Here is a 237,874-nt window from a genome sequence, read left to right on the forward strand (position 1 = left end):
TGCCCGCAGCCCCCGGTGCACAAAGCCCCTGCCTGCAGCCCCTGCCTGTGACCCCTGCCCACGGTGCTGCCCACAGCCCTGGCAGCTGGCAGTGGCCCGAGCGGATCCATGCCCGAATGCCAGCGCAGGCGGGCGATGCCAGCGCTAATTAGGACTCTCCGGCCTAAGCCTTGACTTAGGCTGGTCATTACGGGCCTAAGCCGGATGCGGGCGGGCAGGGCCGCGCGGTGTCGGCGCAGCAGCGCGGGCAGCACCTGCCTTCGTGCCGCTGCCTCCCACGTGCGATGGGGACGGACGAGCACAGGGCGCCCTGGAGCAGAAACCACGAGGTTCTGATTGAACGTTTGTGTCTCTTCTGCGCCCCTTTCGCCTCGGCAGAGGTTGAGAAACCCCCTTCTGGTGGCGGGTGCTGCTCGCAGAGCGAGAGGCAACCCCAGGACGAGCGTTTGGTTTCTGCCGAGATGAGCCTCGTGATAAACAGAGACACACTTTCTAATTTGGGGTTCTGTGACGTGGGTGGATGCTGGAAGATAAACCAGTTGCCAGGGATCATCATCCCAGTGCTCGGCTCTGCCACGGCAGTTACTGGCCAGGAAGGCGGAAGGGCCGGGAAGGTGAAGACCCTCACGTGGCATCTGCAGCGCAAAGGGCCGCGAGGCCTGTCCGTGAGCTCGGCGCTGACGCAGCTCCTGCCCGCGCCGCGGCTGCAGCGTCTTTCTCCTTTCACATCGTCGTCCCGGCCGTGACCCACTTTGGTGCAGCTTTGCAGGAGGCAGAAGGCAGCGGGGACGGCCGCGGGGGTTTGCTGCAGGCTGTGGTGTGGAAGGTGCACGCTGAGCCCTGCGCTCAGCCCCGCTCAGCCTTGGGACAACCACGTAAAACCCACCGGGGGACGCAGAGCCGTCACGCAGCCGCCTCTTGTGGCAGAGCTGGTCAAATAACCGGCCCCGCTGAAGTGACCCCCTGCCCTTCCAGCCCACTTTTTAATGTTCTTGCCTGTGCTTTGAACTAGAGGTTTATAGAACCCTCTGCCACGTCCTTCCCACGTGCGGGGACTTAAAACTCCAGAAGAGGAAATATTGTAAAGAAATGTGTTACCTTGATAGGTTCAGCACCAAAACACCAAAGAATCAGCCCACCTCCCCCCCCCCGGACTTTGTCTGGCTTGCACGCCCCGCGCATACTTTCAGTTTTGATTACGGCCACATAAAGGCCCCACCCCAGCAGGAAACCTTTGTCCCAGTCCGCAGCGCACTGGGGAGCCCAGCTGAGCGCCTGTCCCCCCCCTCGCAGAGCTGCTGCGTTTGCAAGGTGTTGGGATTGCTCCGCGCTCCTCCTCGCACAGCTAGAACCTACTTACCTCTTCTCCCTGGCAACTGACAGCCGAGGGAAATGAGTATTAGAGCGAACAGGATGCCACGAACAACGTAGTTTTGGGCCTGATGCAATTCTTGTCACTGAAACAAATACAGAAGATGGAGTTTCAGCCGGGCCCACGGAGTCCAGGCTGACTGAAGCCAGCTGCTGGCTTCTTCCTGCCGTGTACCCGTCAGTTTTTAAGTCAGTTTTTGACTTTTCTAGGAAGTGGCCAGTTAGGTCTCTTTGGGTACTTGGATCCCTTCTTCCCTTTTTCATCTCCTTCACAGCCTTCTCCAGACAAACCTTGTGGGAAGTGCTGAAGGATCAGAACAACGGGGCTCAGTAATGGAACTGAGTCTGTAGCACAAGCTTTCTGCCCCCACCCCAAGGATTTCTTCGGAGTGTTTGATGGTGTTTGTTGCCTGTATTCCCTTTCAAAAAACCTAAATAAAGTTCTTACTCTACCAAGCTAATTCAATGAACCCGCAGCAGTCTCTTGGGAAAGATTTCAGGACATTAGCGGCAGCATTTAACAACTCCACGATAAGAGGAAACGAAAGGGGTAGAGACACCACAGTGCTCTGAGTTTAAAGAGCCACCGGTAGCGAGGCCGGTTGGGTGCAGACCAGCCCTACCACGGGTATTTTCACAAAAAGAAACAAACCCAGAGCACGGATTAATTCCTAGAGATGCTGCTGACACTGCTGCCTTTATCAGCGGAAGAAAGCTGGCATTGACTGGGGCAGGGCAGCGCTTTCTGGGCGCAGCGCGGTGACAGGGCACTGCTCTGTTTACTGAGATCTGCTTTTTCTCCCAGTGTAGCCACCGAAGCTCACAAGTCAGATTTCACGCTGTATCCAAGGCACAGACAGCTTGGCCTGGCTGCTCCCTGCCTGACAAGAGGAAATAAAATAGCAACCGAGCATCCACCCATCCCAGAACGTTCGGCTCTGTCCTGGCCCGCCTCGGACGCGGCCGTTTTTGGCGGCTGACGGCCGCGCGTGACCACGGACACGTCCAATGAGCTGCAAAGGTCAGTCCCGTGTGGGAGTGACGTGGGACCTGCCGGGTGCCCTCGGGACATCGGCCGCCGTCAGCCCGCAGGGCCCTCCCAGCCTTGGGCATGCCGAGACCCCCTCCAGACCCCTTCCAAAACACGGCCACCAGCCCTAGAGCCACGGCGGAAGGCTCCCGGAGCACCTGCACCGCTTGGGAGGCGAGGGGGCACCCCCCAAAAGAAGCATTCTCGGAGGTAACTGCCTGCGCTCACCCCTAAGCTGGGCCGCTGGGACGGCCTGGCTGGTGCTTTGGCTACAGGCAGGTCTAAGTGACACAACCTTGCCCACAACTTTAAAGAAAAGAGACTTTGAGACGCCTCAATTACAAAAGAACATTTAAAAGTTGTCAGGGTTTATTATCTCGTCACACAGAGTAATGACTCACTTAACACGCGGTGACCAGGTTAACAGCAGCCCGAGCCGCTCCCGGCCCTCGCAGCGGAATACAAAACTTGCAGTATGTGAAGGACGTTACAATTAAAAAGTGGATTTTTACCCAAGTGACCTGGAATGCGTTTCCAAGCACCCCACCGTTGCGCGTTGCTCTGCTCTGACATTGTTCCTCTGCCTGTACCTCTCCGTTTCAGCCCAGAACTGAGGTTCCCAGCCCCTGTCCCCGTGTCTGGGGGGACACCGCGGGCTGGCTCCTGGCGAGAGGAGGAGCAGCACGAGGTGACGTGCGCCCGCGCCAGCGGGCTGCCAGCGTGGGCCCTTCCAACAGCACCTCAGCATCGCTGCCTGAGTGCACCAAGACCAAAGAGGACCCCACGACGACACAGGAGGTTTTAGGGCGAGGAAGCTGAAGCTGAAAATACACGCAGTGACTGACAAGCCCAGAGCCTTGGCTTGTGGCTGCAGGTCGCGGTGCCACGGTGACCACATCTGACAAGTGTTCCGGCGGTTCGAAGAACTGCTGTGGCTGCAGGAGGCACCTCCAGATGGGGCCTGGTTTGGGGAGCTCTGTACAGGGATTTTCTTCCTGCTGATGAAGAGGATGTGGACCCCCACGGAGACCTCTGCAGCGTCAGCACCTCAGGTGCTTCTGCTTCTCCGAAGCCTGGAACAAACAAACGATTCAGTTTGCTGCGTCGGACCTCTTGTCATTTGTCCATTGCCAAGTTATTTCTCGGGGCTGCGTTTCTGGGTGGGTTATTTTTGGTGGTTTTGTTTCATTTTGTTTTTTTAACTCGGGGCTTATTGCTATTCCATTGTCAAGAGTGCGTAGCAGAAAGAGCTGAGATTTGAAAGAACTAAAACTCTTTGGAACCTCAACAACAGGCTCTGTGTTGTGGCTGATGTGCTTTCACAATCCCTTTCTTTCCAGTGTTTCCAGTATGGCCTGAATTCTGTGGACGGACTCTTTCCTGGCCTGCCGAACACTGTCCTGGCCACCGGTCTCGATGGAATCCAGTTCCAACAGCAGCTTGGTCAACATCTCCTCCAGAAGCCGGTAGGATTTATCTGTCTTTTTTCCTACAAATTCATCCACCTCTTGCTCCAGCTCTTCAGCCTCCCCCATAACGTGGAGGATTCTCTGAATCTCTGGCTGGATGGCTGCAGAATTTGTTGAAGGCTGGTCACCAGGTTTAAAACCAGCCTCCCGGTTCCCAGGCGACGGCTTCCGAGGGGCGGCGTCATACATCTGGGGCTGTGCGCTGTACTGCACCTTGGGGGGCAGGGGGGGCGGCCTGCTGTGGGCCGGGGGGGGCGGCTTGTGGGCGTTCATTGTCCCGGGGTGCTGGTGATCGACGTCGGAGTAGTAGTTGTGCTGGTTCGCACTTTGCTCGGCTTTGTCGTAAGCAGCATCCTGCAGTCACGAGGGGAAAAAAAAAAATATCTTGAAGTGCATTTCCCTTACAGGCAGGGTTTTAATCTCCCATCCCGCCCTGGGAAGGCCGGCGGGCAGGGCTGAGCTCTGTGTGCCCGGGGGGACAGGCCAGGGACAGTCACACACCGTGAGGTCCCCGGGCTGGCACCCCCCACCCTGCCCAGCGGGCTGGTTTCTGCGGGAAGTCCCAGAGAGGGACACGGAGCCTCAGCCCAGTCCCTGGCCAGGAAAGGGCAGATCCCCGGCAAGAGGCGCGTGTCTGGGAGAACCAGTGCAAGAACACACGTTACCTGCCAACGGGGGAGATGGAACTAGATTTCAGCAGGGTCTGGAGAAAGCCACGTTTCTCTGCAGGTAGCACACGTCGGAGCTGTTCCCAGGTAACAGCGGCCTCCCCACCCCCAAATCCCCCCGTCAGGGTTTGCCAGCCCTGGGGACCAAACCTCTGGGGAGTCATCTGACTCCTGATCAAACCCAGAGAAAGCCGAGATGAGCAGACCCCCCCTAATGCATCGTTTCCTTACTTTTTTTGCTTAAAACATTCCTCAGCAGAGGATGACTGTGCCCAAAACAAGCAGCTGTAGAGGAACACCAGAGTCTGCTGCAGCAGAGTCTGCAGACTGACCTGCAGCTTAGTCCCACGCTCTGTGCTGGAGGATTTCTGACAGTGCCGCTGCTTGAGAGAGAGGAGTTGGACAACCGAGACGAGGTCTGACCCATTTCAAGACCTGCCCTGAGATGTCTGGTATCTCCAGTACCTTTCTGGAATTACAACCGTGGATTTTGGTCTCCTATATGCAAATAGATTTTGCCGGCAGCACTCTGGATACCTGCTGCTTTGTTTCTACCTAAACTGGCTGTGCTGGGAGAAAGGGGCATTCCCAGGAGACAGAGGCAGGTTTTGAGGAAAGTCATATGATCTAGGAGGCCTGACCACGGCCGGGACCCGGCACGGCCACGCGCCGTAGCAGCATCGCCCGTACCTTCGAGTCCCACGCGGGAGGGTGGGGGGGAGCTCCGCTGCCAGGCCAGGGCGGATGCGATTCGGAGGCGAAGGGGCTCCCGTGCGCCGAGGCGGCGGGCCAGGCGTAACGCGGCTGCACCCCGTAGACGGCGTGGGGAGCCCACGTGTCCTCCGGGGCTCTGGGCTGTGGCGGAGGCCCCTGCGCCGTGACCCCTGGGCTGCCGTCTCCGTACGGATACTGCGGGATGGGCATTCCCGGGGTCTGCAAGAAGAGGCGGGGGGGAACAGGCGTTACCCCTGGAGTCGCTCCGAGCCCCGCTCCCTCCAGACAGTGCTGGGAACAGCCGCAGCCTCAGGCTCGCTGCCCGATTCCTGCTCTCCTAGCCCACAAGCTTGGAGCCTCTGGAGAACGGGGCGACCACCAGTTTTTATAAGAATAGACTCAGGCAGGGCAAGCTGCTCACGGCACAACGGCCACCAGGACCCACGGATCCATTGGAGGAGGCACTGGGGGCCCCATAAAACAACTCCTTGTACCCCAGGAACTGCAAACGCAGCAGCTGCACCAACACTGGGGCTGGAAATTGCCGTGGCCGGTGCTCGGCCTCTTACCTGCGGTGGGGAGTAGCCAGGAACCTGCTGCCTCCTGAGAGAGGACCCTTCGGCGGGGCAGTCCGGCGCGGCGTAGCTCCAGGGGGGAGCCGGTGACGGGGGCTGGTACATGCCCGTGGACTCCGTGGGGTAGGGGGGCCGCGGGGGCCCCGAGCAGTAGTACCCCCGTGCCTGTGGCAGGCCGGCATAGTGCGGGGCAGCGCCGGGAGCCGGGGGGTACGGGGGGCTGTAGGCTCCGTTGGCATAGGGAGAATCCATTGCCTGGGGAGGAGGGAAGAGCAGAGGAAAGGTGATGGGCCATGGAGAGGGGCAGAGCGGCTCCGGTCCGGCCCAGCAGCTGCCGGGCGAGAGGACTGGCCCTTCCCGCAGCGTTTAACTATGGGGTTCCTTTGTCCCCAGGCTGATTTGCCCCAGTTTTAGGTTCTCCTGCTCTAACACAACTTTCTGTTGGCCGCTGTCAATAAACACCCGTCGGCCTCACGCTTTGCCCCCGCAGCACTCGCGGGCAGACGGGCAGTGGCGGGGTGTTACAGGGGGACGGGTTTGTCGGGAGGGTGGGAACAGAGGGGACACACTAAGCTGAAAACCACGCTTCACTCCGCTAAGCTTCGCCCAGAAATAGGCGCCCAGTTCCTCACAGCAGGCAGCTCTGAGGAGGTTCAACCATGTCAACATAGTCACCGACCGGTGGGTGAAAAACGTGCCAGGAAAGTTCCTTTTTCAGTCTGCAAACAGAAACGACGCAAGCGGACGAGATCTACCAGTCGTGGGACCCGGGGGGTGGGTGTTCAGATCCCCACGCCGCCGGTCGCGCTGCGGCCGTGGGAGCCGTCGGGGTGGAGAACTTGGACGAAAGGTCTGTCCGGCCAGAATCTACCTGAACACATCCACGGAATCGATGGATATTGAACGCGAGTTTCCCTCTCACCACGGAGGGACAGGAGCTCTGGGGTGACTCCCTCCAGCTTTGGGCAAAGCAGTTTTTTGCCTGCGAGCTGTTTCACGGAGGAGAGATCGTATCACCTGTGTGCTGGGATTTATGAAAGGGCCGGATCAAACCTACACGTCCTGTCGGATTAAAACAACCCGCAGTTCTGTCCGGACAGCAGACAGCCTCTTTGGAAAGAGCAAAGCCTTTCTCTTCGCACAGTATTTGTGCAACGGCCCCTGAAAACAGCTGCTGCTGCAATAAACGGATAAATAATAGACCCGGGCAGAGCAAGTCACGGGGCGGGGGCACAGCGGGACCGGCGATGGTTTTGCCCCCTCGCGGTGGGGCTGGGGTGGAAACGCCCCCGCTGGCGGGGCTCTGCCGTGCCCCGAAGGGGGGGACGCGGCGGGGGTCGCCTCCCCAGGGCCCCCCGCTCCCGCTGGGGCAGCGGCAGGTCCGTCCGCCGGCGAAGGGCCGGTTGGCCCCGGCGCTGCCCAGCTGCCCCCAGTCGTCCCCGTTCCCCCCAGTCATCCCAGTTCCCCCCAGTCGTCCCCGCAGCGAGCCGGCCCAGGGGCGGCATTTCCCCGGCGATCTCTCCCTGAACACACCCGCCCTGGAAATGTCACCTTGAACTGGGTACGGGGGTAAAACTTCGGGTCGGTTTGTGTATTTTTCTGCAGTTTAAACACCTGCCCAGACCCGGGGGGCGGATTTTTAAGGCAAACGGATCCCTCCGGAGATAAAACCCCGAGAGCCAGAAATAAGCCGGCCTGGAGCGGGGCAAGGCTGAGCCTCCGGGTCCGGCCGGCGGGGCGGGCCGGGTGTATCGGGGGGGGGGGGCAGGTACCGGCGGCGCAGGGCTGACCCGTACGGGCTCATCCCCCCCCGGCCGCCCGCTGCGGGTGGCGGAACCGGCCCGGTGGTGGCTGCGGGCGGGAAGCTCAGCTGCCCGTTACCGGTGGGGGGGGGCCGGGACAAGGGCTCCCGCTCCACCAGCGGGCGGGCTCCATCCCCGCTGCGCTCGGCTCAGCGCCCGGGACCGGGCTCGGGGCGGCCGCCGTCCCCCTCCCGCCGCCCCCGCCATTACCTGCGCCGCCGGCGGGCGGGGGGACCCGGGGGGCCACGGCGGGCCCGGCTCGGCGGCGCGATCGCGGGGCTCCATGGCCGCCGCCCCGCCCCGTCCCGCCGCCAATGGCCGCCGCTGACCAATCACCGGCCGGGCCCCAACCGGCGCGGACCAATCAGCGGCCGCCCCGCGCGCACGGCCGCCGAGGCTTAAAAGGGCAGCGCCGCGGTGGGCCCCGCCCGGCGGCGGCGGGGCGGTTCCGGGGCGGCGGCGGCACCGGCGCATGGCGGCGCTTCCGCTGGGGGCGGCGCGGCGGCACCACCATGAACTACATGCCCGGCACCGCCAGCCTCATCCAGGACATCGACAGTGAGTGCGCCGCGGGGCCGGGCACCGGGGACCCTCCCACCGTCCCCCGTGGGGCGGCCGGTGCCCGCTGCCCCCCGCGGGTGCTGTTCCCCCGTGGGACGGTCGCTCCCCCTCCGCTCTTTCCGCGCGGGTGCTGCTCCCCGCTGTAGGGTGGTGGGACCCTCCCGCACTTCCTTCCACCGGGGAGCTGCCCCCCCCCGTGGGCACCGGTCCCGCGTGGGGCTGCAGCAGAAGGCGTCGCTGCGGGGGGGGAGCAGTTAACGCACGTCGGTGGTTTCCCCACGCTGTATATTGGGGGGGTCGGGGGCGTTAATGCCCACGCGTGGTCGTGGCTGACACCCCACCCCCCCGCTCTCCCTGTCCCGCAGAGAAGCACCTGGTCCTGCTGCGGGACGGCCGGACGCTCATCGGGTACCTGCGCAGCATCGACCAGTTCGGTACGTCCGCCCCGGGGGGCTGCCGGGGGCTTAGGCCGGGCTTTGGACACGCTCCGGTGTGCAGGGGTTGGCGGGGGGGAGGAGGAGGAGAGGAGCCCCACGGTGCCCGTCGGTGTGAGCTGGGCGATGCTCCCGTTGCCCGTCAGAGCTGCGCTTACCAGAGCTGCACCCGTCCCAACCGCTGGCTTAACAGAGCCTGGCTTTGGGGAGGGTCCCCCGTTTCGTGGTCCCCGCTTAGCGCCCCGGCAGTACCGTCCAGGCCCGAGCAGGAGGACGCGTTTCCTTGGCTAAAAACGTGAGTTTGACAAGAAATCCGTTCAGCTGCGCGCAGAGCGATGGCATTGCAGCTCGCGGTTCTAGAGCGCGTTTGTGTTGTGCGTGAAACACCCGCCTGCGTGTCCCCCCCGGCCTTGGAGCTTCACGGAGGCTTCTCCCAGGACCGGCTGCTCCCCCCGCTCCTGGCCGCGCCCAGCGCTGGTGCTCGGACACCCCTTCTGGGGCAGAAAGAGCCCAGGATGTGCCGGGTGACGTCCGTGCCTGGTCCCTGCCCAGACCCTGTGGCACCAGCGAGGCCGCTGTCTGCGCTGAGGGGGGCTCGGGCCCCGCTGGTCGGAGCTCGCAGTCCTGCCCGCCCTGCCCGCGCAGGCAGCGGGAGCTGGAGGGTGGGGGCTGCCCCACGGCCGGGAGCTGCTGTGCCCGTCGCTGCACCCGCCGCATCTCAGCCGGGGACGCGGTCGGTGCCCTCGGTGACCCGGCCCAGGGGATCTGCCGAGGGCTGGGCCAGCGCCGGTGCCGCCACTGCTCTGGGTCTGGGCCGGGACGAGACATTTCACAGCTGGAAAACAGCGGAATTGGGTTCTCTCCTCTCTCCCGATCGCTGCAGCGAACTTGGTGTTGCACCAGACTGTGGAGCGCATCCATGTGGGCAAGAAGTACGGGGACATCCCTCGAGGCATCTTCGTTGTGAGAGGCGAGAACGTCGTTCTGCTGGGGGAAATAGTACGTGAGGAGCTGGCCCTGCCCCGGTGTTTGCGGTGACTCCAAGCAGCGCTGCCGAGGCGTGGGGTGTCTGTCTGTCCGTCTGCTGTCAAATACGGTCCCTGCCCCGCTGCGGGGGGTGAAGTTTGAGCCCCCTCCTGGGGCTGGTTTGGGCTGAGCCATCACAGAGGTGCCCCCGTGAGCCGAGGGTGGGGGCGGAGGCGCCGTCCCGCAGCTGACACGAGGGGTGAAGAGCATCGTGGGGGGAGGCGTGGGGGAGCCCCAGCCTGCGTGTGGCATTGCTGGAGGGTGACATTAGTGCCTGCCCGTGGGCTGTCACCTCCCTGCTGCCTCAGCACCAGGGGACACCAGGATGGGCTGGGGAGGAGCCGGGGACCGTTCGCTTTGGGCTGAGCTCGGGGAGCCCCCTCCCGGGGACGCCCATCCCGGGGGGTCCCAGTGCCTCCAGCACCTCCAGTTTGCGTCTCCTCCGCCTTTTGCTGGGACTCGCGGAAGCTGCGTGGGCATGGGCTCGCTTGGAGGAGACTGTCCTGCGCGTGCAAATCTGGGAGTGTGACCGTGGGGGGACCCGGGCGCCCGCGAGCGCAGGACTCGGACCCTGCCACGCCTCGGCAGCTCAGCGCGCTGCTTCTCTTGCAGGACCTGGAGAAGGAGAGTGACACGCCGCTGCAGCAGGTCTCCATCGAGGAGATCCTGGAGGAGCAGCGGGTGGAGCAGCAGGCCAAGCAGGAGTCAGAGAAGCTGAAGGTGCAGGCGCTGAAGGAGCGGGGCCTCTCCGTCCCGCGGGCGGACACCCTGGACGAGTACTGAGCGCCGCCCCTCGGACCCTGCCCCCCCGCACGGCGAGGGCTGCTCCGCCATCCGCCCGCGCCTGGGCACGGCTCTTTGCAAAGGAGGTTTTTTATTTTCAGATTGTGTTTTCTGTGGCGCAGATAACTGTAAAAAAAGAGGAAAAAAAAGAAAATCATGCCTTTAGCTTCTCCTTGCGGAGAAGGAGGAGAGAAGGCATTCGGCTGCCCTCGGGGGTGGCCGAGCGCGAGCGTTTGTGTTCAGGAGGCAAATCGCTTGGTCCTTCAGGTTTGTTTGCTTTTTCCTCCTCACGGGACTCTGGGTGAGAGTTTTTCCTTGACGTGTAAATAAATCCTTGATCTCAGTCACAATGGTTTTGCCCGTGTTTGGGACCTGACGCTTTCCCCTCTCTTAGGACGATCACCCTCGTGCCAGCTCCTGTCCCCGCCGGGCGCTGCGCAGGGGGGAAACGGGACCCTTGGTCCTGCCGGGGGGGGCTCGCTCCGAGGGCAAGATCCCTACGGGGAGCAGGACTGGGGTGCCCCTGGGTACCCCCCGCACCCCGACAAGGGCTGCCAGCTCCCCCCAGCCCGGCTGTGGCTGTTCCCCTGCAGCTGAGCCCACTAATTACTGGCTGATAAAGAGCTGCCGCAGCTGGGCTGGTGCAGCCACACCTGGGCCACTGGCAGCCCCTGGGCCACTGGCAGTGTCTCCTCGTCTCGGTGCTTTGGGGGAGCTGGTGCGACTCTGGCAGGTTGGAGGGTCCGACAGTTGGTGCTGTTGGGGCGTTGGGTGACAGGGTCGGGCGGGAGCTGTCCTGTGCCACGGGGGTTGGTTTTGGGTTGGTTTTGGGCAGCTGCCAGGCCGTGGGAGCGGCGTGGGCTCTCCCTGCGAAACCCCTTTTGGTTCATTTCCCCGCGAAGTGAAACACTCTCTCGGGGAAGTGCCTGTGCTGGGGGGGGGAGCAGAGGGGGGGCCCCACGAGTGGGTTTTCTCTTCCGAAGTGGCTCGTTTCATCAGGACGAGCCCCGCTCCGCTCGCCAGCACACGCCGTGTACGAACGGGTCTGGCTGCGGCTCTCCTGCCCAGCTGATGGCCGGGGCTGCCCCCCCCCCCCACTGCCTGGGCACCCCAAAAATGCATTTCCCTGCGCCCTGGGGTGGGGGCTTCTCGCTTTTGGGGAGGAAATGCGTCTTCCCCGTTGTGTTTACTCGTGTAGGCTGGCGTGGGATAGTGCAAGTTTAGTGGTAGAAAAGGCGTAAACAAGGAAATGTAATTTCTTGCTTTAACAAAAAAAAAAAAAAAAAAGGGCTTTCTGGAGACCGGGGTGAGGGCCCTGCAGCTGGAAAACCTCCGCCGGGAGGAAACGGCTTCTTTGGTTTCGTTCTGCTGCCCCTCCTGCTCGGGGAGGGGGGGAAAGGGGGTGTTTTGGGGTGCGGGGGGGGTGGGTCCCGTCCCCAGGCTCAGCCCCGCGCTGCGGGGGGAACGGGGCTCCACTCCCTGTGCGTACGGGGGGGCTGTGGAGCGCTGAGGAGGAGGAGGAAGGCTGCTGAGGTGCATCCTGCTGCTGCCGGGGGTCCAGGGGTCGGTGCCCCCACCCCCGCGGGGGGGGGGGGTGGGGTACAAGGAGCTGCTGCCGCCCGATCCCCGAAGCGGGGCGGGCGCTCCCGTGCGGCGGGGCGCGGCTCTGCCCCTTACATAAGCCCATGACGCCAGGGGGCGGCCCGTGACGTCACGGCGGTGACGCACCCCCACCCCCCCACCCCCCCTCCGCCCCGTCCCGGAGGCGGCCGGTTGCGGCGGGAGCGGCCGGACCGCCCCGCGCCGCCGGGCCGGGCATGGTGTGCGGGCGGGGGGGCCGCTCCGCCGCCCGCCGCCCCCCCCCCGCCGCGCCATGGAGCTGGAGAACATCGTGGCCAACACCGTCCTGCTCAAGGCCCGCGAAGGTACCGCGTCCCCCGGTTCCTCCCCCCCTCCCCGGTCACACGCTGCATCCCCGCGCCCCTCCCCACGCACCCTCCCTGCATCCCCCCCCCCCCCCCAACGGGTACCCCCGGCCCGGGTCACCCCACGCACCCCCCGGTCCCGGGTGGGCATCGCCGAGCCCCCCCCTGCCCCCGGAGGTCACGGCTGCCCCGGTGCCGCGGGACGCGTCCGTCCGTCTGTCCCAGCCGTCCCGGGGGCGCGGGGCAGAGAATTCCAAAAGCCGTTTCGGTGCCGTTTCCCCGGGTGCTGAGACACCCCGGGCGGGGGACGGGGGTCGGCCGCGACCTGCCCTGTCCGTCCGTCCGTCCGTGCCAGCAGGACGCGAGCAAAACTCCGCCGGTGCCAGGACGGCGCAGGCCTGAGCGAAACGGGCGCTGCCAGGAAAATCCCAGCCCAGGTGCCGCCGCCGCCCCGGTTTGAGCCCGGCCAGGAGCCGGGGCGAGGCCTGGGGGGGCCAAAGGCCGCGGGTGTCTGCGCCCCCTCCCAACGCGGGGCCTGGCACGGGCTCCCGGGGCAGCGCGGGCGCCTTTGTTTGCTTTTGGTTTCCTTTGGAAAACCGGTGCCCTCGTCACTAAACCTTTGCGACCGAAAAGCAAACGGCCCCGAGAGCCACCGACGGGGTGGCGGGACGTGATCCTGGTTCTTCTTGGGAATCCCTCTCCCCTAAAGCTTTCCTTCCCCCCATGGCGGTCGCTTCCAGCAGCACCGGTGACGCCGTGGGGACGGCTCCTGCGCCGGGACCGGTGCCTTTGGGGTCGGGAGCTCAGCGCCGAGGCCGGACGTTCGCCCCGACGCTCCCCACTCGGGGCTGGACCCCGCTCCTGTGCCCTGGGATGCGCCACGGCCGCCCGCGGGAGCCGGGGCCTCGTCCGAGCCCGAGCTGGGCACGGGGCTTGTGGCCTCGGGAGCGAGGGGGGGCTCTGCCGCCGCGGCCGCCAAACGGGGTCATGTCGGTGTGCGACGGCGGCGAGAGGCTCCGGAAGCCAGGAAGCGGAGCGGGACGAGGGCTGGGTCCTGGCTGGGTGGCCGCTTCTCTCCCGGCAGCGTGGGGATGACCGGAGCCGCCTCAGCAGAAAGCTGAGATCCCCCCAAGTCATGGCTGGGGGTCCCCACGCTTGGGGGTCACGGGCCGGCCTCATGCCGGAGGCGGGGGGGGCTCAGCCAGGCCCAGCACCCGCCGCAGCCATCGCCACCATCTGTAATTGGCCAAGTTCCTCCGTCCTCGGGACGTGCGGGGGGGGCTTGGCCTGGGCAGGCGGCTCCGCACTCCCGGCGCTTTTGGGGGTGCTGGATGCAGCGTGGGTGGGTGCCAGCACCGGGCTGGGCCGTGAGTTTGTGGTCTCCGTGGTTTGAGGGGCTCCCCAAGCTGCTGCTGCCCTCTGCACCCCTCGGAAGGGCCTTGCTCTGCTGCAGGGCCCCTCGCAGCCCTTCCTGCGGCACGGACGGGGGCTTTGTCCCCCAAAAGGTGGTCTGGGGGGGCTGCTCCCCCCACCTGGCCCCACGAGGGCTGTGGCCGGACCCCCCGGGGTCTCCGCTGGGGCTTTCGAGGGAGGGTTGGTGTCCCTGAAGGCTCCTAAAGCTCAGGGAGCCCAAAGGGCTCGTCCGCCCGCGGAAGTGCCCGGGATAAAATCCCAGGAGCGTGCGGGCGCGGAGGAGATAAGAGGCGGTGAGTGAGGGTTTATGGCTCGCAGGGCGGGGGCAGCCGGGTCCGCACCTCACCGGGCATCGGTGCCGTCTCACCACGTGATGGGGGACCTGGGGGGACACGCACCCCCCGCGTGTGCTGCACCGTTTGGTACCTGGGCTCCTTTCTGCCGAGAAACGGTTTTATTTTGCTTCCCGCAGTTTTTTCTGGGAGCCGTGGTCAGTTTGGCAGCGTCCGCGTCCTCGCAGGGTTTCCCGGCGCCGTTTGCTTGTGGGGAGCAGGGCCCAGGCAAGCGCCGGTTCCTCATTTTATCTTCCCCGCTGCATCCCGCTGCCTGGCAGGCGCGTGGCTCTCGCTGGTGCAGGCAGGGAGCAGGCAGCCAGCAGGCAGCGGTGGGATGCCCCAGCACGGCCGATGGCTGCTCCCCACACGCCCTCGGGAGAGGGGCTGGGTGCCTCCGGGGTGTCCCTGTGGGTGCTCCCTGCCCAGCACCAAGGGGTCCATGCTGGGGGGGGGCTGTGCCCGGCCCCCCCTGCCCTGCCAGCAGCCCCACGCCGGGGCAGGAACAGCTGCCGGCCCTTCGTGCGGCTCAGCCGGCTGCCAGGATCCAGCTCCGAGGCGAGGGCAGGGTCGCTTCCGAGGGGGCCCAAAGACTGTGTATATATATTTTTTCCCCCTTTACTTTGAGGTTTTTCCCCCTTTACTTCGCTGGGGAGGGAACAGGACGGGTTTTGCCTTGCCCGAGCACACCGCGGGGGCAGGAGCGGGTCCCACCCTGAGCCCCGCTCCCCCTTTGCCCTGGGGCCTCGGTGGGCGCTGGGGCGGCTCTGCCGTGGGTCGGTTTTGGTGCAGTTTCACCCGGGGACGGTGACCCTGGGGACACGGTGCTCTTCCCGCTCGCCCCGGCTGTGCCGTGCCTGGACGCTGCCGGGGGGACGGGACCGGGGAAGGAGGATGCTGCAGCCTGTGAGGCTCCGGCTGAGAGCACGTCCCCGGGGCTCAGACACGTTGGGGCGCGGGTGGTGAGCGTTAATTTATTTTTATTGTCGCAGCAAACAAGTTGAAATTCAGACAGAGCACCGTAAAGCGCCGGGTGGTGCGGGGTGCTGGGGGCTGACACCCACAGAGTCCCCGGGCGAGGCGGGGAGGGAGTTGAGTGGCCAACGTGCCGCTGAGCCTGGCCACAGAGCCGCAGCCTCCGAGCATCCCCCCACCATCTCGGGTGGCTCCTGGGGCGGGCGGAGGGTCCTTGCCTGGGCATCCCCCCTCTGCCAGCCGCCCGGGGGGCTCCGGCCTGGGCACTGCGGGCCGAGGGGAGCGGCTGCTCCTCTTCCTCGGGCGCTGAGGGCTCAGGGCCGCGTGCCACCAGGGCTATTCCTGCTGGAGGAAGCGAGCCGATGACGGCAGGAAGCTCTGCCCGGCCGAAACACCAGAGCCCAGCACTGCGGCGTCCCCCGGCCTCGCCTCGGCGTCACCAGCTCGGAGCCGCGCTGATGTCAGGTCCCTGTAGGGGTGACTTCACGGGCCAAGCATCCCCTGGCCTGGAGCGGCTGCTGCTGCGGGGGCTGCTCCTCTGCCCCCTCCTCGTCCCTGGAGAGTCCCCGTCCCCAAGGAGGCCGGGGCTGGGCTGCTGCAGCCCCGCATGCGGGACGAGCGGCTCAGCGGGGAAATAAGGAAACCAGATGTTTACGGGAGGGAGCGGCGTGGGGCCGCGGCATTGTCTGGGGAGGAAGCCTGCACACGCCGGGCTCAGCCGCCCCCAGCGCCAGGCGATGCCGAGGGGATCCCGTTGATCCCAGTCCTGCCCTGGAGCGGGGCTGGGAGCTGTGACCTGGTGGGGATCCCCTCGGCTGCTCGGGGCGAGGGGGTCGGAGCCCTCTCCGGGGCTGACGATGCGTTTTCCCACGCGGCTTTAGAGTTGCCCAAAGCCCCAGCGCTGGCGGCATGTGGGGACGTGTCCGAGCGGTGGGTTTGGAGACCAGCAGTGGTGGGATGGGGGGAAACCCGTCCTGTTCCCCCTGTCGCCGGCTGGGCTGGGGCTGCGACGCCCGTCCTGCCAGCGTCACCTCTTCTCCCTCTCCCCTGGCTGCAGGTGGTGGTGGCAAGCGGAAGGGCAGGAGCAAGAAGTGGCGGGAGATCCTCCGGTTCCCGCACATCAGCCAGTGCGATGAGCTGCGGAAGGGCCTGGGTGAGCCGGGGAGGGCACCGGGAAGCGGCAGAGCCGGGTCGCGGCCGCGCTGGGGGCACGGCGCGTGGCACGTCCCCCCTTCCCTTGCAGAGCAGGACTACGGCAGCCTGTGCCAGAAGCAGCCCATCGGCCGGCTGCTCTTCCGGCAGTTCTGCGAGACGCGGCCGGAGCTCCTGCGCTGCATCCGCTTCCTGGACGCCGTGGTGAGGGACCCCGCGGGGTGCCACCATGCCGGCTCTGAGCGGGGACCGCGACGCCCGGGAGGCGTTTTCCCGGGATGGGGTTTTGCCGAGGGCCGTGGCGGGTTGGCAGCGTGTGCCCCAGGGCCCCGTCCCCGTGCGCTGCCGGCTCCTCTCCCGTCCTCCGCCACAACCTCTCTGTCCCAGCGAGCTCAAAAAGCTCCTGGAGAATCCACCCGCCGCGAGGTTCGCCCTGGCGCTGGGAGATTCCGGCTGCTGGCGAACGGGAAACACGAGCCTCATAAAATGATCCGTGTTCCCCGTTTCTGCGCGGTTGGGGTCGGCAGCGGGTGTGTGCCCTGCACGGCGGGGTCGGCGTTTGGGGGGGGCCTCGGGGGGAGCAGCTGGAGCCTCTTGGGTGTGCAGAGACCCGACAGCCGTGGGGGCTGCTAATGGGAAACGTGCCTGTAAACCGGCCCCGGCTTGTGCCGGCTCTCAGGGCTCTCGCAGGACATTTATTTTCCCCCCTTTTGGGTAACTTGCTGCGGGGAGCAATGTGGGAGACCCCCTGGGTGCAGGCAGCTCTTCGCCCCATGGCTGGGGCAAGCGTGGCTTGTTTGGGGAGGCGGGGGGCACAGGGCAGAGCCTGCAGCACCCTCCTCTCCCCGGGTATCCCAGGCGGACTACGAGCTCTCCCCGGATGAGAAGCGGAAGGAGATGGGGGAGGAGATCATCCGCCGGTTCCTGGAGCAGGAGGTGAGTCCTGGGGGGGCTTTTCCCCCCCCCCGCCGGGCAGCCGAGCAGGGTGGGGCAAGGGTGGGATGGGGGCAGGGCCAGCGGTGGGGGGGTCTGGGGGGGCTGCATCCCTGTTCTCTGGGCATCCCGACGGCTCCCATCACCCAACCAGGACCCGGGGTGGGACATGGGGGGGTGCATCCATCTGCTCCCCCCTCGGCAGTCCCCAGATTTCCTGCCCGAGGTCGGCCAGCCCCACGCCCGCCGGTGCCTGCAGGACCTGCAGAAGAGCCCCTGCAAGGATCTCTTCAGCAGCTGCCTGCAGTGAGTGCCCTGCCCGGGGAGGGGGGAGCAGCTGGCAGGGGGGGCTGCGGGCGACGCTGACCCTCCCCTTACCCCCCCGCAGCCCCTTGCACGAGTACCTGAGCGGGGACCCCTTCGTCGACTACCGGGACAGCATGTACTTCGACCGGTTCCTGCAGTGGAAGTACCTGGAGAGGTGAGTGGGGGTGCTGGGGGGGGTCTGAGGGGTCCAAGGGGGTGTCCAGGGGGTGGCGGGGCTGACGTGCCCGGGGTTGTGTCTTTCAGGCAGTCGGTCACCAAAGACACGTTTCGGCAATACCGGATCCTGGGCAAGGGCGGTTTTGGAGAGGTACGGCCACGGGGGGAGGAGAGGGGGGCGATGGTGGGGGCTCATCCCCCACTGTCTGCGTGTGTCCCCCCCCCAGGTGTGCGCCTGCCAGGTGCGGGCCACGGGGAAGATGTACGCCTGCAAGAAACTGGAGAAGAAGCGGATCAAGAAGCGGAAGGGGGAGGCGATGGCCCTGAACGAGAAGCAGATCCTGGAGAAGGTCAACAGCCGGTTCGTGGTGCGTGTTGCGCTCCCCGGGGCGGGGCGGGGAGCTGGGGGGGGCCACAGCCGGCGCTGACGGCCAGGGGGGCCACGCAGGTGAGCCTGGCGTACGCCTACGAGACGAAGGACGCGCTCTGCCTGGTGCTGACCATCATGAACGGCGGCGACCTCAAGTTCCACATCTACAACATGGGCAACCCCGGCTTCGAGGACGAGCGCGTGGTTTTCTACGCGGCCGAGATCTGCTGCGGCCTCCAGCACCTGCACCAGGAGGGCATCGTGTACCGGTGAGCGCGGCGCAGGGCCGGCGGCGGCGGCTGGGCCCCACCGCTGCCTGCTGAGCCGCCCGTCTGTCCCCGCAGGGACCTGAAACCCGAGAACATCCTGCTGGATGATGATGGTGAGGAGGGGGCCGCTGGGCCTGGCTCTGCCCGCGCTCTTGGCTTTGGGGATGGGTCTCTGTGTGCCTCTGGGGGGGCCTCTGGCTATCTTTGAGGGAGGATGGGGGGTGGTTCCTCCCTGGGACGCTGCCCTCAACCCCCTCCCTGCCCCAGGCCACATCAGGATCTCCGACCTGGGGCTGGCGATCAAGATCCCCGAGGGCGAGACCATCCGCGGCCGCGTGGGCACCGTTGGCTACATGGGTGAGCGTGGGGCTGTGCTGGCCCTGGGGGGGGGGTTTCCCCATGCCGCGGTGTGCCGGGCCGCTGACGGGTCTGGGGCCGGTGCCCCGCAGCCCCGGAGGTGATCAGCAACGAGCGCTACGCCTTCAGCCCCGACTGGTGGGGCCTGGGCTGCCTGGTGTACGAGATGATCGAGGGGCAGTCGCCCTTCCGCGCCCGCAAGGAGCGGGTGAAGCGGGAGGAGGTGGAGAAGCGGGTGCGGGAGGAGCCGGAGCTCTACTCGGACAAGTTCAGCGAGGACGCTCGGGCCATCTGCACCATGGTGAGCCTGGGGACACGGGGCCCGCGGGGGCTGGTGCTGGCGCCATCCCCCCGCCGTGACGGCCCGTCCCCCTCCCCAGCTCCTGGCCAAGGACCCCAAGCAGCGCCTGGGCTGTGGGGCCGACGGGGCGGCCGCGGTGAAGTGCCACCCCTTCTTCAGGACCATCAACTTCAAGCGCCTGGAAGCCGGCATCATGACACCCTCCTTCGTGCCGGACGTAAGGGGAAGGGCAGGGGGGGCACCCGCCGGGGGGGGGCAGCCCCGCTCCCCCCTCGCTGACGGCCCTTTGGCTCCCACAGCCCCGGGCGGTTTATTGCAAGGACGTGCTGGACATCGAGCAGTTCTCGACAGTGAAGGGCGTCAACTTGGACCAAACCGACAACGATTTCTACGCCAAGTTCGCCACCGGCAGCGTCTCCATCCCCTGGCAGAACGAGGTACCGGGGGCCTGGGACACTGAGGGGGCACTGGGGGGTCTCACTCTGCCCCCCCTGGTGACCCGACTCCCCCCCAGATGATCGAGACCGAGTGCTTCAAGGACCTCAACGTGTTCGGCCCCAGCGGGACCCGCTCCCCCGACCTGGACTGGAGGCAGCTGCCCGAGCCCCCCAAGCGCAGCCTTCTGCAGCGGCTCTTCCGGCGCCACGTAAGAGACTTGGGGGGGGATTATTTGATGGGGGGATTGTCCTGGGGTCTCCCCGAGACCCCCCCAGCTCACTGCCTGCCGTCTGTCTGTCTGTCCCTCGCAGCCAGCCGACTACACCATCGGCACCACCATCCACCCCCCCCACCCGGCCGCTGTGAACTCACACCCTCCTGCGGCCAACTCCACCTGCCGAACCCCGGCACCGTCCTGACCCCTCTCACCGTCCCGGGGGAGCCCCCAGCCCCCCCTGGGCCCCCTCAGGGTTATCTCGGACCAACGCGGGGGCCGGGGTCTGCGGGTGCCAGCTGCCTGCACGGGCTGGCGTGGGCAGGGGGTGACAGAGGGGCGGAGTCTGCCCAACCCCAACCCTGGCAGCTCCCCGGCCCCCCAGCCTGTTCCTGGGGGCTCCCACCGTGGGGCCACCCCCAGCTGCCCCCCCCAGCGGGAAGGGGCCAGGGCAGGGACCTATTTTTGCTGTGTTTGAGCCCGTTATCGCCAGCTGGGTGCACAACCTCTGCGGGCACCGAGGGGCTGGGGGTTTATCTGCACTCTCCGAATAGAAACATAGGCAGCCTTGGAATGGGGGGGGGGGGACGGGAGACCCCCAGCTCTCCCAGCCATGCTGCAGCAGGAGGGATGGGATCACCCCAACAGATCCTCGTCCCCCCCCCCGCCCTCCTTGGCCACCACAGCGTGAAATGGGCTCAGAGAAGGGAATTTTCTCGAAGGGGGCTGGGCTGGGGGGGGTGGGGGGCTCCCCTCCGTTCTCCCAGGACAGCTCAGGGCAGCCTCGGGGCTGGGGGGGGGCACAAGGGCCCAGTATGAGGGGCCGTGCACGTGTGTGTGCAAGGGACAGTGCACGTGGGCTGGGGGGGCCCTGCGGTGGGTGCTGTGGGTGCTGTGGGCCCTGCGCCTTTGAACCCCGGGGGATCTCTGCCTCCTTTGGTTTACATTCGACCCGGTTTTGTACATTTGTAAACAGTTGTAAATATTTGTACGTTGAGCGCCTGGATGTACATTTTTAAGCTCAAAGCTGCAAACGGAGCCGCGTGGTGACTTCGCGTGGGGACGTGGGGGGCGTTTCCTGGGGTCAGGGGCCCCGCGGGACGCGGGTGGGGGGGTCCTGGGTGCCCATGTCAGAGCGGGGCTGTGCCACCTTCCCGGGCATCCCCTGGCTGGTGTGCAGGATGCGGCCACGCGCTCCCCTTGCCCCCATGACCCCCAGCCCATGGTCCGGGTGGGTCCAGGCAGGTCCAGGCTGTGGCTGGGGCCTCATCCTGCCCCGGGCAGGTGAGCGGTGCTGGAGCACGCGTGGGCTCAGCCGTGCCCCCTCCTGCCCCAGCGCAGAGGCACCTTCTCGGTGCCCCAGGTAGGTGCTGGGACCCGAATCCTGTCCCCGATGCCTGTGGCACCGCTCGGCGCTGGTGCCGTCCCCGGTGCCGCGGGAGAGCTGCTGTCCCCTCCCCTCGCAGCAGCACGGCGACAGCGGGACCCCGAGCGACGTCCGGAGGAGATGCCGAGGTCACGTCAGGAGCTGGTGAGTGTCCTGGGGGCGTCCCCATTAACCAGACCCCCCCCGAGGGCTCTGGGTGCCTTTCCTCACCGCTGCCCGGCGTGCTGTGACTCTCTGCGTGCCGCTTGGGGCACTGGCTGTCGCTGTGTCCCCTCCTGGGGGGGCACAGAGGGGTTCATGCCCCTCCAGCCCCCCCCAGCCCGGAGCTGGAGGGGCAGCTCTGCCCGGGCTGTTTTGGTTCTCACAAACAGCGGCGTGTCCTTGTGCCGAGGCCTTGTGCCCCGCAGCGCCTGCTCCCTCTGGGATAACGACGGGCCCGGCTGGGGGGCTCCAGCTGCCTCACCAGCAGGGCAGGGGGGCTGCGGGGGGGCTGGGGGCGACACACCGTGCCGGAGGGTCTCTCCCACCTTCCCCAGGCACCGCAGACCCCGTTTGGCCCAAGCTCCGGGCTGGGAGGTCCCGGCAGCAGTTCAGGGATTTCAACCCCTCCTGATTTTCCCTCCCGCTGTGTGCAGGCACGAGGGGAGCGGGTGGAGGAAGCCCAGCCAGGGCGAGAGCTGCGGGAGGGACCCCGGAATCACGCCTGCACGGGGCCGCAGCACCAGTCGGCGAGCGGGAGCGCGGCTGCGGTGGGGATTTCCCAGTAAACGTTTGGGAAGGGGATGGTGCAGCTTCTGGCTTCCTCCTGGCCCCACCAGCATCGCCAAGGTGTCTTCTCTCGCACGTGGTGGAGAACAGCAGCCCCGGCGAGGAAGAGGAGCTGTCCTGGGGTGCAGTGGGACTGTTCCCGGGTGGCAGGTAGGACCCGAATCATCCCTGGGGGGCTCGGCGGGCAGGCTGGGGGACGCGAGGGGCTCCCTGGGGCTGGGCCGCCGGCGCAACGAGCGGTTGACCTCCCCCTTGGCCAAGTTGTTGCAACAGCGGGGAGGAAGGTCAGGTTCCCCGCAGGAGGGTGCAGGGGCTGACGTCAAAGGAAGCAGCTGGTGATTCACGGGTTCTTGGGAGCGCTGGTCTCTGGGGCCGTAACTCATCCCAGAAATGTCATTTCATCCTTGAGCGTTATCGCTCCTCTGCCGTCGCCCACCGCTCCCAGCCCCGCGGCAGATAAACCAGCCTCTGGGGGAGGTACGGGGGCTGCCCCTTGCTCCAGCCTCAGGTTTCGCGGCTTAATAATCTTAATACTCAGCTTTACGGAGGCCAAAAGACAGGCTGCGTTCGCGCGGGGCTCTGCGGGGCGAGAGGGAGGGCTGTGTGCCCTCCGAAACGCTCGTGTCCGTGCCATGTGCACGAAGCATCCCCGGTGCTGCCCGGCCATGCACGGCCAGCCCGGGTGTCCCCCCGTCCCCCCCCACCCTCGCGGGGTTTGGGCTCGTGCACTGGGGCTTCTGCATGCCGCCATGGCGAGGGCTCCACGGTGGGGTCTGGTCCCCTGGTTCTTGTGTCCAGCCTTAGCTGAGGCTGGGCTGAGCCTGGCTCCGGTTATTCTGGGATGGTTGTGCTGTGAGAGGGTGTTGTCCCTCGTTACCTGTTGTTATTATCCGTTGTTATTATCCGCCGTTATCTGCCGTTAGCTGTCAGAACTGATCGTTATCCCGTGATCCCGGTGATGATCCGTGCGGGCACAGCCGCGCTGTGGGCCCCCGCGGATTGTCCCTGGGCCGGGGATCACCCGCAAAGCACCGTGCGAGCCGGGCAGGGCGGCCGTGCCTCCGCCTGGGCCCCCGGGGCTGGCCGGGCTCCATCGCGCCGAGCAGGAGCACGTGTCAGCCCACGTGTGCGCGGCCACTCGCCGGACACGACCCGTGGCCCCGGCAGATGCGTGAGGAGCCGGGTCTGGCCTTGGCCCCCGGGGCCCTGCCGTAAGTGATGGCTCTTATCTCCCTGCTGACAAGCCAGCATCCTTCAGCTGGCGTACTTAAGGCCGAGCGCCCGGAGGGCCGGGGCAGAGACACCCGCCCGCCGCAGACACCCGCCCGCCGCAGACACCCGCCCGCAGCCCGCGGCTCACTCCGGCCCAGGGAGATGCTGCCCGCCACCTTCAAGCTCTGTGCTGCCATTTCCTACCAGAACCTGCGCAACATGACCGGTGAGGGGCCGGGGGAGCCCCCCTGCATGGGCTGCCTGTGGTGGGAGGGGGCTGGAGGCTCCGGGGATGCTCTCCCCACCCTGTCCCACGTCGCTTTCTGGGTTTGTGTTTTGTCTCTGTCGCCCTTCTTGCTGCCAGGACTGTTGCCGGGGTCTGAGGGGGGCAGCGTGTGCCGCAGCTGAACGTGGGGGGGTAGCTGCAGGTAACGGTCCCGCTGGCTGCGAGGGTTTTGTATTCTTGTGCTCCATTTCCTACGGCCTTTTCCGAGCATCCCCATGATTGCTCCTCAGTATTTTTACGACTCGTCTGCTCCCCGCATGCTGCGTGGCTTAGACCTGGAGCAAAGCCCGGGTTTGTGTAGGACTGTTCTGTCCCAGAGCAGCGCAGGGGCAGTCAACTGCTCTCTGTGCCTGTGGGGACTCCAGCAAAGGCGGCGAGCAGAGACTTTTTCAGTGTCGTTATGTTCAAATTGGAAAAAAATAAAATAAAATAGCAAGCCCTCTGCGGTGCGGTGCTGGCGGGTGATGCGCTCTCTGCTCTCAGGTCTGAGAAGACAAGCTGCTGTTGCCATCAGCCAGGAGCTGAGCAAGCTCGCCTGCCGCGGCGCGGGGCCCAGCACCTGGGTCAACCAGGTTCGCAGAAGAAGCTCCTTGCTCAGTAAGTGACCAGCGGCCGGGGCTCTGCCCCTTCCTGAGGGGGGGGCGACCATCACGGCTCAGGGCTCGGGAGAGGGCTTGGAGGAAAACCTGCTCGCGGGTAGCCTGGGCTTTTGCCAAACAAAGGGCAAAGGCAGGCAAGCAGCGGGAATTGCGTTTCCTTCTCCAGCCCCTGGGCACGGAGAAGTGTATTTATTTGATGTAGATAAAGCTTATCTGGCGTGAGGGTGCGTTAGCTGCGCAGTGTTCTTACACTCGCTCCTGCTTCTGTCTGATCCCGCGCAGGCTCGAGGCTGGAGGAGAAGCCCTTCAGCGAGGTGGAGATGTCTTACATCAGGCAAGGAGAGGAGGCCCTCCAGAAATCTCTCAACATCCTGGGGGACCAGGAGGGCTGGAAGACAGAGACGGTGCTGGTAGGGGCTCCGCTTTGCAGCAGCCTGACGCGCTCCTCCTGCACATATTCGTGGTGTTCACTCTGCGCTCCCCTCGCCAGGGTAACGGGGACAGAGTGCTGAGCAAGGTGCTCCCGGACGTGGGCAAGGTGTTCCGGCTGGAGGTGGTGGTGGAGCAGCCGCTGGCCGCGCTGTACGGCGAGCTGGTGGACAACATGGAGCAGATGGGGGACTGGAATCCCAGCGTCCAGCAAGTCAAGGTAGGCAGCGCCTGGCAGACCCCAGCGGCCGGGGCTCACACCCACGGGCTGCCCCGAGCAGCCTCGGGAGGGCCGAGGAATCACTCTGCCCATCCCAGCGGGAGCACAGGGATTTCTCCATGTTTTTAAGGAAGGGAGAAGCCAGACTTTCTCTTGTCTGCTTCCTCCGGAGCTCGAGCTGCAGCTGCTGCGCTGCTCTTTGCTCGGCAGGAGTCGTGCTCCCGCTTTACGGCGAGGAGCAGCCCAGCGCCGCTGTCCCCCGTCCTGTTACTGGAGGAGAAACAACGTACCCCAAGGAGCAGGGAAGGGCATTTTACTATTTCACAGCTTCTCTGGAATAAGAGAAGCGTTAAGAGAAACACCTTCCCTTTGCAGATGTTGAAAAGTAACGTTCTGCATTCTGGGATGAAGCAGATCAGATATTTGCAATTTTTCTCACAATAAACACTGAGGTTTTGTATTTCAACACGCGAGCTGTCAGCCATCTTTGCAGCAGATGCTTCAAATTAACGTTTTAATTCTGAACTCTGCAGATTCTCCAGAAGATTGGGAAGGACACAGTGATCACCCACGAGAAGGCGGCCGCTACCCCCGGCAACGTCGTGGGGCCACGGGACTTTGTGAGCGTCCGGTGCTCCAAGAGACGCGGCTCCACCTGCGTCCTGGCCGGCGTGGCCACAACGCACGGGGCGATGCCGGAGCAGGAGGGGGTCGTCAGGTGAGCAGGCGCCTTTGGCAGGCACTTAGTGGGGTGCAGGGGGGGGGCGGGATTCACATGCCGGCCTTCAGCAGGGGCTGGGGGCGTGAGCGAGACGCAGCTGTCTGAGGGGGGGCTCCCATCCTCTTGCAGAGCCGAGAACGGCCCCACCTGCATGCTGCTGCGCCCGCTGCCTGGCAGCCCCTCGCACACCAGGCTCACCTGGCTCCTCAGCATCGACCTGAAGGTAAGTCAGGCCTGCAGCTAAGTCAGGCCTGCAGCTCAGTCAGGCTCGGGGCCAGTGTTGGCCAGGCCAGGCGGGAGGTGCAGCCCCGGGCTCTGTCCGCTCTCCGCAGGGCTGGCTGCCGAAGACGGTCGTCAACCAGGTGCTGGCCCAGACACAGGTCGACTTCGCCAACCACCTCCGGCAGCGCCTGGCCCGGCCACCGGCTGCTGCCCTCCCCGAGGGGTGTAACGGGGCCAGGCAGACGCAAGTTAATTAACAAGACCTTGGTTAATTAGCACAGGCTGTAACAGTAGACACCACTAATTGATAGAGAGTTTCAATCAATAAACCAACCTTTATTTATTGAAACCAGTTGAGTTGGGGAGCTCGCAGGGACCTGACTCAGTCAGCACCTGCTTATTGTGCAAATGCAGGACCAAAAACTGGAGGGATGTAAGTCAGTCGCTCCTGCCTTTGCTCCACTGAGCAGGTGCTGGCTCCGTCAGGCCCCTGCGACCTCCCTCACTAAATAGTTCCAATGACTAAAGCGACCTCTGAGTAGTGGTGTCTCCTAGGGCTGAGGGAGGAAGGCAGGAGGACCGGCCCACGCTCCACAGGGCAAACCTCAAACTTTACTCCCCTCCTCCCCTCAGAACACACATTTTATTCCCTTCTCCCCCACGCAGTGAAGCAGCTCTAATTTATTTTTCCTGTACAGACACCCACAAAGTGTCCAACTATTTATTGATCCAAAGCTCTGCAGAGATGCTCATGTATAACCTGTCAAGGAGAGCGGCAGCTTGAGAGATCTCTACAGTGTGGCTACTTTGAGTTTAAATCTCATTTGTCACAAGATAAAAAGAAAAAAAAACCCACACACCCAAAAGAGTTAAAGCCTTTATTTTTAAACTGGCTTCCAGTTTGTGGGGGGAAAAAAAAAATACAGTTTGGACAGAAGCCCGAATTTCAGTCTTCCATGCAGTAGTCTTGTAACAACACCCTCCCTGGGGCTGGGGGCTGTTGGTTACAGTCGGCCCCCCCCAGCTGAGCAGAAGCGGGGGTGCTGCTGTTCCCTGTGTACGTACAGCGGGCAGGGCCAGCTACAGCCCGCTCTCGCTGCTGAGGGACTGTTACAACAAGCGGCCAGCACAACGCTGGCTCCTGCAGGGAGCTACACCGGAAAAGTCACTGAAGCCTCGGGGAGCTGCCCCCAACCAGCACAACACCTGCCCGAGCGGCGCCGCCGGTGGAGCGCGAGTCGGCAGCAGGTAGCAAGTCCCCGGGACGCCTCCCCCAGGAGCGGCCTTGGCTTCAGCTTGTTTGCTCGTTGGTGCTTGCTCCGAGGGGTGCGTGTTCCTCGAGAATAAAAACCACTTGGCTGGGTCCCCGTGCGTGGTTTGCGAGCGCGCTGCAGCGCCGCTGCGTTTAGGGCTCCCAGGGGGGGCTGCGCCGACCGTCCACCTCCGTCTCCACGTGATAGAGCACGTCGGCCAGCGTGTGCTCCACCACCGCCCCCCAGCCCATGTCGCTCATCTGCGCGGGGAAGGGAGGAGGGGACAGGCTCAGGACCAGGAGGGACTGGCCCTGTTCTACGGGCCAGGACTGCTTCCCTCCTGAAAACATGAGTGGGGGGAAAAAAACTTCCAAGTGTTCCCTTAAACCAGAATTCAGCCCTCTTACTGATAGAAGAGGCTAAACCAGGCAAGAACAGGGACTTTCTCTGTCAAGAGGAACAAGACTAGTTAAAATTTAGCTAAGGTATTTGTTAGGCTAATACCCTTAAATAATTTTAAATACAGTCCTTTTGGCTACACTACCCGAGTACAAAGAAGTGGATGGATAGAGCCTTGGTATAAATCAACACCCACCACCTTTGGTTTAAATGCTTAAAGGGGGCAGGGGGGAGAAGCTCCAGTTATTACTCACCGGACGGTAAGTGATATCTCTGGGTGGATACTTGAAATACGGCCCAAAGTTTATAGAAACCTGTGGAAGACGCAGTTGTCATGAGATCCAGAAAAACAGGCAAAGTGCTTTAGTCTTGGGTCCTCGCCCCCTCCTGAGCTTACCTACACCCCGTGCAAGCCCACGGGAACATCCTGGGCAGGGAAGGAGCGTTCGCTCGGTGGTCTGATGAAGTCACATCACCCAAGTGACCTGCAGCCTCGTCCCAGTGTCACTTCACTAAAGTAATTCCCACTTTCCCTTCCCTGACACACTCCACACGTTGCTAAAACCACGATGGACTTAGGAACCACGTTACTTACCGTGCAGCCTTTGTACAAAGAGATAGCGGGGAAATAAACACCTTCAAAGATGTCTTTAAAGGCAATTCCTTGGCTGGCACCGTTCTTGAAGAATATTATCTGAGAAAAAAAGTGAAGAGGTTTCTTCCACTGATGCCAACACGATCACGACCTTACTCGTGGGTGACACCACGACCCTCGAGGCGGCTCAGCCTACGCTGCCCTTACCCCGACGCCAGACCACGAGTTTGGTGGCAGCAATAATGTTACAAGCAAAGGGCGCAGCTGGTTCGTTAGCTTCATGTTTATTGCTTTAATAAAAGCATTCCTGGTTTTGGTGAGGAACTAATGATCGGCCTCCCTTTGTGCTCGTTAAATGGAAGCAATTAATACACACAATAAGCTGGTCTCAGCAGGCTCTCCACTCCTCCTAAGCTCTGCATCCTCCACCTACCACTCACCTGGCTCCCTGGTGCTTGCTTTAGGCTCTTCTCTGCTTTGTCCACAAAGTCCTTCTCTTCAAAGTACAGGTAGCTTTTGAATTTGATCAGAGCCTGGAATATCAGAAAACAGCCACTTCAGAAACAAGCCAGAAAGAGAGTTACCTTTAGCGACAGACTAGAGGGCGGGAGGCCTACAGGAGCCCTGCGCTGGGACGGGGGGGCCTGTCACGTCAGAGCCCCCGTGCAGAGCGATTCACACACCTCAACTATTTGAGAACCAGGAGGGGAAGAGAAGATGAAACGAGATGGGGGCAATCTCACTCAGCAGTCCAGGCAGAGCCTTCCCTGCAGAACCCCGGGGGGGGTTCTGGGTGTTTTGTTTTCCTGAGATCAATGAGATCCACGCTTTGGACCTCTCCACAATGGGCCACAGCGGTGCCCGGAGGTAGGATGGGAAGGATGGGCTCAAAGGGGGCAGAAGTGAGGCCACAGCAACCCGTTTGCCACCCAGCCAACGCTTAACCCAGTCGTGGACTCCACACCTCACCTTATCTTTGTAAGTGTCAGGCAGCGATTTGGCAGTCTCGGTATCTTCTGGCAGGCTGATGTAAAATCCCAGAATGTCACCCTGTCCGTAGCCAGATGAATAGTGTTTCCCTATCGACTGGTGAAACTTTGTTCCCTTTTTGCTGCGCCAGGAGTAACTGAACTTGTCATATCCCAGGGGTGCCTGGAGGTTCCCTGCGGAGACCAACGTTTCTTTGTGAACACAGAGCGCAGCAGGAGCAGCCTTGCCTGTCCCGCTTCATGGTTTGGAACAGTAATGCTGTGCAGTTAAATAAAACTGCTGTTAGTGCAAATGCGTTGACTACAGCGAGACCAAGAGTGCAACAGCATAAAGGCTCCACCCATAGGGCAGTTCCGCAGGGTTTAGATCCCCTTCAGAAAGAGCTTCCCCTTAAGAAAAGCAGCGACAAAGCCGTCAAGCTGAACATGACTTACCCTCCTCAGGTCTAAATTACTGGCGAAAGGATTACAGGAACCAGCTGGAATCCACTGCTAAGAAATATTTGGTAAAATTATTTACCTAATGGCTGTGACCAGCCTAATCTGGCAGCTGTGTCCGGAGGCATCTCGTCCATGGATATTTCAAAGTACCACGCTCCTTTCCGCACCCCGTGCGAGGCTCGTACCATGGAATAGCCCTTCTCGCCGATCACGGTCAGTCTGTCGTCAGAAATCTTTAACTGCGGAGCTGCGGTGACAAGAGAAGACGGCACGAGCGGTTCGTTTGCCATTTCTAACGCGCGGCCGTGTCAGAAGGCAAGTGAACACACAGCAGATTTAACATTTGCAGCTCTTACAGCCGGGACGTGCGAAACGCCGGTAGCGGGAGGTTCCCGAGGACGCCCCTCGGGAGAGGAGCTGGCCGTACAGCCCACGCACACCCCGCAAGCGCTGTACCTCGGTCGTGCAGCGCCAGGAGGACTCGCTCGTACAGGCAGGCTCTGTAGAGGTCCCCAGGAATTGGCTTTCCTGCCCAACAGTCCAGCTCCAGTTTCTCTGGGTCAGGCGCGTGGGGGTCGGGCTCAGCCAGGATGTAGCGATATCCATCTTTGTTAAAGGGGTGTTCCAAGGGATACCCGTGGGGTGGTAAACGCTGAGCGGAAAACAACGGGTCACTGTGAAACACAGAAACTACAGGTTGGCACCTCACGGTGGCTACGGGTCAGTCACAACACACCCCAGACCCAGGACAGCCTCTTACAGAGCCGTGCCCGCAGCGCTCAGGGCCCGCACGGCGCTTCACTTCCAAGCGCCCGTGCGAAAGGGGCGTAGGCTCGTCTATAAAATAAGCATATACTCACCTGTTCCAAATGATTTCTAGCACGTGACCTACCAGTAACATCACATGGTTCTATATGGGCATGATTCCCCACAAATCTACTAAGGGCAGAGGCGTGTGGCCGCTTAAGGCATCAGAAGCAAAGTCGAGCCGTCCCTCGCGGTGCCTCCGCGGCAGCTGTCCTCGTACCTTCTGGTTTTCTTGGCCGTTCCCGTGGTCCCTCCATCCTGCTGCTTGCGCTTCGCTCCCCGCCCCTTCCCGCTGCCGCCGGCTGCGATTCCCCCTGAACACAGAGACAGCGGCCGTGAAGCGGCTGACGACCAGAGAGAGCCCGTGAGCACGGAATCTCCACAAACAGGAAGGGGCAGAAGCAGCCAAATTAAACCAGTTCATGAGCTCCGGTACCTTCCTGCACAGTCACACGTGAAACACTTTATTGGAAGTGGGCAGAGCAAAATCCAGAACTTGCGAGGCTTCTAGTCAACTTCTGAAACGTCTGAATTTAGAGCGGGAGCTAAGTGAGATTTATCAACAGAATGAGCTCAGCTCAAGCTCTTAAGGTGAGAATTAAGAATCTTTTCTGTCATCAGAAGACCTACAGACAGCAGCGTGGGGATCCACATCAAGAGCATTACTGTTTGCTTTCATGGAGATTCCAGTCACAGTTCAAATTTATTTCTGCAAAAGTAGCAGAAAACCCAACCCACAGCACACACCATCTGATTTTAAGCAAAGTCATCACCCCAGTGACACGCTGTGCTGGAGAAACACTCCGACAGCAATAAGCATTTAACATTAATTTTCATCTATAAAATAAAAAAATACACCTAAGTTGAGGAAAAATGAAAAGCAAGGGAGGTGTTTCTCTTCAGTATTACCAAAGTCAGTGCCACGACTGAGCAGCGTTCCATTTCGTATTGCAGCACCCGATTTTTACTCATAAATAAAACTAGAGCGTAGGAAAAATTACATGTCAAATGTAATCAAACTAATATCAGTGTAACGTTTTAATACATTAAACTGCATAGGCATTTAGTAATCATCATTACACTATTTCAGAAAATCACTGTTGATTTACAAAGAAAACCACAGAATTTTTGTGTACTGTAGATAAACACCTTCACGAACTGCAGACTGTGTCGTAACTAAAACCAGTCAGCTTTTAATTTATCAGCGTTCCCTTACGGTGTAAAGCCACCGAAGGAATACCATATTCTGCACAAACATGACATGATCTCAGCTGCACTGGCTAGTTTTAGTGCAGATAAGTATTTAGGCTCTCCAGTTTGTCATCACTTACTTGCCTAAAAACACCAAAATCACAATATCGTATCAGCTCACAGACTCAGACCACTTATTTAGGCATTAGAACTACAACAATATCAGGTCAAATCATACAAAGTGTAGCACATACGTAAGTGAAAATAAAACTTTAAACCAGTCAAGTGGGGCAGAATATGATATTTAAAAGCTTCTAACTGCTAAAGATTAAGAAGTGGAATTGTTGTTTTGTACTACAGTATTATTGCAATCACACCAGGGCACGCTTTCGGGTTTTAATTGACTTTAGCTTCTAAGATAACTGAGCAAGAAAGCTTTGCAAACAATAATACTTAAGTTTTAGAAGCTGAAAGGTAAATATTCACCTCCCAAAGAGGCTCCACCTGTAAGAACAGAAGTGGCACCACATATTTGTCAAATCTTCCAGAAATTAAATAAAAAGCAACCAGTGCATAAAACGGAGACAACGCAGCCTTAGATATCTACAACCCTGTTCTAAGAAGCCCCAAACACCTCCTGTTAGGTACCACCTGAACGCGTTTAACAGAGCAGTGGAGCCTCGCGCACCAAGAAATCTCATCGGCAGTTAATATTACTGGTAAGGTCCCCACCAGCGGGACCCCTATCAGGAATCTCAGCGAGCTACGGGAAGTCGTCAGCACAGCCGTCACTCCCCCAAAACGAACAACAGCCAAACGCCAAGCTGTGATTATGAAGAATAACAGATACCTTCCCCAACTTCTTTCAAATCTCCGAGTGAGGGAAACAGGAAATTGGAATAATACAAGTACGTAAATTAAAATCATTATGGAAGAAAACCGACAAGCTCAGCTTTCCTGCAAACATCTTGATTTAGCTGGCCACCCTGAAGAAAAAAATTTGAACCTTCACAAGAAGGTAAAATTAATCGATCTCTACAGAAAGGCGCAGTGAGACCGGCTGAACGTGCTGGGAACACAATACACATAAGCTCAGCTCACGAGAGGTTTAACCGCAGCATCTCAACTGATGTAACCGCACAGACACCCAGCTACAGGGCTGGGAAAATCCAGCCTAGTCCCAAATATTCACAAGCCACCTGATTAAAGAACTTGCCGTTTAAGTTTCCGCTGGTGGATACAGCATTGTTCTGTTTCTGGTTGTCATACGCAGGACCAATATTGGCAAGATCCTGAAAGAGATAAAAAGAATCTGCAGTTAGACTCGGTCAGACTCACCACTCAGAGCCTGAACACGGCACTTGCAGGCGCCGGAGGCTCCAACACATCGCTCAGCACAACATGGGCTCACGGTGTGACCTGGCTCAGGTGACTGAGCAACAGGCACCCGCAAAAAGGACCCGCTCCCTCCTCGCAGCTCCCCGCAGCACGCTTCACCTCCAGCTCTAATTACGTACTTGGTCTAGAAGCCCAAACTTGGGGTAATCTTCTTCTGGGTCTTTACTCCCTGGGTCCGGATGCTCTTTCACCAAGAACACATCCCTTTCTTTGCACTACAGCAGAGGAGGAGTTTAAGTTACACAGGGTAAGATCATATCAAGTTCATTAACAAGTGTTTAAATCATAGTATTTACTATTAGTATGTGTATCAACTACGTAAGAAACATTAGAATCTTCACCATTTAGCTCTAAGTCAGACCTCAGCAAACAAATGTACCACTCGCAGAAAATCCTCCACAAATTTCACTCCAAATACTTACCATAGTTTTGACAATATTATTAGGCCAAGTCATTTTCCCAGGTCTCTGTCGTGTTGTCATACACTCCCAGTATTTATCAATAAATGGGATAATGTCCTGTAAAAAAAGATTGAGTCTTGACAATGCGGGCCCGAAAGCCTCGCTGCCAATATTTGAACTTGCCCTTCACTGGAATTGCAGCTTACGTAAACGCGTGACGATTTTTACAACAGCCATACCTTATCTTTTGAGAACATAGTTTTCGGGTGCTCATCTTGTGTCCTCGACTGCCACGTTAAGTTGGCCAGAGCACTAAGGCACATTTCCTTGAGATCTTAAAAACAAAAATATGCCAGAGCTCGAGTTACGCTTCACAGGGAAGATCAAACACACGCCCACGTGGGCCGCACCCACGCTATCTCGGGCAACAGCAAAACCCTCACAAGTCCTGGCCTATCCCAGCAGCCCTCACCAAACAGAAGATTTTCACCCTCTTAATAAGTTATAGCAAACTAGCAAAACATTTATAGAAAAAGCTGTGCGTGCTTTTTGCCAATATGGGATTCTTTTGGTCGTTTTTGAAGAGTTTCAGCAGAACCCTCCCACCGACTTCAGATAAAACGAAGCCTCTACAATTATCTAGCAGAAAATTTCAACAAACGTGCTTCCACACTTACTTGCTTGTTTTCTTAAGAAATACGTGTTCCCACTGTGATGGCAAACGTTGCAATGGAAGCTGTAGTTGGTCATGAAAGGCAGACAGGATCTGGAAAAGAGCACATCGATTTGTAAGTGCTGGTGTACACCTCACTACATCAGGTTAAGAAATTAATTATTCTTTACTAGATTGGGTTAAGAAATTAATTATTCCAGGCAAAGAAACTAATTATTCTCTTTCTCTCCAAACCCAGAAACATCTTCACAGGTTCAATGGTATTTTCATCAAAATAGATTTACCCTGGGCATCAAGAAAAGCCACAAAGCTCTTAAGAAAAATGTAAGCAAGCCAAGTGTCATCTTGGTTTAGAGAAGACCTGAAATTCATTCAGTAAAGTAAGAGACAACGACACAGAAGATCTGGGCAAGGAGCTCCGAGTCAATTATTTTAACGGGAAGTCGACAGTACTTTTTAGAGACAAAATACAACCAAAAACGTTAAGTTTTTAATAAGTCTAAGGTCAGTCCCACATAGGTTCTGGAAAGAAAGCTGAATTTTCTTTTCACTTACAGGAAGATTTTTTGTTCACACCAATTGAAAGTGTCTGTTGAAGCCCCCTCTGCTTTTCAAATAACATTTACAGGCCTCTAAGGCACAAAGTCCAAGGCTGGCTCTGACAGTCCTGAGGTCAGGACAAAGATTATTTTTAAAGCCAAAACGTACAAACACAAACACTTTTTGCTGTGCCGAGTGAAGCTGTTGTTAGTCACTGAACTCGCTGGTTTCCTAGTGCCCAGGGGCCTGGGCAGGGTCCTGGTCCTTGAGAATTTACACTCCAAATACTCCCATTTTTGCTAACCAAAGTTTCAGGCCCAGCATTAAGCAGAGCTTACGCACGTGGTATCGATGCCGAAGGTGTCTGCCGTGAACCACTTGGTACAAATCCCACACTGCAGCTCTATCTCCCCAAGCTGCCGCCCGTTCTCTTCATCCACTGAGCCTGCCTGAGCGTCCAAGGCTTCGGAGTTGTCCCCGCCAGCTTCCTACAACCAGAGCAGAGCAGCAGACTTGGGGCTGGCTTAAAGACTGACTGAATCAGAGAGGAAAGAAGCTTTGTGCAGTAACCTGTCAAGAGAGGTGAACTTAGAGGAAATACTTTTTTTTTTCCCCCCCTAAAACACAGCCATGCTGAGTGAGCTGGAACTATTCTGTAGATTCAGTTAGAACTAGTCAGATGGGTGAGGATTTAATTTCCAAATTATTTCTTCAAGGAACTAAAACTAGAACTAGCAGGATGGAAAGTCCTCATCTGAGCCACAGGAACGTGTTCAGATCTTGTTTTTTGAATAACTACCTTCTCGCCTTCTAGATCTTCGTCTTACCCCTGACTTAGTAATCTTGGAAAACTGAGGATGCTTATTAGTCCTGACACGTCAGGCATGGCCAGACATCTACTTGTTAAATAGAAACATTTTATCTGCTGAAAAAAATTCTCTATACTTGCTCTTCTTCTAGACTACGTACACCTGTGGCTATCTCACACCTCTGCATCTCCCCTGTCACCTGTACATCGCTACCAAGTAAGAATCCTTTGGGAAAACGTGCTGGTGGTGAGGGAAAAAACCAACCAAACAAGAAAACAAACCAATGGCTGAAGGAAGAGGGCTACAATCTGATGAAGAGGTGGCCCGAGGATAAGCCTCAACCTCAGCCTACAAAGACCCCCAGGGGGGAAGGCCGGCGGGGCAGTGTCCCCCCCAGGAGGCTGCACCCTCACAGCCTCCACCCGCCCCGCAGAGCTCACCCCGCGGGCTGGGCCAGCGAGCCCCGGCTGCCCGCAGCCACCTACCAGGGCAGCCACCTACCAGGGCGTCCTTCCCGTTGGCAGACTCCGTGTCCAGAGCTGTGGTGACATCGACCAGGGCGGCATCTCCCCTGCCAGAGCAGAACTGAGATCCAGAGAGGGGCCTGGGGACCTGTGCTGGGGCACAGCCCGGCCCGGGCTCTGGGGGGGACTGGGGGGGGCCCTGGGGCCTACTGTGGACTTGGTGGGGGGGGCCTGGCCCAGACTGAGGAAACCCCAGCCTGGACTGGGGGGGCCCCAGGGCCTCGTGTGGACTGGAGAGGCGGGGGCCTGGCCCGGAATGGGGGGGCCCCGGGGCCTCTGGGCACCCCCGGTGTCCCTGGGGCAGAAGGACCACCCGGACCCCTACAGCTCCCCGGGGGAGGGTGCAGGGACCCCGCTCGGTACCCCCATGGTTTCCAGGGTAACGGGAGAGGCGGGAGAGGCCCCCCCCTAACCCTCAGGGTCCTCAGGGCCGGGGGGGGTGCGGGGGGAGCCCGGTCCCGCGGGCAGGGAGGGGCCTACCCGGTCTCGGCGTCGGTAGCGCCCGGCTCCGGCGGGGCCGGAGGCTCCGCGGCGGGAGGCTCCGGGGCGGGCTCCGCTCCCTCGGGCGCGGGAGGAACGACCCCGGCCACGGCCGCCGCCGGCGCTGCCGCCATTTCCCCCGCGGCCGCCGCTCTCGCGAGAAGACGCCGCTCTCGCGAGACCATCACCCCACCCCCCCGCGCTTTAAAGGGCAACGGCGGCCGGTGGGGCCCAGCGCGGGCGGCGCCACCTGCCGGCGGCCGGCGGGAAGGGCCGGGCCGTGACGTCACCCCGCCCGGCCATGACGTCACGCAGGGGGAGCCTAGCAGCAAAGGCGCGAAGCTGACTTGGGGGGGGAACAACCCCCGCGCCAGCACTTGTCCCCGCTGGGAGCAGGTGCCCCCCCCCGTCCCCCTCTCTGACACCGGCCCCACGCCGCAGGGGGGGGACCCTGAGTGAAGATTTTGCACGTTTCTCCCCCAAAAGAAGCGTGGCCTCACCAGCTGCCGCTCTGCCAAACCCTCCCCAGCGGGGCCCCCCCATCTCGGCTCCTCGCACCTCCCCGGGGGCCGGGCACAGCCGTGCCGGGGGGGACGCGCAGCCCCATGTCCCCACGGCCACTCGCGCTCCCGCTGCAGCAATAAAGGTTCATCATGGCAGGAGGGGTCACCTGTCACATCCCTCTGCCTGCCCGGCAGCACCCCCGGACCAGCAGCGCCCCCGGACCAGCCACATCAGGCCCCCCAAAGATGGACTTTGGGCAAAGCCCACCCAGGGATGGTGCCATCCCCCCCGCACTGGCATCCCCCCACCCCAGCACCCAGCAGCCCCCTTGTCCTGTGCCCTGTGGGGAGGGGTGGGGGGTGCTCAGCACCCTCTGCTCTGGTCCTGCTCCGGGCGGCGCTGGGAGACGGGGAAACGAAGATGGGGGCAGAGCCCCTGCCCAGACGGGGGTGGTGTCCACAGGAACCCCAGGTCCTGGTCCCTTCTCCAAGGAGCGGGACAGGATGGCTGGGGAGAGGGTGCTGGGGCCACCCATCCCCAGGGGTCCCAGGCGCCGGGCAGTGCAGGGTGCTGGGGACAGCGGTGTCCCCGCACAGCGAGGGGGTGGCCGCCCCCCCCGGCAGGGCAGGGCTGGAGAGAGCTGGCGGTGGGGACGAGCCCAGGAGGGATGGATGGAGAGAGGGACGGGGAGAGGGAGATGGAGGGATGGGCAGGGCTGGAGGCAGGGGGGGAAGATGGGGAGAAGGGAGGAGGGAGAAAAGAAGGGACAGGGGAGATGGAAATGGGGAGGGATGGCGGGGGGCAGCTGGGGGTGGAGGGGACGGAGGCTGGAGATAGGGACGGAGGGAGGGAGGGGGCCGGGGCCGCGGGGAGGGGGCTGCCGGGGCCGCCCGGGGCGGCGCTCGGGGCCGCGGTACAAATAGGGCGGCTGCGGGCGGCCCCTGCAGCCATGCGGGACCCGCTGCGCTCCGCGCCCGCGCTGGCGCTCTGCGCCCTCGCCCTGCTCCGCCTGGGCTGCGCACCCACCCGCGCACCCACCCGGGCACCCACCCGGGCACCGACCATCGCACCAACCCACGCACCGGCTCCCGCACCCACCCGCGCCGCGCCCCGCGCCCCCCCGCGCTGCCCCCCGCTGATGCTGCAGCTGCTCCGCGCCCCTCCCGCCCCGCTCCGCGCCGCCGCCGCCGCCGCCCTCAGCCTCTCCCCGCACGGTGAGTGGGGCCGCGGCCCCGAGCATGCCTGTCCCGGGACCCGCACCGTCCCCGGGACCCGCACCATTCCCGAGCATCCCGGGACCGGCACCGTCCCCGAGCATCCCTCTCCCCGGGACAGGCACCTTCCCCGAGCACCCCTGTCCCGGGACGGGCAGTGCCGATGCTCTCGCCGGCTCTCGGGCACGGGGTGCATGTGGGTGCTTTCCGCGCCGCTCGGGCTCCGTCCGACACCGGCCTCACTGTGCCCCGTCCTTCCAGGCTCGCTGCAGAACGGCTCCCGCTGGGCGCTCGCCTTCGACATGTCGTCCCTCTCCAGCAGCCAGGAGGTGAGTCTGGCCCAGCTCCGTGTCCTCTCCCCGGCCCGCGACGTCTCCCTGGACATCTACCACAGCCGGCGGCAGCGGTGCTGGGGCGACGGGGCCTGCGCCCCCCAGCTCTTCCTGGGCACCGTGGCCGGCAGCGCCGCTTCCACCCAGGCCTCCTGGAAAGTCTTCGAGGTCACCAGCCTGCTCCGGTCCTGGCTCCACCAAGCTGTGGCCCCTGGGCACCACGGTCCCACGGGAAGGGAGGCAACCGGATCGGCCGCCCCGGCCACCACCACGATGCGCTTGCCCACCTCGAGTGACACTGGCCACAGTGAGCCAGCCCTGCCCCAGGACGTGATGGACAGAGTCCTGCTGCTCGTCTTCTCCAAGGACAAGTCTCCGGGAGGCCACAGCCTCATCAGGACAGCCGAGTCCTCCAAGCATGTCATGCGTGACAGCGGCTCCCAGGGCGCGGGGACCCGCCGGCACCGCAGGAACAGGAAGGAGAAGCAAAGGATCAAAGCAAGCGACGCTGCCGCTGCCGTCCCGGGGGAGGAGGGCAGGTCCTTGTGCAGGAGGGTGGACATGATGGTGGACTTCGAGCAGACCGGCTGGGGCAGCTGGATCGTCTACCCCAAAAAGTACAACGCCTACCGGTGCGAAGGGCTGTGTCCGTCGCCCGTGGACGAGACCTTCAAGCCCACCAACCACGCTTACATACAGGTAAGAGGGGGCTGCTGCCGCCGCGCCCCCGCGCCCCCCAGCCCACGGCAGGGGCTGACGCTTTGCCCTTCCTGTGTCTCCCCACAGAGTTTGCTGCAGCTCTACAAGCCCAACCAGGTGCCCTGCCCCGCCTGCTCCCCGGTCAGGATGAGTCCCCTCTCCATGCTCTACTACGAGAAGGGCGAAATCGTCGTTCGTCACCACGAGGACATGATCATCGAGGAGTGCGGCTGCAACTGAGGCCAGCTCGTCCCCGCCGGGAAGGGGCACAGCTCTGCCCAGAAAGTGTCCCCGAGGACTGGCTGCCCAACCCACGTCCAACACGCAGACCGGGGCGTCTCTGAAGCCCACGAAGCTCCGGCTGTGCCAGGAGAGGAGTGGGGTGCCCGGGCGTTAGTTCTGTGGCGCTGCACGGCCACTGCACGTGGACGGATCCAGGCTCCGCGCAGGAAAGGCCGTCAGACACCTCCCGGCAGCGCCGGGGTGGTGGGTGCCCGACGGCTGCGTTTATCCAGGAGCCGCAGTGCTGGCGGCCGGGGGCTGGTGCTGCGCCGCAGAGGCAGGAGCTGGGGTGTGGGGCTGGGGCGACACTTTTGCCTGCGACAGGAATCGCCGGTAGCTCCGGGCTCTCGGCGGGACACGGCAGCACTGGTGTCCAGCCACGCTGAGTGTCCGCACCGTCGGGATTTTCAATCTCCCCTGGGGTTTAGGCATTTCTCTTAAGACTTCTATTATATTTCTATTAAAACTCTATCCGATTTGTATCACAATTAAGCCAAGTTAATGCGTCAGCCCAATGTCCAGAGCCCGCAGCAGGGCAGGGGTTTGTCACAGCCCGCTCCTGCCCTGAGCCACGGGGCTGAGTGTGGCCCCGGGAGCGACGGACCCCGGAAAAACCGGCGGGGAGGCAGCGACCTCCATCACACCCGCTCCTCGCCCGGGACCACACAGGCAGAGATGCAACAGATGGACCTGGGGCTCCCGCATCCCTCTCCAAAGCATCCAGGAGCTGGAGAGGGTTTGCACAGGCAAACGGGATGCCCCTGGCAGTAAGGCAGCCCTGCGGTTGGTCTCGGGGGGGGGGGTCTGAGCCCCCCCAAACCCTCCTACCTGGCCTGGACAGGGCTCACACGCTGCTTTCCTCTGTAAAACCACGGCTTTGCTCAGACCTTTTCCACCACTCGCTGGATGGGGCGGTAATGAAAGGGTGATGGTTGTATAATTCATCAATAAATTATATATATTAAAAATACCCGGTAGATTCTGCTGATTTCCACAGCCCGTTTCTGCTGCTGGAAGGTCTGTCAGGATGCAATTCCCCCTGTCTCTCTGCACATCTGCTGCCCCCAGAGGTTCTCCCCGCTCCGGGGTCGTCTCTGGCTGCAGCTGCTCCGTTACCACCCAGTGTTACCAGCAAAACCAGTAACACCCAGAGCGGGTGGGCTGCTACTGGAATTTGCCAGAGCAAGGGGTTCCCCTCGGACGGTGCAAAAGATGCTCAACAGCTCCGTGAACAGGAAAGTTGGTGTGAGATAACGGAGAAGCTGTTCCCACCCTGATGGGGGGTTGCTCAAAAGTGAGCGGGGAAGCACCTGCAGCCTTCGAGGAGAAGGACTAAGGGGATTTTCCGCCTTTATTTCCCCCGTGAGATAAGGGAAGGGCCCTGTTCTCCGTTAGCGATGGATGTGAAGCCCGGGCAGGCAGCTCTCCTTTGGGTCCCCCACCCGAAGCCGGAGAGCTCCAGCCCCAGGCGGTGCCCGGGGTCTCAAGTACCCCCGGGCGTGACGGTGCCCCCCCTGCTTGTCAGCCCGGGGGGGACGCTGGTCCCGGGGCAGCGAGGGTCAAGCCCCAGGTCTGGCCGAGCTCACCGGCCGTGGGTCTGGGGGTCCCCCAGGCTTAGAGCTGCCCCCTCCCACGGCCGGGGACCCACCGCCGGCCCCCGGCTACAGCCGGCACGGCGGAGGGGACGAGTGGGGCTGGCAGCGGGTGGCCCGGGGGGCTGTGCCCGACGGGGCCATCCCCAGCCCTCCCCTCCTGGGACCAGCAGCTCCGAGTCCACATCCCCGGCCCAGCCTGATTATCCCCAATCCACATCCCAGCCGGCGGATAAACAAAGCGTGTCTGGTTCCCCCCGGCGCAGACCCCCCCGCGGCCGCTCACATATTCCGACAGCGTTTCACACTGGGCCCATCCCGTCATTAGAGGGTCATTTGCAGGAGCTGTCAAGGGTGGGCCGGGAGGCGCGGGGCTAACCCCTGGCAGGAGGCAGCCGCAGGTCTGGAGATCTGGGCTCTGCATGAAATAAAATTACATTTTTCTGCCTCTCCCTCCGCGGCTTTGCTACTGCCTCTCAAAAACTTGCCACACCAGCCAGGAGGTTTCTCTCTCCCACGGTCCCCAGCTCCTCGCCCCCCAGGGCCCCCCCCTCGCCCTCCCCAGCCCCCTGCGTCCATCAGCCTTGCTGGAAGCTGTATCTTTGCGATCTCTGCCCCTCCATCAAGCCTGTTTGAAATCCAGCAGCGGGTTCAAAAGTTGTCGTGGGGCAGGGGGAGGCAGACAGCCGTTCCCTGGGAAGAGCGGGGTGGAAAAATAAAGGCTGAGATTCCAGGGCTGTAAGGAAAACATCAAAGTGTGGACGGTGACAATAAAGCTGCACCGCCGGGCTTATGCAAGGTATCTGCTAGCGAGCCTGGCTTTGCAAGGCTTGGGCTGTGAGCCGAGACCTAATCTCGGGGCAGAACGCGCCACTGCCTGGCCCTTCTCCGGCCCCAATACACACCCGCTGCGTGGCAGAGGGACCCCAGACACGCAGGACGATAAATCGGGGGGACAGCCCCAGCCTTGCTGTGGGGGCCCTGCCAGGCCCTGGCATCGCCAGGCCCCGCGCTCGGCACCTTTCCAGCGACGGGCAGGGCCTGGCAGCGTCCCGGGGCAGAAGCTGCTGGGGCAGGGACATGGTGCAGGCGGTGGGACAGCGGGAACAGGACATGGAGGCTTTCACCCCGCTCCCGCTGCAGGGCAGGGGATGCTCCGGCTGGCACGCGCGGCCAGACCCGGCTCTGGCACCCAGAGATGCTCCCGTGAGCCGCGCCGGGGCAGAACGCACCGGGTTTGGCACCAGTTTCTCGGTGGGAGTTTTGCTGCAGAGCAGAAGCTCCGCCGCGAGTGCTCGGGCTGCGGAGCATCTCGTTGCCCTCCTGGAGGTGCCGAGGAGCTGGCAGGGTCTCTGCTTTTGGAAGGGCTGGCTTGGCTTGAGCATCCTTACACGTTGGCATGGGAAGGATGGAGCATCCCCAGTGCAGGGAAGGTTTTCCAGCAGGGAAAGTTCCCCGGGGTTTTCTGGGGGGGCAAGCAGCGACTGCTCAGGGAGCGCTGGGGCATGGGGCAGCCTCAGCCCGGCTGGGATGACGATGATGAGCTGCAGCCCGCTCTGCCTCCCAGCTTCCCTTGCCGTGCATGGGGCCAGGGCCTGGTGGCCCCCACGCTCCCCCCTGAGTTGGAGCAAGAGCAGGGTCTGCTGCCGGCTGTGAGCGAGCTGCTGCCCGCGCCTTGGGCAGGGAGAGGACACCGGCACTGTTTACTTTGGACACACAAGGAAAAAGTGAGCGAGAACAAACAGATCGAAGGGCTTATCAGAAGCCCAGGGTAATATTTGTGCAAACAGTGGATTAAGGCACGGGCTGGGCCAGGCGAGTGTTGGTTGTCCCATGACTGGGACACGGTGCAGGATGGAGGCACGCTGGGCACGCTGCTCTGCCCTGCTCGAGCCAAAAAGGGGCAGGGAGAGAAAATGCAATGACAAAGCCAACACTTGTCCCTCAGACCTCCCCGGAGCATCCCAGCTGTGCGAGGCAGCCACCCACAGCTGCCTCCCCTCCCGCTGTGCGTGCAAGGCAGCCTGGGCTCGCCTCGGGGTTCGGCCCGTGCAAAAGCAGCTCCTCGGCCCGTTGGTGCAGGGGCCGGGCGAGGAACAAACCCTGCTCAAGCAGGGATCTGCCCAGGAAACACTGAGCTGCTCCTTGTGTGGCTTAGGCCAGCGAGGAGCGCTGGGAACACAGATGCAGGCAGGAGCCGGACCCAAAACCACCCGCTGGAGGATGCAGCAGCGGCTGGGGGTGCAAGGGAGGGAGGGGAACCGTGACAGAGCGGAGCAGGGGGTGCCCAGACCGCGCGGTCCCATGCCACGGGTGGAGAAGTTCCAGGGAGGGGCACTGGAGCAGATGCACACAAGTGCCACATCGCTGCATCTTCGCAGCTCCGGCAGCGACTCGCTCTGCCCCCAGCGACTCGCTGATGACGGGCCCATGGCCCCAGGGCCCTGCACCGGGAAGCCAGCAGGAGCCCTGACCCTCCCGGACCCCCTCTCGCACCTGGGCGGGTGCTTCGCAGGGTGCTCTCCCTCCCTCCGAATTATCGGTGATGAATTGCTTTCGGAGGCACCTGGCGCTTTGATGCTCCCCCCAGATCTACATAAGCACGCAGATACCGATGCAAAGCTACTGCGGGCACGGACAAAATCCTTCACACTCACAGCACTTGTTACCCTCGAGTAGCGGGGTGGGGGGGAGCAGGAGTTAAAAGCATTACTTGTGAGACCTGACACTCCAAAAAAGCCAGGCAGCTGCTTTTGTACCGCCATAAAATCCTGACACCACGAGGCTCCAACCACGTCTGGGCCGCTGTGGGTCAGGAACTCCCAGGGAAAAACAGCAGCAAGGCTGAAATCAGCTTGTTTCTCCCCAGAAAGCTGCCTGGGCGCGCTCGGGCTGGCACCTCTGCGGGGGCCCAGGACAGCTCTGCCACTGGGTCACCGGCACCGTGTCCCCCATCGAAACCTCAGCAGGACACTGCCTGGAGAAGGGAGCGGGCGCAGAGCGAGCACCAGGTCTCGTGGCTGCTTGGCAAACAGCAGCCCTTGGCCACTGGTCCGCTGTCCCGTGCCAGCCCCGCGCCGTGGCTGGGGCCGTCCAAGCCACGCTGGCTGGCTGCCAGAAGGACGAGCAGGGCCCGGGCAGCGGCGCAGACACCTCTACCCTGCTCAGAACTTCAGAGGCAGATAAAGTGGGTGTTAAATTGTGGAGGAGTAAGAGGGGTAAAACCCCGACCTGTTTCCAGAGGCCCTTTACCGAGGGTTACGTCAGTACAACCCTTCCAGTTGTAAAGCCACACGCGAGCAGCAATCACAAACATTTTGGTTAGAGCATGAAAACGAGCCTCAGCGCTGAGCGTGTAAAACCAAATCTGCTGCTGCCCCCCCCAGAAATGGAAGCTGGAGGCCGCTGTGACGCGCAGTGACCAGGGCAGGAGGGCTCCGAGGCCACGCGGACCCCAACTGCTGCGCGATGCTCAGCAACGCAGCGACCCCGCGGTGCCATTTCCAGCTGAAAATATTAATTTAGCAAGGAAGGCGAGTCGGCCTCAGCTGCAGTCACAGCGCATATTCCAGCACCATGGCAGCTCCTCTCTAAATGTACATCATAACAAAACCCAGCACTAGGGAGTTGCAGGACTGATAAAGTGACACCTGAGGGCAATAAATTTGAATCTGTTCCCATTAGGGTTTCAGAGAAACACTTGATCTTATCTTAAAGAAATGCAAGTTTATCTGCAGCAATTGCTTTGTCTCTCTTTCTTCTGTTACTCATTATTAAAGGCTTGCATATCATAATGTCACAATTGAGCTCAATTAGCAGATACTTAAATGCTATCTACCAAGACTGATTTGAACAGACACTCATTGTCTAAGGAAGTCTGAGGTTCAGGCCGTGTCCTAATGAACCTTCTCCTTCTCCAAGAAGCCTCAGCCCCCCCCTCTCTGAAGCAGCAGACGCTCCCAACACCTTCACTGAGCTGCACCCAGACTGGAAATGTAGATATTTGCTCTGGGGGCCCCAGCTGAACGCTCCCACAGTACAAGCACTTCCTCAGATGAAGATTCCCCTCTCAAAACCCCACCGACTTATTGCCGAGCTCCCAGTTAAATCCTCTCTCTTCCAAAGGTCTTAATCGCTGCCCACCAAGTCACAGCAGACAAACCAGCGTGAGGCTGTGCGGAAGTTTCAGCCCCCCCTGAGCCCGTTTCAGCCGCTTCCCCCCGGAGCTGAGCCCTGCGCCTCAGCAGGGAGAAAAGGAGCTCGAACACCTGCGCCATGACCCGGCAGAAGAACCCTCTGGAGAGACGCGGCGGCGGGTTTTGCTATTTCTGGCAGCAGACCCAGAGCACACTGAAACTTCCTGCGGTGACCAGGTGCTGCGCGAGGGACCCGCAGAGGTTCTGCCAAGAGGGCTCAAGGCACCTCAGCCTTTGGCTTTCAGGGGAACCCCAAAACACAGTGTTTATCTGAAGGCTACACAGAACCACCCCATCGATTGTTCTCTAACAGGGTGGTAGTTTCTTGCTGGAACGAATAAAGGACAGAAGCTGTATTTATTGCATTAATCTCCATTCCAGGAGACTCAAAATGATTTTTATTTCTCCCTTGTATTGCATTTCCGTAACTTTTACAGTATTAAAATGATTAACAAAAGCATAAAACTGGAAACAAAAACAATCATTGAGAGTGTCTCCTCCGGCGCTCCAAGGCCCATCGTCAGCAGGGGCTGCGCTTGTGTGTTGGCCCCCAGGCAGAGAGGCTGAGCCTCAGCCCTGGTGACAGGCCACGCTCTGCTCTCAGAGGGGAGTAAACGGCCTTTCCCAGGAGCAGGAAGGCACTCAAGGCATGGGCTACTTTTAAGCCTGGCTGGTGGGAATCCTCAAGACAAGGTCCTGGTTCTTCACTGGACAAGCACTCTCAGGGCACGTGCTTTAGATGTCCATGTCAAACTGCTCTTCCTCACCTGGTGGGGGGGACAAAAAAACCACAAATGAGTCCTCAGAGTTTCACATTAAATACCAAATCTTTTATTGAAGAAACGACCGTCAGCTGTGCTTCAGAAATGTGGCAGTTTGGACTTAAAATCCGCATCAAACTTGCTGCAAAAACCATCTTGTATGAGCAAAACGTCAGCTCTGTCTGTAGAGGGAATCTTACAGACAAGAGCAGAGGCAGAGGAGACACCTTTAAATAATGTATTTCTACCCCTGGATTTCCTTTAGAAAGGAACGTAAAGAATAATGTTGATGACAACCACTGGTACAAACTTCTGTTACCAAAGACACCAAAGCACATTTCACAACTTCTTATCCGTCCAGCTGCCAGCAGAGCTCAGCAGGGGCCAGCGAGAGCGGAGGATCCCTTCCCAGGGACGGGGCAGCGTTGAAGGGTCACAAGCAGCTGGCACCCAGCACGCGCCTGCCCCGCGGTTTGCCAGAAGCCAGGGAGCCACTAAAGGTCACAACTGTGTAAAAAACACATTAAGCAATATTGACTCCGGAAAGATTTTGCTTAGAGAGAGCGTGGAAGCCAACTAATGAGCATCCAGACCTTTATTTTTAGAAAGAAGATAAACAACCACACTTGGTAGTTTCAGGGAGTAATCTCACATAACTTTAAAAAAAACCCCAAACACGTTGAAGAGCGACACTTGCTCGTGCCGCTGCTACAGCGCCTTCAGTTCAGTGTTCAGGTGCACGAAGCAGAGTCTCTTCTCCCGGGGACCAACCTCTTCCCTGCCACCTCCCGCACACCCGCAAGGCCCCGCTGAACCCACGGCAGCCGCCACCGGATAACCGAGAGGTCCAAGGCAGGTTTTCTATCCAGGCTACACCCGCTGAGCTCACTTGTGCACCAGAAGCCTCAGTGTCAAAAAAAGGCAGGAGGAGTTTGTAACTCGGGCTGATATTAAAAACCCCAAGCAAACCCCACTCTGAATTGTAATCTGATCTTTTTCAAAAACGCAGAGCAGCTGCGAAATGGTCCAGGAGAGAGAGAGGCAGCACCAGCTGCTCCCGCTCTCACCACAGGACTGTTAATCCAGTGGCAGTTTCCCAAATGCTAAATTAATGAGAATTAAAGGATTATAACAAATTACACCGAACTGAAAAAAGTCACATTACTGGGGACCGCAGCAGAACCTAATAACCATGAGAACCTGATCACCTAGTAACATCAAGCACTCTTTGATTTTGCAAGAAGTTATCAGGGCATTGACCAGAGCTTCTAGGGATCCCCTGGCTCCGTGCCCTGGGTCACTCTGGTATTTCTAGGAGCCAGCAGCACGCTTCAGTCGTTTCCTGCGTCACTCACCTGCGCTCACTTTCTCATCACAGTTTTGGACATGGTTGTTCTCAATCTTCAACTCCTCCACATTTGGGCTCGTAACACCTGGAATGTCCGGAAGGTCAGAAGGTGGCGTTTTGGCAACCGGAGAATTGCGGCACTCCATCAAAAACTTACGATCATAAATAATCCTGGTACCTGGGGGGAGACAAGAGCACTGTCACTTTTCAGCAGTGTTGTGCACGAGTACAGCTGGGCCACTTCACAGCGACATGTGTGAAGCAACAGGAGTCATATTTAAAGCCATACCTGTTATTTAGCACTTACTCTGTCTGTTCCGTGCTGCCTTCCAAGAAAGCCAGACACCATTAACACCCTATTTGCCAAAAATGTATGAAGGTACCCAAGTAACAGCTACTGCCACCAGTCTGCTGCACAGAAACAAAACCCAGACTGATGCCACGTGCCATCGATCCGGCCCCTTCCGCCTAACTCAAGGTCACGACAACACCCGAGGGAAACAGTAACTTGAATTTGATTTCTGCTCATAAACAGAAGAGGCTTTTCTAAGTTGTCAGGGGCGGAGAACTGTAGGCAGACACAAGTGCAGACATCAGGCAACAGGACGTGGCGGTGCCTCCTCGTGTCACCGAACGCTGCCTGGCAGAAATTCCTGCGCTTCACACCCCAGGCGCTGGCTGTCCAGCACAGCTCCACACACCTCCAAAAAGTGTTCCACACACCTCCAAAGTGTTCCACACACCTCCAAAAGGCTGGAACACAGCCAGCTGCCAACGCCCGTAACGGTTACCCTGAGCACAGTCTCGGCGCCCGGCCCTGCGTGGGACAGGGCAGCTCCAGCACGTTACAGCGAGTCTCCACGGGAGCAGAGCTCGGCTCCGGGCGTGGATTTCTAGGAATACCAGCGTACTGAACAGCCTGTTCCTTCTAACGGAATTGCACTGGAAGAAGCTCACAGACCACACACAGGAAAGGGATCCCTCCAGGCAGACCGCAGCCTTAACCCGTAAAGTACTGGAAAACAACTTTTCCCTTCCCCCAGAGGGGGCTGCCAACCCCCTCCCTGGATCAGGCCCCTTCCAGCCAGAGGACAAGGCAGCGTCACCCCGTGTACTCCCTGAAAAGCTTTAACTGAAAGTACACACGTGTGGAAAACAAACCCCCACTAACATCTGTCCTGGAACATTAAACTGACTTTATTTTGAAGCGTGGCTATAAAATAACGTAACCGGGTATTGTGTTTCAAAAAATTCTGCTAATGAGTTCCCAAAATGCTGACAACCTTTTCAGTAAAAGATGGTGAATCTGAATTCCTTCCCCAGCTCCGAGGGGAGATCCAAGCCAACACAGGAGCGTGCTCTAGCAGCGAGCTGGATTGGAGGCAGCAGCTAATCTGGGAGTTCACGTTAAATTCCTGGGAGGCTCAGAGAGGCGAGCACGGGGCTTCCCAGAAGTGCAGCTCACGTACCGAGAACTGGGAGCACGGTTCAGGCGGAGAGGAGCTTCCACGCCTGGCTGCCGTCCCTCTGACAGTCACATGCCCGGAGCTGAGGAAAGCAAACACCCTGCAGACAGCCGGAGCAGGACACCCGGCCTGGCTGTCAACAGGCACAGCCAGAGGCCATAAATGGGCTCCTCCCGAGTTAGGAGCAGCTCTCCTCGTGTTGTGAGGGAGGGTAGGACGTGTTTAGCAGGGAGGACCACACCGCTCCACAAAAGCCCTGGTTATACCACGGCTTCAACACCCAAGTGCCTCGCTGGGCAACTTGGGAAATCTGGATGAGAATTTGGTTCACTGCGAGGATCTTCATCAGGACGAAACACGAGGTTTGAAGAAGCGGCCAGTACAACATCTCGTTCCCTTCCTGCCCAACGCCCCCGCCGTCGCTCTGGTCCTGAGCACAGGCACGGCGAGCTGCGCTGCTCCGCGGGCCATCCCATCCCTGCCGAAGGAGCCAACGGCTGCGCGGCCGAGCCAGCTCCTCCCGTGACAGGTGCCGCCAGCTCGCCGCCGCTCACGGCAAGCGCCGCAGCTCAACGGGCCTCTCGGCTCGTGACACCCCAGATTTACTTAAAGACAATGCGTGTGCCCTCAGCAAGCGGGCGAGGAGCCGGGACAGGCACAAAGGGAACACGCTGAGAACAGGCTGTCCTTAAAGGTCACACATCACCTCTTCCACGCTCCTCTGTGCTCCTTCATAGTGGTTTTTTTTTTTAACCACTTCTTTAAGAAAAGCAGCTACTGCCTGTGCTGGCAGCGGACAGGGAATTTCCTCCCTTCCAGAGGGGATCGCAGAGCCTACAGAGATCTGTGAAGGTAGCTGAAAAAGGAAAATCGAGTCCTTCCCTCTGATTGCTGACACCAAACCAAGGCCCAGACACCACAGCAAAACTCTGCTCGCTCCCATCAGTGCCACGGCGGGCTGTGCCGCTCCGCTGCCACCGGGATTCGAGGGAGGACGCCTCAGAGCATCACAACGCGCGGCCGCCCGCCCTCCTCGAAGGGCCCCGTTGATCCAAACTGCATTTCAGGATGTCACTTCAGCACCTCTGGAGACTCAAAAGCGACCTGCCCCAAGAACTTCATCCCAACGCAGAGAAGGAAAAACTTGTGGTTTTGACCACAGGCCGCAAAGCCAGGCCAGGGTAAAGGTGGTAAAGAAAAAACTGACCTACAAGCGCCCGAGGACTGGAAAAGCAAGTGTTGCCCTGCTCCTCGCCAGCCGGTGAGGTGCCCATCACCCGGCACACCGCGGCCGTGGGGCAGCACCTTCCCAAAAGCCTTCAGCCACCCAGCACCGCTGCTGTGGGTTCCCGGCTCTGGCACCGAGCCCTTTTTCCGTCACCCACAGCCCCAGCGCTGCCGACAGCCAAAGGGATGACTTCAGGGATTACAGTCCTCAATTCTTCTCCAAAATTAGTCAGAGGTTTCACACAACAAACTTGATTTGCTTCTTTCTTCTGATTCTTCAGGCGTAATCTACGGCTTCACAGGAAATCTCAGACTGTTTCCAGTGGGCTACATAGGATGAATGTTTTCAACAAAATGACCTAAAATGAGTGCTTCTGAAGCACAAGATTATTTATTTTGACAGCAGTCAGGGCTTCCATGCAAAGTATTCTGCCTGAATGAGTGGCTACATGGGCTAGCAGAAAACAGACGAAGAGAGCACAGCCCAGGAAGCAGAGAGGCTCTCCCAGTCCGAGCTGGCCTGGCCCCAGCACTCCTTCAGGTGACACTTTAGCACATTAATCTGGGGAGTTTCGTGGTCAAATGTTAATGTCTTCACGAGAGCTCTTCCAGACTCTACAGGACAAGGAATTCTTTGCAGCGGTGGCCATGAAGGTGGATTGACAGCCCAAGGCTGACACCCCCACCTCCCCGCCAAGTCCTTCAGGAGTTTTAAATCATCCCTCCTTGGAGCACCCGAATTCAACTCCTGAAGACGAACAGCCAGCACCTGTGGCCGGACCTCGGAGGCACAAGCTGTCCTCAAACAGGCTGGGGACAGAAGTGCCGCGCAGTCACGAGAGCGCTGTGGGTTTTGCCAGGTGCGCACACCCCGACAATAAACACCACTTGTGCTTCTCCTCCCCGCTCGAGACATTCATTAACTCTCCAGAGACAAACTGAGATGATAATCCTGGAAAGCTCATTACGCTGCACAGCACTGTTAATTAATTGTTAATTTCTATTCGGTTTCTCAGAGCACATGAATGCAGCTGAGAAAGTCATTCTCCCAGCTTCCACCGCACAATTACCGCAAGTGCCATTTAAGTACTTCAGTTATTTGCTGCTTTCAGAGAAGAGAGAACATATGGCAAAAATAACACAAGAACTTCAGTTCCCCAACTAAGCTTTTCTGCACAAACACAAAAAAACAAGTGAGTCAGCAATGCCGACTTCCCCCTTCTCTCTCAGTTTTAACCCCTGAAATACCGTGTTGTAAAGAGACCAGTAGGTCTGAGGGACAAAGAAAACACCATCCACCGCCTCCCATTTAGTTTGTTCTTTTGGCTGGACTTCAAGTACAGTTTCATCATTCCTGCTGCTCACATTGATCTTTTATGTAGCAGCATGGGGGAAAAATTCTTAAAGGTATGGAAAAAATTATCTCAAACCACTGATCAGCAGGAGTGCAGGCAGCTGCCGTAGCTGGAAATACACACAACTGATCTGGTGCCCGGTGTCATCATCTGGAACAGCAGCCGCTTGTCTCGAAAGCCAAACTACTCAAAATAAACAGACACTGAAGCAGCGTGGACACAAAACCCTTCAGACGATCGAGCCCTTTAGGGAGCTGTGCACGTTGCGTCCCTGCTGTAGTACGCGGGGACAGGAGACACATGAGGGTGGCTGAAATAAATGCCAAGCTTACAGGTTATGTACCCGTGTGCCCCCTCAGCTGCCCCCACTCCGAGCAGGCAGCGAGCACAGCTAACCCCCCCCCCCAGTCACTGCGTTCTTCGTATTTGAAGATCAAACCCCAAAAGAGGGACTGCTCCTGGAGGTCACACACAGCGCAGCTACGGCAGCACAAGACTTGCAGCAAAGAAAGAGGGAACCAGCCCGCTGTCTTTTTGTGGTAGTGGAGTGCTGCACTTTCAGAAGTTAGAGCAACTTGGGACAAAAAAAGGGCCCAGGGTTTACTTACTGCCAGAGCAAACAGCAAATATTAGAGATCAGAATTAATAAGTAACCCAAACTAGAGGATGGGTTTGCTCCCTGCAAGGCTACCCAGGAGTGCAAACAGCAGCCTTGTTTTTCAGCGCAGGCACCCAGCAGATGCTGTTTCGCTGCACCAGCTCCAGCACGCTCCTGGGAAGGGGGGAGCCCCCCAGTTCCCTTGTTCTCCCCCATAGCGCAGCCGTGGCCAAGCTCCCAGGGAAAAGCCTGGCTCTGCTAAGCCAGACCCTGGCCCCACCCCAGCCAACACATGGGGCTCCCAGGTCACCCCCCCAGCGCCAACTCAGCCCTGAGATGAGAATGCCCACACAGCTGCTGCTGCCCAAAGGGGGGGGTGTCCCCCCCACACCACCTGCGGAACGAGAGCCCCCCCACTATCCCTGCACCCCCCAGTCAAAGCAAGAGCCCCCCCGCCAAACCCCCAGTCAAAGTGGCAGCCACCCCTCCTGCATCCCCAGCCCCTCTAACCCCCCATGCAGCCCCCAGGCAAAGCAAGGGCTCCCCCGCCACAGCTCCCCGCACACCCCCGGGCAAAGGGGGAGCCCCCCCTTCCCCGCACGCCGCCTTGGCCAAAGCCAGAGCCCCCCGCCGCCGGCACAGGAGCCCCCCAGCTCCCCACACGCCGCCGTGCCGGCACAAGGGCCTCCCCCCGTAACCCCGCGCTGGGGTAAGAGCCCCCTCCCCCCGAACACCGCAAAACCGGGGCCTCCCCCCGCTCCAGCACCCCCTCCCCGCCCCCGGCAGGGAGAGGCCTGGCCCCGGCCCGCCGCTCACCGCCCGGCGTGGTCCCGAAGACGGTGCCCCCCGGCGTGGTGCTGTAGTCGCCGGGCGGCAGCGGGGCGCCGTCGGGCAGGGCGAGGCACTTGCCGGGGCCCGGGATGTCGCGACTCGGGGTCTGCCCCTGGCAGCAGCGGCCCGACATGGCGCCGCGGCCGGGACCGGGGCACTGCGGCTGCCGCCCTGCCCGCCCTGCCCGCCACTTCCGGCAGAGGCCACGCCCCTTCCGCCGCGGGGTGCGACGGGAAGGCGAGTGACGGGGCGGGGTCTGTGTAGGGGCGGGGCCTGGACAGGGGGCGGGGCGTGCCCGGGAGCACGGCGGGTCCCTGTGCCCGCCGGTCCGCCCGTCCCGGGGTACCCCCCCCCCCGCCCCGTAACCCCCGCTCCTGGGCGGCGCGTTGCCCCCTGCCCCCCCGTGCCGTGCACCAGTGACCCCGCAGGGTCCGCGGGGGGATGCTGACAGCGCCGTCCCCTGCCTCCTCCCGACGGGGGTCCCAGCCGCCCCCACCCCGGCTTAGTGACCCCCGCCCGCCCCACGCAGCTGGGGTGGCCGCGGTGGGAGGTCCCGGGCGGTCCCCGTGTGAACCTGCGGGGACAGATGTCTGCCCGCCCGGGTGGCAGACCCCCGTCCCAAATGGCTCCGCCACCTCCGGGGGGGCAGGGAGCAAACGCGGAGGAGGGGGGGGTGGCGGGGGGGCCACACAGCATCTGCAGAAGTGTCCGGTACCCCCCACGCCGCGTCCCCGAGGGGTGCTGGGGCGCACCCTGAGCAGGACTGCCCCGGCTGGGCTGCCCGAGCCTCGGGGCAGTGGAAAAAAAATAGTTTTTTAATTAAAACTGTATTAGATAAAACATTTAAAGAGAAGCTGGAGTGCAGGGGGGGACAGTGGGACAGCAGGGTGGGTTGGACTCGCCGCGGCTCCCTGGCCACCGCCCCATCCCTGCAGGGTGAAACCTCATCCCTGCGGAGCCACGGGCCAGCCCTGGGGTGCTGGGGGTCCCCGGGGGGTGCTGGGGGTCCCCGGGGGGCTCTGAGCCCTTTCTCCAGGGCAGCATTTGTGTGGCCAGAGCAGTGGACTCCTGCCAGGCTGGGGTGTGAGAGGGGTGCTTTGAGGGCTCTGCCCCCCAAGGACCCCCAGGACCCTGAACAGGCTGCGGTGTCCCCCCAAGAACCCCTGAGACCCCAGGCAGGCTGCGGTGCCCCCCAAGAGCCCCCAGGACCCTGGTCAGGCTGTGGTGCCCCCCAAGGACCCCCAGGACCTCGGGCAGGATCTGGTGCCCCCCCCAAGAACCCCCAGGACCCGGGACAGCCCTCGCCCTGTGCCAGCTGCAGAATCGATTACCGGGCGCTGGGGCAGGAAAATAACATATCCGGCCGTGCCGAATGACATCAGCAGTGACCCCCAACCCAGCGAGGCGTCCCGCCGCCGAATAACAAGGTCCACTGCTGTTTCCTCCTCCTCCTCCCAGAGAATGGACCATTACGGGGTCAAGGAGCCGGGGGGAGGTCAGGGTTTAAGGGCACATCCTGGCTGGGGCAGAGCAGGGGGCCACGAGCCCCCACTTTGTCGGGGCATCTGCCCTCGGTGCCTGGGGGACCCCCGGGTCGAGGGGTGGGCAAGGGCTGGCTGCGACAGTAAATGGGGGGGGAAACCCTCCAAGGCGTCCAAAATCCCACGAAATGCCCGTTCTGGAGATGCCCCTTCCTGCACCGGACCCTTCCTGTCCTGCAGCGACGGCTTCTCCGCGCCGTGAGACCTGCGGGCATGTCCCCATCGCGGGGGCTCCCTCGCGGCCCTTGGGGTGCCCGGGGGACCCCGAAAGGCTGCGGCAGAGCCGAGCGGTGCGAGACGGCCAGTCCCTGTCCCGGACCGAGGACGCGGGTGCCCAGGTCCCGCCGCCTTTGCTGAGCCCCGCAGAGCCCCAGCCCGCGGCGGGGGGGAACGCGCCGCTCTCCCGGGCTGGCAGCGACGTCCTTCCCGGACTCTGCTGATACTATCTCCCCAGAAACCGGCTGGCACCGAGCGGGCCGGGCCGGGATGCACAGCCCAGAGCCCTAACAATAGCCCTTCCTCCTCATCTGTCTCTGCCTCCCATTTCCCACACAGGCTGGAGATTAAAAAAAAAAAGAAAAAAAAGCAAGAAGAAAGAAAGGGGAAACCACCTGGACCCAGGGCCAAGGAACAACCAGCCCCGGGCAATAAATCAGGGATGTCTCCGGGGGGGCAGGACCCCTGTGCCGCCCGCCGCTGGGATGTCCGGCATTTCTCTGCGGTCCTGTGCATGGGGACAGCACCGACAACCACCAAGAAAAGAGATGGTGGGGGACGTGGGGACCCCAGCCCCGCCGCGGTGTCACCGTCCCGGTGCCCGTCGGGCTCGGTGCGCCCGGCAGCACGGGGGGGACCGGGGATGCCCCCGGCCACCGGCTCCCGCTGCCCCGGTGCTGCCCGCTCCGTGCTGGCAGGCAGGGAAGGGGCATCAGGCTCTGGTGTCCGCCTGCCCCCGCTGCCAGCACCCGCGGGTTACAGTCCCCTTCCCGGGGCAGCTAACCGGGCTGGAAAGCCCTTCATCATCCTCGTGGGGTACAAGGTTGTCGCCTTATTGCCCTCTAAATCGGGAGCAGAAGTGCTTCTCACGGGTGTCCACCTCCTCGCCCGCTCACCGGCGATTGCCGTGACCTGGTTTAAATCACTTTTAGCTGAGCAGGGGTGGCTTTTTGTAAAACACTTGCTCCCCTAGAAGCTCCCGGGGAGGGAAATCTGTCTTATAAGTCATGAAAAACTGAAGTTTGCACCGCAGGCACGAGGGCTGGGGGTTCCGCGGGGAGCAGCCCCTTCCCGGGGGGGAGCAGCCCCTTCCCCAGGGGGAGCAGCCCCCGGGGCCGGGCAGCGAGGGGCAGTTCCTGCCCATCCCCGGCTGTCACCGCCGGCACTTCCACCAATACTACCCCGGTTGCTGATTACAGGAGTGTTTGCTGCAGACAGGAAGAAAATAAACGGAGGGGAGGATAAACTTCTGCCTGGTGGGCAGCGGGGACGGGCGGCTTTCATCTCAGCCCATCCATCATCACCCCGTCTGCGTGGGTCCCGCGCGGGAGGGCTCGTCTCCAGCCCAACGCCACATCCCCATCTCCCCCAGCTCCCCCATCTCCCCCAGCTCCCCCAGCTCCCCCAGTTACCCCATCTCCCCCATCTCCCCCATCTCCCCCAGCTCCCCCAGCTCCCCCAGCTCCCCCAGCTCCTCCAGCTCCAGCCCCACGCGGGACAGGGTGATGGTGGGTCCCCGGGTGCTGCTGCCCACTGCAGTGTCCCCCCGGCGAGGATGTCCCCCCGTGCTGTGGCATTTCCACCCCATCCGTGTTTACATTCCCCTCCGATCGCCTGCGGAGATAACGACAAACCCATATCCACTCTGCCCGCCCAAGGGCTGTTTGTGCAGATAAAAGTTGCCCCCGTAAACAAGCCCATCCTGGCCGTGGGAAGCGCACCCCCGCCCTGCCCGCAGCCCTCGGGCAGGAAAACCCTCACCAGGGCCGGACCGCGCTCCCCGGTGTCCCTGTCCCCTGGGCGCGGGTCTGGGCTGGCGCTTGCTGGGGGTGCTCAGCACCCCAAAACGCACCCCTGGGCTGCGCCGTTTGGTTCCCGCCCTTGCAAAGGCAGTTGGGCAGGGGCAGGGGTGTCCCCCCCCCGGGGGCACACGCGTGCCACCAGCGTCTCGCACCAGCCATGCTCCCTCGCCCCGCAGCAAGCTCTGCCCCCGGCCGAGGGGCTGCGGGGCCTCCCCTGCGCTGGGGACTGGGGCTCTCCGGCTGCGGACAGGGGGCAAGCCTGGCAGAAACGACTGTAGGGGGGAAAAACAGAGCAGGGAGAGCAAATGGCACCGCGTCAGGCTCCCGGGAGCGGGGATGCATCTCCGGATCGGGAGGGAAGCCTTTGCCCCTCGGCCGTTGCACGGTACCCGGCATCCCGGGGCCACGTGCCGTCCCGCTCCAGCCCGCTTCGTAGATGGGGCTGGAAGCTGGCTTGGAGATGGGGAGTATTCCTGAGCAATCCGCCTGCCCTTCCCTGCGGATCCCAGGTCTTACCTGGGGCAGACACAGGCAAGAGGCAGCGCGGCTGGGCCGGCTGCGGAGAGGACGCAGCTCCCTGCGCAGCCACCCCGGCTGCAGGGTCCCAGCACCTGGAGTCCCCTCACTGCTCTTGCTCACGCTTCAGGTGGCTCCTGGGAGCCAAAAAGGGGAAAAAAATATTAATTGGACCTTTCCTGACCTCGGAGGGGCTCAGCAGCTCCTGCTGGCAGGCTCCCTGCTCTTACACCACCCTGCCCTGTCCAGGGAAGCCACCTCTGCCCTTTGCAACCGCAGAAATGCCTGGGCAGGGAAAGGTTTTCACTCCCTGCCCGCGCTGAGAGTGACCGGCCCTCTGTGGCCACGCTGGCCCCCCTGTGAGCAGGGATGCTCAGGCAGGTCTGCAGCAGGAGGTGAGGCTGAGCTGCCAGCGTGGGGTTTGTCTTCAGGGTTTGGAAACTGGCTTAGCTTCTGCCTCCTCCTCCTCCTCCTCCTCCTCCTCCTCCTCCTCCTCCTCCTCCTCCTCCTCCTCCCTCTGGCTCCCACCGTGTCCCCCAGTTCTTTCGCTGCACCTCCTCGGTCGTATTCTCATCTCTCCCCATCTGAGGCTCAGGGAGTCACCCAACGACGAGCTGTCCACAGTGTGTATTGCACAAGCGTAAAAGCTGAGCTCCACGTGTGATGTGAGCTGGGAGCTGATGGAAACATCCGCCCGCGCGACACGCGAGGAGAAACAGCCCGGCCGAAGGTGCTGAGGGTGCTGGAGCTGGGCTGGGAGAGAGCTGGGCTGTGAAAGATGGCTCCAGGCAGTGATGAGGGTGTCTGGAGCTGTGGAATCTCACTCAGCTCCCAGTCCAGGGGAGGGAAGTTCACCTGCCAGGGCAGAGGGACCCGGAGCCCCTCACAGCCCTGGGGGTCTCCATCCTGGTGGGCTGGGCGAGGGGACAGGGCACCGGGGCGGCTGCTTCTCCCAGTGCCCAGACATGAGCTCCGGGATGCAGCCTGCGGGGAGGAACCTTTTCCCCACTTGCTTCCCTCAAAAAGGTTTCTGAGAAATGCCAGGGAGGCAGGAGGAATGCACGGGTTAAAAATAGCCGCCATGGCATGGGAGCCACCACCCCGGCCACGGCTGGAGGGGAAGTGCCTGACCTCCTCCTCCTCCTCCTCCTCCTCCTCCTCCTCCTCCTCCTCCTCCTTGTTGTTGTTGTTGCACCCTGCAAACATCGTGGGCTGGGAGCAAACACCACCCTGGGGCTGCGCAAGCTGGGCCGAGCCCTCGCGCGGGCGGGATGGGTGCAGGGTCAGGCCCAGGAGGGCACTGGGGTGCTGGGAGCAGGGAAGGGGGCAGGAGGTGACTGCGGGCAGCACCAGGGCTCTGGCGCCGAGGTGGCCTGTGGTGGTTTGGCCGGTGGCCCGTGACCGTGGCCGGGCTGGCAGGTGTCCCCGCTCAGGGCTGCTGTCCCCAAAGCGGGGCTGGACCCCGGCCAGGGGCAGAGCTGAGGAAGACCACGGTCGGCATGCTCCTCTCTTCCTCGGAAACCTCAGCCCCACAGCACAGCTACCCTCAGATGGTATTTTTGTTGCTGACATTTTTTCATGACAGTTTCCACACTTTTTGTGAAATCCGCACTGACGTTATTGCAAACTTCTCCCTCCTTCCCCCCCCCCCCCCCCCCCCCCGTTTTTCTTTAGCAATAGCTGCAGGAAAACCAGAAACAATGGAGAAGGAGTTGTGAAAACGTCTGTAAAACCTTTGCAGATCCCGGCGGCAGCTCAGGGACTCTCGCTTCTCCAGGTACCTGCGGCTGGAGGGAGATGGGAAACGTCAGAAACAAAACCCTGCTGCGAGGTGTGTTAAAAATGTCAGAAATGGGGAATAACTGCCTGCAGGCTTTGCTCTTGCTGCTGCCACAGGCTTTCCCCGCAGCAACATGGGAAAGAAAACAGCTTTATTATGATTTTTTTTTTTCAATTGTAAACATAACCGCTCAGGGATTTGGGGGGCAGGACAAGGACCTGAGATTGCTTTAGCGCAGCCTTTGACACTGGCTGGGTTTCAGGATCTCAATGCCCCTTTCCCTAATTCTCACAAGGCTGCCGTGGCCTCGGGCAGAGCCGCAGCCCCGGGATGGCCTCGACGCTGCCTGCTCCGGGCAGGGCAGGATCGGTCCCCAGCGAGATCCCTGCCTCCACCTCCGCTCCGGGGGAAGCGATGCTGCTCACCACTGCGGCGGGTAACAAGCTGCACCCCCTGTGCCACGTTTCCACCCCTCCAGCCCCATCTGTCCCCCCAAATCCACCTCGGGGTGCCCCACGGAGGAGAAGGGATCCCACCAGCCCTGCCCGGCCACATCCCTTGCCCCGGAGGGCACCACGACTCCGTCTGCCAAAGCCATGAGTCTGTAGGGCAAAACACTGTGGGAACGGGCTAATAAACAGCAAATGGAGTGACCTCAGCCCTGCCTGCGCAGGCAGCCGGCAGCGGGCTTGGACCTTCTTGGTACCCGGGGTACACTGCCTCTTTCATCATTATCGATGCATTTGCTCCCAGGAGCTTCGCTTGGAAAACAGGATGTGAGTGTGTGAGGTGGCCGCTTGCCCTCCCAAAGACGTGGGAGCTGGGAGCCGGCCGGGATGCTCCGGTCCCTGCCGCGGTGGGAAGCAAGACTTGTCCTGAGCCGGGACGGCAGCGCCGGGGTGCGCCGGGGTGAGCCCCCACTCTCTGCCGTGGGCTGCCGGGGAGGCAAAGGAGCTACGAGATGTGCGATGGGCTGTAAGCTACACCCGATGTAAAGCACAAACCCGGTTTAAAACCCCTAAAGGTGATACAGATGTTTCCCCTTTGCGGGTGCGGTGGGGTGCTGAGCTTGTCTTGACTAACCCAAACTCTTAAACCAGCAGCTTGCATGAGAGTCAGTGAAACAGCACATTATTATTATTTTTTATTGTTTTGACACAGAGAATTTTTCCCCTCCTGCTGCTGCCTGTGCCTGAGCCCCAGCTGACAGGCTGCTACGGCTCCCAGAGCTGGGCTTGCTTCACCAGGGGGGACAGTTTATATAGAGCCGAGAGTTTATGTCCAGCTTCCTCCGGCCTCTCTGGGACAGGCAGTACCCAGCGGGTTAAAGCTTCATCACAGCGTGTTTATGTGCTGACAAGGAAACATGGTGACAGATAATCCCAAACAACTTCAAAGCAAGATTAGTGAATCTGATATGGAAACTATTCCTAAAGTCTCAGCGCAGAGCCCCAGACTAATTGCTGCTGTGGACATTAAAGGTGGAGCAGGAGCCTTTGCCAAGAGCCCAGCGCCCAGCCTGGCCCCACGCCCACCCCACGCAACCCCGGGCTCCCTCCCCATGCTGCACCAAGGGGATTTGGGGTAAAATGATGCTCCTCGAGCAGCTCTTGCTTAGGCGGAGGGTAGAGCATCACAGGGTCCTCAGCCACCTCCTGCGCTGTCCCCAGGAGCCCCCATGGCCCTGAGCGGGGGGGATGTGGGGGAGCTGTGGGGTCCTGGGCTCGTGCAGGGACAGCTCTCAGGGGTGCTAGTCCTGCCTGCAGCGCGGCAGCCTGCTGCCCTGTACCTGCCTGGCTGCTTCCCCAGGGCGTTAGCACAAGTAAATCCTATCTCAAAGTTCTTGAGGGCTTCAGTGGTCGCTGAGGCTGCTCTGGCTGATCTGGGGCCTGTGAGCCAGGAGGGGAGGTGCTGCCACGTTCCCAGAGTGTGTGTGGTTTCTTGGGAAAGTTTTGGAAATCTGTGGGGGAACGAGTGCTGATGAGGCTGTAGGGGTGCGGTGCCCATCCCGCAGGAGCTGGCGCTGCGGCGCTGAACCTCTCCAGCTGCCCTTGCCCTTTGCTCTGGGCTGGGGACTTGCGCCAGCGGAGCTCTGGCTCTGAATTCCACGGAGGGGCAAGGCTTTGCAACACAAGCCTGGCTCAAGAGGGGCTCTGGCACGGTCTCTTACTGGTGCAAAGCTGAAGCGCATCTCTCTGGGTGCAGTGGTGCCTCCCCCCGGCTCCGCTCCCTGCACCCGCGTGCCAGGGGAGGGTTGGGGGTGCACAGGCAAAACCTCTCAAACGCTCCCTTGGCCGTTTCGGTGCCATCAGCTGCTGCCCTGGGTTTGATTTCCGACCCTCTGCTGCGGTGGGGCGGCTGCGGAAGGCAAAGGGAGAGCGGTGAGGCCCCGGGGAGAGGAGGACGCCCCTGTCCCTGCCGGTGGTGTGCCCGTAGAGCCGGCAGCCAGCAGCAGCTCCTGCCATGTGCTGGTTTTTATCACTGGTTCCGTAAGGGCGAGTATGCAAACTGTGCCGGGGAGAGAGAGCAGGAGTTCCCAGCTATAAAAAGCTTTTGTTTTATCCTAGTGTGGCATCAGCCCGGCTCAGCCTTGGCAGAGTCTGAATGTGCTGTGTTTAGTGATGCTGGGAGGCAAAGCTGGTGCTTGCCCGTTGCTGCCGGCTCTCTCCTCTGCTCCCGTCGAGCCTCAGCTCCTCCTTGGTGCCTGCCCGCCCTCCCGGGGCCCAACCACCTTTGGTGAGCTCGCAGGCACAATTATGAATTGAACACGAGGAGTAGAGGATTAAAACTGTGCTTAATACCAGGTCACGGGAGCTTGGGCAGGGATGTGATAGCTGGTGCCCTCCCTCCACAGGCTCACGCACCACCTGCCCAAGCTGGGTTTGTCTCTGGGGCAGACGGAAACGATCCACCCTGCCCCAAACAGCCTTGTCCTGGTGCACACCCGCCCCCTGGGTCTGGACGAGGTCTGGCTCCCGGAGGTGAGAGGGGCAGAGCTGCGGGTCCGGTTCCCTTTGACCGACACCAGCATGTCCCCCCTCGGGGTGCGCTGCCCTTCCCCTAAGCCAGACCTGGCACCCGCCGAGCTCCTGCCGCCGTCCCAAGCTCCCCTCTCTGCTAAACCCCAGGCACTGATTTCTCTGCTTTCCCTGCCCGGGATCCTGCTCACCCACACCCTCGGTGAGGGGGATTGGTAGAACTAGAACCGAATGTGTGAACCTGCAACACTTCAGTAGGGTGGTTGTGTGCATGGGGGCTGATGGGGGTGGATAAGGCTGTGGGACAGGGATTAAGCAGTGCAGGGACTTTACATCCACTTAAGCAGGAATGCCAGCATGTGAAAACTTTGTTTAAGATCAGGGAGGGTGATTTACACCTTATGCAGGCTCGGGATGCCAGCGCCAGCCCAAGCAGATTGTCCTGGCCCTGCACAGGGGTTAGGCCGGTGCACCAGCCTAGAGAGGTGCACTAGTCTCTGAATCACCCCGAGTTATTTGCCCGGGAATCTACAGAGGGTGTTGGAGCGCCTTGCAGGAGAAACGCTGTCGCGGAGGAAGCCCCTGCCCCACCCTCCCCAGGGAAAATGCCCCACGATGAAGCACCAGCCAGGAGCTGCTCAACACCCTCTGCCCAGGGCTCATAGCTGCTCCCTGAGCTGTCTCACCCCTTCGCCCCCGGGGCCGGGCAGACCCTGTGCCCCCTCAGATGGGCCTGGGACCAGCTCAGACGCCTGTTTCCTCTCCCCAGACTCATCGGTGGGCAGCAGGAGCTCCATGTGCTGCACTGCTTGCTCCCTGCACCCCCCCGCTCCCCAAGCAGGGATCTTCCCTAATCCATCCTGACTCTCTCTCTACCTATAAGGAAGTATTTTTAAATATCCATTGTTTATTCTGCAGCAACAGCCAAAGGAGCTGCTCTGACCCATGGTATAAACATATTTTCCCAGAGTTTTCTAAACAGTCACTTGACCCGTTGGCCAGCACTTGCCCGCAGGGTCTCTCCGGGGCCGGCTCTGCCTCCCACTGCGTGGCCATGCAGGTAAAGAGCTGGGACAGAGGTTCTGGCCCGTGGCAGGGGTGGGCAAGGGGAGATGACGCTTCCCCTGGTGACAGCCCTGGGCTGGAGGGTGCAGCGGGGGCCTCTGGCACCGCAGGGGCTCAGGTCAAGGCTGTAGAGCCACGGGGCTGGGGGTCAGGGCTGTGCGAGACCCAGCACCTCTGTGCTTCAGCTGTTCCAGCTGTAAAACTGGGACAAAGATGTTGAGCCACGTTCCTTCCCCTGCCTCGCTGGGGTGCCTGGGACTCTCCCTTCCTCTCCCAGGCGAGCCGGCTCCCTGGGAAGGGTGGAGGGCGCCGAGCTCTCCTGCCTGGGAGGGGGAGGAAAAGTCTCATTTAAGTGCCAGAGACATCGGAAGTGTTTTGGATGCCTGCTTCGGCACCGGAGAAAGCCTGGCTGTTTGTCCTGCCGTGGGCAGCGTGTCCATCTGTCTCTTGCTCCGAATGTGGCGGGGGACCCCCCCCAGGGCAGGGTGGTGTGGAGGTGGGCTGAGAGCGCCGTGAAGGACCAGGAGAACACCCTGTAAAACGCCCGCGCTGAGTCCTGCAGCCCCTTCGGTGCCCGGGAGGCAGCGCCCAGCCCGGTGGGCGACCCCCGGGGCTGCCGGGGAAGCCGAGGTGGGGCCGGGAAGCCACCAGCCCCTGGTCACCCAGCAGGGTGGTGGCAAAGCCACCAAGAGCGCCGGGCATCCCAGTCTCCACTGGCTCCATGGAGCCCAGCCCAGCGCCCTCAGTACCCACAGACGTGCCCGCAGATGCTCTTGCTTTGCTTTTCAGGCCCCAAAGGCAGCTGCGGCGCCGTGTGCCGACACGCGCTGGAGCTACGCGGGCAGCCGCACCGAGCAGACGACGACTTTCCTGCCCACGTCTTGTCTGTGGACACGAATCCCTCTGAAAACAGCAAGACCGGGGCTCGGCCCCAGGCAGAATTACTGCCAGAGCTGGGAGCTAAGGGGGGTTGCATCAAGCCCTCGTCTGACTGCTTTGAAAAACCAAAACAGTCTTGTAAAGATCAAGCTTGTAAAAACGGGGCTCTGTTTTGCTAGCTCATGAATGGGAAGAAATGCCAACTGGATAATTTTTTACACATATTTTTTTCCTCTTTGTCAACATTCCCCCATTTGGCTGAAACTTCAAAATGCCATATTTGGAGAGCGCCCGTCTTAGAAGTTCCAGTATTTGTATAAATAGCTGATAGTGAAAAAATTACCCGCTCTGGAGTCTGCCCAGGGGCCCTCAGGAGGAGCAGAGCTGGGGGCAGCGGTGGGGCAGCCCAGTGCCTCCCAGTCTGAGGTGGCTCCCCACTGCCATGTGTGAGCGGAGGAGGGTGGGGGGGTTCTCCAGAGCACCAGCACCCACCCAAACACAGGAGGGGGAGCAACAAAGGTCCGTCCATTCTCCTCCATCAGCTGGGAAGGAGGTTTGGGCAGTAAATGTGGAAGTGAAATAGTGACTGTGAGGTGCCCTGAATGCTGGGGGGATGGGGGTGTCATTGTCCTCACCAGGGACAGCCTGTCCTGGCCAGGGAGAGCCTGAGCACGGCGAGGGGCGTACGGAGAGGGCACGTGGTGAGGGGCACGTGGGGAGGGACACATAGCACGATGAGGGGTTTGGAGCAGGGGGTGCAGGGCGAGATGCTGAGGTGCAGGGAAAAGGACCAGAGCAGGCGGTGAGGGGTGCATAGAGGGAATGGGGGGCACAGAGGGAATGAGGGGTGCACCCAGAAGGACCAGGGCGCGTGGCGAGGGGCTGGTGTGCCCATGGCACAGTGTGGACAGATGGTGGGGGACCGGGATGCACGGAGAGGGGCTGGAGGGCACTGTGAGGGGTGCAGGGGGCACGGTGAGGGGTTGGGGTGCACGGAGAGGGGCTGGGGCGCAGGGTGAGGGGCTCAGGGTGAGAGGCTGGGGCTCATGGCGAGGGGCTGGAGGGCACGGTGAGGGGTTGGGGTGCATGGAGAGGGGCTGGGGCGCACAGAGAGGGTGTCCTGGAGAGGGGCTGGGAGGCAGGGGAAGGGTGCAGGCAGGGGAGGGTGCAGGGCGAGGGGCCGGGGTGCACCGCGGGGATGCCGGCGGGGCGCGGGGCGGGCCGGGGGGTGCACGGCCGGGGGGGGGGGCGGTGCCGCAGCCCGCTCTTCTTTCATTGATGTCCGGAGCGGGGCAGCCCGGGGCCGCCCCCCGCCTTTAAAGGCTCCTCCTCCCCGCCGCAGCCCCGCCGGTGCGCCCCGGGGGCTGCTCCGGGCTCCGCGGGGAGGCGGCGGGGCTGCGCCCGTCGGGGGTGCGGGACCCGTGGCCCCCCCCAGCCCGGCGGAGATGGGTCCCCTGCCCGCAGGCAACGGCAGCGCCTGGGGGGCGGCAGCCGCGGGCAACAGCGGCAACTGCAGCGGGGCCACCAGCCTGAGCCGGCAGTGGGTGGTGGGGGCCGCCCTGAGCCTCACCGTGCTGGTCATCGTGGCCGGCAACTTGCTGGTGATCGTGGCCATCGCCAAGACGCCGCGGCTGCAGACCATGACCAACGTGTTCATCACCTCGCTGGCTTGCGCCGACCTCATCATGGGCTTGCTGGTGGTGCCGCCGGGGGCTACCATCCTGCTGAGCGGCCACTGGCCGTACGGCACGGTGGTGTGCGAGCTGTGGACCTCGCTGGACGTGCTGTGCGTCACGGCCAGCATCGAGACGCTGTGCGCCATCGCCGTGGACCGCTACCTCGCCATCACCTCGCCGCTGCAGTACGAGGCGCTGGTGACCAAGGGCAGGGCGCGGGCCGTGGTCTGCCTGGTGTGGGCCATCTCTGCCTTCATCTCCTTCCTGCCCATCATGAACCACTGGTGGCGGGATGGGGCGGACGAGCAGGCGCTGCGCTGCTACGACGACCCGCGCTGCTGCGACTTTGTCACCAACGTGACCTACGCCATCATCTCCTCCACCATCTCCTTCTACGTGCCCCTGCTCGTCATGATCTTCGTCTACGTCCGCGTCTTCGCCGTGGCCACGCGGCATGTCCAGCTCATCGGCAAGGACAAGGTGAGGTTCCTGCAGGAGCCCCCCAGCTCCAGGAGCAGTCGGCGGAGGCGGCCATCCCGTCTGCTGGCTATCAAGGAGCACAAGGCGCTCAAGACCCTGGGCATCATCATGGGCACCTTCACGCTCTGCTGGTTGCCCTTCTTCGTGGCCAACATCATCAAGGTCTTCTGCCGGCCGCTGGTGCCGGATCAGCTCTTCCTCTTCCTCAACTGGCTGGGCTATGTCAACTCAGCCTTCAACCCCATCATCTACTGCCGCAGCCCCGACTTCAGGAGTGCCTTCCGCAAGCTGCTGTGCTGTCCGCGCCGCGCCGACCGCCGGCTCCACGCCGTCTCGCAGGACCTGCAGCGCTGCCCCTGTGCCTTCAGCCCCCAGGGGGGGCCCGTGGAGGACGGCAAGGCGGTGGCCCCCGGGCACCCCGGGGAGGACAGCGAGGCCGGGGGCAGCGGCAGCAGCAGCCGGATGGAGGAGACCAGCCTGTCCTGGGGCAGTGGCCACTGGCAGCGGCCCCTGGGCGAGTCCCAGCTGCAGGGCACCCAGACCACGCTGTGCTCCCAGCTTGACGAGTAGGTATCTGGGGGGGCTCCGGGGGACCAGCCCTTTGGGGTGCAGCCAGGGGGGGCTGTCGGTGGCAGGGCCGTGGTCTGACAGTGCAGTGTGGAGCCGGGGTGCAGGGAGAGGTGCTGGGGTGTGGGGCTGGGAACCTCTGCCCTCTGCCTTTAGGTTCCCCTAAAACCCCGACCCACCCACTGAGCTGCAAAACCGGGGTCCCACCTTCTCCCTTCCTGGGGAGCACCCCAGCGCGGCAGGATGGGGTCTGGTGATCCTGGGTAAAAAAAACCGCTGGAGGTGAGAAGGGAATGGAACCAGCTGAACAGGAACGTGTCCCAAAGCCGGGATTGCCCCCCTCCTCCCCCCGCTCCTGCTTTCTGCTGTTAAAGAAGGGAAACGCGGGCAGCCCCTCCGCAGTGAGGCAGCCGGGGCCGCGGTCGCCAGCCTGGGCTCTGCCGGTCTCTGCCCTCCAGCGGGGCGTAAATCTGGGACGGGAATTGATTCTGTCGCCCTCAGTCCCTCGCTGCCGCCAGCCCCGCGGCTGGGAGATGGGCTGCCCCGTGCCAGGGCAGAGGGCTGGCAGGGGATGCCTGTGCTGGGGCTCTGCCCTGCCAGCCTCCTGCCTGCGCCCTTGCATGGATTTACACCTCCTTCTGCAAATTACAGGGTGGGTTTTTTTCCCCCTGAGTTTTTTATTAGTATGACAAAATTTGAATTATTCTGGTTACTGTGGATTTTAACCGGCTTTCTCCGGTCCAAAACCCCTCCTGAGGCCCGAAGGCAGGAGAGGGTCCTGCCAGCCTGCACAGGCAGAGCCGCAGCCGGCAGAGACGTGCAGAAAGGAAGTGTTTCGTGAAGTTGCGTGTTCCGAGGAAGGATTCATCCACCCTAGGAACACAGGACAGTAAATCGCGGGAAGGGTCTGGGCTCGTCACGCACTGTGCTCTCCTGTTCAAGGTTTGCCAGCGGAGAGATGCCAGCGGGTCCTTCCATCTGAGCGGGAGCAGCCGAGGGCCGGGCAGACAGTGAGTGTGTGTCCCCCCGGCCGGGGCTGCGCCGGGGTCGGGGCCGTCAGCCCTTTCCGTGTCTCCTCTGCCCGCTTTGGCCGCTGCCTTCCCTGGGGGAGCGCAGCCTTTGGCCAGCCCGCAGGCAGCTGCCCGCTTTCGGGCACGTGAGCCTGGCGTCAGCCCGGGTCTCCTGACACCCCCTGCCTGCCCCGGGATGCTTTAACCCCTGTCGGGGCGGCTGCCTCTGCTGCGGCGGCTTATGGGCTGCCGGCGCTCCAGACCTTCCGCGTGGCCCCAGTCCCGGATCCCCCAATTATCCAATTTATTGTGCACGCTGCTCCCCTTCCTTTTCCCCTTTTTTTTTCCCCCCGGGGCGGTGGCTTCAGGTCCCTGTCCCCGGGGCTGTGCAGCTGCGAGGGCTGAGCCCGGTGGGTGATGCTGCATCACCTCCCACCCTCTTCTTGCAGGGCCGGGTGTTGCGAAGGGGACAGAGGAGCGGCGCGGGGGGTGACGGTGCTGGAAGGCCCCCCCGGTGCAGGAATCAGCCCGGAGAGGAGAGGGGGTCCCCCTCGGGAGCGCTCGCAGGGCCCGAGGAGCCGGCTCCTCTGTGCCGTTGGTGCTGGAGAGCTGGAGCCAGCTGGGAAAAAGCTCTCGCCGAGAGGCAGAGCAGCCTCAGGGACGCGCTCGCTGTGGGGACGGGGGGACAATCGCCCAGCCGGGGGTGTTTCTGGGCATGGCTGGCAGCAGGACGTGGTGGCTGGCGGCTCTGCTCTCTTGGAAGATGAAGGACCTCGTCGTCCCGGGCTCGGCCGGGTTCCGGACAGCCCGTTGGGAAGGGGAGAAGAGCCTCCTGCAGGCACCAGCCCTGCCCAGGATCTCCACCCCATCCCTGCCCCAGCGCAGCGTTCCCAGGGCTGGGGGGATCCGGGGAGCCACAGCAACGCCTTTAGCAAAGGGGAAGCACAGGGGAGCAAGGGGAGCTCTGAGCACGCGGGACCGGGCAAAAATAAGCAAATTATGCTCTTCTAAATCTCCTTTTCTCCCTCGCCATTCAGGGCAGACCATTTGGGGCAGATGTCCGTGTTTCTGTGCTGCTCGGGTGTGGGAGGGGGTGGATGAAGCTGGAGGAGCAGCAGCAGCGGGGTCAGGTGGGGGGAGCGTTGTAGGAGGGGGATTTTCATCCCTGCGGGATCGTCTGGGTACGTGGGGTGGTGGGGCCAGGGCAGGGGGTTAAGCTCTTGTTTTAAAGCCCTTGGTGCTGCCAGCGTGGCGGGAGGTGGCAGGGCCGGTGCCGCCCCCAGGTGCAGCCATGGGTGCTGAGCCCACGCCACGCGGCCGCGCGGCGACTTCAGGGATAACGTTGGTTGTAAATACGTCACGGTGACTGTAAAGTTTTTGGCCTGTTTCGTCTCACCCCACCCTCTGTGTGAAATAAACCTTCGAATCCCTGCGGTGCCTTCGAGTCTGTGCCGAGCAGAGGGACGCTTCCTCCACGTGCCCTGGCCGAGGGGCTGCCCGGGGCTGGGGGGTGCATCCCCCTCCCGGGGCTGTGGCTGGCAGGGCCTGGCTGAGCAGGCGGGCAGGGAAACGCCACGCTGCCAGCCCCCAGCCCTGCCGCAGGGGGAGGCAGGGCCTGGTACTGCCCGGGCTCCCTGGCAGGCAGGGCTGTCCCTCCCCAGGGCTGGGCACAGCACCCACCAGCCCTGTGCCCCGGGAAGCAGCTTTGTGCCTCCCCGGGGGTTTGCCAGTGTGGGAAAGCACCCAAAAGCGGGCACCGCCATCCCACCGTGATCCGGCAGGTTTGTACCAGTGCGAATATTTGCTTGGGAGAGGCAGAGAGCCCCGTGTCAGGATGATGCTCAAAGCATTGGGGCACCCCATGTACCCACAGCCCCCCGAGCTGCCCCGGCCACCGTGTCCCTCCTCGGGAGCCTGTGCAGAGGTGCCCAGTGCCCCCTCCCAGTGCCCCCTCCTGGGGCTGGAGAAGTCCCAGCACCCACACGGAGCCTGCAGGGTCTGGCTGCAGCCCCAGGGACTGGGGTGCTGGGTGTCTCCCCTGCTGGGGTCCTCCCTTGCTACGTTTTGCTTTCAATACCCAGCAAGAATGAAATTGCTAAATAAAGAGAAAAATGAAGCTCTGGCTGACTGTTTCCATTTTAGAGCTTCAGACCTCGGTTTGGTGGCTCTTGGGGGGCTGGTAACTGATCACTGCAGCTGACCCTCAGCACAAGCAGGTCCTGTGTGTCCCCCAGCCCCCCCATGGCCTCAGCCTCCTCAGGGTACCCTCAGTGACCCGCTGAGGCGACACAGCCCAGGAGTTGTTCATTAGCCCCCCAAAAGCCCTGGTGTTAATGAGCAATTTCCCAAACCCCAGCAGGGGGTGAGGGGGGCTGTCCCAGGACATGGGGGACCCTGGGTCCAGCTCACAGGGCTGGTGTCTTTGTCTCCAGTCAAGGTGCTGGGCCAGCTTGTCTAGACCGGGCTTTTGCTAACAAGGGTTGGACCAGATGATCCTTGAGGTCCCTTCCAACCTGGGATTCTGTGATAAAGTTTGCTCAGGTGGAGCTGCTTCTGCCTTCAGGCTTAATTGTTTGCTGCGGGCCCTCCTGGGGGGTGAAGGTGGGTGCATTGGTGCCACCTGCCCTCCCAAAGCACCTGCACTCCGTTCCCAAACTGCACCTCCCTCGGGGTCCCCTTTTCTTTATTAGCAGCCGGTGCTGGGGGCTGGTGCCTGTTGTTGTCTGGGTGTGTTTGTGTTCCCTGGGGTTGCTGTGTGGGGTGGGGGGCAGCTCCCTCTGATACCCTCGTCCCCAGGCTGGGTTGTGCTGCTGGATTAAGCGCTGATGCTGGCCCAGTCCTTGGGGCTAGCGTGGTGTTTGGAGGCCTCCAAGTGCTCTCTCTGTACAAAACTTCTTGGAGGCGTTTGCCAAAGCTGCGCTGTGCTGGGAGGGTGCAGTGACTGCCCCGAGCTGCCTCTGCTGCGGGGAGGGTGCTCCTCTTAGAGCTGGTTTTGTCTGTAAAGGCATTTAACTGGCTTTTCCTTTCCCTAGGGAATGCAGGAGCAGCTAAGTGTTTTTATTCTCCGCTTAGCGATGCTGTCCTGCCCGGGGGGGGCTGGGTCTGCTGCCGTCCCCGCTCACAGAAAGCGAACGCTCCGGTGTGAGCTGCCTGCACGCTGCCATCCTGGCTCTGGGCTTTGGGGACCCCAGAGTTTGCTCCCGCTGCTCCAAAGTCACGTTTCTTCCTTGTGTTTCTGCTCCAGAGCAGCTGAATGCTGTCTTCTCTGGTGTTTGCTCCCCAGGAGCTGGTTTCTGCTGCCGGTGTTGGATCTGCTGTGGAGGATGAGCAGCTCCTCTCGCTTCTCCAGGTTGCTGTCGGAGGAGAGGCCCGTGGCTGCCCTGTGGGGTACGGAGCTGCACCCCCCAGGCTGCTTGGTTGCACCTGTGGGTTGGAGGCACAGCGGGTGCGCGTGGGGGGTGTTTCCCCCTTTCCCATGGTGTGGGCACCCAGGGAAGCCTCCCCGTTGCTTTCAGCTCGCCCGAGGCTTGGTCACGGGGGGCACAAATGCACAGACAAGGCCGTGTCCCTGCAGGCTGCCAGCTGACCACGGGCACCCGGAGCTGCGTGGTGAAGGAGGACAATGACTTCTTGGAGCACTTGGTCCTGCTGAGAACGGTGAGACCCGCGGCTCGCCAAGAGCCTGTGCCCCAGCAGCGGGGCTGGCTGACGGCCGGGCTCCCTGCTGTGGGGTCTCTCTTGCCTTGGCAGATCTGCCTGGGGGCTGACGCCAGGGACGAGCTGCACGTGGTGGCCGTGGATTCGAAAAACACCTATGGAGACCACAAGCCGGTGCCCATCGCGGCGCTGCGCAGCTCGGTGCTGCCCATGGTAAGGGCGGCCGTGGGGTGATGGTTTCACCCCGGACTGGGGTCGGGGGTCGCTGAGCTCTGACTCTTTGCAGATCAGCCTCAAAGGTCTGGAGCTGGTCCCTCCCGTCACCTTCGTGCTCGAGTGTGGAGCTGGGCCGGTCTATCTCAGCGGGCAGCACGTCACCCGTGAGTGGCACCGAGCTGCAGGGCCAGGGTGGGTGTGGGCTGGGGGCTGCGCTGGGGATGCTCCGGGGTCCCGCGGTGGCTTTAGCGGTGGCTTGTGCCCTCAACAGCCGCCGGGGATGGGGGGATTAGTGATCGTCTGTGTTCGTGGGCTCGACGCGGTGCTCGGTGCCAGCTCTCCGCTCTGCCTCTGCCGCCGCGGGGTGGGACGTGTCCGTGTTCCCGCTCCCAGCGTGGGGGGGGAATCGCTGGCCCTGCGTCTGGCTGGGGGGTTTCGCCTCCCCTCGGCAGGGCAGGGCCACCCCCTCCCGCTGCAGCTCTGCACCTCCTCTCCGCAGTGGAGGATGATGCGGTGTCCGAACCCCACAAGGAAGAGCTCTCGGAGGAAGAGGCAGGCGATGAGGATGACGGTGGAGCAGCGTAGGGTGGCCGCTGCTCTGAGAAGGCTCCGTGGGGCTTGATGGTGGGGACACCCCACGCCAGGAGCTGCAGGTGCCTCGTGCCAAATGGGACAGATCCTTGCAGGGGGACACAAACTCTCTGGGCTTTGAATATCATCCCTTGTCTCCCCTCCTTTCCCCCCCATCCTTCCCACCATGCTCAAAGAAATGCTTTTTTCTTTTTATTGCAATAACAGTGGGGAAGTGCAAATACCCTGGAGTTGGTCTGGGCTGTGTTCTGGTACTCTGGCGCCATCCTCTCCCTGCCCGCTACCCCTGGCTGCTCTCTGCCTCCTCTCAGGAAAACATATTCCACGTGTGCAATCACCGTGATGCTGTGGGTCACGCCTCTAACCCACGGGTCTGGGGGCCGGGGGTCCCAGCAAGCAGCCCCTGGGGAGCTGCAGGCTGCTGCCTGCTCCCCTGCCTGCTGCCAGGCCAGGAGGGTCAGGGCTCTGCCAGCCCCACTGTGTCTGGAGGAGGAGGAGGAGGAGGAAGGCTGCACCGTGCTCTGGCTCAGGGCTTGTGTGTCCACACAAGCTCAGTGGCCTCTTTGGGGGGAGGACACGATGCTCTGAGGCCGAGGTGCTCGTGGCACCCCCCCGGCTCAGCCCTGGCACCAATTATCCTGCGAGCTCCCTTCTAACAGCCCTTTTGTTCCGGCTCTGTCTCCTGTTTGGATCAACAGGACAAAGTTGTGTTGCTGTCTTCACGGCAGCCCAGGGAAACGCGGCCAAAAGCCTCCCAGAACAAGCAGCCACTGCAATAATACAATTACAGTTCCTAATTGAGAAAATTGCCCAAATCCATTATACGCACGATATTACCTGGCAGCAAGGTTGACTTTGAGGGGAGCCCTCAGTCTGCAGGCGGGGGGGGCTGGGAAGGGAGCACAGGGGTCTTTTTTTATTTTCCCCACTTACAACAGAAAAAGCCTCGGAGCCGAGCTGATCGGTGCGTGGGGGGACGGTTGATGTCGTCACGCTGTAATGGCTGGGGAGAGGCCGGAGATGGGCCTGGGTGAGACCAGCTGCCAGCCCTGGTGGGCTGCAGCGCGTCGGCCACCGGCGCGGGCTCTGCCTGGCCCCGGGGACACAAGGGACAGATCACAGGGTGATCGCACGTGGCCTTCGCCCCGGGCAGGGGGTTCTCGGGCATCATCCCCTGCAAGGCAAGTGTGCGCCCCGAGCCCCCTCCCCGCGTGTGGCTTTGGGATGTGCCCTGGGATGGGGAGCAGGAAGCTGCTGCTGTGCACAGCCCCAAACTCGGGGGTGAAAAGGTGGGGGGAGAGCAAAACCGTAATGAGCAATTAACTCATCCAGCTTTTCCCTGTCCTCGTCTTGCTCCCAGCACACAAGACCCTGTGTGCTACTCCTGGAGAGGGGATCAGAGCCAGAACTGGTGATGGAAATGGTGATTCTGGCTGTTTTTCCCCGCCAGGATCGGATCTGGGACCTGTCATGGCCCGAGGGGTGAGGGCTCTCCCTCACATCCTGCTGCCAGGGCTGCTCCAGTTCAAGGAGCCTCGTGGGGGCCGGAGCGTCCCGCAGCCCCTCTCAGGGGTGTTCTAGGGGTGCTGGGCACGGAGGAGCAGGAATAACGGCTGATGAATTCATTGCTCCTCATTCCTCAGATGCTGTGGATTGGAAAACTCGCTGAACGCCGGCCGCTCGGCGTGAGCCAGCAGCTGCATTAAGATGTTTCTCTGGGCGCAGATTAAGCCCTATAAAGAAACCCAGGAAGGGAAGAAATGTAAAGCGGATTAAGGTCAGAACCAGAGAATTTGCACAGTGGCCTCTTTGATGCCCAGAGCATGTCAGGGGAGCGCCCAGCACCAAAGTGCATGAGCAGCAGCCGTGGTGCTGGCTGACCTGCTGGTGCTTTCCTGAGAGCGGTGGGAGCCCGGGGCACGGCCCTCCCGTGTGCGAGGACTGACTCCCCGGTGGGTGCGTGGGAACAGAGCTGTCCCCCCACGCCAGCCACACGCCTGGTCTGCAGGACAGCGTGCCCAGCCCCGGCTGCAAATGAAGCGGGGGGACCCCCCAGAGCCACGGGCGGGGGCTGGAGCTGGCTGTGGGGAGGGTGGGTGCTTGGGGGGAGATGCTCTGTCCCCCCTCCCGCAGCCCCTGGCAGCGGCTCGCCCGTCCTGCATCCTGCCTGCAGCATCTCCTGGAGGGCTTTGGCATAACCATGGCAACTGCCAGGTAATTAATAGCCGAGTCTCAATGTCATGGAGACAAAACAGGCTCAGACAACGTGCTGGGGACAGGCCCCGCTGCAGGATGTGGCCCTCGGTCACGCTGTGTGTGGCTGGGGCTGTGTCCACCCAGCCAGCACCGAAACGGGTCTGTTCCCCCCCGGCAGGGGTGCAGAAAATGCTCTTGTTGAAGCTAAAAGTTGCTTCAGAGTTTTTTTTCCAGGCTAACTTGTTCCCCAGGAGTTTGTGGGCTGTGATGGGCAGGATGGTCCTGAGCTCAGCCCCGAGCACTGGCAGCATCGCAGCCCGGTGGGGCCGGGAGCCGTTTTGGGGTGGCTTTGCTGGGTGCCTGGGACTGTATAGCTCCAGCTGTGTGCACGTCCTCCAGATGTTCCCCGACACACCCCACCGCCCAGGGGAGCTGTATGAGACCCCCCCAAGAGCCGGGGCTCACCCCGGGCTTTGCCTTCCCCTGCTCGGGGCTGGTCCCTGCGCCTCCACCGGGCACAGGTCGCAGCCTCTCCTGCCTTTTTGCACGAGCAAATTCCAATGAAAAATTGCAGGAAAGCCCTTTGATTTTCTGCGTAAGTGGCCAATTATTTGATGCATGAGCACCCATCAGTTCACCCGTGAGCACCCAACTAATTGCACGAGGGGTTAAACACGGCAAACCTGAGTGCACGTGTGAGCACCCCATTAATGTCCTTGGGTGCCCAACGACCTCCAGTGTGACCCCCCCTTAGCTCAGGGGTCTGGTGCAGGGCAGAGAGGGCAGGAGGAGGCCTGAGCCTGGGCGTGTGGGAGACGTTTCCCCAAATACCTTTTAATTATCTAAATTTTCTGTGGTCTCAGTACTCACGGCAAGGATGAGGAGCTTGTGTTAATTGCAATAAACTAAATTAAGTAAAACTTCCCCCAGTTGAAATTGTTTTGCCCTGATCGCCCTCCTCGCCGGGATGGCGGCTGAGGGGGGCACGGGCGGGGGGGGGTGTCTGCTCCCCTCTGCATCCCCAGGGCAGCCCCCGAGCAGGAGCCTGCCCAGCCGGCAGGGAGGCAGCTGCCTTTGAACGCTGCTGGGCTGAGCACAACTTAATTCTGTGCTGCCGGCGCTTCGTTTGGACAAGCGGCCCTTGGTCTGGGGACGTGCGCGGGGCTGGGCTGCATCTCAGGAGGAGGCTTCTGCACATGTAATTTATTTACAGGGCAGGGGGAGGATTTTTACCTGATGATGCTCAGCCCGTAAAATCCCTCCCCGAGCAGAACAAAGAGCGGCGCAGGGGCTGCCGTGGGTGGAGGCGGTTTCACAGCTTTGGATCCAGCGGTAAATGTTCGATAAGAGGCACTTTGTTCTGAAACGCCTCTTCTGCCTCCGCATGTGCCCTTCGAGGTGGGGCGCCTTGCAAACGCGCGGGGTGAGGCGGGCACGGCGCGTGGAAGTTGATCTAAAAACCCACTTAATGCAAATTCGGACTGTGGAGCTCTTGGGGGGCTGCTGAGACGCGTCACGAAACTCTGTGGCCGCGTGCAGCTCTCTGCTGCGTTCCCCTGGGGACTCCCAACATCGGGCGAGTGCGCTTCGGTCTGACTGGATCAGGTACGTGAAGGCTTAAGGGTGAAATAACGTCTGGTATGGAGAGAAATAAACAGGGTGGGAAGTCCTGTGCTGGGGAAGAGTGAGGGGTAATATATGGAAATAGCCCAGGAAATTAAAGTCAGGCTGCGGTGGGTGGTGAGATGATTCAGCGGGCAGGAGGGAGGCGGGGGCTGCCCCGGACAGGGGCTCGCGGGGGTCTGGCAGCATGTGCCGGGGATGGGGAAGGTGGTGCCAGCGAGGGCAGGCAGGGACCTCTCTTCCAGGACTGATCTGATTTTTGCCCCTGAATTTCCTCCTTGCTCCCATCCCGTTCCCTTCGCAGTCGATTCCGTGACAACCCGGCGTCGCTTTCGGCGGGACCGTGCCGGGGTCTACGGAAACGTCTCAGCTGAGCCCCCTGAGCTGCAGCAGCGGCGGAGCCCGGGCTGGCTGCTGCCAGACTCGCGTTCGAGGGGAGCCTGGTTCACCTCGTGAGGGGGATGGATGAGCGGGGTGCAGGCGCACGAGGCTTTGAGGCAGCGCAAAAGTAGCAGAGCATCTTTATTCGTTTACCCATTAACGTCGTTTGTTATTTCCAGAAACATTAGGAGCTATTTTCTGGCTCCGCTGCCGCTTCCCTTTTCCTTCTGCCAGCAGCTCTCCCTCCGCGCCGGCTGGGCTGGGCAGAGGCAGGATCGCTGCGAACGCTTCGTTTAAAGGGGAGACCAGATTTCGGTGAGTGCTTTTCCCGAGCCTGTGGTCAGCCCCGTTGCTTTTCTCCTTCTCCTCTTCCCCCGGAGCCGTAACTGCTGTTGAGCTTGGGGCTGTCTCTCCCTCCCCATGCAGGGCTGCTCCCCGGCATCGCCCCTTTTCTGAGCCTGATTTTCCATTTCCCTCCCCAGGAGCCCCCAGGACGAAGCCGCCATCCCGAGGAGCCTCCCCGGGTGCAGGGTGGTGGACAGCCGCAGCAGAGCCGTGACGAGGAGCAGGATGCGCCCCGTGGGCCCCTAAAACGGCCGCTGGATTTTGGGTGCTGAGGCTGGTCGAGTCAGGGGTTTTCCCTCCTGCCTGCAGGCAGAGGGGCTGAGCCGCAGCCATGGAGGGGGACAGGGACGGGGCCAACGCCACCGTCTACAAGCTCGCCCTGCAGAACCACTCCAACGCCAGCGCGCAGTTCACCGGGGTGCAGCTCATCCAGTCCTTCAAACCCCTCATCATCCCCTGCTACGCCCTCGTCGTCCTCGTCGGCATCTTCGGCAACTACCTGCTCCTCTACGTCATCTGCAAGACCAAGAAGATGCACAACGTCACCAACTTCTTCATCGGCAACCTGGCTTTCTCCGACATGCTGATGTGTGCCACGTGCGTGCCCTTCACCCTGGCCTACGCCTTCAACCCCCAGGGCTGGGTTTTCGGGAAGTTTTTGTGCTATTTCGTGTTCCTGATGCAGCCCATGACGGTTTATGTCTCTGTCTTCACGCTCACGGCTATCGCGGTTGACAGGTAAGTGGCGGCGGGGCAGGTGGTTTGAGGGTCTGGGTCTGTCCCCCTGTTCCTCTCAAGCCGCTGCTCGGGGTGTTAAGTGCCAAAACACTCAAAATTGGAAAAGGGAAAATCCAGGGGGTCTTGGCGGTCTCTGCAACCTTTTCTTTAGCGTCAGGGCTCGGTCTCGGGGGGACGAAGCGTAGCGGGGTGCTTGGCCGGCTGCCGGTTTGCATCGGGAAATGATGTTGTGCAGTTTCACGCCTGCCTGTACGAAGCCACCTCTATGGAAACCGGTCCACCGGCCGCCAGGTCCGTGCTCCCGGCAGGCACAGCTCTCGCGCGAGGGCTCCTCGGAGTTTGTGCCCGTTTCTTCATACTTTGCTGGATAAATGTGCAGCCAAATCACGCGGTGTTCTGGCCCCCGGGTGGAGAGCGCTTGGGTCTCCCTGAGTGCGCCTGGGCAGGGTCTGATGCGGGGGGGGGGTTATAAAACCCGTGTTTCCATAGAGACCTCCTCTTGTCAAAGATGCTCCAAACCCTGCGGGGATGGGTGCGATGCCGGCAGCGCTGAGAGATCCTCTCATGCTGGTTTGCCTCTGCCCCTGGGGGAGAGTGGGGCTGGACCATGATGGGAAGGGGAAAAGAAAAAAAAAAAAAGGGAAAATTTGAGCTGAGAAAGCCTGGACTGCTGGCGGAGCTGTGCTGCCCTCGTCGGGGGCTTGAAATGTCACCAGGAGCGCTGGAGTTCTTTTGCTCTTCAACAAAGCCCCCTTTTTTTTTGGGTGAAAACGATTTGCTCGTTTCTCCCGCTAAAGAGGCAGCCGCCAAGTTACAGTGTCCTCGGCATATTCCGAAAACGTCATTGGGATTTATCACAAATGGATGATTTTTGCCCAAATCCTCCCGTTCCAATGGGGGGGGGAGCACATGGCCGCAGCGGGGCTTTGCTGGTCTCGGACGTCAGCACGAGCAACAAGGAGCCGTTGGCGCTTTGCTCCGTGCGCGTCGCGCCGCCGGATGTCACAGTATCGTGGTGGCCAACGCCACGATTCCAAGCGGCAGCGGGCTGTGGCGGGGGGGCAGAGCATTCCGTGGGTGAAAGAGCTGCCTAAAATCAAATTGTGGCCTCTGAAGATACCTCACTGGGAGCTTATTCAGGGCCAACCCTTGGATGTAAGGTGAGGCAGCGCGGAGAGGAGAGGAAGATGCTCGGGGGAGAAGGAAGTAAAAGAGGAGTTGCCGGCTTTTTGCTGTCACCCCCTGAGGGCTGCCTGCAGTGCTCGGGGGCGGCTGGCTGCGCTGCCGGGCTCCCCAAAACAGCAGTGACCTGGTGCTTCCACAGGCCCTGTGGCAGAGCCAGAGGACACCATCGTCCCCCCTGTCCCCAGCCAGCCCTTTCCCAGCAGCCGCTCGGGGCCGTGTCCCTGCTCCCAGAGCTGCCTCCCATGGCCCCAGCCCTGCTGCCAGCCCCCGCCCCCCCGCCGGGGGGATGCTCTGGGGCTCGAGTTCCCCCGTTTCTCTCCCCGCAGGTACTACGCCACCGTGCACCCCCTGAAGAAGCGCATCTCGGTCACCAGCTGCATCTCCGTGGTGGGGGGCATCTGGCTGCTCTCCTGCGGGCTGGTGGCCCCCGCCATCGCCCACACGTACCACGTGGAGTTCCGGCAGGAGGGCTTCTCCATCTGCGAGGAGTTCTGGATGGAGAAGGAGACGCAGCGCCTGGCCTACGCCTACGGCACCCTGATCGTCACCTACATCCTGCCCCTCTCCGCCGTCTCCCTCTCCTACATCTGCATCTCGGTGAAGCTGAGGAACCGGGTGGTGCCCGGCCACCCCACGCAGAGCCAGGCCGAGTTCGACCGCCTGAGGAAGAGGAAGATCTTCCGCCTCATCATGCTGGTGGTGGCGGCCTTCGGGGTCTGCTGGCTGCCCATCCACGTCTTCAACATCATCCGGGACATCGACATCAACCTCATCGACAAGCGCCATTTCCTCCTCATCCAGCTGCTCTGCCACTGGTTCGCCATGAGCTCCTCCTGCTGCAACCCCTTCCTCTACGCCTGGCTGCACGACCGCTTCCGCGGGGAGCTCCGCAAGATCTTCGCCTGCAAGAGGAAGATCGTCCCCGCCAAGAGCGGCGGGGCTGCCGGCGCCGTGCTCTGAGCCCGGGCTCCCCCCGCGCGGCGGAGCCCTCCCGGTGCCCGTCCTGCCTGTCGGACCGGGGGCCAGCGGGCTCCTCCGGGGGTCTGCGGCGCTCGCCGCCGCGTTCTCCCCCACGCGGGGCCACGCTTCGCCTCGGGACCCCGTGGGCTCGTTATTTTAAATTAACGAAGGAAATGGGCCCGCGGGAGCGCGGGGCAGGCGTGAGAAGCGTTTTGCTGGAGTGACAGCTGGAAGTAGCTGCCGGTTTCATTAAATGAATCACACAGCTCGTTAAATCGATTTTCGGGTCTGGGAAATGGCGTTTCTCCTGCAAGATTGTTTTCGGAGAAGCGCCGGCACTTTTCCCGCAGCTGATGGAGCCGCTGCCAGGACAGGTTGGCCTGCTCTGCCCCGCACACCCCGCCCCGCAGTCACCCTACAGCTCCCGTGCCCCTGGACACCCACCCGCACACCTCCCTGAAACCCCCGCGCTGCCCTGTGCGGGCACACGCAGCCCTACGCGTGCACAAAACCACACACCCCTGTACACACACACGTGCCCGCTACACACCCCTGTGCACATACACACATCTGTACATACACCTGTACACATACACCTGTACACACCTGTACATGCCACACGCCCTTGTACACCCTGTACATGCTTGTACATACACTTGTACATGCCACACACCTGTACATACTTATACATACACCTGCACATGCCATGCACTCTGGTATACCCCTGTACAGACCTGTACACCCCTTCAGATACACCTGCACACACCTGTACATGCCACGCCCCCTCTACACCCCTGTACACCCCTGCACACACACCTGCACATGCCACACACTCTGGTACACCCCTGTACCTACACCTGCACACACCTGTACATGCCACACACCCCTATACATACACCTGTACACCCCTGCACACCCCTGTACACACTTGTGCAGACACCTGTACGCCCCTGCAAACATGTACACCCCTGCACCTGCACCTGTACGCGCCACACACTCTGGTACACTCCTGTACACACTTGTACATACACCTGTGCACACTTGTACACCCCTGTACCTACACCTGCACACACCCGCACATGCCACACCCCCCTGTACCTACACCTGCACACACACACCTGTACACACGCCCCCCCCCACCTGCGCACACACACCTCCAGGCCCCGCCCCTCCCGCAGGCCCCGCCCCCTGCTCTCGCGAGAGGGGCGGGGCGATCGGGCGGGGCGGGAGCGCACCGGGGCCGCGCACCGGGCAGCGCCGCTCCCCCCGCTCCGCTCCCGCTCCCCCCCCCCGCTCCCTCCCCGCTCCGCTCCCGCTCCCCCTCGATCCCCCCCGCTCCCGCCGCCATGTCCGGCGCGGCCCCGGCCTGGGCGCCCACCCACGTCCAGGTGACGGTGCTGCGGGCGCGGGGGCTGCGGGCCAAGGCGGCGGCGGGCGGCGGCGGCAGCGATGCCTACACCGTGATGGCGCTGGGCCGCGACAAGTTCTCCACGTCGGTGGCGGAGCGGTGCCAGGGGCAGCCGGTCTGGCGGGAGGAGGCCACCTTCGAGCTGCCGCCGCCGCCGCGGGCCGCCGCCCTGCGCCTCACCGTGCTGCACCGCGCCCTCGTCGGCCTCGACAAGTTCCTGGGCCGCGCCGAGGTGGATCTGGCGGCGCTGAGGGCCGAGGGCGGCCGGCGGGACTCCAGGTGGGCCCGGGGCGGGGGGGCTCTGGGCCCTACGGGGGCCGGGGAGAGGGACTGGGGGGGGGGCTCTGTGCTGTGGGGGAACGGGGGAGAGGGATGGGGAGACCAGGCAGTGGGGCTGGGGGGGCTCTGTGCCCCATGGAGCCGGTGAGAGGGATGGGGGGGTGCAGGGAGAGGGGTTGGGGGGAGCTCTGTGTCCCACGAGGGCTGGGGAGAGGGATGGGGGGGCCGGGGAGAGGGGTTGGGGGGGGCTCTGTGCCCCATGGAGCCGGTGAGAGGGATCGGGGGTGCAAGGAGAGGGACTAGGGGGGCTCTGTGCCCCACGAGGGCAGGGGAGAGGGATGGGGGATAGGGGGAGAAGGATTGGGGGGTGCTCTGTGCCCCAAGAGGGCTGGGGAAACCAGGGAGAGGGTTTGGGGGGGGCTCTGTGCCCCACAGGGGCTGGGGAGAAAAACTGGGGGTGCTCTGTGCTCCCCGGGACCCGAGGAGAGGGATTGGGGGGGCCCTGTGTGCCCCACGGGGCCTGGGGAGAGGGATGGGGGGACCGCAGTTCCCCGTGGGATGTCCCTGTGCCCCACGGGTGTGTGTGGGTCTGTGGGGGACCCCTGTGCCCTATGGAGACCCCCTGATGCCCTGGGAGGGCCCATGGGGTGACCCCTCGGGGCAGGGTCCCATAGCTCGGGGGTGCCTCCCCTCTGGGAAGAGGCCTGGGGGTCCTGGCGCCTGCGGCTGCCGCGGAGACGCAGCCGGTGGTTGTTCAGGCAGTTCTGCCTCGCGCTTGGCTTTAATTTTTAAATATTTACACACGAGCGCTGACAGCGTACGCTGGGAACAGCCAGACTGACCCGAGAAACTTCACGTCTTTGAAATGCTTTTGCCTTCTGACAGAGAACGACCGCAGCTACAGCCAGCTGTTGACGTATTTTTTTTTTTAATAAATACTTAGAGCGCGTGTGAGAGTCGGTAACCCGCGGGCTGGCTTCACTGCTGTCAGCAGGACACCGACCTGGGAGACCTTTAACGCCGGGCGCCAGCTCTGTGTCATACCTGCTCCTTTGAACACAAACACGGGACGGCTGTGCTGGAGTCCCCGGGCGGTTACTGGGAGGGTTTTACTGGGAGTCAGCACCTTGTAATGTGGCTTGTGGTGGCGGGTGAGTCACCTTCCTCTTGCTCACCCGAGCAGATCCAGGTATTAACACCGGCTCGGCCAACGCTGAGATCTGCGTCGTGTTTCTTGACGGGCCGTCGGGGTTTATGAAGCCTTAATTAGAACGTGGCCGTCGTTAAGGTTGTGTCAAGCACTAATGTGTTTACAGTGCGGAGGGGGATGTGCCGTCAGCCCGCAGAGTTCAGGGAGTCGGCCAGTGAGGCGAGCGCCGTGGGTCATCCCAGGCTCCTTTCTTTGTGTCTGGGTCAAAGGAAAATTGAGGGGGCGGGGGGGGAAAGAAAATATAACTTTGATGCTCCTGGGAAAACTTTAGATCTTTCCAGTTGTTGGTGTCGTCCCCCCAGCCCTTGATTTCCTGTTTGAAGCCTTTTTCTTTTGTCATGGCTTCGCTGCTGTGATGTCTAGCCACAAAGGGCTGGTTTTATTTGGAAAATAAACGCGCGTTGGTTGACAGGTGCACACCAACATAATGAATTAATAAGATTTTATATTTTGGAGTTTTGGCGGGGAGGTTGTGGGTACGTTATTTACCGTGCTTCTCCGCGCGACGGCCCCGTGTCAGGGCTAAGCCGCCTTTCGCTGAACACGTAGTTTGCATTTTGGGTGCTGTTAGAGCAGGGCCTGCGCTTTCCCCGGGGCAGAGAGCGTGCAGAATGAATTGTGGCACCGTGCGAATGCAGGATGCTCCCAGAAATCACGCGGTTTAGAACAAAAGTGCCCCGTGCTGGCTTGCCGCTGCGGGACTGCGGCTGTAGGGACCTGACAAAGCCAAACATCTTATAAAAGCCCTTCCCTGGTGCTGGTGTCGGGTCTGAACATCGACCTGGAGCGTGGTGCTTGAGCGTCATTTCCCTCTCGTGTGTTTCTCAGTAGCAGATTTCGGAATTCATCTCCTCCAGTTAATGCTCATTAGTTTTGAATTTTCTCTGAAGCAGCTCGCCTTTCCCATTCTCTGTCACCGCTTCCAGGGCACCTTCAGAGGACGGGAGTGCCAGTCTGATGGGAGGCAGATCAGGCTCTGCTCGCTTCCCTTATTTTCCGTGCAGCAGCCGGTGAGGAGGGAGACGCCGGCGTTTTCCGGGCGGCTTTTCCTACCGGTTCTGTGGAGTCGGGAGCTCTGCGGCTCCAGCGATAGACGGAAAATCTTGGTGTGCAGCGCTGATAATTTTCTTTGCCAGCCCTACTGTGGTTTGAGTGTTATCGGGTGGTTAGTTGGGCACGTGCGATAGCGGCGTGCGGAGGGTGGGTTTGCAGTTTAGGATACCCTGAGCGCGCGTTTGATGGGCAGCGCTCGATGTTGTGGAGCTGCCTTTCCAAAAAGGGGGAAGGTTTTGTCTGTGGGGAATGTCCGTCCTGGTGTGCTCCAGTCCCGAGCTGGGAGGGGTGAGTGGAAATCCCCAGCCCGTCTGTGAGGCTTGGTTTGCCTCTCCTCGGGTTGATTAGGGGTTTCTTAGCTTAAGAGGCATTAAGATAGTGACTGAAAAGAAGCTGGAATGAAAGGTATGAGGGCGTGGGACGTGTGTGCAAGCTCCTTGGTACCAGTGTCAGCTTCTTTCGAACCCACTTCAAAGTCCGAGCCTCTGCGGATTTCAGGAAGCCAGATAAAAGCACAGAAGAGGGTGGCTGAGCTGAAATACAGGAATTCCATGTTGTGTTTCTTTTCTTCTTTTTTTTAACCTTTCCTGGTCTGGGTTTTAAAACAAATTTTACTAATTTTCTATTTGCGATAAGAAATGTTTTCCTTGGGGCCTGAGGCTGTATGATTATGACGTAGTTGTAAGATTAAAGGCTTTTCTTTTTTTTTCCTAACGCTGTAGACTTACTTGGTTTTTAAAACATAAACATCCTCTGTTCTAGATTACCTGTGCCTCTCAAGAACTAAAAGAAATCTCGTTGTTTCTGCAGGTGGTACAAGCTTCGCTCCAAACCAGGGAAAAAGGAAAAGGAGAGAGGGGAGATCGAAGTGGATATCCAGTTCATGAGGAGCAACATGACAGCCAGTATGTTTGATCTGTCCATGAAAGACAAGTCTCGCTCTCCCTTCGGCAAGCTCAAAGATAAGCTCAAGGGGAAGAGGAGCAGCGGCCTTTCCGACACGGCGTCAGCCATCGTTCCCAGCACCACTCACTCCCCCGCTGACAGCGAAGATGAATCAGTCGAGAAGGAAAAGAAGAAATCGAAGTTCAAAATGCTGTTTTCCAAACCTGGCCTGCAGAAGACCTCCCTCTCCCAGTCCATGTCAGTCCTGCCGACGCAGCAGCCCGTCACCGAGAGGGTTCGGCTCCGGCCCAGTGACTTCCAGTCGCAATGGGACGACGAGGAGTCCGAGACCTCTCCGACCTCAGAAAGTGAGCATTGGCACTCGCTGCGCTGGGGAAGCACAAAGCCTTTCTCCAGAGGTTTGCCCGCACTTTTCAGAGCGCTAGTTAAATTCTCCTCACGGAACAAATCCGTAGAAAGTCACTTCTGCCCGCGGTGGTGGGTGTGCACGTCGGGCGGGAGACGCGGCCAAGCTTACCCGGGGGAATCGGGGAAACCGTGGGGCTGGGCGGGCGCTGGCTGCGCGCGTTGGCGGCGCGGCCCACGGTAAGTGCTCTGTGGTGGTTTTAGGTCATTGAACGGCGCGTGAGACCTGTCTCTGAGGGCTGGCGGGGGTTGGGGACCCAGAAGGTTTGGAAGCGGCTGGTAGAGTCACGCTGGGGGTTGTTGCCGCAATCCGTTAATGACGGTGAAGCGCTGAGGTTGTCAGTAGCGGGTGTCAGAGGAAAGGGTGTTCTCACATCTTGAATTTCTCCCCGTTTGTTTCTTCCAGAAGCCTTTGGAAATGCCCTGGAAGAGAAGTCCTCTCCTCCTGTATTTAAATCTCGTAAAACAGCTACTTTGGACAGCAGGCAACTCAACCAAGTAGTCACTAACCACACCAAGAAAGAAGGGCTCTCTCTGTTTAGTGGCCTTAAATCCAAAAGCGATCCCGTTTCCAAGTCTAGTCTGTGTATCAACGGCAGTCACGTTTACATGGAAGAGAGCACGACCAAGGACAACACTCCAGCCTCTTCCCCCTCTCCTCACAACTTCAGGAGGAAGCAGCTCTTTGCTTCAGAAGAGAACCTGTCTTCCAGACCTACTAAAGGACCTGAAGAGACGGGCAGAACATCTCCTAGTCATGCTTTCTCTGGGTCTGCATCCTTGGAGACCTTCAAATCTATGACTTTGCCGTCATACAGATTGCTTGGCAGCGAAGAATACCTGGAAACCAGCGTTCCTCCGAGTGTTGAGGTTATTAAAGAGACCAAAAAAACGGACCACAAAAAGTCTGCCTTGCTCTCCCTGGTCACTGGGAAGAAGGAGCTGGTGAAGACCAGTGATGCTGAGAATATTCCTGGCAGGATCCTGCAGGATGAGGAGAACAAAGTTCCAGAAGCGAAGAGTGAACAAGAGGCCAAACATCCTGAAATTCCAGCAGATTTAAGCAGAGGGAATCCTTCAGAAGACAGTCACCGCGCAGAAGAGGTCTTTGCAAATAAGCAGCCGCTCAACCCTTTCGAGGAAGAACGGAAACCTGAAAAAGCTCCTGCGCCGGCGAAGACCAAAGCTGTCAAGCCCAGGTCAGTGGCGTTTGCTTCAGAGGCTGACGCAAACCGCGATGAGCCGCGGGCGCCGCGGGCTTTAACCGGGCTGCTCCCCCCTGCGGCAGGAGCGCCCCGCTCCGCAGGGTGCCCGTGGTTTGCACCTGGCCTTTGGGCGCTTTGATAACAAATAACAACTCCGAGTTCTTTCTCGGTGTGAAAAAGAGATCGATGGAGGGGTGTTCCTTGTAAGCGATGCCGAAATAGTGGTTCTCTGAGCGCAAGCGTCTCTGCAGGTACTGCAGGGGTGACTCTTCTTGCTGGATCTTTGCAGAAACTAACGTTCTTCTGAGCTCTGCGGCCTGAACGTACCCAGGGGCTGAAATACCAGTTCTAACGTCTCTACTTTTCTCTTCTGTATTTGGCTGTGGTCTTCAAAAGCGTTAATCTTGGAGCCCTTCTGCTTTTGGCGTTGTTCACAGCAACGTGAAGGGCGTTTGTGTGAATTTATACACAAGGCTTTTTCGGAAATTCTGCTCCTTTATCCTTCATTTATATATATATAAAAAAGTGTGTGTGGTTTTTATATATATATGGGTGTGTCCTACTAATAAGGCTACATTTTGTGTCTCTTTCTAACTCCTTATTTTCAGTGCTTCTCATGTTTAAACCTCCTGCGTACGAAGTGTCATACTAATCAAATTGCTTGGGGTGCAGAAGATGAGATGGCGCTTAAAAGCAGCTACCGCAGTAACCTCTGCGAACTCTACAGCAGAAGTGCTCTGACATAAATCGAGCGCTTTGTAGAGACGCCTTTAAGCGTGCACAGTCTATCCGATAGGCTCTGGGGTCTCTTGCAAGTGTAACTCATCTCCAGCGTTAGGAGTTGATGGAGTCTGGTGCTAACGCTTGTCTGTTCCTGCCTCGTGTTGCATCCACAAGTGACATGCGAGTTTTTTGTCCCTTTTTGCAGACTGGGCGTGTCTTCAGAGGAGGAAACCAAAGCCACGCTTCCTACTCTTGCACCTGATTCCCTTCCTGCTTTTCTTTCTGTACACCGTATCAGTAGTGACAATAATCCTTTTATTTCTAAAACGGGACAGAAAGTCCGAGTGCCAGACTCTGAGAACGTTACTAGTTCTGCATCTCTTACTTCTCCTCCTTTTGCTGCAGAGCTTCTGAATGGCAAGAACCCCTTTACTGCTGAGTGGGACAGGGCATCCGCAGCCCTGGATCCCGAACAAATTGCCCGTTTCCCTCCATCCCTTCATCTTGCAGCCTCTGTTCCCAAAGCGCCTCTTCCTGGGCACGTCTCTGGTAGTGGGAATAATCCTTTTGCTTCTGAGTGGGGGCAGAGCTCATGGGGCCACGGTGCTGAAAGCTCTGATACGGGGCCTTCCCGGGGTCTCTCTCGCCCACCTGCTCCTTCTCTCCCCTCTGATTGTCATTTTAATGACAATAATCCCTTTGTGTCCAAGCTCGGGTGGGGAGCAGTAGCGCCAGGTTTTAAAGCTGTTGCCAGCTCTTCCCCTTTCTGCCTTCCTCGTGATGAAGACTGTTCCTCAGCAGAGCACCCTGCTGAGCTGAAACGCTCCAGTCGCGGTGCTTCGGGGAGCTCTTCAGACGTGGCTTTAACTAGTAATGGCAAAGCTGGATCGGAGCCTCTCACACCTGACAACCCTGCTCTGGCTCCAGAGAAGCAGCGTGATTCTCCTCAGCTTCAGGTTGAGACTTCTTTGAGGAGCAGGAATCTAGACAACAGGGAATCCATGTCCCTTCTCCCCGATGGGTCGGAGGGCGTTCCATCAGGTGGTGAGGATGTGGGTGGGCAGGAAGGTGAAAAGCAGTGTTCTGATGTCGGTGAAATGTTACTTACGGGTTCAGGTGCAGCAGGAGAGCGAGCAGGGTTTGCTCGTGAGCTGGAAGCGGGGTGCTGCCCACCATCAGAGCTCTCTAGTGACAGCACAGGTCCCACCCGAAACAGCGAGACCGCTGCTCGGGGTGGGGGGGAGGGAGGTGGTGTAAATGCTGAGCCCGGCACAAAGGACGACGAGGGCTTTGTGAGTCTCTCAAAGTGTAGTGGTGGCCTCTTGCCAGAGACAGGTGCTGAACAGCCTTCCCCCGACAGTGAGCTGAAGGAGAAGCAGGAGAGCTTTGGTGAAAAGAGATGGCAAGAGTGTGCGCCCGTGTTAGAGCCCCAAGCAGCTCCGCTTGATAAAAATGACTCATTTTCTCAAGTAGGAGCTGCCAAACCAACCCGGGGAACTTGCGCGCCGTCCCCTCGGGAAGCCGGGGGGGGCGGGGCTGGCGGTGGGGCCCCGAAGCCAGCACCTCGGCTGTTTTTAACTCCGAAGAAGTGCTCGCCGGTTTCTCCGGCTGGTGAGTTAAGCAGTGATGTGCATTTTTCAGGTGATGGCGCAAAATCTGCGCCTGGGCTCCCATTACCTCATGATAAAGCCTCAGATGCTCACGGGTGCCTCCCCCACAGTGGCTCATTAGAGACTGTCACTCCTTCAGTGACGCTCAGAGATGACAGCACTAGTAGGCGTTTAAAAAACGAAGGTGACAACGATTTATTTGACTGTCTTACAATTCTAAAGTCTGCCATTCCCGTTACTGGAGACCGTGGTTCCAAACTGGCTGGTCTTCCAGTTATTCCGGAGGGAGGCTCCGATGACGAGCTGCTGGGTGACTGTCAGGAGAACTGTGGTGTCACTGCAGGTGATAAAAACGTTTCAGAGACTGGAAAGCAGTCCCTAGGTTTAATGCCTTTGCATGAAGAGCTGCAAGAGCGCTCTGCTGGCACCCAAGTGACCCCGGCTGCTCTGGGAGGAGGAGGAGGGAGCGCTCCTGGTGCTGGTGAGCCGAGCGGATCCCCCGTGCTGCCCGCCCGAGCGGGTGGTCACGCTGCCGGTCACCAGGTAGCTGACGCAGGCTTGGGTATGACGTCTCATTCCAGGGAGCGTAGTAGTCATTTTGAGAAACAAGAACTGAAAATAAGTGCAGGTGATGAGGAGCGTGCAGTGTGTGACTTCTTTGAGCCTTCTGCTTCCTCTTCCTCCCTGTCAAGTCCTTGCCAGCCCTACTCTTCCTCTCATTTCCCTCTCTCTGACACCCCAAGTCGTAGAGCAGAGTCTCCGAAAAAGCCAACAGCCGAGGGCTTCGCAGATAAAGCAGGAAATTCTGGCAAGAAGAAGCTTCTTCAGGCATGGGTTTCACCCTCTGAAACATACCCTAACCAAACTCAGCAGAGTGGTGAAACCGTGTCTCCTAAGCACAGGTGAGAGAACGTGGGAAGTACACGGAAAGTGTCTCCGTGCTGACGTGAGCCCTGCGTTTCCTTCTCTGAGCGCAGAGCTGTCTCCAGCTGCGGGGATTTACTGCGCTTTGCAGTGACCTGGCATCGTCCAGCCGTAACTTCCTCTGGGCTGTGGATCTGTCGGGGCCCGGGGCCTGTGGTGCCAGTGTAGGATCACTGCTGGCACCAGAGAAATCGGTGTAATTAAGGGTGCCCAGAGCGCTCCAGGGGACCTGCCATTCATCACATTCTCTTCGGAAAAATGTCAGGGACACTTGGTCACGGTTTAAGAAACAGGGTCACCCCATCAAGTGGGGAATGGGCTGCAATTCATCCCTTGTCAGAAGAGGGAGAACGGTCCCAGGAAGCCTGATAAACCAGGATGCTTCCTCTCCTGGCCGAACGGGGCTCCTGAGCCTCGAAGTGAAGCGCAGCTCAAGCCCCTCTCTGCCCCCAGCGCGTGGCTGCTCTCTGGAGCTCTCTGCAGCCGCTGCTGCGCTGCCTGACCCGAGGAACAGCGCTGCCGACCTGTCAGCCCGCGGCCCTTTATCTGCAGAGCTCCGTCGGGGGCCTGGGACGCTTCTGGGCCAGCATTTGCCGAGATGCAAGTAAAATTTTCTTCCTGTATTAAAATTGGCACTCTAAATCCTGCTCGAGCAAATGAAGATGGTGCTTTTTGGCAGCTTATGGCCTAAGTTCAGATTGGAAAAGGCGTAATACATGCTTGTCCCGGGATAGTAGATGCATTTGATATGTTGCAAGAGCCACAGATGTGTTCTCGTTAGGGCAGTCGGGCTCAAACACTAGTGTGTGAGATCAGAGTAACTGCTGCCGTGTCCTGCCGTCTCGTCTAGACAGACCTGCCTTCTCTTTGTGACGTACCATTCAGGACGGATGTCCCTTGTTACTGCTGCTTTATCTCCTTAAGTCGATAAGGACAGTAGAAAGAGAACTGGGGTATACCTAAAAAAAAGCCTCTAGCTGAGACACAAATGCCTTGTCTTCCCAAAGCTGAATCTCTTATCTCTCTGGAGATAAGGGTGGGAATTTTCCCCAATTTCTTGCTGTATTTGCTTTTAGTCTGAAGATCTGTGTAGTGCTGGTGTTACATGTACTGCCTAAATAACATGAGCCTGTTTTAATGTTACAGACTCCATCCTGTGAAGCCAATGAATGCCACAGCAAACAAGTCTCAAAGTAAAAGCCTGAATGTCATCAGCACTATGAATGAAAAGCTGCTCGAGATGAACGTGAAGGTAGGGGGGACAGTGGCACTTTAAACCAAAAGTTAAGCAGTAAACTGAACAGAGTTCGTGTATTCAGGATAATTTGCATAGGCTCACATCTCATATATCCTGAGCAGAAAAGGAACTGTGGTTATTAGACCGTGGGGAGCATGAACTTCCCTTTTGTCAGTCCCCAAAGGTGGAGACGGTCTTTAAATTTTTTTTTTTTCTTGCAAACTGATCTATAATAGAATTATAGTTTGTGCCGGGAGCTGCCTGACTTGGATCTGCACAGAAGATTGGACAAATTAGTCACTATTGTCAGACGTGATTAGTCCCCAAAGCTCATTTTCACCCTGAAATAAGTATGTGGCTTTTAAAGCTGAGAAGGTGGGAAAAATAACCTCGGGGTGGCTGTTGCCTTGTAACGTGTTGTGTTAATACCCTGTGCAGAGCGAGAGAGCAGGCGCCTGCCACTAAGGCACGGCTGCTTCCTGAAAGCGTAGCTGTGCAGCTTGCATAATCTTGGCCTCAAAACGCAGATTTAAAGGAGCTTTTTGCATAATCTTGGCCTCAAAAGAGACCTCCAGGCTTGAGGTGTAGCTTAAAAGCCACGTTGATCAGAATGGCTAGAAGCGTCTCTGGGTCAGCAGGGAAAAACCTTGGGTACCGTTATTGTCTCTAAGGGTTTTTTGGGGAAAATGAAAAGTTAGTACCGAAATAACTGCAGTGCCTCCTTCTGGCGTTAAGTGGGAAAGAAGAAAATGCGAGTGAGATGAATCAAACTGACGAGCTGCTATTCTGAATGAGTTGAAAACGTGTAATTAGTATTCTGTTCTGCATAAGAAGTCGTGCCTGGTGCAGTCACGCGAGCCTGTTGTACACGTGCTCTCTGGGAAAGAAAAGCCTGGGCTGGAGTTCTGGTTTCACGTCCCAGGAGGTGGCTGGAGGAACTGGCAGAAGCTGCTGAGTACCCATCAGATTTGCTTAAAAGTTAAAAGCAAACTTTTCAGAGAAGCTGTGTTGTGTTTTCACAGCGATACCTACAGTAAGAAGGAAATGCCAAAGGCCTAGGTGGGTGTTTATTGCTGCTTCACCTGAATTTGGCGTTCCTGGCCTTTGGTATGTTTTAAACCGTATCTGTCCCGGTGCTCGTCTGCAAACGATGGCAGTTGATGGTGCACGGCTGTAACCTCCATGTGTCTTCGCCTGGAGTCAGCAGGACATTCTTTCAAAGTAAATTGGAGAAGAGTTAAATTACAGAACTGACATTGTGCAAAGATTTTATGCTAAAACCAATGGCCTGGTTACCGTCCGCCTTGCTCTGAGCCTGCCCTCTGTTCTGGACAAGGCTGCCTAAGCTCTGTAAATCGTGTCTCTGTGCCACAAGTAGCACACGCTGACTCTGAGGCAGTTACTCTTTTTTCCTCCAGGTACTTTTGAAAAGCTCTTCCGCATCCTGGGAGTGCATGAGTAGATAGTGTTTCGTATGAATTTTTCCAGGCTGGGTTTGCTAACGGCCCAAAGGTGCTCTGTAGCAGAAAGCTTGCCTGGCCTGCCAGCCGCTCCCTGTCGTCAGTGCCTTGGCTGTTGTGCAGCTTGGCTCTGAGCAGCCGGCTCTTCCTGATCCTAAAGTGCTGGTGATTGATGTTCCGAAACATCCTTTGGATGGAACTAATTTTTTAAAAGATACCAAGCACGGTAATACTTCTGAAGAGCAGCTGTGGTTCTGCAAACGCTCTGTGTAAAGTTGCTCATTGGTGCTTTAAATCCCCCAAGCCAGCTACCAGATACCATTGTGCTGCTATTTGGAAATGCCTGTATGTCTGTAATGACCCTGCCTTTCCTCCCTCTCTCAGAAATACGATCCTTCAGATCCTGCCTACGCTTATGCTCAGCTAACACACGATGAGCTGATCCAGCTGGTCTTGAAACAGAAGGATACAATTACCAAGAAAGATCTCCAGGTACGTGAGCTCGAAGACTACATCGATAACTTGCTTGTCAGAGTCATGGAAGAAACCCCCAACATTCTTCGTGTTTCAACGTCTGGAAACAAAAAAGCTGGAAAGATGTGAAAGCTTGAACAAAGGACTGAAGTCCCGCCAGCGGAGTTTGATTAATAAGGAGACGATGTGAAGTAGGTGGTACCGGTTGTGCTGCCCACAGAAAATGACCTCTTTCCTGTTTCTGCCTTGAGCAACTCTCAGTTTGGTTAGTAGTTACATCAGGTCTTGTATATGGAGTCCAGAAGTGGAGTCAACTTATCATATTTATTTTTTGGTTTCTTTCCATTCTTTGGGAAGATTCGTTCAGGCATCTAATCCAAAGGCTGACTGTGGTAGGAAGGATGAGGGGTTTTTGATGTGTTTTGCTTGCCAGCAAGGCACTGATGATCCTTTATGAAGTTTTTTTTTTTTTAAATGGTTTTGTTTTGTAGCAGCTTTGATAGATCGATTACTCTTCTTTCCATACCTTAGGTTGTAGTGCAATATGAAATCTTGTGCTTGAGGATTTGATTGTTTTTAAAAAAAAAAAATTAATAACTACACTGGAGAAGTCCAAAGATGTGTGCTTCAGACCAGGGCTGTGAGCTGGATTTTAAAAGTAATTAATGCCCTGAAAGTTGAATGCAAGTTAAACCTTAGCCTGGAGAGGAAGAAGCAAAGCTTAGCTGATCTCATAAAGTACATATTGTTTCAAAGCAGTTCTCCAAGGGGAAGGTTTACAGGCTTTTTTGTTATAGGGAACATTGAGATGTCGTGGTACGTTTGTCTACCATAGGAATGGTAGCAATGAACTGGGGCCGAAGGTGCATTTTAAATCGGAGGCTGTTCTCTTACAGGCTTCAAATTCCTGATTCAAAGGTCGTTCAAATGAGGGAGGCAAAGGTACGCCTGGCTCCTGTAGTCTTAACTAGGTGTGGATTTCACCGTACACGTGCGTGGCCCGTGTCTCTTGCTGTGTGGGAGTTCTGTGACGATTTTCCTTCTACACCGCTGCAGTTTATTAGATTTAAATATCTTGGATTTTGGAGCTGGGGCTTACCTTGGAACGACCTTCAAAGGCGATCAGCCTTACAACACTTTCTTTTGTGCATTCCTTATACAGCCAGGAGAGGAACCAAATCGCCCTCCCCTGGGGGTGGGAGCAGTCACGGCACTGGTGCTCGGGTCTGGTTTGGTTTGCTTTGTGACTTGCTGCTCAGAATGGAATGAAAATTCCACAGAGCTGAGAGAGTGCTGGTTTTGCTAAACAATCAACACCTCTCAGTCCGCTTCCTTACCGTGAGGCCGCTTTGCAGCTCGATAGAGACAGGGATGTTCTCCCGCCCGTCTCATCGGACAGCGAACGGTGACGTGGCGCTGCCGAGCAGCCACCACAACGGCCTCCTCCACTGAAAAACTAGATCTGGCTTTTTCGGCAAGCTCTTGTCAAAGATCAAAAAAAAATCAGATGCCTCTGTGCATCTCTGGGATTTCTCAGGGTTGCGAGAGTCCGTAAAAAAGGTTTAGAAGAAAGTTGAAATACTGAAAGAGTGGGTCGCAGAGGACCAAAGCAAACGCTCCTGCCTCCGGAAGGGTCTGTTGGGTCATTCCTGGCTTAGCTCGAAAGGGGTGAGGTTCTAACTCAGTCTTTCTACAGCAAAGCACTTTATTGAGGGACTAGACCAGCTGATCGACTATCAACCTCTTAGTAGTCTGCTTACTATTTTCATATGGTAACTATTTTCATATAGTTTCATATATAACACTGAAAACTGCTGGAGATTTCTCAAATACTGTATTTTTGTAGTGAAGAGTAGTTTAATATATTTGCCTAGAGATGTATACATTCATTGGAAAATTCAAAAAATGCTGTTAATTAGCTTTTTATTACTGTAAACTAACTACCAAAGTCTGGAGCTTTTCTGACAGAGCTGTCCTTCACGGGAAGCTCGAGCTGAAACAAGCCTTAAGCATTAAGAGTCTTCTAAGACTTCGGGTACTTTTCTCTAGTTTTATTTTTATTTGAGCGGATGTCGTCAGTGAGGGGGTTATTTCTTTTCTACTGTACCCTCTTCTGTGAATGATGGGTCTGAAACGCAGGTCTTAGCGGCATCTTCAGCTCCTGGCTGGTGTTTTTAATTTTGACTGGTACTGGTTGGCCTTACTGAACACTGCTGCTGCTTCTCGTGCCTTGAAATAGTGGGGAAGATGAAGGATTAATTTGTTTCCTCCTTGTGCCTCAGTGGATCTCTGGAAATAAATAGTTGCCTATACCCCACTAACAAACTTGTCTTCTAGACTTTATTCCACAGCTTTCTGATGTTCTAGGTCTGAGAGTTGGAAAAACCAGCTGTGCCTTTGAACAGTGGCTCAACGGTTCCAAAAAAGTGGTATTATTGTTAGTCATAACTGGGCATGTGGGAAGCAAGACTGCACTCTTTGCTTTTTGCTCATTTTAAAGCAATATCGGTACTACTGAGTCGCTGGCTGCTGAAGGCACCGTGGTGCTGCGTGCGATGCTTTTGGAGTATGGATTTTCTGAATTCCTGGTGGCAAGAGTGCTACATACACCGAAACGAAGCGTGATACGTGCTCTTAAGTGTTCTCCTCGGAGGTGAAGCCTTAAAACTTGTAATATCCTCTCCTGGCAGCTTTTTCGCCAGCTACAGCCGTGTCCGTTGAGGTGGACCGCGGGTCGTGGCTGGGTTTTGCCCCGGGGTGGTTCTCTCTGGTGGTCGCAGGCGTGGAGCCTGCTGCGGGGTCACGGTCCCACACCGGCCACGCTTTGACTTCCACGGCCGTGAAAGCGTCGCACGCAGACCTTGCACCTCGGTCTCGGCAATGCCAGTTAAAGCCTTTCTTTGGCCTAAGGGGACGGCATTTTATGTCCGTGCTTCACCTTGGCTTTAAGGGCCTTAAGAATCAAATGTATTGTTTTATTATTGAAGGATCGGAATGTATTTCTCCCTGTTTATGCTGTCTGCTTTTAGCATGGGTACCTATTTGTTTTTAAATGCCTTTTGGTTTCATGGAACACTAAAATAAATATACCTTAAATCCAGTGTTCTGATCACATTGTTTTTTTCCTGAAAGAGCGGTTTCGAAAGGGCCTCATCCCCTCCTCGTGACCAGCTCTGCTGCCCAAAACTCCTCATCCTCAAGGTATTTTTGGGCTGGTTCCATCCCAGCGAGCTGCCTGTGCAGGAAGTTCACGGTAAACACCTCGCGGGGTGGGGAAACCTGATGGACGAGCTCATCCGCATCACGAGAATCGAGAGTTTCTGTGAAGCAAAAAAAAAAAATGTGTGAAAGGTTCTCGGCCAGGAGCCAGTTCAGTGACCCCGGTCCCAGCCCTAATGGTGATGGCTCTGAAATTGTGGGCAGGGGATGAAAAGTGGAAATCAGCCTCCCGCTGTCTCGGGGCCATTTAGCCCCAAACCTGCCCGCGCCGCGGGAGCCCCGAGTGCCGTCCTCGCCCTCCTCCTCCCCCTCCTGAGGGGCGGGGGGGGCCGCCCACCGCCCCCCGGCACACGGGGGCCGCGATGGGGCTGGGCCCTGAGAGCTCCGGCGCGGCCGGGGCCCACGAGCTGCGGCTGAGTCCCCCGAGGGCCGGTTTTCACAGCTCGGCGCTGCCCCCCGAGCGAGGAGCGCGGCTCCGCTCCGCCCCTCCGCGGCCCCTCCGCGGCTGCCCGGGGACGGCGGGTCCGCCCGGGCGGAACTCGCGGCGCCCGGAACGCGGCGGGCGGGGGCGGGGCCTCGGCCGGGCGGGCGGCGGGACGGACCGCGGGGGGGCGCCGCTATTGGTGGGCGGCGCCGGGTGTCCCCGCCTCAGCGCCCCGCCCCGCCCCCGCGTCCGTCCCCTCAGCGCTCCGCTGCCCTCGGCCGTTCCCCCCGGGATGGCGGCGCGGGGCAGCTGCCCCGGCTGCGGCTCCGCGGCGCTGGTGGAGGACTCGCACTACGCGCAGCAGCAGCTGGTCTGCGCCGCCTGCGGCTGCGTCCTCGCCGAGGGGCTCCTCACCACCACCTACGCCGAGGAGGAGCATCTCCGAGGTGCGGCCGCGCCCGCCGTCCCCGCGGTTCTTCCCCCGCCGGGGTCACCGGCACGGCGGGGAGAGCGTCCCGGCAGCGTTTGCAGTCGGCCTGGGGCAAAACTGCCGGTGAAAAGCTTGTTTTGACCGTTCCGAGTCGGTCTGAGCAACCAAGCGCTCCCCACGCGGCCATTTTAGTCGGCCCGGGGGTTGTGTCCTCCCACACCGGGCCCTGGTCAGAGCAGCCGCTTCCCCGCTCCCTCCCGAAGCGAAAACCCAGCGCTTCTCTGCCAGGTTTGAGGCTTGGAACCGGTGGTGAGCTGCTCTGTGCCATTTAAGTCTCTTAAAAGCGTTGTGGAGTAGCCCCGAGGCCACTTGCTGGTTCTGGGATGTCTTGAAGGGATCCTGCTCCTCACGAGCACTTAACCTGTGCTACCAGCTCTAGTTTAGTGGCCTCAAAGACCTGTCGGTTCTGATAATGGGCATCTGCTCGCCCAGAATCTACCTGGCACCGTCCCCCAGGGTGACTGCGAGACTGTCTGGCCTAACACTCCCTGTTTTTCAGAGGTGGCCTATTCCCAGAGCACTGGCCAGAAAGAGCAGCTGAGCCGCTGCCTGCAGCGAGGTAAGAGCGTGCCATTCGCTTTCCTTCACACACCGATTCTCTCCTGCTGCTCTAGTTTGTTGAACGTGTTTCTAATGCTCTCTAAAACAGTAAAAGCCTTCAGAGCTGGCAGTAAAGCATGAAGGTGGCAGTTGGTTCTGCGTCCAGCCAGTGCCTGCCTTCAGCAAACCACCGCACTAAGGGACTTGGGAGATATTTTCACGCTGGGCTGTTCTCCTGCCTGTGCCTGGGGCTGGGTGAATGCTGGCTGTGCCGTAATATCGAGGAGGGGAGTGTATCAGAAACTGCTGGAGCTGATCTTTAAGACCAGTGTCTTCTCACAGGGATCAGGCGGGTCCAGGATCTCTGTAAAGTCCTCCAGCTCCCGACGGTGTTTGAGGAGACGGCGGTGTCGTACGTCCAGAGAGCTCTGCAGCACCCCTCCTTCCACCTGGTCAGTCTGGAGAAGAAGGAGCTCCTGGGGGGCTGCTGCGTCTTCGTGACTTGTCGACAGCACAACTGGCCCCTGACGATGGGGACGATCTGCTCCCTCCTTTACGCGAAGCAGGAGCTGTTTGCCAGCGTCTACCTGAGCCTTCAGAAAGAGCTCGGGCTCTCTGTGCCGGCCCTGAGCCTGGCGGATCTGGTGAAGACCCACCTGAACAGGTAAGGGGGCCCCTTTCAGCCGTTTCAGAGTCTGTGTTTGACACCAGTGGGTGGAAAAGCTTCTGAAACGCAGCTGTGGCCAGGGCAGAAGTCCACGAGTGCAGACAGGGTGACCTGTGCTGCTACATGGGCGTGTTGTTGCCGAGTGCTCTAAGGCAAAACCAGATCATCTGGAAAAGTATTCGCAGCCCCGTGTGCTGAGGGGGACATATCTCCTGGGCGCCTCTTAGGCTGCCTGGCAGTGCTGGTGCAGCAGCATCTACAATTCGCAATGTGGGAGTGCACTCTGTTGTCCCTAGAAAGACAAATTCCATCGAGTTCTCGCTCCAGCCAGCGATCGTAGCGCAGCAGAGCCGCCCAGAGGGGGATGTCAGCAGGGCTGGTGTTTGCTGACAGCCCACTGATTTTACCGACTGTGGTGCCTTTTGTGCCTCCTGCAGTCTGGGCTGTGATTCTTCTCTTCCTGCCCCTTTCTCCTCCATTTGGAGCGCGGGCCCTTCGCAGGGTGGGGGGGTGTTTGTCCTAAAGGACCTTACAGCCCTGCTCCCACGCCGAGCTGGGTTGCTGAGGCGCTGCCAGCCGAGGCGTCCCCGTGCCCCGCTGCTGACGACGGACTCTATGCTCTTTCAGTTTTCGGCTGTTCCAGCACACGGCCGACGTCCCTGCCCCGTTTGTGGAGAACAAGGAGAAGGTGGTCGCCCGAACGATGCAGATCGTGGAGCTGGCCAGCGAGACGTGGCTGGTGACCGGCAGGCACCCTATTCCCATCGTCACGGCCGCGGCATTCCTGTCGTGGCAGTCGCTGCAGCCCGCCGCCCGCCTCGCCTGCACCTTGACACGGTTCTGCAAGCTGGCGGGGGTCGACCTGCCGCCGCCGGCGCACCTGAGGCTGAAGGAGCTTCTCGAGATCCTCCTGAGAATGGCCTCCCAGCTCGCCTGGCTGAGGGTGTTTAACATGGACAAGAAAACGGTGGTCAAGCACATCGGGGACCTGCTGCAACACCGAATTTTCCTGCTGAAAAACGCCTTCTGCCCGGAGGATGAGGAGGAGCAGCGTGCCGCGGCCCCGGGTGAGGCCTCCCCTGGCTCTCCCGGGGCGGCAGGAGCAGCAGCGCAGGGGGAGGGCTGTCCCTCAGGAGGGAAACGCCGGCCCTTGCTGCCACCCTGCCTTATCAATCCGAGGAAGAGGCTGCGCACGGCAGCCCCGAGCGCTTCGGACTCTGCCGTCACCGGTGAGGAGCCCATCTCCGACAGCGAGATCGAGCAGTACCTGCGGGGCCCAGAGGAGATCCGGGCCTTCAGGAAGGCCCAGGCCTGGCTGTGAGGATGGTCGTCCCCAGCGTGGGCCCGAGGCCGCAGGGACTGCGGGACCAAAAGTGTGAAACCTGATGCTGACAGAGCCGTCGCACACCGCAGGGACAGTTGGACAAGGGAGCGGGGTTGTGGGGAGGGAGCGGGCTCTGTCCTCTTTCGTGTTCTGGACCAAAACGGGGCTTTGTCTGGAGTGACTGCTTTGGGCTGTGTTACATTTCTGTTAGAAATAAACAGGAGCGCAGGTGCCAGGGCGGGTTTTGGGGTTCTCTCTCTTTGCAGCCTCTGCTAAAAGGTGTTTTGGTGCGTCCCAGCCCTGCGGGGCGGCGTTGGGGCCGAGTCGGGTGAGGCCTTACAGCGGGGTGAGGCCCGGGGGAAGGTCTCCAGCACCTTCACTGACGCTGCTTTTCCGTAGCGCTGCTGCGGCTTTTCCAGGTCTCACCTTCTTGTGCTTCGCCTCCTTTGGCAAAATGGGTTTGTGAGGGTCAAGGAGGCACCTGAAGTGGCTGGGACAGAACGACCCTGTCCTTGGTTAAATAAGGGAGGTGAAAGTGCTGGAAATCTGTGGTGCCAGCGCGGCGTCGGGCTGTGCGTGCGCGCAGTGCTGCTGCTCCATAAACACTGCCCGCTCCCTGCCTGGCCACCTGTTGTATTTGAGCACAAAGTCTGCAAGAAATACCAGTAGATCTTGGCAGATTGGCAAATCTTTAATATATTAAACAAAACATATCTGCTAGAAACATTCTATTTATATAAAAATGCAAAAAGACCCCTTTAAAGACATTTCTTTGGCATACTTTCCCCTCCCTCCCCCACGTATATTGCAAGAAGCTCTCTGTTGATATGTCATTTGCTTGTAATGTAAACAGACAAAAAAAAAGTGTAATTAATAATACAAAGCTTTTTCTATAATACTGTCACAGTGCAGCAAGCATATATAACAACTCAGCATCAGCACGACCGTGTAGGCTGCGGTGTCGGCGATAAGGATTTAAATTGTATTAAATACCGGGTGCAGCGAAAGGTGGTTGGAGCCGGTGGTTGGGCAGAGAGGGGGAGGCAGGCGGGGAGCAGCAGGGTGGGGTGGGGTTGCAGGAGGAGAGAGAAATCCACCACGAAGTGCTTTTTCCTCCACGGCCTTGTGGCTCCCCGTCCCCGCCGGCCCCTGCCTGGCCCTCGTGGCCCCTCGGGAGGTAGCTAACTAATTAAACTCATTTGCACGCAGGAGAAAACTGGGGCGGGGGGGGAGGCTGAAGGGCAGAGGAGGCACCAGGCTCTGCATCACTCTTAGGGCTGGGGTCGGCGTCAGGCGGGCTCACCGCCGGGTGTGGGGTGAAATACAGCCCCCGGCTGTGGGGTAACCAACCTCCTCACGGCCTAGGAGACCTCCCAGAGCCTGCTGCTGCCTGCAGTGGGGCTTAGATGCTAGAAAAAAAAGGGGGGACTTGTTTTTAAATGGGGAAAAAATAAGTGCTTATCCAAGTTCCAGCCCTTTGGATGCATCATGGGAACTGCCCGAGGAAGGTCCCTAATGAATTGGCATCATTCTCCCGTTTTCTCAGGGATGGCCCCAGCTCCCCGGCGCTTTCCTCTCGTCTTACACAAGCACGAGGCCGGTAGCCGGGGGCGTTTCTCTGCCTTCCCACGAGCAAACCCAAGTATTTTCTGAGCGCGCGGCCCTGGTTAAGGACGAGGCCCTGTGCCGGGTCTCTGCCCGCGGCTTTGGCTCTTTGGTGCTTTGGTGGAGAGGGTCGGTCTCAGCTGCGGCAGCGGCACGGCTCCGCCAGCCACCCCGTGGTGTAGCTTGTGCCTCCGAGGGCTTGGGAGCCTTTTCTGGCCGCGATTTTAGCGTCTGGCACTGCAGCAGTGCAGACAAGCGCCTCGCCTCGGCGCTGAGGCTCCTCTCACCTTGTGCTTGCTTTGCAATATGGCTTTTTCTTTGGCAGCCGCGTAACCCACAGGGCTAAACGCCGGCGTCTTAATGCACGCGGATAAAAACTTTTGCATGTAAAAACTTTTCAGACGGAGAAGCTGCTCTCTGACTCGCTCCGAAGCAGCCTGGGGGTCGCACAGGCGTTGGCGCTGCGGTGCCTGTACGTGAAGGGCACTTGGTGTGGTCCTCTCGGCGGGACTATTGCAGTCACGGCACCGGCGGGCCAGGGCCAGAGAACACTGGTCGGTAACGAGGCACTCGCATCACTTACTGATCTGTCTATACATATATACATTCAATAATATAGCTTTGAAAAATAGACATTTGTTTCCTCTGTATATTATAAAATAGCATTTAGGATCAGTCTGAAGTGACATGCAGGAGCGATTAAAGTAAGGTTGCAATTCAGGCTGCTGAAGAGCAAGGATTGCCTTTCACCTCGAGACCCCGGCGCCGCTACGGGAAGCTTTGAGCCTCCTCGTGGGGGGGACGGGTGGGCCCGGCCTCGCCCCCCGCCCGGGCTGAGCCGGAGCCCCCGGCCGTGCCACCCGTCCCCGCTAGTGCACGTGGCGATTCCCGCAGCGCCGCCTCCTCGCAGACGCCCCGAGCGGCTCCGGCTGCGGCTCCCAGAGGAAAATGCGGCGGCGCTGCGGCCGTCCGGTCCTTCCCCACCCTTACACGGTGGTTTCGCTCTTCCAGAGGCCAGTCTTCATCCCGGCCACGCTGTCGGCGCTGGCCAGGTTGATGTCGTACTTGCTGCCCTTGAGGCCGCCGTTGTGGCTGGCCACGTTGAGCGGGTAGGACCGGCGCTTCGCCTCCTTCTCGGTGGCGCCGGCTTGCCGCAGGTTGTCCCTGCTGGCGCTCCTCCGACGAGCCTCGGTGAAATCGGGCGCCCGCCGGCTGCCGTCGCTGCCTTCCGAGTGGCTGGGCACCGTCTCCCCATCGTGGGGGGCCCGCGGTGCCGCGCGGCCGCTGCTGATGGGGCTGTTCCTGCCGCTGTGGTAGCTCTCGGAGTGGCTGTTGTGGAGGCTCCCGCTCTCACTGGAGGGATGCTCCGAGGAGGGGCCCCGCAGCATTTTCAAGCGGTGGTGCTTCCCATCCCGGCACTGCTTAGTTCTGCCCCGGTGGTTCCTGCGGCCGTGGAGGTTGCTGGCGTGTCTGCCGGCACTGCCGGGCTTGCTGTCACCGGGGTCCGGCTCCGGGCAAGCCACCGGGTGAGTGTCCGCCTGGCTCTGGGCTACCTGCAGGTTGGTGAGCTTGCAGCGGCCCCCGGCTGAGCCGGCACTGCTGGGCGAGGAGGAGGAGGAGGCGCCGGAGTGAGCCGCCTCCGGGTCGCAGCCGATGAAGACCTGCGAGCCGTCCTCCGGCACCAGCCCGGGGTGGACGTACGCCTGCATGGGCAGCGCGTTCCTGTAGGAAGGGCAGCAGGAGAACCAGGAGTTGAGGACATCCCGGCGCCGGAGGCAGTGGTGGATGAAGATGAAGAGTCCCAGCACCACGGCGGTGATGCCGTAGAGGCAGCTGAAGACGATGTTCAGGTACCAGCGCTGGGACACGGCCATGGCGCCGAACGTCCACAGGGCAACGTACAAGGCGTGGGTGGTCACCAGTGCCCAGAACTGCACCTGCAGCGAGTGGACACCGTCGGCCTCGGGGCAGGGCGGCCCCGAGTTCAGCGTGACCGAGATGGACCCCGAGTCTGTCAGGAGGTCGCCAGCACCCCCCAGCCGCGGCGGTGGCGGCTCCGGCGGCTCGGGGACGTCTTTCCGGCGTGACGGTCGGCACTGGAGGCTCAGCCCGGCGCAGAGGAAGTAAATCCAGGTGACGAGCAAGATGAAAGCCACGGGGACGTAAAAAGCTCCCAGGCTGGGCCGCCACACCAGCCAGCAGCTGCACGGGAAGGAAGGGGCTTTGATGAGCAACCTGGGTGCCTGCACAGCCGGCAGTCACGTGTACTGCGCTGCTCGGGCTCCGCGGAGGCATGCTGGCTGCTGGTTTTCCCTATGGATTGCTCTTGGGGAAAAAAATCTCACCGGCCTTTCCCCAGGCTTGCCCAGATTCCTGGTGCTACCAGTTGCCCTGCCCCGGTGGAGAGAGGCCGCCCTTTTGGGGAGGGAGGCATGGTCAGGCAGGGACACTTACTAGGGGTTGTTGTCATGGTAGTTGTGGATGTTGACGGCTGCCGTGATCCCGCAGATGATGAGGGGGATCCCGCCGGCGATCAGGTAGAACCTGCACGGGGTGGGGGGGACACGGTGTCACCACACACCCGGAGCGAGCCCTCGGAAGCACATGGCACGGCTGCGGGCAGCACGGCCTTGTGTGGCAGAGCGAGCCCTGCCCCAGCCTCTGGACGTGGGGCCGGGGAAGCACCCGCGGGTCCCCGCTCCCCCGTGGGGCCAGGGCAAGGGGAGGGGGTGTCGGTACCGTAGCATGGGTCTGGGGGCTGGCTGGGACGCATCCCCGTCTGGCTGCCGCGGCGCCTTCCAGGTCAGCTCCTTGTAGAGCACCCTGGCTTTGACCGCCATCCACAGCAGGGTGGAGAGCGAGGAGTAGTGCAGGATGATGCCAACCTGTGGGCGAGAGCAGCGGTTGGGAAGGGGGATGCCGCGGACACGGCTGCGTCCCCGCCGGTCGCCGTCCCGCCGGGTGGATCCTCGCGGATGGCAGAGCGGCCTTGGACAGCGGCCAGCCCCCCCGGCCCCCGTACCCACCGCCTGGCAGACGATCAGGTAGCCGGTGAGGGTGATGCCTCCCGCGAAGACGGCGGCTGTCATGGCGATGTGGAAGCAGAGGTTAAGCAGCATGTGCCAGCCCTTCCGCGGGATGAGAATGGTGCTGGAAGAGGCACAACGGGCACCCGTCAGCTCCTGCCCGGCACAAATCCTGCCTCTGGGGGATGCTCCGACACAGCCAGCCCGTCCCTGGCCAGGCGAGGGAGCGCGGCTGGTAAAGCAGCCGTGCACGTACGGGCGTGCGCGTGGGCAAGGACTTCGCGTAGCTGCTGGCAGCGTGTCCCATCACGGGGCGGCCAGCAGGGACCCACCCGGGGACGCGGAGAAGGGGGCGGCAGGAGCCGGGCTGGAGGGAAGGGACCCCGGCTCTGGGCTGGTCGGGGTTGGCTGGGCAGCACCACGTTTCCATCGCTGGCTGTGGGCCGGCAGCGCTGGTGGTGTCAGAGCCACAGGCTTGGCCTTACATTTATCTAAATCATTGCTTGTTCGGTGTTAGATATAAAAATTATTGCTGGGTTCTTCCAACTGGGTGGTAGTTAGAGATGGACTGAGAGTGTTGCTGGACATTTTGTTAGTGTTTGTTTCACTTACAGTAAGGGGAATGGTTTGGCCTTATGTGCAACTCCTTAAGTGCTTGTTAAGTGTTCGATATAATACTTATTATTGGGTTATTTCTGAGAAGTAGAAAATAGACGTGGGCTAATAATGTTGCTTGGCTTTGTTAGTGTTTCACTTATAGTTAAGAGGAATGGTTTGGCCTTACGTGCATCTCGTTAAGTACTTGTTAACTGTTAGATATAATTAGTTTTGTTCTTTTTGCTATACAGGAGGCAGCTTGTGGTAGGTCAGTGGCCTGCTGGGTGCTCTCACGCTGGCTCATGCAGTGACTGTTGCCCTGAGCCCCTCTGCATCCTGATGGGGGGGAGTGGGGCAGTGAGGGGCTCCTGCTGCGCCTGGGGCTGCGCTGCCTGGGGCCAGAGCCCCAACTGTTCACCCCTTCTGACCCAACAAGGTCTCGGGGGGTCTTCACACCCACCCTCAAAGTTCCACTCGCCTCCCCCTCTGTGGGACAAGACTCAGCCGACCAGCCCAAGGTCCCCACTGCCATAACGGCAGGACACACCCAGCCATCACCCCGAGACGGGCTCCTGTGGCCATGCCACTTGTGGGGCAACACATTCCTGGAGGGCCATCTCCTGAAAGCCCACCCCCTGAAAGCCCATCTCCTGAAGAATCACCCCCTGAAGCCCATCATCCCCTGAAGGTCCATCCCCTGGCTGGTCATCCCCGCAGACGGTTCCCCGGGCCCCTTCGGCCGCTGCCACAACCCAGGCCGGCGCCGAGACGCTCACTCACCCGTGGTTGACGATGTAGGTGATGATGGTGGTGAAGAGGCAGAGCAGCAGCACGGCCGTGCAGGTGTACATGGCCGGGTGCAGCACCTCCGCTGCGCCTCGCGCCTCGCTGGGGAAACCGCTCAGCTCCTGCGTGGCGCGGCACAGCCCGTCAGAGCCACCCGTCCCACCCCACCGCCCCTCGGCAGCCCCCAGGCTCCGCGCCCTCCCTGGGCAAGGCTCCCAGCCCCATTGCTCGCCCCCCACCTACCATGAGCACAGCCACGTTGCTGAGGTGCCGGCAGTGCAGGGAGGTGACGTTGGGCTCGCGGGCGGCCAGCTGGCAGCCCTCGGCGCTCCATCCCCCCATGCCCCCCAGCACCTCGAAGTTCCAGTACGCGGCCACGGGGTCCGCACCCTCCCCGGGGTGCCGCAGCGACACAGCGACCGGCTCCGACAAGTTTCCCACCCCGCAGCCGTCTGGAACAACAGAGAAACCTGGTCAGGAGGACAAGTGACACCCCTCAGCCTGCACCCCCAAAGGGGGCTGGCCATGGGGGACCCCCCACTGCACCCCACAGGCACATTGCCACCTCCCCATGAGGACTCCAGGGATGGCAGGAGCCCCCGGGCACACCCCAAGGAGCCCCATGGAGCTCCATCCCCCAAGAAAAGCCCCACGTAGGCCCCCCCAAGCCCCCTGCCAACAGCAGCCCTTACAGGTCCCGGCGTAGATGACTGGGGTGGCCACGCTGCGGCGCTTGCCGTCGTCGGCCAGGCGGGAGGAGTTGCCCGTGCTGCAGAAGAGCTTGCCATTGCGGAAGACCAGGAGCTGGAGTTTGCAGTCGGCCAGCGGCGTGGCCGGGGCAGGGCTGGTGAAGAGGCTGGGTGGCAGCTGGATGGAGGCCAGGGCGATGCTGTTCTGCGGGCGCACGGTCACTGGTGAGCAGGGGGTCACCGCCCCCCCCCCCCCGTCCCCTCCACTCCCCTGGCTTACCCGTACCTTGATGTGGAAGCTGGTCAGGGAGATGTTGGGGCGTCCCGTGGTGCAGCGCAGCCTCAGCTGCTGGTCGGGCAGAGGCTCGGCCCCCCGCTCGGCCGGGGGGGGACGCCCAGCCGGACCCCCTTCCCGCCGCTGGAAAGCCACGCAGCTCAGCCCCACGTAGCTCTCGGGCTTCACCACGTACGCCTCGAAGGCGATGTTGCGTGAGTTCTGCCAGGCACAGCGCCGCGGGGCGGCCATCAGCCCTGGCACAGCCAGAGACCCCCCAGCATGGGCTGTAACCCTTGGCATGGCCAGAGACCCCCCAGTACAGGCAGAGACCCCCAGCATGGTCAGAGACCCCCCCCAGCATGGCCAAAGACTCCCTTGGCATGGCCAGAGACCCCCAGTATGGTTGGAGACCCCCTGCCCCAGCATGGCCAAAGACCCCCTCAGCATGGCCACAGACCTCCCAGCAGGTGCAGTGACCCCCCCCAGCAGGAGCAGAGACTTCCAGCATGGCCAGAGACCTCCTGGCACGACCATAGAACTCCCAGTGTAGCCAGGGACCCCCCAGCACGGGCAGTGACCCCCCCGGCATGGCCCCAGAGACCCCCAGCATGGCCAGAGACCCCCAGCACAGGAAGAGACACCCAAGGCACGGCCAGAGACCCCCCAGCATGAGCAGAGACCCCCGTCATGGCCAGAGAGACCCCCAGCACAGGCAGAGACCCCACACCAGCAGCCCAGCCACCTCCTCCTCCCCCTTCAGCCCCCTCCCATCTCCAGGCAGCCCCCCCCTGCCCCCCACTCACCACCGCCATGTGCTGGGAGTTGCTGCCAAGTGTGTGGGCAGCGATCTTCTCGAGGGAGCGGACGATGCTGGTGCAAGCCTTCTCCTCCTTCTGCGACATCCACAGGATGTGGTCGTCCACCAGCATGATGTTGCTGGCCATCTCCACGATCACGTCCGTCAGCTGCGAGGGCAGCAAGCGGCTCCACAAAGAGCTACTGCCATCCCCAGTAGCAAACACCCCAATTCATGCTTTTCCACCCCAAATACACCTGGCGGGGCTGGGGGGAGCAGGGGGCCAGAGCGGTGCTCGTTACCTGCTTGATCTGGTCCACGTAGCCGATAAACTTCTCTATCATCTGGGCCACGTAGAGGACATCCACCATGTCTGAGAAGTTGGCTGCCTCAGCCGTGTAGACGCGGAGCTGGTGAGCCAGGGTCAGGGCGTTGGAGGCGTTGATGGGCATCTGCAGAGCGGCACGGCCACGGTGGGGTGACGGTCACCGGCTGCGCCAGCCCCCCGGCATGGCCGAGCCCCCCCCCCCGCTCCCTGGCTCACCAACACGAAGGTGTAGAGGACGCGGGTGATGTCGTTGGTGTAGAGGCAGTGGGAGTAGTCGCCCTCCTCCCAGCGCCCGGCGCGGTCGCAGCGCCGCCACGCCTGCTTCTCCGCCGCTGAGCCGCTGCCGGCCGGCCCCGCGGCGAAGGGGTACTGCAGGCAGGGCTGGTAGGCCGTGATGCCGGCCAGGGTGCGGGGCCACCTGCGGGCACAGACATCGGGTGACCGCGGGGCACCCACCGCTGGCACCCCCCCAGCCCGCTCCCCCCGCCCAGCGCCATGCCACAGCCCCCAAATCCCCCCAGCAAGCCCTTGGTGCTGGGGGTGTGTGTGCGTGAGGGTGATGCTCCCCAGAAAGCTGCCCCCCACCCCATCCTGTATCCTGCTCGCACAGCGCTGAGGGAAGCAGCGGGCGGGGGGCAACGCTAATTTAAGCCACATTGACTGTCCCAGTAATTTATATTCCGTAACAGCCCCACCGGGGTTACGGCGGGCGCCCGGAGCCTTTCGTCTCGTGCCAGAGAAATTCCAACACCTCCGCCGCTGGAGCCGGGCTGCGCCGCCGGCACGGGAAGCCCTTCAAAGGCGCTGGCGCTCCCCGCAGCCGCTAATCGCTACCAGACGCCCGGTCACCTGCGGTGAGCCCCCCGCCCCGGCACACACCGCTCGCGCCGTACGTGGCACGCGCACGGGCGTCCCCCACCCGCCCCGCCGCCAGTGCCCACCTGAAGTCCCCGCGGTTGTTGGTGACGCGCTCGGCAGGGCAGTAGGATGCGGAGGTCTCCAGCACCACGATCTCCACCTTCTTGCTCACGTTGCCCTGGGAGGTGGAGACGGCGCATTCCCACTCGCCGTTGGCGGAGACGTGGATGTTGGAGAGGATGAGCTCGCTGCGGGCAGAGGGGACGGGCTGGCACGGCGGGTCTGCCCCATGGCGAACGCATGGCGGCAGTCCCCTGAGCTTGGGGATGTGGGGGGACACACCACGAAGCATAGGAGGCACTTGGCATCCCACCCACGGCACTTGGTACCCACAAAACAGCAGGCCCTGCGGCCACAAGTGTCCGTCCCCATCCCCGTCCCCATCTCATCTCCACTCCTGTCCCCATCCCACCTCCATCACTGCCCCCATCCCCACCTCTGTCACTGTCCCCATCTCCATCCCTGTCCCCATCTTATCCCCATCCCCATCCCTACCTCCATCTCCACCTCCACCACCGTTCCCATCCCCGTCCCCCCTCCCTGACCTGGTGATGAAGGTGCAGTCATGGATGAGGCTCTCCTCCACGATGACGCCCGTCCGCTCGTCCTCCTCCACGGGCTCGCGGTTGTGGAACCACCGGATCTGGGTGCTGTTGTCCAGGTAAGTGGCGGTGCACTGGAAGGGCAGCCGGTCGCCCTGGAAAACCACCTGGCGCAGCGACGGGATGAGGTGGTGGGTGTGCAGCTCCGGGGCGCCCGCTGCGGGGGACACAGCCGGCGGGGTGAGCCCGCGCCCCCGCCCGCCGCCGCCGCCCCCGCCCCGGCCCCGGCTCACCGCAGCGGAGCTGCCCGTCCCGCGCGCTGCGCAGGGGGAAGGCCTGGAGGTGCCGGGGGTAGACACACGCCGTCCGCTCCGAGATCTGCGCCGAGCGGTTGCGGGCCCAGGGCAGCACCCAGCGCAGGTTGCAGTCGCATGTCAGGTACTCGGTGGCAAAGTCCCTGCAAGGGACAGCGTCACGGGGCACCCGGGGCACGCTGCCAGCTCCGGGACCCTCTGGCAGGGCCCCCCCCCGGGTGCCAAAATCCTGGGGCACAAACTCACACGACTTTCAGGGAGGGGAGCTCGTCAAAGACGCCGGGTGGGAGGCTGGAGAAAATGTTGCCAGACATGTTCCTGCGGGACAGGAGGGAAGGGTGACGTGGAGGGGACCGGAGACCTCCCAGGCCCCGCGCACCCTGTGGTGAGAGTGGGCACAGGGCACGAGCCCCCGCGCCGGCCGCAGGCAAAGGGTAGGGACCAGCCTTGGGCCACAGCACAGGGACAGCCCCGGGGGCTGCAAAACTGCCAGCAGTGCCCCAGGGCATGGGACAGCCCCCCCCGGGGGCTTCTCCCGCTCAGGAGCCAGGAGCCAGGGCTGGCCGGGGGGTCCCCAGGGTGATGCTTACAGCCTGAGGAGGTTGGGGAGCCCCTGGAAGACGCTGGCGCTCAGGCAGCCGATGCGGTTGTTGGAGAGGTCCCTGCGAGGCAAGTGGAGGGGCCGTCAGGGCTGGGGGGGCCCCGCTGGCCCCGGGGGGCTCCTGGGGGGGCTGTGCTGGCACTTACAGACGCTTCAGCTCGGGGAGGCCGAGGAAAGCGCCCGGCTGGACCGTGCTGATCAGGTTGTTCTTCAGGTCCCTGCGGGGAGACAGACACAGACCTCAGGAGCCCCATCGACACAGTGGGGAGGGGGCACGAGCGCACCCCGATCCCCTGCCAGCCCTCATCTCCCAGGCACAGGTTCCTCAGCGGCCCCAAGCGCTGCAGAACCCCCTGCAAGAGCCTCATTAGCAGCTTTCCGTCCCATTTCCCTCTTGTTAGCTCTCCAAAGGGCGCAGGGGAGGCGAGAGGCTCCCCACCGCTGTCGGGGGGGGGGATGCCCCGTCCCAGCGCGTTATCTCCCGCGGGTGGGGTAAGAGCACGCCGCAATCGCCAGCGCCGAAAGGGCTTTGCGGCCCTCAGGAAGCTCGTTTGGGTGATTAGCCCGACTGGAGGCACGTATCTAATCGGAGGGTCGCCGGGCGTGCGCCGGCGCGGGGTGTCGGCTGGTGGCATCGGCTGCTCCGTCCACAGCCCCGGGGACCCCCGAGGTGGCTCCTGCCGAGCACCGGTGCTGGCCGGGAGAGGAAATGGGATCCATATGGCAGCGCCGCGGTTATTTATAGTGGTCACCAGGGTGCCGGGGTCACCCGCTGCTCCGTGCAGGGCCCTGGGGACAGGCCAGGGCCATGAGCCGGCTCCTGGGAGGGGGCAGCGGGGCAAAGCCTTGGGGCAGAGCCGGGGGTGCAGGCGGGCACGGGGATCCCACCAGCGAGACACGAGGGGCCGCTGCCATGAACACGCAGAGGTGTTTTGTCTCCAGAGGAAAAGTCACCCCGCTGGGGTCCCCAGGGAACCCCAAACGGGCCGGGCGGGGCGTGGGGGTGCACGGCCCTGGGGTGCAAACCCACAGACGGGAAATGGTGGCTGTGAGGCCTCCCCGGCCGGCATCACCCCCGCCCCGCTCGGCCGACACGACAGCTCTGCCCACGCCTGCCAGCTCCGACAGCCGGGTGTGCGGGCAGGAGTGCGGGCAGGAGTACAGGCAGGGGTGCAGGCAGAGGGGCCAGGTGAGTGCTGGTGCTGAAGGAACAGCTCCGCTCACCTGCACCGCCAACACCCGCTGCACCAACACCCGCCCCAAAAACACCCGTCCCGCAAACACCCGTCCCGCAAACAAACACCCGTCCCGCAAACAAACACCCGTCCTGCAAACACCCGCCCATACGCACCAAGGGGCACCACCCGTGCCAGTCCCGCTCCCCGCCGGGGACCAGCCGCAGGTCCCCAGGGACCCCCGGACCCCCCTCCCAGCACCCACCACCAGCAGGGCCCGCAGCGGTCGGGGACGCAGCGTCCAAAACACGTCCACTGCCAGAACTCAGCACCCCGGGCTCCGGTCCAGGGGTTGGGGGCTGCAGGGGACCATCGGCCCCGGGTGGGACCCCCCCAGGCGCTGCGTGGGGCCCCGGGGGCTCGCGGCCAGCCCGGCGCAGGGCCCGGCGGGGAGCCTTCCTCGCTCAGGCACATCCTCCCCGCTGGCCGGGGGCCCGGGGCTGCTGCTGATTTCCGATAAGGCTCCTCTCCCCGCACTGCGGCTGTTTGCCTTCGCGTTTCCGCCGGTCCTGAGCCCCCTCCTCCCCCTGCCCCGGCGGGGTGACGCGCCGCAGGCACGAGAGCCGTCGGCGACGTGGTGCCACGTGTGCGCGGGGACCCCCCTGCCACCACGGGGACCCTGCACGGCCACCGCCCGGGCCTCGACACACCCCGAGCCCCCTCGCTGCCCGCAGCCCCCCCCCGGGGGGAAGCGCTGGCCCCGGCGCAGGGCAGGACGTTCCCAAGCGGGGCTGCGCTAATGAGCGCGGCCCCCCCGGCCGCATACCGGCCCCGCTCAGACTCATTAATCTCATTACGCCGCTACAAATCACCGGAGATGCCAAGCTGCAAGGCCGGAGAGGGGCGGTGGTCCGTGGGGGGACCCTGCACACCGCTGGGACCCTGGGAACGGGGGTTCCCCCCGTCACGCTGGGACCCCAAAGCCCCCACGGTGGGCACCCAGGGTGGGCGGGAGCCCCAGGACGAGAAGCGAGGGGTCCCCGGAGCCCCCGCCGCATCCCCGCCGCGCCAGCGCTGTCCCTTCACGGGGCACGTCTGCGCCGCGGCCCCGAACCGACCCGATGAAAACAATTACGGCTCCTGTCGAGAGCAATCAGGCGCGGCGCGGCGCGATGCCGGCCCAGAACGGGGGCGCACTGCCCGCGGCCCCCCCCAAAACCCGCCGGCGCTCCCGCTCCGACCCGCGTGGGGCCTTGGCGCTGCAGAGGTGAGCGGGAGGTGACGCGGGCGGCTGCTCTCCCAGAGCACGGAGACTTTTAGGGGGTCCCCGGACACCCCGGGGGCTGCAGAGCCGCAGTCCCCGCAGGGTGTTGGCCCCCCCGGCTCTGTCACGGCCCTTCCCGGCAAGCGCAGCGCCCGCGGTGGCCCCGGCTGCTCCCTGCCCGCGCGCACGTTAATCCCTCCCGTTAATGAGTGCTCGGTGCCAGGAGCAGGGGGAGGTGGAGGAGGTGACCCCACACCTGAAGCCATGCCCGCGGTGCAGCCCCATGCCCATCAGTACAGCCCCGTGCCCACCAGTACAGCCCCATGCCCACCAGTACAGCCCCGTGCCCACCAGTACAGCCCCCAGTGGGCACCACCAGGCTCTGCTGCGGGTCGGGGCAGGTGCACGGCCTGTAACTCGGACAGATCCACGTTAATAAACGCTTCCTTGTTCAGGCTAACGAAAGGCAGGCAGTGTGGGTCCCGCTGCCCATGGGAAGACCCCCTGAGCCCCCCGGCTGCTGTCGTGGGGCTGTGACCCTCCCCAGACCTGCCGCTGGCCAAGCGTGGCTGAAGCGGTGGGTGCCCAAGCCCTGGGCGTGCTGCCTGGCCCTGCCTGCACTCTCCGCTGCCCTCACCTCCCCGCTGCCCCTGGCCGCCGCCCGTCTGCACCCAGAGCGATGCCCTGAGAGAAAATGCCGGGGCAGGGACCCACCGCCCGAGGGCAGGGGACCCCCACCGCCCAGCCCGGGCCCCAGTGCCGTGGGGAATGCCCAGGGCCGAGGCCACCGTCACACCGGGTGAGCGGCCGGCGGCGGGAGCCCACCCGGCCCCGCTTGGCGCAGGAATGTGCGAGACCCTCGCGGGGCCGCGGCGGGGAACAAAACGCCCTCAGTGCGCCGGTCCCCACTCCTGCATACCTACGGATCAAACCCATCTGGGGGCCATAAATCTCCCCTTATTACAGCTCCCTCCATAGAGATGCCTTTCATGGAGAGATAAGAAAGTTGACTTTGTTCGGGGGGACAATGTTGCTTTTCATACCAGCCCCCACGGAGCGCGGCCCCCCCCGGTGCCTCCCGCCCCGGCGCAGCTCCCGGGATCCCTGGGATGCCCGTGGGTGCCAGTGGCAAACCCTGCGCCCTGGTGCCGGCCCCGCCGCAGCACCCGGGAGCGACGTCGGGAGCAGGACCTGTGGGGTGCTGCCGGCACCTGCCCCGCAGAAGCCCTGCCTGCACCCCACTGCCTGCTGCTGCCCGCCCCGACCCCCCAGCCGCCCGCCGGGCACTCACAGCTTCTCCAGCGCCCGCAGCCCGAAGAAGGAGCCGTTCTCCAGCACCGTGATCTTGTTGTTACTCAGCAGCCTGTGGGAAGAGCAGAGGGGCAGCCCCGTTACTCGACCTGCCGGGGAGCCCCAGCCGTGCCCCGGTGACCCGCGAGGCTGGGGAGGGAGCGGGGATGGCCAGACCCCACTGCGAGAAGCGGCAGCCGCGGTTGTGCCGCCGGGATGGTGGCGGCAATGGTGAAGTCCCAAGGACAGGTTTGCACGGTCGGGTGGAGACATGGGACGCAACGGCCGTGCCGGGATGCCGCGCTGTGGCCCATGTGCATGGCAGCACCGGGCTGGAGGTGTCAGGGCCGTGCTGGCTCCTGGGGCATCGCTGCTGGGCCTGGGTGCAAGGAGCTGCACGTGCAGGCAACGAGGTCCCCACCCCAGCGCCTGCCCCGAGAGGGCACCTCAGGGACCTGCAGCCAGGAGGGGACCCCATGGCACCCCCAGCTCTTGCCCCCCACCGACCTGACCCCCTCTGGTCACGGCAGTGTGGTTGTCGCGGGAGCCTTGGAGCACTGAGATTTTATTCCAAAATAAACAGCTCTGCCACGGGGGCCCTTGCGGGGTGACAGGAGAGGGGGGAGGGCACAAGCACCCGACAACTCAGCCGGGAGCTCATTAAAGCTCCTCAGTGGCAATTAGCAGAGCCAGACCCTGGCCTGGGGACGGGAGCTGGCTCTCAGGGACCAGAGGTACTTCCCTGGAGCTCCGGGGTGGCCGCGGGGGCACCGGCAACGCTCCCGCCGACAAACGTCACCCAAAAGCAGAGCGGGGGCAGCCGCCAGCTGGGGCCGGGAGGGCACCCTGGAGCCCCGGCCAGGGGAAAAAAAGGCTCATTGAGGGCCGGCGCTGGGGCTGTTTACACACGGGGGGGCTCTGCGGCCCAGCTGAATGGCGGCTGTGTGCGGCAGAGTCCCGGCTCCCCCAAACACCCACCCTGCGGCCGCCGCCGCCAACCGCGTTCGGCTCTCCCTGGCCGGGGTCCCACACCGGGGCTGCCCGAGGAGCGGACGGGACCGGGACCTGGCTCGGGGGGCTGCCAAACCCCCGGAGCGATGTGGAGGGAAGGGTTGGGGGGCAGCCCCCCACTTTGTGCTGCATCCTGTGCTAATGAGGAGCCGCCACCGGGCCCGGCCGCGTCCGCGGGGCCCTGCGACCCGGCCGGCGGTGGGGAGCGGAAGCGGCGGCGGCCTCGCCAGCCTGCAAATTGCTTCCACACGTGGCGGCCGGAGCTGCCGCGGCCGGGGCCACGTCTGGCCCTTTCCTCCCTGCGGGGACCCTGCTTTGGCGGGGCCTGGCTCACCCGCAGCGAGCACCACGCGCAGCCCCGGGGTCCTGCCCGGAGCGGGGGGCAGCAGGGATGCTCCCAGCCCCACGGGGCGCCTCGACTCCCCGTCATGTCGACGGTGGGGGCTGTTGCTCAAGGCCCCAACAGCTCCAGAAGGTTTTCATTCCATCGGCAGCGGATTTCACAACCCAGCAAAGCCTCTGCAGGCTGCGTGCACAGGGGGGGACCTGGGGCGCTCCCTGCTAAAGCGAGGGCAAGCAGAAACCCCCGGCTGGGGGGGGCCGAGCTGGGATGCGTGAGGGACCCCCCCTGGAACAGCCCTGGGGGCTGCATGAGCTGCGAACGCAGAAACCAGACTCTGGTCTCACACCTCCTGTGTTTGCTCCCGTGCCCTGGGGGTGCAGGGGGGTCCCCAGCCAAGGATATGTGGAGCCTTTGGGCAGGGAGGAGCCGGGCACCCGGAGCAAGCCAGACCCAGCCACACCAGAGCCTCCCAGAGCTGAGCCCAACTGGGAATGCAGCCCCCAGGGCTCAGCCTCAGCCCCAGCGACGCTTGCTTTGTTCATGGACCCCTGGGACCGCCCGCGCCTCCACCATCAAAACAGATCTCCCTGCCTTAAAAGGCACCACTCCGGCGGGATCGGCCTCCCCTGGGATCTGCACCCACGGGACATCCTCCCCGCGGGGCACTTGGGCCAAGGGTGAAGCCACCCCCAGCACCACTGGCTCCCCAGGATGGGCTGTCGGGGACCCCTGAGCCGCGGGCACTGCCCGTCCATGCAGCGCCCCGCTGCTCGCCACCTGGTCTGCCCTTCCTTAAGGAAGAGTTGCTTGACCAAAATGAGGGTTTGGCACACAAAAATTGCACTGACAGCAGCGATTTGACTGAAAGTTTTCTTCCTGACAAAACTTTTATCGATCCTGGCTCTTCTTTTCCCCATCCTGTAGAAGCCAGCTGGGTCGCGTTCCCCTGTTACAACTCACATCCTCAGACGCGGTTTTATTTTGTTTTCTCTAGTTTTATGGATATTCCGTTCCAAAATGTTTTCTGTTTTTTTCTTTTTTTCCAGGAAGTTCTCATCAGGCTCCACAGGACTTTCCGTTCCCGCGCGTCCGCAGGCGGCAGAGCCGAGTGCGGGTCCTGGCACTGTCCCCTCACAGGAGATGAGCTGAGAAACCCCAAAATACGATGGAATAAGTGTGCCCGTGAGGTCACCCTGACCCAGCACACGGGGGCCACGGGTGAGCAGCCCCCAAGCTGCCCCGGGGCAGCGGGACCGCGCCCCAGGAACCCAGCCCTCGGCACGCAGCCCAGCCCGGGGCTCCTCGGCAGCACTGGCCGAGAGGTGGTACCCCAAAACCCAGCCCAGCAGCCACGCGCCTGGGAAAAGGCCCGGGGACTCCACGCATGCCCCCAGCTCTCGACGTCCTCGCGCCGCTCCAGCGTCCCCCCATCCGAATCGGCGCCTTCATCCCACCCCGAGACCCTCCGGCATCGCGGGGCGTGGGGGGGCGGGCAGCTGCCGGGACAGCCCCGCCGCTGCCACAATAATCGGCTAATTGAGCGATGGCTGGAAAAGTCTCTCTGGACAATGCGGGGATTAAGGACTGGAGCGTCGAGTCAAACGGAAACGATGGGGGGGATGCGTGATGGGGATGGGGGCGGCGGGAAGGAACCCCCGGGGAGCATCCTCCCATCCTGGGGGGTTCAGCCTTGGAAGGGGTTCGGCATCCTTGCTCCGACCTGCCCGCGCCGAGGCTCTCAGGGCTTGGAGCCCTCGAGGCTGCAGGCGGGGAGATAGAGAGATCCCTTCTTCTTCTTCTCCTTTTTTTTTTTTTTTTTCCAATCTCAAAAAGAAGAGCCAAAAGCGAAAAAAACAAGATTGTTTTTTCAAGCACGCTGGAATCCACTTGGATAAATAACGGCTCCAGAAACTGGGCTGCTGAAACAATAAACTTCCTCTGGACCCAACCAAAAAAGGACGCGGGGAGACGGTGGCTCCCCAGCCCGGGCAGGCAGGGGAAAGGCGCAGGCAGGGGAAAGGCGCAGGCAGCGGCACGGAGCTTAATAAGGGGGGGCCGCAGTGGGGGCGGGGAGGCCGGCTACGCTTTGCTCTCCAAGTGCCTTAATTCAAAGCATATGCTCGCAGCAGATACGGCGCAGGCTGCGCCCCGAGCAGAGCTCGCTGGTTTGCAGAGGGATTTTAGAAGAGAAAAAAGGGGCCCCGGGGCTGGCAAGAGGTGCCGAGGGCTCCGGCACTGGGAAGGGCTCCAGCAGCGGCCCAGGGGGGACCCCGCAGCTCCCAGCCCAGTGGGGCCGGAGACCCCCCAGACCTGGTGGGAGCTGCCCCCTCCCCGCTTTGTTTGGGCGCTCGGGGGCTCTTCCCCTCCCCGCAATGTGCCTGGGGCGTTGCCTCCAGTTTCACGTCACACCGGGCTATTTTGGATGGTGAAAATTATTGTTCCAACCCTCGGCTTTTGTTAGCACAGGAAAAATAAGCCCTGGAGAGGAGGTGAAACCTCCCGAGCCGACGCGGGGCATCAGGGCTGGGATGCTCCGACGCGACCCACAGCCCCTGGAAACACCAAACCTGCTGGACCTGCAGCCCAATAAATAACAAATAAAAAGCTGAAAAAAGGTTTGAGAAAGAAACCATCTGCAGGGCCCAGGATAAACCGGCCTCGGAGAGGGGAGTTCAAGTAGAACTGGAAATTGGTCATAAGTCAAAGCCCTCTATTCCCTGCAGACAATCTGTAATTTCAGTGCAATCAAGCTGTGCACATAAATGAGGCCTGTGCTGGGATTCCACATCTGGAAGAGGTTTGGGCTCCTGCCTGTGTGACAGCGGGGCCGGCTGCGGCCGGCGCGGCTATCTGGGTCTCGTTAGGGATACAGTGCTTTTTCCATTAGGCGATTAGCACGGGGGTCAGCTGGAGGGGGAGGGAATTAAAGCCTTGTTAATACGCGTCTGCAGAGCCCCGGCACCTCGCAGCCATGCCGGAGGGACGCCCCGAGAGGTGCCAAATCCCCCAGCCCTGAACCACAGGGAGACCGCAGTCCTGGGAGGCCGGACCATGACAGAGGGGCTGGGGGATGCCCTGTGCCCCAGGCCGCATCGGTCTGCAGGGCTACGAGTCAAAAAGGGGGGACAAGCCAATCTGTTAGGGCTGGCATCCCTCCTTCCTCCCTGCGATGGGGGCAAGAACTAACCTCCAGGTATAAAAGAGGGTGGCTGTCAGAGAGCCTTCTAACGCCTGCTGGGGGTGCACGGGGATATCGCAGCCCCGGGAGCATCATCCCGCTCGCCGGACGCCACACCAGCTCCCTGCGCCTGCTCCGCGGTGAAGGCAGCGCTTCTGCCTGCACCGGTCCTGGCACGAGTTCCTCAGGTAGGACCGAAGGCTGGCGGGACACGGCCGGGACAGCCGGGGGTATTTAGGCAAGAACCCAAGTGCCACAAGTCTCTGTCCCGCCGCCATCCTGCAGCTTGAGGGGCTCCGGCACTGGAACCCCGGATCAAGGCCACCGGTCCCCAGCACCCCCGGCCACGCCGGGTCTGCTCCCCGCCACCGCGGCCTCCCCACATGGAGTTAATTTCTGCAGCTCCACATCTGCGGGCACTGCCTGGGCTGCGGAGCAGTGATCCCGCGAGGGGCCGAGGGGAGAGGAGAGGAACCGCAGCTCCGCTCAGCGGATGGTTCCCCATGAGGAACCGCCACGTTCCCCGGGACACCACGGCCGAGCCCAGCACCCACCGTGGGCACCCGTCAGCCCTCGTCCCCTGCTCTGCCCATCCGCAGGCTGCAATGCCAGCGAGCGTTTCGCAGGCGCGGGGGGTAAATAAGCAGCAGCTGCCACGGAGGCAGCCTTGGATTCCTCAGTGCAGGCCTAATAATTAAAGATAAATAAAGAAGTAAATCGAGAGTGTGGGAAAAAGCCAGATGAGAGCCAGGGTGAGGGATGTGCCGAGTGCCCGCACACCCCCAGCCATCACCCGGGCGGCTGGGACAGCAGCGCTCCCGCGCCGGGAGCCCTCGTCCCGCGCGCAGCTCGTTAGCACTAATGGCCAGGCCGGACGACGGCTGGAACCGGGCTCCGCTTTTGAGTGTTCTCCTGCACAAAACACACCACGCGTTGCCTGCAACTGGGGCAGCGCCGACGCGGAGCATCCCTGGGGCGCAGGCGGGACTGGAGCATCCCTGGGGACACAAGTGGGACCGGAGCATCCCTGGGGACACAGGCAGGAGCCCTGCCCCGAGCCGGCTCACCCGTGGGGCTCAAAATTTGCCTGTCCCCAGCGGGGTGTCCCCCGAGGCACGTGCAGCCCTTGCCATGTGCCCAGGCCCCGCTGCCGCCTCCGCTCCCTGCTCGCACCCCAGCAGCTCGAGGAGACGCTCCCGAAGCTGGAGCCTCTGGTTTTGATTGTTCCATCTGGAAAGGGTTTAGAATAAATCATGTTTACTGCGCGAGAGCAGAGCCCAGGGTCACCGCATATTTGTAGGTTTCTGCCTACGCCTGTAGGTTTCATGTCGCGTTTTAGTGGGATCGTGTAATGCCCTAATGCTTCGGCACGGCCATCCCGGCCCCTCCGAGGGAGCCGGCCCCGGCACGGGGGCTCCAAACCCCCCTGTCCCGCTGGGCACGGCCCGCCTTGGCCGCACTGCCGGCGCGGGGCTGCAGTGGGGCTCCACTCGGGCTCAACATTGCGGTTACACTCGCTCACGCTGCAGAAAGCGCCAGGGCAGGCAGCTAACCGGATCCTTTTCCCTAACACAAACTGACAAAGGACTCAAACATCCCTGCGGGTATCACCGAGGGGCTGACGTATAAGAAAGGGCTGTAGGAGGAGAGAAACGAAGAGCAAAGCCCGCCCGAGCCTCACCTGCCCTGCAGCCTCCCAGCGTCCCCCCGCCAGGGCAGCCCGGGACACACATCGGTGCTGTCGCTCCGGGGTGATTTACGCTTTTATTACGACCGTCGCACTTCCGACCCTGCTCGTGGCAGCCGCGCGGCGCAGGCGTGTTCCATGGCCGCGCTCCACGTGCGGGACGGTGCCGCCGGTTGGGTGTCCCACGCAGCCACCCTGTTTGCAGCCGCTGCCACCCCAAAACGAAGCCCCTTCGCAGCGAGCGGCGCGGCACGTGGGGAACCAAGAGATGCTCGGAAATAGCAGCGACTCCGGCGCGTGAGCGGCAACGCGACCAAGCGGGTTCAAGCACGCGAGAGCGGATGGGACCAGGAGCGCCGCAGCCCCCCGCCCAGCCCCAATCCTCCACAGCGACCCACAGAACCCCCCGAGGAGCAGAAGGGGAGCGGCGAGGCCGCGGGCACGCTGGCGGGGGCAGGCAGGCACGGCCACCCTCGTGGGACGACGCTCCGGGAGACGTTCCCTCCAGCAACGGCGCTGCCGGCCCTGCCCTCCAGAACCAGATTTTAATTCAAACGTTTCTTCTGGAGTTATAAATAAACCCTGCAATCCGCTGCTGCAGCGAGCGGGCACAACGGCTGCCAGCGCCGGCCGAAACCCCGACCCCCCCCAGCACCGAGGGCCCGAGGAGACTTTTAGGAAGCAAGAGGCAGCTGTAGACCCTTTGCACAAACCCAAACCCCACTTACTGCTCCTGAGCTCTTTCCAGCCAATATTTCCAGCGAGAACAGCCACTCTCAAACAAAACCCTCCTCCCCCCGCGCTCAGACAGCGAAGGCTGCGGAGGGAAGCGGGAGCCCGTTTCCTGGATTTCCAGCTCACGTCCACACTGCGACCCGCGGGCAGAGCGGGGCCCTGCCCGTTATTCCAACACCCCCCCGCTTCGCTGCGAGTTTGAGGGTCACGCAGAGCCCAGCAACGCTTTTGTGGGTGTGGAGCCGCTTATCCAGGGAGAAAAATAAGCGAGGAAAGTAACGGTCCGCGCCGCGCTCCCCCACACCGCGGGACTTTGTCCCCCGTCCCCCTTGTCCCTGCCAGCACCTGCCCGCCCGTGGGAACGCGGCCCCGGGTGGCTCCACCGGCGGGGGCGGGATGCGGGGGTCTCCCCGCTGTGCGCTGCTCCAGGCCCCCCCCCCACTTCCCCGGGGCCGCCCCCCACGCGTGGGCTCCCGTCCCTCTCAAGGCGCAGCAGATGCTGGGGGCTGGGAGGGGGGATGCCCAGGGCCGGGGGGTGATGCCGGGGGGGGGATGCCCAGGGCCGGGGGGGACGCCCGGGACCCGGGAGCGGTGTCGGGGGCCGGGGGGGCGATGCCGGGGCGCGGGGGCGATGCCCGGGACCGGGGGAGCGATGTCAGGGGGTGATGCCCGGGGCCGGGGGCGATGCCGGGGCCGGGGGGGCGATGCCGGGGCGCGGTACTCACAGCGTGGCGGTGCCGTCGGGCAGCAGGCGCGGCTCGGGGGGGGCCGGGAGCCCCCCGCCGCTGCAGACCACCCTCCGGCGGGGCGCGGCGGGGCCGCCGGGCGCCTTGGGCCGTTCGGCCGAGCACTTGCAGCCCAGACTCTGCGCGGGGCAGCTCCGCGCCGCCCCCCCGCCGCTCCGCGCCGGCACCAGCGGCACCAGTAACACCAGTAACACCAGCAGCGGCACCGGCGCCGCCGCCCGCCGCATGGCCCCGGCCCCGGGGCGACGGGCTCCTCCGGGCTCCGGCTCCGGCTCCGGCTCCGCGCCCGCCGCCGCCCCGCTCCCCGGGGCGGCTCCGGCGGCGCCGCCTCCCCCGCTCGCCGCGCTCCGCCGGCCCTGGCGCCTCCCCCGCCCCGCCCCGGCCCGCCCCGGCCCCGGCCCCGCCGGGGGCACCGGCTCGCCTCCCCCCCCAAAACGGGTGGGAGAGAGATGGGATTCCCCCGTGGGCCGGGGCTGGAGCTCCGTGGGGTCCTGGAGCTGCGTGGGAGGGAGATGGAGTCGCCCATGGACAGGGGCTGGAGCTCCGTGGGAAAGAGCCGGACCCCGTGGGCTGGAGATGGAGCTCGGTGGGGTCCTGGAGCTGTGTGGGAGAGAGCGGGACCCCCGTGGGCTGGGGCTGGACCCCCGTGGGGTCCCACAGCGCCAGGAGCTCCAGCCCCATGGACCAGAGCATCCTCCAGCCCCGCCGGGTCCCGAGCGGAGCCCCGGGCAGCAGCGGTGAGGGCCGGAGCCCTGCGTGGTCCGTACGGGCCCCGGCGCGACGCCTCGCTGTAGCGCCCTGGCTGCGACGGGCCCCAGGCGCTGGGTCCAGGGTGGGGACACGCAGGTCCCCTGTTCCGGCACCCCGTGCCACGGAGGAACCCCCTCCCCAAGCTCACAGAGCTGCTCCGACCCCTCCCGGCCTCTGCTCCGCCATTAACACTCTTCCCTTCTCGCCTTCCCCGTTTGCTTCACTGGTTTTCACACCAAGTTCAATATTTTTCTTCCCGCTCCCCCCTCCCACGTCCCCTCTGCCTCCTGCGCTGCCCCCAGCCCTCTCCCCCCCCACCCCTGGGGCTCAGCTCCTCCGAGTCACTGCAGCTTCAAATCAAAAGGGATCAAAAGCAGCAAAGAAGTCCCTGGGCCCCCGTGCCAGGGCGCGGAGGAAGAGGGTCATGGAAGGACGACAAGAGGTGACTCTGGGAATGTGGTTTCTCTCTAGGACCAATAGTTCCTGGAGGGGAAAAGAAATTTACTCCTTTCTCCAAATAAATACGCCTTGCTGCGGCAGTGGGCGTCGGAAGGAGGGGATACTCCTCGGCGCACACTCCCAAGCTGTTTCCACACGACGCGCTGTTGTTCGGCAGCGTTGGCAGCTCGTCAGCCGCTTCTCCAGCTCCTCCCTGCCCGGGCGCTCGCGGCCCCCAGCAGGGACAGGGACTGTGGCCCCAGGGGCTCCTCCGTGGCCAGCGGCACCCCCCGCAGACCCCCAGCCCCTGGGGTCAGCCACAGGACCCCAGAGCCCCGGAGACTGGCATCATCCTGTCAGTAAAAAACTGACAATCAACAGTGTACCCACATCTCCTCCTTTCTTTTTTTTTTTTTTTTTTTTTCCACTGAGTGAAATTTCCACTGCAGAAGCGACTCTCCAGTGCTCAGCGCTGCAGGATGCTGGTCCCAGATCCTGGAAGAGCAACAGGAAACCGCTCGTGTCCAGTATCCGCTCAGAGATCCTGCGAGCATCTGCACAGTATGAAACCCCTCCCCAAAACCCAAACAGCGAGCTGTGCCTCCCACTTCAAACGCTGCAGAAAGCACGAGTGGTTTTCCCTCCTCCTCCTGGAGCAGACGAGCCTGCAGGCCGGAGCCCACGGCTCTCCCCGGGCGCCCCAACACGGAGCAGAGGCCGCTCGCCTGGCGATCTGGAGCCCGCCAAGCCCAGCCCCAACCAGGGACGCGACCCCGAACGCCGCAGTGCACAGGGCTCAGCCACCTCCTTCCACCGGATCAAGCCCTAAATAAAGAAATTCTTGTCTCCCAGAGCTCCAGCGCCCGCAGCCACCGCGCAGCACCGCTCGCCTCTGCGCCCATCAGCACGAGACGCAAGATTTCAGCGTCTCGTCCCTGAGGGAACGGCCCGATGCCGCGGTGCCGAGGGCCCTCGAGCAGAGCCCGGGCTCACAGCTCGCCACGGGTGGCCCGGCTGCTCCGGAGCACTCTCCCCCCGCGGGATTCCGCGTCGCCTCAACGGCCCGTTTGGTTTCTCCTCCGTGGGGAGAGCCGGGGAGCTGCTCGCGCTCCCGTTCCTCCCGAGCTCTGACCCCGACCCAAAGCACAGCCGCTGCCCCTCTCGTACTCCCCTTCCTCGGGGCAGTGGCTCTGCCGCCGGGTGAGGAGGGGCCCAGGGAGCCCCCAGCGTTCAGCCAAGAGCTCCCCGTGCATGGACAGAAATGGGACTGGGCACAGAGCTCGGGCCCTGGAGGGTGTTGGGTCAGTGCCGGCAGCATCCAAGGGCAATCAGAGCTCTGGAGCTGTCTCCACGACACATTGAAGCAATCAAGCCACTGTACGTGGTCTTCAGAATTTCAATCTCCTATAAAATCACCTCCAAGAACAGTCAAAACCTTGTCCAAACTACTAACAAATGTGAAATACCCGGCCCCAGCCCCGCTATGAGGGCCGAGCTCAAGCAACACTTCCCACATGCTTCGAGCCCGACGGAGTTCAGGTTCTTTCAACTACTTCCAAGTCCCTCTTGATGCTTTCCCAGCCCCGACCCCTCCTGATGCCTCCTGCCCTGGAGAGAACAAGGCAACCTGTTTGAAACTCCATCACCACGGACGTGCCGGTGCCGGGTGCCAAATCCCCCTGCCCCTTACTCCCATTCAAAGGTAAAAATGTTCCTCAACCGCTGCAGGCACAGGGAAAGACAACAAGCACAGGACTCTCTAAAAATTCCTTTCACTGGGATCCAATAAAAACCTTGGCAGTTGCTGGCCTTCCTGCCGGAAACCCGATATCCCAGAAATAAACACACTTTCCACTTTGAAGGGCTGCAGCGGGCTCTGCCCCGGGGCCGAGCGGCTCCCGGCCACCCCCGGGTTCTCACCTGCCCGCAGCATCCCGGCCGCAGCGGGAGCCCGAGGCAGAGCAGGGAACTGACCCAAATCTCTCGATTTTCTCCAGCAAGCCGAGCACCCTGCGCCTGCCCGCGGGGTGCCGGGTGCTGGGACCAGGCCTGGCTACGGCAGCGGGTGCCAGGCGTCGGGGAGCAGGCGCGTTGGTGTCCCCCCCAGCCCTCCCGCCGCCTCCTGGCACATCTGCTGCCTGCAGCGCACCCCCAGCTCGCGCTGCGATCTGGCAGGGAGGCCAAGCTTGGCTCCAGGCACCGCAACACAAAGGATAGTATGGGATAAAAAATAAATGAAGCCTGGCTTTGTACGGGAAGGCGAGCGAAGGACACCGGGACTCTCACCTAAGGGGTAACCGGAGCCTGCGGAGCTCAGCAGCTTCAGTTTCTCTAACAGGAGAGGCTGCTGCTTCTTTCCCGAGGATGAGGATGGCCTCGGGCAGCCAGCCCATCTCCCCAGGAGCCTGGAAAGGAGAAGCAGCAGCACATCACTCCGCCCAGCACAACCGGCAGTTTTATTCCTTTTAGAGGCAGCCAAATCTGCCCACAGATGCTCCCCAAGCCCCCGGGAAGGTTTTTCTCCGCAGCACATGGGAAACGCTGCTCCGCACGCCGGCGTGGCTCGGAGGGGGGGTCAGCCTGGCCAGCCCCCATCCAAGGGGCAGTGTGGCAACAAGGGTCACCTCAGGGGACAACCGGGAAAGCCGGTGCCTCTGCCCCGGGAGGTGATGGAGCCTGTGCCATTGGTCAGCAGCAAGGGCTGCGGGTCACGAGGGAGGAGGAGCCCCTCCGGCCACACAACCAGCCTCCGTCTGCCGGGCACATTCCTCCAAGGCAAATATTGACAGTGACATTGCCCCGAGGCGCGGGGAGCGACAGCACTGCTGCTCCAATAAACCGGCTGAGAGCTTTTAATAGATGTAAATAAAGCTGGGGTGGCGGGGGGCCGAGGTGCCTGCGCGGGGAGCGGTTCATTAAGAGGCCAGGGAGCCTTTCATCTCCCACTCCTTGGCTCCACTCCAGTGACCAGCAGTTCCCATCTGCCGGGTGACCTCTGCGGAAGGAGTGGGTGGTCTGCGCCCGCTCCCCCCTGGGCAGGTGTCTGGCGTCACCGACACTGTGGCTCCGCACCCTCCCGCCTCGAGGAGGAACAGAAGGTGCCGGTGGGCGCTGTGGGCTCGGCCACGGGAGGAGCACGGCAAAGCTCTGCGGCACGACGCGGTCAAGAAGGGAAAAAGCCTGTTGGAAGCAGGATGGGCGCGAGAAACAACTGCAGAGGAAGGAGCAGAAGCTGACGCTGGTCTCCTCGCCAGCGCCTTGGCACAGCACCCAAGCTGCCCCCCGCAGGCCACTGCGCGGCCTGGCCGGAGGGCAGAGGGGTCCCACAGCAGAGAGCGCCCCCAGAACCATCGAGACACACACGGTCCCACGCAGGAGGCCCCTGCCAAAGCTGAGGGAGTCCCAAACGTTTTAGCAGACGCTACGGAGGCAGATCAGAAATCCAGAGGCCGGCGCACTCTCCTGAGCCAGGCCGCTCCTAAACCACCGCTGTGCCGAGCCAGAGCTCCCGGGCACGGAAACCAGGACAAGCCTTGCCCAGCCCCGCAGCCTCACCTCCCCGTTTACACCACTGACTACTCCGTTAAGCTTGGCTAGCGCCCAGTTTCAACTCGGGAAATAAGCACAAAATGACTGAAAGAGGAAAAGCAAAAGGGGACGTGAGCCACGACGCAAAGACAATTCTCAGCGTGAGCCCGTCCCGCCGTTCCGTGCGCGGGCAGAGCGAGCTGTGGCAGCGCAGCTGGTTTGGGAGCCGCAGGCTGGTGGGAACGGGCCAGAGCAGTGAGGGGCGAGCAGAGCTGGGGGGCCCTGATCCCCCCCTCAGGCTCACAACCCCCGCGGCTGTGTCAGCGCAGTAGCGGTTCACCTTCGTTCCTCGCTTGCTGCGGAGAGCTCCGGCCACATTCGACACAGCAAACGCGCTGCAGGGACGCTGCAGTCCGTGCACGCTGGAGCCAAATCCTGACAGAGCGGGCGTCCTGCGTTCTGTAAAATAAACCAAAGGCTTTAAACGTGGTGAAATTTGCAGATCTGCGGTCAGTGCGTGGTGCTGAAATTCTGGGGGGAGATGTGGAAGAGGAAGGGCTTCGCTTCGACCATCAGATGGGAAATGAGAGTTAATTTTTGAGACTCATTTTCGATCAGTACCTGTCAGGTGGCCGAGGAGGGGCTGTGCCTCCCCAGCGGGCCAGGGGAGCAGTGCCACCCAGAGGGCTTCTCCAGAAACACCTCTCGCCCGCCGACACTTCGCCCCACTCCGCTGAGGGGTTTTTCTCCCGACAAAACGAGCTCCCCTTCCCCGGCCAGCCCTGCCTCCGCCGTCCTTCCAACCACCCCCTCCCTCCACCCCCGGACACGCAAATCTCACTCAACAGCAGCTCCGGGTTAGGGGAACAGCTTCAGCAACAACTCAGGGCACTGACAACGCTGGAACATAAAAATAACGTCTTTAATAGCTTTATAGTTGGCACAGATGGTATTAAAATTCACCACTTTTTATTAATAGACTATGAAACACCACATGGTGCAGTGCTGAGGGCAGCTCAGACTGCACGTTGCTTCTAAACCATGTAGCTATGACAGGTTGGTGTTAGAGTTGACTCTTTTCATTTACATTCAGCGTTTAGAGTCAGAGAGTAAAACCAACAGCGAGATTTAACCACACGCACACAGAGAAAAGCCTGGGAAGGATGTTCCTGCTGGCAACCGACGTCTCCTCCTCTTCGCAGCACACAAAAGCCCCAAAATGTGGTTGAACACAGGTTACAAGAGACTTGCTGTAGCTACTGTTGGCCAAAACCAGCATGTGACAGCGCAGGAGCTTCTGCTCCCACCCCAATGAAACAGTTACTGCACTGAGAGTCCCGTTTCCCTCCTCCAGAAGCCAAGGCTAGACCAGCGCTTAAGATATTAAGACACAGCCTAGAAGCTCTGTTGGCGCTAGGATTTGTTTTGCAGGAACCTAGAACACGGTGGAACAATAATACTTTCTGAAGTACTTTTCCCACAGGGCCTCCAGCAAACCCCACCGCTGCCCCGTGCACATGCAAATATTCTCCTCGTACAGATGCAGACGGGGTGGTGGAGGCACCCGACGGTGAAGTGACTTGCCCTGGAAAGCAACAGCGAGCTGATGGCAGACCAAGGAGCTGGCAGAAAGGCCCCGTTCTGACCAAAAAAAGAACGTACAGCGTCAAGAACTACAACGCAGGATGAAAATAACTCCTAACAACACTTCACAAGAGGGGAGGGGGAAGGTTGAAAGCATCCCAGATCTCAGCAGACACAGAACCAATGGGAAAAGTTCACAGTGTCAGCCTGAAAAGAACAAACATAAGCTCCAGCCGAAAAGACACTCCCACGCCTGCGATCTGTGTCCAAAACATTCCGCCAGGATCTCATGCTGGCAGCTGTGTTCCTCCTCCATCCTTGTGTGCTTGTTGTCTGTTCAAAGGGATACGGCCTCTCCACTGTCCCAGTCTGCCTCTATCACGGTTTCTATTCCCTCAGTAGTGACCGTGCACAGAACTTTCATTCGGGGAAACATTTATACGTCGCTGGCAAGATTTATAACTTGTTTAATGAAAATTTTAGTCCTCAGTGAAAACGTAATCACCGACACTGCTGCAGATACATCTTGCTCATTAGCAGCTCCATCCTGGCAAGTATTTGGTTTGTTCCACCTAGTTATCCAAAAGTCACTGTTCGTAATGACCCCGGAGGAGCCGAGATACCACAGTCACTTCCAACCATAAATTTTCTTATCATTTGTTGGTTATAAAAATTTCCCGTTTCTATGGGTACTCTATAATCACAATAAATTATGAGGCATTTCTGGCCTCTGTTCTGTTATGAGGAATTCCCTCTCCATCATGATCGGTGCCGACACGGAGGGAGGTAAGAATGCATAGTGAGGTCTCCCATCATCTGTCCTCTCTCGAGGCCACTTTTCTTCTCCCCCATCTAATGACCCTGCACTGTCAAGGTCTCCGTTTTGCCTTTCGTTTCAGCAGGGGCCTTGCCACCACCTGCTTTGTTGGAATAATCCCGCTCTCCAAAAATAGTGCTTCCAATCCTGACGTTTGTGGATCCAACCTCTATCTACGAAGAGACAGAAAGGAGGAGTTCAGGGCAGGGCTGCCCCCTGCACCCGCCATCACAGCCCGCTCGCCGTGTCCCAGGATGGGTCCCCACCCACTCGCCATCCGCGCTACAGCCGGGGTCTGTTCTGAACCCAGGACTCCGCCCCGGGGCCAGGAGAGCTGTTTCTCATGGAACAGCACTGTCAGGATCTCCCGCCAAGGCGAGGCCTAAGAGGCCCAGATGGGCGATGCCTGGGCTGGGCTTTGGGGCGCCTACTGCTCGTCTCCCGAGAGAAGGGGTGGCAGGAGGAAACCAGACTTACTGCATGCTGGAAGTCCGTGGACATGCCCATGCTCAGCTCCACCTTCTCAACGGGGAGACTGAGCTTTTCACACACTTCCTGCCGCAAAGACAGCAGCATCTAGAAGGGAGGAGGAAAGAAGAGAGGATCAGACGCTTGACAGCCACGCCAGCTCAGTTTCAGGTTTCACAGATCTCCATTTCTGCCTTTCTTTGAAGTCTCCTTCACACAGAACGTGAAGCTCCCACACTTCCCACTAAAGCTGGCTCCGCAGCACCGTAGCAGTGCCTGGAGATTTCCCGTTACAGGCTACGTTACTGACAACACAGGCACTTACAAGTCTACACATCTCCTGAAGACATCCAATTATCACACCAGCGTGACAGACGAGGAAGGCAGACCCAGTTCCTCTGGCTGATGCAGCCCTGAGCACTCAGTGTGCAAAGGACGGCTGCAAACCTCGTCTGAACGCAGAACGGAGGAGCCGGGACAGCAGTCGCTGCCCCTGCCAACACCCTGGCTACAGCTTCAGAGAAACAAATGCAAACGGGCACCAGGCCTCTGCAGAAAAGAGCCCAACAGCTGCATTAACACCGGTGCTTCAGAGCTCTGTACTGCTCTGAACAGGTGTTTCTGCTGAGAACATCCAGTCACGCTGACAGCTGGCCTGCACGCTGGTCTGGCCGCGACAGGCGACAGACTGTAACGGGAGGCCAGCCAACAGCTGACATTTTTTCCTAGAAAGTCTTACCTGGAAGTCAGGATTTGGCCCCTTACTGAGGTCGTGCCCAACGCTGCCGATCGTCATCAGCCCCACAAACTCCAGGCTTGGACACTTGTTGAGGACGTGCTCCACAGCCGCCGTGGTGTCTCTGGGAGGAAGGCCGTGCTTACCTGGCAAAAAGCAGGGAGATTTGTGCCAAGCTCTGCCAGAGACGTCCCCTCCCCGCAGCCAGGCAGAAGCTGACAGATGAACAAGTTTCACCTTAGCTCAGAGAAACGCTGTAAGAGCACAAACCAACCCATCCCGTTCAGGTTGTTTCTGTCAAGTCAGCAGGAAGAACCTGTACATCATCAGCAAAAAACACTTACTGTCTTCTCCACTTGTGTTAACTTGCACCATGACCTTCAGCTTCTGAGATGCCCCTTTTTTCTGCCATGAGCTGTTGACTCTGTCAGCCAGTTTCACAGAATCCACCGTTTCCAACATGAACAGGTTAGGGACAGCTGGGGAGAAAACACAGGCTGAGGGCAACTCTGCTGGTGCAGAAATTTTTGTACCTACAACTCAGCTCGCTCTGGTGAGTTAATGTACGTGAGGCTGTTATTATTTAAACACTGGAAGACTATTGTCCACAGGGTCACTGCACATAAAAATCAGTAGTTTACCGATCAACTTGTTGACGTTATTTTTCTGCAGATGGCCAATAAAATGCCACTTAATCTCCGGACAAGAGGACAGAATCTGAAAGCAGAGAGGAACAGTTAGGTTTGAATGGCAATTCCCTCTTCCCCCACACAGTATTTAAGTCTTAGTTTGCCCACAAACAGAATACCAGACACCCAATCTTCTTCTTTTGTTTACCCTGAGAGACAGGGCTCAGGCAGTGCTCATGGTGTGTACTGAGATTACTTCACAGTCTGGAGAGGAACAGGGCTGTGGCTGCAGAGCGTTACACAGTGAACGGGGAAGGCAAAGCTCTTTTGTAACTGAACAATCATAAAATTGTATGTTTTCTCTAAACTGAGTGCTACCATTTTTTTCAAGGAGGACTGCTGCGTCTCCTACAGCAGAAAGCACAAAAGGTAAAGCATTTGTTCAGACAAATACTTTATGACTAAGGTGCACGTATTCACAGAATCCTCTGGAGCCAGCAAGGCAAGGAGGGGGAACGGGGCAGAAGCAAAGACATAAGAATAACCCCACTGTTTATCTGAACAGACAAGGATCAAACAGCCTCCATCACCAAATCCCTAACAAAAACCAGGACTTTTGCTAAACAGCTCTCAGGACACAGCCATATAAGAAGAGAGACTATATAAGGAACTGCATACTCACTCTGGAATCTGATGCCTTTTCTAGCAACTCTTGAACCTAGGGGAATACAAGACAATCTCTCGTTAAAACCACGCCAGGCATGCCCGCACTGTAAGAACCGTCTCTCTGGAATGGATGTTCCTGGGACCAACGTGCGCTCATAAATCCCAGGCCAGGGGCCTGAGCCTGGCTCCCCATGCACAGAGCCACACGCGTCGGGCTGCCCGGTGCGTGGGGACCCACTCGCACACCCGTGGGGCCCAGCCAACTCACGTAGTTCTCCCCGAAGCTGCGCTGCCCATGGCTGTAGGCATCGATCACCATCTCTGCCGGCTTTGTCTTGCTGACGGCCACCAGTCGCGGCTGCACGGCCGGGAGCCCCTGCAGAAGGTGAGGGGGATGCTCGGGGGAGGCTCCAACCTGCCCCACGCTCTCCCCAGTGTCCTGCAGCACCCAGCCAGGCCCCCCAGCCCCAACTCAAGTCACCCCACAGCCTAGGGCTGCCATGGGAGGGGGTGAGGTGGCCTCCATGGCGATGAGGCGCCCGTCCCTACCTAGCCCTGACTCTAGTGGAGGGGGAGGCCTATCTCTAAGGTCCATGACGAGGTCCTGCCTCCCTTGCTGGGGGGAACAGACACCTGCCTCTATGCTGGGCCCATCTCTGTGGTGATGGGGGCTGTCTCCATGGTGACGAGGGACGTGCCCTCACGATGCGGGGCCCGTCTCTATGGTGATGGAGGACCCGCCGCCATGGCGAGCGGGCCTACCCCGGTGGGGTAAGGGCTCCCCCCCACCGTCGACGCGACTCCGGCCCCCTCCGCGCCCCGCCGGGCGGCCCCGCCGCCCCTCACCTGCGGCCTCCGCGCCGCCGCCTGCTGCACCTGCTCGGTGACGGCCCGCAGCGCCGGGCCCAGCCCGTCCGCGGCGGCCATGCCCGCTCTCCACATCCCCGGCCGGCCCCGCCGCTTCCGCCACACACGCACACACGCGCAAGCCCCGCCCCGCCTCTCCCCCTCCCGCGGCCAATGGGATCGCTCCGCCGAGCACCGCTGGCCAATGGGGGCGGCGGGGCGGGGCCCGGGGGCGGTGGCTCCGCCATCTTGGGAAGGTCGGCGGGCGCCATGGCGGGCAGCGCTGAGGGCAGCGCCAAGGCCCGGGGCGGCCCCCGCTCCCCGCGCCATGGGGGACCGGCCGCCAGCCTCCACGGGCTCCTGAGGGGAAAGGCTGGGCCGCAGGGCCTGGCGGGGGCTGCCTGCAGCGCGGGCACTCCCCTTCCCTCCCTCCCCGCATGCCTGTCGTGGGTTTTGGCCAAAATTAGTGACAAATCCAGGGTCCCGGCTACAAGAAAGCGGCGTCAGCACCGTGTAACTCTGCCTCAACCCCGCTGGAACTGCGGGAGCTGCAGCTCTTGAGAGATCTGGGCAAGAGGTGTCTTTTAGCTAGGGGGAAGGCGTCTGCAGAAACCCTTGGCCCTCGTGATCGGAAAGAAAATCTGGCAGCCAAGAGCCTTGTTTGTTCAGTGGGCAAATGCTGCCCATCACGACAACACCCGCGTCCTCCAAGAAAAAACACCCCAAAACCAAGAAAGCCCACACAACCCACCCCCAAAAAATGACATTCTTCCCACCTGCGTGAAGAACAGTCTTCCCCAGGGTGCAAATTCGAATTATTTGAGAAAAAAAACTTAATAAACCCAGGGCAGGTGACACCATTTGGAGCTGCAAGGGCCAGGCGGGCGCTGGGGAGCGCTTGGAGCGCAGCCGGAGACACCAGGGGCGCGGGAGGCCCCGGCGCTGCGGACAATGCCAGCCTTTATCGCGGCAAGTCGGACGGAAAGAATGGGAAACTGCCAGCTGGAACCCATTAGCTAAAATATTTGTCTTAATGGGCAGAACTTACTCTCCCTCCCCATATTCTGAGCAGTGACAGTATTTACACAGCTGTTTAAAAATACCCAGAAGGTTCCTGCCTTTTGTCTGGTAAAACATGACAATGATTTTCTGCAAACTTTACCAAATCCTAGATATTTGCCACTGAAGTCTTGTTACCGTATTTTTCACCAATCCAATTAGCAAAGCGAGGCTGAAAGACGCTTGCGGCGTTCCTCGACCCACCGGAAAGGGAGAACCAGCCCCGCGCAGCGGCACAGGCGTGGGCGCCAGCACGGCCCCAGCGCCACGGCAGCCTTGGGGCTACCCCTGGCAAACCTTCCCCTGCAAATATATCTACACTTTGTGTTAAAGGTTATCCATAAAAAAAACCCGAGTGATACTAAAATTGAAGGCCATTTTATTGTCATAGCAAATACCAAAATAAAAAGGCTTTTAATTCAATACGTAGTAAGATCAAAGACTGCACTGGTAAAGCATCACCATGCTCCCGCCAGCAACTCTCAGGTATCAGCAGTACCACAAACCTGTGTTTTCTTTGTTATACAGAGTGCTTTGAAAATTCAGACCTTCATTTCCATAATCCGAAATCTTGAAATGAGGACAAAATGTCTGATAGATGCAATAAAGGTTTATATGTAGTGACATATCTACTCTGGAAAATTAAGGAAATTATACAAATGGTGAAGAAACCTGAATGAAAAACGCAACAGTGGATTTCGGCTTGTGAAGACTATATGAATTAACTTTGTTTTTGCTTTTTTTACTGTTATAACAATATAACTAAATTACAAGAATACCTTAGCAGTAATGTTTTCAATTAAAAAAAAATCATTAAGACCTATTTATTCCAAACTATTGTCTTACTGTGGAGTCATATAAAATATGTTTTTGTAATACCACTTCGGCTTATTTGGGTCTTTTCATTAGTGAAAAATACTCGTGTAAAAAGGAGGTTTTAGTTACCAATGGAAATCTCTAACATGAATGTGGAACAATCCCAAATGAGATCACCCTCCAAGGATTAGGTACTATTACCTCATTGCTTTCTGTATTCCCTGTCCATCACCTTCCTGCAGGGAGCTATTTATAAAAGGCTGTGCTGTCTAACGGAGTACATCGCTCTGGAGATGGAACTTCCCTTAGCTCGCATTTCCCAACAAATTCAAAGACGACACATAGGAGATGGGACTTTTCTCCAGCAGAAACTGATGCTTATCTCTTATTTCGTGTTTTCAAACATCAATAGTCCCTTTCCTAACAGGGAAAACTGAAGTAAAATACTGGAACCAGCAGCTGAAATTAATCAGATTCCTCTCTTAGTGTGATCGCCTTATTAAAAAGGCTAATGCATATTTAAAACACTGAAGAACGAAACCAAGTGTAGTAGGTAGCAAGTGTTTGGGGCACAAGATTGTAAATGCAATAGGCTGGTCTCTGACAACTAAGTTAGCACTTAAACTTGCATCATCTCTATTAGTATGTTGGCTGCAAATTATAACAGCAATTAATAAACAGGCTTTCCTGCCAAGTGGCAGATGGATTAGGGAGAGAAAAAAAAAATGTTCTCTCTAGGCCTCAACTTTTGTCTTTAACACTCCCTCAAGTTTTGCATGTGTGTAAAATAAAACCCTATTACCTCTTTGCATCTGGTACGTGAAGAATTAATCAGTTTTCTGAAGTGAAAGGTACATTATACAGCATTGTTCTGAGCAAAAAAGGAAAATTTATCTTTGGACAGTTCAGAGACAAGAGGTTCTTTTCTTTGCCCTGGGACTTTTCATTACGATGTTTTGTGTCCTTTGCTACTGGTAAATCTGCCTTTCACGAGGTCTATTCAGAAAAAACCAACCCAAACCAACAGTAACTTGGTTCCATTCATTTCAGTTTACCTGAATGTCCTATTTCTAATAAGACACTGTAAACACTAAAATACAGTCAGTCTTGCAGAGGCAGATAACGTACTGTAATGACCGTGGGATGAGTCATTCAAGCAGTTACTTGCCAGCAAGGAGTTTGCAAAAAGCAAAGTCAGGGTCCCTGAGACAAAAATTCTTTTCTCCCTAGTTTTTCTAACTATGACAGCTGTGACAAGTACCATGCCTGCAGTCTGGTTTCACTGAAAATCAAGTCCAATTATCCACTGGCAGGACGCTGCCGCCATCAGCATGCCTACACCCCCCAACTAGCAGCTAAACTGCTGGGAAAAGCCTCAAAATACAGACTACTCTCCTTTGCCCTCCTCAAATATGACAAATGGAAAACAAACTAGTGTTAAGATCAGAAAATGAAGAGTTTGGGACACTACCTGCACGACACACGGTCTAAGGCTTAGATCCCCCCACAGTAAGTAGGTGACCCGCAGGATTTCAGCTGAACTGTAACTCACTGCGCACGTGGTCTCAGCTGCCCTACCAAGGCAAAACACATCGGCTCAGACCTTGGTGAAAGGTGGTTTTGTGCATTTGCTACACCCTGCACTCAGGACAGACTCGGAGCACAGACAGAGGCTGTTAGATCGTCCCAGCGCCCCACACAACTGGCACTAACCTGCCACTCGGGCAAGGTCTGGGCCTTCAAGCAGACACGCGTAGTGTACAAAAGTCTAGCACCTTTTTTTAAAAGGGGATTGAAATAAAGTATGCGAAATTTCCAACGAGAAAAACAAAACAACAAGTTGTAGCAGCAATTTCCCTTCCTCCAAAACCTCAAAGGTTCTTTACTGCCAACTGCTACGAACCACCTCAACCCAAAAGGAAGTACCCATCTCGGCTGGCTGCAGGACAGCAGCCTGCCTGGCCTCTCCAGAGGAATTTGGTCTACATGTCCAAGAGCAGGGAGAGGTGCGTCTAGAGGACATACCTGGAGCTGGCTGCTTAGAAGTTACCAGAAAAAACACCCCATGAATACCAAAGTCTTTGCGTCTAATTGTCATACAAAAGATTGAAAGGATTAAGTCTGATTCATCTTTTTTCAGTACAGGAAAGGGGGAAAAGAAAAAGGAACTTCCCAGTTCATGGTTTTTTGATATAAAACGAATAGAAATCTTTCTTTTCAGTTGACATTATGAAGTAGTTTTGTGTCCTCACTGGTTCCTGCCCCATCCTCTTCTTGGATCCCTTCTGCCAGCCCCTCTGCAAATTTGGTCTGGCTCCCCGCGTAGTCCATGAACATGTTGGGAATATCTTTGCCAAAGTATATCTTGCTGTTTGCTGCGATAGCCTTGTATTTCATCAGCTGCAAGTACTCAGGAGTTAACTTCAGCTGCACAAAAAGAAAACGGATCACCAACAGCTCGGATTCAGTCAAAAGCAAGTTTCTGTCATGAGCATGCGAGGCATCTACTCTTCTACAACACTAGCAGCATGCTCATCCTCTCTTCCGCTGAAGAGACGGAGTGCCCAGACGAAGGCTCTCTTTCAGTATGTCTAAGTGAAGCTCTAAATCCCAGTGACTAAATGGCAAAATGAGAACGTGATGGAGGCAGCTGGGGAAATGTTCAATCCAAATGTACCGGAGATGGAGATGCTCGAAAGCACATAACTCACTGAGAGCCCTTGCAATGCGAGCTACTGGAGAGAAAAATACAACTGGCTTTTTTCCAGAGAGTAGATTGACGAGGCTGTTTCAGAGAGCAGAGCTCATTCGTTCAGGATAATGACATTATAACAGAGAGGATAGAATAACTGGGACAAAACCTGTGCACAAACATCCCAGACCTCTGTCCATTCTCACTGACCCTTACAGAACTGAAAGTCTTCCTGCTGGGATGTCCTGGGAACTTGCTGTGGGCAGTAAGAACCCTGGCAGTTCAGCCTCTCTGTTTCCAGGGGTTTTGGGGGGGGTTTTGCTTTTGCAGTACCAAGGCTTTGCCAGGCTACTTAGTTTGGTGTATAAGATCAGCTCCATTTGTTCTTCACCTGAACACTGTTTACTCGAAGGCTGCCTGTCACTCGAGAGATCTCCCTGCTTTGATGGCTCACCACCTTGCAGACCGAAATGAATCGACATTTCTGATTACAACAGCGTGAAAGGGCAACGCTGAAACTGATATTCTATCTACAGAGGGAGCCACGGCCCCATTAGCAAATAGCAGAGCTGTCTCCAGAGATGACCAGATATTTTATGTATCCTGACCTAACATTTATCTGTCCAGAGAAGAAAATGAATTTGCAAATAAGGATCTAATTGTTTCAGTCTTGAGGAAAACTTCTGAGATGGCGGCTTTGTTTTGCTTGTTGACTTACACAATAAGACACAACAAGGAAACAATAAACACAGACTGTTTTTTTGCTGAGTGTTTCTATACAGACTAATGTGAGGAGCCTTGCTTCACGGCACAGCCTAAGGGAATGACCATACCTTGTTAGCCTCGGCTACTTTCATAGCAGTGTAGCATTCAGCATCGGCTCGTGCCTTCTCTCTCGCAAGAAATGCAGCATCTGGAAGAAGACACATGCTCTCATATTCACATTTTTATTTTCAGCCATGTTAGCACCATTTGCAGCTGGAAACTTTTTAAAGTGGCCAGTACCACATCTGAACTGTACAGGACACAACAAGGGGAAAAGGGAACAAAACGGGAAACCCAGAAATGGGATCTCAATTTACATCTAAAACGCTGCAGGATGATAGCACTGAATAAGTAAATTGGATCTGCAACTGAAGACCTCAAAGCATTTTATAAACATAAGGTTTTTATTACTCCCCCTGTCACGCGGACTGGGAACACTCTTTCTTCTCTAGCCAGCCACTAACTCTCGTGCTGAAAATGCAGCAACTGTTCCACTGCAGAAGTGGTATTTACCCACAACATTTGCACAGGACTCAGGAACAGCACAGCAGACTGCTCTACAGATGAAGCCTGTGACTGTGAACGCACTTCCCCAGATGGGATTTTGTCTGGGATATTGAAGTTAAGGCTCTGGCACGTAGAGGCAGGCGATTTTAACCTCTCCAGGCTCTGCCCCTCGGCCAGATGTTGGAGAGCTGTTTCTCTGCAGTATCAACAGTTGCGTAAAGGGTCTGATCCTGCAGGACACTGAAACTCCCCGACTCCGAGCAGAGACATTTAAGGAAAGAAACACTCTCCCTTTCTGTATTGCAGTTTTTTCCCTTTTTTTATCTATCCAGGGATAGAGATATTACAGGTTCATTGGTTAAAGCAAAATACTACATTTTCAAAAGATGACACTCCCCTTCCCCTTCTCTCAATCTTTACCAGTTGGAAGCTACACAACAGACCCCTGCTGTTGCAGAGTGTGTAACAGCCAGACTTTGTTTTCTAAATATTTCAAGCTACACAAAAAACTAAAGCTAAATCTGTGTACGTCTTCTTCTGAGACAGGTGCTAGAAGAATCCTAAGCAAGAAAAGGATAGAAAGCTTCCACAACCCTGCCCTGCTGCAGATAATCAAGAGATTATCTTGCAGCCACAAGAGATGTGGCTGCCCCCACAACACTGCACACTAATATTTTAGGATGCTTCCACTTCTCTGCGAGTCTGCAGCCATTATCCAAAACCTGGCATGACTTCTAGGAAGACACCAGCCTGCCATTCCCTTCCGCCGTACTTGTGACAACTACACTTCCTGCACTTACTTTATATGAAGAATCTCTCACAGAATCACCTACAAATCTGGAGTCAAGCTTCACTAACTTCGTCGTTGCCCAAATATCCTGAATGCTTTCTACTATCCCGACTGATCTGCCCCCCTGAAAACTCCACTGCAAGACAGGCCGTGAAAATGTTGGGGGAATCGGAGTATTCAGACATGTTTATTCAGAACTGCAATGCGTTACAAGAGGTACCACACACATGGGCTAAAATGCAAGACTTCAGACCTGTAACTTCACCCCTGTGGACATCAGCCTGGATTGAAGAACACAGTCAATACACACCCTTCAAGAACTACTTGACTCCATGCCGAACTGCTTCAGGCACTTTAGATAAAATTCACCCCAGAACGTTTACTTATTGGAAAGCTCACCGCTCACCTTCAATCTCGGAAATCCGCTTCTCCGTTTCCTTTTCCATCACTTTCTGTCCGTAAGTTATTTCAGCAACTTGTGCAATTTTTTCTGCCTCTGAAATGAAAAAAGAACACATCCATGCTGTCGTCACACAGTCTTCCTAATGCCAGAAGCAGCTTCACCCATGAAAGTCCTCCCCACCCGCTTCTGGCAGAAATAAATTGTGGGAAGAATTTTCAGTCCTCAGAAGGCATCAGTCTACGTTCGTGGGCAAAGCTGGAACCCACCTGAAAAACTCTTTGAGTTTCTCTGGAAGAGTTTCAGATCAGCAGCAAACAGACGCAGCAGAGAGATCCCCAAAAGCGAATCAGGTGCACCCCTCCCTGGTGTCTGGGCTCTTTTTGCTGCCTACCCCACCACACCCCCCGCAGTCAAGCAGAGATATACAGACCGATGAGGGCTTTCTTCCTTTCTGTCTCTGCTTCCTTCTCCACCACCTTCTGCTTCTGCGCTGCAATCAGCAGCTTTGTCTTCTCACTCTCCCTAAGGAGCCAGAAGAAGACAGTTTCAAAACGTGAGCTCCCTGAGGTGCTGTGGCCTACCACATCTCCAGGATGAGCTGCTGGCTCAGTCCTCCATCGAGCACCGGGTTAGAGCAGGCAGCAATCGGGAGTGACTCCATGTACCTGCACACACACAGCTTTTTCCCTAAATCAAGGCATCTTTTTCTCCCCTCCACAGCAGGAAGAATCTTCCATCAAGACAGTGTGAAACACGCCTCTGCAGGCTGCCACAACACCTTCTACAAGAGGCAGGTCACAGACCATACACGTCTAAGTTTTTAGGGCTACTATTAATGAGGAAATTATTTAAACAAAGAAATGAAAGTCCTCTAAAAGCCTTGCCCTCACAGATCGTTATTCTTCTCCATTTGGAAGTACCCAGCTTTGAGATCTCCCTTCACTCAATCAAATGGCTCTGTGCATTTTACATGCCAAAGCCTTTTCTATCTTACCGTTTGGTACATACATGTTTTAGAAGTGTGTATATAAATAAAATGCTCCTGCTCCCAATCAAGGAAGAGAGATTAGAGACAAGAAGCCTCTCTCAACACATACCAAGTCTCCCTCAACACACATCCTGCTATATTTATGGCAACAGGTAACAGGCTGATTTGGGATTCTGCCTATCGTGACCACACCGCACACGACTCGCCACGATACCAGGAGGTCATACGAGATGCTAGGGAAGCAAAATGGACGAGAGGGATCTTATTCTGGCCTACACAGTGTTGGCAGAGTGCTCAGAGGACATAAGCATTTCTGAATGATCAAGTGCAAGGGAAGGCAGCTGGCTCAGGGCACTGAAAAGGGATCAGTATGTCAAGTGCTATTAAAGAAAGTTATTTCAAAGCTTTGCAAGTCTTCAGCCTGTTGAATCAACAGTTTCTCCATCCTAGTCAAACAACAGGATTAGTGGTGGAATCTATCCACCTGCCACTCACTCACGTGCTCTGGGAGGCCTCTTTGAAAGACGGCCAGTGTCAAGAGGAAGGAGCCCCTGGGTGAGTAATTTCTGTGCTCAAGTGTTCAAAATGGAGAAGTATCTTCCAACTCAGCTGTGCCCTGCCAGGCGCTTCCGGTGACAGACACGTGCTCATCTGGTGCAGCCTCACCAGAGCCTTTCTGCACGGCAGCACGGGGCCGCGAGCAGGCCTGGCAGAGGGCACTCCGATCACTGCACGCTGTGAAAACACATTAATCTGGATGACCGATTCCTTTTGGTAACACAAAGGTGCAAGTCTCAGGCACTTACATGAGCTCATAATTCCTCCGGATTGTTTCAGGGATGTTTGGCTTTGTAACTCGAACTGCCTGGAAAGAGAGACCGAAGAAAACATAGGCAAGCAGCCAACAATCAAAAGCCAAATGGCCCCCGAGGCTGCAAAGGGAGGGGGAGCTAACACGTAGGGCATGCTCTGCCACACAAAGCTTTCACATGCTGCAGAAGTCCTGACCAGAGCAAACACAGGACTGAATGATCTCTTGACATGACAGGAGATTAGAACCTGGGTAAACCAGTACCCAGAACAACACCAAGAAACCCAAGAATCAAAGCTATGAAAGGATGGAAAGGATACTGTTCTCATCCCTCAAGTTAAAGTCCATATTATAAAGCCCTTTTCTAAAAAAGTTTCACAGTTTCATATTTCCTTTTAGCCCTTACCCCTCCTTGTGATCTGTACCTTAGTTATCTCAAAGTGGAATCCTGATTACCTGTATAATTAATCCAGGGGCCATTGTAGTTAGGTCTTGCTGTAAGGCCAGTTTAAGGTTTTCATCAATCTGATCTGATTGGGGGGAAAAAAAAAAAGTAACTAAAAACCCCACAAGGCAGCTTGCTGTCAACACGTACAGAATTAGCTGGAATGGCTCAGATTTCTTATTCCTGGAAAATAAATACAAATCTAAGTTTGATGTAGAAGTGCTGGGCTGAGAAGAACCATCCCTGACCCCAAGGCAGGTTCCCATCTCTCTCAGCACATCAAGCCGTGTTGACCAGCACCAAACACTTGGGACAGACTATAGGAACAAGGCAGGCATAAAATCAAACTCCTTCCCATTTCCCATAACCTGCAGTCTGGAATCTTTCCGAGCCAGAAGCAGCATCTTTACAGTAAAGAATCTGTGTTCTAACCCGCTTCCCCACTGACATCCTCCCAACTAGGTCTTGAAGTAAGATGGTCCAGCTAAACTGTGACTGATTAGGAACAGCATCTGTGCCAGCAGCAAAGAAAATGGAAAGGCAGAAACGTGAAATGGCTGCATTAGTTATTTTAATAGGCTGCAAAAAACTCATTGGTAATGTCTGTTTGGCTCTGTGGGTAACGGTTAACTCCAGCGTAGCTAAGAAATTTCAAAAGGAAATAGAAACCAAAGCCCTGCTTCAATGAGAAGCTCTAAGGATAGCAGTGTTTCCAGCTGGGGCCGGCTGAGAAGCGCACAGGGAAAATAAAAATGTAACGGCCTTGAAAGTGATCACATCGCACTCCTTGATTATTTGCTTTGGTCCCAGTTTAGCGATCTGGAACTCACGCTCCTAACGAAGTTCAGCCAGGAGTCCAGGAAACAGCTGTTATCAGTTTCCTGCACCTGCTCGCAGATGTGGGGGCAGAGAATGACCTAAGTCTGCTCGAAACGGGCTGTGCCCCATCGCGGAACCCCCGAGCCAGAAAACATTCAGCTCAAACAAAGAGTTACACGGGAGTTTATACAAGTTCCTTCTGTGCAAATCAGTGGCTTTGAGTCCATTTCAAGCAGTTGTCGTCAGCAGCTGCCGACATCTGGAGTCTCCATCGGCAAAGAACCAGTACACCCGCCAGCACTCCCATAAAGGAACCGGAGGGGAACTGGGCCCCAGTTCTGCAGCTTGTGCAGAGGCACGGCAGAACACGGAAAGCCAGGCTTCTCGGAAAGCCCATCTGAACAGAGAACAGGAGTTTGCAAACACCCCGTGTTCTTTCAGGCACAAATTCTGCCCATCTGGGGTCCTAAACCATTCACAGCAACACTTTCCCCCCACTCAGCACTGCTGTAGCGCTGAAACGCTGCAAGGGATTTCTTGTCAGTGCAAAGCCATAAATAAAACACTCGGCACTGGCAGCAATTGGTCTATTTCTACCAAGAAACCACAACTTTTCTTCAGACTCTCTTGCAATGTGTTCTTCCAGCGCCTGTGCTGCCCCATTTCCCAGCAGCCGGAGGCGAGGGGGGGGTCAGCAGGCCCTTGCCAAGCAGCCCCGTTTCCCAGCGCTCGCTCGCGGTGCCAGGGCGCGTGAGGCAGCTGATCAAACCCACGGGCCAGGGAGCGCTCGCTCGTACTTTTTGTAACAGCAAAGAGCAGAAGACTGCCTCTTCCATCTGGACTAGCAAATGCTGCGACTGATTCAACAAGTCACATTTGCTAAACACACAAATAACGCTGCAGAATTACTGCTCCACTCCCTAAAGCCCTCTGCTACTGCTGGCAGGTTTGGATTTTTTTTTTCGTTACAACATACTGAAGCACTCAGCACCAAAAGATAACACGGAGTAAATAACTGTAGCTGGCTAACGACCCCGATTCCAAGCAGAACAGACACTGGATTAATAAGTAAAAAGCCCATCAGTTGGGGTATTGAGTTCTGCACCAACAGACCATGCAAATAACCAACAGAAACATCGCTCCAGGAGCCATCAATCCAACAGCGGAAGGTCAGAGGGGGGCTCACCGAACAGCTCGATGTAGACCTCCTGCAGCGTGTGGACACTGCAGAACTGGTTCAGCTCATGGTGAATCTTGTTGAAGATGAGAGCTTTGTCATAGTCGGCGGTGTAGTTCTTCACTATGTCGTATACTACAAAAGAAAAAAACAGCTGGGATGGAGGGATTGGGCCGAGCACCTGTGCAGCAAAAATTTGTGGCCCAGCCCCAGCAGGCAGCATCGCAGTGCCACTCTGAAATGAGGAACCCACCCACAGGAGAATTCTGCACCACAACTACTTCGTTCAGGGAAGTTTTATTTAGTGTTAATATTTCATAACACCCTACCCGGTATTCTGTCACGTGCTCTGTGAACAGAAGGACATCTAACCAGTGCCAGCCCTCTCCACACAATCTGCAGATGCGCGTGGGCTGCGTCCGAGCTGCAGGAGACAGAGACCGTGCGGCCTACGCACCGCGAGCGACGGGCGTCCTGCGGCTGGCAGGAACCAGAGGTCTCCAAGCAGGCAGCAACGAGCCAGGCAGTTACACCACACTTGTAACCAACAGGACGTTAAAACTCAACGAGTTTGGAAAAAAAGGCTGCACAGGTTGTTCTCCTCGGGCTCCAGAGGCAGCCTTCTGCTCAGACACGTGTCTCCCCTACCTCTCGCACACATCGTTATTCAAATCAGTTCTTCAGCAAAGCGTAAACCCCAGCGGGGCCATAATAATACAAATAACACAAGTGACGGATGATGTTCAGGTATTAGAGAAGCAACTAGCAGCACAGAACAAGTACGTGCATGAAATAACAAGCACACAAAGTGTCCGGGAGAGCTGGTTTGAAGTTTACGCCCAGGAAGTACAGGGCTTTACAAGGTACACGGGGTAGGCCCAGCTCCAAATCAAAGCGCAGCCACGCTCAACCTCTTCATCTCATCACACACCAGCAGGAGCACGAACAACTCCGGGCGGCTGGAGCTGCAGGGGCACAGGGGAAGAGCTCACCTGCACTCTGGATGAGGAAATTCACCACCTCGATTCTGTCGAAATAAATCATCACTCCTCCACTGCAAAAGGAAGAAAAAGGAGGAAAGAAAATGAAGTTTGCTGGAGGCCAAGCGCTCTGCCTGCGCAGGAGCGGAGGACACTCCCCTCTAGCGGGCTGAGCGGCCGGGCTCGGCTGCGGCTCACCAGCAAACCCCCAACGCCCCACGCCTCGCACCGGGCTCCTGGTTTCAATTACACGCGTCTCCAGAAACTGGAGCATGAAAATGTGGGCCCAGGCTCAGAAAACTCAGTGCAGACCCTAAGAATGGCTGCACATAAACCATCCCAGCAGGGCTTGTCAGCCGGGGGCGACGCGTTACAGACTTTCAGCGATTTCATCTGGGGTGGCGGTGGGAGGCGCGGTCCGTGGAAACAAATCTACACGTTTTAAAGCTGGAGCAATCAGTGGGGAAAAAAGGGACAGGATCCAAAGGTTTCCAGCAAAAATGAAGGACTGCAGGAGGTATCAGCTGAACATCTCACCTGGTACCACAAGGAACATTTTTCACCTCATCTGTCTGCAACGTGGTCTGAAGAGAGATTTAAGAAAAGAGGCTTAAGAGACAGGATTTTCCCTGCACAAATCCTACTTGCTTCTAAGCATATGAAGCAGCCGCAGGTTTCTTCCCACATCCCCCCCTTGCACCCCTCGGGGAAACCACTAAAAGCAAGACCCGAACCTGCCCGCTCGGTCCCTCGTGCAAAGCTCAGCGGGACGGTCCCGAGAGCCGCTTCTACCCCGGTACCCGGCACAAGCACACGCCGCCACGACCCCTCCCCGCCAACCCGTCACCCCAGCCCAGCCCCGGCGTTCACCACAACGGCTCCCAAAGCACCACCCCGCGCCTCCGCCGAGCCCGGGGCGGCGGGACACCCGCGGAGCCCGACCCACCCCCGTTCCCGGCGGGCGGGCAGCGGCCCAGCAGCACCTGCACTGACTTGTAGGACGTGATGAAGGGCAGCATGAGGTGGAAGCCGGGCCCGCTGGTGGAGGTCAGCAACGCCCCGCCGCTGCGGAAGGAAGGAAGGAAGGAAAGAGAGGGCCGTGAGAGGCGGCCTGCTTCGGGCCTGGCCGGGCGGCGGGGCCGGGGGGGAGGCCGCGGGACCCGCCTCACCGGTAATAGACGCCGATGTGCCCCTCCTCGATCTTGTGGATGGCCGAGAGGAAGGCGGCGGCGAGGAAGCTGAGGGAGAGCGCCGCGATGGCGCCCAGCTGGGCCATGCCCGGCGCTCGGCGGCGGCGACAGCGGCGGCTCTCCCGGGCAGCGCGGCCCGTTCAGCCGCCCCGGCCAGGCGCCGCCGTGACGTCATCACAGCGCGACCGCCCCTTCCGCCGCAGCGGCGCCCCGCCAGGGGGCGCTGGAGACACGGGAGCCGTGGGACCGCGGGTTCGAGACCAGCCCGCGCCGGCGCCCCTCGCTCCGCAAGGCTGGGGGGGCTGCGCACCCCCGCAACCCCGCTCCAAGGAGGGGGGAGGCGGGAAAGCGGCGTGTCGGGGTGCCCCGCCCGGCCCCGGAGGCACCCACAGAAGGTTGACCCCTGCGCTGACCTCTGGCTCGCGCGTGGGAGCCATCACCGGCCTCCCCGGCCCGGGGGGCCCCACACGGCCCCGCTGCCCCCCCGCTCCCCCACCCTGGAGCCCCCGGTCCCCCGCTGGAGCTCGTTTGGGCAGACAGAGGGGCAACAGCGGGAAAAGTGACAGGCCGGGCGAAAACATATTAAATCTTCCACCTCTGTAATTGTTGAAGGGGACTTAAAAAACATGGGAGAGACGTATAAAATGTCAATAAAGGAGAATAATTTGATCTTTACACTTGATAGATCTCTGAGGGTTATATATAACAAACCTGTCAGGAGGATTCAGTGCCGTTTAGAAATAAGGAATGAAATATCCGCGATATTTGTCAATCCAAATTTTACAGCTCTTAAATAAGCGCAAAAGGGCGCCAGAGATGAAATACACCCTGTATTAGGTTTTTTTTAAAACGCTTGCCCAGATTTAAGGCCTTGATAAAATGTATTAAATCTTTAAAGGTTTTAATGAATCTAGTATGTGTTTCATAAATCAAGCACCTCTGCTCAGCCCCCTCTCAGTTTAATAAGGGTAAACTAGGAAATTGCTCTGAGCTGAAGCAAAATACATTCATATAATATTGAAAAGTAATAGATTTTTAAATGTGGGGTGTTCTGGCTTGCAGGCGAGGTTTTGCTTCATAACAGCGGCGCTATATCATTACCCTGAATGGGAAACCAGCTGCGGCCACGTGTTTAACAGCATCAAGATGTGAACTAGCACAAAGGTAAATATTATTTGTAATAATCCTGAAAAAAAAAAAAAAAAAAAAGCCAAAAAAATCATTACTTCTTGACCCGGGGCCAGGAACATTTGGTGGTGTCTGTGCCGTGGCTCTCTGGTTTTTAACAGCACGGGGTTTTTTTTATATGAACAAATGGTTTATTACACCCGCTTCTCTCCGGCACTTGAAAACTTTTTCATCCCTACCCCGTTCCTCCCCGCCCCGCTGCAGTGGAGCCTGTGTAAAAATATCTCGCAGGTTTTACTGCGAAGTTAATTGAGACAAGTTTGAAGGTCTCTGAGCGCTCTCGTTAGCGCCGCGGTCCCGGCCTGCCCGCTGCCTCTCCCTGGCCCCGCTGGGGACGGACCCGGGGATGGCAGGGGGGCAGCCCCCCTGGGATGTGCCTGGGCTTGGCCACTGCTGGAGAGCAGGGAGGGTCCCCCCACCCGGGGCACCGAACCCCCCGGGGCTGCTCCGCTGTGTAAAAGTCTGTCCAACCTCATTAGCTGTCACAAGTAACAATGCCGGGCTGGCAATAAAGGCAATTTCGAGCCTGTTGGCCATTAATCACCGCCTGACAGTTGTGAATAGGGGTGGAAAAACTCTGTCCCCACGGTTCCTGCTTGGCGTTTAAGGTTACCTCTGTGCGCAGCTGGAGCGGTGGGGTGGAAAGCTCTTGCTCACCAGTCCCGTCCCCATCCCTGTTCCCTTCTCCATCCCATCCCCATCCCACCCCCATTCCAATCCCATCCCATCCCCATTCCAATCCCATCCCATCTGCATCCCCATCCCCATCCCATCCCCATTCCAATCCCATCCCGTCCCATCCCCAATCCCATCTCATCCCCATCCCATCCCATCCCATCCCATCCCATCCCATCCCATGCCCATTCCCATCCCATCCCATCCCATCCCATCCCATCCCATCCCATCCCCATCCCCGTCCCCAATCCCTGTCCCCATCCATTGCTGCTCCCAGCACCCTCCGGCACAGCCCAGCTCACCTCCTCACGCTCGGCCGCTCTGGCACCCCTGGAATAAGCTGCTCTAAAAGACAAACCCAGTGCTTTGGTAACGGTGGTGTCTAATAACTATTTGATACGATGTTTGTAAAGTGCCTCGAGGATGAAATGTGCCCTGTGAGCACTCGGTGCAACTCACGGCGGCTCCGCCGGGGCTTTTACCTGGTAGTCGGGAGCCGTTCTGGGGTCAAGGGGCCCCTCACCTGGGTGCTGGCTGGTGTGGTGACCTGTTTATTGGCCTGGGGAGCCCCGAGGTCATCTGGGAGAACCCCAAAATTGCCAGTGACTGTTGCAGCTCTTACCAGAGTATGGCAGCAGCAGGGAACAAATTTGCACAGGGTTGAAAGTGCATAAAAAGTCAATTTTTTGTTTGGCTGGGGAGAAGAGAGAAAGCTGCTCCCTCGCCAAAACCTAAAGGAGCAGCTGAGCCTGGCAAGGGAAATCCTTGGCAAGAGCTGGGGCTGCCGGGGCTGTGGAGGGGCTGGGGGGCTGCAGGGCGCTCGGCCGGGCCCTTGCCCGCTCTGACACGGCTTTGAAAGGGAAAGAAGGTGGGGAGAGGGACTGTGCGGGGGGAAATACTTAACAAATTAAGTCTATCGAACGTTATTTGCAGATTATGGTGCAGAATTGTGTTAAAGTATGTCCGGGCTCGTTACATGTCAGTGCTAACAATACAGCACTTGGCAATCAAGGCAGTTCTGCGGCGTTGGCCATTAATCATCCTCTGACAGTCCTGAGCTGGAACGGAGGAAACCGCTCACATGTGCTCGCTGCACCTCTTTACCCTCGCTGCAATCGGGGCAGGAGAAGTTTCCTTTGACTCGCTGCCCACCCCAGCCCCGCCGGCGGGCGATAAGCGGAGGGTCCTGATTTCACGTCCCAGGCATTTCGAGGGGCACTTGGGGCAGGCAGAGAACAGCGCCGGCATTTCTGCCGTTGCCACGACATCTCACGGTGCCAGCAAGCTCTCAGGGGAACAACCCCTCTGGGAAGAGGCTCTTGAGAAAGGGTTAAAACGTGGCATTTCGGCAGCGTTTTCCTCTTCATCCTCCATCCTCATGCTCCACAGGCTCTCGCTCACCCCCAACCTCGGGGCCGGGGGGTTTGTTCTTGGTGGGGACGGTCCCGGTGGGAGCCAACGCCGCCGTCCTGGCACAGCGGAGGGGAACTCACCATGAGGCTTCGCTCCACGCTCCACGTCGTCCCGCAGACGCCAGTGCCGTGGCCAGGCGCCAGCGTGCCAGGTCATCCTCCCAGTAAATAAAGGAGCAATGTTTCCAGCCCCCCGACGCTGTTTTCTAAAGGGAAATGATTAATGGTGCTTGGAAACCACAATTCATCCCGGGAAAGAAAGTAGATTTACCCGAAACATGCGTGAGAATTAGCACTCAGATCAGCTCTTAGGGCAGAGGAGGGGAAGCTAATGGCAAACAGAGCCCGTCTGTGCACGGGGGGAGAAAATACCCTGTGAAAAACATGGGCTGGAGAAGCTGAGATGGAGTGGCTGCCAGAGCTGGTGCCCCCCCGGGCTGGAAACCTCCTCCCCTTTCTTCTTCTGCCCTGCAGCCAAGATGGTCACAGCGGAGGAGAAGGGAAATCTCCTCTCGTGAGCCTCCTGACACGGCACGGGGGAGGATGAATTCTGCTGGCGGGACCCAAACTGGTCATTCCCAAATGTCCCGGAGGCACCCGGGACCAGGGAGAAGCAGGAGGGGTTTTGCACAAAACCCCAGAGAGTTCCTGACTGCAAGTGCCAAATGCTTTAGAAAAAGCCCATTTTCGAGCTGGGGGGAACAGTCTCACCCTGTTCCTGCCGATGGGAACCACTGGGATGGTGGGGACGGCGCTGGGGTGCGCCACGGCAGATCCGAGTGTCGAGCCACCGTGGTGATGCTCCGGTCGTCCCCGCAGCAGCCATCGAGGTGCTTCATCCCTGGGGTGCAGAAAACCTCAGATTGGGGCAAACCCCAGTTTTCCTCTGTGAGGGCGGGAGGGAAGCGGCCACGAGAGCCCTGGCCCGGAGCACGGAGCCGCATCGTCCCCCCATCGGCAGGTCCGGCTGAGCCACAGGAACAAGACAGGGGCTGGCGGGTTAGGAAATGCATGAAAAAGGGTTTCAAGCACAAATCCTGACCTGGATCCAAGCTGCTGTGCTCTCCCCTGCTCGGGGCTGTGCAAATGCCGCGAGAGCACCGAGGGAGGGGAAAGGGCTCCCTTGAAAGGAAGCAGGGACCAGTGGCACGGATTTATCACCCAATCCCAGAGATAAAAACAAGATCTCTGCCTTGATCTCTGCTCTGGAGCGAGGCAGTGGCCGGCCCCGCGCAGGTCCTGTCCCGTGAGCAGCGTGGAGGAGCTGGGAAAGGGCTCCAGGAGGGTGATTTATTTGTGGGATTCCAGGAAGGGCTGGGGAAGCCTCAGCGAGGTGCTGAAGCCCAGGTCAGGAGTCAGCCCTGTCTCGGTGATATATTTAGAGCGGGATAATGTAAGCGACAGGAGTTAAAAAAATGAAAAATCCGTGGAGGAGGTGCAGATCCATCCCCTTGGCCGGGGAGTTACTGGATGATCTGAGCCAGGGAACAGATAGTTGGATTTCCCTAGTTTCTCCCTTCAAATAAATCACAACTCCAGAGCCCTTTAAACTCTGCAATATGATCTGTTCCAATAAGGAAGGGAATGAAAGGCTGCGTCTCTCTGGAAGCCTCCAGAGCCATAAATCTACTATGTACAAACACATACCAGATTTCCAAGTGCATTTATTTTATTGTATTGTTTTAACAGAAAAATCAAACTGCAATAAACTCAGTCCCTCATTAGCTGTCTCTGTGTCCAGGCCAAACGCTGCTAACGAATAAAATCAGGACAAAGGAATGTGGCTGTCGGTCAAAAGCCCGGCCGGGCGCTGACCCCCCCTCGAAAGGCGCTTCCCCACGAGTCCCACAGAGGCAGCGGGATCGGGGGGAGCCGAGGGGCCGGCTCCTGCGCTGCGGGTTCGCTGGGGCGTCACCCCAAATCCAGAACCCCCCCGCGGGACCCGGCACCCCCACCATGGATCCGGCACCCCTGCCTGGCCCGCGCCGCAGCAGCTGGAGTTTAGTTTAGGGGTTTCTTGCATTAGTTTGGTGAGGCCCCCGATGTTGCGCGCCCCAAGCGAGACGCTAAAGAGCGGCAGGAGCACAGGGCAGTTTGGGTGGGGGACACGCGCGTGCCCCCGCCCCAGCGGGCTCCAGGAGACTGCCCAGCTGCCCGCGAGGAGCGGCTTGAGCTATGTCTGAACTCATTAAGCACCAGGTCAAACAACACCCAAACTGGCAATGGGGGCAGTTTCGGAGTTGTTGGTCATTAATCATCCGCTGACAGTCCTGAAGGGTCCGGCTGCTCCGCTGAGCACGGCTCTCCGGGGGGGACGGGGGAGCCTGGGGACGGGGACGTGCCTGGCACCGGCGGCGGTGTGGACGGCGCAGTCCCCAGTGATCCGCACGGAGCATCCATCGGGTTTTCCCAAGCCCCCCGAAGCCACCCCGGGGGACAGACACGGAGGGTCCAGGCACGGAGCCACGCTGTCATGTCCCAAGTGCGGGAGATGCAGTGACTTGGGCTTATCCAGGAAAAAAAAAAAAAAAAAAAAAACGCCGAGCTGCCCGGGAAGGAAAAAGGAGCCTGTCTGCAGGATTTATGGCGCTGGTGCGGCCGAGCCGGAGAGCCCAGAGCAGCGCCCGCGCCGCGCGGGTCCCGCCTCAGCCCACGGAGAAATTCCTTACTTATTGAATCACATTTGTCATCCCTAAATACATATGCAGGCCCGTGTTTCTGAATCCATAAACATCTTTAACTAACTCCGCTCAGCGAGGCCTCTTTCAGCAGTAATTTATATTTAACTTTTTCCATATGCGGGGCCTGTCGCGTTGGTGTCATTTCCGGGAAAACCAGGGGGGCTTGGGGGGAGCTGGGGGGCGCGGGGGGAGCTGGGGGGAGTGCAGCGTGTCTTGGCCCGCTGGAGCAGCCCAGCTGCTGGCACGGCGCGAGAAATCCACCCGGCAGAGCCAGTGCTCATTAATCATTTGAACTACTAAACTGCCAGCTCCTTTCAAGATCTTTCAAGAAGTGTTTTCACCCAAAATAGAGTTGAAAACGCGCCGGGCCCTACTTTCAGAGTCTCATCCATCTGGCCATTATGGGGAGTGTCAGGCGGCTCTGACAGACAAGGCTGCTCTGTTCGAGGGGCCCCGGCTCCCGCAACCTGTCATATCGTGGGGCTGATCGCATCTGACAGCTCCATTTGTACCTACCCAAGAGATAAAAGGGCCGTTCACGGCGGCGGAGAGAAGAGCACGGGGGAGAGGGATGAGCAGGGGCACCCCGGGGTGGTGGCGGGGTGCCGGCAGCATCCCTGTACCCCGCTCCACCCCACGCTCACACCATGGAGAGAATTGCCCCTTTTTCCCCCAAAACCCCATTGCTGCGCTGTGCTGGGGGGCAAGCTGCTGGCTGCCAGCCGTGCAAAGTCGGGTGCAACCTGGAGCAACAAAAGGCCGGGAGCCAGAGGGGCTCCTGCGCCCACTGCCCACGCTCTGGCTGTGCCGTGGCTCCGTGCCGAGCTCTCCCCGTTGCCCTGGCCCGCTCGGAGCATCCCCTGCCAAGCCCTGGCCTCCATCTCCCTCTACACTCACCTGCGAGCGTGCCGGGTGCTGTATGCAACCCCCAGTGCTCAAGCAGCGTGAGCCCGACCCCAAAACCAGCACGATAGACCCCAACGCTGCGAGAGCTTCCCTCGTGGCCTGGAGGGCTGCGGGCTCTGCCTCGCACCAGGACGCACCAGCAAGTGACCCGAGCTGGGGCTGGGACTCCGGGCAGGTTCATCAGGCAGCCATGGACCAGAGACGGTGGGCACGGGGCTCCGCTGGTGCCCGCCGCAGGATTCCCCCACCGGTGCACAGCAGCCAGAAAAGTTCAGGAATTATCACGGCGGCAATCGGGGCTGAGCACGTCTGTGCAGCTGGAGGAGCGGGCGAGGTGTGTGCCCAGCAGCTGTCCCTAATACAAAATTCAACCAGAGCCTGAGAGACGCGCAGAAACCCCAGAAAGAACAAAGGGCTTTTTGGCTCCATTTTCCAGCAGCTGGGGCAGCAAATTCTCCTTCCCAGCCCTGCCGTGCAAGGGGTTGTTGTCTGGGGCAGGTTGAGCAATAATTTTCTCGCAAACCTCAGGTTGCTCCACGCCTGTGACAAATCAGCAGCTCCCTGTGAGCCCGGCTCGCGCTTTGCTTCGTGGCAGAGACATTTTCCACAGAACATGGCTCTTCCTACCTTGGAGGGAGGACCTGGCTGCTGTCCTGCTCCAGCCCACGGATGTCGCTGAGGAAACTGGAATGAAACCCCACGAAGGTATCCACGGCTCCAGCAGAAACCATCAGTCGCTTCTGTGGGAGCTCTGCCCGGCGGAGCGGGGCTCCCAGCCTCGCCGAGGGGGCAACGGGCAGCCCCATCCTTGGGTGGCCGCTGGCCCCAAGCCGGGATGGCGAAAGGGTTAATTGCTTCCCGCTCCCAGCCTGGCGAGGGTGGAAATCAGGAGAGGGTGGAAATCAGGAGAGGAGCGTGGCATCAGCCGGGTCTGGGTGGCAGCGAGCAAACGAGCCAGGAGAGAAAAATGCAGCAAATCTTTTGGGTGCTTCCAGTCTCCCCTCTCCTCCCTCCCCAGCAGGAGAGGAGCGCAGAGAAGGCAGCGAGGGCTTAGCAAGAAAGATCCAGCACATCTTTAAATGCTTCAGTCCCCCCTCTCCTCTGTCCTCCACTCTCAGAGCACCCCTCAACCACCCCTCCTGTGGGAGCTGCTCCTGGCGAGGCGGCACCGGTACCCCCGGGCTCCCACCGGTCCCTTTTTCTTTGGAGCAGCAGCATCTCCCACTCCCAGTGAGGCACTGGTGGCCGGCGGAGATGCGTGAGCTGCTGTGGTAGCACTGGTGTGGTCCCGCGTGCTGCCGGCGAGCTGCCCTCCTGCAGACATGGGGGACAAAACCAAGGCCGTTTCAGCTCTCAGCTCCGGCAGGGTGTCTGCAGGCTGGCTTTTATAAAGCCCCCCCAAAGCTGCCGGGTGCCCAGGATGCTGCATGTCCTTCGGCTGCCTCCGGGTTTTATCAGGCCAGGAGGGACGATCCCGGCGTTTGGGACCACGAGGTGTTGGCGGAGGTCATGTCACAGCCTGCGCGGCGTCGAGCGTGTCCCCCAGCTCTGCTCGGCCCGCGGGCTCAGCTCTGCGGCAGCGGCGTCCCCACGGCTCTTCTGGGTCCATCCTGGCGGGGGTCACGGCCCCTCCGTCCCGTCTCGTGCACCGCGCTGGAAGGTGGGATGAAGTCACGGTGAAGCTGCTCCGGGAGGTTTCCATAAACACCGTGTTAGAAAACATTATGGTCTGTGGAAATCTGTTTGTTATTGTGAATTGAGCTACAGGAATATTCTCTGTAAACTGAGCTGTCAGCCGAGCGTCTCCCCCAGCGTTCTCCAGCGAGCGTTTAGCTGAGACGTTTGTGTATACAGAATTACGACTCTTCAGTTATTCATCATGATAATAAACAGAGAGAGAACTATTAACCATGCATCACAGTAATGAACGGGATCACTTACACGCGCACCGGTGTAAATCTGCGCGAGCGGGGCCGCGCTCCGCGGGGAACGGCTGCAGCCCTGCGCCGCTTTGGGCTCAGCCCGCAGAGTTTTGCGTTCTGCCAGTGGCCCCCGACGCTGCAGGAGAAGGGGGGAGCCACGGCCACGGGTCACGCTGGGCACTTCCCATGGGGTAACTGGTGACCAGCCAAAACCGGGCGTCCCGCTGCGGTGGGGGGGACGTCGGTGCGTCGCTGTTGCACGCTGCCGCCGGTGCTGCCGGGAGGATTCGCGCCGCACACCAATTTATGGCCGGGGAAGCGACGGCAGCGGCTCCTCAGCCATCACGCAAAGCCATATGAAAGCCCTCTCCCACCCGCAGCGTTCCTGGTTGCCGCAGTGCCCCGGGGCGCTTGCCCAGGCTCTTCTGGCTTGGGGGGAGCTCCCTGAGCACCTCGAGGTCTTTGCTCTTCTCCACTCGCCTCCTCCAAGGCCTCTCGTCATCTGTGCTGTCCCGCTGCTCGGACTGGCTGGTGGCAAACCACAGGCCAGGGCAGCGCCAGGCTGCGGCACGGGGCCACGCTCACGGCTGCAAACCGGGGGTGCAGCTTTGCAGCCCGGTGCCCCCAGGCTGCCCCATCCATTCCACTGTCCCGGCTCTGGCACACAGCCCCGGGCAGAAGGAGCTCTGCCGGCAGCAGCGTTGGCTGCCGGGGCCGTCTCCGAGCACGGGTCTGTCCCTCCGGGTCTGCTCTGAGCACACGCGGCACAAAGCACCCCCCAAAGCAAACCCCTGACCTCCGGGCCGGTCGCGGGGATGCTGGTGGGGGAACAGGAGAGCTCCACACCACTCAGGCCACGAGGACAAACACAGAGCCCGTATTCTCCGGGGCTTCCACCAGGGCTCACGCAGAAAGAAAAGCTGCTTTATGCAGCTGAGAAACTTCTCATCCACCCACCATCGCTTCTGCTCCGGCCCTTGCCTCTGCATCCTGACCTGACCTCCTCTTGGCGGGCGCGCACCAGCCCTCGAAGACTTTGTGCTCCGGTCTGCTCTCTGAAACGCCTTGTACGCCTGCGGGCAGACACCTCTGCATCACCTAAAAGACATCGGGGATTTGCGTGCAGGAGAGGAAGGAAAACAACAAAAAAAAATACGGCCTTGCTCTTTCATTCACATATTTATTAGGTGGACAGATCATTTGCGGTCAGATGGGCTTCGGGCTTTACAAACGGGGATATTTATATGGCACGCAGCACGGCGGAGCTGTTCTGCATGTGCGTCCAAGTCATTCCTTCCCCAGCACAAGGTATAATGTTGCCTTTGTTCGGCGGCCTCCGAGGGCCCGGCACAGCAAAGCTCGGCCGGGCCCCTCCGCCGCACCCGCGCAGCCCCGCACGCCCGCCTGCACCCAGCACCCGGTCCTGCACGGCCCCGGCAACTGCCGCAATAAATCAATAGGAAAATAGAGGCTGCCAGTTAGACTAAACAAGTGCATTTGCAAGGATTGCTAACCCTCATTAATCACTCTGACAGTCCTAAAAACACATTTCCCCTTTAATGACTGTATTTGGATAATCAGAGCTTTTTCCTCGTGGCGCGGGGTGACTGACGGCGGGCGCGATTGCGGCGAGCGCCGGCACCGGGGTCACCGGCGAGTCAAGCGCTGGAGGTCGCCGGCAGCTCGGGGCGAGCCGGAGAAGTTGCCGTTGTGCAACGGGGAGGGGAGCCGGTGCAGCCCCGAACGCGCCGGCCCCGTGTCCAACACCCACCTGCGTTACCCCACCCCAAACCACCCCCTGCCAGCTGGGTTTGAAAGGGCCTTTTTTTTTTGTCGCTCCGCGTTCCCTTTAGGTGACTTTTGCCTCCTGGAGAGGTTTGAAACCTCGCACATTTTTCTGTATAAATGATGCAACACATTAATGCACAGCACATTATGAAAATGGTAATTCAAACCCATACAACTCTAAATTAAGCCATACATTATCCGACCCACTCAGCCATATATTTTGTAGAAAGACAGGATTGAATCAAATCAAACCGAAACTGTGGAGTGCAGGTTGTTAGACAGAATGATTAATAAAGTGCATCCCAGCGCTCTTATTATAAAATGAATTCTGCAATAACCTGGGCATACATTACATAGGGAGTTATTTAATATATTGGCAACACAATCATTCCCTACCAGATAAAGCCCCCGAGTGCCGACTGCTATCAGATGATACTTTGCAGTGTCTACACAGTCTGGCCCCAGTGCTGCAGTCTTTAGGGAGGGAAAAAAATATTCCTGGGGGAACCTTCTGCACGGCAGGACGAATCCGAGCAGCCTCCAGCTCCCGCCGTCGGCGGAGGGAAGGCGCACGGGCTCAGCTTTGGAGCTGGGAGCATCCTGGTGCGAGGAGGGGTTTGGGGGGACGGGGGAGATGGATCTTGGTGCCTGGCAGTTCACCCTGCCCTGGGAGAAGGGCTCCGGCAGGATGGGGGGCTGTGGGAGCCCCTCAGCCCCTGCCTGGGCTGCTCCGCGGCAGCAACTTGCCAGCTGGCCCACGGCACGGCCGCAGCAGCCCCGAGACCCAGTGTCGGCCACGCTGGGCTACTGTGCCTCGTGGATGGCCACAGGCATGGCGGCATCGCCCTCTTGCCCCGCGGCTCTCCCCAGCTGGGGGAGAAACTCCGTGGCATGTGGCTACGGGCGGGGAGAAGCACGGTGGCACAAAATGCCGCGGCAGGGACCCGCGACAGGCGCGGCATTTCGGAGCAGCGGCTCGGGAGCCGTGATTGACGCCGGGGAGCAGCGAGGCCGACACTGAGCAGCATCACCGGTGGGAGTGGGGGCCACATCCAGGGAGCAGCGATGCTCCCGAGGGGTTGGGGGGCCCGGCAACGCCTTCAAATGCCACCGCGCAGCTCCGCGGCACAGGGGATGGTGGCACAGGAGCTGCCCCGCCGGCGCTCTGCCCGATGCCCTGCGCACGGCAAACGTCGGCCGCGACGCCCAGAGCCAAAGGGTTCAGCATCCGGCTGGGACGCGGGGAGGGGGGACACCGGTGCGGTGGCAGCAGCATAGGCCTGGCCCCCCTGTCCTGCCGGGCTGAGCAAACAGCCGCCGCAAAGCCCCCTCTGCTCCGAGCCCAGCCCTGCTAATCCCAGGCCCTCGTCCGGCAAACGCCCCCCGCGAAGGAGCCGGGACCACCGCGCGCAGAGCCGGACCTGAGCCACGACTGCAGCGGGGGCAAGGGGTAGCCACAGACCCGCAAAACCTGCCTCCCCCCAGCTGTGGGGAGCTCGAGGACGGTGCTGGCCACCCCCCACACCAGCCGAGGGGAGAGCGGCCCCCAGCACCACCAGTCTCCCCCATTTCCAGCGGGAGAGCCCGGGCAGGGCCCTCCCCGCCGGCCGCACGCCCACGGCCACGCTCGCAGGAACGGGCCAAAAAATAAAAAAATCCCACTGGCAAAACAAGTCCCTGTTTTAAGCGCATTATTTTTCAGCTCAAAGGACACAAAGGAATTTAAACACAGGGCATAAGGCAATATAGAGAAGGCAATTAACTGGGATTAATTGCATGACTCACCCAAAATGCAACACGAGTAAAGCGCTCAACGGCAGGAAAAAAAAAAATAAAAAAGTGATGTGGGGCAACAGGAGCACGTGGGATTTCGAGGGGGAGCGGGGGCACGGCCGGGGGGTCCCGCAGCAAAGGGTGGGCTGCTGCTGGAATCAAAGCCCCTTCCTCGGGGCACGGGGTGGGCGGCAGCGGGGGCCCCCCCGCCCTGCCCGCCGCAGCCGGGGTGCGCCGTGGGGGGCTGACACAGCCCGGCCGCTCGCGATCCCCATTTCGGAGCCGTTTATCACCCCCCCGCGCTCCTCGCACCGACAGCGGAAAGATGAAATGGGGATGGGGGGGACACGCACACAGAGAAGCCTCCGCGCCAGCTCGCCGCCGCCCGCGCACCCCCTCCGCGCGTCCCGCACCCCGCTTCTGGTGCAATTCCATCCCCCCCCCCCAAAAAAAACCCCCCGAATTTCTGCGGTGGCCGCAGCGATACGAGGCGTTGCCATCGCTGCCGGGGCGGGGGGGACACACGCACACACACACGACGGGGACCGGGGGGGCTCTTCGCATCGATTTGAGCTCAATCGCCTTCTCGAAGCTTCCCCCGCCGCCACGCACGAGAAAACCGGGCGCTCCCCTCCCGCGGCCACACGCACCCACGCGAGGGAGGAGGAGGAATGGGGGGGCCGCGGACGCCCCTTTTCCCCCTCCGGGAGCCCCCCCCGGGGCGGGCAGCGATGCCGGGGAAGTGGGGGGGGGGGTCCCCGGGCCGGGTCCCGCCACCCCCGGGGAGGGCGGGGGGGGGGGGGGGCTCCGGGGCTCGCGCCGCCGCCGCTAGATGGCGCTGAGAGCCCGCGAGCCCCCCCGGTACCGGCGGGGGGGGGACCGGGACGAGAGAAGACACCACAGGGTGAATATAACCAAGAGTCATTTATTAACAAAATCAGACTTACCAAGCCGGAGCTCATCCACCCGCCACGCTCGCCGCCCTCCCGGTGCGCACCGGTCCTGGAGCCGCCGCTCGTCGGGGTCCCCCCCCCCTCGGGGTGGTGGGGGGGACACACAAACACACACGCACAAACACCCCCGGTCCTGCTCCCCACGGCGGGGCCCGGCCGCGGGTGGGGAGCGGTGGGTGCGGGCGGGGCTGCCCGAGGCAAGAGCCGCGGCGTGGGATGGGGGGCGGGGGGCGGCCGGGCTTTGGCCCGTCTGTCCGCCACGGCCGCCCCCCCCGCCCCGACACATCGCAAAAAAAAAAAGAGAAAAAAAAGAAAAAAAAATAATAAAAAAAAATTACATCTGTTAACTTTACAAATGAAGAGGAACAGAATCCCAGAATGATAAACACGGAGGGGGAAGGAGGAAAATGCCTTTTGTTTTTTCCTTGTGTGTCAGGAGTCATGCAAGAATTTCTCAGGGGGAAATTAAGATGGGGGAAGAAAAAAAAATTAAAAAGGAACAGAAGGGTCAAAATAGGAAAAATAAAAGCCCCACACCTGCAAAGAATTTTTTTTCTTTTTTTCTTTTTTTTTTTTTTTTTTGGACACAGACTTTTTGCATACCATTGATTCATTGGTGTATTAATGCACTTATATTCCCAGCTTTAAGCTAACATACAGTAAATAAATACACAGTCCAAGGAGGGAGCGGGGGGGCTGGGGCGAGGAGGAGGAGGCTGGAGCAGGGGCTGCCGTAGTTACTGATATCCCAGTGCGGAAGCTGAAGTTAGTCTTTGGCCGTAGAGCGCGTACGGAGAGTAGTAAGGTCCGGCGGCCGCCAAGGAGGGCACCGGCAGCGCGCCGGCCGTGGGCAAGTGGCTCTTGCCGTAGGGGTGGTACCTGTTTAGTCCCAAAGTGTGTGGGCTCCTCAAGGAGAGCGAGGCCGGTAACGTGTTGGGGCTCCCGGGGGCGGCGGGCGGGAGGTGGAGGTGGCAGGAGGCCGCGGAGCCCAGCCCGGAGGTAGGGTAACCCGCCAAGAGTTTCTCCGCCCCCGGCAGGGCTGTGTGGGTCCGTAGGTGGGTGAGCAGCTCCTCCGAGGTGGCAAACCTCTTGTCGCAGGGTCCGCTGGCAGACACCCAGTTGCATATGTGGGGCAGGGGGTCGTTCTGCAGCATGAAGCCGTAGGTGTAGAGGGGGTGGCCGGGCAGGCTGGGGGTGCCGCTGGAGGAGAGCGTGGTGTGCACCGAGTGCAGGGGGTGCGTGGGGTACACCAAGGGGTATCCGCTCTTCAGGCTGCCCGGGTCGTGCACGCAGCTGGAGCAGTTGCTGGAGCCCAGGTGCGAGGCGCTGTGGTAGCCCAGGCAATACGGGTCCCGGCATAATCCCTGCATGAAGGAGGGCGGCGAGGCGCCGGTGAGCGGGCTGGAGCTGGGCGGCTTCCCCGGCAGCCCCAGGGCCCCCGGCAGCTGGCTGCCCACCAGGCCCGGCTTGGTGGGGTCCAGCCCGGGCACGAACTGGGACGGGTAGCCGGCGTAGGCGCCGACGATGGAGCCGTGGTAGCCGATGCTGGAAGGCGGCAGCGGGAAGACGGAGTGGCCCGGCTTGTAGGGCGAGACGGGGGCCACATGGCCGGCGGGCGGCAGGGCGGGGGGCTCCGATTTGCGGCCCGAGGGGGGCTCGCCGTGCGCCCCAGGCTCCGCCACCCCACGCCCCAGCCCCCCGCCCGTGCCCTCGGGGCTGGGCTTGCCCGCCTCGGGCTCCTTCTTCTCCTCGGCGCCCTTGGGGTCGGCGTGCTGGGGCGAGGCGCCGCGGGAGCCACCGGGCGAGGCGGCGGCGTGCGGGGGGAACGGCGGGCAAGCGGCGCTGGGCACCCGAAAGCCGGCCTTGTCCGCGCCGCCCTCCTTGCGCGGCTCCCCGCCACCCTTCGAGTAGGGTTTGAAGCTGGACTTGTCCTCGGGGGGCGCGTCCCCGCTGCCCGGGGGCTTGAGGGCGGCGGGGCGGGCGGCGGGCTCCTTCTCGGCGGCGGGCAGCCCGGCGGCGGCCACGGCGTTCAGCTTGGAGGAGGGCGGCGGGTCCGGTTTGCCGATCTGCGAGCAGGTCTGGGCCAGCAGCGCCAGCGGGCTCTTCTTGGCGTCCAGCTGCGGGCGGAGCGGAGCCGGGTCAGGGGGGGACCCCGACGGCGCCCCCGGCCTCCAACCCCCCTCCCCCGCCCTTCCTCCGCATCCCGCCCCCCAAAATCCCGGGTCCAGCGGGGTCGGGCCCGGCGCTGAGCCGCGGCGCGGGTGGATGGCGGGGGGGAGGGGGGGGGCGATGCGCCCGGCCGGGGAGAAGAACCGGGGTGTGTGTGGGGGGGGCGGCAGCCGGGCTGCAGCGGCTGCGGGCGGAGGGAAGGAGCGGCTCGGGGGGAGCCGCGAGCCCCGGGAAGAGCCCGGCCGGGAGCGGCGGGCAGGGGGGAGCCCCGGGGTTGGGGGGGGGGGTTGGGGGGGCGGCGGGCACTGACCTCGATGGGGCTGACGGGCGTGGAGGAGAGCGGCTGGAGGTACTCGGGGTGCAGGAGGTGGCCGCCGTGGGCGCTGAGCATCTTCAGGACGCGGATGGGCAGCCGGCTGGCCTGGCGCAGCGGGTCGGCGGGGGGCGGCCGGGGCGACGGGGCGCCCGCGGCTCCGCGGCTCGGCGGGGTCCTCGGCCGGGGCCCGCCGGGGGCACCGCTCATTTGGTGGGGGGGGGTGGGGGGGGGGAAAGGGGAAGGGGAGGGGGGGGGGAGGGCGGGCGCCGGGCTCCGCGGGGCCGGGCCGGGCCGGGCGGGCGGCGGAGCGGCGGCGGCGGCGGCCCCGGCGAGACGAAACCCTTCCCCGGCCCCACCGACACGTCAAATAGCCCCGATGGCGGCCGCGCTCCGAGGGGGCCGGCGCCGCGCACCAATCCGCGCCCGGCCGGGCCCCCGGGGCGGGGAGAGCCGCCGGTGGGGGGGGCGAACCGCCGGTGGGGGGGGCGAACCGCCGCCGCCGCCCCGCGCCGCGCCGCCGCGTGGGGGAGAGACGCCCACGGCCCCGCCGGCGCGGATCGGAGTGGGGTGCTCGGGTGGCGGAGCGGGGCTTGGTGCTGCTGGCACGGCTCGGCACGGCACGGCACGGGGGGCAGAGCGGGGTATTGGCTGGCGGGGCTCGGCTCGGATGGCGTGGCATGGCTCGGCACGGCATGGCACGGCTCGGAGGGCAGAGCACGGCACGGCATGGCACGGCATGGCACAGCTCAGATGGCATGGCATGGCACTGCTGGCACAGCTTGGCATGGCATGGCGTGGCTCAGCTGGCAGAGCATGGCGTGGCATGACACAGCCTGGATGGCATAGCACAGCTCAGATGGCATGGCACGGCACTGCTGGCACAGCTTGGCATGGCATGGCATGGGTCAGCTGGCACGGCACTGCTGGCACAGCTTGGCATGGCATGGCACGGGTCAGCTGGCACGGCACTGCTGACACAGCTTGGCATGGCATGGCACAGCCTGGATGGCATAGCACGGCACTGCTGGCACAGCTCAGCATGGCATGGCATGACACGGATGGCAGAGCATGGCAGGGATGGCATGACTTGGCATGGCATGGCACAGCTTGGATGGCATGGCATGGTGCTGCTGGCACAGCTTGGCACAGCTCGGCACAGCATGGCATGGCTCAGATGTCCTGGCATGGCTTGGCACTGCTGGCACAGCACGGCATGGCATAGCTTGGCTGGCAGAGCATGGCACGGCATGGCATGACTCGGTGCAGCATGGCAGAGCTCAGATGGCAGAGCACGGCACGGTGCTGCTGGCACAGCTTAGAACGGCACACCACGGCTCCGCGGGCCCGGCCGGGCTGGTCACGGCTCCGCTGGCACACCCGGGCACAGCCTGGCTGCCGCGGCATCAGACCGGGTCAGCCTGGCACGGCTCTGCGCGGCGCGGCTCAGCACCCTGCTGCAGCGGGTCCCGCAGGGCCAGCACGGCTTCCACGCGGCCTTTTTTCTCTCGCAGGTGCGGCGGCCGCCAGCAGTCGGATTATTTTTCTCAGCGGCAGCGAGTGGCTCTCACAGCGCATCTTCCGTCCTCGGGGCAGTGACCAGCCGCCGACCGTTTCACGCCGTCAGTAAACCCGCAGCCGCCAGTGCGGGTCAGTGCCCCGGCAACGGGGCCACCTTAGCCCGGGTCCCACAAAAAGCAGCAACTCCCCCACGTACCTACAACATTCCTTCCTTTCAGGGCTTTTCTACTTCCTTTGGTTTGCAGAGTCTTAAAAATGTGCCAGTGACAGTGCAGACCGCTGTATAACTAATTAAACTTCCTAACAATTAACTTCCTATTTCTAGTTACCTTTTCCAGTCGTCTTTGAATTAAATTCACAGACCCCTGGGACTCCACAGGGGTGGGGAAGCTGAAAATCCCCATCCCACCGCGATCAGCCATGAGGAGCTGAGGCCCAGGGATAAATCTCGGAGCTTTACTCTGGTCTTGCCCATCCTGGAGTAACGTCCAGCGTGGGGCGGCTGCGGGGTCCCGGCGGGGCGGGGAGCGGCTCCCCTGGCTCTCCTGGGCTTCCACTGGGAGCTGCTGGGAGAACGGGGGCTTGGGAGAGACGTGCGAAGGGATGGGGACGTGGGGTCATGGGAGAAAGTTGGGGGGGGGTGAGTACTGAGAACCCTTGGCCTGGAGAAAGGGGATGTGGTGTCCTCGGGAAAGGGAGGTGAGGAGCTGGGCGGATGCTCCGCTGCGAAGGGCCCCGTGTCAGGTCCCGAACGGTGACGGAACAAGTGTTTCGTGCAGGGGGGTGATGTCATCGCTGCGCTGCTAAAATCAAGGCTCATCTGGAACAAATTCCGTGCCGAGAGCCCGCTAACCCACCCCTCTGGCTGGCACCGTGTGCCACCCGCGTGTTTAGGACTCTGGATATTCGACATTTTGGGGTTTTCCTCTGGCTGAAGGCGCATCGTTTGCCCAGGGCAGGGCCATGGCCATTGCTCGCGGTGGAGCCGGGGCTGGTGGGGAGGAACCGGCCTTCCTGGGGCTGGGGGCCCGCTCTGGGCAGTGCCGCGGCCCAGACCCCCCTCTGCCCTGCCTGGTTTGGGTTTCAGTCCCTCCCGCCTACCCAGAGAGGGAGAGGGGGAAGAGGGAGACACACAGACACCTCTAATTAATCATATTAACTCCTGACAGATGCTTTATGTCCCAACAATGTTGCTATTATTAAGTTCATGCGGCCACCCCTCACCAAGCCCGTCTGCGCCGGCTTCTGGGAAAAAAGGCTTTGCTGGATTTCCCCAGCGAGCGCCGGCATCGCCCCGGTGCAGCCCGACGCCAAGTCCCGCTTCTCCAACCGCTATCAATCACGCCGATGGTCGGACCTGTCAGTTTTCCCTCTTTGTGAGGCTTTTTTCTTCTTTTTTTCCCCCCTCCCGAAGCTGACCGCAAGATTGATTCAATCCGGACAGCGGGGATGTAAACGGAGAGGCGCTGCCTTTCAAAGGAGCCATTCAAGTAAGGAGGAAAGGGAAAAAAATCTTTCCTCAAAGTCACTCGAGTTGTACGCCAACAACAACACGGCCTTAACAAAATAACATAAAATAAGGTGGGACAAGTGCGTAAGAGCAGCGGCGGTGGGAGCCGCTCCCCAGCGGATGCTGGAGCAGAGCGAGGGCACGGAGCGGCGATACCTCCGGGTTTATCGCTTCCCCCATGGCTCTTCTCGAAGGCCTGACCCTGCTCCGGTGCTGGCGCGAATGTGTCTGGTGCCAGCTCGTGTTTGCTGGATTAAAACTTCATCAAAGGGCCGTCGCGGGTAACGGCGAATCCCGCTCGGTGTCAACGCCCTTCCCGTCTCTGGTTGTCTTCTTCATTCTAAAACCCGTGCGGGTCTTGTTCTCATGAAGGGGAACAGGGACCAGAGAGAGGGAAAACCAAGCTCCCTTGTGCTGGGTTCAGCTCTGCTCCACGACAAGTCTCTGCTTAGAGAACACCCACCACAACGGGCCGTCAAATAAAACAAGCGAGACCACTCGCCGAATAAAAGTAACAGGGGCATCAAATGAAAAGCAAAATATTTGGAGTAAAAGTAAAGCCAAAGAAGACAAAAAGCCTCCGTGAGCGCTTTCAGAAATGACTAATGATATTGTTGCTCCCTGATCGGGGCTTGCCCCACCTGGGCTGCTCTTAAAGGGGTTTTATTTTCCCAAGGACGTATCCCAGCGCAGAGCCCTAACAGCGCCGATGGACTCCGATGTTTTTGCAGCCTGCAGAGCAGGGCCGAGGAAGAGGGAATTGTGTTTTTCTTTACGTTTAAGAGCTTTCAGCAACTTGGGGTGACTCCCAGGCCGGGCTTTCGGGTGACACACACCGCGGGGGTGCCCCTCGCTCCGTGGGCCCCTTTCTGGCCTCGTCCCACCGGTTCTGGGTGGTGCAGAAAGGTACTTTCCAGGGGAAGGCACACACGATGCTCCAGGTATTTTTTAAAGAGTGAGAAAAAAGCCAACTAGGAAATGAGTGATGTGCAGGTACTGCTGGAAACCCCCTCGGCCCCAGCCCTGCCTGCGGAGCTGCCTGCGCAGGGCACGTGCCCTTCGCGAGGGGTAGGACAGCAAGCCTGACTTCTAGGAAATGGCTGTCTGAGGCTGTCGTTATACAAACCACGGCATTAGATACGTAAATATTAACTTAAATACATAAATATTAACTGCATCAAAAGAAAGTGTCTTTCCTGGGGAGTCAAGCGTGTTCCTTTACCTGCCCGCTTCTCTATTTTTGCAGGAATACCCTCTCCAGCTTTGCGACACGTTCTGGATGCGCAGAAGGTCGCTCCGAGCCCTCCGAGCTTTCCGTGTGGCGGCACAGGGAGACGCCAGCTCCGGGCATGGGCACCCCGAGTCCTGGGGGAGCTGGGGGGTGCAGAGCGGGCGGGGAGCAGCGGCCGGCCGCCGCGGGCGGAGAAGGAGAGAGGCACCCGAGCGCCGCAGCCTGCGCGGAAAATTGTGGTGGGATAAGAGAAGACATGAATTTAAATCACTGCAACTCGTCCAGCATCTCCCCCTCTGCTGCGCTCGTCCCCTGGAATAAACACCTTCCCCGTTTCATCGCTGCTGGTTTAAGGGGAACGGGGAGACCCCTCCTCGCCCACAGAAGCGGGAGCTGCGCGGGGGTGGGCACCGTCACCCACCTCAGCGAGGGGACGTTTGCCGAGGGGACGGGGCAGAGGTGGCTCCAAGGCGCTTCGGAGAAGCCGAGCGTTCGTCTGCGCGTCGGTGCTTGCTGTCCACCTGCGATTTCGGAGGTGAATGCTCCCCCCGGGCACCCGCAGATGAGGCGGAGGCGGTCGCAGCCCCTCCAGCTGCCGAGTCAGCGGTTTCGCTGCCCCGCTCCCGTCTCCCCAGTCCCACCTCTCCCCAGCGCCGCGCGCCGAGGCCTCGCTTTTAGCTGCAGCGCAAGTGCATAAAAATGATCTTATTTATTACAGGAGACATGTTTTAAAACAACTGACAAAATTGCAAGATGTAAAACGACAAGCAAGTGCTTTTTCTTTTTTAAACCCATATAGACTTCTGGCAATGATAAAAATAGTGTTTTCTTTTTTAAAGTTGGAATTAATCTTTCTTTCCAAAGCAATCGTGTAGCAGGAAAAGAAGGAAGACACTTAGATATTAACTGATCCTCACTGGGTGATGGTTACTTATTGAATAGCCGGGTGCTCGCTTTCCTCTGCAGAGCGATTAACATTAAAGAACGGCGCGAACATTAAAGCAAAAAAAGGTGAGGGATTTTTTCCTCCCCTATTCCCTTGATGTGTGACTAACAGCTGTTTTTCTGTGTGACAAATCAGTGGGGTCTTCCTGTTGTTGATGTAATGAAGCTGTTTCCTGGTGTGAAATTCTACGGGATAAATTGCAGGAGGGGGAGGAGAACATCCCCCACTTATCAAAGTGCTTCGGAGGGGAGGAAGCTCCGCGCTCCTCACGGGGACGGGCAGCGGATCAAAACAGGCAGCGGGGCTGGCGCTGGGTCACAGAGACTTTACTTAAGGCTTTTTTTTTTTTTTTTTTTCCTGTTTATCTCTAAGTTTTGTGCCGCTGCAGGGAGCGTGATGGTCTTTACAGCGATGGGCTGTTAGTAAGGACAGTTTGGGGCATTTTCCCCAACAAGCCCGTCTTACCAAACATCACAGTAGTGCTGCAGAGAGCTCTGCGAAGCAGTCTAGCTTGCGTGCCTCAGTTTCCCCATCTGTGAAATGGGAGGGTGATGGTGATCCTGACGTCCCTCGCCATGGGAACGGTGGGAAGGGGCCCACAGCACCGGCCCCGCCAAAAGCGCTGCGGGGACGCGGGCGGTTCCCTGTGCTGGCACCGGCTCAAGCGCTTTTGGGGGATCTGCCTCGGTGGGTTCATTTAGTCCTCAGACACCCAGAGAAAAAAAATCACTCTTACCTCTGTTTTTCTTTTTTTCTTTGCCAGTATTAGTTAATTAAACTATGCAAATTAAAACAACTTAATTTCTATAATATCAAGACCAGAGCCTCAAACCATTTGGTGTAGCTCATCTGGCATGTACATTACATAAAATGTTTGGAGCGGCTCTAATAAAAATGAAAAAGGCTGTAAATCAAGTTTAATTTATTCATTTTCTGTATGGTATGAAAGCATGCCAAAATCAGATTATTTATGAGCCCTTCATAACAATAGGCATTTTTATTGGTTGCAAATGACAAAAGGGGTTCTCAGAGGGATTTTTTTCTTCTTTTAAATTTTTTGAATGCCTTTTCAGAAACATTTATTTTTTTGGACTCTATGATCTCAAAGAAAAATATTTAATCATTGATACAGTAAAAATAATTTATATTTAGATACTGAAAAACACATCAGACTTTAGAACATAAATACACAGAGCTAATCCAGCCCAAAGGCTCAGGCGAATGCTACACCACAGGTTAGAGAAAAGAGCTGTGATTTATACCCGCTTCCTTAAATTTCCCATTAAGAGTATAATCTCCCATAAGTCTTTCACAAAATGTCTGAGCCAGTTGGGGTTTTTTCTTTCGCTTTTCCAGATCTGTTTGGTGGGTCAATTGGGCACACGCGTGCTCTGCGTGCACGGTGACACGCGTGTGCCCACGCACCCTCCCGGCGGTGGCTTTTCTCTCTCTTTGCCCCTCCATGGCTGAATCACAAAATCTCTTTCCCGGTGGGTCACTGAGCCCCCCCACGAGCTCTCGTACAGGTAGGACACGTCAGCGGGCCTGACGCACAGAAAATCACAGATAAACCAGCGGTGGATTTGCTTCTGCCTCCCGCTTTTCGGCTCGTTTAAACCCCGTTTTGTCCGTTTTCTGGCACAGCTGGACCCGGAGGTGGGTTTGGCGACCAGCGGGGTGGTGGAGGGCAGACACTCACCCACCGCCGGCACCGTGACGCTCGTGTTGGCGTCGTGGTGGCCCCGTCCAGAGCGTGCGGTGATGGGGGTGAGGGCGCTGGGCCTAACCCCCTCCCCGACCCCTCTGTGCCGGCACAGAGCGTGGCACCCCGCCGGCAAGGAGCCTGCGGCTACCCAGAGGGCAACGTCCCTCCTCTTCAAAATGTTGGGGAGGGGTGTTAGCCAGAGCAACCCCAAAGCCCCAAGTTTTGGGGGGCAGAGAGCCAGGCGGGAGGGGAGCGCCCGCAGCGCCCCGCAGAGGAGGGATGTCCCTCCGTGATGGGGACAGTGCCACGGGGGAGCGGGTCCCCTCCTGCCCGCAGCATCCTGGGTGTCATGGCCAACAGCCGCCTGGCAGCGGGGAGGAGGCAGGGGGACCCCAAAACGCCTCGTGGAGGTGGACAAAAGCCTTGCTGGGTTGTGCGGGGAGGGGGTTTGGCTTTGCCGGAGGGCTCTGGGTAAGTGTGCTGGGGAGGGGGCAGAGAGACCCCCCCTCCCGCAAGAACAGGAGCTTTCTCTGTGCCCCGCCTGGCTGATCCTGACAAAAAAAAAGAAAAAAAACAAGAAGAGAAAAAGAGGGAACCCCCTCCCCAGGAGAATTAGCATCCAGGATCTGTCAGTCACTGGGAGCTTTTGGTAAAAGGGGCCCCTTGTCAACCTCTGCCTTTGATGTGACTGGGACGGAGGTGCTCAATTAAAAGCCTATCAGTCTGTAAGTAAATCAACGCCTATCAGGCTTGTCACATCAAACAAACGATTATTGCACGAACCCGCCCACCCCATTAATCTGGCTGTTCCTTCTTGACAGCTCAGGGTCAGGGCACTGTAAATCCTGCACTGGATTGCAGCCACCTGGAGCAGGATTAAAGCAGCCCTGCAGCATGTGCTGCTGCACCCAGCGACTCCCCGGCGGCTGCGGCCAGGGGTACCGGCGACCCCGGCAGCTCTGGGGTGCCCGGCACGGGGCTGGGGTCCCCACTGGGGCTGAGCTTTGGAAGGTACCACGGGGCCGTGGCAAACGTCAGTTTGTGTTGGCCCCGGGGATGGTGGTACCGAGAGCTCAGCACCCGGCTCGTGGGTGCTCGGCACCCAGCACCGGGCCAGTATTGCCAGCACCCGTCGGGCTGCCGAGATAAGGTGGGAGCAGCTCCAAGGTGGCTCCGGGGAGCTGCTGTCGACAGGGACGGTCGTGCCACAGCCCCGGGCTCACATGTTGGGGGTGTTTGGTTGCCGTGGCCTTGGTGGGCTGGCTCAAACCCTGCCCTGCGTTCAGCGGGTCGCCTGTGACCATGGGCAGCGCTTGGACCTTGGGGAGCCTCTTGGTAACTCACGGGGTGGAAGGAACCAACGGGTTGAGTTTTTGGGTGCTCTAGGTCTGGATTAGCATCAGCGATCCCCGGGGTCACCGGGGTTTTCCCATCCGGTCACTCAAGGCAACTGGGAAGCAACTGGGGCTCCTGCCCTCACCCGCTCGGACCCACCACGGCTCCGGCACCCGTGGCTTCGGAGCAAACGGCTGGGCCAGCGGGGAGGAGGGTGCTGGAGCCCAGCAGCGGGCGGAAGGCGGCCGGGGCCGAGAACAAGTGGCTCTATTCAAGGGAAGGCAGAAGCCAAACTTTCTTGAAAAGCCTCTGTACTGCAGCGGGAGCAGCCTCGGGGCAGCCGGAGCTTGTGATTCCTGCACACAGAGGCAGAGGCTGTTTTAATAAAGGAGAAGCCGAATCTCGGCTCACACGAGGGCAGAGACAGGGAGCGGGGCGAGCCCCAGGGAAGCCGCAGGTTGTGTTTTGGGAAGGGGCTCAACGCTGTTGTCCCACCAAGGGATCTGCGGTCCCCGTGTGCTGGCTTTGCCCCCATGGCAGAACCTGCACCCCCCCACGTCTGAGCCCGGCTGTCCCTGAGCCAGCAAGACTTTCGGCCTCGTGCCTGGGTGGAGGGATCTGCTCCACGCGCAGGCCCTGGCCCAGGAGAGCATCCCCAGGGGGCTGGTGACGAGAGGTCGCATCCTGCAGCCGGCAGCAGGATGCTGTGCGGGGAGGGAGCTTGCTCCCCTTGCTGCCTAGGCCTATTATTAGCATCTTCCCTCTCCCGCGGAGCCTGGCGCCTCGTCATGCAGCTTTGGCTCGCTCTCACGGCGCGGAGCCGCCAGCCGGGGCTGCGCTGCCTGTGCTGAGGGCGGACGCCGGCTCTGAGGGCTCAGGGAGCCCCGCGGCGAGCCCGGGGGCCCTCCTCGGCGGGCAGCACTGCCCCGACACCTGCGGTGCCACCAGGGCAGCATCCCAAGGGCTGACCTCCCTGCCTCAGTTTCCCCATTTGCAGCGGGGGTGAGACAGGGGTTGCTGCAGCCCCACCACGCCGGGATCGAAGCGCGTCTGCGTGCGGGCGCTCGCTCGGCGCTCGCAGAAGAACCACGCTCAGCACTGGGCGAGGAGCAGGTTTCACGTGGCCCGGCGAAGCGCGCGGAGAAAGCGAGACTGCCGCGTCCATCGCTGCCTCGACGCACCCGCCCGCGCGAGGAGGGGGGGGGTGGGAAAGGCGAGGCCGGTGCGAGCAGAGGTGACACCAAAGAGGAGACAGACTCTCACCGCGCCACATTTGATACGGTGACACCAGCTCTTTGGCCGATAAGCGGTATCACCTCGCCGCGGATGGCCATCACCCCTCACCCCTGCCCGCGCACCCGCCCGGCGCCCTCGGCTCTCCCACGCACATCAAGCAACACCCGCTCGCCCCGGCAGATAAGCACCGCCGTGCCTGTGTCCCCTCTGTGCCTGCGTCCCCGCCATGCCTGTGTCCCCTCTGTGCCTGCGTCCCCACCGTGCCTGCGTCCCCGCCGTGCCTGCATCCCCTCTGTGCCTGCGTCCCCACCGTGCCTGCGTCCCCACTGTGCCTGTGTCCCCGCTGTGCCTGCGTCCCCTCTGTACCTGTGTCCCCTCTGTGCCTGCGTCCCCGACGTGCCTGTGTCCCCTCTGTGCCTGCGTCCCCACCGTGCCTGCGTCCCCTCTGTGCCTGTGTCCCCTCTGTGCCTGTGTCCCCTCTGTGCCTGCGTCCCCTCTGTACCTGTGTCCCCTCTGTGCCTGTGTCCCCTCTGTGCCTGCGTCCCCGACGTGCCTGTGTCCCCTCTGTGCCTGTGTCCCCTCTGTACCTGTGTCCCCTCTGTGCCTGTGTCCCCACCGTGCCCGGCTGCCTCTGTCCGGCCCCGGCCCTGCCATGCGAGATGCTGGTGGCGAGGGGGGAAAGAAAATCCCTGCTGTCACCCACTGCTCCCACCCCAGCACATTTCGTAGGGGGAGAAGAGTCGGGGGTGCACGGCCCCGGGGGATCTGGCCCTGTGGAGTTTATCTCCCATAGATGATCAATGCTGAGTTTAAGTAAGGTTTATTGGTATCTGTAATTTAACATGACATATTTCTAACACGAATTACTCTGAGATCATCGTGTGCATAAAATATGACAGGAATCTTTTAAGTGCAAGCATAGTTCTCAGTTAATTTAATAAGTGAGATGGAAAATGGAATAGCATTAAATTTAATATTTTACATAATGCTCCTACACTTCCTTCACTTGCTGCTGGCATCATTTGTTTTCCCTTCTTCCTCATTTACAGCCCGCTCAGCCCGAATTGTCCTGGAGCCCGGCCAAGGAGGGGGGTGCTGCCCCCTCGAAGGGCTGCGATGAGCCCCCCTGAGCTGTCCCCACCTCTCCCCCACCCCATGCAGAGGGGATGGGATGCTCGGGGTGTCCCCTCGCCTTGCGCTCGGCACCGCCTGCAACCCCCGGGCCCGGTGGTCCGAGTCCCGTGGCTGAGCCGCCTTGGCCGCTGGTCCCCGCGCTCGGCTCCTTCCCGAGGGTCTCAGCAGAACGACCTGTTTCATACGCCCCGTGCTGAATAACAACGCAGCTGCCCTCGCGGCTGTGAAACTAAACTTGCTCTTTATTAAGAAAGCAGTTTCCAAGGTGAGCCTGCAGCCAGCATCTGGCCCTGTGCACACAGGCACGTCCAGGGATCTTCTTCCAAACCCTTCCCGCTCCCCTTCGCTCCGTCCCCCCGCTCCGTGCGGGCAGCCACCATGAGCAGAGCCCCCGCCTGCAGTAGCTGCTGCTCAGCGCGGGGATAAGGCCAGGCCTTGCGCAGGGCAGCGCTGCTTGAAGATGGTGGAGCCGTCGCACGCGATGGATCCGTCCCACCATCCACCGCCGGGGCAGGGCAGGGTGGTGCTGGGCGGAGGTGGGGGGTCCCGCCCTCAGATGGGTGCTGCTGAGCAAACAGCCTCCCGCATCATAGGTACCGCGGCTGGAGGTGGGTAAGGGGTTAATTCAGATCACAGGGGCTAATTTACAGGATATAATTGCCAAGCGAGCAAAGCCCACTTGACCCAGCGAGCCCTCTCGCTCGCCCTCACCCCACCACGGCTGGTGCCAGAAAATCCAACCTGACCCACTTTTACAAGAAAATCACCCAATGGCCGTGCCCGGGCTCCCCGTCCCGCACACGCCAGGACCTGAAGCATCCGTGGTGGGACAAACCCCCCGAGCGGGATGGGGCTCGGGGGGGTGTGAAGCCCTGGGGACGCCCTCGCTGGAGCAGTGGTGGATGCTCCACGCCAGGTTTTGTGCTCGCCGCAGGATTTGGGAGCGCGGTGGATGCCCGCGCGCTGCAGAGGGGATCAATACGGCTCTTAGCCTTGTCCCTTCCCATTGAGCCTCGGCGGGTGATTTAAGGGGCTCCGGTAACGTGCGCTGCCGCCGCGAACAAGGTGTTAACACCGAGCTGGCGGGGTTATGGCTGCAAAGGAGGTGGCAGGGCCCGCGCAGGATTGGTCCCTCCAGTCCTTGTCTGCTCTGGTTCAAAGGGTTCCCGTGGCTGCGATGAAAGGAGGGTTGTTGGAGGGATTACAGCGGGGAGGGGAGGCTGATGCTGCTGGGAACGGAGCGAGCTCTTTATCGGAGAGTAGCAGAGCCTGACAGCGCTGTAACTCTCTCTTCTTAAGGAGATGAGCTTGCAATAAACCAAGGAGCACATTAGAGGTAACGAGACAAAATGGCAGGGTTTTGAAAGCCCAGCAGAAGCAATAATCCAGCCTGGAACAGAGAGAGCACTCAGCTTACCTCTGCCTTTTGGAAACACTGCCGTGTTTTTGCAGCGCTGCCAGAACAGTTCTTTACTGTAACTTGGAAAGTCTCGGACGCGGGTTTCAACACCTCGCTCTCACACCACATAATGCAAAAGTTAATTCTACTTTCAGGCTGATGTCAACATTCCCCTTTATTGCCACAGCGAAATGTGAAGACTACATTAATTTGCATTTGCTGTGTGCAAGTAACGCGTTCCAGATAATCACGGTAACTCCTCAAAGGTATAGACGAGAATTTCCTGGATAATGTGCTGGATGGAAAAAGCTGATGGGATCCAGGAGAAGGAAATGGCATTGTGTGTTTTCATAACTCCACCTGGAAGCAGCGCAGCCCAGAAACACAGGCTGCAGTGCTGCAGAGCTCGGCTGGGCTGGGCTGGCTTGCCTCGCCGTGGGGAGGGCGGATTCGGGGGCTGGGGGGGACACTGGCATCGCTTGCTGGGAGAGATCCCTGGGGGCCAGCAGAAGCGGGGTGTAAGGAGCCACCACGGAAAGCTGCGGGAAGGGATATTCTCCTCCCATATGACTTCTAACACCAGGCGGCTGCTTCTCCATAAAACAAACAACCCATCATTAACTAGGAGCCAAACAATTATTACTTTAAGGGACGTGCTGAAAACATAGATGCTGCAGTCTGAGATAGTAACGAGCCTTTGTCTATGGAGCTGAAAAATATACCGAGCCCTGGGTGCCCGCACAGAAACTCGCCTCATGCCCGGCAGTAAATGAAGGGGCCTGAATTCTGAGGATCCTCCCGCACGTGAGCGCTTAGGCCGGGATATATCAGCCGAGGGAATGGATTTTCCATCTTCCCTGATATATCGCGTGCCCCAGACGATGGCAACCATCGCACGTCACAGCTGAAGGCTTCCACGGGGCTTTGCGCACCGACAGCCGGGCTCCGGGAAGCTCATCCCGAGGGTGCGGGGAGGAAAGCTGCCAGGCAGGGCCGGGCTGCCAGGGCACGGGGCTGGGCGCTGGGGCTGCGGGAGGGGACGGGGACCCCCACGGATGGGATCCATCCCGTATCCCGTCCCCGTGGCTGCGCTGGCCACCCGCCTGGCGTAAAACTGCGTGCGGGGATCCCGCGATGGCGTGTGGGAGCGAGGAATTCATTTCCATTTATGATCTGTTATGATGATACCCCTGAAGGATAAAAGTCTATACATAATAATCTCTCTCTTCAGCTTTGTTAACAACTTCAATTAACAGAGAGCTGTGTAATGCTTCATCAGCCGTTTGGATTACAGATGAAATTAAGCCATCATATTTATGAACTACGCAGTGAGTTCGAAGAGGACTCCACATATTTTACGTTTAATAACTTGCCCTCTCATTTTATTTATAACGTTAATAATGATTTGGTGGCTGCTTTGGGGGGAAAACATAAATGACAATGTGAGGAAGCCGGGCGGGGAGGGCGAGCGGAGCTGCGCCTTCTAGAAAGGGAGCAGCACTGTCAGTGCCCAGCCATGCACCTCCCTGCTTCGCCTCCCTTCGCTTTTATTTTTGATTAAATTGCCCTGTGAACACAGAGACTTCTGCCTTGTAATTGCTTTCCACTCAGCACTTTTAAAACCCAGGCCGAGGGTTAATGATGAAACCCCGTGGCGTGGATCCGTCGCACCCACCGGCAGCCAGCACCCCACCAGTGGCCCCACGTCCGGGAGGGGCAGCGGATTTTGGGTGCGTTTCATGGGTCCTGACCCCCAAAGGGGGATGGATGCCCTGACTCTCAGCTGAAGGGCCTTGCCGTGGAAAAAAAGTCATAATTTTGTTCCCTAGAGCAGGGATGGGCAGTGGAACCAGGCGGAGGAGGGCTGCTTCTGCACCGCCCCTTTCTTCTCACCCTTCCCGGCCGCCCGCGCTGGGCTGGCCCCGGGCTTGCACGTTGGTTTTGGGGTGCTGGTCCCTGCCAGGGCCTCCCCGTTGGGGCTCTTGTTACCATCCTTCCCAATTAACCTGCAGGCTGAAAACACGTTGCGGTCCTCCCAGTCTCTGTCTGGAGCACTGGCACACTGCGAGGCTGAGCAAGGTTAATTAATTTGAGCAAAGACTGAAGCCTAAAAGATGGGGAGCAGCACATTGAAAGATGATGGCTGGCAAAAATCATTAGAAGCATCTTTCAACAATCTATATACTGTTATCGATCCCGTTATAGATCATGTTCCTTTCCCCTTTTTTGCAGGATCTTCTGGATCGATACAGCAAGTGCATTGAGACTGTAGCAACACATTTAAAACCTTATAAAAGGTTATTTAGTTGCTAACAGTGCAGCAATTTCTGCAAAGCCTGCCAAAAGGTTACAGCTTTTTGGGCATCATAAATTACAGACGACAGGGAAAAAAAGTAAGTGCGGTTTTCTTTATTGTCTCAATGATGGATGGGCTCCTGAACAAGACACAAAATACATCATATCACCTTTAATGGGACCACATTTCTGTAGCCATAACTCACAATTTTAAAATAGAAAATGGTGAAATATGGCGTTGTATATTCCACTCCTGACATATTTATGAGTCCTTCCCTTCTTATAAATACAGTGATTGCTATTTCAAAGCAGCATGTCAGGTATGAGCAGAGCACAAACAGCTGGTGCGATTGAAAAATTATAGCCAGAGTTGGACGTTTTCAAAAACTCTCTCTAGCAGCAGTAAATTTACAATGTTTGCACTAACTGTTATTAAAACCAAATCCATATCTTGGCAACGGGAATCCAGCGCTCCGGACCAGCTGGAGTGACGGTGCCGCTGACAGCCGGGGTGAGCCCAGGGGCTGCTCCTGGGGAAGCATTAAAAGGCACTTCGGGGGCTGCGGCTGCGGCCGGGGGGTCCCACCGGGGAAGCGCCGGCGCGGTGCCCGCGGGAGCCACGGCTGCTGCTCCATGCTGGGCACCGGCAGAGCCGAGGGGCCAAACCCGCAGCGGGTGCAGGGCGGGAGCTGAGCGTGCTGCTGGGCTCAGCGCTGAGCCCCCCGGCCACGGGCAGCTGGGGAGGGGACGGGGGTCCTGGGCACCGTCCGCAAGGGGACAGAGCATCGCCATGCCCCAGGCTGGACGTGGCCGGTGTCGGCTGCATCCCCAGAGCGGGCTGGCTCAGAGCATCATGCTCCAGCTCTGGCCTCTCTCGAATTTATGCTTCAGTCTGTAATGGCAGTTTAATGTTACGCTAATACACGCTTCGGGTCTGGTGCCATTTCTGTATCATTATTTCCATTCATTCGGCAAGAGGGTTTTACTAGTAAATACCTCGTGGAAGAAATAATCCTGCCAAGAGCCCTCCTGAGCATCACTCACCCCTGGGAGCAGGGGGAATTCTCTGGCCTCATTTAGGCACACAAAAGGCCTCTAATTAGCTTTTTGTTTAGTCCGATTATAAATGTGAGTTTTGACCTTTCAAAGTGATTATCTTTTGAAGCTAACTAATTTGCATAACATCAGTTTCTAAACTACATACACAATCTAGGACCAGACTTTTTTTTGCTGTTGTTCATTCCTTTTCCTTTTTTTTTTTTTTTTAACAGCAGCTACAGCCAGCTGCTGGGCTCCGTGTTTGGGTCCTGGATGAGGCCCTGCTCCTGTCCGTGTGCTTGGCTCAGCTGCAGCGGGGCAGATCTCCAGCACCTCAGGGATTGGGGTTGCGCCCAGTTTTGGGGCACACGGGTTTTCCCCCAGCCCTTGCCCAAAGCTCTGGCCCTGCTGCCACTGGGAAATCTCATCGCCTTGGAAGATGTTCACCTGCAGTTCTGCTGCCACCACCAACGCGTGGTCCCCCCCAGCTCCTTGGGACCCCCCAGCTCCCCAGCAAAGCCCAGGGTCCTTTGGGAAGCCGATCCCCGGGTGCAGGAGCGGCACCAGCCCCAGCCAATGGCGCGGACACGGCCAAGGTCACCGGTGGAGGCGCGGGGAACAATGGGCTTTAACACGTTCTTTGTGGTAGCTAAATTCAAAACTCTTTATCACCGATTTACATTCCTTTATCTGGGCAAAGCCCTCCAGAGGTGCATTTTATTACCCTGGATTATTAAACAAAAACTTTCTGATAATGAGGAGCCGGGATCTCCGCTGCTGCCTTCGGAGCGGGAGCCCGGCCGCCAGAGACCCGCTCCTGCCGCTGCCGGTTTATCAGCCCCTTGCCGCTGCGCTGCTATCGCGACGGGGCTGCCGCTATCTCTGCCGGCGATTAGCCCGTCCCGCTGCGAGAGTTTGTGTCTTCCTGGCCCATGAATAATAGAAGATAAATCGTTGCTTTGGGTAAGTCTTCTTGGAGAGCATCTCCCAGCCCCATACCTCAAGGCTTAAGGGGCTTCCTGGGAAGGTGTGTGGGGGGGGCAATCAACGTTTTTGGAGATAACAGCCCCCCTCTCCTTTCCTTCACTGGCAGAGAAGGGGCTGAGGGCTCAGCGCAGGACTAAGGCTGAGGAGACCTTGACTCTACACCCAGCTCTGGGAGAAATCGCTGTGTGGTTGGAGGGAAAGCCATGTCCCCCCTCTCCCAGCCCAGCCAGACCTGGGTGCTGCAACCCCCCCCAAACCCCCCTGCATCCCTCCTGCCCGGGCTGCAGCACCCCAGGCAGCAGCTTTGGGCCTGAACACCCCTGATCCCCCTGTCCACGTCCCTGTGAGACACAGACACGCTGCCCCTGTCCCCGGCACACGAGTCCCCTTCCTCCTCGCACTCCTCCCTCCCCAAACCAGCGTCTATAATATTTTCTTTCCTGCACTCATGCAAGGACCTCTGAGTTGACTGCTCTGTTTTATAACATTGCTGTTTCCTGGCCTGGCTTTATTACATCTGTTCTTTGGGGTATGGTGTTATAAATTGGGTATGTGATGACGTGTAATCACTAACTGCAAAGCCAATACATTTTCGCTGCAACAGCAGCAAGACAAATAAAGGCGAGCAGGAGAGGCTGGCGAGGCTCTGACAAAGGGAGATATATACACCAGCACAGCCACAGATAATTTAAAAATCTGATTGGGGATTGAAAGCAATGTTATCCTAATGGAGCTGGCTTCGCTTTCTGGGAGAATGACCTTAGGCTTTGGGAAGGGTTTTCGCTAAGAAGCCCAGCTGCATCTCCAGCTCTTTTTTGGGATGCGTGGGGCCCGGCATGGCCCAGGACACTCCCCGGCCATCCCGCCCCCCCAGCACAGGATCAGAGGGGTTTTCTGGGCGAGAGCCAAAGCCAAACCAAGGCTGTTTCCCAGCAGTATCGACCCGGTCGCTGCAGGCTGGGGGATTTCTGGAGGGCAGAGCCCTGCCTGCCTGCTGCCCACTGCAACGCGAGCAGTTGGCGTCCTCGCTCACCAGAGGTGAAAGCTGAAAAGGTCACCTCACCTGGGGAGGAGCTGGCACATCCCCGCTCCCTCCCCCGGAGAGCGGGACCCTCCCGGCCCCTCGCCCCGTGTCCAGCTCAGCTGCTCCAGGCGCTTTGCCCTGCGGGGTGTCTCCAGAGCCCAGGACTGGAGGGTGGTTTAAACCAACAAAGACTCAGCCTGTTTTTTGATCTGCGATTCAGAGGCGCTTCATGTCCACTCAGAAATAGTTTCCACGCTCCGGAGCCCGCCTGTGCGGGCGTCGTGCTTGGCGAGCCATTAAAACGCCTCTTCGCCCTGTACCTGCGCCAGCTGCGGCTTGAGTCAGCGCGGGGCGAGAGGCAAACCCAGCCCCAGCTTTGGTGCAGGGTGAGCTGAAACCGGCCCCAGGACTGTTGTCCTTAGTAGCAATAATCACTTGTGCAACTGTGCAAATGTGGCCGGCAAAGATGGGATGGGTGATAAATGGGAGGGAGTCAACCAGCTGCAACTTAAGATGTGCCTGTATGCTGCTGCACCGGTTTATCATGATAAATGTCATCGGAAAATCAATTCTCTGTGTACTTTTGGGAATTACAACTATCATTTTGGTGTGATTTATTTGCTGTATAACACGGACAAGGGCTCTTTGTTCATCATTTTGAAAGTTCATTTAAAATTGCTTTGAGTTCTTGGTTTTCTACTGTGACATGGCCGATGGGTATCTGCTCTCCTGTGAAATATGGACCGAGGCAGAGGGAGGCCGGTCTGGGAGCTCTGTCCCCCCCCACATCCTGCTCCTGCAGCTGAGGGGGTCACGGGAAGCCCTGCAAAACCTCCTCGCAGAAAGCGATGTCGGCGGGGACATCTCCTCTGGGAAACCAGCAAAGGGATGGCCCCAGCGCCCACTTCTTCGCTGGAGGAGCAGCGACGGGTTGGGACTTTCTCATGCTGGCACGGAATGCTGGGCCCAACCTTCCCTTTTTCTTTTCCACGCCACCCACCAAACCTGTTTGTCCTGCCGTGCTGCTTGCCGGGGAGGCCAAGAAACTTCTCATGCTCCGAGCACGGGGCGTCCCATCTCCATCTCACCTCAGTCTTTGTGCCGGTGCTCACACCGGTGCTGGTAGGAACCGGGACGCAGCCCTCCCCGGGTGTCCCTCCCACCCCAAACCTCTCCCCCCTCGCTGTCGTAGCCGGAGGGATGGGGTTGGAGGTCCTGGGGGACACAGGGATGGGGTCTCGTCCTGCGCCAGGCTGGCTGGGGGGGCCGGGGTGGTGACTGCCAGTGCCGGGGAAAGAGCAACTAAAAACCAGCCAAGTTCAGCTTGTTTATCCGCAAGCGCGGAGGCTGAGCGGGGAAATGATCACTCTTTATAAACACCAGGCAGGGGGATGAGCTGTTTAAGTTAAAGGACAATGTTGGCACAAGGACAAAGGGGATAAATTGGCCATGAAAAAGATTTAGGCTGGAAATGAGAAGAAAGCTGAAAATCATCAGTGGAGCGAGGTTCTGGAAGAGCCTCCTGAGGGGGGGGATGGAGCATCCAGCGCGTCCAGGACAGAGCCCGGTCCCTTGGACGGGACGCGGAGGTGCTGGTCCCTTAGCAGGGAGCCCCGTGCTGACGCGGTGCCCGCGGCCGGGCCGTCGGAGACATCTCCCACAAAGAGAAGTGTCACGGCTCTTCCAGCAGCGTTTGGCCTGCGCGAGATGCTGTTTTTCAGCTGGGCACGTTGCTCAAAGCCAGCAGCAGCCTTTGGGTCTCCATTCACGTGCCTTCACTGGTTTGATCAATACATGGAAACCCCTTCCCTTCTCCCAGCCCGCACGGGGAAGAGTTGGGACCCAAAATGAGGACGACCTCCACCCCTGGGGCTGCTGCTCTCCTCCTCTCCAACTTTCACCAGCCCCGGGCACTTCCCCTCTGTCCCCACCGAGGCTCTTGCCACCGCCAGACGACAGTGTGCTTTAGTGTTCATGCTGCCTTCAGCCCATGGTATTTCAGTAAAGTTCAGGAAAACCATTGCTGTATAAATCTCCCAACTACCGGGCAGTTCAAACCTCTCGGGCATTAATCATTTGTCTTTAAAGCCCAGAGCTCAGCCCTGGAATTACGCCCTTCGAGGAGAAGAGCTCCCTGGGATGTCTGGGAGGGATGTGTGAGGAAGGGATCCCTATTCCTGTCCAAAAATAACCCCCCCAAACCCTGGGAAAATTACAACTGGGCTTTGGAGGCTGCCTAAGGCCTGATCAGGCCACATCCCCACCTCACGCCGGGGCAGCCCCTTTCGCTCGCCCGTCGGACGGGCACCCGGTGCTGGGCTGTGTTCCCAGCGCCTAAAACCAGCGCTGGCGCTGCACATGTGTATTTTTTATAGTTGTTTATACCAGGTGTGTGCTGCAGCGGTGGGGGCTTTAATTACAAGGAGGAAGAAATGCACTCGGCGGTTTTGCATTACAGATTGGAGTGTAAACCTCAAATAAATCAGGCGGGAAGCGGTTGACAGTGAGCAGAGGGTGCTGCGGGGGGACAGCCAGGCCGCGGTGGCTTTCACCAGGAGGTTTCACTGGGGACAACGTGGGACCCTCGGCCCGTTGTGCTGCAGGAGGTGCCGCGGATGGCTGAGGTGGGGGTTCCTCCCGCTGCGGGGTTTGCTGCCGGAGGAGCAGCGATGAGAGAAGGGGAGCAGCACCTTGCAGTGCCACGCAGCACCCTGTACCTTTCTCATGCTGAACCGTGCCGACACCAGGGCTGCCCACCCTCGGCCCGAGGAGCCCGACTACCCTGTGCACACCCAGACCCCTTCAGCGCCCCGTCCCCGTCCCCTGCCCCCAGCCAGGCTCCGTTCTGGTTTTCATTACCCTCCTCCGAGCTGAACACAAACAGCCTAATTTGGAATAACAGCCGAGTGAGTGCAAAGGGGAAAAATCCTGCACTCCCTCTTTTCCTGAGCTAATCCCCTGACAAATTCTGCGCAGCCCTGGCTGTGGTCTTGTTCCAGAGATGCCCCTGATTGAAATGGAAATACTCCCCGATCCTCTCCCTTAAAGGAGAAGCTTCCCTCTGTTTATAAAGCCTTCCAGAGAGGGTTTTACGATTTTATTTTAATGGCCGGCCTTCCCTAGGAATGTGGCAGCTGGCTCAATAGCTGCAGGAAACATCGCTGCCCATAAACCCCCTTCGGTCAGAGCGCACTGGCTGACATTGTCATGGAACGAAAATATTCCTGATGCTTATCAGGGGCCCACATCAAAGGCGCTCAGGCCATAAATCTCCTGGGGACTGTGCCACAGAGCCCAAATAAAAGCAGCTCCCTGGGCTAATGGGAGTCCAGAGAGGGTCCCGTGGCCCCGGCCCCCCACGGGAGGGGCAGGGGGGGTCGGGCTGGGGCCAGTCCCCCAGCAGAGACCGGCAGCGAAGGCTTTTGCTCTGTTTGGTGTGGGGAGAGCCCCGAACTCGTTCCTTGGGGCAGGTTTGCAGCAAAGCTTGGGAATGCTTCCTGGCACTCTGCGTCCTCCTGCCCCTCTGCCTCCCCTCTGAACACGGGCAGGTCGTCCCGGGGCAAAACCTCTTTGGTTTTCGCTTGGCATATACAGGGAGAGATCCCGTCCGCCCAGGCTGTCTCCAGGCTCTGGCATTTAGAGCTGGCAGGAGATGTCCCGGCTTATCCCAGCACTCCCTGCCCCAGCGTCAGGGCTTGCAAAAATGGGCATTATTTCATCCCCAGCCGGGACAAAATCAAACTTAAACAAAAAAAAATAAAGAGATGTGCATGGGTGTGGGTGGAGAAAGCACTGCAGAAAGTTTGCGTGGTGGGAGAGCGGCAGCCAGCAGCCCCAGGAAGGCAAGCTGGAGCCAGAGCCAGCCCGGCCGCGTGGCTCGGGGTGACCCTGTCGTCCCCAGGCCTGGGCAGGCTGACAGCACATTATGCAGCTTGCCTATCTTTTGTTGCAGGTTGGAGCCAGAAGTATTCCTGCAGATCATTTAGATTCAGGTAAATCAGCGTTTTCCAATCCCAGGAGGATATTTCCCACCAGTTGGGCTGCAGGGTCACCTCCAGGAGCTTTCAGCAGAGTATCGCTTGCTCCGTAAAGACCTTGAGTGATGGATACTCCGTCTCGCAGGTAAGTTGTTCCAAAAGTTAATTATCTCCCTGGTTGCTCACTTGGGAATTTAATCACGCTCTGCTGAACTGACGCCCTTACGAACAATTACAGAAGTGCCCAAAGGGGAAGTTTCTATCTCACCCTCGTCAGCCTCGTTATGCCCTGATGACAGCAGGATTTACACCCTTCGAGGTGGCCGGGTGCCCCGGCCCGAGCCCTCTCCGGGCAGGACATCCCTGCTGCCCCAGTTGCCCGGGCTGCCGAGGCCTCTCCCACATGGGAGGCAAGTTCTTTGTATGTGGCATCTTCTCCCTCCCCGCGAAGCAGGGCAATGAAGTTGAAGTCTTGATGAACAAGGTTTAAAATGCAGAAGCTCTCAGCGAGCCAGACACTAATGTGACATCTCTCTCCGGCACTTGCCATTCCCTCCCTTCCATGGCTTTGATGTTAACTTCTTACAAGCTCCGAGACGGCTGTAGGATTTGATCAGGAAATCATGCATGTTAATAGGGAGAAGCAATAGAAATGCAAGAGGTTCCTCTCCCCACAAATACAAGGGGGTACGTGCAGGCTGCGTGCCCTGGGCGCTGGAGCCACTCTCCCACTCTGCCTTGTCCAGGTCTTCTGGGATGACGGGAACCTTCGGCCAGGCGCGGCACGCGGCACCGATACGAGCGGGTTATTCCCTGGTCAGGAGTACTCGACCGGAGCTGAAACCAGCCTGGCCGCAGCTTTAGCTCTTGGCTCCTGTCTCTCTTCTCATCCTCCTTCCAAACTAGGTTAGTCTGGCTATCAAGGGAGTGTTGGTGATGCTCAGGCAGGTTTGATATTTAGTCACTGCACCTGTGTTGGATGGGTCTTAATTATTTATAGCTTTCCTATCCTGTTTTCTCAAGTCAGTTGGGAAGAGGTGACAGGTGAAGACTTCTTGCAGCAGATGCTTATGAGGCGGGTGAGGTGCCTGCCGCTCAGATGAGAAGAAAAGAAAGAGTGTCTTCAGCAGGAGCAAAATGACAAAGCTACATAGGAGCTGCCTCATTTAATAGTCAGGAAGAAGGAAAAAAAAAACCTCCTCAGGCCTCCAGAAAAGAAACACATTCCTCCTAAGTAGATGGATGCTCTGGGGAGCAGATGCCTCCCCTTGGCATGCGGACCCCTTCATTTTGGGGACGTGCTGGGGGTATGAGGGCCAGGGCAGAGCTGCCACTGCCCTGCAAAGCTCCGCTGCCGCGCACGGCCGGGGCGAGCTCAGCCCCGGGCTCCATCAGCTCAGCTTAGGGCTGCTTCGAGGCCGGGTCCCCGCGGCGCTCCCACGGTCAACACACGCCACCGCCTCTCGCCGCTTTCCCCAGTGGCTGCGCGAGCCTGCTGCTTCCTCACACCTGAAGGGAGATGTTCCTGTGGCTCCAGTGCCTGGTGCCTCCTGCTCTGGTGACAGAGGACTTAATCTCCGGTGACAGCCAGACTGCTCGTCTTCGGGGCCCGTGTTTGTAACCGTCACCCCGACTCGTTCCTGTTGCGGCTGCAATCGGGGCGGGAAAAAGCGGTGCCGGAGCTCCGGCAGGTGCTGCTGCGTGTTTCTCCAGGACGTGATGGTAGATGAAGATTCTCACAGTAACCTGATAATTGCATCGCCATTAATAACGTGTGTGCTTGCCCAGCGCGGATGGGAGAGCAGGGAGAGCCCGGCTCCGCCAGCGAGGCCCAGCGAGGGCCGGACTCTGCCCGCCCAGCCGCAGCAGCGAGGGGCTTCGCGACGCCTGTAACCGAGAGCCCTGCGCCGGGCTGGTCCCGCCACTGCGAACGTCAAGTTGATTATTTTAACCACATTAGATCCCTGTTAATTAACATGAATTAACCACCTAAATATTCCTGGGTAAACAAGCTATTAGGTATAGGGAGGAGAGGAAAACCACCTTTAAACCATCACGAATCAATCCCTGCCAGATCTGGGGCTCCGTGACGGCCCGGCCAGCCCAGGCCAGCCCCGCTTCGTTAGTGCCGTGCTGTGAGACGGGGTGTGGGGCGGCGATGAACTCCCGGTACCTCCTGGCTGCCGCCGTTCCAGGTATGACACATACACAAAGGTACCTTTTTATAGGTAGGAAATTATAGGTGCCATGACTTCAAAGGCTTTTGCAACAAGAGCTTTCCCTTTGATAAATGACAGCATCATTAATGGTGATTTATTACCCCGGCTATTTCGACAAACAGAAATAACCAGTTTCTTTTCATTTGGCTTGGTGGGTTTTTTTGCTCTGGGCTACCCAGACATACAAGGTGGCTGGTAACAGCTGTTTTACTGCTGGTAAGACATCTCATTTATTAACTTGTCATCATGTGTCATAAAGTTTAGCAAAATGCTAGATGATTGTGTACTTAAGCTGGGTAATTACCCCATTATTAAAGCTGCCTTCTTTATTTATTTGCTCTTCTGGTGGTTTGTTCCTACCTTTGCTCTACATGCTGCCTTAGTCACAGGGCACAGAGATGTGCTGCCTTGTAATTATCTGTGTGCTGACTTCCACACTGCTCTCAGAGACATGAAAGGTGTCTCTGCCAGCTGCCACCAGCTCACTGGTGACAGGGACCAGGCTGCTGCACCACTCGGCCTGTGCCCAGAGAGGGGCTGGGATGATGCTCAGAGCCCTGGGGCTGCATCCCACCGGGTCCTGGCACGCCAGCGAGACCTCGCCACGATAGCAGCCAGAGCGGGGGAAACACACGAGCTGAAGGTAGCCCAGGAGCAGGATCTTTTATCCCAGGGGAGGAAGCACCCAGGGCAGTACGGGGCTACTGACCCAGGTGGTGGTGATCGCCTGTAAAAGCATTTCTGCTGTAACTGCACACGTCATGCCAAGCTTCTAATTAAACTCCCCGAGATGCTCTGCTAGCGTGGAGACAAAAGCAGATCCACACCTTGATGAAGGAGTTGCCTAGACAGAGGAGAAAACCACTGTTAGCACAGAGATGCTAATTGCCTCGGGAGCTCCCAGAACGCAGGTGCAGGGCTCCAGGAATGTCTGGGACCCTGCCCCGACACGTCCGTGCCCTCTCCCGGGGAGGGTGAGGCTCCGTGGGCACCGGCCCGGCGGGGACGGCAGCTCCGTGTTCCCAGGCGAAGCGAGAAAATCCGACCTTGCTCCCTCCTCTCCTCCCGCCCAAACCAGCCGCTTGCCAGCGCTGACACCGAGCTGCCCGGATAAATCTGGTTAACAAACATTTTATAAGAGGTTAAACATTTGAAACCGCCCAATAACCGACTATTATCTGGGCAAACAGGAGCCGGACCGCAGAAATTGCCTCGCCGGCTCAGACCGGGCGGCATCTGCAGCGAAGTGCCAGCGGGTCTTTAAGGGAAGATACAAAATCCATCGCGGCAAACGCCGGCGGGCTGGCTGCTCCGCAGGGATTATTTCTTCCCAATCTCTTCTCCTAAATCCAGCCTCGCTCCTGCAGCAGAGGGAACAGGGCAACCAGAGCCCGGAGCTGCCCCGCACCGGCTGCTCTCCCACAGCCTCGTCTACGCGGGAAATAAGGGAAGATTTTACGGTGCTGCAAGGGAGTTTCAGCTGCTCGCTCCTGCGTGGGCAACCGGTGTCTCAATCAGCAGGTCCCTGCGGCCAGTGCCCGCTGGGAGAGACTCCTCTGAAGGCAAATGTTAAGCCTTCTTGTTTTCCTTTCTCCAAGGTCAGCCAATATTAAAACTGAGGGGAATATTACCACAAAAATTAAAGACTACTAAATTCCCCACTACCCCACACATTTCTTCCTGGCGCTGCTGTGAATGTTGATCAGGGAATTTCATCCATAAATCCGTCTCTCACACGGTGAGAGGTTTTATGTTTTAATTAACAAGTGGCTATTGCACAGTAATTACAAATAGGTTAAGATTCAGGTTCCAGAGCTGTCCAGGGTACAGCAAGGGGCTTTTTTCAGTCTTTGGAGGCGAACATTTTGTTTAGGGCCAACTCCCCTTGGTGCATCTTGTCCGCGGGGTCAGGACCCGCATGGAAAGGAAGGGAAAAGCTGGTGGTGTGTAGGGAGAGGATAAACCCCACCCTGCGCCATGGGCCCGACACCTACACGTCTGTGCCTGGCGATAAATACCTCTTTCAAGGGATTAGGAGGCAGTTTGGTAAGGCAGAGGCTTTGCGCGGGGGAGAATTGCACCCATGAGTTTGCATCGGGAGCTGCCCCGGAGCAGCAGTGTGAGCTGGGCTGGGGACAGGGCCAGGGGGTGGCTCTGGCATGGTGAAAGAGGGAGAGGATGAAACGAAGCACTTCAGCCTCGTCGGGGAGGTTTGTGCTCACAGAGCCCAGGGAACAGTGGTGGGGATGACAAAAATCCGGCACTGCAGAAACCCCCTGTGGCCCAGCAGTGAATCTCCCCATTTTCATTTATTAAAATAGCATTTTTATTACAAAGAGATGTTAAAAGTGAAAATGGATGAAATACATTTTACATCCTCCATCGATTTCCCGGGATATTTACAACTGCAGAGATATTGATCTCCCCGAAGTGCCGGATGTGCTTGCTCGTTACGTACGACACTTGCAGTGAGAAAGTATTTTCGGCAAATAAACCACCAAAACCCACCATATAAATTGATCCAGGAAGGCTGGGGGACAGTGGCAGCGCTGTCCCCACCACCCCACCCTCGCTGCTATCGGGGCTTTTGGTCCTTGGCTCCTATGTGCCCGCTGTGCCGAGTGATGGGAGCAGCCGGGTACCACTGCCTGTGCCATCGCGTCTGGGGTGCCCGACACCCCGTGTCCCCCCAAGCACCAGCCCCCTCCCTCCGCCGGGGTGGGGATGGGGAAGGAGACCTTAACTCACGATTTGCCACCCAGGAGGGAATTTCCTTGGAATAACTGAGACGATGTTTTATGTGGGATTGAACGTGCCAGGGTTTGTTGCGGCTGGAGGTGCGCACGGTTGCCAGACCCGACGGCAGGGAGGAGGGGGGCGGTGAGACCTCAGCGCTGCCGTTCCCCACACTGCAGAAACTCTCAGGTGAATCAAAACCCCTTTTTTGGCCGCCTCCTGTCTCCCAAGCCAGCCCCCAGCCTGTCTCTCCCCACCTGTGTGCAGCGCCGACTGCGAGGGCGGTGAGAAGCCCCCAGCCGCGGTGCCCGGCACAGCTGGAGGAGGTTTTCTCCCACCTCCCCTTGCTGCACACAAGACCCAGCCTAGACCCCGGCGCCTTTATTTCTCATTCCAGCAAACTCCCAGTGAAGCCATCTCGGAGTTGCCCAGGGTCCGACCCGGCACCGCGGCACAGCACGGGGTCGCAGAAGGGGTGCGAGGGATGGGTGCGCTCCCCGCCTCGCCGCCCCTCTTTTGCCAGCCAGGTTTGGAGCTGGCAACACCCCAAATCTCCTCCCGCATCTGCCTCTCGGGCTCTGCCCCTGCCCGCCCCGCCGGCAGACGCGCTGGCGGCCCCGCACACCCGCCGTGGGGCCAGGCCGGCGCAGACGGTGCGTCAGTCGCTCCTGGGGCCAAACAGCCGCGAGCGGGAGAGTGGTGTGAGCTACAGCCGGCGGGTACCCGGCAGCTGGGTGCTTCAAAGAGCACGCAGTGCTCCGCCGGGACCCGCCGCCCTGGCAGCGGCGTTGGCATCGCCAGACGGGCATCCCCGGGGCTCTGCCTGCGCCTTTATTTCCCTCCAAGTCAGCAGGAGATTTGGCTGAGCCCAGCCCAGCTTGGCCCCGTGGAGGAGCTCTGGGTTGGCCCCCGACCCCCATTTTTGGAGGGGAGCCTGGGGCTGGCCGAGCAGCACGTGGCACCGCAGCGCCTCGCCCCCCATTTCCCTGTGTGCTGAGCAGAGAATCGCCTCCGAACGCGGCTTCCAGGAAAGAGCCGGCGTGAGCGCAGGCTGGGAAACCGCGTGGTGTAAAGTTTCCGGAGATCCTCTCTGCCGGTGTGTCGGCCCCGATTACATCAGTCAAGTCGCGTTACGCGGCTGACGGGCGCTAACGAGAAGTGACAGACGTGACGGGGAGTGGGCAGGCTGCAGGATTGACACCGCTGTCCCCAAGGACAGGACCCCCCCCTTCCCAGGCCGGCTTGGCGCCAGCTCCATCCTCTGGCTTTGCCGGGGCCACTGCTGGGCCTTGGCTCAGTGCCGGGGTGCTGGGATCGTGGTTCCACAGCTGTGGCCGTGGCCGGTCGGCTGCAGCGGACCCGAGCCCACGGGGAGCCGCCTGCTTTTCTCCTCAGAGCTTTGAACGAGGGTCGAAGCCAGGAAATCTGCCCATGGCTGAGCCAAGGCTTCCCAGGGTGGCGAACGGCTGGGGGAATCCTGCCTGAGGAACCCCAGAGGGGCATGAAAGGGATGGGGACAGCCGAGCATCCCCCCAAAACCCGGCCTTCCTCCACCCCGCTGAGCACCGGGCACCACAGAGCCTTGTGAAAGGCTTGGCTGGGAGAGCTAAAATAAAGGGATAGCAGGGGGGACAGCACCAAGCAGCCAAAATTGGCTCAAACACCTTCCCTGTGGTCTGTAAAAACCTGGGGGGGTTGCTCCTCCCTGGGTCGCTTTGCCCCCCAACCATGCGGTGAGCGGAGCGCGACGGCGAGCGTGGCGGTGCCTCCCCTGCCAGCTCCTGTGCTGAGCTGTAGTTGATGGGCTGAAGGGGAAGCGGGCTGGGACGCGTTTGAAGTCACGGGGCTTTGTTGTGATCCTGTCACGGCGGAAAAATGGCATGATTGGTGTTGGGGGGATGATTGGTGTCGGGGGGGTGATTGGTGTCAGGGGGGTGATTGGTGTCGGGGGGATGATTGGTGGTGTGGGAGCACACATGCTGAAAGCAGGGCGACAAGGAGGAGCGATGTGCCGGAGGGAAGAAGTGAAGTTTTCACCCTTGATTCCACCAGTTCGATGGCCCGTTGCATGCCAAGGTCTCCCCGGGACGGCTGCGAGCTTGGGGACACCCTCCCAGGGTGGGAGGCGAAGTCCTTGTCCTGCGTGGAGGAGAGGGGCAGAAAGAGCTCACGCTGCCGCGTTCACCTGGGGAAGGTCTTCAGCTTCCCCTGAAACAGGCAAAAGGGGCCAAACCCAACATTTTCCCACGGTCGAGGAGGATCCCCAGGCCCCGGTGTGGCGGCCGAAACCCAAGCAGCACCTCTCTGTCCACACCCTCTCCCATCGGGGGGCTGCCTCTGTCCCACCACGGCGCTGGCTCTGCCCCAGCCCCCCCATGGGCAGCAGGGGGGGTTCAATCAGTATCAATCTTTCCCAACTTTCAAGGTCTGTGGTTATTGACATTTTGTTCCAACTGAGTCAATATTAACTTCTCAGGTCAATAGACAATAAATAGAAAATAATAAGCAATGCACAGTTAATATTGATTTATGATTATTTGGGTCTTTTGCATGAGTTTCTCATAGGCAAAGCAGCTCTGCATGCGCGAGGCTCCCCCGTGCCGAGACACGAACAGGAGCAAGAGAGATTTGCTGTAAGGTTCAAAATGCCTTGGAAAGGGGGTGAGGAGTGAGTTACAGTGGTACCCAGCAGGGCCCTCTGACTGCTTGGAGAGTGCTGGGATCATCTTGCAGCTCTTAAAACATGCTAAAAATGTTAAATCAAATGAATTTCACCACTTCCCCGCGAGCAAGGCGTTTACAAAGAGCTTGAAAAAGAGCATTGAATCAAGTTCGCGGGTTGGGGGGGATTTTATATGTTCGGGGATTTTGAACCAACTTTGTAGGACATTAAAAAGAATTGCAAAGAGAATTGTGAAACCGGCTGAGAGGCATTGCCTTTTCTGAAAAAAACCCAAAGAATAGGAACAGAGACAACATACTGAGGCCGGGCTGCTGGGGACAGGTGAGCGGCATCCACGGCTCCGGGGTGGCTTTGTCGGGACGTGGAGGGGCCAGGGGAGCCTTCACGGTGGCGGGATGGAGCCCATCGCCAGCCCATCACCGTTGGTGGTGAGGGTTCTTTTTTTTCCCCTTTCTCCCTTCCCAGTCCCGACGTCAGGATGTTTATAAAACTCCAAATCAATTTGAGACCGGGAGACATTCAGCCGGGGAAGCACTGTGCTGATAGGGTCAGAGGCCCATCGCCAGCACGGATCGTACACCCTGACGTATTAATTCGAGCTGTCAGGACCAATATGTGTACAAGTGCTCGGGGAGGCGCGGGCAGCGCTTCCCAAAAAACGAGGCTCACGTTTCGCAGACCCCGCGCAGCGAGCCGGGGAGCACCCACGTCGCAGCAGGAGCCTGGGGCGATGCCCGCGCCCCCCCGCAGCCCCCCGGGCTGGGGGCTGGACCCCGTGCAGCGGCGGGAACGCTGCTCTTCCCGGCGTCCCCGCGCTCCCTGGCTGGCACGGAGGCAGATCTGAGGAGCTGCAGGAAGTACATTTGTTACTGGGAACGCTTTGATATTTCGCATGTGAAACGTCTGCGTGCTGGAGGAGCTCAGGCATCTGGCAGGAAATTACCATGAATCCTGTTTCTCTTAACAGTCACACACACGCCTCCTCACTCTTTTCCTTCCCCCCCTTCTCCCTGCTCACCCCCTCTGCTCCCTTCCCCTCTCCCCACGCCAGGGCCTGATCCAGACCCCGGGGAGGGGCCCACTGCCCCCACAAATCCCTCCATCCCTCTCCTGGCCCTCTCCAGTGGCCCCGCTCGGCAGCAGTAATCTTTCAGACTTGTGAAAAACCCTTCCCGTGTTTGCTGCGGGGCTCTGTGGGGTCAGGCTGCCCGAGAGCACGCCCCTGTCTTCATCAGACGGCGCTACCCGGGGGGTGTAGCAGAGGCATTTGGGGTGCTGGGATGGGGTCAGGTCACCCTCTGCATCTGCAGCCTCATGGGTCTTGGCTATTGTCTTTGCTTTGGGTGACCGAGGTGTGAGCCGACAGCAGGGCCCTCCCCAGGAGCTGCAGCCCTCACGCTGGGGACGACGCTGATTTGGGGGTCTGGGTACCCCAACACACTCCGGACCCTGTGGAGCTCCGGGGGCTGCGGGTGGGCACAGACCCCACCCTGCTCCGCACCAGCGGTCCTGGGCAGCGTCAGGAGCAAACCTGGGAGCGCCGGCTCCCACTTCCCTGATCCCAGCCCTCGATAGCTGAGCCGTGGGCTCTCCTGGCGGGATTCCTGACCCGGTGGGAGCCGGCGAGCTGCAGGAGGAAGCCTGCTTCCCTGCGCTCTCCCCACCCGGGGAGCTTGGCCACGGATCAGAGGAGCCGTCTGCCTCCCCTGCGAGCGCGGCCACGCCGCAACGCCGCAGCCTGAGCTCCAGACTGGATTTTCGTGTTGCCTCCTGCTCAGAGCAGCCCTGGAGTTATCGGGTCCATCGGGCTGCTGTCAGCCAGCTCCGCTCCCCAGCGCTCCCCTTGCCAAAAAAATTATGACTGTATTAAATGATTTTATTACAGTAAACTGCAGATCGTGCAGTGTAAACACAGGTGGTGCAACGCACCTCGCTTTTAACTGCGTCCAGGCCAGCAGCAGCGATGCACCGTGCCGGCGCGGGGGGAGCAGGATCTGGCCCCTGCCTCTCCGCTCCCCAGGGTTCAGGTGGGGTTTGCAGACCCCGAGTGTGTGGGGGTTGCTGAAAACCAGCCAGGACTGAGCCCTCCGGCGGGCAGGCGCAGGCAGAGGCTGCTGCCTAGAGCTGCCCAAGGAGAGGGTGTACAGAGCAGGGCGAGAGGTGCCCGACAGCCCCCAGATCCAACGGGGGAGGACGGGGTGCCGGCAGAGCAGGGAGCCCTCACAGCAGCCGGAGCAGCCCAGTGCCCGTGCCAAGGGTGAACAGAGCCCCTTTGAAAATAACGCTTCGCTTTTAACTGTGACGATAAAAATACCCGCAGGAAGGCCAGCCCCTCATCTGCCGGCCCCCCGGTCCGGCTGACGCGCCGTTGAGCACAGGCTCCCTTTCTCCCCCTCTTGCTTTCACAGGTTTCATTTTGGCCTTGATTCCAGCAAGTTTACTGACAGATTACTTCATTTTAACTCTATGGCTTTCCTGTCTTGTGGGAGGCATATTTCTAAGTATCATATTTATCAAAAGGCCTGTGCAAAAACAAGGGCCAGAATTACTCTTTTGATGGTTCCCCCAATAACTACAACCACAATAAATTTTTCAGGCAAGAAAGCTCGACCAGGGACCTTTTGTGCCGGGGTTTGGGAGCGGGGTCCAGGCCCTGGGCTGCCGAGCCCCCCCAGCCTGGCCGCACTCCCCCCCGCCCCACGCCGGCACATCTGGTCTCGCTTGCGAGGCTGGTCTTCCAGTTCCCAGGGGTGACATATTTCCCCCGCCTATAACTCTAAATCAGAGCAGCATTTCAATAAATCACAGTGAACACTTATTTATTGGACATAGTTTTGGGGCTCTTAAAGCACGGAAAATAAATTTAATGGAGCGTTTGGAGCATTTCTCCAATCTTTTGAGGGATTACTTGGGGAATTTGTCAACGGAGCCAAGCACAGCAGCTTGATCCAGAGAGATGGGAAAGAAATTATGGGAGATACTCTACAAAGGCCCAGGTGTACCCTAAATCACATCAAAAAAGATTAATGTCAAAGGATTGCTTGCCAGCAGAGTTGATTGGCAGCACTGCAGTTTATTTAATAAACTATCATTTTAGCCAGAGGGTGACTTTAATCTGAATTACATTTTCTTGTTTTGTCGTACTCCATGCCAAGCGATTTATTGAATTCTGTAGCATACTTCTTAACCTCAAACACCGAGAGAAAAAAAGAAGGAAAGCCTTGAGAGCCCCTGGAAAACCTTGAGACAGCAAAAGCTGCTCTGCTAAGAGGGCAGGAGCTCCGCTCCAGCAGCAGCAGCTTGCTTTCTTTGGGCTTGGCTGGGAAGACCTGGGAGCAGGAGTCGGTTGTTGAAACCCTCGTCTGGGTTTCGCACACCCGAAAGCTCAGGGAGAGGGCTCGGCGCTGCAGCCCCATGTCCCTTTGCTAACTTGCAGCCAGGTCAGGCTTCAAAGCTGTCCTGACCTCCAAAACACCTGAGACCAGGCTGGACAGGGCACGGATGGACAGGGCACGGAGGCAGAGAAGTGCAGGCACCAGAGGCATTTGCAAAACTAGAGAGACGCAGGAAGAAACGAGCACGTCCCCGCGGATGCCCTGCGCTTCGCCCAGCCTGGCGCTGATGTCACCCCCGGGAAAGCCAGCACAGACCCCCTGCTCCCAGCGACCCGGCCGGGCCTGAACCCACCGGGGACCTGCCTGGAGTTTGTGGGCAGAGAGAAGTACCCAAGGTGCCTGGCACCCCCGTGACCCTGCAGCCGCTCTGCAGGCAGGTGGGGAGGTGCTGGTGTGGGCAGGAGATGCCCAGACTCAGAGGCAGGGTGCCCAGGGGGGCACAAGGCAGCTGGGGTCAAAGAGCCAGGGCAGAGCACAGCCGGGCGCTGAGCAAGGGACTGCGGGCGGGGGGCAGAGACCTGCCCTCTCTGCATTTGCTTCTCCTCTGCTTCCTGAAGAGACTAAGGATTGGGCAAAGATTTCTTAAATCTTGGAAATGTTTTAGAAATACCCTGGCTAAAGGCAGAGGAGCCCTCCCAGCCTACCCTTGCCGTGCCCTGCACATGCTGGCGATGCACCGGCACCGCCTGCCCCCCTCCCGGCAGGAGCAGCCGCGGAGGACGGACAGACGGACAGCAAGGACCAGCACCAGGGGGGGTTTGCAAGAGCTGGGGGCCTGCTGACCCGCAGGGCTCTTAAATAATGTGTTTGTGCAAACAGACAAAGAAATCCTAACTAATAATAATCCTCGTTCCAAGATTATGATTGAGTTTTTCCCCTGTTCTGCTTGATATTTCTGCCAAAGAAAGAAAAATCCTCACTGAAGTCTAGCAGGAAATCCAATAAAATTTCTTCAAAAGATGGGTCTGACATTGAAAAATAGCAAAATTATAAAAGTAGGCCTCAGAAAAGAAAAGGGGAGAGTTATTATATCTGGCACCTACCGAGGGCCCAAAGCTCCCTCTCCAAATGAGCCATCACAGATTGAAAGTGTTTAGCTTCCCGTTGATTAAATATGGTGAAGGACCCGAGGCGTGCCAAGCCTTGGGGATCGAAAGTTTGTTTTCAGTCAGAATGTGTTTTCAGTCAATGGAAAAAATGGTCGGCCTGTGCCGGGGTATGTAACTGAGAAGCCTCAGGTTTGGAGTGAGTAATGACTGCGATGCAGAAATGCGGGAGGGTTGTTAATCATTCGACCCCAGCCCCCGTAATTCAACTCAGCAACTTGCACCACTTTGGAAGTCTTTTTTTTTTTTCTCCCCCTGCTCTTTTTAATACATAAAAACCCAAACGTTTTTGTTCCTTTTTCTTTTTAATCCTTTTCCCCGGAGGGAGAGCATCGTCTGCTTGTATCATTATTACCCCCTTTCCCTTCTCGCCAGGTGCTCGGGTCAGCGCAGCCGGGTCCGCAGCGCCGCGCCGGGCTGCGGCTCCGCGGCGGGTCTGGGGGTCCCGCTCCCGCCCCAGCTGCAAAATGAGATCGATGGGAGCCACAGCTGGCGAGAGCTCGGCCGGACAGCGAGGCCGGTGCGATGCCGGCAGCCGGGAAGGGACGGCCCCGGGCGGACCCGCCGGCTCCGGGCACACGCTCCCCGCCAGCGGGAACCATTGGCAAAGGTTGGGTGGAAACAGCTCTCCTGGAGAGCACTGCGGGAAACCGCACGTCCCTGCAGGACAGAGGAGGCCATTGAAAATATCCCCGCCTTTTTATTTTGGCAGAGGATTGCTAGGCTGTGTGCCCGGCTTCGAGCGAAGGCTGCACGCTCGTAACCTGCAAGCAAGAAGTGCCCGGAGCGCAGCGATGCCCCAACCATCCACAGCCTGGCGCTGGGGGGTGGCAGCGGGGCCCGGGCACCCTCCTGCTCCCCCGGTTTGGGGGTGGCCTGGGCCACGGGCACGGCTACTTCTCTGCGCCAGCACCATGGTGTGCCTGGGCCTCCCTGGGACAGGCAGCTCTGCATGACGGTGGGGCTGCCCCAAAGAGCAAACATCCCCCTTTCATAGGGAAAATTCGGGCAGATGGTGAGGATCAAACACACCTCTGGAGCCCAGGGGCGGGGGGACGAGCTCCGGGCTGGGCCCGAGTTCAGCACTGGGTCAGGAGGTTGCTGGAGGGACCAGGGGGACCGGGGGTGGCTGCAGGGATGCAGCTCACACAGCACCTGGTGCACAAGGAACCGCTGCCAGTGGCCCTACAGATTCCTCCCTTGGGCCCCACAGTCCCCTCTCGTACCCACGTCCACCCATCCCTTTCTCACCCCCTCGCAAGATGCCTGACTTTATTCATTAACTGGGTTTGCTGGGCTGCTTCTCATTAGATAGCCAACAAATTCCAGGAAGACAGGACACCCACTGGGCCTAAATGAAATTAGAGAACAGAGCACTGCTACAAGTGGTTTAATTCAAATTACAGCAAGATATTATCGCCAACTGCAAGTGCTCACAATCATGAGTCAGACCCCCACAAGGAACGAGACAGGCTTAAAAAAATCATGACTTGTTAAGTATATAATTAACTTTGGGGTTATTTTTATTTACCTTCCAGTTTTTAGCCTTCAGGAGTCAAATTTTTTGAGCTTGCCTCAGTGATGGTTGGAAATAGTTTAAAAATAAAGAGGGGAGGAAGAGAAAAAGAAAAAAAAAAGAGAAGAGGAATGCGCCAACATTCCCGTGATGCCAGGAGCTGGGGATTTAAAACAACACCACACGTCACAAGGATTGCGATAACCATCCCCGAGCTGCGGGCAACTGCCGGCACCGCCTGCCCAGGGCCCCTGGAGCAAGGCACTCCTTCTCCCCAAAATCACACCCCGGCCTTGCACACGCTGAGCTGCGCAGAGAGGGGCTTTGAGGGGCACCCGGGGGGAGCTGGGGGGGTCAGGGGGGAGCGGCAGGACCCCCGGGCTCAGGCAGGGACCTGCCCACAGCCACTGCGCCCGTTTACCAGTGGGGAAACAGGCAGGTGCAAAGAGCGGAAGAACCCCACAACGTTTGGGGTGCGGAAGTGTCGCCGTGTCCCGCGCTGGGCCAGCCAGCCCGTCTCCTCGGACGCTTCATCGTCCCGGGCGCCCGTTGGGAGGCACCAAGTGAAGCAACTGGAAGGAGATTTTACAGGCAACTTGAAGACGTGTCAGCCCTACATCCTGGCCAAACACCAAACGCCTGTGCTTGCTCCTCACAGACCCCTTCAGCTTCATCCTCCTCCTCACTTCCCACCCTGAGCACACCCCACCATGCTCCGGGTCTGCGGGTGGTGGGTGAAACGGTTTCCTGTGTGACCTCAGACACCGTAAATCAGAAAAGCTGAGACAGTCAGTGCAAATTCACCGGCTTCTGACGCTGAGAACTTGCCCAGGCTGCAGGAGAGCCAGGACCCGGGGGGAGCCCCGCCTCGCCTGGCATTAACAAGCCCTGCACGAGCGACAGCATTTGCTCCCCGACCCATCTCCTGCTGCAGCAAGAGGGATTCTGCTGGGAGAGGGACCTGCACGGGACAGGATGAAATACCTGGAGCCAGCACAACCCCACGAGACGCTCGGAAGGGCACACGAGGGCAGACAGTAATGCCTGGGGGGCCCAACCAGGGTCACCGTGTGATCTGGGCTCACCGAGGAAGCACGACGACGCAGCTGAGCAGTTTGATGGGTGAGGGCTGCTTCTCAGTGTCCCCAGGCTGCCTCACAGCAATCGTCCTCAGCCGATTTTTGTGGAGCTGAATTGGCCAACCCTCCTCTGCTCCCTGCCTCCGGGTTGTGTCTTCCCCTGTTTCCGCTGAACAGATAGTACCCTGCTATCTTTCATTGAAACATCATGTCCAATTTCTCCCTTGATTAAACCCATATTTTGCTTGGCTATAAGTCAAATATAAGAAGGCCGCACTCAAGTGAACTAATCTCGGTTTACTTGCCAGTAGGTAATTTGATAGACAATTTGGCAGGCATCCACTCTAGAATTAAGCAAACCTGAGCAATAAAGATGTAGGAAAACAATCCCGAAAAGCCATAATGAGACGTCTAGTTTTATTCAATAGCAACTTGTTCCACTTCCATTTCTGCTGACACTCGGGACCGCGGTGCCTGCCCGTGCCCCGGCCGAGAGGGCACGTTCCGCTGGACCTCCCTCGGCTGGGCCAGCGCCGGCGGCGCCGAGGCCGGGGCAGAGCAGTGGTCCGAGCTCTCCCGACGTGGCCTCGGCAAAGATGGACTCTGTGTTTGGCAGCCAAGCCCTGGGTCTGGCTCAGCTTGCGGAGGAGAAGGGTTTGCTGAAGACTCAGCTGTGAGGGCCTTGAGGAAGAACCAGCTCCAGCACCTGCAACATGGGACCTTCGCTGGCGGTCTGTAAGCACCCACCATCGCTGCGTTTTGCCACCGCAGCCCGCAGAGCCCCCACCAGCTCCAATTAAGGGTCTCTGCCTCCCTCTCACCGCCTAAGCACCCACACCTCAGCACCCACCGCCCACCACGGCCCAGGGACCTACACGGGGATGGAGGCAGCACCTGGGGGTCACTCCTGGGGGGCAAATAACGCCGAGGGCTGTGACGTGCCCAGAGAGGGGCTGTGGTGGTGCCAGGACCAGCGCGGGTTCGCTGCCTCGTGCCGCAGGAAGCACGTGGGGCCGGGCACGCTGCGCTCCGGGGCGATGGCCGGAGCAAAGGGGCTGTCAGACGGCCGCCGCACAGCTCCATCCCTCATAATGCCATTATGTATTGCTGGCATTAATCACGCCGCTAGGTAAGCATTATGGCACTTTTATGGTAGCTTTGAAGCTAATCTGTCACTAATGCCTTCTGGATTATCATGATTTCTTACAGTTGTGATTCATTAACTCAGATGCCTAATAGAATTAGTATTAAACATCTTCCATAGATTTCTGCCTCAACATGTTGAGTTTTGAAAGCCTTTTCAATATTTCATTGTGTTGTATTAAATGGCATGTCAGGCACATTGTGTGGTCTCCCGGAGAACCTGGCGCAGACGGAGCTGCGGTGGGGGCTGGCGCAGGGGAGGGGGCCGAGCTCCTCCGGGGCCGGGGGCGGCTGGGGGGGCAGCGCGATGCTGCCGGCTCCCGGGGACCGGGCAGTGGTCTGGAGGCCGTGCACGGTGAGGTGCGAGGGGTTTCGACGTTCGGAGAGTTTTCCAGGCAGGAGGTAGTTCAGCGGCGCAGCTGCTCGCCTCCAACCATGTGAGCCTGTCGCCGGATAATTAAGCTAGTACAGAAGAGGTTAATCTGCTTTGAGGATAGAAAGTGCGGTGCAGATACTAAATATGATTGTGATTATTACCTGGCCCCGGAGGAATCCTTTCCCTAGACACTGCAATGCCATTCCTAGTAGGACTATTATTCCTAATAATCAATATTAATTTTCAATGCATTCTCCAGGGCTTAGAATTATTTTCTTGTTTAGGATAAGATCTGGATCTTGAAGCAGGCTAAAAAGAGGTATTATTACTATTATTATTATTAGCATTATCATTATTATCTTGGGTTTAAAAAAAAAATCTTATTTAGATAACCATCTCTCCCCAGCAGCAGGTTGTGCAGCTCACAGACCTTTATCTGGCTACTTCAATCTGCGTGTTGCGGGTAACAAAATTTTACAGTTATTATTATTAATAATGTAAGGCCAAGACCAGAACAACATTGCATTAGGCTGTGTGCGTGCGTGTGAGACTGGACGAACCTGTGCGTCGTGCTGCCTTGGCTTTCCCAGATTTTTTTAAGAGCGGAGCCCCACTGCCCACATTTCTGAGCAGCTTTGCGGGGGGTTTCGTGGTGGGAGCCCCAGTCGTGGCAGGCGGGGCAGGGAGGACGCTGCTGCCAGGGACTGGGAAGAGCCTGAACTTTCGGATGCTTCTCCGAACCCGTCGGCGATACCTTTTCCGCAGCCCGCCTGCCCTGACCCCAGGAACCCTGCGTCGAGGCCGTCAGCTAGAAAAACAGAGAGGGGGGACTTCAAAGTGGCGATTAGAAGCAGCTGTGCAAATTGACAAATACGTGCGAGGAGCCGCGCGGGCCGGACGCATCCCCGCGTGCCGGGGGCTCACCACAGCCCCTCCGAGCGCGGCGGGCACCGCCTCGGCGCTGTGTCCTCGCCAGTGCCGGTGCCATTCCTCTGCAAGGGTTTGGGGAAGAAACGCTGCTTTTAGAAAGGCTCCTCTGGAAAAAAGGTCAGGTTTGGGGCAGGCGTTTGAGTGATAGGCTGCGAGTGGGGAGAGGGAGAGAGGTCGCAGGGAGGCTGTGAAAAGTGGTTTGTCCCGGTGCCAGAGTCAACGTGTGCCGGCGATTGAAGCCCACGTCCTGCCCCGCCGTCATTACCATCAATCACGCCCGGCACTGACAGCCTGACCGTTTGTCAGCCGGTCCCGCTCCTCGTGGGGAGAAAAACCAAGTTCAAAAGTGAGTGGCTGCTTCCCGGGGCGGTGGGCAGTGACCCAGCGGTGAGCACCCTGGGCTGCGCAGGCCCGTCCCCCCCGGACCCGCACCCCGGCACGAGAGGCATTGGCGAGGGTCCCCCCGCTCCCTCCTCGGCCCCGGGAGCAGTCAGGGATGCAGGGCCACGGCAGGGCTCTGTTTTGAGCATTTTTGCCATCGAAATGATTGATTTCCCAACTGCAAGCGACTTCTCAGTGAAACCCCATGATTTTTTCCTTTTTTTTTCTTTCCCCCATGTGAGTGAAATAATGCGCACATTAGAGGGGAAAAGAAAACCTTAAAACTCCTTCATTATGTGACATGTCTAAAATGTGCGTTTAACCCCCCCCAGTTTTTGGTTACAGAAACAGTTTGGTTCTCCCCTGGATTGCTTTTATGCAACCCTGAAACACATCAAAGCGCAGCGTTGCTGGAGAGAAGCATTTCCTTTGCCTTCTCATCAAAACGCCGCTGTTGATGTCGCGGCAAGACGAGAACCTCGGGAAGGGGGATGGAGAGGAGCCTCTGGTGCGAGGGGGTCCCTCCAGGTCCCACCGCTGCTCCAGAGCTTCTGCGAATATTCGAAACAACGCTTTCCAGCCAATTCTCCTGGTTTAGAAGGAGGAATAAAGGGGTAGTCCCAGAACTGGAATAAATGCGCTCAAAATTTTAGGGAAAGCAAAGGCAGGAGAGGCTGCACGCAGGGTGCTGGGAGCACCCGCCGCCCGGGTGGGCGCAGGCCTTGGCAGGGGCAGCTGCCTGCAGCAGGCAGAGCCCTGCCCGCGGGAAAAGCTCCCCTGCCAGGTCACGGTTTTGCAGCAGCTCGAGAAGAAAGGGACGGCAAAGCATGGCCGGGGCCGGCAGCTCCGGCTGCCCGGAGCTCCTCACAGCAGCCTTTGTTTTAGGGAGTGAAAGGGGCGGTCATGGGACAGCAGTCAGCCGGGCAAACACGGGGGAGGCAAAGAGAAAACTTTAATTAGGGTAACTTGAAGGCAGGCTTTAACCAACAGCCGGCGGGAGGCCCGGTTTGATCTCCTTGTGGGATAGACCCTGTGATTAATCGCGGCCCTGTCGAGGGGGACGGACACCTGCCTGTCACATGCTTTGATTCCCGGCGCAGGCTTTGATCTCGCCGGGCTGCGTGGGAGGGTGTTAGAGCAATGTATGTGCCCAGGTCGCTTTTATGCCGCCCTCAGGGGGTCTGCGAGGCGGGGAGGGGGTCGTGCATGGGAGGGGGGGTCTTGGCTGCCAGCCCCGGGGTCATCCCGGGAGGTGCTGGGGCCGACGGGAGTTCGTCCGAAGGGGAAAGTTCATCCCCGATTTGGGGGTGGTGCGAGGGCACTGGGGGCTCGCTGTTGTCCTGGGAGAGAAGCATCCAGGCTAGCTCCACTGGAGCCCTGGAGAATGTCACCGTGTCCTCCTCGCCCTGCTCCAGCCCAGCCTGAAGGGTTGTTGGTGAGGTTGCACCCTGGGATGGTGGGGACTGAGGTTGGGGCAGACAAGGGGGTGCCCTGGATGGTGTCCCCACCTTTCCTCGCTGACAACCTGCACCAGTGGCCCCGTGACCGTGTGCCACCAGCCCAGCACAACTGGAGGCACTGGGAGGAGAGCAGGCACCCACCCAGGGTGCCCGGGTGGCTCAGCCCCTTCCCAGCAGAGTTTCCAAACCAAAGCTGCCACGCACGGTGCAGGGAACAGGGTCCAGACTGGCCCCCTGAGGACTGCTCGCCCGCCCTGGCACGGCCCTCTCGCTCCCACGGGTTTTGGCGCTGCCCCCACACGCCGCTGCCTCTGCCCGCTGGCGGCGCGTTGATTGGCGTGGGCATCTTTGCGCCTGGGCCCGCTCCCGGGTTATTCTCAGCCCTGACATTTGTGCCAAGCAGGCAGAGCATGTCGCCTTTATTTGCTAGAGCGGGAGGGGCTCCTGCCCCGCGTGAAAGAGGATCCCCACAGCTCCCCTTTCAGCCTGACCTTGAAAGCGGAGCAGGGAGGTAAGCCCCCACCCAGGATGGCACGGATGGTGTGGGGGGAAACGCAGTGGAAAAGCCTGGCACACCCTGGGCATGAACGGTCAGCGCTGGCATCGCAGCCGGGTGAGAGCGGGATCGGCCGGGGCGATGCTCGACCCCCCCGGCAGCCTGCCCCGCCGGGGCTTTGCTGGGAGGTGGGTAACGGGGGCAGGATGCCCGCACGACGGTGGGTGAAGGGGTATTTATTGCTGCTGCCTTCCAGGGCCTTCAGGAACCTCCTGGGGTGTGGTGTTATTTCCATTTTCCTCCTAGCTTTGGACAGGGAGGGTTTTCATGACGTCTCGGTAGACGGTTTGACTCATACAAGCAGTAAATGTCTTGATTTTGGGGAGAGAAAAGGTCTAATGAAGCTAGAGACAAGTATGGGAAAGCCCTTCTCTGTACTGCATGAATATAACAAAAACAAATTTCCAAAAGCCCCGGACAAGCCCAGTAAGTCTGTAATGTGGTGTCCTGTTTCCTAATCTCTTCAGTAAGGAAGCAGTGTGTTGAATTTAAAATATCCCTCTGGTAAATGCTAACTATTTAAAGAGTGCTAGGGTCTTAGAAATGCAAAACAAAGATTTGTTGATTAAAAACACATGGTTTGTTCTGGAGGCATGAGTAGCCAGAAAAATCAGTTCTGACAGTATTTTGGCTTTTTCAATCCCACAAGACATGATGGTGATTTATTATAGTGATGTCAGCTGTGGTTGAAAAAAGTTCCCTGTGTTGTCTTAATAAAAGAGCTTTACCTTGAAATCATTAAACTCTCAGCCTGTTTATTTGAAGCGATGACTGTGAATGTGAATGGTCCCCTCTAAATCACTCGGCCCTTCGCTGGAACATATGCCTGCACATGAGGTGCGGTGACAGCCCGGAGCTTGCCTTGCTAATGCGAGTCGTGTGATGGATATGATTAGTGGGGCTTTGAGACCTGGAGGGGAGATAAGCACACCAGGCGAGGAGGGGAGCCCCCACATCACAAAGGGAACGGGAATTAGAAAGACAACGGGGTCTATTTGTCTTCTTCTTCCATCCACGCAGATGTGCGTAGCTGTGGCCGGCAAAGATCTGCTCTGCGGAGGTCACAAATTAGCGGGCAGCGTCCCGTACCCACCTCTGCTCCCCGCAAGCAGAAAACACAACAGGAATTTTCTGGGGAGTATTTGTACATGGGAGGCTCAACTGTTCTTCACAAAAGGTCCGCCTTGGCATGCCCTCTGGCACCGCGGCTGTGGGGGTCTGCTGTGCCTCAGAGGTTCCAGAGGCCGTTTGCTGTTATGCAGGAGCAGTGCTGGGTGGGGTAATTCGACCTGATTTTCAAGCCCGTGTGCTGCTTTTTTAGCGCGCCAGCAGCAAGCGGTGACAGGGCACTGGGCGAGCGCCTGCGAGCTCACGTGCCGATGGCAAGAGACGCGCAGCAGCTCTGCGCTTGCGGTCAGAGGTGCCACAGCAGCCCCGAGCCCCGCGCAGCCCCTGCGGTACGTGCTGGCTGGACCAGGGCAGCGGGGAGCGGGGCAAACCCCCCGGAGCCGGGGGCAGCTGGCTGCTGGCCTCGCACGGAGCAGGCAGCGCGGCGGGACAGCGCCGCAAGCACGGCACGCGTCGCTGAGAAACCCCCGAGCATATGCAAGTTTACAGTATTTTTCCTCTAAACAAAATGGCATTAACGTGCCAGGCGTTGCCCTACGGGGACGGCCGCAGCAGCCAGGCAGAGGCACGGGGCTGGGGGACAGGCAGCGGGGACAAACGTGCCCGGCGGCAGCACCGGTGTTACAATCTCTGTTAAATTGTAGACGTGTTAGAGTAAAATGCCCAGTTGGATAGCAAAGCCAGTGTCAGCCACAAGGTATTAGTGGGAAAGAGGAAAACTTTTCCTTACCATGCTTAATTTCACTGTCAAGATATATAGGCGTCATATGCTGTGGATGGGGTATAGAGCAATGGAAGAAGTATAATGGAAATAACCTGCCAGGCTCGGCTGCCATCCCTCATCCGGCTTATCAAGTTAGCTGAGCTCAGCAAATCACATTAGCAAGAGCCAACACAGAAGCACTTTACACGGGTGCAGGCGGCAGGGACGCACGTCCCTGCTTCGCCAAACTATAAACCTCCCCCCTGGGCAGCCCTGCAGAAAATCGGGGTCGTCCTTATTTCTGAGCAGTGGCTCGCGGTGTTCACGGGGCGCAGAGGGGCCGGGTGTGTGGCGGGGTCGCCTGCAGCCCGGCCCCGCAGCCGCAAGCCCTTTCCCTTGTATCTGGCAGCAGTTAAGCGCTGAGCAATATTTACTTCTTGGGTAAACAGTTGTAATCTCCCTAACCAGAGTTTATCACAGAGAAGTGAGTTAAATTCTTCTTGGATAATCCCCACGTGTTGTGGTTTTCCGAGCAAGAGATTCTCGGATGCCGTTCAGTATAAATGGGCGGCTCTAGGCCAGAGAGTGATGAGGGCTGGATCCGACCCAAGGGGTGCAGGTCCCCCCACTCCCAGGGCTGCTCGAACCGGGGCTGAGCCCCAGCGAGAGACGACTGAGGGCTCGCCGGCACAGCCTGCCTCCGAGAGCAAGTGCTTGGGTCCGTGGCAGAAATCACTGGAAGGCAAGTCCTCAGGCCCAGCCTAAACCAACCCCTCAGCCCTGGGGCCTCCTCTCCTGGGTGAAAGAGCTGCAGGGCAGAACCGTTGCCAAAGCGCTCGGCAAGCGCCTGTCCACAGGGTGCCCACGCCGGGAGCTGGGCAGGTACAGGCACTGGTGCCGGAGATGCGCAGGAGCAGAGCCTCTCTGTTTGGTCTTCATCACAACAGAGCCCTCGACATAGGAATTACATCAGAAATAATACAGATGTTGAAAAAAAAAAAACCCTCAGTGGATTGTTTACACTAAAATATGGTGGCTGGGAGAGTGCATAGCGTGAGCCGAACTCTGACCCCGCTGAAGTACATGGGAATGTTACCAGAGACGAGACACTTGGCAGGTACTAACATATCATATATTATCTGCCTTAGCTACAAGAATTATATTTTCCCATCAGCGTGATTATTTTTATTTGACTTTTAAGTTGAGCTGGAAGACAGCGCGGCTTACATCCATCATTGCTGCGGCTATTAGAAAATTAACCAAGCTTAATAAACTTCCTGCATGGCTTGCTCCTGCAGCTGTGTATCTAGAAGAAAACAAATATATTGACTGGTTCTCCATGGAAGCACATCTCTAAGTAAGACTTGTTAGAGGTGAGGAATGGCCCAGGATGATCCCAACGTGGATGGAAAACGTTTGTGCAGAGCTGAGGTTTCAGAAACCTTCCAGAGATTCTCGGCACTGCGAGATGCTCTGGTGGGTCAGGGTGATGAGGAGTGGGATTTACTAATCACGTGGTAATTGCTTCACCCTGTGGAAACACCAGGAGAGCTGCTGCTGACTTCTCTAGGAGCGGGACAAAACAGGGGTCTCATGGTGGGGGCTTGTCCAAGTCCCCAGTGCTGTCCTGCTGTGCTGGGGAGCCTCAGCCGCTCAGCGAGCCTGGGATACACGACCTGTCCCGCATTTGCAGTTGGGTTTTGGCCCCAGCACGCTGACGGGCAGCGGGCGCCCGTCTGGGGTGGAGGCTGAGGCTGCAGGAGGTGTTCAGGAGGCTGCAGTCAGCGGCCCCCAGCCAGGGGATCTCTCCACTGGCAGCAGCCCTGGGTGAGAAGCACGGGTGGGAGAGCAAGCCCTGGGTGATGTGTCCTCCAGAGAGCTGCCGGCAACAACTTCACCAAAGGTGCTTCCTCAAGAGAAAAGCTACCACGTTCCTGCACATAGAAACTGGTGTTAGCAGGTGCCCACCTCTGCTGGGTGTCGCCTCCACGTGCTGCCAGACAGGGCACCGCTCTCTGCACCACATTAAGTCCACTGGTAGAAGCTATTTTGCCAACAATATTTGACTCTCACAGCCATCCATATGTGACTGATGAGAAATCAGGGGGCCATAAACACCCCGTTCCCATGCAGCTCCCTCGGCGGCTGCTGCTGCCAGGCTGGGACAGACCCCGGGGCTGGCTGGGCTTCAGGCCAGGTGCCTTTCTGCACTCCTGCCCATCCCCTGGGCTCCCCGTCTCGCCAGGAGCCCAAGTGCTCAGAAATGCTGGTTGTGATCGAAGCTTGTAAGACGCAGTTCACTCACGAGGAGCAGAGGACCCGCACGAGGCCTTGACACGGGATTTAAATGAGCTTTGGCAGGCTGCAGACCTGCACGCGGGTTTGTCCAGTGCTGCGTCGTGCTGAAGGGCAGCGCTGCCTTTTCCTCCTCCCTCAGTAGAGCAGGAGCAAGGTGGGAGCCCACCCCAGGCAAAGGAGACCACTGGCAGCTCTTCTCCTCTCCGCGCAGAGCCAGCGCATCCTCGCTGGGTGAGGCAGCAATACTGCAGGCTGGGGAGAAAGCAGGGAGTCTCTCAGCAGATGGGATTCGAGTGGAAAGAGCTAACACTCCAGTCTCCTCTGTAATGAAAGGAGATGGGCAAGTTATAACCAAACCAGCTGTCATAAATCATCAGCTCAGAGGTTTCGTGCAGTCATTAGATACACCTGAAGACACTCTCGGTGCTGCAGACGTGGCTACAGGAGTTTCATGCAACATGCGACTTTCAAATCAATCTCCTTCCAACAGGCAGAATGAACTGGCTGTTCACGTCTGTGTGTCTCAAACAGAAGATGCAATAAAAAAGGAAATTCAGCTGGGTACGAGACCGCATCTCCTTCCCTCGGCGTGCCTGGATGCTTTTCTAACCTCCTCTTCAAACACCTTTGTAACTTTGCACAAGCAAAACGTTTCAGCCACGGGGTTTGAGCCCCTGGATTCAAGGTGGGAGGGTGGGACGAGTTTGTGTCTCCTTTCCCGCAGGGACGGAGCTCCTCAGGGAAGCCCGTGCTCTGCTCCCAAACTGGCTCCCTCGGCGGGGGTGTCCGCAGCCTCCTGGGGACATGAACCACAAACGGGGAAGAAAGTTGAGCAGAGCCCTTAGAGAGTTTCAGGTTTATAGATGGGGATAAGTCTGGCAGAGGCAGCATGTTCCTCGGTGCAGGTGGGTAACGGGCAGCAGAGAGAACAGAAGAAAATACCAGCAAAAAAAGGGGGCGACACATGGCGCGGGGCTGAGGCCACGGAGGGGGTTTCACTGAGAGGGTTTCCTGGCTGGATCCATCGGGATGGCACCGAGTCCCGCAGCCTCGCAGGGTGCTGCAGCCTCACGAGCGTCCGTGCCAGCACGTCCCCCTGGTGTAACTGCAGCGAGGTGCTGGCGAGCACGAGGGGCCCAAAGCGCCAAGACCTTGGACCTCGGCTGCGTCACCAAGTCGGGGCTCAGCGGGGCCCAGGGCTGCCGGCGGCACGTGGGAGCAGGGAGGGCCGCTCCTTCCCTCGCGTGTCTACAAGCAAATTAAAAATTAAATAAATAAATTTGCTAGTTTACAAATAGAACTGTTACTTGTTACTCACAGTATTAACAGTCTCCTTTTATTTTTTTTTTTCCTTTTTTTCGAGGCTGTGAAAGACGTTTGTTTCAGTTGCCAACATCTCTACAGAACTAATGTGGGTGGATTGTGACAGATATAATTTCTCCATCCTACAGTTTCATCAACTTGAGTTCTGTTAAACTATACCCGCTGGGCTTAGCTCCTTTTAAAGTTTCCGCTTTGACAGGTAGATTTATTAGTCTTGAAATTTGTACAAATCAGATGTCACTCGTGGCAACTTGTCAAAATGTCAGTCTGGTGAGGGAGGCATGAAAGGATTTTCTGGAGAGAGACGGGAGGCAGGCTTGAAAGAGCTCGAGCAAAGCAGAAGAAAGGAGCTGGGAGGGATTGCAGCCTTCTTGATCCTGGGGGTTTTACTTTATTAAATATCTAGCGCCATACAGTGGGAGATGCTGTTGGATCCTGCCCGCCAAGACATCAAGGCTGTCAACATCCGCTGATGGCTCCTAGCTCGCATCGAGCCGGCTTTCACAGCTTGTTATGTATATTTAGGGCACGGCTGAGGCATGGGGAGGGGAAAGTTCAGCTCCTTTTTTAATGCTGTTGTGTTTGAAATGTTCCATTATCGCCCTAACAAGCCGTGAGCGGTGCCACCGAGCCGGCTCTGAGGGCGAAGCCTCGTGTGGGCTCCAGGCGGGTACGTGGAGCCCCCCAGGCTGGAGGAGAGGAGAGGAGAGGAGAGGAGAGGAGAGGAGAGGAGAGGAGAGGAGAGGAGAGGAGAGGAGAGGAGAGGAGAGGAGAGGAGAGGAGAGGAGAGGAGAGGAGAGGAGAGGAGAGGAGAGGAGAGGAGAGGAGAGGAGAGGAGAGGAGAGGAGAGGAGAGGAGAGGAGAGGAGAGGAGAGGAGAGGAGAGGAGAGGAGAGGAGAGGAGAGGAGAGGAGGCCCTGCACCAACTCCCCTCCTGCTGCCCTCTCCATCCCTCACACACTTCCCTCCCCTCTCCGCAGCGGGCAGCCTGAGGCCGGAGCGTTTTATCTGTTGGGAGGAAATGGAAGCCCAGCAGAAAAGTCCCAGGGCTGCCTCGCGCCCAGCCCTGTGAAGCACGTGGCGGGCAAAGCAATTTATCGGCTTGTTTTTCCTTATGGCGCTGGCAGCTGCCCTCGGAGGGGGCTCGCGTGATCCCCTGCTCCGGCGTTGGCCCCTCACGGTGGGCTGGGCCATCCTTACCGTTTTTATTTGGGTGTCAGCAGACGTTGGGTGCTCGGCCTGCAACGCGCCCACGGGCGAAGCCTGCGAACCCTGCGCCACATCCCCCCGAGCCGGCGACAGCTCACAAACCACCCTCCTGACCGCGGTGTTCAGCGGAGATGGAGCAGGAATCGCACGTGTGTGTGCACAGATACACATTGCTTAATCAGCCCTGGAAAGCTGTAATTAAAAAAATTGACCTTGCCAGCCATTTGTGCTCCCACTGATGGAGACAGGAGCAAATGTGAAGCACGCTCCTAAAAGACCACGTGCTGGAAGTGGTTAAAAAATGGCAGCCATCTCCTTTAACACACCGACCCAATAATTTTGACTGAAGCTTTTCCATGGAATAAATTTAGGGTTGTTGAGATGAAAACTTAAAAAAAAATAATTCTTTAAAAAAAGCAATTTAAAAAACATTATTTTGATTACCAGTTCCAAGAAGATCAGGAAAATCTCCACCGAAATCAACATTTTTGCATGAATATTTACACTTCTGTTTGAAAAATCTGTTTTGGCTGAAAAGACATTTGTTGAAGTTTGCTCGATGGGCGATGTCGCTCCCCTGGTGACGTGGGGACGTGGTGTGGGGCAGGGGCCGCCCGTTGCTGCCGGCCCCGGCAGGATCACGGGAACAGAGCTGGGCAATCCCCGCTGCGGTTCCCTGGTGTTTGAAGACACCAGAGCCACCAAAAGGGACAAAACCAAGCCCTGCCCTGTCGCCCTCGCTCCTCTGGAGCTGCTGGGGTCGCTCCCTCGCCCAGGAGGCTTGAGCAGAGGTAACTGCAGTCCCTGTTCTGCTCAGAGGGTCCCGCGCACCCCAGGGTTCTCCCGCCGTGCCCCGCTGATCTCGCACCAGCCGCGTTAGTTGAAGGGCTCGTTCACTCTGCGGAGAGACGCTGCCCCAGCCCGGGGCCCTGGGCAGGGAAGGGTTTTCTCATCGCCAGGATCCAAGAAAACTCATTTTCCCTTCCTGAGCTGGGCAGAGCTCAAGCAGCACCATCATCTTGGAAATCCTCTTCCCAGTCCAGAGCTGGTCCCAGCACTTCGTTTCGATTCCAGCCTTTCCACCTTGTCCCTATTCTGCTGATCACGCACGCCCGATTGAGCTGTGAAATGAAAAATAATTTAAAACAAAAACCCGGTATTTGTCCATCAGTTTCAAACTGAGACGGTCTCCAGAACAGAAAGCGAATCAACGCCAGCCCTTGTTGCAATCAGTTTCAGCACGTTTTGTGATTAATGAGTGTTTTGTCAAGCAAAGTGTACGAGAGAGGCGAAGACCATTATTTACTGTCCTCGCTACCTGTCACCTCTGCAGACAGCCGCGCGTCGCCGTCGGGTGCTTGTTCCCCTTATCCCCTCCTCTCCTGGGGGGGCTCGGGTGCAGCTCCGGCACTGCGGCCCCCCTGCACGGGGCAGCCCCCCGCACCCTCCGGCTGCTCGGGTTGTGGGTTTGGGGTTGTTTGCGGGGGGGTGGCGTGTGCCGCGGGAACGGGACATGATCCCCGAGCCGGGACCCGGCCCTTGGCCACCCACAGCTGCGCTGCCCGGCTGCTCCCGTCCTCGGCTGGGGGATTCGCCCCGTCGCCCTCGTGCCTGTGACAGGGACGAGACCGCACGTTACAGAGAGAAAAATGAAGCTGAGAGGCTTTACTTAATTAATTGGTACATAAATGTTTCCCTTCTTTGAGCGGCTCAGAGCGATCGTCTCATGAAAAGAGGAGAAGGGGAAAACCCACTTCACACGGGAGGATTTTCTTTAAAAGAAATCACTTTATGTCACATCCAGCCTTGATTTCCTTTCATGTGGCAAACGAATTGTGGCAGCTTGCTTTCCACATTAAATATCATTACGGCAGGTACACGGGGCCCTCTGCGGCTCATCCCGGCTCCCGGCCAGGGCAGGGCCATCCCAGGAGGTAAAATGTCACCTGGGCTGGGACAGAGAGGGCAGGAGGGGAAAGAGGGTCGGTCCGTCACTCTAACTGGGTTTTCCATGTGCTGTGGGTGTCTGCAAAGTGATTTCAGCGCAGGCAGCAGGGAAAAGGAGAGAAGAGGGAAAGAGGAAAAAAAAATGCCTGGCATGAGTTCAGAAAGCTCTCCAGCTCACACATCTGGTTCTTATATTTCAAAGTTAATTAGTCATATTGAGGCTGTCTGAAGATAAATTTATCATCCAGAAAAAACACAAACAGTTTGAAAAATGAAAGGAAGTGAGGTGACATGGCTTGACGTTTAAATAAATCATTTTAACATGATTAAAAAACTTGTCCTCCCTGACACCCGGAGCTGGATACTTTGTAAAGACTTTTTGACAAAGACAAGTCCCTGTTTGGTATACAAAGCCCCTGCCATTCAATTATACAGAATAATCTTTGGCCAATTACTTTTCTGAGTTACTACTGGAGGATGCGATGCATAGCCGCGGCGGTTGCTGGCCGGGCTGAAGCAGCCAGGGGAGGGGGGGGGTCACACATGGCCAGTCCCCCATGCTGGAGGAGCTGGGGGGTCGAGCTCGACAGGGACGTGCTGGGGATGGAAACAGAACAGAGCCTGCGAAACCAAGGGCACATGAATCACAGAGCACCCCAGTGAGCCCCCCCAGCTTGGGGTGCACCCCGAGATGGGGCTCAACCCCTGGCAAGAGGCAGCAATACACTGGGGTACCCCCTGTCCCCCCCCGCATCACTGCGCAGGCAGGGATGGTCTAACACAACCCAAAAGTTTTCTCCTGTTCGCAGTTTTGTCTCCTCAGCTGTGCTGGCGGGGTAACAGGAGGTGCTGGTCCTGCTGCAGAAGTCTCGTCCCGTCGGTAATTCTCACCCGCGCACGTTCGTGACCTGCCACTGCGCGTCCCCGCCAACACCACGCAAAAGTCTTATTAGATCAGTGGCTTCAGCTTTACGTCCGTATTATCAAATTTCCTTCTCATTGGCTTGAGTGATAGAAGGTTTGTGATTAAATGAAACACTCTCCCTGAACATCAACTGGAAAAAAGCCCTCTGTGTCTGCTTGACAATATGTCTATAAGCTAAACATCAATCAATATTAGGGGAAATCAGCATATCAGATGACCCAGAGGAAGAGCTCAGCTGGTTTTCATTCTGATTCACCTGCTTTGTCAGATGCTTTCAAGGGATATTTAAGTTTTGCCGATCCGGGCTGAATTACTGATACTTTTCATTTCCCAGATCCACCCCCGTCCCTGGGAAGTCACTCAGGATTTTTTCTGTTGACCAGATCCAGCCCGTTGCCTTGCTGCCGTGGCTCTGGGAGGGTTTGCGGAGGTCTTTGAGTTTCTTGGCCTCATAAGAGATCTGCAAAACAGGGACTGTGCAGTGTGTGTCCCCCCTGGTTCCTGCGGCCGATGGACAGGCAGAGAGACAGCACGGCACCGAAAGCCTGGTTGGAGCCGAGGAAGTTCAAGAAGGTGGGAAGATTCGCATCTTGTAACAAGGAAAGAGCTCTCCTGGGCATGAAGGAAGCAAAGTGACATAAAAAAGCATGGAATAAAAATAAATAAATAAAAATGTGACGCTTAATGGATAAAATGAATATTCAAGTTGTTTCCAGGGAAGAATCTTTGACTTTGGTGCTAGTTACAGTTACAAGGTTTATGTGTTTTCTTGCTGTCAAAGCCTTCACCGTAATTGTCCAAAAGTTCCTTGATTATCTCTAACAAAACTGTCAGCTGCCTTTGAAGTATCAGAACAGTCTCATCACATCTTATTAAATAGTAAACATCATTTGCAAGCGCGCAGGAGATATAGACACCGCGTCAAGCGACTCGTCAAAGCGGGTCGGTGGGGTTTGCACAGCGGCACCGCTCCCCGCGCGCCCGCTCTGAGCCTGGGTGGTCCCACACCATCCTGCGCCGGGCGCTGAGCCCGGGGTGCCGCCAGAAACCGCTTGACCGTGACACCAGCGAAAGCAGAGGGATGAGCGCGGCCCTGGGAGCTCGGCTTGTCCCTCACGAGGAGCGGAGAGCGCGGCCAAGGCGAGCCCCTGCTGCCCGCCCAGCGGAGCCAGCGATGCCACGCGAGGGGGAAGGCGGCTCCTGGGCTCACACATCCCGAGAACACAGCTCACATGGGCCCCCCCCCAGCTCTGCCTTTCAGAAATTACCAGAGAAACAGTCCCTGTCAGCTCCGAGCATTTTGAAATATATTCGGAAAGAATTACTTAATTTGAAAAGAAAATAACGTTTTGGATCCAGCCTAATGTTTTCAAGCTATTTCTTCAAGCCAGATTTGGAGAAACTTATTTCATGTGTTGAAGTGTCTTTCGAGAGCTGAATCTTTCATAGAAGAGTAATTGTGCAATTAGCTATGAATTAGTAAAAATTCAATCTAATTACTTCCAGGTGTGACACATTTTACGCTTAAAAACAAGGATGGGACTAGCAGTGCCCTGTCAGCGTTTGCTTTCGGTGTGGATGCGAACGGAGACTCAGCTCTCGGGCCGCTGCGTGTCCTGCGATGGTGCTTTTGGAAACCAAACTTCAGAGTAAGCGCGAACAAACCCGAGCAAACGCTGGGCTCGGCCGCGGAGCCGGGAGCGGGTGGCCCTTCCGAAACCCTCAGCGAGCCGATGGATGCAGGCTGCTGTCTGGCGCAAACTGGTGAGCCCCCAGTAACGCCCAGTGCCTTAGACCAGCGGCGTGAAGGGCTGCGGCTCAGGCTGACCCCAGGGCAGCCGACAGCACAAGTCCCTCTGTGCCACTGGTGTGACTACGAGCAAACCTTGGCCGGGAGCCATGAGCTGGGGTGAGGGTCAGGGCCCCGCTCGGTGCCGCTCACCCTAAAGCAGGGGGTTTGGTCTCGAAAAGGGGCTTCAGGGCCGCGCTCTGCCCCGGGGAGCTGGGGCCCCTCTCCTCCTGGAAAGCCCCAGCTAAAGCCATACACCGCCAGTTTACTGCTGGCTGGAGAGGAAAAGCCAGGTGGATCCTATTGTGCCTGGTACGTCATTAAAAACACTGGAAATCTCACAATAAAGCCTGCAAGATTTCTAGCTTTAATTCCAGATCAAAGAGGCTTTGGGAAGGAGCATCCCAGGTTTGAATGCTTATCTCAGCCAGACCCCATGAGCTTTTGAAGTTGCCCCATCAGTCACTAATCAAAGATCTCCTTTTAGATGGGGAAATCAAATCCCTTTCAGCAGAACCCAGTGGTTATCAGTTTCTAAACATCACTTGTCTTTTGAATGACCTTCTTTTTGTGAGCTGACCCTGGAGCCGTCACCGGAGCAGGAAAACCTTGCAAGAACCGGCCCTTTAGTTTGCAGAGCATTGGCACACACATAGCTTTGCTTTCAGGATGTTCAAATCAGCAAAGAATGTGTGTGTGTGGAAGTAATAAAACCCTTTAGAGGTAAATAAATACATGCTGTAGTCCCTGTTTAACACACAGCAATTGCCTTCAACTGCAAGTACTAACAAAGACCCAGCATTTCCAATCAAAAGAGGAATTCACAGAACTATTAGTCTCTGCTTTTCCTCATCATATACAGACAACACTGGGAGGACAATAGCATTTCAGAGGATGAAGTTCTTAAATACAAAGCATTTTGGCTAAAGAACCCCTCTGGTAGCATGAATAAAAGGTCTTGTCTCAAAGCTATTATAGGTGATGTATCTGTAGCATCCTGGAGCATAATTTAGGACTAAGTTTCCACAGACTGGGCCGATGAGGAAGCTGTGTGAGAAAAATGTGTCTGCACCAGGAGCCCTCTTCTGCCACCAATGGCACCGGGAAAGGTGGTGGGACTTGGTGGCACAGGAGCAGGGGAGGGACAACCCCGGCAGCCCGCCTGGACCCACTCTGGTCACTCCATTTTACCCACAAACGCCAAACTGCACTAAGAAACTCCTGAGATCTTCCCTGCTACGCTTTTGCCATTGACACTTTCAGGAAACTTGTCTTACGCTGTTAAAATCCCTCTAGGATTTTGCAGTGCAAGCGTGTGGCGAAGAGCGGTGCTCGCTCCTGTCGCCTGCTACCAGGAATATTCTCTGGACTTAGTTACGATGATCCCACCGTGCCTGTGTGATCCCGTCTTGTAAATTCGTTGCGCAGAGATCAGGTGACACACTTCTCCTTTCAGGCAGTTCCTTGATGGGAATTTACACCTTGGAACTCGATGCGGAACATGAGCAGAGCTGCGGTCCGTTCGCCCGCTGTATTTTGAGCTGTCCCGCTGGGCTGCAGCACGGCTGGCACATCAGCAGCGCGCGGCCTCCTGCTGTGACGCTGGACCTGCTTTCTGCGTTTGAGATTCATGACCCGCTATTTTGGTCTTTCTCTCTATTTTTGGAAGTTGCCTCATGGTTCCATATCCTTCCCTGTAACTGGATTCTTCACGTCCCCTGGCTGGATGGCTCCGCGCTCACCGTTAACCCTCAGGCTTGCACAAGAGAGGCGCCTGGGCCGAGGATCCTGCGAGGGCTGGCTGGAAGCGACGACGGAGGGGCTGAGAATGAGGTGGAGAGACTCTCTGGTTGGTGGTGAGTGCCTGAGCAGTGCTGTGAGGGACTGGAAGGCGAGGAGAGCACGTGCAGCAGCTCCGGGGTTCAACACCCCGTAGATGTCCCTGCTTCCTCCCAAAGCAGAGCGGGCCCGCCTGGAGATACCTGTCCCCCCCACATGTACCTTCCACATCATCCCACCGGCTCAGATAGGCAAGTGAGGAATAAATCCACAAGAAGGGGTGTTTGAGCTCCTCTGGGGCTGAGTGGTGGCTCACGGCACGCCAGCCCCCTGGCCACCCCCCCGCTGTTGGTAGCCTGGGACATGTCACCTCTGATGGCTTCCACGAGCTGCTCAAATACCGACTGAGGTCCCCAGACAAAAGCACAGGAGACTGAAAGCGAAATGGGAGTGTTTTGCCAAGCATCATATCTCTCATCCACTCCACGCACACCTTCTTGTCTGCTTTTCCATCCATCTTTTCCTTCTGTCCTTCCTCCTTCCCCTCGTCTCCCTGACCACCCTGGTCACACGTTTTGCAGGACCCAGCCCCGCTGCGGTTCCAGGCACCCCCGTGCTGGAGCTGATGAGGACGGAGGATAATCCCTTTCCACAAGCGAGTGTCCTTGCGACCCCATCCCTGCTGCATCCTGGGGGGACGCTGGTGCCCCACGCCGCTGTCACTCCAACGTGACATTCTCTGCAAGAAGGTAAACTACCTCCTTTTAACACACACAAATGGAGTTAAAGGAAAAAACCAAGCTGCAGTGGATAGCGAGGCCTGTAGATCACCACGCACCTAAACAGCGTGGCTTTTATTGGGTTATACCTGATTTCTTGCACATTTGCCTGGGTGACTTTGAATAATTAAAAATAAACTCTCTTATAAAAAACAAACAAATGGTATCACTGTCCCGGGCAGCAACAGCCCGAGGGCAACGCTTTCTGGCTGGGGTGAAGTGCCCGGGCGCTGCTGAACCCAACTCCCAAGACTCCTTTGAAAACTCTGAGTCTGAGCACAGGAGCCTCGAAGGTGGAGTACACCGGACCGTCGCTGCCAAAAACTAGAGTATTTTTTTAATAAGGGCTCAAACAAACTAATAAAAAGACCCCGTCAGCAGGGCAAATTTCATTCCAGCTGGGAGCTGGATTCCTGTTAAAAGAAAGTGCCAGCAGGCCCTTTAGCTCCAATGGCACTACCAGACGTAGCTATAATTACGAGCTTTCTATTGCTGTGTGAAAGCTGTTATGAATTTCAGTGGGCAGAGGGGCACAGAGGAATAGTAAATCACCCAAACAAAAGGTATGGGCAGCAGGGAGCAGGCTCCGGTGTTAACCAAGCACCATTGTAAGGAGCTTAAATTATGAACATGTGCCACAGTTAAAACAGGATCTGTAAATGGGGAGCTAATTGTCCCGGAGGAGCCCAAGCATCTCCACAAGCACTGGAGAAATCAGACCATGCTTACTGGTCCTTTGTCCCAGGAATCCCAGTGCTCCCAGTCCATTGGTAGGAGCAGAGGGATGGCGGCTGTGGCTGCAGCACGTGGTGTCCTGGCCCCACGCGCCCCGGCCCGCTCGGAGCCTCCGCAGTGCGAGCGGGGGATCTCCATCTCGGGGACCAGCAACAGATGCCATCGCCTTCTGGGGAAGGGTCAGAGGGGCACGAGAGAGCAGAGGATGTTTGTGAGAGCGAAGGACCCCCTAAGTATCTTTTTGCCTCAAGTTTCCATGTAGAAAACTCCTTCCTGAGCCAGGTCCATTTCTTGGGCGGCCTGAGCTGATCTCCACGACCAGCTCCCGATTTTGGCTTTGCAGTTCGGGTCTGGGAGGAGGCTACGGCGGGGGCAGAGGATTCAGAGGATTCAGCTCCGTACGGCCTCTCCTCCGCGCCACAGCTCTCTGCAAGCGAACTGGCAAAGCATAACTTCCCATTAGTGGTTATTTTAGTAACTACTGTCACCACCCCTCCAAGCACAAACTCTGAATAATCTGTTGTTGATTTGTACATGGATTTGTACCGGAAAAGATTTTCCCAAGACCCCCAGCTTTACACAGCCTCCTTTATTAGTCCTGGCTGGAGTGGTTGCGGGAGGGTGAGCCCGAGGCTGAGCTGTGAGTCACAGGACCATCGCTCAATGCCACAGTCTCACCAGAGGAACCTAAATCAACCCGGAGCTAGAACTTCTAAGCGAAATTTAGGCGCCCGGCATGAGTTGTAGCTAAGCAAGGTGGCTCTCCCAAGGCAAACCAGCATTTATTGGCCAGCTGAACACCGAATGCAGTCTTTGAGCTGGAAACTTCTGGCTAAACTTAGTAAAGAAACAAGTTTGACGGCTTCATCCGCTGCTGTGTGTTGTCAGCGATGCCCTTCTCTCCTGCAAAAGGCCTCTTACCCTGCTCCTCTCTGCTCGATTCTGGGGACAGTCACTACTTAACAACTCACTCACAGTGTTTTTGCTGTTCTCTAAAATGTGCTTTCCTTCCCCAGGCACTCCAGAGCACCCCTGGGTGAGGTCCACGTTTCCAGGCAGGATTTTGAGCCATTTCACCCTTTTCTAGCCCGTGCGTGGAGGGGATGGCGCAAGCAGCGGCAGCGAGCACCCGGCCCGTGGCTTCCACAGGGAGGGAGCCCCACAGGTCTCCCCTCCCGACTTCCCCCTCCCTCCATCCCACTCCCCAGGGATTACGTTTTTATTTAACCAGCCGCTTCCTCACCCATTGTCCCCAGGTCTCTGCAGCCATAATCATCCTGCCCAGGGAGACGGGGCGGCTTGAGCAAACACCGGCACTGCCTAACAACACGGGGAGAATGTCGATGTTTGCCAAGGCGGTGTTCTCCCCCCTCTCCCTGATGGATTTTCCTACTTGGAGAGATTTGTCTGCAGAGCATAACTTCTCTGCACCTTGAGAAAGTCAGCGCTCTCCCCGAGACAGCTGCAGTATTAATATCCCAAACTGGGGAGCAAAGAGGGAGAGCAAGTGAGTGAAGAAGCAAGTCTGCACCAAACCACATCAGTAAAATGAGAAAGCCAAAGATTGCGCCATAAATAAGGACCAGTTGACACTTCTTAAATTCATAGCTTTAGCACACAGCAAAGTGTCTCCTTTTTATCAGGAATTTGTTGACAAGGGTTGCAAAAAGATCTACAAATAATACTGAGTGGGGCTATGAAAATGTATTTGTGGAACATTTCAGTATCAGGGATCACCATTATATCGGAAGAATTCATCTTCCTGGAACATTTTATTAGTATCTAGATTTTATAGCTGCTCCCTTTTAATTTTTTTAAAAATTTATTATTTTTTTCATTCTTCCAGCAAATGTAGCATTGGTTGAGAAGAGGGGGGACCAGCATCTCGCATCTCTCCACGCGCCCTCCCCAGCTCCCTGATTTATCCCCTGTATTTCCAGCCCAGCAGTGGCTATGAGGGGTTTGGCTTTCCAGGCTCCCTCCTTGGGAGCTTTTCCCCATGGATTTCCTGGGTGATCTTGTTTCTCAGTGTCCCCTCAGTCCTGCTGGCTGCTCGTGGCATCGGAGCCAGGCAGCGGGGCTGGGAACCAAGCCTTGGGGGCCACAGATGCCCCCAAAGCCCCCTCTGCCCCCACAGCCCCGGCTGCGAGATGCCAGCTTGGGAAGGGACATCCATACCCACCCCGTAACGCTGCATTCTGGGCCTTGTGCTGGCCAGGGATGTAAAATTTGGGAGCAGCTGGCTGAAGACGAGCCCGGGAAGGTGCCGGCACCCCGAGCCCCCTGCACACCCTTTCCCCCCACCCCAGGCAGAGCTCTGGGGCTCGCTCCCGCAGTCGCTCAGCCCCGATTTCCCCACGCATCCCCCCAGCGAGTGCCCGGCCTGCCCTCTCCCCGCCACGTTCCCCTTCCTCCCCTGGCCACGCCACAGCTCCAGCCTGCCCGGCAGAAGCGATGATAAATTTCCAGCAGTGGCGTTACAGACAGTCATAAATAACGCCTCGCTCTCCGGTGCCGGCAGTTTCCATTAGGGCCGTCTGGATCGGGCTGTTGATACCCCCAGTCTGCGCAGGGCCCAGCCGTAAAATTTATCAGTATGCTTTCCTCACCCCATAAATCATCCCAACTGGAAGCCATATGGCAGATAAGGCCTTAAAAACATGCGACCACGAGCAGCGGCTCCTCTGCAGAGCAGGGCATGGGGGGACAAGGGCACTTTTGCTTTTCTGGTTGGGCCGCCCCAGAGCCCAGCGGGCCCCGCGCCGCCGTGCGCCGGCTCTGCCGCCCAGCTTCCTCCCCCTCCATAAGGGCTGTGCTGGTTGGGAAGCAGGAAGAAAAGGGCATTTCATGGTTTTCCAGACCCGGACCGGCAGCTCAGAAGCAGGAATGATCCCCTAAAAAATAAAACCCAGACTGCACATCCCCTGGGGTTTCACTCCATCAACTCTCTGGTAGAAAAAGCCACGTTGTTGGGGAAACTGAGGCAGCTGGGAGCCAGACACAGCTCAGAAGCACCGGCTTTACTCACTAAGGGGCCAGTAACCAGTTTGCCACCCAGAGAGCAGGCACGTGCACTGGGGAGAAACCCCAGTGCTAGAGAAACCCCATGGTTTGTCCCCCCCCGCTCACTCTGCAACCCCCACTAACATCCCAGCTCTTGAGGAATTCAGTTGCTGGACAGTGAACACCAGCAGTTCCCTGCACAACCACAGGCGTTTGGAAGAGAGCTGTTTTGATTGAATAAGCACAGAGATAAGTTCACATTTTAAAGTTAAGAGATTTTTGAACTGAAAGAGCCTCACAACAGAGGCACTCACGTTTCTCTCTTCTCCCTGCTGTTGTAGCAACACAGGAAACAGCTCACCCCAAGCCCAGGTTTTTCCCATCCCTGCCCATCCTTATTTATTTCAATGCAGAACCAGATGTAAATTGATACCAAATCAGCCTGTTTACATTTCACACCCACTTCGCACTCAAGAAAATGTGTCAAGTGATGAAGAATGAGGCCTATTGTTGCTGGGTTTTAATTAAAAAGCCCTACAAGACACAATACCCTGCGCTGTCCCTGGGACAGGAGCCGGGTGCCCTTTGCTGGGTGCTGGGGCACCCCTGGGCTCTGCACACCCCGGCAGTACCCTCCCTGCGGCACACGGATGCAGCAGCTCTCCGAGAGCAATGGGCAAAGTATGCAAAGGGAAATATTCCCCGTTTTTTTATAGAGCAGGGATTTCCATGAGGATTTACCACCCTCTCCCCCTGCCAAGAGTGAATGTCTAGATACAACCAGACCGTATTTGTATGGGGAAAAAAACAGAGTTTGAGTCAACAGGCAACTATCAGTTCAAACCCTGGGCTGTGGGCCTGGCAATCGGATAAATGAAAACGGTGTGTTTGGGGCAATACAGGCATCTGCCCACTGCCTCCCCAACTTGCTTTTTTCCCGTTCATCTTCAGCTCCTGCTCTGCTTCACAATGTCTCTTTACCTCGTTTCCATTGCAACCCGTCACGAAGTGCACCGCATGCCATTCTTCCATTCCTGGTGGTGGCTTTTATTGGTAGTTAAGAGCACAACCCCGGGAATTAGCTGTTTCCCTAGCAATTCGCTGCCATGAACGAGTTAACCGTGTCTGTGAGCAAATGAAGCCATGTGGCTTTGGAGTAAAGAGCAATTCCAGGAATCCTGTGCTACCTAGATAGAGGCCTGTCTTGCAGAATCTGCCATAGTGAACTCTTGGGAACACATTAAATTAAGTGTCCTAAATTCGCCTAACTATGCATTTAATTTGGCAGTAATAGGACACTCTCTGTATAATAGCAGAGTTGCTGTATAATAGAAGAGTAGCTGCATATTAATATTTTGATTATTAAGGACATGTGTATTGGAGGCTTGATAACTATGTAATATATTATTGCTTAATTGCTCAGACTCTTAAGTATGTTTTCATAATTAGCTGCTATTTAGTTAACGTAAATATCCAGCTTATTAAATATAGAAATGCATTTCTGCTTGCAACACTTATTTGCATGAGAAGAAACAACAAGAGCGGAGCTCTGGGCTCGTCCCTGCCCGGGGAGCCGCGGGCCGCGCGGGTGGGAGGGCAGGGACCTGGCAGCGCCTCTCACTGGCCAAGCCACCGCTTAAACTGGCAGCACGAAAAGGCCATTTTGCCACAGAGCTCATCCCAGGCACTCCGAACTTCAGTCCTTATTGGACGTGATGGGAAGCCTTTCTGAGTTCAAGCCATGGCTTTGTCTGGTTCCTCTCAAGCAGAGATAATCCCCTCTACCTGGGCCAGACAGCTGATGTGCTTCCTCCTTCCTTAATTTGGTAATAAATCTGCCAAGCCGGGAGGCTTCTGAATGAGGCTTTTGCTCTTGTTTCTGCATGGAGGACCCATAAAAACCATATGGAAATGAAAGACAGAAATGCATATTTCATACTTTGCCTGAGCTGGGCCCACTGCTCGGGGAGCGTCAGCATTTATCTGTTCTAAGCACCTGAGCTCCCCGCCAGCACCTCCCCTCGCCCCGGCCCGGGCAGCATCGCTGCCGTTGCTGCGCGCCGCTGGGTGGGAAGGCACAGGAAGGCTCTGGGACATCCCCGTCAGCGCTGACTTCGCACACGCGGTGCCACGGAGAAACGGGGGTGACTGTGGAGGGACCCCCTGCCCCGGGCAGCACCTCGGCACGTGTCCCGCCTTCGGGCAGCGAGCAAGCGCTGCAAATCCCCTGCTCTGGGGTAGAAAAGAGCTGATAACCGAGGAAACCTACAGTCAGGGCTTGCTATGGAAATGCCTCGTGCGCAGCCCAGCTCTGCGGGGACAAGCTCTACTTCAGGGCGTTTCTGTCTGCTGTGATGCAGAGGAGAAGAGGCCCGGGGCCGCGACACAGCCGAGGTCTCAGCTCTGCCCCCCCCCTGCAGCTGCCACGCTCTCTGCCGGGCTCGCGGCAGTAGTGGAGCTTTGCAGAAATGGCAAAATTATCTCAACCGCTTGCGCTGCCCCAACGGCGACATCGCCGCCTTCTCAAGGTCGGAGCTGCAGGTGGATGCCCGGCTGCCACGAGCACCCCTCCTGCTCCGGGCCGAGGCGGCAGCGCTGCCAGGCTCACTGTTCCGGGGACTTTGCCTCAAATTCTGGGATGAAACAGTCCGAAGGGGTTTGAGCTTGTTTTTCAAGCTCACAGATTTTGGGCAGGTTTCTTGTTTTGGTTCCTAAATGCCACATTTCAACGTGTTTATTGTCCCACTGCCTAACAGGGGAGGAAGGCTGAATGAGCTAATAACTTAGCCGCCGCCAACATGTTTATTTGAATTTTTTTTTTTTTTTAAGAGCTTTAGCAAATACAGTATGTACAAGGAAAGAAAAAAACCCCTGGTGCCAGCATGTATAATTCCTCTAGGAGCAAGTCTGATAGGAACACAAAAGCATGCACGCTTCCAAACTGTAACCAATATTTGCACATTTGGAGTGACTAATTCTCCACTCTGCGCCACAGAACAATAGGCATAATAGCAAGGTACATTAATGCAAAGCGTGATTGTCTGGTGCCTTGGTTATTTGACACATAAACAAGGAGAGGAGGAGGATTTTTATCTACCTGTGTAACTATTCGCCGAACAGCGGGTTACAAATGTGCTCAGAAAATGCTGACCCAGGGCTGCTCCTGTACCTCCTGCGCCGGATTGGCACATGATTTGCAGCACTGCGGGAGTTCTATAGCTGACCTCATTAGCAGTGCATTTCCTGGCTTGTTAGCATCATATTTGTATAATTTACGGCACCTTCGTTTTTATGGAATGTGTTCCTTGTAGAGCGTAATGGCAGCAATATATTTAACCTCTCCTATTTAGGAATGCTGTTGCTGAAGGCAGCCTGGAGATATAAAAGGGATTTTTTTTTTCATCCCTTCTTTCTCTCTTGCATGTGTATTTTTTTTTTTCTACCCGGTTGCTAGATACCCAAATATACGTGTAACCTGTAAAGTGTTCATAAAAGGTGATGTGAAGCTGTGCTCAGGAAACCGCAGCTTTTCAGGAGCATTCCCAAGGTCAAGCCCCTAAATCAGCGCGGTGTCATCTCTCCAAAGCCATTACTCAGCTGCTGGAAGAGGAATGAGAATTGCACCAGCAAAAAGAAAGGAGAGCTTTGCGGAGGTGGGACGGCTCTGGGCTCAGCCGCAGCTCCCTTGGCCAACCTTGGGCAAGTCTCTCGGTGATGACGTGTCTTGGTTTCACAGCCGGGGATGCTCCTTTTCAGCTCCGCGGGTCCGGCGCGGATGGAACCTCTGCACGCTGCAACCTCGATGCGAAGGAGCGTGCGCCCTGGGAAGGGGGCAGAGGGGACACAGCGCTGCGCGCTTGGTCGAGGTTGAAGGGGTGGGTTGGGAACACTGCCCTCCTCCTCCCGCCTGCCTGAACGGCTCCTGGCCGGCAGCGCTTTGCCCCAGGACAGGAGCGTGTCCCGGGGGGGTGCAGGGGATCAGGCTGTGCCTCCCAAATGCCCCCCCAGCCGCGCAGGAGCACCGTGGTCTGCCCGAGGGAAGCTCTGTACCGCAACCGGCACCATTTTTAGCGCAGAGCCTTGAGGAATATGATCCTATTTCTGTTCCAGTCATCACAGTTGTTTTGTCGCGCTCTGGCAAATTAGAGCATTGATTTTTTGTGAGCGCAAGGAGGAGATGAGAAGGTGACCCGCAGAGGCCCCCCCAAGCAACACAGAGCTAAAGAGGATGGGGGCATCCGGCGACTGTGCCTCTGCCCAGCCCCTTTCCGGAGCAAAAAGCCCTGGAACTGGGAACTGGCCACGCCAGTGCTCTGCTCCTGCTGGAAACACAGAGGTTGTTGCCGCTGGCTTCACGTCCCTCCCTTGCAGCCACCTCCCAGGCCGTGGCATCCCAGGCTGACCAAATGTGGTCACCTACAGAGCCGACCTACCCTCACTGCTCAAGGCTCCCTGTGTAACCCACGGAGAAAACGAACACTTGTAGCTCTGAGTCAGCCCAGCCCCATCAGAGGTGTCTAAAATAGGGCAGACAAATCCCTGCCAACGCTTGTTTTCCTCCATCTAAACGGAGCCCGGGGTGAGGAGTGCAGATGGAGATGTCTCCTGGTGACGGCTGAAGTCAAGCAAGATGAACCCCACCTGCAGAGATGTTTACTACTGATGTTGTAAAATCTAACTGCAGTTTGGAGCATGGTTCTCAGCTGGGGGTGCTGCTCGTTAGTGCCTACGAGGCAGGCTCCGACATGAAAACACGGGTGTTTTCATGGGAGCTGGAGGAATGCAGCACCCAAACCACTGGAACGCCCTTTGGGGCATGAGTTAATGCCAGGTTGCTCTTGGGGCTCACCCATCACACCACCACGCTGGCACCACTTGAAAGCAAGCGCCTATGACTAACCAGTCCCTGTGCTAGATTAAAACTGTGCTTATTTCTGGCTTTGTCTGCAAATTTGAGCGGAGGGAGTGGGCTGAGACACGGAGTCAGCACATGGGATGGAAAATGACTTTCCCCAGGGGAAAGTCCAGTCAGTGGGGACTCCAGGGTGATGTGGGTTGGGGTTGTCCTACATCCCCTGTTCTTCCCATGGAGGCTCCTTTGTCCTAAACCACGGACTCCTTGAGCTTTGAGGAGATACCAGACTGAGCTCATTTCTGCCATTTCTCTGCTGGCCTCACACCACTTCTGAAGACTCTGGGAAGAGGTTTAAGGAGCCTACGGACTCATCAAGCAGAGCATATAGTGCTGTATCTCCTACAGCAAGCACCTCTCCCAGTGGGAAGTGGGTTGAAAACACATAAACTCATGTCATGCAGGGGACTGGGAAGACCCTGGCTTGTTTCAAGTGGATTTGGATGAAATTCAGACCAGCTCAGCAGAGCTCAAAGGTCTCCAAAGCCACTCTCTCCCCCCTGTTCCTTATTTTTAATGAATTCCTCTGCACCCCTCGGGGCTGTTTTTCCAAATAAGTGTCATTCCATTATTATTGGATAATTGCTAACTGGATGGGCATGGTGGCTGCTTCCCCGCTCTGTCTGAGCCTTGTCACTGCAGTCGTCAACTCCACCTCCAAGTCCCTGTGCTAAACTGCTGGCCTGAAGAGGATGAAGGGAAAATTAAGCAGCTTTTCCTCAGGAGACGGAGCCCTCCAAGCCTGAACCGTCCCGACCCTCCTGGTACAGAAGCCATTTGCAAGGTTAAGAAGGGCCTGCGGCTCTCGCCGTGGCCAAGTGCATCCTCCATCTGCTCCCGCAGAGCCTGGCGGGAGCCGTTCCCTGCTCTTTTCTTTCCCTAAAGTCACAAATTCATTCCTGACACAGCTATCTCTCTATTATGGGATGAGACAACTGCTTTAGGTCAGCTCAGGCACATTGTGGACCTGCTGCTGCACGCGTGATCCGCGACCCAGGATCTCCTCTGGCAGGACCAAGCAGCTGGGCAGGTGTGTGAGTCCCTCCACCTCAGCAGCCCATGTAGCTGCTGCTTTCTGGCTGCACGACCATCTGCTTTTCTCCAGGAAGGATTTCAAAACCCAGGGTCCCACCTCGGGGGCGAGAGGCAAGAAGCCCTGGGAGCGCAGCCCGGGGCCTGTGTGGCTGCAGCGTGCACAGCCTCCTGTCTCCACTAGCTCGCAGTTTGCTTATGCTTGAAACAGGATTTGGATCCCTTATAACTTGATTTAAATTGAACCTGTCTCATTAAATGGCTTTGTACCTGCTTCGTTGTCTAAACATCCCATTTTCATGCTGCTCAGGTCGTCTGTGATATCTTGCAGTGATGAATTCCATGGGTTAGCTAACAGTTGCATAAAATACATCTTTTTGTGATGCTTTTCAGCCTGTTTGCACCTGACATGGCTCTTGTGCTGTGACAGCAGTTCCAGATTACTCGGCTTCTCCCTCCATTTCGATTTGCTCAGCCTGCTTTCCCCTCTCGCTTAAGCCCATCCTAATTTCATTCAGTCTCAAGCTGAAGAGCCAGAGGATCAAAAATGAGTTTCTGCTGCCAGAGGGGGAAATTCGGCTTTGTCTGCTCCCGTGGCTGCTCATGGGCTCACGTGCGGAGGACCTACGAGGGTACCTTCGTGCTGGGTTTGCAGGGAGGAGACATCTGAGCTGGCTATCCAGCACAAAAGCCAGCTTTTTGGGCAGGGCTGTGCTCTCTCCTCCCTTGTGCCCTTGGGTCTGGCCCTCTGGCCAGCCGATCTGCTCCAGGGCTGCTTCCAGCCAGGAAAAAGCGAGGGGGAGGTGGTATTTCCCACGTGAGCCAAGAACCAGCCTCCTCCGCCGCCCCCCCAGGGGTCCTGGCTCAGCTGGGGGTGCGGAGGAGCCCATCACAGCCTGTGGTTACCCCGACACCCCCCGGGGCTGGGCGTCCCTGCGTTATTGCTCCCATCCCTCCCCACTCGGCGTTAACAAGCGTCTCCACCCAACCCAAACAACCTGGGAGAGCAAACGAGAAAGTATTGATCGGGGCTGTGCAAGGCAGCGGCCACCACCCCTGCGCCCCATCTCCCTCCTTGCACCAGCCACCCCGGTGCCGCTGGGCCATGATCCCAGTGCCCCAGGGCGGTGATCCCAGTGCCCCAGGGTGGTGATCCCAGTTCCACATGGTGGTGATCCCAGCACCACCTAGGAGAAGCCGGGCAGTGGGTTCGGGAGGGTGTGGGGATGGGGTGGGCATCGCGCCTGCGGCCCCCGCGCCCGCTCCTCGGCGCAGCCCGGCTCGCAAATGGCTTTGCAGCAGCCCTGGGAGCGAGCGGCAGCACCAGTAATGTCTCCATGGCTTCTTGTTAGCTGCACTCTAAGCAGGAAAGTGACTGGCCCTGACAATATAATTTACATTGCTGTATAAAACTATCTGTGGAAGCCAAGCTAATTTGTGCCAGATTAGGCTATTTGTCTCAGCCACTGTCTAACGGCACAATCTATCAGAGGGCTGTTTTCAAATATCGCTTTTCAAGCGTGCCCTTGAGAGGCGGGAATTGATTGGGATCTTAGAAAGCAAAATTACAGCAATAACTTAAAAGAAACAATAATTACTGAATCATACCAGTGTCAGCACTCTGCAAAACACGAAATAGCCATCAAACCCCAATCCAATATATTCTGAAGCAAATTTATTGAATGGAAAAAGCAGTTGAGTGAGGCTTTTTTTCTCCCCTTTCCCTTCGCCCCCTCTCTCTCTCCCTGTACATATGGTTATCTCAAAACCGCAAGTGAATGAGTCGATAATTCTTGTCATTGACTGCTCCATTTTCAGAGAGTCAAGAAAAGATCCATTAGCTACCTCCCGACTCGGTGTCTTTCCCCTTCCCCTCCAGTCATTTGCTAGTCTGCACTCCTCAGGCAAACAAACATATATAACTAATCATCTGTTAAAACGCCGAGTCCCCTAATAAATCTCTGCAACTGAAATACTTTAATGGGTAATTAATTGATCCTGTTCCAGAGGAGTAATAAGATAATAAATTAGACAATATTTCACTCAGTTGTGTCAGTGTACTGCTAATGGTGCTGTAGGGCTAAGCCGAAGGATAATAAATTAGCCAGAAATTAACTGCTAAGAGCTTTCTGCAGAGAAATTGGCTGACAGGCAAGGCTTTGTGATTTAGGGCCCCGCTGCCATTGCGGTGCTCTCCATCCCATTTATTTATTTTTTGGTGCTTGCAAACGTTGACTCTGGTCGGGCGCTGGCAGCGCCGGGCCGGGGGCGGCGGCAGGAGGGGACGGGCGAGGGGCGCAGCACCCTTGGTGCCGGGCTCCGGGCGCGCGGGCAGGCGCAGCGTTCAGCGGGACTGGAGAGCGGCAGATTTATTGCAATCTGGTTGCGCTGCATGTAGGTAAATTACTTTTGTGCTGACTATAAAGACTGTCTCTAAGGCAAGTTATTACCCATCCAGCAAACAAAAAGGAAATATTTTCTAGTGCATCTGTCATATTTCACAGGAAGGTTTGGCAGAGACATCGGGAAAGATGACATCGGGGGACCTATCCTTGTGTGGTGTAAACCAGCACAGCCCTGCTGAGGTCTAGCTGCTTACTTGAGCTCCGTTAACAAGTTTAAGAGGTTTTTAAACCTGGCCTGCGTGCGCAGCCCACACACACGCAAATGTCTGCAGTGGGGGCCGCTGAGTGGCCATGACTTTGATCATGCCAGAAGCAGCCCGGCTTGAGCAATGCCAGAGGGAGGTGGGAGGCAAAGGTGGGCCTGGGGGAGCCGAAGGTCTCCTGCAATGCCTTAGACCAGGGGCTGGCAGGGTTGGGCCATCCTGGGGAGACAAAAGACAAACAAAAGGTGGCTTAAAAAAGCTAGAAACCCACTTGCTGTCTCAGAGGCCCTGGATTTATTTCCTACCTACAGCTAAGTGGAAGAGGAAAACAACGATCAGTCTGTGGTGGAGAAATCTGGCTTCCTGGGAAGAAGGAAACATTTGGAGCTCTCCGTTTTGCAGAAGAAACCGAAATATATGATATCTGATTCAAAGCTGCAGTTCCAGAGGATTCATGTTACCCTTGGTCCAAGCCCAGAGTGTGTTTGGATCTAAAGGAATTGAAAATTCCTGCTGAGCGCTGAGCTCTGAGCGCGGTGGGACACAGCAGAGCAGGTCGCAGCTCTCCGAGGGACGGCGGGGGGAGCCTCTCCGGCCGGGAAGGAGGGAGGTGCGAGGGGCAGCTCTCCCCACCACCCTGCCCACCTCCGCGGCTCTGCCAGGAGCTTTGAGAAGCGCTGGAGATCCGCTCCCCAGCCCCACGTACAGCCCACTCATCCCAGCGCCTGACAATTTTATAGCCTTGATTACAGCCCAATCTCAAACAGGCTCCACAGATCCTCACCCCACCATCGGCTCCTACTCCTCAAAGGAAAGAAGAGTTTGGGCCCAGGGGCTGTGAAGGGAATTTTTCCTTTTCCTCTTGATTTTGGGCTGCTTTGATCACAGCAAAGCTCAGAGGTGCCCATCAGTTAGGTGCTCTGGTGACCGATGGCATCCACCTCCCATTCCCCTCCTCCCTCGCAGCAGCAGGGCAGCCTCCCCCTGCTTCAGAGGGCCCCCAGTGACTCCCCCAGCCTCCCCAAACCCAGGCTGGGGCTGGGCAGGAGCCCTGTGTAGCAAACCCTCATCTGCTTCAGGTCCGGGGCACAGCAAGAGGAGGAAAGTCATGTTTCAGAAGCAGTGGGGTGGGTCAGGGAAGGAACAGGCTGGTGAAATGCCACGGGAGGTGCAGATGCCCCCCAGCACCCCGCGGTGTCCAGCCTCCCGGTACAGCTCAGCCCCCCGGCACCCGCAGCACCCCGTGTCCTGCAGCACCCCTCCCGCGTGCGGCAAAGGCGAGTGGCTCTGCAGAGCCGCCATGGCCAAGCACCTCTCCTTGGGTTTGCCCTCTCCTGCTCCCCCTGCTCTCCTTCCTGCTGCCTTGGCTTCCTGAGAGGAGGTGAAGAGAGTGATAATCAGCCAGGGCACCAGGAGAGCTCATGGACGAGATTAAAAGCAAATCAAAGAAGAAAAATTGTGGCATGGTTTATGTCTTCCTAATTAAAACCCCGCCAGTCTCCCTTCTCTTCCCCCCCCCCCCCTTTCCAGCTAATGTTACACTAACGAGCTGAGTTTAGTGGCATTTATGTAGATAAAAGTCCTGATGATTGATCTCAATGGCTTGTTAAAATTAGTTTCAGTCCACCATATTGATTTAATTCCATTGCTTGAAAGTGCTAATTAATAATGATAATAAAAGTGTCTGGGCTCATTATTATCAGGAGGCAGGTTGGGAAGGGGATGAGGGGCACAGCAGCTTGTGCATCACTCGCTCCATCTAAAAATGGCCTTTGAAAAGCCAGTGTGGAGTGGAAGGCAAACAAGGCAAGAGGGGGGGGCCGGGGAGGGGCAGGGGGCGGTGGGTTTTCCCTCTCCCTGCACTCAGGTAACTCTGCAGGGTGTTTCCACAGAGTGACAGTGACTTTGCAGCACTGTGGGAACCCAAGACAGGAAGGGACATTCGCTGGGCCACGTGGCTGCTGCTCCGCAGGGCTCCCTCCAGCCCGCTCCAGACGCCCTCACCTCAGGGACACAAGCACCGGGGAGCTCAGGGGGCCACCAGGGATTTCACATGTTACCCCCTGTTTGCGCGGGGCCCGGGGGCCTCCCTGCACCCTGGTGTGGGTCCCACTCCTGGCCCATCCCCGCGTGGCTCCGGCCGGGCAGGGCCCCCCCAGGGCCGTGCTGGGTGGGCTCAGGCTGTTAATTAGGCTCCTGTTAGATTGCTTTGTGTTTCCTAAAATGTTTTGCACTGAGATTTTCTTTTTTTTGAAGACTCATCCCTGGACCAAACTTCAGTGTCAGAGAGCAGCCTTAATTAAGGGATTTGCCGAGGGCACACTGCCTGCAAAAGGATGCTCCTGCTCTCCTTCAGCTACCTGCTGTCTCCAGCTACTGAAGCCTCTTTCCTGGGGAAATTAATTAGTGTAATTAATATATTTATGCAATCATTCAAAGTGCTGATTACAGACAACCGCAGAGAAAACTTTTACCAGGGACAGCCACCTCTTCCTCTGGCTCAGCAGTGTGATTTCTCTGCGTTTGTTTATCTCTGCTCTTGGGCCGTTACTTCAACAGCATCCGCTGCGTCCTCCATCGTCCCCCGCGCTCCGGCCAGGCCCGAGCAGCAGAGCCACAGCCCCTCTCCCCGAGCCCTCCCAGCACCGTGGCAGGGCTCCCTGCCCGTAATTACCCTCATTTTTGGCAGCACCCAGCACCAACTGAACTCCCCAGAGCCTGCAGTGACGGTGCTGAGCGAGGTTGGCCAGGCAAGGGGACGCACGGGGGGTTCCCTGCCCACCTGACTGCCCGGCCACGCAGCCATAACTTCTCATTTCCCTTGTTTCAAGCCCAAATCCAGAGCTGCCAGAGAGACCAGGTCACCCTTGGCAGAGGGACCAGTCCACCCATGACTTCTGTTTTTTCCCAAGCAAGCTCGCCTCCTCCCCACCAGTCCAGCAGCCCCATGCGCTGCGCTAACGCCGCTGCGGGCTCTGCGCTGCCGGACGCCTCCGGAGCGAGCTGGCACCCGCCGGGCACTGCGGCTCAGGAGCCGCTCGGGTGGGGACAGCACAGGGCTGGGAAGGGCCCTTCTCTCCCCCTTCTTTCTCTCATTTATTTCCCTTTTATTTTTAAAACTTCTCTCTGTCTTTCTCATCCATCATTTTCTCATTCCCTCTCTCCCATACACAGTGAGCCAGCTAATGGAGTCTGCAGTAATTCAGTCCTCCTCGACAGGGGCTGTAATTTCGATAAATAATTACAGGACTTGATTTCATCTCCCTCCTTCCTGAAATGTGACTGCACAAACTCATCACACGGGGCTGGGCAGTTCGTTAGCAGGGGGACTTCAGGGTGGCCCCGTGGGCTTGGGGACAGCAGGGGACAGACCCAGCTTTTCGTCTGGGCTCCCTGATTCTGCCTTTTGAATGCAGTGGCCCAGGGGCTGGACCCTGTGCCAGGGGGTTTTGAGGTCCACTTGGGGACACTTCGGCATCCTGGTCCAGCGCCTGCTGTGTCCCAAGGATGGGAATTTTATTCCCTGCCCACGGAGGGTTCCCAGCCGGGGCCCTGCCTGCCCTCCTGCCCTGCCCTGCCTGCCCTGCCGCCCACCCCAGCGCCAGGAGTGGACGTGCAGCGACAGCTCATTAGGATCATTTTTTTAGGATAATGTCTGTGGGCAGCGTGGGGCGGCCCAGCCGAGCTGCGGGGCGCTGGGGGGGTTGGAACATGGCACAGGGGGAGTCCTGTAACCGACCCAACAGGACTGACTGCAGCGAAGACAAACCCAAGGCCAGACAAGGCCAATAATTCCCCCGGACGCTGCGGGCGGTGAGACCGTCGATAGCCATTTCCAGTGCCTTTGGTCTTGGCTGAAAACAAAGTGAAGGTCCCTGAGTTCTCCTATAAATGGTAATGATAACACAATTATCATGCAAAACAAAAATTAAGTTTAATGGTGCAAAGCCAGGGTGTACTGTGGAGGTAATTCATATTAATTATGTTTGGATTAAAAGCTTATTTCTTTTGTTAGCATCTGCAAGTAGGAACTTAGCAGTAAAAAAAGCTGCATATAATTACTGCATCTTATGGAGGAGCAGTGTCGAACTTAATGGAGCATCCCCGTTCTCTCTGGGCACCCGACGAGTGGTAATATTTCACATTTTATGAAATACAGAAGAAATAAATTACAGGTTTAATGATAAGCATTACTTGGGCTCGTAATGCAGTGTGATTGGCTACTTAATGCACTCAGACCTGCAGGCCCAAGCGGCGCAGGAGTGGGGGGCAGAGGCTCCTCCAGCTCGGCAGCGCCCGGGGAACACAGCGCACCCCAAAACTCTGCTCCAGCCCCTGCATGAGCTTGTGGGTGGTTCCTGCCCCTATTTCGGCCTGGGAGGATGGTTTGAGCCACCAGACGTGAGCTCTGACGGACAATACGGTTAGGTCTGCGCTGCAGAGCAATGCCACCCGTCACTGTGACCCCCCCACCGCAGAGCAATGCCACCGCCGCTGCCCCCGTCACCGAGTCTTTCCCGGGGAGAGCTGCAGGCACAGCTGAGGGTTTGGTTTCAGTGGGGTTTTTGTTTTCACTCTAAATACACCCCGGGCTGGGTGCCGGCGCCGCAGGAGGCCGGTCGCGCTGACCCGCCTGCAGTTGGACGGGTGGGGACAAGGTTAATCCCACTGTCATCACTGCCCGCAGTCTATTTGCCCCGTAAACTCTCTGGGAGAGTATCTCTGCTCCTTATTAGTCCGGAGCCTGACGTGAGACGTGGGTGCCAGCTGCTATTTTAATACATTTGTGCTGATGACAACAACAAAGTGATCCGTGTCTTCCTTTTAAGCACAAACCAGCTTGGGGCTGCTCTAGAAGTGCTGCAGGGGCTTCAGCTTTTATTTACAGAAGTGAAATGGCCATTTTTGAAAGCTTTATCTTTTATTTTTTTTTTAAAGCAGAAAAGCCTCCAGCTCTGCCCCCAAGTTCCAGGCTCGGTGACGCAGCCAGGCTGGCCCTGGATCCCAGCTGCTGATGGAGAGTGCTCAGAGGAAGCCTCGGAGGAGGCGTTTTGGGGAGCATTTCTGGGTTTTGGGCTGGTTTGTGTTGTCCCCATTTCCCAGCTATTCTGCGAGATGTGAATTGCTGTGCCCACTACACTACAGTTTTTCTTAAGGGATTTAAGTTGCATCGACACCGTCATTAGTATTATCTGGTTATTGATCTACAAATTAAAAATTCTATAGCTGGGCCTTGAGGTCTTGCTGAAACAGACCATAATGACCCACAGCCACAGTCTGGACTGCAGCCCCCCAGGGATCAGCACTCGTGGGGGTGCCCTGGAGTGATGCAGGGGTGACCTGGGCGATTAATGCCCCTTGTCTGTGTGCCGGGAGGTGTTCGCACACAGACCCCGCTCCGCGGCCCCGGGGCGACCCTCCGGCAGGAACACGGAGCCGCTGCGGCTCTGCGCTGAGCCGGGGCCCTGGGCTCTGCCACTCACCTCTCCTGCCCCCGGGCTGCGGGAGGATGCTCGGAGCAGTGACAGTCTCGCCCGTGAGGGATGCGCCGTGGTCTTTAGTTACAGTCCAAGTGACTGAACGCTTCAGTCAGTTCCTTCGAGTTGAAATCTGGCTGAGGAGGAAAGAAAGATGTACAGTAAATGGCTCCTGTACAGGCAGGAACTGGCTTTTAAATGGGGGAAGCGAGGGATAACGGCATCAGAGGGGAAAGCAGACTGACTTGGCCTCACAGCAAGTGTTTAACAAAACAGCCGGTATGAAATTGTCCCACTGGGGGATCCCACCCAGGACTGGGAGCACAGGGCCCAGGCCAAATACAGCCAGTCGCTCCAGTTCGTAGGGCTGGTGGATGCAGGGGTTCAGTTTTTGTGCTATTATTGGGCATCGCTAAGGTGTCTGTCCATACACAACGTGCCAAGTGTCTCCGAGAGGCAGCCTTAATCCCCAGCAAGAAGGAGTTACCCACACATGGTCAGTCCCCCAGGTCTTTCCTGTATTAGGACATCCTTAGTTTGGGAGAAAGCCGAGGTCTCTGACTCCCGAAATAGCAGGCAGGACCCAGGCTGTGTCTCCTGAGCCGGGCACCAGCAGGATGGGGTGGATCTAGAGGTAGCTGAGAGCTGCCTCCATTTGTCTCAGTACTTCAAATTTAGGGATATTACTATCTTTATATCTCCACATGTCAAGCATTGGCATATCTGACACGATTAATGCAACACCTCACTATCACAGGGACACCGGGGGATTCCCCAGGGAAGGGCTTTCTCCCTCTTACACCTCCTGCTGCCTATTTTTGCCTTTGCTCACCCTCTGCCCTGCCTGCTGGATTGACTGACAGTACTTGTGGCTCCTGCTCTGTCTCACTAGAAGGAAATTTGTGAGTTCACGTCACTTAATTATTATCCCGGTGCTCTCAAAGCCCACAGGACCCTCCTGGGGTTTGCTCTGCAAAGTTCCCTCCTGGAGAGCTGGAATCTGGTGCCAACCGGAGCCCCGAGGCCTTGGGAGGGGACACGGGGTACGGGGGGGACACACACAACCTGCCCCGGGGCTGATGGGCCCTGGGCAGGACATGTCCGATGGCCACGCTGCTGGGCCGCCAAAGCAGCAAGAAGGAGACCAGGAGATAAATAACTCCAGCTTGCTGGAGGAGAAGAGCCTCTGTCCATCGACCGGCCGGAGAAATGATGGGGCAGCGGTGGGCGAGGGCGCCCGGGAGCCCGAGGGGTGAGATGTCAGTAAATCAAAAAAGAGCCTCATCCCTCGGCCCTGCCGCAGGAGGGGAAGCTGCGAATGGGCCGATGCATACGTGTGTGTACACACACATCTATACACGCAACACAGCAGATTCTATAAATCAGCACTATTCCTGGCTTTCCTTTTTTTTTTTTTTTTGACACAATAAATCTTTTTCTTTTCTTTTTTTTTAAACTCGTGGTAGCGATTGCATCATCTCCCTTTCGCTTCCTTCCCCACCCCGCCCCTAGAACAGCACAGATTAAGATAAAGTGATAGTGCTGTGTCAAAGAGTGCTTTACTGCCACACTTGGGATAGAAGAGGAGAGGTTAATTTATCATCGCTGGGGAGAACTGACAGAAGAGAGATATACTACCGAAGGGGGATTTAGCACAGGGCCAAGAAACTTCACACTATTTTTACCATCTGTCACATGCTCTAATAAAGCAGGACAAAATATGAAGAAAGGAAAAATGAACTATCAAACACTGATGTAATGCAGCCCATAAATCTAATTTAATTACTTTGCATGGAGACAGGTCCTCGAGTCCGTGTGAATATACTGGATTTTCTTGGCAACTTAACAACTAAGTGTTTTAATAACATCACACTATAATTTATTCTGCTTGAAACACAAAACCTCTTTTGTGCAAGTTTCTTTTTTTTTTTTTTTTGTGAGAACTGTTAATTTTTCCTGCTAATGTCAAAACTGGCATAAATTCACATGTGAACTTGAAGCCTGACTGTGAAAAAAGGCGGAGGTTAGCGAACGCCTTTTTATTGTTCACTGCTTTATGTGTGTGCTCGTGTGTGCATACATGGGGGGGCTGTGCACGCCGGAGAAATAATTGGGCCTGTTGATGACTTAGGTGAAGAGAGTTGTCTGGGTAATTAGATTTTAATATCATGACAAAGGAGCGGGGGCGGGAGAAGTGGGTGTTGGCCAAAAAACAAAAAGTAGAGGAACGAAAAAGACAACAAAAGCCCATTCCTGTAGAAGGCAGAAGAGGAGGATGAAGGGCTGGGGCAGCACTGCCCGGCGAAGGGTCTGCAGGGGCAGGGACCTGCGGGGACCCGGGAGCAAATCAAAAGAAGTAGAATTATTATTCAATATGTGTTCCTGTGAATCCGGATGCAGTTACAGAAATTATTGCTAATAATGAAAGCTATATATCAAAGGTTATAAAATTCCTGTGTGCTGGGACACTATTTTTCTAGGCTTTGTTCTGAACCATTAAAGATGACATATTGAGTTTGTGTGCCTCTGTGTTTAGTAAGAGACATTTAAATCTGATTTTAACCTAAACTGGCAATTTTGACATTTGTCTCTGGTCTTTAAAGTAGGAGCTATGATGCCACCGAGCGGGGGGCGGCGGGCTGCCCCCACCCAGCCTCTGTGACCTCACACAGGAGGGAAGGAGTGAGCAGGTAATTAATTTGTTAGATCATCAGTGATTCATGTAAAATAAAACCATCAGTCTCTGTACAATTCTCCCTGGGAGGGGAAAAAAAAAAAAAAAAGAAAAAGAAAAAAAGGAAAAGAGGGAGGAAAAGAACCGTTTTGTGCGGAAGAGGCCGGGGGAGCCTGCATGGAAAGCAGACGGAGCGTGGGCCGGGTGTGCGAAGCCTCCCCTGCAGACCCCGGCTGCGCTCCTCTGGGGCTGCGCCGGGATGAGCCCCCCGGGGATGTTCACCCACAGCCCCCCACGCTCGGGGGGAGCCGGCGGCATGCCCGGTCTGCCCCCAGCACCCCAGCATCTCCTGGGGAGCAGGACTGGCCCCATGGGCAGGTCCAGCCACTTGTACAGGCTGGGAGAATGAAATAATTCCTGCCCCAGGGAACCTCACCGCTGCCTGTGCCAAGTTTATTTAACGTTAAAGCTCGGGGGGCTGCCCAGAGCCTGGGCTCAGGGTCTGGAAAGGCAGCGCCCCGTGCACACCCCCATTCGGGCACCTTCCTCTCGCCTCCCACCACTACTAGATGGTCCTTTAGAGAGGAGGATAACTGAGGAGAAAAGACAAATTGGGGGCATTTTTTTAGGTGCAATTTGATTTTCTTCTCCCCTTGCAAAAGGGCCATTTGAGTGGGGGGAGGCGAAAGCAGGACGATGTCCCCCGTCCCCCCGGGATTTGTGGCGGGGCTCTGGGAGGACGCCGGCGGGTTCACCCGGCCCCGCGCAGGGCGTCGTGATTTAACGGCCAGAGCTGTTGCTCAGAGCTGTTTTATCACACACGCGCAGTCAAAACGTCAGATGATTTATGCGCCCGAGTGGGCTGACCCGGCCTTCCCGGCTGTATTTAACGCAAGAGAGGAGCCTTGCCATGAACCGAGCTGCCTTCCCCGCACTCCTGCGGGACATGGGTGGCCGCCGTGGCCGCCTGTCCCCTGTCCCCGGGGAGTTGCAGCCGGGGCAGGGCTGGCCCTGGGCTCCCACACTCACCTGCAGGAGCCAAGCACGCACGGGTGCCAGATTTTGCAGAATTTGGGATTTTGCCTTGACTCTGGGCAAGACCCCCCCTGAAACGTCACCCCAAAGTTGCCTGAACTCTGAGGGCTTTTTGTGCAACCGTTGATTTTTCAACAGTGGAAATTTCAAATAATGCAAAAGAGGTTTCCCCCTCTAGAGCTCCTGCTGCGGCAAATCCATTCGACTCTGTTGTAGCACCTCAAGGGAGGAAAGTGAGTGTTTAAAACCAGACAAGTGCGGCAGAAGATACTGCTTCGAGGGTATGGAAAGATACTACTCACAGTGTATTTGCTCAAGGACCAGAAACCTAAAAATTCAGGAATCTGAGGCTGCTGTGACCCTCTGTGCGTGTGAGCCAGTCCCGGCGTGGACCTTCCCGGGGCCGGGGCACCGCTCCAGGGTGGGTGTCAGATACCGAGGAGCTTTCAGCTTCCTGACCCGAGCCCACTGGAATAGATGCTGCACAAATGTAGAACAAACCGCAAATCCTTTTAAGTCCAAATAATCTTCTCCAAACCCGGCATCCCAGCAGCTATATTGAAAGAGAAAAACTGTGGCTGAAAACTCAATATTACTAAACCAGGGGTTTGCTGGGAGCCCGGGAGATGTTTGCTTAGCATGTGGATGTATTAACAAGCGAGACAGCGTTAAGCCCCCGCAGGTGCTGAGCTCAGCAGAGGGTCCCTGGGTCTCCCCAGGATCCCCCCCCGACGCAGAGAGGCTGGGTGCAGGGCAGCACAGGGTGCTTCGCTCTCCTTTTCTTAGTTACAGGACAAATGCAAGATGAGCAGCGTGCTTCCACCCCAGACCGGGGGAGCCCGACGCCACAGTGCGGTGCCGCTTACACCAGAGAGGACCCATCGCAGGGTATTTCTGCTGGGAATTGCTTCGCTGCCGGCCCTGCGCTGTCACCGCTTATGGGGCAGATGACAGGCACGGCCCGGGGCGGTGGCAGCTCCCAGCTCTGCTCTTGGCTCTGCCCTACCCGGGCAAATACCTGCCCCTGCCCCCTCCTCTCTACTCCTGTCCCCCTCCCACGTCTCAGGTCTGTCTCCTGGAGGGCTCGTCCTTCAGCCTGTGTCTGTATCCACCTGCCAGAGCGGGATCCAGGTCTCCTTGGGGGGCCTTTAAAAGGCAACGCAGCGCAAATCCCATGAACTAGTTCCAGACTACTCAAATGCATCACAAGACAGTGGGAAGGACAGCGAAAATGCAGTCAAAGGGACTCTGAATCTACTTCCCAAATATATTCCTATTGCAGAAAAAGACTCTGTATAATACAGTAGGCATTATATGGTTGCAGAAATATGCACACCTTCAAATATATTGTTCAAGAGATTGGAATTTATTTCCCTCTATTTCCAATGTCCCTCTCCCCCCTTTCTTTTTCCTGTGTTGGAGATAATGAAAACCCTGGTATTTAAATTCAGTTGCAGCTCCTAGCCGCACAGATTGATTGCTTAGAAAAAAAAATATATATAAAAAACCCCTCAGAGCATGTATGCATAAACTAGATGGTAGATTAGGTTACTGGGAGAGGAAACGTACAAATGTACCGGGAGTGTACCTTTTGCAAGAAGATTAACTGATGGTAGCGGCAAGTTGCTGATGAAGGCAGTTTGTGTAAGAGCAGACCCTGACTATTGAGACTCATCAGTCATCGCTGTCAGCGTCTGCCGCCTTC

General features: G+C 58.6%; 15 protein-coding genes and 1 long non-coding RNA gene across 37 annotated transcripts; 9 read left to right on the plus strand and 7 right to left on the minus strand.

Annotated features, from left to right (window-relative positions):
* Positions 1-2,739: 2,739 nt before the first annotated feature.
* BAG4 (BAG cochaperone 4) lies at positions 2,740-7,933 on the minus strand. Of its 2 annotated transcripts, XM_074852213.1 has the most exons (6): positions 7,840-7,933; positions 5,822-6,082; positions 5,229-5,471; positions 4,871-5,007; positions 4,536-4,709; positions 3,996-4,224 (listed from the first exon to the last, which is right to left on the minus strand). In XM_074852213.1, the coding sequence occupies exons 1-6, from the start codon at positions 7,912-7,914 to the stop codon at positions 4,140-4,142; spliced, it is 975 nt and encodes a 324-aa protein (XP_074708314.1). In that variant the 5' UTR covers positions 7,915-7,933; the 3' UTR covers positions 3,996-4,139. The 2 variants fall into 2 exon arrangements, with proteins under 2 accessions (XP_074708313.1, XP_074708314.1); XM_074852212.1 differs by lacking the exons at positions 4,536-4,709; positions 4,871-5,007 and having other exon boundaries at positions 2,740-4,224.
* Positions 7,934-8,063: 130 nt separating this feature from the next.
* On the plus strand, positions 8,064-10,783 carry LSM1 (LSM1 homolog, mRNA degradation associated). The gene is made up of 4 exons (XM_074852277.1): positions 8,064-8,187; positions 8,556-8,624; positions 9,508-9,623; positions 10,263-10,783. The coding sequence occupies exons 1-4, from the start codon at positions 8,142-8,144 to the stop codon at positions 10,431-10,433; spliced, it is 402 nt and encodes a 133-aa protein (XP_074708378.1). The 5' UTR covers positions 8,064-8,141; the 3' UTR covers positions 10,434-10,783.
* A 1,398-nt stretch (positions 10,784-12,181) lies between these two features.
* Positions 12,182-26,296, plus strand: STAR (steroidogenic acute regulatory protein). Of its 14 annotated transcripts, XM_074852396.1 has the most exons (26): positions 12,184-12,358; positions 16,136-16,231; positions 16,327-16,434; positions 17,089-17,166; positions 17,369-17,469; positions 17,552-17,644; positions 17,734-17,797; positions 17,874-18,014; positions 18,095-18,285; positions 18,361-18,398; positions 18,553-18,642; positions 18,735-18,943; positions 19,103-19,160; positions 19,243-19,380; positions 19,458-19,589; positions 20,932-20,958; positions 21,062-21,126; positions 21,618-21,745; positions 21,841-21,900; positions 22,995-23,188; positions 23,732-23,845; positions 24,130-24,257; positions 24,338-24,496; positions 25,030-25,214; positions 25,347-25,440; positions 25,550-26,296. In XM_074852396.1, exons 1-26 carry the CDS (start codon positions 12,251-12,253, stop codon positions 25,694-25,696), a joined length of 2,946 nt encoding a protein of 981 aa, XP_074708497.1. In that variant the 5' UTR covers positions 12,184-12,250; the 3' UTR covers positions 25,697-26,296. The 14 variants fall into 14 exon arrangements, 12 of the variants coding, with proteins under 12 accessions (XP_074708499.1, XP_074708497.1, XP_074708496.1 ...); XM_074852395.1 differs by having other exon boundaries at positions 12,185-12,358; positions 20,932-21,126; positions 22,999-23,188; XM_074852391.1 differs by having other exon boundaries at positions 12,186-12,358; positions 19,023-19,160; positions 20,932-21,126.
* Positions 26,297-26,303: 7 nt separating this feature from the next.
* On the minus strand, positions 26,304-36,089 carry ASH2L (ASH2 like, histone lysine methyltransferase complex subunit). The gene is made up of 16 exons (XM_074852403.1): positions 35,940-36,089; positions 35,437-35,506; positions 34,469-34,614; positions 33,591-33,679; positions 33,153-33,247; positions 32,935-33,030; positions 32,632-32,727; positions 32,331-32,406; positions 30,144-30,237; positions 29,573-29,790; positions 29,196-29,363; positions 28,656-28,849; positions 28,127-28,219; positions 27,687-27,785; positions 27,346-27,405; positions 26,304-26,952 (listed from the first exon to the last, which is right to left on the minus strand). The coding sequence occupies exons 1-16, from the start codon at positions 36,071-36,073 to the stop codon at positions 26,845-26,847; spliced, it is 1,836 nt and encodes a 611-aa protein (XP_074708504.1). The 5' UTR covers positions 36,074-36,089; the 3' UTR covers positions 26,304-26,844.
* Positions 36,090-37,392: 1,303 nt separating this feature from the next.
* On the plus strand, positions 37,393-39,868 carry NODAL (nodal growth differentiation factor). Its single transcript, XM_074852180.1, has 3 exons — positions 37,393-37,657; positions 37,919-38,688; positions 38,776-39,868. The coding sequence occupies exons 1-3, from the start codon at positions 37,393-37,395 to the stop codon at positions 38,926-38,928; spliced, it is 1,188 nt and encodes a 395-aa protein (XP_074708281.1). The 3' UTR covers positions 38,929-39,868.
* Positions 39,869-45,114: 5,246 nt separating this feature from the next.
* Positions 45,115-52,551, minus strand: EIF4EBP1 (eukaryotic translation initiation factor 4E binding protein 1). Its single transcript, XM_074852173.1, has 3 exons — positions 52,330-52,551; positions 46,875-47,045; positions 45,115-45,525 (listed from the first exon to the last, which is right to left on the minus strand). Exons 1-3 carry the CDS (start codon positions 52,475-52,477, stop codon positions 45,494-45,496), a joined length of 351 nt encoding a protein of 116 aa, XP_074708274.1. The 5' UTR covers positions 52,478-52,551; the 3' UTR covers positions 45,115-45,493.
* A 12,015-nt stretch (positions 52,552-64,566) lies between these two features.
* Positions 64,567-67,878, plus strand: ADRB3 (adrenoceptor beta 3). Its single transcript, XM_074852195.1, has 3 exons — positions 64,567-65,843; positions 66,787-66,854; positions 67,304-67,878. The coding sequence occupies exons 1-2, from the start codon at positions 64,567-64,569 to the stop codon at positions 66,824-66,826; spliced, it is 1,317 nt and encodes a 438-aa protein (XP_074708296.1). The 3' UTR covers positions 66,827-66,854; positions 67,304-67,878.
* Positions 67,879-70,177: 2,299 nt separating this feature from the next.
* Positions 70,178-71,356, plus strand: LOC141935814 (nucleoplasmin-like). Its single transcript, XM_074852385.1, has 5 exons — positions 70,178-70,241; positions 70,429-70,511; positions 70,605-70,724; positions 70,798-70,891; positions 71,227-71,356. The coding sequence occupies exons 1-5, from the start codon at positions 70,178-70,180 to the stop codon at positions 71,310-71,312; spliced, it is 447 nt and encodes a 148-aa protein (XP_074708486.1). The 3' UTR covers positions 71,313-71,356.
* A 4,809-nt stretch (positions 71,357-76,165) lies between these two features.
* Positions 76,166-78,746, plus strand: LOC141935627 (prolactin-releasing peptide receptor-like). The gene is made up of 2 exons (XM_074852030.1): positions 76,166-76,601; positions 78,113-78,746. The coding sequence occupies exons 1-2, from the start codon at positions 76,195-76,197 to the stop codon at positions 78,744-78,746; spliced, it is 1,041 nt and encodes a 346-aa protein (XP_074708131.1). The 5' UTR covers positions 76,166-76,194.
* A 1,346-nt stretch (positions 78,747-80,092) lies between these two features.
* RAB11FIP1 (RAB11 family interacting protein 1) lies at positions 80,093-94,740 on the plus strand. 3 transcript variants are annotated; one of them, XM_074852080.1, is made up of 6 exons: positions 80,093-80,433; positions 83,507-83,949; positions 84,414-85,206; positions 86,141-88,447; positions 89,616-89,721; positions 91,551-94,740. In XM_074852080.1, exons 1-6 carry the CDS (start codon positions 80,093-80,095, stop codon positions 91,767-91,769), a joined length of 4,209 nt encoding a protein of 1,402 aa, XP_074708181.1. In that variant the 3' UTR covers positions 91,770-94,740. The 3 variants fall into 3 exon arrangements, with proteins under 3 accessions (XP_074708181.1, XP_074708182.1, XP_074708183.1); XM_074852081.1 differs by lacking the exon at positions 80,093-80,433 and adding an exon at positions 81,398-81,622; XM_074852082.1 differs by lacking the exon at positions 80,093-80,433 and adding an exon at positions 82,097-82,749.
* Positions 94,741-95,524: 784 nt separating this feature from the next.
* BRF2 (BRF2 general transcription factor IIIB subunit) lies at positions 95,525-98,539 on the plus strand. The gene is made up of 4 exons (XM_074852231.1): positions 95,525-95,729; positions 96,273-96,332; positions 96,656-96,977; positions 97,608-98,539. Exons 1-4 carry the CDS (start codon positions 95,576-95,578, stop codon positions 98,299-98,301), a joined length of 1,230 nt encoding a protein of 409 aa, XP_074708332.1. The 5' UTR covers positions 95,525-95,575; the 3' UTR covers positions 98,302-98,539.
* A 437-nt stretch (positions 98,540-98,976) lies between these two features.
* Positions 98,977-120,503, minus strand: ADGRA2 (adhesion G protein-coupled receptor A2). Of its 2 annotated transcripts, none has more exons than XM_074852230.1 (19): positions 120,192-120,503; positions 112,514-112,585; positions 108,930-109,001; positions 108,773-108,844; positions 108,429-108,500; positions 108,162-108,325; positions 107,872-108,085; positions 107,350-107,514; positions 106,625-106,826; positions 106,383-106,532; positions 106,088-106,249; positions 105,294-105,503; positions 105,011-105,212; positions 104,562-104,770; positions 104,313-104,440; positions 102,936-103,059; positions 102,649-102,794; positions 102,364-102,453; positions 98,977-102,111 (listed from the first exon to the last, which is right to left on the minus strand). In XM_074852230.1, exons 1-19 carry the CDS (start codon positions 120,437-120,439, stop codon positions 100,896-100,898), a joined length of 3,918 nt encoding a protein of 1,305 aa, XP_074708331.1. In that variant the 5' UTR covers positions 120,440-120,503; the 3' UTR covers positions 98,977-100,895. The 2 variants fall into 2 exon arrangements, with proteins under 2 accessions (XP_074708331.1, XP_074708330.1); XM_074852229.1 differs by having other exon boundaries at positions 105,288-105,503.
* A 5,328-nt stretch (positions 120,504-125,831) lies between these two features.
* Positions 125,832-130,812, minus strand: PLPBP (pyridoxal phosphate binding protein). The gene is made up of 8 exons (XM_074852232.1): positions 130,675-130,812; positions 130,097-130,204; positions 129,845-129,880; positions 129,175-129,250; positions 128,878-129,012; positions 128,537-128,679; positions 127,807-127,905; positions 125,832-127,502 (listed from the first exon to the last, which is right to left on the minus strand). The coding sequence occupies exons 1-8, from the start codon at positions 130,768-130,770 to the stop codon at positions 127,365-127,367; spliced, it is 831 nt and encodes a 276-aa protein (XP_074708333.1). The 5' UTR covers positions 130,771-130,812; the 3' UTR covers positions 125,832-127,364.
* A 1,280-nt stretch (positions 130,813-132,092) lies between these two features.
* Positions 132,093-144,274, minus strand: ERLIN2 (ER lipid raft associated 2). Of its 5 annotated transcripts, XM_074852233.1 has the most exons (11): positions 144,096-144,274; positions 143,910-143,991; positions 143,464-143,510; positions 142,939-143,000; positions 141,956-142,081; positions 139,962-140,035; positions 139,501-139,559; positions 138,137-138,228; positions 137,710-137,799; positions 136,075-136,154; positions 132,093-134,976 (listed from the first exon to the last, which is right to left on the minus strand). In XM_074852233.1, exons 1-11 carry the CDS (start codon positions 144,200-144,202, stop codon positions 134,767-134,769), a joined length of 1,029 nt encoding a protein of 342 aa, XP_074708334.1. In that variant the 5' UTR covers positions 144,203-144,274; the 3' UTR covers positions 132,093-134,766. The 5 variants fall into 5 exon arrangements, 3 of the variants coding, with proteins under 3 accessions (XP_074708334.1, XP_074708335.1, XP_074708336.1); XR_012626618.1 differs by lacking the exons at positions 132,093-134,976; positions 136,075-136,154; positions 137,710-137,799; positions 138,137-138,228 and adding exons at positions 138,235-138,371; positions 139,194-139,429; XR_012626619.1 differs by lacking the exons at positions 132,093-134,976; positions 136,075-136,154; positions 139,962-140,035.
* Positions 144,275-157,366: 13,092 nt separating this feature from the next.
* On the minus strand, positions 157,367-160,106 carry ZNF703 (zinc finger protein 703). Its single transcript, XM_074852083.1, has 2 exons — positions 159,894-160,106; positions 157,367-159,531 (listed from the first exon to the last, which is right to left on the minus strand). The coding sequence occupies exons 1-2, from the start codon at positions 160,104-160,106 to the stop codon at positions 158,152-158,154; spliced, it is 1,593 nt and encodes a 530-aa protein (XP_074708184.1). The 3' UTR covers positions 157,367-158,151.
* On the plus strand, positions 159,413-161,744 carry LOC141935655 (uncharacterized). The gene is made up of 2 exons (XR_012626600.1): positions 159,413-159,490; positions 161,411-161,744. It is a non-coding gene; the product is annotated as an uncharacterized LOC141935655 (long non-coding RNA).
* Positions 161,745-237,874: the final 76,130 nt, after the last annotated feature.

Source organism: Strix uralensis, chromosome 28 (assembly GCF_047716275.1).
Source record: "Strix uralensis isolate ZFMK-TIS-50842 chromosome 28, bStrUra1, whole genome shotgun sequence".
Taxonomy (NCBI): domain Eukaryota; kingdom Metazoa; phylum Chordata; class Aves; order Strigiformes; family Strigidae; genus Strix; species Strix uralensis.

Coding starts and splice junctions, on each gene's coding strand:
- LOC141935814 (XM_074852385.1), top strand. CDS start 70,178: ATGAGCAGCTCCTCTCGCTTCTCCAGGTTGCTGTCGGAGGAGAGGCCC. Junction 70,512..70,604: donor ACTTGGTCCTGCTGAGAACG/GTGAGACCCGCG, acceptor TTGCCTTGGCAG/ATCTGCCTGGGGGCTGACGC. Junction 70,725..70,797: donor GCAGCTCGGTGCTGCCCATG/GTAAGGGCGGCC, acceptor GACTCTTTGCAG/ATCAGCCTCAAAGGTCTGGA.
- BAG4 (XM_074852212.1), bottom strand. CDS start 7,914: ATGGAGCCCCGCGATCGCGCCGCCGAGCCGGGCCCGCCGTGGCCCCCC. Junction 5,472..5,821: donor CTGGCTACTCCCCACCGCAG/GTAAGAGGCCGA, acceptor CTCTTCTTGCAG/ACCCCGGGAATGCCCATCCC. Junction 4,225..5,228: donor CTCCCGCGTGGGACTCGAAG/GTACGGGCGATG, acceptor TCGTGACTGCAG/GATGCTGCTTACGACAAAGC.
- ERLIN2 (XM_074852233.1), bottom strand. CDS start 144,202: ATGGCCCAGCTGGGCGCCATCGCGGCGCTCTCCCTCAGCTTCCTCGCC. Junction 142,082..142,938: donor TTTCCTCATCCAGAGTGCAG/GTGAGCTCTTCC, acceptor TTTCTTTTGTAG/TATACGACATAGTGAAGAAC. Junction 137,800..138,136: donor AAGGAAGAAAGCCCTCATCG/GTCTGTATATCT, acceptor TTTTCATTTCAG/AGGCAGAAAAAATTGCACAA.
- STAR (XM_074852390.1), top strand. CDS start 12,251: ATGGTGTGCGGGCGGGGGGGCCGCTCCGCCGCCCGCCGCCCCCCCCCC. Junction 21,127..21,617: donor CGAGGTCACGTCAGGAGCTG/GTGAGTGTCCTG, acceptor CGCTGTGTGCAG/GCACGAGGGGAGCGGGTGGA. Junction 25,215..25,346: donor GAGCAGGAGGGGGTCGTCAG/GTGAGCAGGCGC, acceptor ATCCTCTTGCAG/AGCCGAGAACGGCCCCACCT.
- PLPBP (XM_074852232.1), bottom strand. CDS start 130,770: ATGTGGAGAGCGGGCATGGCCGCCGCGGACGGGCTGGGCCCGGCGCTG. Junction 130,205..130,674: donor CGGCGGCGCGGAGGCCGCAG/GTGAGGGGCGGC, acceptor CACCTTCTGCAG/GGGCTCCCGGCCGTGCAGCC. Junction 127,503..127,806: donor CCACGGACTTCCAGCATGCA/GTAAGTCTGGTT, acceptor GTCTCTTCGTAG/ATAGAGGTTGGATCCACAAA.
- EIF4EBP1 (XM_074852173.1), bottom strand. CDS start 52,477: ATGTCGGGCCGCTGCTGCCAGGGGCAGACCCCGAGTCGCGACATCCCG. Junction 47,046..52,329: donor CTTCGGGACCACGCCGGGCG/GTGAGCGGCGGG, acceptor GTCTCCCCCCAG/GTACCAGGATTATTTATGAT. Junction 45,526..46,874: donor TGATGAGAAAGTGAGCGCAG/GTGAGTGACGCA, acceptor CCCCCCCACCAG/GTGAGGAAGAGCAGTTTGAC.
- ASH2L (XM_074852403.1), bottom strand. CDS start 36,073: ATGGCGGCAGCGCCGGCGGCGGCCGTGGCCGGGGTCGTTCCTCCCGCG. Junction 33,248..33,590: donor TTTCTTAAGAAAACAAGCAA/GTAAGTGTGGAA, acceptor TTTGTTTTTAAG/ATCTCAAGGAAATGTGCCTT. Junction 32,728..32,934: donor ATAATATTGTCAAAACTATG/GTAAGTATTTGG, acceptor CCTCTGCTGTAG/TGCAAAGAAAGGGATGTGTT.
- ADRB3 (XM_074852195.1), top strand. CDS start 64,567: ATGGGTCCCCTGCCCGCAGGCAACGGCAGCGCCTGGGGGGCGGCAGCC. Junction 65,844..66,786: donor CTGTGCTCCCAGCTTGACGA/GTAGGTATCTGG, acceptor CTCCTGTTCAAG/GTTTGCCAGCGGAGAGATGC.
- RAB11FIP1 (XM_074852080.1), top strand. CDS start 80,093: ATGTCCGGCGCGGCCCCGGCCTGGGCGCCCACCCACGTCCAGGTGACG. Junction 80,434..83,506: donor GGCGGCCGGCGGGACTCCAG/GTGGGCCCGGGG, acceptor TTGTTTCTGCAG/GTGGTACAAGCTTCGCTCCA. Junction 83,950..84,413: donor GACCTCTCCGACCTCAGAAA/GTGAGCATTGGC, acceptor TGTTTCTTCCAG/AAGCCTTTGGAAATGCCCTG.
- LOC141935627 (XM_074852030.1), top strand. CDS start 76,195: ATGGAGGGGGACAGGGACGGGGCCAACGCCACCGTCTACAAGCTCGCC. Junction 76,602..78,112: donor ACGGCTATCGCGGTTGACAG/GTAAGTGGCGGC, acceptor CTCTCCCCGCAG/GTACTACGCCACCGTGCACC.
- BRF2 (XM_074852231.1), top strand. CDS start 95,576: ATGGCGGCGCGGGGCAGCTGCCCCGGCTGCGGCTCCGCGGCGCTGGTG. Junction 95,730..96,272: donor CGAGGAGGAGCATCTCCGAG/GTGCGGCCGCGC, acceptor CCTGTTTTTCAG/AGGTGGCCTATTCCCAGAGC. Junction 96,978..97,607: donor GTGAAGACCCACCTGAACAG/GTAAGGGGGCCC, acceptor ATGCTCTTTCAG/TTTTCGGCTGTTCCAGCACA.
- LSM1 (XM_074852277.1), top strand. CDS start 8,142: ATGAACTACATGCCCGGCACCGCCAGCCTCATCCAGGACATCGACA. Junction 8,188..8,555: donor CCTCATCCAGGACATCGACA/GTGAGTGCGCCG, acceptor CCTGTCCCGCAG/AGAAGCACCTGGTCCTGCTG. Junction 8,625..9,507: donor GCGCAGCATCGACCAGTTCG/GTACGTCCGCCC, acceptor CGATCGCTGCAG/CGAACTTGGTGTTGCACCAG.
- ZNF703 (XM_074852083.1), bottom strand. CDS start 160,106: ATGAGCGGTGCCCCCGGCGGGCCCCGGCCGAGGACCCCGCCGAGCCGC. Junction 159,532..159,893: donor CGCCCGTCAGCCCCATCGAG/GTCAGTGCCCGC, acceptor CTCCGCCCGCAG/CTGGACGCCAAGAAGAGCCC.
- ADGRA2 (XM_074852229.1), bottom strand. CDS start 120,439: ATGCGGCGGGCGGCGGCGCCGGTGCCGCTGCTGGTGTTACTGGTGTTA. Junction 108,501..108,772: donor CTCCCCAACCTCCTCAGGCT/GTAAGCATCACC, acceptor CCTGTCCCGCAG/GAACATGTCTGGCAACATTT. Junction 103,060..104,312: donor ACCTACATCGTCAACCACGG/GTGAGTGAGCGT, acceptor TGCCTCTTCCAG/CACCATTCTCATCCCGCGGA.
- NODAL (XM_074852180.1), top strand. CDS start 37,393: ATGCGGGACCCGCTGCGCTCCGCGCCCGCGCTGGCGCTCTGCGCCCTC. Junction 37,658..37,918: donor CCTCAGCCTCTCCCCGCACG/GTGAGTGGGGCC, acceptor CCGTCCTTCCAG/GCTCGCTGCAGAACGGCTCC. Junction 38,689..38,775: donor CCAACCACGCTTACATACAG/GTAAGAGGGGGC, acceptor GTCTCCCCACAG/AGTTTGCTGCAGCTCTACAA.